At 50.0% G+C, this 265005-nt stretch overlaps 3 protein-coding genes across 9 annotated transcripts; 2 read left to right on the top strand and 1 right to left on the bottom strand.

Moving 5' to 3' along the window:
- The first annotated feature begins 39945 nt into the window (after positions 1–39945).
- Positions 39946–165519, top strand: rufy3 (RUN and FYVE domain containing 3). Of its 7 annotated transcripts, XM_072495247.1 has the most exons (19): positions 54968–55727; positions 62248–62301; positions 84526–84699; positions 88518–88635; positions 89247–89348; positions 90566–90689; positions 94616–94680; positions 95954–96019; positions 97180–97249; positions 123810–123911; positions 126755–126874; positions 137685–137852; positions 143438–143535; positions 148930–149049; positions 154549–154666; positions 158517–158602; positions 160910–160931; positions 161021–161095; positions 163912–165519. In XM_072495247.1, the coding sequence occupies exons 1-19, from the start codon at positions 55550–55552 to the stop codon at positions 164056–164058; spliced, it is 2007 nt and encodes a 668-aa protein (XP_072351348.1). In that variant the 5' UTR covers positions 54968–55549; the 3' UTR covers positions 164059–165519. The 7 variants fall into 7 exon arrangements, with proteins under 7 accessions (XP_072351347.1, XP_072351349.1, XP_072351351.1 ...); XM_072495246.1 differs by lacking the exons at positions 54968–55727; positions 62248–62301 and adding an exon at positions 39946–40774; XM_072495249.1 differs by lacking the exon at positions 62248–62301 and having other exon boundaries at positions 54971–55727.
- An 8782-nt stretch (positions 165520–174301) lies between these two features.
- On the bottom strand, positions 174302–206632 carry LOC140408276 (G-rich sequence factor 1-like). The gene is made up of 10 exons (XM_072495253.1): positions 206365–206632; positions 197020–197170; positions 194667–194822; positions 187886–188029; positions 186446–186584; positions 181650–181813; positions 179751–179863; positions 177598–177733; positions 175594–175677; positions 174302–174612 (listed from the first exon to the last, which is right to left on the bottom strand). The coding sequence occupies exons 1-10, from the start codon at positions 206551–206553 to the stop codon at positions 174596–174598; spliced, it is 1293 nt and encodes a 430-aa protein (XP_072351354.1). The 5' UTR covers positions 206554–206632; the 3' UTR covers positions 174302–174595.
- A 2002-nt stretch (positions 206633–208634) lies between these two features.
- On the top strand, positions 208635–258332 carry LOC140408277 (MOB kinase activator 1B-like). Its single transcript, XM_072495254.1, is given in 7 exon segments — positions 208635–208947; positions 223631–223797; positions 231715–231763; positions 231765–231800; positions 244454–244587; positions 255632–255795; positions 257633–258332. Coding segments are annotated over 7 exon segments (642 nt in total). The 5' UTR covers positions 208635–208933; the 3' UTR covers positions 257711–258332.
- Positions 258333–265005: the final 6673 nt, after the last annotated feature.

A 265005-nucleotide genomic window follows, 5' to 3' on the forward strand; every position in this document is an offset into this window, starting at 1 on the left:
CTCCCGCGCTGTTTTCACTGTCCCGGCTCACTCACCTCCCGCGCTGTTTTCACTGTCCCGGCTCACTCAGCTCCCGCGCTGTTTTCACTGTCCTGGCTCACTCACCTCCCGCGCTGTTTTCACTGTCCCGGCTCACTCAGCTCCCGCACTGTTTTCACTGTCCCGGCTCACTCAGCTCCCGCGCTGTTTTCACTGTCCCGGCTCTCTCTCCTCCCGCGCTGTTTTCACAGTCCCGGCTCACTCACCTCTCGCGCTGTTTTCACTGTCCCGGCTCACTCACCTCCCGCGCTGTTTTCACTGTCCCGGCTCACTCAGCTCCCGCGCTGTTTTCACTGTCCCGGCTCTCTCTCCTCCCGCGCTGTTTTCACTGTCCCGGCTCACTCAGCTCCCGCGCTGTTTTCACTGTCCCGGCTCTCTCTCCTCTCGCGCTGTTTTCACTGTCTCGGCTCACTCATCTCCCGCGCTGTTTTCACTGTCCCAGCTCACTCAGCTCCCGCGCTGTTTTCACTGTCCCGGCTCACTCAGCTCCCGCGCTGTTTTCACTGTCCCGGCTCACTCACCTCCCGCGCTGTTTTCAATGTCCCGGCTCACTCAGCTCCCTCGCTGTTTTCACTGTCCCGGCTCACTCACCTCTCGCGCTGTTTTCAGAGTCTCGGCTCACTCAGCTCCCGCGCTGTTTTCACTGTCCCGGCTCACTCAGCTCCCGCGCTGTTTTCACAGTCCCGGCTCACTCACCTCCCGCGCTGTTTTCACTGTCTCGGCTCACTCAGCTCCCGCGCTGTTTTCACTGTCCCGGCTCTCTCTCCTCCCGCGCTGTTTTCACAGTCCCGGCACACTCAGCTCCCGCGCTGTTTTCACTGTCTCGGCTCACTCAACTCCCGCGCTGTTTTCAATGTCCCGGCTCACTCACCTCTCGCGCTGTTTTCACAGTCCCGGCTCACTCAGCTCCCGCGCTGTTTTCACTGTCTCGGCTCACTCAACTCCCGCGCTGTTTTCAATGTCCCGGCTCACTCACCTCTCGCGCTGTTTTCACAGTCCCGGCACACTCAGCTCCCGCGCAGTTTTCACTGTCCCGGCTCTCTCTCCTCCCGCGCTGTTTTCAGAGTCCCGGCTCACTCAGCTCCCGCGCTGTTTTCAATGTCCCGGCTCACTCAGCTCCCGCGCTGTTTTCACTGTCCCGGCTCCCTCAGCTCCCGCGCTGCTTTCACAGTCCCGGCTCCCTCAGCTCCCGCGCTGTTTTCACTGTCCCGGCTCTCTCTCCTCCCGCGCTGTTTTCAATGTCCCGGCTCCATCAGCTCCCGCGCTGTTTTCAGAGTCCCGGCTCACTCAGCTCCCGCGCTGTTTTCAATGTCCCGGCTCACTCAGCTCCCGCGCTGTTTTCAGAGTCCCGGCTCACTCAGCTCCCGCTCTGTTTTCACTGTCCCGGCTCACTCAGCTCCCGCGCTGTTTTCACTGTCCCGGCTCACTCACCTCCCGCGCTGTTTTCAGAGTCCCGGCTCACTCAGCTCCCGCGCTGTTTTCAAAGTCACGGCTCACTCAGCTCCCGCGCTGTTTTCACTGTCCCGGCTCACTCAGCTCCCGCGCTGTTTTCACTGTCCCGGCTCCCTCAGCTCCCGCGCTGTTTTCATAGTCCCGGCTCACTCAGCTCCCGCGCTGTTTTCACTGTCCCGGCTCACTCAGCTCTCGCGCTGTTTTCAGAGGCCTGGCTCACTCAGCTCCCGCGCTGTTTTCACTGTCCCGGCTCACTCAGCTCCCGCGCTGTTTTCACTGTCCCGGCTCACTCAGCTCCCGCGCTGTTTTCAGAGTCCTGGCTCACTCAGCTCCCGCGCTGTTTTCACAGTCCCGGCTCACTCAGCTCCCGCGCTGTTTTCAGAGTCCTGGCTCACTCAGCTCCCGCGCTGTTTTCACAGTCCCAGCTCACTCAGCTCCCGCGCTGTTTTCAGAGTCCTGGCTCACTCAGCTCCCGCGCTGTTTTCACAGTCCCGGCTCACTCAGCTCCCGCGCTGTTTTCAGAGTCCTGGCTCACTCAGCTCCCGCGCTGTTTTCACAGTCCCGGCTCACTCAGCTCCCGCGCTGTTTTCAGAGTCCTGGCTCACTCAGCTCCCGCGCTGTTTTCACAGTCCCGGCTCACTCAGCTCCCGCGCTGTTTTCAGAGTCCTGGCTCACTCACCTCCCGCGCTGTTTTCAATGTCCCGGCTCACTCAGCTCCCGCGCTGTTTTCAATGTCCCGGCTCACTCAGCTCCCGCGCTGTTTTCAGAGTCCTGGCTAACTCAGCTCCCGCGCTGTTTTCACATCCCGGCTCACTCAGCTCCCGCGCTGTTTTCAGAGTCCCGGCTCACTCAGCTCCCGCGCTGTTTTCACTGTCCCGGCTCACTCAGCTCCCGCGCTGTTTTCAAAGTCCCGGCTCACTCAGCTCCCGCGCTGTTTTCAATGTCCCGGCTCACTCAGCTCTCGCGCTGTTTTCAGAGTCCTGGCTCCCTCAGCTCCCGCTCTGTTTTCACTGTCCCGGCTCACTCAGCTCCCGCGCTGTTTTCAGAGTCCTGGCTCACTCACCTCCCGCGCTGTTTTCACTGTCCCGGCTCACTCACCTCCCGCGCTGTTTTCAATGTCCCGGCTCACTCACCTCTCGCGCTGTTTTCAGAGTCCTGGCTCACTCAGCTCCCGCGCTGTTTTCACTGTCCCGGTTCACTCACCTCCCGCGCTGTTTTCACTGTCCCGGTTCACTCACCTCCCGCGCTGTTTTCAGAGTCCCGGCTCACTCACCTCCCGCGCTGTTTTCACTGTCCCGGTTCACTCACCTCCCGCGCTGTTTTCACTGTCCCGGTTCACTCACCTCCCGCGCTGTTTTCAATGTCCCGGCTCACTCAGCTCTCGCGCTGTTTTCACTGTCCCGGTTCACTCACCTCCCGCGCTGTTTTCAATGTCCCGGCTCACTCAGCTCTCGCGCTGTTTTCACTGTCTCGGCTCACTCAGCTCCCGCGCTGTATTCAAAGTCCCGGCTCACTCACCTCCCGCGCTGTTTTCACTGTCCCACCTCACTCAGCTCCCGCGCTGTTTTCACTGTCCCGGCTGTCTCTCCTCCCGCGCTGTTTTCACAGTCCCGGCACACTCAGCTCCCGCGCTGTTTTCACTTTCTCGGCTCACTCAACTCCCGCGCTGTTTTCAATGTCCCGGCTCACTCAGCTCCCGCGCTGTTTTCACTGTCCCGGCTCACTCAGCTCCCGCGCTGTTTTCAATGTCCCGGCTCACTCAGCTCCCGCGCTGTTTTCACTGTCCCGGCTCCCTCAGCTCCCGCGCTGTTTTCACAGTCCCGGCTCTCTCTCCTCCCGCGCTGTTTTCACAGTCCCGGCTCTCTCTCCTCCCGCGCTGTTTTCAATGTCCCGGCTCACTCAGCTCCCGCACTGTTTTCACTGTCCCGGCTCACTCAGCTCTCGCGCTGTTTTCACTGTCCCGGCTCACTCACCTCCCGCGCTGTTTTCAATGTCCCGGCTCACTCAGCTCCCGCACTGTTTTCACTGTCCCGGCTCACTCAGCTCCCTCGCTGTTTTCACAGTCCCGGCTCACTCAGCTCCCGCGCTGTTTTCACTGTCGCGGCTCACTCACCTCCCTCGCTGTTTTCACTGTCCCGGCTCACTCAGCTCTCGCGCTGTTTTCACTGTCGCGGCTCACTCACCTCCCGCGCTGTATTCAAAGTCCCGGCTCACTCACCTCCCGCGCTGTTTTCACTGTCCCACCTCACTCAGCTCCCGCGCTGTTTTCACTGTCCCGGCTCTCTCTCCTCCCGCGCTGTTTTCACAGTCCCGGCACACTCAGCTCCCGCGCTGTTTTCACTTTCTCGGCTCACTCAACTCCCGCGCTGTTTTCAATGTCCCGGCTCACTCACCTCCCGCGCTGTTTTCACTGTCCCGGCTCACTCAGCTCTCGCGCTGTTTTCAGAGTCGCGGCTCACTCACCTCCCGCGCTGTTTTCACTGTCCCGGCTCACTCAGCTCCCGCGCTGTTTTCACTGTCCCGGCTCACTCACCTCCCGCGCTGTTTTCACTGTCCCGGCTCACTCACCTCCCGCGCTGTTTTCAATGTCCCGGCTCACTCAGATCCCGCGCTGTTTTCACTGTCCCGGCTCACTCAGCTCCCGCGCTGTTTTCACTGTCCCGGCTCACTCAGCTCCCGCGCTGTTTTCATTGTCCCGGCTCACTCAGCTCTCGCGCTGTTTTCAGAGTCCCGGCTCACTCAGCTCCCGCGCTGTTTTCACTGTCCCGGCTCACTCACCTCCCGCGCTGTTTTCACTGTCCCGGCTCACTCAGCTCCCGCGCTGTTTTCACTGTCCCGGCTCACTCACCTCCCGCGCTGTTTTCACTGTCCCGTCTCACTCACCTCCCGCGCTGTTTTCAATGTCCCGGCTCACTCAGCTCCCGCGCTGTTTTCACTGTCCCGGCTCTCTCTCCTCCCGCGCTGTTTTCACTGTCCCGGCTCACTCACCTCCCGCGCTGTTTTCACTGTCCCGGTTCACTCACCTCCCGCGCTGTTTTCAATGTCCCGGCTCACTCAGCTCCCGCACTGTTTTCACTGTCCAGGCTCACTCAGCTCCCGCGCTGTTTTCAGAGTCCCGGCTCACTCAGCTCCCGCGCTGTTTTCACTGTCCCGGCTCACTCACCTCCCGCGCTGTTTTCACTGTCCCGGCTCACTCAGCTCCCGCGCTGTTTTCACTGTCCCGGCTCACTCACCTCCCGCGCTGTTTTCACTGTCCCGGCTCACTCAGCTCCCGCGCTGTTTTCACTGTCCTGGCTCACTCACCTCCCGCGCTGTTTTCACTGTCCCGGCTCACTCAGCTCCCGCACTGTTTTCACTGTCCCGGCTCACTCAGCTCCCGCGCTGTTTTCACTGTCCCGGCTCTCTCTCCTCCCGCGCTGTTTTCACAGTCCCGGCTCACTCACCTCCCGCGCTGTTTTCACTGTCCCGGCTCACTCAGCTCCCGCGCTGTTTTCACTGTCCCGGCTCTCTCTCCTCCCGCGCTGTTTTCACTGTCCCGGCTCACTCAGCTCCCGCGCTGTTTTCACTGTCCCGGCTCTCTCTCCTCTCGCGCTGTTTTCACTGTCTCGGCTCACTCATCTCCCGCGCTGTTTTCACTGTCCCAGCTCACTCAGCTCCCGCGCTGTTTTCACTGTCCCGGCTCACTCAGCTCCCGCGCTGTTTTCACTGTCCCGGCTCACTCACCTCCCGCGCTGTTTTCAATGTCCCGGCTCACTCAGCTCCCTCGCTGTTTTCACTGTCCCGGCTCACTCACCTCTCGCGCTGTTTTCAGAGTCTCGGCTCACTCAGCTCCCGCGCTGTTTTCACTGTCCCGGCTCACTCAGCTCCCGCGCTGTTTTCACAGTCCCGGCTCACTCACCTCCCGCGCTGTTTTCACTGTCTCGGCTCACTCAGCTCCCGCGCTGTTTTCACTGTCCCGGCTCTCTCTCCTCCCGCGCTGTTTTCACAGTCCCGGCACACTCAGCTCCCGCGCTGTTTTCACTGTCTCGGCTCACTCAACTCCCGCGCTGTTTTCAATGTCCCGGCTCACTCACCTCTCGCGCTGTTTTCACAGTCCCGGCTCACTCAGCTCCCGCGCTGTTTTCACTGTCTCGGCTCACTCAACTCCCGCGCTGTTTTCAATGTCCCGGCTCACTCACCTCTCGCGCTGTTTTCACAGTCCCGGCACACTCAGCTCCCGCGCAGTTTTCACTGTCCCGGCTCTCTCTCCTCCCGCGCTGTTTTCAGAGTCCCGGCTCACTCAGCTCCCGCGCTGTTTTCAATGTCCCGGCTCACTCAGCTCCCGCGCTGTTTTCACTGTCCCGGCTCCCTCAGCTCCCGCGCTGCTTTCACAGTCCCGGCTCCCTCAGCTCCCGCGCTGTTTTCACTGTCCCGGCTCTCTCTCCTCCCGCGCTGTTTTCAATGTCCCGGCTCCATCAGCTCCCGCGCTGTTTTCAGAGTCCCGGCTCACTCAGCTCCCGCGCTGTTTTCAATGTCCCGGCTCACTCAGCTCCCGCGCTGTTTTCAGAGTCCCGGCTCACTCAGCTCCCGCTCTGTTTTCACTGTCCCGGCTCACTCAGCTCCCGCGCTGTTTTCACTGTCCCGGCTCACTCACCTCCCGCGCTGTTTTCAGAGTCCCGGCTCACTCAGCTCCCGCGCTGTTTTCAAAGTCACGGCTCACTCAGCTCCCGCGCTGTTTTCACTGTCCCGGCTCACTCAGCTCCCGCGCTGTTTTCACTGTCCCGGCTCACTCAGCTCTCGCGCTGTTTTCAGAGGCCTGGCTCACTCAGCTCCCGCGCTGTTTTCACTGTCCCGGCTCACTCAGCTCCCGCGCTGTTTTCACTGTCCCGGCTCACTCAGCTCCCGCGCTGTTTTCAAAGTCCCGGCTCACTCAGCTCCCGCGCTGTTTTCACTGTCCCGGCTCACTCAGCTCCCGCGATGTTTTCAGAGTCCCGGCTCACTCAGCTCCCGCGCTGTTTTCAATGTCCCGGCTCACTCACCTCCCGCGATGTTTTCAGAGTCCCGGCTCACTCAGCTCCCGCGCTGTTTTCAAAGTCCCGGCTCACTCAGCTCCCGCGCTGTTTTCACTGTCCCGGCTAACTCAGCTCCCGCGCTGTTTTCAATGTCCCGTCTCACTCTCCTCCCGCGCTGTTTTCACAGTCCCGGCTCACTCAGCTCCCGCGCTGTTTACAAAGTCCCGGCTGCCTCAGCTCCCGCGCTGTTTTCACTGTCCCGGCTCACTCACCTCCCGCGCTGTTTTCAAAGTCCCGGCTCACTCAGCTCCCGCGCTGTTTTCACTGTCCCGGCTCACTCACCTCCCGCGCTGTTTTCAAAGTCCCGGCTCACTCAGCTCCCGCGCTCTTTTCACTGTCCCGGCTCACTCACCTCTCGCGCTGTTTTCACTGTCCCGGCTCCCTCAGCTCCCGCGCTGTTTTCATTGTCCCGGCTCACTCAGCTCCCGCGCTGTTTTCAGAGTCCCGGCTCACTCAGCTCCCGCGCTGTTTTCACTGTCCCGGCTCACTGAGCTCCCGCGCTGTTTTCAATGTCCCGGCTCACTCAGCTCCCGCGCTGTTTTCACTGTCCCGGCTCACTCACCTCCCACGCTGTTTTCACTGTCCCGGCTCACTCTCCTCCCGCACTGTTTTCACTGTCCCGACTCACTCAGCTCCCGCGCTGTTTTCAGAATCCCGGCTCACTCAGCTCCCGCGCTGTTTTCAAAGTCCCGGCTCACTCACCTCCCGCGCTGTTTTCACTGTCCCGGCTCACTCAGCTCCCGCGCTGTTTTCACTGTCCTGGCTCACTCAGCTCCCGCGCTGTTTTCAAAGTCCCGGCTCACTCAGCTCCCGCGCTGTTTTCACTGTCCCGGATCACACAGCTCCCGCGCTGTTTTCACTGTCCCGGCTCACTCAGCTCCCGCGCTGTTTTCACTGTCCCGGCTCACACAGCTACCGCACTGTTTTCACTGTCCCGGCTCACTCAGCTCCCGCGCTGTTTTCAAAGTCCCGGCTCACTCAGCTCCCGCGCTGTTTTCACTGTCCCGGCTCACTCAGCTCCCGCACTGTTTTCAGAGACCTGGCTCACTCAGCTCCCGCGCTGTTTTCAAAGTCCCGGCTCTCTCTCCTCCCGCGCTGTTTTCAATATCCCGGCTCTCTCAGCTCCCGCGCTGTTTTCACTGTCCCGGCTCACTCAGCTCCCGCGCTGTTTTCACTGTCCCGGCTCTCTCCTCCCGCGCTGTTTTCACTGTCCCGGCTCACTCAGCTCCCGCGCTGTTTTCAATGTCCCGGCTCACTCAGCTCCCGCGCTGTTTTCAGAGTCCCGGCTCACTCAGCTCCCGCGCTGTTTTCACTGTCCCGGCTCACTCAGCTCCCGCGCTGTTTTCAATATCCCGGCTCACTCAGCTCCCGCGCTGTTTTCAATGTCCCGGCTCACTCAGCTCCCGCGCTGTTTTCAGAGTCCCGGCTCACTCAGCTCCCGCGCTGTTTTCACTGTCCCGGCTCACTCAGCTCCCGCGCTGTTTTCAATGTCCCGGCTCACTCAGCTCCCGCTCTGTTTTCAGAGTCCTGGCTCCCTCAGCTCCCGCGCTGTTTTCACTGTCCCGGCTCACTCAGCTCCCGCGCTGTTGTCACTCTCCCGGCTCACTCAGCTCCCGCGCTGTTTTCACTGTCCCGGCTCACTCACCTCCCGCGCTGTTTTCAGAGTCCCGGCTCACTCACCTCTCGCGCTGTTTTCACTGTCCCGGCTCACTCACCTCTCGCGCTGTTTTCACTGTCCCGGCTCCCTCAGCTCCCGCGCTGTTTTCATTGTCCCGGCTCACTCAGCTCCCCCGCTGTTTTCAGAGTCCCGGCTCACTCAGCTCCCGCGCTGTTTTCACTGTCCCGGCTCACTGAGCTCCCGCGCTGTTTTCAATGTCCCGGCTCACTCAGCTCCCGCTCTGTTTTCAGAGTCCTGGCTCCCTCAGCTCCCGCGCTGTTTTCACTGTCCCGGCTCACTCAGCTCCCGCGCTGTTTTCACTGTCCCGGCTCCCTCAGCTCCCGCACTGTTTTCAATGTCCCGGCTCACTCAGCTCCCGCGCTGTTTTCAGAGTCCCGGCTCACTCAGCTCCCGCGCTGTTTTCAGAGTCCCGGCTCACTCACCTCCCGCGCTGTTTTCAATGTCCCGGCTCACTCAGCTCCCGCGCTGTTTTCACTGTCCCGGCTCACTCAGCTCCCGCTCTGTTTTCAGAGTCCTGGCTCCCTCAGCTCCCGCGCTGTTTTCACTGTCCCGGCTCACTCAGCTCCCGCGCTGTTGTCACTCTCCCGGCTCACTCAGCTCCCGCGCTGTTTTTACTGTCCCGGCTCACTCACCTCCCGCGCTGTTTTCAGAATCCCGGCTCACTCACCTCTCGCGCTGTTTTCACTGTCCCGGCTCACTCACCTCTCGCGCTGTTTTCACTGTCCCGGCTCCCTCAGCTCCCGCGCTGTTTTCATTGTCCCGGCTCACTCAGCTCCCGCGCTGTTTTCAGAGTCCCGGCTCACTCAGCTCCCGCGCTGTTTTCACTGTCCCGGCTCACTGAGCTCCCGCGCTGTTTTCACTGTCCCGGCTCACTCAGCTCCCGCACTGTTTTCAGAGACCTGGCTCACTCAGCTCCCGCGCTGTTTTCAAAGTCCCGGCTCTCTCGCCTCCCGCGCTGTTTTCAATATCCCGGCTCTCTCAGCTCCCGCGCTGTTTTCACTGTCCCGGCTCACTCAGCTCCCGCGCTGTTTTCACTGTCCCGGCTCTCTCTCCTCCCGCGCTGTTTTCACTGTCCCGGCTCACTCAGCTCCCGCGCTGTTTTCAATGTCCCGGCTCACTCAGCTCCCGCGCTGTTTTCAGAGTCCCGGCTCACTCAGCTCCCGCGCTGTTTTCACTGTCCCGGCTCACTCAGCTCCCGCGCTGTTTTCAATATCCCGGCTCACTCAGCTCCCGCGCTGTTTTCAATGTCCCGGCTCACTCAGCTCCCGCGCTGTTTTCAGAGTCCCGGCTCACTCAGCTCCCGCGCTGTTTTCACTGTCCCGGCTCACTCAGCTCCCGCGCTGTTTTCAATGTCCCGGCTCACTCAGCTCCCGCTCTGTTTTCAGAGTCCTGGCTCCCTCAGCTCCCGCGCTGTTTTCACTGTCCCGGCTCACTCAGCTCCCGCGCTGTTGTCACTCTCCCGGCTCACTCAGCTCCCGCGCTGTTTTCACTGTCCCGGCTCACTCACCTCCCGCGCTGTTTTCAGAGTCCCGGCTCACTCACCTCTCGCGCTGTTTTCACTGTCCCGGCTCACTCACCTCTCGCGCTGTTTTCACTGTCCCGGCTCCCTCAGCTCCCGCGCTGTTTTCATTGTCCCGGCTCACTCAGCTCCCCCGCTGTTTTCAGAGTCCCGGCTCACTCAGCTCCCGCGCTGTTTTCACTGTCCCGGCTCACTCAGCTCCCGCGCTGTTTTCAATGTCCCGGCTCACTCAGCTCCCGCTCTGTTTTCAGAGTCCTTGCTCCCTCAGCTCCCGCGCTGTTTTCACTGTCCCGGCTCACTCAGCTCCCGCGCTGTTTTCACTGTCCCGGCTCCCTCAGCTCCCGCACTGTTTTCAATGTCCCGGCTCACTCAGCTCCCGCGCTGTTTTCAGAGTCCCGGCTCACTCAGCTCCCGCGCTGTTTTCAGAGTCCCGGCTCACTCACCTCCCGCGCTGTTTTCAATGTCCCGGCTCACTCAGCTCCCGCGCTGTTTTCACTGTCCCGGCTCACTCAGCTCCCGCTCTGTTTTCAGAGTCCTGGCTCCCTCAGCTCCCGCGCTGTTTTCACTGTCCCGGCTCACTCAGCTCCCGCGCTGTTGTCACTCTCCCGGCTCACTCAGCTCCCGCGCTGTTTTTACTGTCCCGGCTCACTCACCTCCCGCGCTGTTTTCAGAATCCCGGCTCACTCACCTCTCGCGCTGTTTTCACTGTCCCGGCTCACTCACCTCTCGCGCTGTTTTCACTGTCCCGGCTCCCTCAGCTCCCGCGCTGTTTTCATTGTCCCGGCTCACTCAGCTCCCGCGCTGTTTTCAGAGTCCCGGCTCACTCAGCTCCCGCGCTGTTTTCACTGTCCCGGCTCACTGAGCTCCCGCGCTGTTTTCAATGTCCCGGCTCACTCAGCTCCCGCTCTGTTTTCAGAGTCCTGGCTCCCTCAGCTCCCGCGCTGTTTTCACTGTCCCGGCTCACTCAGCTCCCGCGCTGTTTTCACTGTCCCGGCTCCCTCAGCTCCCGCACTGTTTTCACTCTCCCGGCTCACTCAGCTCCCGCGCTGTTTTCAGAGTCCCGGCTCACTCAGCTCCCGCGCTGTTTTCACTGTCCCGGCTCACTCACCTCCCGCGCTGTTTTCAGAGTCCCGGCTCACTCACCTCTCGCGCTGTTTTCACTGTCCCGGCTCACTCACCTCTCGCGCTGTTTTCTCTGTCCCAGCTCCCTCAGCTCCCGCGCTGTTTTCACTGTCCCGGCTCACTCAGCTCCCGCGCTGTTTTCAGTGTCGCGGCTCACTCAGCTCCCGCGCTGTTTTCACTGTCCCGGCTCACTCAGCTCCCGCGCTGTTTTCACTGTCCCGGCTCACTCAGCTCCCGCGCTGTTTTCAGTGTCGCGGCTCACTCAGCTCCCGCGCTGTTTTCAATGTCCCGGCTCACTCAGCTCCCGCGCTGTTTTCAGTGTCGTGGCTCACTCAGCTCCCGCGCTGTTTTGAATGTCCCGGCTCACTCAGCTCCCGCGCTGTTTTCAGTGTCGCGGCTCACTCAGCTCCCGCGCTGTTTTCAATGTCCCGGCTCACTCAGCTCCCGCGCTGTTTTCAATGTCCCGGCTCACTCAGCTCCCGCGCTGCTTTCACTGTCACGGCTCACTCAGCTCCCGCGCTGTTTTCACTGTCCCGGCTCACTCAGCTCCCGCGCTGTTTTCACTGTCACGGCTCCCTCACCTCTCGCGCTGTTTTCAGAGTCCCGGCTCACTCACCTCCCGCGCTGTTTTCACTGTCCCGGCTCACTCAGCTCCCGCGCTGTTTTCAATGTCCCGGCTCACTCAGCTCCCGCGCTGCTTTCACTGTCACGGCTCACTCAGCTCCCGCGCTGTTTTCACTGTCCCGGCTCACTCAGCTCCCGCGCTGTTTTCACTGTCCCGGCTCCCTCACCTCTCGCGCTGTTTTCAGAGTCCCGGCTCACTCACCTCTCGCGCTGTTTTCACTGTCCCGGCTCACTCAGCTCCCGCGCTGTTTTCACAGTCCCGGCTCCCTCACCTCTCGCGCTGTTTTCAGAGTCCCGGCTCACTCACCTCCCGCGCTGTTTTCAGAGTCCCGGCTCACTCACCTCCCGCGCTGTTTTCAGAGTCCCGGCTCACTCACCTCCCGCGCTGTTTTCAAAGTCCCGGCTCACTCAGCTCCCGCGCTGTTTTCACTGTCCCGGCTCACTCAGCTCCCGCGCTGTTTTCACTGTCCCGGCTCACTCACCTCCCGCGCTGTTTTCAGAGTCCCGGCTCACTCAGCTCCTGCGCTGTTTTCACTGTCCCGGCACACTCAGCTCCCGCGCTGTTTTCAATGTCCCGGCTCACTCAGCTCCCGCGCTGTTTTCGGAGTCCCGGCTCTCTCTCCTCCTGCGCTGTTTTCAAAGTCAAGACCGTCAAGTTTGGATAGCCCAAAAACGATGTTGACCGTCCTGCATTGACAGAACACCGAGCTTTCGTTCGTGCAGTTGCTCTGTTTCACTGTCTTGTGAGAGACCATGAGCTACATCCACGTAGACACGACCAGATTATTTGCTGTATTGTTCTTCTTGCACTTTCTTGGTGCAGGAGATGTTTTCTGAGACCAACACGCTTTGGCAATATGGTCCTTCTCACCACAGTTCTTGCGTGTATTCCATTTCCCCCAGCATTCCGTTTTAGTAACTTTTTAAAAAAAATTTAGAGTACCCAATTCATTTTTTCCAATTAAGGGGCAATTTAGCGTGGCCAATCCACCTACCCTGCACATCTTTGGGTTGTGGGGGCGAAACCCATGCAAACACGGGGAGAATGTGCAAACTCCACACGGACATGGGGAGAATGTGCAAACGCTGCACAGACAGTGACCCAGAGCCGAGATCGAACCTGGGGCCTCAGTGCCGTGAGGCATCAGTGCTAACTCCCTGCACCACGGTGCTGCCTATTGCTTTCGAAACTTGAGGAAGCCAGAGTTAAGAGAACAGAGGTTTATTTAACTATATACAATATTCTGCTCAAGGCAGTAACTCGCTCCTAGTACAATCCTTGCTGGGAGAGCTAACCACACCAGGCCCTGCTTCAGGCCGGTTCACTTGTAACGGCCTCCGCCCCCTATCTGGGAAGCTCATACTCCACGTCTGCTATGGGGAGATCAACAATGGTTTCCCCTCAGTCCTCGTGGGGGTTATAACACCTGTTATGTGACAACCTGTGTACAATGGTGACATGGTTGCACCTTTGCAGTCTTGTTCCTTGAAGTATTCTGTGGATCTTCGATCCAGCCCCTATCCGTGAAGCTTCTCATGTTGCAAGCTCCATAGATGTGACAGATCCACAGCCAGCTCTCAAGAGTTAAATCACTTACATTAAGCAGCTTCCTCTGAATAGCTCCTCTGCGTGACAACCCGTGTCTGCGTGGGTTCCCTCCGGGTGCTCCAGTTTCCTCCCATAGTCCAAAGATGCGTAGGTTAGGTGGATTGTCTATGTTAAATTGCCCCTTAGTGCCCAAAGATGCATAGGTTAGGTGGGGTTACGGGGATAAGGTGGAGGTTTGGACCTCGGTAAAATGCTCTTTCAGAGGGTCAGTGCAAACTCGATGGGCCCAATGAAATGAAAATGAAAACCGCTCATTGTCACGAGTAGGCTTCAATGAAGTTACTGTGAAAAGCCCCTAGTCGCCACATTCCGGCGCCTGTTCGGGGAGGCTGGTACGGGAATCGAACCGTGCTGCTGGCCTGCCTTGGTCTGCTTTAAAAGCCAGGGATTTAGCCTAGTGTGCCCTCCCTCTGCACTGTAGGGATTCTCTGAAAGCCTTTCTTCCTCATCCTGTCCCTGGCAACGAGAGTCTGTAAAATCATTTGTCATTCTGTAACCTCTTTTTTTCTCTTCACCATCTTCCTTCTGCTTGCTGACACTTTCCTCTTCTATTTGAGTGAAAACAACACCTTCCTGATTCACCCAGCTGGGTCCTTTGATACCACTTCCACTATTTCTGATTATAATAATTTCCACCTGAGATGTCATTACCTCGGAACTTCCTGTTGTGGTTGTAAAACTGAATTATTTCTTTGCTCTTGAAAAGCAACTTGTATTTATATAGCATCTTTAAGGCAGTAAATGGCCCCAGGGTACTTCACAGGAGTCATTATCGAATTAAATTTGACACCAAGACAAATTAGATGATACTCGGGCAGTTGGGCAAACGCTGGGTCAAAGAGATGGGTTTTACGAACATCTTAAACAACGAGGGAGAGGTAGAAAAGCAAAGAGATTTGGGGAGGGAATTCCAGAGCTCAGCGCAGGTATTTTCAAAGTCGGGGGCGCGACCCGCAGGTGGGTCGCGGGCGGATGTCGGGAGGGTCGCGGAGCCGTCCGTCGCGACGCTCCCGATTGCGCAAATTCGCGGGCAACAGACGCAGCAGCCGGCTTTTAACAATGCCGGCTGCTGCGGCCTTCAAAAACGCTGCGAGTGCGTGTGCACCGATGAGCGGGCACGCTAGCGCAGTGCGGCCGCATTTTATTTATATGCAGTCGGCATTGTTAAAAGCCGGCTGCAAAAAGTTCGGGGAGAATGATGTGATTGGTTGATTTCTGAACTTTGATGCTGTTGAAGTGGAAGTCTCTTACTCCAAGAATGGTCAAGATCTGGGTTTCGCATTTAAGATTGGGAAAGACAGTCTTGCTGACAGAGCCTTATGTCCCCATGTTTTGTGCCACAATTGTGCTGTGGAGCTTAACTTTGGACAGATGGAGACTCCATACTTTCCGACACCGGAAGGCTTCACCTTCATCCAACAGGTTCCATTGGAGGAGCGTGTACGAGGGCCAAAGGGACCCAAAACCATTTCCTCCATTCTGTCAGCAGCAAACAAGGTAAGAGAAAATGGTGGGTCGCGAAGGTCGACCGGCGTGGGCCGCGAAGATCGGCCGGCGTGGGTCGCGAAGGTCAGCCGGCGTGGGTCGGAAAGGTCAGCCGGCATGGGTCACGAAGGTCAGCCGGCGTGGGTCACGAACGTCGGCTGGGTTGGGTCCCGAAGGTTGGCCGGTTCGTAACAATGGGTCCCCGGAAAAAAAGTTTGAAAAACACTGGCTTAGAGTGAAGGCAATTGTGTGCTGATGGCCGGCAGTGACGAAATGATTAAAATCTGGGTAGTCAAGAGGCCAGAATTGGAGGAGCGCAGAGATCTCAGAGGGTTGTAGAACTAAGTGAGGTTACAAAGAACAAGAACAAAGAAAATTACAACACAGGAACAGGCCCTTCGGCCCTCCCAGCCTGCGCCAATCCAGATCCTTTATCTAAACCTGTCTTCTATTTTCCAAGGATCCACTTCCCTCTGTTCCCCGCCCATTCATATATCTGTCTAGATGCATCTTAAATGATGCTATTGTGCCCGCCTCTACCACCTCCGCTGGCAAAGCGTTCCAGGCACCCACCACCCTCTGCGTAAAAAACTTTCCACGCACATCTCCCTTAAACTTTCCCCCTCTCACCTTGAAACCGTGACGCCTTGTAATTGACACCCCCACTCTTGGAAAAAGCTTGTTGCTATCCACCTTGTCCATACCTCTCATAATTTTGTAGACCTCAATCAGGTCCCCCCTCAACCTCCGTCTTTCCAACGAAAACAATCCTAATCTACTCAACCTTTCTTCATAGCTAGCACCCTCCATACCAGGCAACATCCTGGTGAACCTCCTCTGCACCCTCTCTAAAGCATCCACATCCTTCTGGTAATGTGGCGACCAGAACTGCACGCAGTATTCCAAATGTGGCCTAACTAAAGTCCTATACAACTGTAACATGACCTGCCGACTCTTGTACTCAATACCCCGTCCGATGAAGGCAAGCATGCTGTATGCCTTCTTGACCACTCTATCGACCTGCGTTGCCACCTTCAGGGTACAATGGACCTGAACTCCCAGATCTCTCTGTAATCAATTTTCCCCAGGACTCTTCCATTGACCGTATAGTCCGCTCTTGAATTAGATCTTCCAAAATGCATCACCCCGCATTTGCCTGGATTGAACGCCATCTGCCATTTCTCTGCCCAACCCTCCAATCTATCTATATTTTGCTGTATTCTCTGACAGTCCTCCTCGCTATCTGCAACTCCACCAATCTTAGTATCATCTGCAAACTTGCTAATCAGACCATCTATACCTTCATCCAGATCATTTATGTATATCACAAACAACAGTGGTCCGAGCACGGATCCCTGTGGAACACCACTAGTCACCTTTCTCCATTTTGAGGCAATCCCTTCCACCACTACTCTCTGTCTCCTGTTGCCCAGCCAGTTCTTTATCCAAGTAACTAGTACACCCTGAACCCCATACGACTTCACTTTTTCCATCAACCTGTCATGGGAAACTTTGTCAAACGCCTTACTGAAGTCCATGTATATGACATCTACAGCCCTTCCATCATCAATTAACTTTGTCACTTCCTTAAAGAATTCTATTAGGTTTGTAAGACATGACCTTCCCTGCACAAAACCATGCTGCCTATCACTGATAAGTCAATTTTCTTCCAAATGTGAATAGATCCTATCCCTCAGTATATTCTCCAACAGTTTGCCTACCACTGACATCAAGCTCACAGGTCTATAATTCACTGGATTATCCCTGCTACCCTTCTTAAACAAAGGGACAACATTAGCAATTCTCCAGTCCTCCGGGACCTCATCCGGGCTCAAGGATGCTGCAAAGATATCTGTTAAGGCCCCAGCTATTTCGTCCCTCGCTTCCCTCAGTAACCTGGGATAGATCCCATCCAGACCTGGGGACTTGTCCACCTTAATGCCTTTTAGAATACCCAAAACTTCCCCCTTCCTTATGCCGACTGGACCTAGAGTATTCCCATTCAATGTTGGGGAAGTTAAAATCTCCCATCATGACCACCCTATTGCTCCTACATTTTTCTATAATCTGTCTACGTATTTGTACCTCTACTTCACGCTCGCTTTTGGGAGGCCTGTAGTAAAGTCCCAACAATGTTACTGCACCCTTCCTATTTCTGAGCTCTACCCATATTGCCTCAGTGCTCGAATCCTCCATCGTGCCCTCCTTAATCACAGCTGTGATATCATCTCTGACCAGTAATGCAACTCCTCCACCCCTTATACCTCCCTCTCTATCCCTCCTGAAGCATCTATACCCTGGGACATTTAGTTGCCAGTCTTGCCCTTTACTCAACCAAGTCTCAGTAATACCAATAACATCATATTCCCAGGTACTAATCCAAGCCCTAAATTCATCTGCCTTTCCTGCTACACTTCTCGCATTGAAACAAATGCACCTCAGACCACCTGTCCCTTTGCGTTCATCATCTCTTCCCTGTCTACTCTTCCCCTTAGTCATGTTGAGTTTATTATCTAGTACCTTACTGGCTTTAGTTGCTGCCTCTTTACTGACCTCTAACTTCCTAATCTGGTTCCCATCCCCCTGCCACATTAGTTTAAAACCTCCCCAACAGTGTTAGCAAAAGCACCCCCTAGGACATTGGTTCCAGTCCTGCCCAGGTGTAGACCATCCGATTTGTAATGGTCCCACCGCCCCCAGAACCGGTTCCAATGTCCCAAAAATCTGAACCCCTCCCACCATCTCTCAATCCACGTATTCATTCTGACTATTCTTGAATTTCTACCCTGACTGTCTCGTGGCACTGGGAGCAATCCTCAAATTACTACCTTTGAGGTCCTACTTTTTAACTTATCTCCTAACTCCCTAAATTCTGATTGTAGGACCTCATCCCATTTTTTACCTATATCGTTGCTGCCTATATGCACCACGACAACTGGCTGTTCACCCTCCCCCTTCAGTATGTCCTGCAGCCGATCTGAGACATCCCTGACCCGTGCACCCAGGAGGCAACGTACCATTCGGGAGTCTCATTTCCGACCACAGAAACGCCTGTCTACTCCCCTTACGATTGAATCCCCTATGACTATAGCCCTGCCAGTCTTTTTCCCACCCTTCTGTGCAGCAGAGCCACGCACGGTGCCAAGAGCCTGGCTACTACTGCCTTCTCCTGGTGAGTCATCTCCCCCAACAGTATCCAAAATGGTATACCTGTTTTGGAGGGAGATGACCGCAGGGGACACATGCAATGCCTTCCTGCTCTTTCTTTGCCTTTTGGTCACCCATTCCCTGTCTCCCTCACCAATCCTAATCTGCGGTGTGACCAACTCACTGAACGTGCTATCCACGACCTCCTCAGCATTGCGGATGCTCCAAAGTGAGTCCATCCGCAGCTCCAGAGCCGTCATGCGGTCTAACAGGAGCTGCAGCTGGACACACTTCCCGCACATGAAGGAGTCAGGGGCATCAGGCGCGTCCCTGAACTCCCACATTGAGCATGAGGAGCATAACACGGGTCTGGGATCTCCTGCCATTTTTACACTTTACCTTAACTGATTACAAATATAATATCAAATAATGAATAAGTGAAAGGAATAAAGATTTTACTTACCAATCACAATACTTACCAACACACGAAGTGTTAAAGAGGAAAACTTACCTTCCCGACAGACCCCTGGCCACTGCTCCCGCTGAAAGTATAAAGGCCTCTTCTCCGGCAGCTGTGTCCCCGCCGCTCTCCTTGCGCTCTTTTATCCTGTGTCCCCACCGCTCTCACTGAGTCTCCGCCGCTCTCCTTGCACTCTTTCACTGAGTCCCCGCCGCTCTTCTCGTGCTCTTTCACTGCAGGCTGTGACGTCACAGTTCAACTTCTTTCTACTAATACCTGCCCTCGAGTCTCCCTCTTGATCTTTACTCGGCTGGGGTCCTTATAGTAATTGTCTTTTTATTTTGCTTAGAGGAGGAGGTAGGGAGGAAAGTGTTTCGAGTTTAACTGTCACTTGACAACAGCTCCTCCACAAACCACCTTCAAGATACGGTGACCGCAACGCACTGATGCAAATTTTCCCCGCAGCAGCCAATCAGCAGCTCTGCTCTACTGCCCTCTGCTGGATGCTTGCCTTGACTTGAAAACCTAGGGTGTTTTTGTCAGGTACACTGTCTTGATGCAGTGATCGCAATGCACTGTTACATATTTTCCCCCCAACAGCCAATCAGCAGCTCCGCTCTACTGCCCTCTGCTGGATGCTTGCCTTGACTTGAACACCTAGGGTGTTTTGCTCAGAGATACTGAGATAAGGAGGGGAGGGATTAAAATTGAGGATTGGAATTTTAGAACTACAGAGTTGCTGAATTGGCTGACAAACCTGTTTTGTTTTCGATCAGATTAGGGACTTTTCAACATCTGATTTACTCAAATGGTAGAAATTGGTTATAGGTTTTAACAACAAAAGCGAGAACACAGAATTGTTAACCAACAGTTTAGAAGGTTAATTGAGACCCTACCCTTTGTCAGCGATAAGGGACAAGGTTAAAGAAGACACCTGATGATGATATTCACGCCTGAAGCAGATATTACTGTAATATTTGCACTCTCAGAGTAGTGCCGACGGAGTGCTACACTGTCGGAGATGCTGTTTTAGCGAAAGGAATGATAAACCAAAGCCTTGTCTGCTCTGTCAATGTGCCAGTAAAAAATCCAATGGCACTAATTTGAAGAGGATGAGGGGGACTATCCCTGGAGTCCTGGAAAATGTTTATCCTGGATCAAAAGCAGAAAAAACAAATGATCTAGTCATTATCCTATTGCTGCTTGTGAAAGCTTGCTGTATGCAAATTGGTAGCTGTGTTTCCCACATTGCCAATACTTCAGAACACCTTTGATTACCTGCAAAGTTCTATAGGAGATCATGAGGTTGTGTAAGGTGCTAGAGAAATATTTAATGTTAATGCCGATTCGGGGGAACCATAGGTTTGAGCCAGTGAAGTGGGGTGGAAATTTTCAGAGATGGGAGGAGAAAGGAATTAGGACACTAAAAGATTTATTTCTTGGGGGTCGTTTTGCGGGATTGAAGGAACTGGGAGCAAAGTATGGGCTGGAGCAGGGGGGAAATATTTAGATACATGCAGGTTCGAGACTTTGCCAGAAAGGAGATACAGAGCTTCCCAGTAGAGCCAACTTCCACATTGCTGGAGGAGGTGCTGACGACAGGGGGACTGGAGAAGGGGGTAGTATCAGCGGTTTACGGGCTATTTTGGAGGAGGAGAAGGTGCCGCTAGAAGGGATCAAGTGGGAGGAAGAGTTGGGAGAGGGTATGGAGGAGGGGTTCTGGTGTGAGGTGCTCCGGAGGGTGAACGCCTCCACCTCGAGCGCGAGGTTGGTGCTGATACAGCTGAAGGTGGTGTACAGAGCGCACCTTACAAGGCGAGGATGAGCCGGCTCTTTGAGAGGGGTAGAAGATGTGTGTGAATGTTGCGGGGGAGGCCCCGCAAACCACGTTCATATGTTCTGGTCCTGTCCAAAGCTGGAGGATTACTGGAAGGAGGTGTTTAGGGTAATCTCTAAAGTGGTGCACGTGAAACTGGACCCGGGCCCTCGGGAGGCCATATTTGGGGTGTCGGACCAGCCGGGGTTGGAAACAGGCGTGGAGGCAGATGTTGTAGCCTTTGCCTCGTTGATCACCCGAAGGAGGATCCTGTTAGGGTGCAGATCAACCTCTCCACCCTGTGCCCTGGCGTGGCGGGGGGACCTGCTGGAATTCTTGACTCTTGAGAAGGTCAAATTTGAACTGAAGGGAAGGATGGAGGGGTTCTACAATTCATGGGCGTTATTCATTATGCACTTTCGAGAATTGGATCACATCGAACATTAGGGGTGGCGGAGGCTGGGAGGGTTGGGGGGACGAGGACTGTATGCGTTAATGGTTACTATAGGTGATTCCTGATTCCTTTTTGCCATTTGTTTATGTTAACATGCGGGCCAATGTCTGGGGTTTGGTGGGAGGATGGGATTGTTGTTATTGATATGGGGATTGACATTACATTTGTTACTGATTATTGTTTATTGTTGGGTGTAAATTTGGGAGAAAATGTGAAAAAGGAGAATAAAAAATATTTTAAATTTTTTTTTAAATGTACCCCTTGCTTCATGCAAAACAACTTGTGACCTGATGTAACCATAGTGTCTGACAAAGTCTGGTGTCTAGGGCAGCACAGTGGTTAGCACAGTTGCTTCACAGCTCCAGGGTCCCAGGTTCGATTCCCGGCTTGGGTCACTGTCTGTGCGGAGTCTGCACATCCTCCCCGTGTCTGCGTGGGTTTCCTCCGGGTGCTCCGGTTTCCTCCCACAGTCCAAAGATGTGCAGGTTAAGTGGATTGGCCATGCTAAATTGCCCTTTAGTGTCCAAAAAGGTTACGTGAGGTTACTAGGTTACGGGGATAGGGTGGAGGTGTGGGCTCAAGTAAGGTGCTCTTTCCTAGGGCCGGTGCAGACTCGAGGGCCGAATGGCCTCCTTCTGCACTGTAAATTCTGTAAAGTTACCCCATGATCAAACAGAACACCTTTGTTCATTGGATTTGTTCATAGTAGGTGTCACAAACACTTTTGTGTTCTCCTTGACTTGGGGTCATGGAAGAATAATCATTTTATCAGAGCTGGGATGATGTTGTGATCTAGGGATCAGGTTGATTATACAAAAGGTTACTCAAAAGTTTTTTAAAAGCTCAACTGTGGCAAAAAGCAAAATCCACACAGGGTCATTGTGATCGGGAAGGCGCTGCCTGGGAGCAGGTTCAATAGGAACTTTCAAAAGGGAATTGAATAAATTCTTGAAAAGGAGAGATCTGCAGACTATGGGGAAAGAGAGGAGTGGGATTAATTAGAGAGCTCTTTCAAAGGTACAGCACTGATACAATGGATTGAATGTGTTCCATAACACAACCCTCTGTTTGAAGACGTCTCTCCTCATTTGCTCTCTATTGTTCTTTTGCCAATTATTTTAAATCTGTGACCTCTGATTACTGACGGGTTTTGAAATTTGAATTCTCCACTGTGGCGCACAAAGACTCCGTGAGACAAATAGAGTGAAGTCGATGAGGCTTTATTAAGCGTGTCTGTTCCCCAGCAGCCCGATAGTAAACTGGCATGCGGGGGAAGGCTCCGGCTTCTTATACTTCGCCTTCAGGGCGGAGTATGAGGTCAACGGCCAACCAGGACCCGGGATCTGTCAGCCAATGACATTAGGGCTTCCAGTCCCACATGACCCCCAATACATACTACCACATTCACCCCTTGTCAAAAATGAACCCGGCGGGGTGATGCTTCGTATGGTGGTAAGGGTTTACAGTACTGTCCTGGGAGGATAGAACAGTTACATGGTAGTACCGTATTGGACAGTATCGTCCTGTTACAACTATTTACAGAGGATATAGGAAAAACAAAATGTTCATTGGACAGTCCATCTTTGTTTTACATCGACGCCACGAGTCGGTCGGGCGGTCTGGTCGTCCGTGTCGATCGCCTCGGCCCCGGCGGTGGTGCTTGTACCAGCGTTGTCGCCTCCGGGAGCCGCACGGTTTCAGCTGTCGGTGCAAAGGGGAGGGGGACTGATCCTCCTGGGAAGGGGGCGGTCGCGGGGTGCGGCGGTGGCAGGAAGGGGGGCGGTTGGGTTGATGGTGCCGGGGGGGGGTGCGTGGTGCCGGCGGGCGCCAGATCCCGCAGGGAGACCGTGTCCTGTCGGCCGTCGGGGTACTCCACGTAGGCGTACTGGGGGTTTGCGTGGAGGAGGTGAACCCTTTCGACCAACGGGTCCGCCTTATGTGCCCGCACGTGCTTTCGGAGCAGGATGGGTCCTGGGGCCGCCAGCCAGGTCGGCAGCGACGTTCCAGAGGAGGACCTCCTAGGGAAGACAAGGAGACGCTCGTGAGGCGTTTGATTAGTGCTCGTACATAATAACGACCGGATGGAATGGAGAGCGTCCGGGAGGACCTCCTGCCACCGTGAAACTGGGAGATCCCTGGACCGTAGGGCCAGTACGACGGCCTTCCAGACCGTGCCGTTCTCCCTTTCTACTTGCCCGTTCCCCCGGGGGTTGTAGCTGGTCGTCCTGCTTGAAGCTATACCCTTGCTGAGCAGGAACTGGCGCAGCTCGTCACTCATGAAAGAGGACCCCCTGTCGCTGTGGACGTATGCGGGGTAACCGAACAGTGTGAAGATGCTGTTCAGGGCTTTAATGACTGTGGCCGCGGTCATGTCGGAGCAGGGAATGGCAAAAGGGAAGCGGGAGTATTCGTCCACTACATTAAGGAAATACGCGTTGCGGTCGGTGGAGGGGAGGGGCCCTTTGAAATCGAGACTGAGGCGTTCAAAGGGACGGGAAGCCTTAATCAGGTGCGCTCCATCTGGCCTGAAAAAATGCGGTTTGCATTCTGCGCAGATGTGGCAGTCTCTTGTGACTGTACGGACCTCCTCTAAGGAGTATGGGAGATTGCGGGACTTGATGAAGTGGTAAAACCGAGTGACCCCCGGGTGGCAGAGGTCCTCGTGGAGGGCTTGGAGGCGGTCAATTTGTGCGTTGGCACATGTCCCGCGGGATAGGGCATCAGACGGCTCGTTCAGCTTTCCGGGCCGGTACAAGATCTCATAGTTGAAGGTGGAGAGTTCGATCCTCCACCTCAAGATCTTGTCGTTCTTGATCTTGCCCCGCTGTGCATTATCGAACATGAAGGCTACCGACCGTTGGTCAGTGAGGAGAGTGAATCTCCTGCCGGCCAGGTAATGCCTCCAATGTCGCACAGCTTCCACTATGGCTTGGGCTTCCTTTTCCACTGAGGAGTGGCGGATTTCTGAGGCGTGGAGGGTTCGGGAGAAGAAGGCCACGGGTCTGCCTGCTTGGTTTTGGGTAGCCGCGAGAGCTACGTCTGAGGCGTCGCTCTCGACCTGGAAGGGGAGGGACTCGTCGATGGCGCGCATCGTGGCCTTTGCGATGTCCGCTTTGATGCGGCTGAAAGCCTGGCAAGCCTCTGTCGACAGCGGGAAAGTCGTGGTCTGTATTAGGGGGCGGGCCTTGTCTGCGTACTGGGGGACCCACTGGGCGTAGTATGAAAAGAACCCTAGGCAACGTTTCAGGGCTTTTGGGCAGTGCGGGAGGGGAAATTCCATGAGTGCGCGCATACGTTCGGGGTCGGGGCCTATTATCCCATTGCGCACTATGTAGCCCAGAATGGCTAGCCGATCGGTGCTAAAAACGCACTTGTCCTCGTTGTACGTGAGGTTCAAGGCTTTGGCAGTCTGGAGGAATTTTTGGAGGTTGGCTTCGTGGTCCTGCTGATCGTGGCCGCAGATGGTTACATTGTCGAGGTACGGGAACGTGGCCCGCAACCCATGTTGATCAACCATTCGGTCCATTTCCCGTTGGAAGACCGAGACGCCGTTTGTGACGCCAAAAGGGACCCTTAGGAAGTGGTATAATCGCCCGTCTGCCTCGAAGGCTGTGTACTTGCGGTCACTTGGGCGGATGGGGAGCTGATGGTAGGCGGACTTGAGGTCCACGGTGGAGAAGACTTTATACTGGGCAATCCGATTGACCATGTCGGATATGCGGGGGAGAGGGTACGCGTCTAGTTGTGTGTACCTGTTGATGGTCTGGCTATAGTCAATGACCATCCTTTGTTTCTCCCCTGTCTTCACTACTACCACCTGCGCTCTCCAGGGACTATTGCTGGCCTGGATTATGCCCTCCTTTAGTAGCCGCTGGACTTCGGACCGAATGAAGGTCCGGTCCTGGGCGCTGTACCGTCTGCTCCTAGTGGCGACGGGTTTGCAATCCGGGGTGAGGTTCGCAAACAAGTACGGGGGTTGCACCTTGAGGGTAGCGAGGCCGCAGATAGTGAGTGGGGGTATGGGGCCGCCGAATTTAAACGTAAGGCTCTGTAGGTTACATTGAAAATCTAAGCCCAGCAAGGTGGGGGCACAGAGTTGGGGAAGGACGTTAAGTTTGTAGTTTTTGAATTCCCTCCCCTGTACCGTTAGGGTAACTATGCAGAATCCCTGGATCTGTACGGAGTGGGATCCTGCAGCTAGGCAAATCTTTTGTGCGCTGGGGAAGGTAGTTAAGGAACAGCGTCTTACCGTGTCGGGATGTATAAAACTTTCAGTGCTCCCGGAGTCGACTAGGCATGGCGTCTCGTGGCCGTTAATTAGGACCGTTGTCGTCGTCGTCTGGAGAGTCCGGGGCCGAGCCTGATCGAGTGTAACCGAAGCGAGCCGTGGTTGTAGTAGTGGGGTGGGGTCCGTTGTTGCCATCCAAGATGGCGTCGGGGATGGACAAAATGGCCACCCCCATACCTCGCCCGTAGCTGAGGGGTCACAAGATGGCGCGGGGGTGGACAAAATGGCCGCCCCCATGCGTCGTACAGGTCGGGGGCGGTCCAAGATGGCGGGGCCCCTCCTCCCCTCGTGGTGGTCGGGACCCAAAATGGCGGCGTCTGCGGGTCGCACATTGAGTGCTGGGGGGTCTGGGGGGCGCTAGGACCGCGCGGAGTTCCTGCATTGCGAGCGCCCGGGCCGCGGGCGCTAGGACCGCGCGGAGTTCCTTGGCTGCGAGCGCCAGGGCCGCGGGCGCTAGGACCGCGCGGAGCTCCCTCGCCGGGGACAGCGGTGGTCGGGGCCAAGGCCGGCGGGTCAGTACTGCGAGCGCTGGGACCGTGAGGAGGTCCCTTGCCGGGGACGGAGATCGGGGTCCAGGTAAGTTGTATTGCCGGCGGGTCAGGCGTGGGGCGCGGGACGGGGGTGAGGGCCCAGGTCGGCGGCGCTGGCGGGTCAGGCGTGGGGCGCGGGACGGGTGCGAGGGCCCAGGTCGGCGGCGCTGGCGGGTCAGGCGTGGGGCGCGGGACGGGGGCGAGGGCCCAGGTCGGCGGCGCTGGCGGGTCAGGCGTGGGGCGCGGGACGGGGGTGAGGGCCCAGGTCGGCGGCTCCGGCGGGTCAGTCGTGGGGCCGCGAGCGCTGGCACCGCGCGCAGCTCCCTCGCCGGGGACAGCGGTGGTCGGGGTCAAGGTAGGTGGCGCCGGCGGGTCAGGCGTGGGGCGCGGGACGGGGGTGAGGGTGGCGTTCGGGATGCGAAAAAACCCCTCTCTCCGTGGAGAGTGTTGGCCGGCACCCAAATCGGGAGCGCCGGCGGCGGGTCGTACATGGGCTGCGGGGAGGGGGGTTGGGTAGCGTAGGCGGCGTGCAGGGCTCCCAGTTCTCCCGGGGCCGCGGTGGTCGGGACCCAAAATGGCGGCGCCTGGGGGTCGCACATGGCGTGCTGGGGGGGTTGGGAGGCATAGACTGCCTGTAGGGCTCCCTGTTCTCCCGGGACGGCGGCGACCATGCGGGACCGGCACACCACCGCATAGTGGCCCTTTTTCCCGCAGCTTTTGCAGATGGCTGCGCGGGCCGGACAGCGTTGTCGGGGGTGCTTCGCCTGGCCGCAGAAATAACAGCGGGCGCCCCCGGTGCGACTCGGCGTTTGGACTGCGCAAGCCTGTGGGGTGTCCGGGGGGGGGGGTAGGGGGTTTGCCGCGGCGTGTACGTACGGGGCCCAATGGCCTGCCGCGCGGTCGGGGCCGTAGGCGCGGGTATTACGTGCGGCTACGTCCAGCGAGGGTGCCAGGGCCCGTGCCTCTGAGAGTCCTAGTGACTCTTTTTCTAGAAGTCTTTGGCGGATTTGGGAGGATTGTATACCTGCAACAAAAGCATCGCGCATTAACATGTCCGTGTGTTCGTTTGCGTTCACCGACGGGCAGCTGCAGGCTCGTCCCAAAATCAGCAGTGCGGCGTAGAACTCGTCCATCGATTCTCCGGGAGCTTGCCGTCTCGTCGCGAGCTGGTAGCAAGCGTAGATTTGGTTAACTGGGCGAACGTAGAGACTTCTCAGTGCTGTGAAGGCCGTCTGGAAATCGCGGGTGTCTTCAATGAGGGTGAAAATCTCCGTGCTCACCCTCGAGTGCAGGACCTGCAGTTTTTGTTCATCTGAGACTCGGCCTGTGGTCGATGTGATGTAGGCCTCAAAGCAAGTCTGCCAGTGTTTGAAGGCTGCTGCCGCATTCACTGCGTGGGGGCTGATCCTCAGGCATTCTGGAATGATCCTGAGCTCCATAGTCCTTTTTAGGCACGCTTAATAAATTGTGGCGCACAAAGACTCCGTGAGGCAAATAGAGTGAAGTCGATGAGGCTTTATTAAGCGTGTCTGTTCCCCAGCAGCCCGATAGTAAACTGGCCTGCGGGGGAAGGCTCCGGCTTCTTATACTTCGCCTTCAGGGCGGAGTATGAGGTCAACGGCCAACCAGGACCCGGGATCTGTCAGCCAATGACATTAGGGCTTCCAGTCCCACATGACCCCCAATACATACTACCACATCCACCCCACTCTCACTCTGACCTTTCTGTCTTTGGCCTCCTACCATAAGACCATAAGACATAGGAGCAGAATTAGGCCACTCGGCCCATCGAGTCTGCTCCGCCATTCAATCATGGCTGATATTTTCTGATCCCCATTCTCCTGCCTTCTCCCCACAATCCCTGATTCCCTTATTAATCAAGAACCTATCTATCTCTGTCTTAAAGACACTCAGTGATTTGGCCTCCACAACCTTCCGCGGCAAAGAGTCTCACAGATTCACCACCCTCGGGCTGAAGAAATTCCTCCTCATCTTTTTTAGAAGATCGTCCCTTTAGTCTGAGGCTGTGCCCTCGGGTTCTAGTTTCTCCTACCAGTGGAAACGTCCTCTCCACGTCCACTCTATCCAGGCCTCTCAGTATTCTGCTTCAATGTCTGAAACTCCATTGCCCCCTCTTTCGGCGCTCTCCAAAGCCTTTTTTAAAGTAATCTCTGCCTCTGGTAGCAATTTTGTTTACTAAGGCTGCGTTGTTAATACCACAGGCCAGCCTATCTCTCAACATGTCGTTGAGTGCAGACCCACACTCGTATTGTTCATCCGTTCGTTTTAAGCAAGCCACAAATGCCCTGATCATCTCTCCTGAAGCCCTTGTCATCAAATTGAATTTGTAACACACCATTAGTATCAAGGACTTAGAGTGGGAATGATCCAACTTATCAAATGTTTTGGAGTCAGGGGCATCTGGAGAACTCAGGCTCCTACTTAGGTTGTAGAACAGTAGCACAGTGGTTAGCGCTGTGCCTTCACAGTGCTAGGGTCTCAGGTCATTGTCTGTGTGGAGTCTGCACCTTCTCCCTGTGTCCGCATGGTTTTCCTCCGGGAGCCTCCCACAAGTCCCGAAAGACGTGCTGTTAGGTGAATTGGACATTCTGGATTCTCCCTCAGTGTACCTGAACAGGCGCCGGAGTGTGGCGACTAGGGGATTTTCACAGTAACTTCATTGCAGTGTTAATGTAAGCCTACTTGTGACACTAATAAAGATTATTATTATTACAAGTGGGAGTCCCACAGGCTGTTAGAAGGATTACCCACTGCTTTTTCTCCCCTCTCATTTTGTTGGCCTTGAAATAGTAATGGGGGCATTCTACATATGGTGCCTATTGCTCCATTTGGGGGTTGAATGGTTCTTTTTGCCAAAAATGGGTAAAGTCATTCACGGATTGTGAAACAAGTTTGCTTCGATGGAGATGTTTTGCACGTGAGGCCTGCTCTCCTGATTTTCATAACAGCAGGAAGGCAACCATTTCATCCTCGTCGCCAATGTAATATCCTGACAGGTGGATGACCGCCAGATGGATTAACAAATGACATTTATTAGAGTAAGAAAGTATATACAGAGAGTGAGATAGAAGCTACCATGTTCCAAGACTCCAAACTCCAACCCCAGGATTCGTGCGCTTCCGATCCATCGGTCATATGACCCTCCGGGGGCTCTCCCTCTTAAAGGGGCAGGCTCCCACAGTTACATTGACTGAAATGAATAACTCTTACCGTGAAACTGCTACCATCCATACCCTAGGATCAATGAGGTCTGGTTGCTCTATTCTGATACCACTTAAAATCAGCAGCATTGTACTAGCCTTAGATCAAGGTGCACACAGAAACTCCCAATGACACTCCCAAAACTCTAAGACACCGCCTTAGTCCCACAAAGTTATTTTGTCCTCTCTGCCTGCATTGACATGAAAAGATCGAGCTGCTAGATACAATTGAGTAACATTCAGCTGTTATGGTGTTTTGCCAACAGTTAGGAATATAGGAACAGATGTAGGCCATTCAGCTGGCCAAGGCTGCTCTCTCATTCAAGCCCATAAGACGTAGGAGCAGAAGTAGACCATTCGGCCCATCGAATCTGCTCCGCCATTCAGTGAGATCTTGACTGATCTGATGTGATCATTCTCAACTCCACTTTCCCGCCTTATCCCCATAACCTCGATTCCCTCACCAATTAAAAATCTGTCTTTCTCGTCCTTGAACATACTGAACGACCCAGTCTCTCCAGCTCTCTGCGGTAAAGAATTCCCCAGATTCATTACCCTCTGAGAGGTGAAATTCCTCCTCATCTCTGAGTGAAATGGGCGACCCCCTTACTCTGAGATTCTGCCCTCTGGCCCTAAACTCTCTGTCAAGGGGAAACATCCTCTCAGCATCGACCCTGCCAAACCCCCTGAGAATCCGACATGTCCCAATGAGGTTGTCTCTCATTCTTTTGAACTCTAATGAGCACAAATTCAATCTGAACAATCTTGAGAGGTCAAACAGGGTCCTCAGTTTCACATTTCACCTCCAACAGTGTCGCACTCCCTCAGTGTTGCACTGGAGCATCAGCCCGGATTTCTGTGCTTAAATCTCCGGAGCAGGACTGGGGGCCCACAGCCTTCATTCTAACCGATTGGTGAGAGTGCTACCCAAAGGGTGGCACAAACCATAAAAGGTGACGTTCCCTTGGAAACGAAAGCTGCTGCTCCTATTGACGTGGCACCTTCCCAAGCCAAGGGGGTGCTCCGTAACCGCCCTCTGAAATAGCCGGGCAAGCCACAGAGTTTTAACATACCCATTAAAAGACAAAAGATCCATCACACTGCCCTGTCAGTGTTGTGTAATGTTAAGTAATGGGTTAAGAGATATTGCAATTAATTGTCTCATTTATGTTAAGTATCCATTAATTGACACTGATATGTAAAGGGGCTTCAGGTGGCCTCTGTCAGGTGATGGATGGTTAGAGTTTTGTGCAAAGGCTGTTGGAATGAAATAAATGTGTGTTTGTGAAAAAGGAACAGAACTTTAGACTCTTCATATCACAGCAACTAAAACGTCTAACAATTGGTAGCAGAGGATGGTTGCTGTGTAAATGTGAAGGGTTGAAAGATACAACTTTTCCAGATCAAACCAAGGAGTGAGTCAGGGAAAAAAAAGGGATATACGGCTGAACCGAGGATAAAGATGGCTGGATATTCCTATCCTCCCTTTTTTTCTGAAAGGGAATCGTACGACCAATGGAGAAGTGCAGTAGTTATGTGGACTAAGGTAACTGCTTTGGGAAAGAGAAAACAAGGTATGGCATTGGCTCTTTCTCTACCATATGGCAGTAAAATCCGAAACAAAGTGCTTTCTGAGCTGGAATTGGAAGAGTCAGACTCAGAAGAAGGTCTGGAGACTTTATTACATTATATGGATAAGATTTATAAGAAAGATGACTTGTTAAGTGCGTATGAAGCATGGTCGGATTTTGATAAGTTCCGGAAAATGGAGGATATCTCCATGGAAGACTATATAATGGAATTTGGCAGACTATATAAAAGGCTGCAGAAACACAACCTGGAATTTCCACAGTCTGTGTTGGCCTTTAAATTACTTGACTGTGCTAGAGTGAGCAACATGGATAGGCTCCTGGTTTTGACAGGAGTTCAGTTTACTGATAAGGATACCTTATTCGAACAGATGAGAAAAGCTTTACAAAAGTTTCTGGGGAAACATTCGATTCCGATGACTCTGATGACCCAAATAGGTCAACCTGCAATAAGGCAGAATATGGAAGATACACTAGTAACAGGATGGCAAAATCGTATGGCTACGAAAAGGGCTCAAGACTATAGACGGAGACCGAGGCAAGGAAATTATGAAGACAGAAACCCAGTTAGAACCTACAATAGGAAGATGAACCCCAGAAATGCACGGGGCATGATAAATCGATGTTTTCTATATGACTCTCAATACCATTATGCTTTCAACTGTCCAACTCGTTATGATAGTGTTTGAAGCGACACATGACATGGAAGAGTCAGAAGAGGAAAACGATGGTGACCAGAAAGAAGGCATTGTCCTATTGACAAGCAGTTTTACGCCAGTAATGAGGGTGTTGGTTGCAGAATCCTTCAACTGTGCTGTATTGGACAGTGGCTGCACATCTACTGTGTGTGGAATTGACTGGTTAAAATGTTACCTGGACTCTTTGAATGCTGAAAATCGTAACAAGGTTAAGGAATTTGAAAGTTCCACAAGTTTCAGGTTTGGGGATGATAATACTCTGAAGTTGTTGAAAAGAGTGGTGATCCCTTGCAATATTGCCGGAGTGAATTTCATTACCACGGATGTTGTATCAAGTGAGATACCTTTGCTTCTGAGCAGACCGTCGATGAAAGAAGCACACATGAAACTGGATATGGAACAGGATAAGGCAACAGTTTTTGGAAAGACGGTGGACTTACAATTTACACAGTCGGGACACTATTGCATTCCATTACTGACAAATAATATTTCAAGTAGAGGGGTTAAGGATGTGTTAATGGCAGTTGAAAATGGGACTTTAGCTGATAAAAAGCTTGTGGTATTAAAACTGCATAGGCAATTTGCACATCCGTCTCCTCGGAGGCTGAAAAATGTATTAAAGGATGCAGGGGTAAGGGATGACGACTATACTAAACTGATAGAACAGGTTAGTGACCGCTGTGAAGTTTGTAGGAAGTACAGAAGGACACCAGCACGACCGATAGTAACCCTACCTTTGGCCAGGGATTTTAACGACATTGTGGCCATGGACCTCAAGATCTGGGTTAAAGCAAATAATATATTTATTTTGCATTTTGTAGATTTAGCAACCAGATTCAGTCAATCAACGATTATACGAAGTAAAGAAAAGAGAGTAATTCTGGATCAAATCGTGGAAAAATGGATAAGGACAGGAATGGGTCCACCGGCAAAATTCCTTACGGACAATGGGGGAGAATTTGCTAATGATGAGTTTAGGGATATGTGTGAAAACATGAATATCAGAGTTATGAATATGGCTGCAGAAAGCCCATTTAGTAATGGTGTCTGTGAAAGAAATCATGCTGTCATCGATGACATTCTTCAGAAAATTTTGGCAGATCGACCAAATTGCAGGCTAATTTCAGCTTTAGCATGGGCAGTACATGCAAAGAATTAATTGCAGATGGTTGGGGGCTATAGTCCTTATCAATTAGTGTTTGGTAGAAATCCTAAAATTCCGTCCATTTTGGATGACCAGCCTCCAGCTTGGGAAGGGACTACAATTAGCTCTGGTTTTGCTGAACATTTAAATGCATTACATAGCAGGAGAAAAGCTTTTTTGGAAGCAGAAGTCTCTGAAGACAATTCTAATGAATGGACAGGCCCAGGGAAGATCATAGGCATAGATGGCAAAACAATTATTTTGCAACATGCTAATCAAACTATTAGAGTACATTCATCAAGGATAATGGGTACCAATGACAAATTTTCAAATTTAGACAGAGCAGACAGACATGACGAGGAACCAGAGTCATCTGGTACGCATGTGTTACAGAACTATGAGGACCAATTAACTGATATAGACAGGGTTTCTGTGGAGGAACACAACACTTCTGATGAATTAGAACAGGCCATTTTTCCGAATGGGCAACTGCCAAAAGTTGGTACAAAAGTGACATACTTGCCTGAAGGGTCTAGTCAATGGAAGGGTGCAACTGTTATTAGTAGAGCAGGGAAGGCCACTGGAAAGTATAAACATTGGTTGAATGTACAGCATTCAGGGGAAGGAGTCAAGACAATGGATTGGGAAAACAAAGTTCAAAAATGGAGGGCACAGAAACGCAGTGCCAGTTCAGATGGTACATCGGATAGTGAACAGGTCCGCAGGAAAAGGTCGAGAACTATTGAAAGGACATCCCACAGCAGAAGGGAAAGATCAAGCAGTTGCAGTACAGAACGAGATACCAGAGAGGGGACATAGTTTATCAAGATCTCGGAACATGAGTAAGACTACGAATACTAATAGGAGTAGAAGCCCACATGCACGTGAGATTTTGGTGGCTTCAAATTGTTGTAGGGAAAAATCCCTTGTACCAGTGCAGTCAAGAGGCCAAGTCTCAAGGCAAGGTTCAAAGCGTTGTTCTTTATTGTACAATTACTGAAGCCTTCAGGGAGACCCACGCAGCCAGCTCAAACAGTGGCTTGGCCCACGTTGATCTCAACAATTACACATTCGCTCTGGATTTTTATAGGAATCCAAATTCGAGCGGGAACATTTGCTCATACATAATAGTTAAAGGGTAGTTTTGATTTAGATCTCTCAGACAGGTTTAAACTGAGAATATGCATCTTTGTCAATTTGCATCTGTATGGTGTGTGTCCGTGTTGATAAGATTATGTGTGCTCGCTCCGGTGTCCCTCCCTTGTCAATTTGCATCTGTATGGAGTGTGTCCGTGTTGATAAGATTATGTGTGCTCGCTCCGGTGTCCCTCCCTTGTCAATTTGCATCTGTATGGAGTGTGTTCGTGTTGATGAGATTATATGTGCTTGCTCCGAGTGTCCTTCCCTTCTTTAATGTGTTTCCCATTATCCCCCTGACGTGTCTCCTTAGCTAAATCGACCTCCGATGTCTGTGGCTGTGCTATGCGTTTATTTCTGTGTTTGCTAGATGAGGTGTTAATGTCATCGTTGTCCTGCTGTGTGTGTGGGGGACGCTAATCTAATTTATACATTTCTTTTATTCCTCCTATTCTGGTTTTTTTGCCTGTCTTGGCCATTTTATTAATATAGTATTTCATTCTTTCATAAATCTTTGCAATACAGTTGTGCCATATATGCCACTGCCAGGGTCTTGACTTGCAGATATCCCGATCTCCTCGCCAGGGGGCCGTTTTAAGATGCAGCCTCGTGCTGTTGCTGGGCAGAACAAGGCTCTTCCATCAATTTTGAATTAAAAGGTCTCTCAGCTGTGCAGAAGGGGATTTAAACAAATGTCCATCCGGGTGTCCCCTTCTGCATTGTGGGCACATTATAAACGGTGCCAATCGGTCCAATAAAACAGTCCAATGAATGAAGAATGTTTGATGAGATGAGATAAAAATATGATATTGGAAAATGGCCTACTTCAAAATAAATTAGATGAAAAAATTATCAAAGAAGCTAAACAGCAAGAATTGCATAGTTGGAGTGAATTTGGGCTATACACGGAAGTACCGGATAGGGGACAAAGAGCTCTATCCCACAGATGGATTTGCACGGAAAAGGTTCTTCCGGATGGAACTTATAAGGCAAAGGCCGGCTTGTGGCAAGGGCATTTGAAGAAAACTTAGAGATCAGGATTTAAGGGTAGATTCACCTACAGCAGGAAAGGTTATTTTAAAGATCTTCTTGGCTCTATTAGCCACAAAGGCATGGGAATGCAAATCTATAGATATAAAAGCTGCTTTTTTGCAGGGGCATCAGCTCCAGAGAGACATTTTTCTCCGTCCTCCTAAAGAAGCAGCTAACGCAGAAGGGGCACTCTGGAAGTTGAACAAATGTGTATATGGATTAAATGATGCATCTAGACTCTGGTATTTTTCAGTAAGGTCAGTTTTGTTAAAGTTAGGCTGTTGCCAGTTGAAAGCAGATCCTGCAATGTTTTACTGGCACTATAAAGGAAATCTTTCTGGCATTTTTATGATGCATGTCGATGATTTTGAAGCTATTGTGTAATCTCTGGTTTGAGGAAAGAATTCAAGGTTGGAAGTCAGGCTTCCGGTGCATTGAAATATATTGGACTGGAAATTAGATAGACTAAGTTAGGGGCAACTTTATGTCAGCAATCTTATTTGGAAAGCATCAGCCCAATAGCAATTCGTCGTGGCCGAGTTTCACAAAAAGACGCAATGGTTTCAAAGATAGAAAAAGAGCAACTGCGAAGTTTAATTGGGCAACTGAACTGGTTAGGTAGACAGACTAGACCGGACATGAGTTTTGATGTCTTAGAGTTGAGTACAAAAATAAATGATCCCAAAGTGGAAGACATAATAAGAGCAAATAAAGCGTTGGCCAAACTAAAAATGCAGGAGTGTGTTTTGAAATTCCCGGTTTTAGGTGACCTTAGGCACTTAAAACTCATAGTTTATAGTGCTGCATCCTACGCAAATTTATGTGATGGGGTTTCAAGCGCAGGAGGTTTTATAATTTTCCTTTTGGGGAACAATGGTAAATGTTGCCGCTTGTGTGGGAAACAAATAAAATAAGGAGAGTGGTAAAAAGCACTTTGGCTGCTGAGACGTTCAGCCTTGTTGAGGCGGTGGATATGGCCTTTTATATAAGTATGATATTGACAGAAATTTTGGGATTAGGGGATTTGGGTAATATACCTATTGACTGTCACATTGACAATAAATCCCTGTGGGAAAATGTGCACTCTACAAAAAGTGTCAATGAAAAGAGGTTACGGACAGACATCGCAAGTTTGAAGCAGATGTTGGACAGAGGGGAAATAACAAAAATTAAATGGGTCGACAGGAGCTATCCAATGCCCTGGGAGACCCCCACGAGTGCCGTTCCGTCTGGTCCCCTCTTGCAGAGACCTGTGCTGAACGGTACCCGACCGAGATCTCCGAGGTGAAGGAGATTGATGCCACGCCTTGGTAACTCAGGAATCTGCACATTAAAGTAAGACTTGCTCTCTCGCTTCAATATGCAGATTTGCTAAGTGACCCCGCCCACAATGGATGGGATTTACATCATTACGTCTCGCGAGCGGGAACTCCACGCTGCGCTGTGGCGATCTGCTTTTTTGCCACAGCGTGGCCAGAAAATCGCGCCCATCAATTTGAGACAGTGGTGGTGCAAGGAGTCATTGGAATATTCCAATACCTCCCAGTGATGTTTGAAATTCTGGCATTGGGATAGATTCAGTGCAATCGAGGTTTGACTGAACAAGCCGTGTGGATGCTGTGGAGAGAGCAAATCCAAGATGTTGAGTTTTCTCTCGCTCTGTAACCTCCTCCCCTCCCACTGCCCTCACGGATATCTGCAATCCTCAGTCCGGCCTGTTGAACAGTCCCGATTTTAATCACTCCATCATTGGTCTTAAACTCTAGAATTCACTCCTTAAATTGCTCCAACGTTCCCTTCCCTCCTTTTAAGATTCTCCTTAAAGCCTATTTCTTCGTCGAAGCTGTCCAATATCTCCTCATGCGGGCTTGTTGTCAAACATTTTTTGATATTTGGCACCTGTAAAACTCCACGCGATATTTCGCTATGTTAAAGGTGCTAAACTGATGCAGGCTGTTGTTGCAATTCTTTTCTGTTCCCAAGCTGAAAGGATGGATGTACAACCTGGTTACTGAGATGTATTTACGTCACTCTGTAGCTGCTGGAGATGTGCAGGAGTAACACAGTTTATTGTTTCACCATGTCCTCTCATTTCATCGGGGGAGATGGGTCGCTGTAGCATCCTGACAGATGGGCGACCATCAGATGGATTAACGAATGAACGAATTATTAATGTCCAAACTATATGCAGAGAGTGAGATAAAAGGTACCATGTTCCAAGGCCCCAAACCTGGGAACCCACACTCGCCTCCATAGGCAACATGCCCCTCCGTGATTCTCACCTTCTTAAAGGGGCTTGTCACCACACTAATATATACAGTACCCAGCGCACTCAGCCTCACGTTTTCTGACTCATTAAATACACTTTTTTTATTCATTCAGGATTGTAGGCTTCACTCACTAGGCCAGCATTTATTATCCACCCATCCCTAATTGCCCTTGAGAAGGCTAGTAAAGGTGAAGGGGGAGAGCTGAATGGAGGTGATTTAACCTGAGCGTCACCACACCTCAGGCGAGGGGCAAGGTTCAGAAGACGGGGCTGTGGTGATTTGTCTGTGAACAAAATGTACCATCTCAAAGATTGCAGATGATACCAGGTTAGGTGGGAGGGTGAACTGTAACGAGGGTGCAGGGATCCTCCAGCATGATCTGGACAGGTTGGGTGAGTGGTCAAATCAATGGCAGATGCAGTATAATTTGGATAAGTGTGACATTATTCATTTTGGAAGCAAAAACAGGAAGGCAGAATACTACCTGAATGGTTGTAAATTGGGAGAGGGGATTGTGCAGCGGGACCTGGGTGTCCTTGTGCACCAGTCGCTGAAGGTAAGCATGCAGGTGCAGCAGGCGGTAAAGAAGGCTAATGGTATGTTGGCCTTCATTGCGAGAGGTTTTGAGTACAGAAGCAGGGATGTGTTGCTGCAATTGTACAGGGTCTTGGTGAGGCCACACCTGGAGTATTGTGGGCAGTTTTGGTCTCCTTCTCTGAGGAAGGATGTTCTTGCTCTCGAGGGAGAGCAGCAAAGGTTTACCAGACTGATTCCAGGGATGGCGGGACTGATGTATGAGGAGAGATTGACTGGGTTGGGATTGTTCTCGCTGGAGTTCAGAAGAATGAGGGGGGATCTCATAGAGACTTATAAAATTCTAACAGGACTAGACAGGGTAGATGCAGGGAAGATGTTCCCGATGGTGGGTGTGTCCAGAACCAGGGGTCACAGTCTGAGGATTCAAGTAAACCATTTCGGACAGAGATAAGGAGACATTTCTTCACACAAAGAGTGGTGAGCCTGTGGAATTCATTACCACAGGAAGTAGTTGATGCTAAAACTTTGAATATATTCAAGAGGCGGCTGGATATAGCACTTGGGGAGAATGGGATCAAAGGCTATGGGGAGAAAGCAGGATTAGGCTATTGAGTTGGATGATCAGCCATGATCGTGATAAATGGCGGAGCAGGCTCGAAGGGCCAAAAGGCCTCCTCCTGCTCCTATCTTCTATGTATCTGTGTATGCAGTTAGCAATGCGACCTCCAACCAGCTGGTGGCGTTAGACCTTGGCCGATTTATCCTTCAATCAACATCAATAAAGTCAAATTATCTGCATTCTGACATCTGCTATTTGTGGAGTCTTGTTGTGCGCTAATTGTCGGCCGCGTTTCCTGCATTGCAACAGGTGTTACACTTCAAAAAGCACCTCATTGGCTAACAAGCATCTTGGGGGTTCTCAGGGTTGAGAAAGGTGCTCTAGAAATGCAAATCATTTCTTTCTTTCGATTCCTCATTGACTAAGCTTTTGGTTATCGGTCATCCCCTCACGGGACTCGGTGTCAAATTTGTTCAATAATCGCCCCCGTGGAACGACCTTGGAGATTTTACATTGTTAAAAGGTGCTATTGTGACAAAATACGATATTTAGTTTCAAATCATGATGTGGAGATGCCGGCATTGGACAGAGGTGGGCACAGTAAGCAGTCTTACAACACCAGGTTAAAGTCCAACAGGTTTGTTTGGAATTACTAGCTTTCGGAGCGCTGCTCCTTCCTCAGGATTCACCTGATGAAGGAGCTGAGCTCCCAAAGCTAGTGATTCCAAACAAACCTGTTGGACTTTAACCTGGTGTTGTAAGACTTCTTACTGTACTTTCAAATTGGGAAGCAGTGGGAACACGGGTGCATGCACATGTGCAGCTGGTGGCTTCTCTTGTTCTCAGGCCGGGTATCGGCCCTGTGGACAAGAAAAGTAAAACTGCAAGTCAGGTGACCTGAATTGGAGCGCCAATCGAGAGGTGTCTCAGTGAGTGGGACACAGGAAGGGGGGGGGGGGGGGGGGGGCGGGAGGAGGTGGCAAACAAAGGAAAAAATCCCAAACCAGGGGCAGAAACAGGTCCCAGGTGAGGGACAAGGACAGACATCAGAAACATATCCTGTTAAGTAACATTGGGAAAAGATAGCCGAGCAATGGGCAATAAGGAGATAGGCTGTGGGGTGCAGACTTGAAGCTCGAGAGGGAGTCCTGAAGAAGGCAGTCAAAGGTAAGTGACTCCCTGCTGCGGGCCACAGGGGCAAAGGAAGCCCTTGGCAGCAGTTCACGGCCTAAGATCTGGAAGTGTGCTTGGAAAGTGAAGCTTGGACGCACTCGGAGGTCTAGAGGAAGGCAGTCGCAGAAGTCGAGATTGAAACCCTGGAGTTGAATCCTGGATGAAGACATTTGAGTTGAGTGATGTTTGAACAAAATTCTATGGAAAGACTTAATTAATATAAAATAATCTATGGGGAGAAGGCAGGTGAATGAGGATGAGAAGCATGTAGCCATGATCGAGTGGTGGAGCAGATTCAATGGGCTGAATGACCTAATTCTGCTGTCTGATGGTCTAAAAGCAAAATACCGCAGATGTTGGAAATCTGAAATAAAGACAGGAAATGCTGGATAAACTCAAAAGTTAACGCCTCGAGTCCAAGTGACCCTGCTACTCTACTCATTTAGAATATAAAATGTTCGCCCATTTCATATCCTGACCCTATATTTTATCCTGTGGGGTGGCACGGTAGCACAGTGGTTACCACTGTTGCCTCACAGCGCCAGGGACCCGGGTTCCATGCCGGACTTGGGTCACTGTCTGTGCGGAGTCTGCATGTTCTCCCCGTGTGTGCGTGGGTTTCCTCCGGGTGCTCCGGTTTCCTCCCACCGTCCAAAGACGTGCAGGTTAGGTGGATTGGCCACGCTAAATTGCCCTCAGTGTCCAAAAAGGTTAGGTGGGGTTACTGGGATGGGGTGGAGGTGTGGGCTTAAGTAAGGTGCTCTTTCTGAGGGCTGGTGCAGACTCGATGGGCCGAACGGCCTCCTTCTGCACTGTAAATTCTATGATAACCTTTAACCAGCAAGAATGCATTTTATATTATGCCCCATGGTTGGTGCAATGATCCAGTTAAAGCAGTGAATGTGAAACGCGGCTTCCTATTGCTGTGCAATGTCAAGGGCCAAGGAGAGCTGAATGCAGCATATTAACCCATCTATCCTATATATTCACCTCCCCAGGAGGATGCAGAAAATGATGGACTGGGGGTGCTGAGGATAATGGTAGCAGAATAATTCACGATCGGGCAAGAGTGCATGTCCAGAATATCTGCAAGGGTGCTAGAATCTGTATCTGCAGATTGCAATCCAGCTGAAACAGACACGCAGCCGTGTTTACCTTCACGTAGCATGTTTAACATTTAAAAGGTGCGATTAAAGCTTTTACAACACCCAATCCTCTCGCACTGCAGCCTCCCACCCCGGCACTTTTGCTTTATTTACGGACGAAAATAGGCGAGGTGTTGAGAATTATTTTTTAACTGTGCATTCAGCAGTACAATTGCAATAACTCAAGGATGCTTCGGGGAGAAATGCGGAGTGATGGTTAAAAGCGCGACCCTGCAGGTTGCAGCACCAACACCAATGGCAAGTTACAAAAAATATATATAAACATCCCCCTCCCTCCCACAGAGGCCAGGGAAGAGGATTTTCTTATTTTAAAAAAGAGGAAGGAGGTGGGTGCTATGTTAATGCAACTGACGCCATTGGATAACGTACCGGGGTGCAACAAGAGGAGTCAAGTGTGTAAGAGAAAAGAGAAGGGCGCTTTTCAAAACAAAACTGGTGAAGAGTTGAGGAAGACCGGGTGCAATTACGGAGCGGCAGCAGTGCAGAGCCAGGGAGCAAGCTCCAGCTCCCGGGCCAACGTTCCAAATCCCCGGGTCAACGCTCCAAATCCCCGGGACAGCGTTCCAAATCCCCGGGACAGCGTTCCAAATCCCCGGGATTCCCGGGCCAACATTCCAAATCCCCGGGATTCCTGAGCCAGCGTTCCAAATCCCCGGGCCAACGTTCCAGATTCCCGGGACTGTGAGGGCCCGCAGCCGCCGCTGCACTGATCATGGCGGAGGAGTTTGCAGCGGTGGCGGGGTTACCGCAACTTTCGCAGACGCCTGCGGGCCCGGTGCAGCAGCCGCAGCCCGCTGCAATCAACGGAGAAGCGCACCGTGTCGCCGCCGCCCCGGTGCCCACCTCCGAGCAAGACCCGGTCATCTACTTCATCCGGAATAAAGGAAGCGGTGGCGAGGGGGAGGCCGAACAGCTGGAGCTGAACTGCCCGTGCCCGCCGGACTCCCCCGGCAGCAGCAACAGGCCCCGGAGACGTAAGTGTGCAACGTGCATTTGAGTGGGAAGCCGGAGAGAGCGACTTCAGCAAAGTTGCACCGGTTTTGCTGCAGGGTTACAAGTGTCTGGCGGAGAGAGTGAGAGAGCAGAGATTGTAATGCAACCAAGTCTGTCTGGGGATGGGGAGGGATAAAGACCACGTTAGTGATGTTTGCAACCTGCTCCTCAAATCCCCCTCCCTCCCTTTGAAAGGAGAGTTTCTGCAGGGGTCGCTGGACTTGGTGCTTCCAACTGGTCCTCTTGTGCCAGTGCCCCCTCTTGTGCCAGTGCCCCCTCTTGTGCAAATGTCCCCTCATCCCCAGCAGGACTGGGGGTGAAGGAATTGAAATGGGATCGACCAACTGCATGTTCACTTCATTTGCATAGCACCTTTCATGGCCTCTCCACGCCCCACCAAGGCGCCTTTAGACTGTAAGACATAGGAGCAGAAGTAGGCCGTCCAGCGCGTGGCCGGCGACGAGCTTTGCGGACGTGCACTCGCCGTCGGAACGGAGCGAGGGGGCCGGTTTGCACACAGCAAGATCCCGCCAGCCACAACATCAGTTGGGGGGTAACCGTTGGCTGGGACACCAAGGGTGAAACCCCCTGCCCAATCTTTTTCGAAATCGTGGGTCCAGGGGATCTTCTCGATCCACCCAGAGGGCAGATGTTGCCCAGGTTTAATGTCTCCTCCGGAGGAATGGCACCTTCGACAGTGCGGCACTCCCTTGAGTTTTAACTGTAGCATTCAGTTACTGCCCTGGAGTTCTCTGCCTGGAGTTTGTGCTCCAGTTGCACTTTGAAAGCAGGATCTGACTTAGCGGAGAGAGAGTGCTGTCAGCGGGTCTTGGCTGACGATTGCTACTCCTGCATCCTAACACTGGATTTGCCCATTCCATCACCACACAGCAGAATAAACCTTTAGAGTAAATTCGAGAGAAAACCTCATGATCTCGGGTAACCTGAACTTTGGACACAGCTGCTTGAATTTCAATAATGTTGCAATGGTCGAGCTGATACACTCTGTTAGTTTGACCGGCGGATCCAACTTCATATACCCTTTGGTCTCGGGGGCCCCCAAAATCACTTTTTAATTCTGGAGGCCAGCACTCATTGTCCACCCCGCGTTGCCCCTTCAGAAGGTGGTGGTGAGACGTGCTTGAACCGCTGCAGTCCAGCTGGTGTAGGTGCACCCACAGTGCTGTTAGGGAGGGAGCACAGTAAGAAGTTTTACAACATCAGGTTGAAGTCCAACAGGTTTGTTTCGATGAGGAAGGAACAGTGCTCCGAAAGCTAGTGACATCGAAACAAACCTGTTGGACTTTAACCTGGTGTTGTAAAACGTCTTACCGTGCTCACCCCAGTCCAACGCCGGCATCTCCACGTTAGGGAGGGAGTTCCAGGGTTTTGTCCCAGCAACAGAGAAGGAACGGACGATATATTTCCAGGTCAGGGGGCAGCACGGTGGTGCAGTGGTTAGCACTGCTGCCTCACGGTGCCGAGGACTCGGGTTCGAATCCCGGCTCTGGGTCACTGTCCGTGTGGAGTTTGCACATTCTCCCCGTGTCTGCGTGGGTGTCACCCCCACAACCCAAAGATGTGCTGGGTAGGTGGATTGGCCACGCTAAATTGCCCCTTAATTGGAATTTTGTTTTGAATTTCCAAGTCAGGATGGTGGGTGACTTGGAGGGGGACCCTCCAGCTGGTGGTGGTCTTCCCATGTGTGTGCTGCCCTTGTTAATCTCGCCCTTCCAGCACTTCCATTCCTTTTTCCCTCGCATGTTCATCCAGCTTCCAACTACACCCTATGGTGGTGAGTTCCACATTCTCACCACTCTGTGCAGACATTTCCCCTGAGTTCTCTTCTTAATCCGTGTCTATCTTATATTTTCGGCCCTTTTTTAATAATCTTTACTGTCACAAGTAGGCTTACATTAACACTGCAATGAAGTTACTGTGAAAATCCCCTAGTCGCCACATTCCGGCACCTGTTCGGGCACACGGAGGGAGAATTCAGAATGTCCAATTCACCTAACAAGCACGTCTTTCGGGATTTGTGTAAGGAAACCGGAGCACCCGGAGGAAACCCACACAGACACGGGGAGAACGTGCAGACTCCGCACAGACAGTGACCCAGCGGGGAATCGAACCTGGGACCCTGGCGCTGTGAAGCCACAGTGCTAACCACTGTGCTGCTGTGCTGGTTCTGTACTATCGACCCTGTGTTGTTGGGTCAGGCAGATCTTGTGAAAAGAATGACCTACCCCTTCTGCCAGTGCGGTGCTGCCTTGGCACAGCACCCCCCCCGGGCAGTGCGGTGCTCCCTTGGCACTGCCCCCCCCCTCCCCCCAGGCAGTGCGGTGCTCCCTTGGCACTGCCCCCCCACTCCCCCTGGGCACTGCGGTGCTGCCTTGGCACAGCACCCCCCCCGGGCAGTGCGGTGCTCCCTTGGCACTGCCCCCCCCGGGCAGTGCGGTGCTCCCTTGGCACTGCCCCCCCCGAGCAGTGCGGTGCTCCCTTGGCACTGCCCCCCCCCGGGCAGTGCGGTGCTGCCTTGGCACTGCTCCCCTCCCTCCCCCCAGGCAGTGCGGTGCTGCCTTGGCACTGCTCCCCTCCCTCCCCCGGGTCAGTGCGGTGCTGCCTTGACACTGCCCCCACTCCCCCCGGGGCATTGCAGTGCTCCCTTGGCACTGTCCCCTCCCCTCCCTCCGGGCAGTGCGGTGCTCCCTTGGCACTGCCCCCCCCCCCCGGCAGAGCGGTGTTCCCTTGGCACTGCCCCCCCTCCACCCAGGCAGTGCGGTGCTCCCTTGGCACTGCCCCCCTCCCTCCCCCAGGGCAGTGCGGTGCTCCCTTGGCACTGCCCCCCTCCTCGGCAGTGAGGAGCTACCTTGGCACTGCCATCCCTCCTGGGCAGTGTGGCACCCCCTTGGCACTGCCTCCCCCCGCCCCAAGGGCAGTGAGGTGCTCCCTCATCCCCAGCACATTCCTGACATGGTCAATGTGTTTAATATACACGATGTGGAGATGCCGGCGTTGGACTGGGGTGAGCACAGTACGAAGTCTTACAACACCAGGTTAAAGTCCAACAGGTTTGTTTCGATGTCACTAGCTTTCGGAGCGCTGCTCCTTCCTCAGGTGAATGAAGAGGTCTGTTCCAGAAACACATATATAGACAGATTCAAAGATGCCAAACATTTAATATACACAATAAGGGGAATTTTTGTAATTGATAGTTTCAGCAATGGCAACGGGTTAGCAGCATTTTTCTGATTATCGCTGACTGATAATGGTGGGGTGTGCAATTTAATTTAATTTTTCTTTTATAAATATCCTATGTATGAGGGTGGGGAGGACCCTGCTACAGAGGCAGAGGCAGCGGGGGGGGGTTGGCGTTGCCAAACCTGCTTCATTATTATTGGGCGGCGAATGTGGACAAGGTGCGGCGGTGGTGGGAAGGAGAAGGGGTAGAGTGGGTTTGGATGGAGGAGGAATCTTGTAACGGGTCTAGATTGAGGGCTATGGTGACAGCAGCATTGCCAATGGCTCCGAGTAGGTATTCAGGGAGCCCAGTGGTGCAGTCCACGGTGAAGATATGGAATCAGTTGAGGAGGCATTTTAGGGTGGAAGGGATGTCGGTGCTAACGCCGCTGTGCGAGCATCATGGGTTTGAGCCGGGGGGGATGGACAGTGTATACAGGAGGTGGAGGGAAGTGGGGCTGGTCAAGGTGAGGGATTTGTACTTGGAGGAACGTTTCGCCAGTCTGGAGGAGCTAAGGGAGAGGGTAGAGCTGCCGAGGGGTACTGAGTTCAGGTTAGGGACTTTGCACAAAAGGTCTGGAAGGGGTTCCCTAGATTGCCGGGATGCACCCTGCTGGAGCGACTGCTGCTTCCGGATGTGGAAAGGGAGGGAAGAATTGGGGATATATGTAAGTGGCTGGGGGAGCAGGGAGGCGAGCGGGTGGTGAAGATCAAGGAGAGATGGGAAGCGGAGTTGGGAATGGAGATCAATTGGGGAGTATGGAGTGAGGCACTGCGAAGTGTAAACGGGATTTCATCTTGTGCAAGGATGAGCCGGATACAGTTTAAGGTGGTGCACAGGGTGCATATGACCCGGGCGAGAATGAGTGGGTTCTTTCAGGGGGTAGCAGATGAGTGTGAGAGGTGTGGGCGGGGCCAGCGAATCACGCGCACGTGTTTTGGGGTTGTCGAAAATTGGGAAGATTCTGGGCGGGGGTGTTCGCAGTCTTAGCCAGGATAGTGGAGCAGGAGGCGGACCCGGATCCTTTGGTGGCGATATTTGGGGTTTCGGAGAAGCTGGAGCTCATGGGGAGGAGGAAGGCCGATGTCGTGGCCTTCGCCTCTCTGATTGTACGGCGATGAATTTTGCTGGAGTGGCGGTCGGCATCGCCACCGGGGGTAGCAGCGTGGTTGGGTGACCTGTATGACTTCCTGCGGTTAGAGAAGATAAAGTATGAGTTAAGGGGCTCAGCAGGGGAGTTTGAGAAAAGGTGGGGGATGTTTGTGACCGTGTTTGAGGAGCTGTTCGTCGCAGGGGGGTGGGGATGGGCGGGGGGGGGGGGGGGGGGGGGGGTGATGGGGGGTGAAAAAGGAGAAAAATCTGTACAAACTGTATAGTTGATTGTTGGGAAGAATGTTTCCCGGGGTGTTTATTTGCTGTAACCTGCTTTGATACAAGTTTGAATAAAATGCATTTTTAAAAAAAATATATGGGTGAGGTAAGGTTGGACACGAGCAAGTTGAGACGACTGGAATCTGGACATTGGGACACTGGACATTGGGACACTGGATTAGGAGAGAGACTCTGGCTGTGATTTTGGAGCCATTGTGTGGGGTGGGTTTAACGAACATTGGCCTCTTCCTGTGCATGGGTGTGAGTGCCAGGTGTCCTGTGATGATGCTTTGAGCGAATAGGGCCTTTTCCTGTGACACCAGAAGTTTCTGACCGTTGTTTCTGCAAAATCAACGGTATGTCGGGGATTGGTGTTCCAGAAAGCAAATCTGCCAAGTGCCTGTATCCTGTTTTTACATTCACGATGCTGTTGAAATATTTTATAATGTATAGTTATTGATTAATGATAGTTCTGGAAAGGTGGTTTAAAACTGGACTTTCTGCCTAAATACAAACCACACGAGTGGCTTTATCTCCCTTGGGACACACCAAGATACCCTAAATACGTCACAGTCAATGTGTAACCTGTGAGTAATTACTGTTGTGTAAGGAAATGCGACGGCCAATCTGAACACAGCAAGATCCCATGGACAGGAGGTGAAATAAATGAGCAGTTGATCTTGTGTTTTTTTTTTTGGGGGGGGTGGGGTTGGTTAAGGGCGCAGGAGGTCTTGTGGTACAGTTGGTACTGTCCCTACCTCTGGCCCAGAGGCTCTGGGTTCAGGTCCAGCTTCAGGACCCTTGGCTGTGGAAGGTACGGTCGTAATGTGGACAAGCAGGTTGGTTATCAATCTAAATCCTCCCCATGCGCCTGATGGCAGGATGCAAGAGGTGGGAGTTTCCTCGTCAGAGTAGCACGGTGGTTAGCACTGCTACTTCACAGTCCTGGGTTTGATTCCCGACTTGGGTCACTGTCTGTGCGGAGTCTGCACGTTCTCCCCGTGTCTGCGTGGGTTTCCTCCGGGTGCTCCGGTTTCCTCCCACAAGTCCCGAAACGCGTGCTTGTTAGGTGAATTGGACATTCTGAATTCTCCCTCTGTGTTACCGAACAGGCGCCGGAATGTGGCGACTAGGAGCTTTTCACAGTAACTTCATTGCAGTGTTAATGTAAGCCTACTTGTGACAATAAAGATTATTATTAAAAACAAGGTAAAATGTTCCAGCGACCGAGTCAAGTTTGGCAGATGGGAGATTTGAGTGTGCATTTTCTTGTGATCTCTTACAACCTCAGAGCTTTGTAAACAGGGAAATACATTTCGAGCATAACTATTGCTGTAATGTAGGAAACGTGACAGCCAATCTGTTCAGAGCAAGATGCCATTCAGTAGCAGTGTGGGCACGACACGGTAATCTGTTTGCTGAGGGATAAATATCTGAACAACATGTATGGCTTTCATGTTTATATTGTGAGTCCAATGTTTTGCTATTTTATAATTACAGGAATCGTTATATAATGTTATACACAATATATTCCAATAGTCGCTGGGTTGTACAGAACATTTGTAAAAAGAGAGACGTGCTGTTGAAGCTTTTCATCTTCCAGTCATCAGTCAAGATACAACAATACCAAATTTGAGAGGGAGCAACAAATTATCCTGCGCCTTGGCTTGCCAACCAATCCGCATCCTGCTGTATGAATTGCTGTTCCCTTTGAAATTTAGTATTCGTGCACCTGTGCTGATGAGTTGAAGATGTAAAACTTCGACAACATGTCTTTTTTTTTTCAGCAATACCGTGCAGTGCATTCTATTTAATTGCCTGCGAAATATCCAATACCTGTTTCGGTGATTGTCTCTCTGTCCTTTTGTTCCATGAACCTCCTGCACCTTTCTCATTTTTTATCTACTCTCTTCACGTGCACCCATGTCTCTCCCTTGCACTGTGGGTGCGCTGCCCTGTCTCCTCTATTCTCTCTCTCTCACATGAAGCTGTGTGCTAATCCCTAACATCCAGTTTCTCGCATGTCTCACGATCACCCTGAAGCTGTGTAATCTGCTCCGAAGACGGGTTTCACAGCTGAGACTGGAGAATGAAATGTAACCGAGTTCCAGGACTGCTCTGGAGTATCGCGCATTGCTGTTTGAGAGTGTGTATCCAGCAGTGCAGCTCGGAAAGAGGAGACGGCATCTCATGAGGTGACGAGACCACAGTTTAAAGGAGCGTTGACCATCACTGAAGAATTGTCACAAGTAGGCTTACATTAACACTGCAATGAAGTTACTGTGAAAAGCCCCTAGTCGCCACATTCCGGCGCCTGTTCGGGTACACCGAGGGAGAATTCAGAATGTCCAATTCACCTAACAAGCACGTCTTTCGGGACTTGTGGGGGGAAACCGGAGCACCCGGAGGAAACCCACGCAGACACGGGGAGAACGTGCAGACTCCGCACAGACAGTGACCCAAGCCGGGAATCGAACCTGGGACCCTGAAGCTGTGAAGGAACTGTGCTAACCACTGTGCTACCGTGCCGCCCAATGGGCCACTCGGGAAGGAAGAATGAAATTTAAACCCCAAGCTGTTTGGGACAAGTAGGAATGGAGAGGGCTGGTGTAATTTATGGCTGCTGACCGGGGGCTTCACAAATACATGATCAAACATGGGCGAAATGGGGAGCGAGGATGAATTTTTAAAAAAAAATACAGGGGTCACCATTGACCAGGAACTGAACTGGACAAGAAATCTCAATATTGCCGATTACAAGAGCGGGTCAGAGGCTGGGAATCCTGAGGCGGGTAACTCTCGCCCTGACTCCACAAAGGCTGTCCACCATCTGCTAGGCACAATTCAGGAGTCTGATGGAATACCCTCCACGTGCAATGTAGCAAACATGATGGCCATTTTTGGCACAGCAGGATCCCAAGCAGTGTGACAATGACAAGGTAATCGGTTCCGGCGACCTTTTATTGGGGGATGAATATTATCTGGACACACTTGTGTGATGTTGTGCTATTTTATAATTACAGAAATCACAGGCAGTTAAGTGGAGTATACAGTTTGTCAAAAGTTTTTCACCTTGCACTCATCTGGACAGGTACAAGAATACCAAATTTCTAAGGCAGCAACAAGTTATACTGCGTGGGAAAGGGGTGCTGATTGGCGTCTCTGATCAAGGTGCAGCCATGGAGAATGGACCCTTTTGTTCACAAAGGTGTGGCAAAAGCTTGGGGAACAGTAGTTCCCTGGTGCATTCTCCGTGACTGCACCTTGACCAACCAGTTGGCTCACCAACCACTTGGCATTTACAGGGTGTGGGTGTCGCTCGGGCTCAGCATTTATTGCCCTCGCGAAGGTGGTGAGCTGCCTTCTTGAGCTGCAGTCCAATGTGATGTAGGTACACCCACAGTGCTGTTAGGGAGGGAGTTCCAAGATTTTGACCCAGTGACAGTGGAGAAACGTCTGATATCAACTCCAGATCATGTGCAGTTTGGAGGGGAACTTGCAGGTGGTGGTGTTCCCGTGTAACTGCTGTCCTTGACCTTCTGGGTGGTAGATGTCGTGGATTTGGAAAGTGATGACAAAGGAGTCTTCATAACCGCATTGTTGGTGGAGGGAATGAATGTTGAAGCTGGTAGTTGTGGTCCTGGATGGTGTCGAGCTTCTTGAATGTTGTTGGAACTGCACTCCTCCAGGAAAATATTCCATCACACTTCTGATTTGTGCCTTGCATATATATGGTGGACAGGCTTTGGGGAGTCAGTGGGTTATGTGCAGTAGGATTCTTAACCTCTTATCCTCCCTGGTAGCCACAGTATTTCTATGGCTAGTCCAGTTCAGTTTCTGGTCAATGGTAAGCCCCAGGATGTTGGTAGCGGGGGATTCAGCAATGGTAATGCCATCGAATGTCATGGGGAAATGGATTCTCTCTTGTTATGGCCATTGCTTGGCACTTGTACGACGTGTATGTTACCACTTTTCAGCCCAAGCTTTAATGTTGTCTAGTTCTAGTTGCATTTGGACATGGACTGCTGCAGGGACATGTACTGCTTCAGTATCTGAGGAGTTGCAAATGGTGCTGAACATTGTGAACACCTCCACTTCTGACCTGACGATGGAAGGAAGGCTATTGCTGAAGATGGTTGGGCCTAGGACACTACCCTGAGGAACTCCTGCAGTAATGTCCTGGACTGAAATGATTAACCTCCCACAAGTATGACTTCAAACCGATTCCTATTGTCTCCAATTTTGCTGGGACTCCTTGATGCCACACTCGGCCAAATGCTGCCTTGATGTCACAGGGCAGTCACTCTCACCTCACCTCTGGCATTCCGATCTTTTAAAAATGTCTGAACCAAGGCTTAAGTGAGGTCAGGAGCTGAGTGACCCTGGTGGAATGCAAACTGAATATCAACAAGCAGGTTATTGCTGACGACTTGATAGCACTGTCGACGACCCCTTCCATCACTTTGCTGATCCAAGCAAACTGATGGGCAGTAATTGGCTGGGTTGGATTTGTCCTGCTTTTCATGGCCAGGACACACCTGGGCAATTTTCCACACTGCTGGGTAGATGCCAGTGTTGTAGCCCTGATGGAACAGCTTGGCTAGGGGTGTGGCATGTTCTGGAGCACAAGTCCTCTTCGTGTGGCTTCAGCACTAAATATTGAACATCATCCAGGACAAATGTGCCCATTTGATTGGCACCCTATCACCACCTTAAACATTCACTCCTCCACCACTGACACAAAGTGGCAGCCGTGTGTACCATCTATAATATGCAGTGCAGAAACTCATCAATGCTCCTTCAACAGCACCTTCAAAACCCGCAATCTCTGCCATCTAGAAGGACAAGGGCAGCAGGTACCTGGGAACCCCACCGCCTGGAGGTTCCCCTCCAAGTCACTCACCACCCTGACTTGGAAATATAATAATAATAATATCGCCATTCCTTCACCGTCACTACACCTGGGCTAAATCGCTGGCTTGGAAAGCAGACCAAGGCCAGCAGCGCGAGTTCAATTCCCGTAACAGCCTCCCCGAACAGGCGCCGGAATGTGGCGACTAGGGGCTTTTCACAGTAACTTGGTTGAAGCCTACTTGTGAAAATAAGCCATTTTCATTTCATTTCATTTCACTGGGTCAAAATCCTGGAATTCCCTCCCTAACAGCACTGTGGGTGTACCTACACCACACGGACTGCAGCGGTTCAAGAAGGCAGCTCAGCACCAGCAGCTGGAGGGCAATTAGGGATGGGCAATGTTGGCCTTTTTAGGAATGACTTCAAACTTTGTCCACTTCTTTTTGTAAATGAACATTCCAACATTTATGACTAAACAATAAGGACACCGTTCGTGGATGTAGGAGACTTGAAAAACAGGAAAATCTGGAGTCATTAACCTCGAGAAATCTTTAAGAAGGAAACAATTTGTATTTACACAGCCTCTTTCACAACTACAGGAAATCCCAGAGCATGTTTTTTTGGCTAGTTTTGAAGTGTAGTGACTGTTGTAATGTAGGAAACACAGCAGCCAATTTGCGCACAGCAAGATCCCACACCCAGCAATAAGGTAATCGCCTGATCTGTTTCAGTTATGATTTGAGGGATAAATATTGGCTCGGGGAAACCGATGGCACAGCCCTGCTCTGTGAAATGCTGCACAGTCTTTTGGGGTGGCATGGTAGCACAGTGGTTAGCACTGTTGCTTCACAGCACCGGGTTCGATTCCCACCTGGCTCTCTGCGGAGTCTGCACGTTCTCCCCGTGTCTGCGTGGGTTTCCTCCGGGGGCTCCGGTTTCTGCCCACAAGTCCTGAAAGACGTGCTTGTTAGGTGAATTGGACATTCTGAATTCTCCCTCTGTGTACCCGAACAGGTGCTGGAATGTGGCGACTAGGGGATTTTCACCGTAACTTCATTGCAGTGTTAATGTAAGCCTACTTGTGACAATAATAAAGATTTTTTTAAAAACTAGAAATGGACAATAAATACTGGACTAGCCAGCAACGCCCACTTCCCAGTAAAATGAATTTTAAAAAACTTCCCTACTGGAATGTGATCAACCTCTTTTTAAAAAAAAAAATGCACAGCTCCTTTTTGAATAATTTTGCATGAATTGTAGCAAGGCCGCAAAACCTGGAGGGAATGTTGGGTGTGTCGTCCTTTTAAAGGAAGGATACAACAGACCCACACAAGACACTTTTATAATATGATCTGGGAAAAGCCCCTGGTCGCCACATTCCGGGTCCTGTTCGGGTACACCGAGGGCGAATTCAGAATGTCCAATTCACCTAACAAGCACGTCTTTCGGGACTTGTGGGAGGAAACCGGAGCACCCGGAGGAAACCCACGCAGACACGGGGAGAACGTGCAGACTCCGCACAGACAGTGACCCAAGCCGGGAATCGAACCTGGGACCCCGGCGCTGTGAAGCAACAGTGCTAACCACTGTGCTACTGTGCCGCCCATAATGTTTAATCGCACAGATAAATCAGTATCTTGGAATTAACTGCAGCATGTGACACTTTTTTGACAGATTGGTAGCTCTCGAGTGACTGGAGCAGTTGATGCTACCAAATTAATAATTTAAAATTTGACAGCCAAATTTTTGTTCAAGAAGGGTTTTGAGGGTTGCGGAATGACGGTGGGTTTATGGAGTTCAAATACTGCCCAGCAATGATCCTGTTGAATGACTGGTCACGGCTGAATTGTCACCTCCCGTTCTTCTCACGGCTAAAGCGTATAAATTATGTTGGAAAATCTTGTAGCTGAGAAAGAGGCCGTTAAACCCATTGTGCCCGTACTAGCTCTTTGAAAGAGTAATCCATTAGTCACACCGTATTCTTTTCTAATGGCCCTGCAAATTTGTTTTTACCTTTTTAAAAATATTTATCTCATTTCCTTTTGATAAAGTTACTATTACTTACCTCAGAGGGAAGTAAGAGACTGCTGTGTGCTCTGTTTCACAGAGACATGGCTCACCCCCGCCTCACCGGACTGTGCCGTACAACCTCTGAAGACTTCTCAATTCACCGGGCGGACTGCACGGCGTCATCAGGCAAAGCGAAAGGTGGAGGGTTTTGCCTCCTCATCAACTCCTGGTGCTTGGATGTGGTGACTCTGGCGACCTACTGCTCCCCGGACCTGGAATACCTGACCGTGAAGTGCCGCCCATACTACCTTCCACGGGAGTTCACTTCTGCCATCATCACGGCGATATACATTCCACCGCAGGCGCATTTGAAGAAGGCGCTTTATGAGTTGTACGCCACTATAAATAACAGTGAAACCGAATACCGAGAGGCCTTGTTCATGTTCATCGTAGCCCGGGAATTCAACAAGGCCAATCTCGAGTGTGCTGCCAAATTCCACCAACACATCTCCTGTCCCAACAAGGGTCCTTACATCCTTGACCACTGCTACAAAACATCAAGGGGGCCAAACAATCCATCCCCTGACCGTACTTCAGGAAATCGGACCATAAAACGGTACTCCTTCTCCCGGCACACAAGCAGAAAGTTAAGCGGGAGGGTCCGGTTAAGAAGGTCGCGCAGTGCTGGTCCGAGGCAATGGAAGAGCTCCTACCTGACTGCTTGGAGTCTGTGACTGGGCCATATTCAAGAACTCAGCGGCCAACCTAAACAAGTATGTCACCGCAGTCACAGACGGTGGTTGCGTGCCAAAGCAGATAGTACGTACGTTCCCTAACCAGAAACCATGGTTTAACCGGGAGAGCCATTCCCTACTGAAGTTCGGTCTGCGGCGTTCAAGACGGGTGACCCTGGCCTATACGGGAAATCCAGGTACGTCCTCCGCAAAGTCATCAGAGATGCCAAGAAACAAATACCAGACTCCGCTAGAGTCACAGACTAACGACAGATTCTCGTTGGTTGTGGCAAGGCTTAAACAATATAACGTTCGAGTAGAATCTCTGGCAGCAAAGCACCCCACCCCGATGAACTCAATCCATTCAAATTCGTTTTGAGTACGAGTCCAAAACAGATGTCACCTGCCCCAACAGCCTTGGACACACCCATACCTACAGTCAACCTCAGAAGTTCGATCAGCCGTTATATTGTTGAACTGCCAAGATGCCCAGATGGCACTGCCAAGCCAGCGGATGCCCGAGTGCCAGGGTGGCACTACCGGGGATGAGGGGGGCCATGCCCATGAAATGGAGGTGGAGAAGGGGGGTTGAAGGGTGGTGGAGTGCAGGGCAGGTAAGTAGGGGCCTTTGGGAGGTTGGATAGCTGGGGATCCTAGAAGGTGCTGTAAGAGCTCTGGTGGGTGCGCGTGGGGTGCTGGGTGAGGGTGAAGGGGACCCCCGGGGATCTGATCTGAAGCGGGGTGTCCCCTCACTTGAGCGTTGTGGGGTGACATTGCCCATGGGTGGAGCGGCCCACACGCTCACTTCGAGATCGGGGTACCCTTTTCAAAATGGCGGCCCAATCTCTCGAGTTCGGCTCCCCAGTGCTGAAAAACATTCCAAGTGTGGGCCTAAACCGGTGGGAAACTCCCCCAGGGCTCCGAAAACAGTGACTAAATGTCATTGAATAGCGGTGGGGAACTCGCTGAAAAACCCACCACCAATTAACTTGGAAATCTTTTGGGAGAATCGCGCCCAATGTCTTTGTGACCAGGGGCGAAATTCTCCGGAAACGGCGCGATGTCCGCCGACTGGCGCCCAAAACGGCGCAAATCAGTCGGGCATCGCGCTGCCCCAAAGGTGCGGAATGCTCCGCATCTTTGGGGGCCGAGCCCCAACCTTAAGGGGCTAGGCCCGCACCGGACGAATCTCTGCCCCGCCAGCTGGTGCGGAAATGACATCTCCGGGCGGCGCATGCGCGGGAGCGTCAGCGGCCGCTGACGGCATTCCCGCTCATGCGCAGTGAAGGGAGTCTCTTCTGCCTCCGCCATGGTGGAGACCGTGGCGAAGACGGAAGGGAAAGAGTGCCCCCACGGCACAGGCCCGCCCGCGGATCGGTGGGCCCCGATCGCAGGCCAGGCCACCGTGGGGGCACCCCCCGGGGCCAGATCGCCCCGCGCCCCCCCCCCAGGACCCCGGAGCCCGCCCGCGCCGCCTTGTCCCGCCGATAAGGTAGGTGGTTTAATCTACGCCGGCGGGACAGGCATTTTAGCAGCGGGACTTCGGCCCATCCGGGACGGAGAATCGCGGGGGGGGGGCCCGCCAACTGGCGCAGCGCGATTCCCGCCTCCGCCGAATATCCGGTGGTGGAGAATTCGGCAACCGGCGGGGGCCGGCATTCACCCCAGCCCCCGGTGATTCTCCGACACGGCAGGGGGTCGGAGAATCTCGCCCCAGGTTCCTGATTTTTTTTTTTTTAATATGAACATTTTTGTGTGGTATAATTTCTGTTCTAAATTATCCATTGCATGGCATGTTTTTTTTTTTTGCGGGGACTGCATCAGCCAGGGAGTGTTTGCGTTCGACTGGAGGTGTCTGATGACTGTGTGCGTTGCGTTTTGCCTGATTGGGAATGGGTGAGTGAGTGTGTGAGGGTTAATTGGGACTGAGCTGAGGGGATGGTACCAGGAGGCAGTGAACACCAATTGTACTGTCGCTTGCAGCATCCCGGAGCTGTGTCAGGAATTATTTATGCAGACAGGATCAGCGTCATGTGATGCTGAATTTTCACTACAGGGTTGCACTTAGCCAGCCATTTTGGTCTACACTCGGACTACGCAGAGAACCGATCTCCTCTTTAGTTTTTTTATTATCGAGAATGATGGTGGCTGACTCCAGAATTGGCTGAGAAATCCCGCTTGCGCAGCAGCTGAGCATCGATCGCCTCCTCCTCGTGTGGAACCTTTCAGCCACCAGAAAGAGGGAGAGGACGAGGGAGACACCTTTTCAGCGGAGACCTGGAGCTGGGTGACATTGTGGATTTGCAGAGCAAACCGGGGTTTGATTTAGGCTTGTGCTGCTGTCCCGGAGGGCGAGAGAGTGTCGGAGGGTTCGCCGGATTACTGCAACCTACCCTTGCTGTTGAGGCTGGCTGGCTGACCACTGCAGTCTAGGCACAAAACATCCTTCTCTCTCTCTCTGCGTCGTGATTCCGTCCTGAAAACACCAGCCCTCTTGCTGCAGGATTTTTTTTCTCTCTCTCTCTCTTGCTACCAGCTGAGTCATCATGTCTGACCTGACTCCCCAGAGTGATGCTCCAACCCCCACCACAGACAAGATCACCCAGGCAGCCAGGGAAACCATCTACCTGTGTAACTTTCGGGTCTCCGTTGATGGAGAGTGGCTGTGTTTGCGGGAACTGAACGACATCTCTCTCACACCTGACCCAGAACCCACCCATGAAGGTAATGGTGATGCAGACGCCCCACATTTCTCTTCCCTATTTCTCCTCCCCCACCCTCTCCACCTCCAGTGCTTAGTAACCATGACAGCAGCTTTGAATAGTGAATATTGCCATAATTGCAAATCTCTTTTTGATTCTAAAACCCTGATCTCACTGTTTTCACCGTTTAAATGTTGACAGTGCATGGACAATACCTTCAAATTCTGCTGTGTCACACTGCTGAAGTTTTAATGTCAATTGTACATCAAAATCATTTTTTATTTTTGTTGCCCACACTGAAAGCCTGTTTGGATATTGTTTTATGTGCTGGACAGGACTCAGTATCGTTTTTAAATTTAATAATCGGCGTCGTTTTTCTAAATACTCTATCTCCCCCCCCCCCCCCAAGCCATCGTGATCTTTCGCAGCTAGTCTTCCTGGGTATATAGATGCCGGGAGCTGATGCAACCCTCCTTTCAAATCTATAAAAAGGAGTGGTGGGGGGGGGGGGGGGATTGTGATTTTAACACCAAGCCTGTTTGATATTAAGAAGAACATAAGCTTGTGCACAGCCGCTCGAACTTCCTATTCAAAGCAAACCAGGGCAAGGCCATCTTGGAGACAATGTGCTGATGCGAGGTGACGGTGGTGCGATCTGTTGCTGCCTTCCCCGTCATTCCCACCCCCACCCAACCACCCCCGATGCTTGACCCTTGAACTGTGCACCGGTCATCTTGGGAGTGCCGGACAGTACCAAGACAGACATATATTTTCGCTGCTGCCTGAATTTGTCGAGGGCCAGTGCAGAACGATGCACCGGCTCTTGGCTTGAGTTACGTTTTCGATCGTCTTGTTTAGTCTGGATATCTCCTCGTCGCCAACATTAACTCTTTCACTGCCGTGCCCTGGCGGAGACGCAGGGTTTCCACAGATTGAAGGTGTGAGATTTAGGATGGGACTGTATTGTACGAGGGAGGTTTTGGGTTTAGAAACACTGGCACGATATGTTTTTCGAGGTGAAATTTATTATTTTGTTTACAAAGATGTGCTTCCGAATAAGAAAGCCTTGCTATCTTGAAGAGGCAGATGGGTGGGTGGGTGAGCAGTTAAGCTTATTAAGATTCTGTAATAAGCCTCATTTCAGCAGTAGTATGTTTAAGGTTTGGGGGCAGCATGGAAGCACAAGTGGATAGCACTGTGGCTTCACAGCGCCGGGTTCCAGGTTCGATTCCCCGCTGGGTCACTGTCTGTGCGGAGTCTGCACGTTCTCCCCGTGTGTGCGTGGGTTTCCTCCCGGGTGCTCCGGTTTCCTCCCACAGTCCAAAGACGTGCAGGTTAGGTGGATTGGCCATAGTGTCCAAAAAGGTTAGGAGGGGTTATTGTGTTTTGGAGATAGGGTGGAAGTGAGGGCTTAGGTGGGTCGGTGCAGACTCGATGGGCCGAATGGCCTCCTTCTGCACTGTATGTTCGACATTCTATGTTAAGATGATTTGCAACAGACCAGTTGTGAGGAGATGCAACAACAAGTAAATGGAGCAGTTTTAATGGGGGACAAGAATTGAGAACCTGGAGATTTATGTACAGAAATCCTTAAAAGCTGAACTGTAAATTAGCTTTTATTAAATACAGAAGACAGGATTCTGGACTTCACATAAAGAGTGGCATAGATTGCAAAAGCACGGAACTATAAATCACTGGTTGGGGAGTACAGAGTCCTGTTCTGGGCACCAGACCTTCGGAAGGACATCAAGGCCTTGGAGAGGATATGGTGGGGACTCACGAGAATGATATCAGGGATGAGGGACTTCAGCTCTGGAGAAACTGGGATTTGCTCTCCTACTGAACAGAGAAGGTTTCGGGTCAACATAATAGTTCAAAATTATCAATGGTTTGCGCAAGTGTAGACAAAGAGAAACTGTTTCCACTGGTAATAGTCAGTAATCGGAGTCCATGGAGTGATGGAAGTTGCTAAAAGAACATTTTGCAGGCCTCTCTGCATGGGGGGGGGGGGGGGGGGGGGGGGGAGGGGAGGGGAGAGAGCAGGGAGAATGGGACTAATTGGATAGCTAGCTCTTCCAAAAGGACTAGCAGAGGCTCGATGGGCAGAATGGTCTTGTCCTTGCTGTGCGATCCTGTGAAATCAGCTTGCCAAGCACATCATGCTGGATTACCTTTCACAGTAGCTTCGATTGGCTTCGGTGGAGGTAGCAGCTTTGATTTTAGCTTCTGCTGCCAGGCCTTTTGTGTTTCAATTCCTCCTCCCCCGGATAATTGTTTTCAAACGGTAACACGATCGTTCCTTTAACCAATTCGGTGCCTTTTTCAGGCGCACACTGTAAAGGTGTTTTCATTATTTCCCCGCTTGATGTAAAATCAAACCGGAAGGCTAAAAGAAAGTATGTGCCCCTGTTGGGAGTCTGAAGCCTGATGGGCTTTTCTTCAATCACCGCCCTTCCCCACCCTCAACACTGCCTCACCATAATGTTGTCGCAGAGAGGGTTTATGATCATTTAACACTGAATTAATTCAGTTGATGATTTCACATCAATTTTTGACCTCCGTTGCACACTGTCTAATCTATCTGCCGGCACACAGCACATCGAGGTTATTCTTCAGCACATTTGGTGTTCCGTTTTGTGTCATCGGAACTGGAAAAGCCATTCCGCCATAAATTAGAAAACGCTAATCTGTATCTTTCGTCCAGTTAACCATCTGAAGTGGCACAATGCCGATCACTGCTGCCTCGCAGCGCCAGGGACCCGGGATCGATTCCGGCCTCGGGTGCATGTGCGGAGTCTGCACGTCCCGTCCCCCCCCCATGTCTGCGTGGGTTTCCTCCGGGTGCTCCTTCGCAGGGTCGGTGCAAACTCGATGGGTCGAACGACCTCCTTCTGCACTTTTAGGGATTCTGCGATTCTCTCTTGGTTCTGTTGCCCCTTCATTCCCATAGCTAACAAAAACCTGGCAATTTCAGTTTTTAAATTTTCATTCACGAGCGAATATCTCACGGGCCACTTGAGAGCCATTTGAATAATCCTTCAGCACTAATACAAACAGTAAAGAGTGTTTCAGCTCGGGCAAAGGGCTAGCTGGAAAATAACCACTGCAGTAGTGGCTTAAAGAACAAAGAACGTACAGCACAGGAACGGGCCCTTCGGCCCTCCAAGCCTGCGCCGACCATGCTGCCCGTCTAAACTAAAACCTTCTACACCTCCGGGGTCCGTATCCCTCTATTCCCGGTAGCATTGTGGGTAGCACAATTGCTTCATAGCTCCAGGGTCCCAGGTTCGATTCCCGGCTTGGGTCACTGTCTGTGCGGAGTCTGCACATCCTCCCCGTGTGTGCGTGGGTTTCCTCCGGGTGCCCCGGTTTCCTCCCACAGTCCAAAGGTGTGCAGGTTAGGTGGATTGGCCATGATAAATTGCCCTTAGTGTCCAAAATTGCCCTTAGTGTTGGGTGGGGTTACTGGGTTATGGGGATAGGGTGGAGGTGTTGACCTTGGGTAGGGTGCTCTTTCCAAGAGCCGGTGCAGACTCGATGGGCTGAATGGCCTCCTTCTGCACTGTAAATTCTATGATAATCTATTCATGTATTTGTCAAGATGCCCCTTAAATGTCACTATCGTCCCGGCTTCCACCACCTCCTCCGGCCCCCACTGCCCTCTGTGTAAAAAAAACTTGCCTCGTACATCTACTCTAAACCTTGCCCCTCGCACCTTAAACCTATGCCCCCTAGTAATTGACCCCTCTACCCTGGGGAAAAGCGTCTGACTATCCACTCTGTCTATGCCCCTCATAATTTTGTAGACCTCTATCAGGTCGCCCCTCAACCTCCGTCGTTCCAGTGAGAACAAACCGAGTTTATTCAACCGCTCCTCATAGCTAGCGCCCTCCATACCAGGCAACATTCTGGTAAATCTCTTCTGCACCCTCTCTAAAGCCTCCACATCCTTCTGATAGTGTGGCGACCAGAATTGAACACTATACTCCAAGTGTGGCCTAACTAAGGTTCTATACAGCTGCAACATGACTTGCCAATTCTTATACTCAATGCCCCGGCCAATGAAGGCAAGCATGCCGTATGCCTTCTTGACTACCTTCCCCACCTGTGTTGCCCCTTTCAGTGACCTGTGGACCTGTACACCTAGCTATTTACATCTAGCTATCGCAGTCATAAATATCTGCATTTGAAATGAAAAGAACTTTCACATTCGGGGATTTCCAGTTTTTAAAAAGCTTCTTGACAAATGAGGCCACCATTGTTAGCTTCAAAGTCCCAGTTAAGAGAGCGGGGGGGGAATACAAATTAGGATTCCTACTTCTCATATCTATCCGCTGATTTTCCAACAAGAACTTGCATTTCTATAGCACCTTAAGACATGGCTCGGGGCTCTTCACAGGAATGTTGACCAACGCAATTTGATACAGTCACATGGGCTACGAAGATAGGTGATCAAAAGTTCGGTCGAAGAGGTAGGTTTTTTGAAAGAATGTCTTGAGTGAGGAGAGATTTCGGGAGGGAATTCCAGAGCGAGATCCCTGGCAGCTGCAGGCCTGGCTGCCAAGACTGGGACAAGGAAATTAGGGATGTGCACGAGATGCATGGACTGTGGATGCTCTCTGTCTAAATTCAGACACGCTGAGTGACCGTTTATCAAGTTAGTCATTACTGGAAGAGTCAGCGTCTTGGAGGGTGGAGGTGGGGAGTATTGGTGGAGGGCTGGAGTCTTTTGCAGCGGAGGAGACCCCATCCCCTCCGCACATCAGCTGAAAAATAGCTGGCAAGCTCCCAGTCGTTCGGCTGTTGACTCCCTGAGATTCTGGTTTCCTTCCCCCCCCCCCAGATGGAGAATGAATGGCTTTCTGACAACTCTCCAGTCCCAGCAGCGCCCCTGTGGATGGTGGCCACTATTGGGACTGCAGTCAGTACTTGACAAAAAGCAGCCTGGGAGGAGGTTGGACTGCAAGACAAGAATGGGTGGTTCTGATCGACCCTGGCACGGGGGTTGGGGGAGCAGGGGAACGTTTTGGGGGTGATGATTACCGTTGGCCCGCGGGTCCCCACCATCCAATTTAACGCCCCTGGGGGAGCTGTAAAAAATGTTGTTTCAATTCCTGCCCCAGATAATTTTTCTCTACTGTGTGCACCTTATAACACCTCATGGTTCAAGATTCCCTTAAGGTTAACGTGCAGGTTCAGTCGGCAGTTAAGAAGGTAAATGCAATGTTAGCATTCATGTCGAGAGGGCTAGAATACAAGAGCAGGGATGTACTTGTGAGGCTGTATAAGGCTCTGGTCAGACCCCATTTGGAGCATTGTGAGCAGTTTTGGGCCCCGTATCTAAGAAAGGATGTGCTGGCCTTGGAAAGGATCCAGAGGAGGTTCACAAGAATGATCCCTGGAATGAAGAGCTTGTCGTATGAGGAACGGTTGAGGACTCTGGGTCTGTACTCGTTGGAGTTTAGAAGAATGAGGGGGGATCTTATTGAAACTTCCAGGATACTGCGTGGCCTTGATAGAGTGGACGTGGAGAGGATGTTTCCACTTATAGGAAAAACTAGAACCAGAGGGCACAATCTCAGACTGAAGGGACGATCCTTTAAAACAGAGATGGGGGGGGGGGGATTTCTTCAGCCAGAGGGTGGTGAATCTGTGGAACTCTTTGCCGCAGAAGGCTGTGGAGGCCAAATCACTGAGTGTCTTTGAGACAGAGATCTTGATTAATAAGGGGATCAGGGGTTATGGGGAGAAGGCAGGAGAATGGGGAAGAGAAAATATCAGCCATGATTGAATGGCGGAGCAGACTCGATGGGCCGAGTGGGCTAATTCTGCTCCTGTGTCTTATGGTGAGCCTGGATTAAGACAAGTGAATACCTCTCTTAGGACTGAGATTGTTTGGATGGGTTGGGGGCGGGGGAGGTGGCTGTTTGTGTTCAGCCAACCCGTTGATGTTCCTTCACCCCTTCCCAAAGGAACCAGAGTTGACATCAAGAAGCAATCTTACATTGAAACTGTAAAGAGTGTAGAGTGCAAGTGAATAAACTGCTTAAAAAGCCCAACACCAGGTAATGAGTGACTTTAAATGTCATTGTTGTACCTTGCGGGAGTTTCCAATGACGCACACAAACAAATCCATCATTGGAGAATGATGTTTTCCAATTCCACCATTGCCTGGAGTATTTTGGATGTGTTGGGGATCGGTGTATGTACAGTCACGTGTATCTCCTGTACGTACAGTTTCATCCCTTTCCTCCCGAGTTCCCGGGCGGTGTGCTGAGTTAGTGAGTGGGAGCTCTCCGCTGCTGAAATGTGATGCACAACTCGCACAAATGGGCCACTTGGCCCATCAGATCTCTGTGCGCTCCACGTGAACAATCGCGACAGAAACATTACAAGTCTCATTGTGTAATCTTTGCAGTTTCCGTCTTTATTTCCCCCCAATTTTTAAAAAACAGTAGGTTTTTTTTTTTTGGTGGTGCTTTTATTTGCATGACATTCTGTCCTTTTTTTTTTCTTTTTACTTTTTGCTGCTCTTTGCAAAGACTCTTGGGAGGATTTAACAGTTTGGGTGGATCAGATGCTTGAGGAAGTTGAAGGTGGGTAACAGGATTGTTTATCAGCTCTCGTACATCGCGTGCTAGGGGCTTGAACCACCGCCGCGTTCTCCCAACTCGTGTTAACATCAATGACGTACAGCCATTTGCCGAGATCGCAAATACATGGTCGATGGGTAAACCTGCCCCCCCCCTCCTCCTCCTGTCTCCACAACCTACTCCCAAGGTCGTTGTGTCTCACTAATTCTGGCCTCTTGAGCACCCTTGATTTCCGTCATTGGCATCCGTACCTTCGGATTCCTGGCCCCAAGCTCTGAAATTCCCTTCCTGGACGATCATGATTTGTATTTTAACTGGACCTACCTGCCTTGGATCTAGCACCCTTTGGTCCTTTGCACACCAATAATCTATCCATCTTGTGAAATGTGTTAATCCCAGGCCATTTTTTGGGGGGTGAGGCGTTCCAGATTTTCACTTCTGTGAAGAAGGGTTTCCTGACCTCACTTCCAAGATCACAGAATTGTTAACAGCTCATAAGGTCGACTCGGCCCATCGTGCCTGCTGCTGCTCCCAATGAGCAGCTTGCCTAGTTCCATTCCCCCAGCCTTCTCCCCGCAAACCTACGCATCCTTCCTGTCTATTTCTCGTCAATCTTTTCTGCGCCCTCTCTCGAGCAGTCACCTCCTTCCTAAAGTGAGGTGTACAGAACTGGACACAATACTTCAGCTGAGGCCACACTAGCCTAGCGACTTGTACACATTCAACTTAACCTCCTTGCTGTTGTACTCTGCCCCTGCCCAAGGATACTGTCTGCTTGAGAAAGCGCACGCTCGCCGTGTCCTTCCACCATCAGTGACTTTGTACATTTATGCCCAGGTCCCACTACTCTAATTTGGTTCTGCCCCAATGTTCTTGAGTCACCCCCACCAGAGGACACAGTTCCTCTCTATCTACCCTTTCAGCCTCATTAATTGAAAAAAAAAAAATCTATTGTCACCAGTAGGCTTACATTAACACTGCAATGAAGTTACTGTGAAAATCCCCTCGTCGCCACACTCCGGAATCTGTTCGGGTACACAGAGGGAGAATTCAGAATGTCCAATTCGCCTAACAAGTACGTCTTTCGGGACTTGTGGGGGAAACCGGAGCGCCCGCAGGAAACCCACGCAGACACTGGGAGAACTGGGCAGCACAGTGGTTAGCACAGTTGCTTCACAGCTCCAGGGTCCCAGGTTCGATTCCCGGCTTGGGTCACTGTCTGTGCGGAGTCTGCACGTTCTCCCCGTGTCTGCGTGGGTTTCCTCCGGGTGCTCCGGTTTCCTCCTGAGTCCCGAAAGACGTGCTTGTTGGGTGAATTGGCCATGATAAATTGCCCCTAGTATCCAAAAAGGTTAGGTGGGTTTACTGGGTACGGGGACAGGATCGAGGCATGTCCAGTGCAGACCTGATGGGCCGAAAGGCTTCCTTCTGCACTGTAAATTCTATGAACGTGCAGACTCCCCACAGTGGTAACCACCAGCACTGTAGCTTTGGCCTCCAGAACTGAAACCATCTCGACGTTTACCCCATCTCGACGTCTACCCCATCAGGTCACCTCTTAATCTTGTCTTTTTAAAGTACAGCACCATAGCCTGTCCAATCATTCCTGATAGATACACCATACTGTCGTCCATGTAAACCTCTTTGTTGTATTTTCTCCAATGCTACTATATCATTCTTACTAATATCGAGACCAGGACTGTGCTCAGGATAAGACATTGCACAGACTGCGATGTGTCAGAATCGGTTCTGAGTGCGTAGAAGTCACAGGTGTTGAAATTACTTTGCGTCTAAATCGAGCAGCAGGATCAGTGTGGTTTGTGTCTACTTCATATTTCACTCTGTACAAAATATGTTTCCATATCTAAAATGTGAAGCCTCTTTCATTGAAATCAGCTTGTGGTGTTACACTTGGCAGATTTTAAACCTTTTTCCACTTCTTGTTTTGGTTTTCACTACTGTTGAATTTAGCAGTTTTTTTGGGGTTAGTTTGAGTTCTGAGGGGAAAACCAGAGAGATTCAACCAAATCTAAACATAGACCATCACCTGCTGTACAAACGACCAACTTGTTCTTAATGTCCCTTGCCTTGTTGGTCGCACACTGCTTGGGCTCTTAAAGTCCGAGAAATAGTCCTGCATTTAATTTTAGCGTGGCCAATCCACCTACCCTGCACATCTTTGGGTTGTGGAGGCGAAACCCACGCAGACACGGGGAGAATGTGCAAACTCCACACGGACAGTGACCTGGGGCCGGAATGGAACCCGGGTCCTCGGCGCCGTGAGGCGGCAGTGCTAACCACTGCGCCACCGTGCTGCCCCTTAGTCTTGCATTTAATGGGAAAGCTTGTACTGAAACCAATTATGGGCCACAACCTTCCTGGCTCCCCAGATTTGGGTGGTATGCCAGTGATGTGCTGGGGAGTCCCTCTCTGAAGGTCCCATGGAAGGGTTTACCTGATAATTAATCCAGAAGTGCTAACTTCGTCTGGACAGTTGTGCTGGGCTGACTTAAATCGTTAACTTCGGATGGTTCTGCCGGTTTTATTTACCCTGCTAGTTCCTCGGAAAGAATTAGAGGGGGGGAAAAACTTCTGACTTCAAAAGTACTATTTTAAACAATCCGACCGAGCCCCGCAAAGTACAAATCACCCCCCCTCCCCCAACTGCACTGAATTTCCCCTCCACCCTTCTCCCCACCCGATGTCCAAAGCCCCACATCCCGTTCACATACCTCAGAAACTTACCGTCTCCCTTTCAGTGGGACCATTAAACTCAGCTGCTTTATGGCAGCTAGTGCCGTAAAAAGGGGGCGTGTACTTCGCTCTGCTCCTTTTGCTCTTTGCTGCTGGAGCCAGTGCGCTGCTTCGCTCACCCGGCCTGAGGTAGGAAGGCCGAGCCAGGCGGGCGCCCCCCCCCCCCCCCGTGTAGCGAGGGTAAGTTGCCAGGGAGTGGCAATCCGCACGGACTGCCACTCCGCAGAAGTTACCAGCCTATGTCTGCCGACACGTAGCACAGAACAAACTAAAATGAAAATCAATCTTTGACAAAAGAAGGCCGGTTTTGTGGAGAACTGGATAGCCCCGAATAAATCCAACAGAGACTTTGGGACAAACGTGTTTTACCCAGAGGTTGATAAGAATGTGAAACTTGGTACCTCAGAAGGAGGCTTCACTCCGCATCGAGGATGACTGACCAGGCGTCTCTCCCGCTCTTACCGCTGGCCGTTGGTGCGTTTGGAAGGATTTCCCTTCTGAATAGAGAAGTGGATTAGACCATAAGACCATAAGACATAGGAGCAGAATTAGGCCACTTGGCCCATCGAGTCTGCTCCGCCATTCAATCATGGCTGATATTTTCTCATCCCCATTCTCCTGCCTTCTCCGCAGAACATAAGAACTAGGAGCAGGAGTAGGCCATCTGCCCCCTCGAGCCTGCTCCACCATTCACTGAGATCATGGCTGATCTTTTGTGGACTCAGCTCCACTTTCCGGCCCGAACACCATAACCCTTAATCCCTTTATTCTTCAAAAAACTATCTATCTTTATCTTAAAAACATTTAATGAAGGAGCCTCTACTGCTTCACTGGGCAAGGAATTCCATAGATTCACAAGGGGCAGCACGGTAGCATTGTGGATAGCACAATTGCTTCACAGCTCCAGGGTCCCAGGTTCGATTCCGGCTTGGGGTCACTGTCTGTGCGGAGTCTGCACGTCCTCCCCGTGTGTGCGTGGGTTTCCTCCGGGTGCTCCGGTTTCCTCCCACAGTCCAAGGATGTGCAGGTTAGGTGGATTGGCCATGATAAATTGCCCTTAGTGTCCAAAATTGCCCTTAGTGTTGGGTGGGGTTACTGGGTTATGGGGAAGGGTGGAGGTGTCGACCGTGGGTGGGGTGCTCTTTCCAAGAGCCGGTGCAGACTCGCTGGGCCGAATGGCCTCCTTCTGCACTGTAAATTCGATGAAAACTATGAAAACAACACTTTGGGTGAAGAAGTTCCTCCTAAGCTCAGTCCTAAATCTACTTCCCCTTATTTTGAGGCTATGCCCCCTAGTTCTGCTTTCACCCGCCAGTGGAAACAACCTGCTCGCATCTATCCTATCTATTCCCTTCATAATCTTGAATGTTTCTATAAGATCCCCCCTCATCCTTCTAAATTCCAACGAGTACAGTCCCAGTCTACTCAACCTCTCCTCGTAATCCAACCCCTTCAGCTCTGGGATTAACCTAGTGAATCTCCTCTGCACACCCTCCAGTGCCAGTACGTCCTTTCCCAAGTAAGGAGACCAAAACTGAACACACTACTCCAGGTGTGGCCTCACTAACACCTTATACAATTGCAGCAGAACCTCCCTAGTCTTAAACTCCATCCCTCTAGCAATGAAGGACAAAATTCCATTTGCCGCCTTACTCACCTGTTGCACCTGTAAACCAACTTTTTGCGACTCATGCACTAGCACAGCCAGGTCTCTCTGCACAGCAGCATGTTTTAATATTTTATCATTTAAATAATAATCCCTTTTGCTGTTATTCCTATCAAAATGGAAAACCTCACATTTGTCAACATTGTATTCCATCTGCCAGACCTTAGCCCATTCACTTAGCCTATCCAAATCCCTCTGCAGACTTCCAGTATCCTCTGCACTTTTTGCTTTACCGCTTATCTTAGTGTCATCTGCAAACTTGGACACATTGCCCTTGGTCCCCAACTCCAAATCATCTACGTAAATTGTGAACAGTTGTGGGCTCAACACTGATCCCTGAGGGACACCACTAGCTACTGATTGCCAACCAGAGAAACACCCATTAATCCCCACTCTTTGCTTTCTATTAATTAACCAATCCTCTGTCCATGCTACTACTTTCCCCTTAATGCCATGCATCTTTATCTTATGCAACAACCTTTTGTGTGGCAACTTGTCAAAGGCTTTCTGGAAATCCAGATATACCACATCCATTGGCTCCCCGTTATCTACTGCACTGTTAATGTCCTCTCAAAATTCCACTAAATTAGTTAGGCACGACCTGCCCTTTATGAACCCATGCTGCGTCTGCCCAATGGGACAATTTCCATCCAGATGCCTCGCTATTTCTTCCTTGATGATAGATTCCAGCATCTTCCCTACTACCGAAGTTAAGCTCACTGGCCTATAATTACCCGCTTTCTGCCTACCTCCTTTTTTAAACCGTGGTGTCACGTTTGCTCATTTCCAATCCGCCGGGACCACCCCAGAGTCTAGTGAATTTTGGTAAATTATCACTAGTGCATTTTCAATTTCCCTAGCCATCTCTTTTAGCACTCTGGGATGCATTCCATCAGGTCCAGGAGACTTGTCTACCTTTAGCCCCATTAGCTTGCCCATCACTTCCTCCTTGGTGATAACAATCCTCTCAAGGTCCTCACCTGTCATAGCCTCATTTCCATCAGTCACTGGCATGTTATTTGTGTCTTCCACAGTGAAGACCGACCCAAAAAACCCGTTCAGTTCCTCAGCCATTTCCTCATCTCCCATCATTAAATCTCCCTTCTCATCCTCTAAAGGACCAATATTTACCTTAGCCACTCTTTTTTGTTTTATGTATTTGTAGAAACTTTTACTATCTGTTTTTATATTCTGAGCAAGTTTACTCTCATAATCTATCTTACTCTTCTTTATAGCTGTTTTAGTAGCTTTCTGTTGCCCCCTAAGTCTCCCAGTCCTCTAGTCTCCCCTGATCTTTGCTACTTTGTATGCTTTTTCCTTCAATTTGATACTCTCCCTTATTTCCTTAGATATCCACGGTCGATTTTCCCTCTTTTTACCGTCCTTCCTTTTTCTTGGTATAAACCTTTGCTGAGCACTGTGAAAAATCACTTGGAAGGTTCTCCACTGTTCCTCAACTGTTTCACTATAAAGTCTTTGCTCCCAGTCTACCTTAGCTAGTTCTTCTCTCATCCTTTGTAATCTCCTTTGTTTAAGCACAAAACACTAGTGCTTGATTTTACCTTCTCACCCACCATCCGTATTTTAAATTCCACCATATTGTGATCGCTCCTTCCGAGAGGATCCCTAACTATGAGATCCTGAATCAATCCTGTCTCATTACACAGGACCAGATCTAGGACCGATTGTTCCCTCATAGGTTCCATTACATACTGTTCTAGGAAACGTGGATACATTCTATAAACTCCTCCTCAAGGCTGCCTTGACCGACCTGATTAAACCAATCAACATGTAGATTAAAATCCCCCATGATAACTGCTGTACCATTTCTACATGCATCTGTTATTTCTTTGTTTATAGCCTGCCCCACCATAATGTTACTATTTGGTGGCCTATAGATTATTCCTATCAGTGACTTTTTCGCTTACTATTCCTGATTTCCAAATCATAGTCATTCACGATGATTTGCGCCATCAACCCATTGACCTTATTCCGAATACTACGAGCATTCAGGTAAAGTACATATATGTTGGCTTTTTTGCCTCTGTTCTGAATCTTAACACCTCGATCCGTAACCTCTCCTAAGTTATATTTCCTCTTAACCTTTCTCCTAATTTTCCTTGTCGTTGAACCCATATCTTCATGTAACAACCTGCCGCGTCGCTTACCATGAATGTTTTCACTTCCCGTTTTATTTCTTTTAGTATTCCTGGTCCTATTCACTGAGCTCCCCTTAGTCACTGTACCTTGTACTGTCGCCCTTTTTGATTTTTGACTATGGCTTCTCTGCCTTACACTTTTTCCCCCTTACTGCCTTTTATTTCTGTCCCTGTTTTACTACCTTCCAACTTCCTGCATCGGTTCCCATCCCCCTGCCACATTAGTTTAAACTCTCCCCAACAGCTCTAGCAAACACCCCCCCCAGGACATCAGTTCCAGTCCTGCCCAGGTGCAGACCATCCGGTTTGTACTGGTCCCATCTCCCCCAGAACCGGTTCCAATGTCCCAGGAATTTGAATCCCTCCCTCTTGCACCATCTCTCGAGCCACGCATTCATCCTCTCTATCCTGACATTCCTACTCTGACTAGCTCGTGGCACTGGTAGCAATCCTGAGATTACTACCTTTGAGGTCCTACTTTTTAGTTTAACTCCTAGCTCCCTAAATTCAGCTTGTAGGACCTCGTCCCGTTTTTTACCTATATCATTGGTGCCTATGTGCACCACGACAGCTGGCTGTTCACCCCCCCCCCCCCCCCCCCCAGAATCTCCTGCAGCCGCTCCGAGACATCCTTGACCCTTGCACCAAGGAGGCAACATACCATCCTGGAGTCTCGATTTCGTCCGCAGAACCGCCTGTCTATTCCCCTTACAATTGAGTCCCCTATCACTATAGCCCTGCCATTCTTCTTCCTGCCCAGCTGCGTGGCAGAGCCAGCCACGGTGCCATGAACCTGGCTGCTGCCGCCTTCCCCTGGTGAGCCATCTCCCTCAACAGTATCCAAAGCGGTATATCTGTTTTGCACGGAGATGACCGCAGAGGACACCTGCACTGCCTTCCTACTCTTGCTCTGTCTTTTGGTCACCCATTTTCTATCTCCCTCAGTACCTTTCACCTGCGGTGTGACCAACTCGCTAAACGTGCTATCCACGACGTCCTCAGCATCGCGGATGCTCCAAAGTGAGTCTATCCGCAGCTCCAGAGCCGTCAAGCGGTCTAACAGGAGCTGCAACTGGACACACCTCTTGCACGTGAAGGAGCCAGGGACAGTGGACGTGTCCCTGAGCTCCCACATCGCACACGAGGAGCTTGACACGGGTCTGAGATCTCCTGCCATGTCTTAAACCTTCGGTTAACCTCAACAACTACAATTTCAACAAAAAAACCAACAAAGAAAAAATAAATAAATATACCAATGAAAAGAAACAGAAAAACAGAAACACTACTTACCAGTCACTTACCAGGGATAAAAAGCACTTCCTCCCCACCCAGCTTCGAATTCCCACCTCGATTCAAATTCCCAAACTCACTCTTAGCTGTGTCTCACTCCTGGCTCTGTCTTCTCTGGCTCACTGGGAGAATAGGGATAACCCCTGTTCCTCTTATTATTCAAGAACCTATCTATCTCTGTCTTAAAGACACTCTGTGAATTGGCCTCCACAGCCTTCTGCAGCAAAGAGTCCCGCAGATTCACCACCGTCTTGATGTTGCGCTCAGACCAGGAAAGCATCACAAGGTGTTACATATGTGCAAGTTGTTGGTGCTGCAAATCTGTGCATTTTGATAAATTAAGAAGTATTCCTGAAAAAAGCTTTTCATCTTGCACTCAACAAACCAGGCAGCAGGATTATCCACAATATAGGGGACAACAATTTGTACTGCATGAGGCAAGAGCAAGATTGAAAGCCTTATTCACATGTCTCTCTCTCAGCCATGCTGAAGTTCTGTACTAACAAATGACTATTAATTAGAGTTTCGAAAGGAATACTTGTGATCCTGGTAACAGCCCCTTACAAACACTGGATGTTAGCAGACTTGCAACTTACCAGAGAACCAGACTTCCAATAGCTTGGGATTGAAAAGCTTGGGATTGAAAAACTACAGAGTTGGGTGCATAAAAATGATTCAATTAATCTGAGGATTTACAACCCATTATTTGGAGATGAGATTTAAAAGCGTAGGTGAGTTGTGGCTGCCTAAAAAAGGAGGGACTATTTAATTCCACTGGCATTAGGGTCCGAGTTCAAAGATGGGCAAAAGGACGTGAGGCGAGGACTGTTTCTTACGCAGTGTGTCTTTATGATCCGAAATGAGCTGCCTGAAAGGGCGGCGGAGACTGATTCAATAGGGTAAATACTCGAAAAGGAAAAATCTTTCTGATCCGGACAAAGGGGAATGGGACCAACCGGATAACTCTTTCAGAAGAGCCAGCACAATGGGCCTCCTCTGCTGGACGTTTCTATGGCAACAGAAATGGAGAGAAGAATGTGACTGCATGTGGGTCACAATGGACAGTGGACCTGGGAAATAGTAATACTTCCTCCGCTGTAGCTATTGGTAAACCCTTAACCAGAAATACTTAGAGCTTGCCTTCGCAGTCAGTGGTCCTAAAATGTTTAGTTGCACGTTGCTGGCCTTGATATTCTTTTAGTGCGGCCCCTCCCGCTGACTGGCTGAGGTGGGGAGAATTGTGTCCAGGTGTGCTGCGTTTGAGGATTGGTGGCAACTTCGGCCTTTCGAGTCTGCACCGACCCACTTAAGCCCTCACTGCCACCCTATCCCCGTAACCCAACAACCCCTCCTCACCTTTTTGGACACTAAGGGCAATGTATCATGGCCAATCCACCTAACCCACGTCTTTGGACTGTGGGAGGAAACCCACGCGGACACGGGGAGAACGTGCAGACTCCGCACAGACAGTGACCCAAGCCGGGAATCGAACCTGGGACCCTGGAGCTGTGAAGCCACAGTGCTAACCACTGTGCTACCGTGCTTAAATGGGATTTGCAGTTCTTGAGCAATTGGTAGATGAGAAAATTGATTGGGCTTTCAAAAACACCAGTGTTGTTCTGATCCGGTTTGGATTGCTGGGAACAGAGGGAGGCCATTTATCTGCTCGGGCCTGTTCCATCATTCACAGGGACATGCTCTTTAGGAGGAGTAGGTCACAAGCCTCGCCAGCCTGCCCCCAGAGTCGAAAGGACCATGGCGCATCTGATTGTAGTTCCATATTCCTGCCAACCCTGACAACCTTTCACCCCCTTGCTTATCACAAATCTGTGTACTTCTGCCATAATTTTTTATCAAATGCGTCGCTTCCACAGCCTTTTGAAGACGAGCATTTCAAAGAAGAATCTTTTTCCTCACCTCTTGTAAACGGATGATCCTTTATTTTTGAACGGTGATTCCTAATTCTAGATTGTATCACACGAGGACACATCCTCTCCACATCCACCCTGTCAATACCCCTCAGGATCTTGTATGTTTCAATCAAGTCATCTCTGATGTGTTGGGTACTCTGACACACAGCCGAACCAACACGGTTGCGAATGGTACAACGCAGTTTTATTTAATTGAACTATAAACATAGTAAACTCTGGTATTCAGCACATGGTGAACCTCTGAGTGGCTGCAATGAGGTCTGTGCCCTGAGCCCTCTCCTGCTCGAGTCCCCAGGAAGTGTCGTGTTCCCTGCTTTGTACTGTGTATGCTCTTGTCTGTGATTGGCTGTCGTGTTGTGTGTGTTGATTGGTCCGTTGATCTGTCCATCATTATGTGTGTGTGTATGTGCTGTGATGTTCACCTGAATATCATGACAACCTCTTATACTTCTAAACAGTAACTTGACCATTCCTTTAACTACGCCAATGCCTTTCATGTGTATAATGTAACGGTGTTTCATTAACTTTCTGCTAAAATCAAACTGGAAGGCCCAGTCTGGTTCAGGTGTAGAGCGTCCCAATGGTATAGCCTCCATTTTCCCCAGTACTGATAGCAGTGCCCCATAAACCAGGGCTCCCCTCTCCCACGCCAGTCTGAGACATGTAATTCATCTCTCTAATTTTATGTACCCTACGCCAATTTGCACGTGACTCCGGTAAAAATCCAGCGATTTAACCTTTTGGAGGTTCCGCTTTTCACTTTAGTGCCTAGCTCAAACTCTAAATGCAGAACCTCTTTCCTGATTCTACCTGTGTCGTTGGTACCTACATGGACCCACTACAACGGGATCCTCCCCCTCGCACTGCAAGTTCCCATCAAGCCCGGAGCACGTGTTCCGAACCCTGACACTGGGTCGGCAACACTGGCTTTTTCCTGCTGATAACAATGTCAATCCACCTCACTATACTGCCCCCTACCACCACTACACTCCTCTGTGCTCCCCCCCCCCCCCCCCCACTTGGATGGCTTCCTGTACCAGGGTGCCATGGTCAGTCAGCTAGTTCGTCCACCCTGCAGCCCCCCTCTCATCCAGGCAAGCGGAGGGAGCATAAAATCCGTGGACAATTGCAGAGGCTGACACTCCTGTCCTCTGGGTCCCCTTTCCTGCCTCACTCGCAGTCACACCTTCCTGTCCCTGACGGTCCAAATTAGAAGACCCCATCCTAGGAGGTCTGACTGCCTCCTGGTACAAAACATCTGGGTAACTTTCCTCCCCCACCCCCCCACGATGTCTGTGTCCGCAGCTCAGCCTCCCTGATGTGTCTCAGTGTCTGCAGCTCACCCTCCCTGATGTCTGTGTCCGCAGCTCACCCTCCCTGATGTCTGTGTCCGCAGCTCAGCCTCCCTGATGTCTGTGTCCGCAGCTCAGCCTCCCTGATGTCTGTGTCCGCAGCTCAGCCTCCCTGATGTCTGCGTCCGCAGCTCAGCCTCCCTGATGTCTGCGTCCGCAGCTCAGCCTCCCTGATGTCTGTGTCCGCAGCTCAGCCTCCCTGATGTCTGTGTCCGCAGCTCAGCCTCCCTGATGTGTCTCAGTGTCTGCAGCTCACCCTCCCTGATGTCTGTGTCCGCAGCTCAGTCTCCCTAATGTGTCTCAGCGTCCGCAGCTCAGCCTCCCTGATGTGTCGCAGGGTCCGCAGCTCAGCCTCCCTGATGTCTGTGTCCGCAGCTCAGCCTCCCTGATGTCTGTGTCCGCAGCTCAGCCTCCCTGATGTGTCTCAGTGTCCACAGCTCAGCCTCCCTGATGTGTCGCAGTGTCCACAGCTCAGCCTCCCTGATGTGTCGCAGGGTCCGCAGCTCAGCCTCCCTGATGTCTGTGTCCGCAGCTCAGCCTCCCTGATGTCTGTGTCCGCAGCTCAGCCTCCCTGATGTGTCTCAGTGTCCACAGCTCAGCCTCCCTGATGTGTCGCAGTGTCTGCAGCTCAGCCTCCCTGATGTGTCGCAGTGTCTGCAGCTCAGCCTCCCTGATGTGTCGCAGTGTCTGCAGCTCAGCCTCCCTGATGTGTCGCAGTGTCTGCAGCTCAGCCTCCCTGATGTGTCGCAGTGTCCGCAGCTCAGTCTCCCTGAGCACCTTCCGGGCGGCCCGGCACCGGAGTGATTCACGCCCCTCCTCGGCGCCGGTACGGCCCACCCCGCCGGATAGCGGAGTCTCCCGGCCGGGGAGAAGGTGCAGACTCTGCACAGACAGTGACCCCAGTCCGGGAATCGAACCTGTGTCCCTGGAGCTGCAAAGCAACAGTGCTAACCACTGTGCTACCGTGTTGCCCCTACATTACCTACATCTACAAAATCTACATTATTGTTAAATGATTAATTCTCTGGACGCTGGCGAGGGCAGCATTTGTTGTTGTCCATCCCTAATAATCTTCGAGACCGTGATGGCGAGCTTTCGCCGTGAACCGCCGCAGTACATGTGGCGTAAGTACATCCAGCGTGCTGTCAGGGTGGGAGTTCCAGGATTTTAACCCAGAGACTGAAGGAATGGCCGTTTCCAAGTCCGGGTGGGAGAGGGAGCTCCCAGGTGATGGTGCTGCCATGTGCCTACTGCCCTTGACGTAGGTGGTGGGTGTTGCGGGTTTGGAAGAGGCTGTCAAAGGAGCCATGGCAAATTGTGGCATTGCATCTTGTAGATAGTATACGCTGCTGGCATGGTGCACTGGTGGGGGGGGGGGAGGGGGGGGGAGAGAAAGTGAATGTTTAAGATGGCAAACTGGCTGTCTTCTAATGGGATAGTGACTATCCTGTGTGGTTTGAGGCCAAGATCAGCTTCACTATCCACAGAGCCATTGTAATCAAATGGACACGTAGCTGGGAACTGACGTAAATTATGCCCACAAAAATAATACATTTGTGAGACTGAAATGGGAATTTGGTGTACATCTGCGTTGGCCACTAAGTTGGAGTAAAAGAAAGAGTGCCCACGTTGCCGAGCGCCCACGTTGCGCCTCAAGCCTGGGAATGTCCCAAAATGCTTCCCAGTTAATGACGCTGACATGTAACAACTGTTGTAAAGTCGGAAACGTGGCAGCAAATTTTCATTCGGCAAATCCGCCACAAAGAGCAATGTGAGATTGACCGGGGCGTCTTTTAGTGTAACAAGCCAAACACTGCGGATGCTGGAATCTGAAACTGGGCCAGAAGTTTGGGAAAACTCAGCAAGCCTGACATCACCTGTCGGGAGAGAAAACAAGGTGTTAACGTTTCCAATCAGTTTGAATCTTCAGGACTAAAGCGAGTGAAACAGTGTTGGATATTAAACTGTAGCTGGGAGAGATTAGAACAAGGTGTAAATGTTTTTAGTGATGTTGATTGCATCTGGAAAGCCTGTAGCTCTGAGCATGGATTAACACGTTTGAGACATTTTATGTTTTAAGCTGAAACAACAACAACTTGTATTTTGCACAGCGTCTTCGCATTGGTGAAACATCCCAAGGTGCTTCACAAGCACATGGTCAGACGAACTTTGGCAGCAAGTCATTCGAAGTGTAAGGTGACCAAAACCTTGGTCAGGGGTAGGTTTTCTGGAGAGGCTTCAAGGAGGAGAGAGGAGCAGAGATGTTGAAGGAGGGAATTTCAGAGGTTGGAGCACAGGCAGCTGAAGGCATGCCTGCCAATGGTGGCATGATGGAGATTGGAAATATGCAAGACACCTGTATTGGGTGAGTGCAGAGGGTTGTAGAGCTGGAGGGGATTACAGCGATGGGGAAGAGCGAGGCTGTGGAAGGTGCTTGACCTGAAGCCGGGGAGGTCGGCGAACACCGTAAATTTTGCTTCTGTTCCATGTGAAGTGCAAAGATTGTTGAGGGCAAATTAATCCTAATTGAAGCCTATTTGTTTTTGCTGGACATTGGTAACTACGGTGACTGGCTCTAAACATCTCTTAAACCCAATTCCAATGAAGAGTTTTAGTAGGAACTTATCCGGGGGTGAGCAGTGTCCTGATTGTGGACAGCACGGTAGCATTGTGGATAGCACAATTGCCTCACAGCTCCAGGGTCCCAGGTTCGATTCCCGGCTTGGGTCACTGTCTGTGCGGAGTCTGCACGTTCTCCCCGTGTGTGCGTGGGTTTCCTCCGGGCGCTCCGGTTTCCTCCCACAGTCCAAAGATTTGCAGGTTAGGTGGATTGGCCATGCTAAATTGCCCCTTGGTGTCCAAAATTGCCCTGAGTGTTGGGTGGGGTTACTGGGTATTGGGTATAGGGTGGAGGTTTGGGTTTGGGTAGGGTGCTCTTTCCAAGAGCCGGTGCAGAATCGATGGGCCGAATGGCCTCCTTCAGCACTGTAAATTCTATGATATGATCTATGATCCAAATGTGAGACGGCTCCTGGGCCTTGTATTACAGGCATGAGGTGCAAAAGCCAAGAAGTTATGGTGAACCTTCATCCAACATTAGTTGGAATATTGGGTCCAATTCAGGGTCCCACACTTCAGAAAGGTTGTGAAGATTTTAGTGAGGGTGCAAAAAATCCTACAAGAATGGTTCCAGAAAAGAGGAACATCAGCCGATGTGGTGGGACAGGGAAGTTGGGACAGGGGTTGTTCTCCTACGAGAAGAGAGTGTTAAGAGGTGACTTGATGGAACTGTTCAAAATCATGAAAGATTTGACATCATGAAAGACACATTATAATAGTTTCTCTTTATTTACTGTTTCTGATAGTTGAAGGGTCAGAAACTAGAGGCCAAGATGCAAGATGATTGGCAAAGAACCTCCAGAAACAAGAGGTTAGGATTTGGAAAGCATGGCCTGAGAATGGAGAGGACTTAGATTTAAAAAATAAAAAAGAATTTAGTGTACCCAATTATTTTTTTCCAATTTATGGGGCAATTTAGCGTGGCCAATCCCCCTAACCTGCACATCTTTGGGTTGTGGTGGTGAGACCCACGCAGACACGGGGGGGGGAATGTGCTAACTCCACCCGGGGCCGGGAACGAACCAGGGTCCTCAATGCCAAGAGGCAGCAGTGCTAACCACTGCGCCACCGTGCTGCCGGTAGAGGATGCAGATTCGATAGTTACTGTCAAGAGGGAATTGGATACATACTTGGAACTAAGAACAAAGAAATGTACAGCACAGGAACAGGCCCTTCGGCCCTCCAAGCCCGTGCCGACCATGCAGCCCGACTAAACTACAGTCTTTTACACTTCCTGGGTCCGTATCCCTCTATTCCTATCCTATTTATATATTTGTCAAGATGCCCCTTAAATGTGACTATCGTCCCTGCTTCCACCACCTCCTCCGGTAGCGAGTTCCAGGCACCCACTACCCTCTGTGTAAAAAAAACTTGCCTCGTACATCTACTCTAAACCTTGCCCCTCTCACCTTAAACCTATGCCCCCTAGTAATTGACCCCTCTACCCTGGGGAAAAGCCTCTGACTATCCACTCTGTCTATAACATAGAACATAGAAAATACAGCACAGAACAGGCCCTTCGGCCCACGATGTTGTGCCGAACCTTTGTCCTAGATTAATCATAGATTATCATTGAATTTACAGTGCAGAAGGAGGCCATTCGGCCCCTTGAGTCTGCACCAGCTCTTGGAAAGAGCACCCTACCCAAACTCAACACCTCCACCCACCACCAAGGGCAATTTGGACATTAAGGGCAATTTATCATTGGCCAATTCACCTAACCCGCACATCTTTGGACTGTGGGAGGAAACCGGAGCACCCGGAGGAAACCCACGCAGACACGGGGAGGACGTGCAGACTCCGCACAGACAATGACCCAAGCTGGAATCGAACCTGGGACCATGGATCTGTGAAGCAATTGTGCTATCCACAATGCTACCGTGCTGCCCTTAAGAACAAATAAATCTACACTATATCATTTTCCCGTAATCCATGTACCTATCCAACAGCTGCTTGAAGGTCCCTAATGTTTCCGACTCAACTACTTCCACAGGCAGTGCATTCCATGCCCCCACTACTCTCTGGGTAAAGAACCTACCTCTGATATCCCTCCTATATCTTCCACCTTTCACCTTAAATTTATGTCCCCTTGTAATGGTGTGTTCCACCTGGAGAAAAAGTCTCTGACTGTCTACTCTATCTATTCCCCTGATCATCTTATAAACCTCTATCAAGTCGCCCCTCATCCTTCTCCGCTCTAATGAGAAAAGGCCTAGCACCCTCAACCTTTCCTCGTAAGACCTACTCTCCATTCCAGGCAACATCCTGGTAAATCTTCTTTGCACCTTTTCCAGAGCTTCCACATCCTTCCTAAAATGAGGCGACCAGAACTGTACACAGTACTCCAAATGTGGCCTTACCAAGGTTTTGTAAAGCTGCATCATTACCTCATGGCTCTTAAATTCAATCCCTCTGTTAATGAACGCGAGCACACCATAGGCCTTCTTCACAGCTCTATCCACTTGAGTGGCAACTTTCAAAGATGTATGAACATAGACCCCAAGGTCTCTCTGCTCCTCCACAATGCCAAGAACTCTACCGTTAACCCTGTATTCCGCATTCATATTTGTCCTTCCAAAATGGACAACCTCACACTTTTCAGGGTTAAACTCCATCTGCCACTTCTCAGCCCAGCTCTGCATCCTATCTATGTCACTTTGCAGCCGACAACAGCCCTCCTTACTATCCACAACTCCACCAATCTTCGTATCGTCTGCAAATTTACTGACCCACCCGTCAACTCCCTCATCCAAGTCATTAATGAAAATCACAAACAGCAGAGGACCCAGAACTGATCCCTGCGGTACACCACTGGTAACTGGGATCCAGGCTGAATATTTGCCATCCACCACCACTCTCTGACTTCTATCGGTTAGCCAGTTCGTTATCCAACTGGCCAAATTTCCCACTATCCCATGCCTCCTTACTTTGTGCAGAAGCCTACCATGGGGAACTTTATCAAATGCCTTACTAAAATCCATGTACACTACATCCACTGCTTTACCTTCATCCACATGCTTGGTCACCTCCTCAAAGAATTCAATAAGATTTGTAAGGCAAGACCTACCCCTCACAAATCCGTGCTGACTATCCCTAATCAAGCAGTGTCTTTCCAGATGCTCAGAAATCCTATCCTTCAGTACCCTTTCCATTACTTTGCCTACCACCGAAGTAAGACTAACTGGCCTGTAATTCCCAGGGTTATCCCTAGTTCCTTTTTTGAACAGGGGCACGACATTCGCCACTCTCCAATCCCCTGGTACCACCCCTGTTGACAGTGAGGACGAAAAGATAATTGCCAACGGCTCTGCAATTTCATCTCTTGCTTCCCATAGAATCCTTGGATATATCCCGTCAGGCCCGGGGGACTTGTCTATCCTCAAGTTTTTCAAAATGCCCAACACATCTTCCTTCCTAACAAGTATTTCCTCGAGCTTACCAATCTGTTTCACACTGTCCTCTCCAACAATATCGCCCCTCTCATTTGTAAATACAGAAGAAAAGTACTCATTCAAGACCTCTCCTATCTCTTCAGACTCAATACACAATCTCCCGCTACCGTCCTTGATCGGACCTACCCTCGCTCTAGTCATTCTCATATTTCTCACATATGTGTAAAAGGCCTTGGGGTTTTCCTTGATCCTACCCGCCAAAGATTGTTCATGCCCTCTCTTAGCTCTCCTAATCCCTTTCTTCAGTTCCCTCCTGGCTATCTTGTATCCCTCCAATGCCCTGTCTGAACCTTGTTTCCTCAGCCTTACATAAGTCACCTTTTTCCTCTTAACAAGACATTCAACCTCTCTTGTCAACCATGGTTCCCTCACTCGACCATCTCTTCCCTGCCTGACAGGGACATACATATCAAGGACACGTAGCATCTGTTCCTTGAACAAGTTCCACATTTCACTTGTGTCCTTCCCTGCCAGCCTATGTTCCCAACTTATGCACTTCAATTCTTGTCTGACAACATCGTATTTACCCTTCCCCCAATTGTAAACCTTGCCCTGTTGCCTATCCCTCTCCATTACTAAAGTGAAAGTCACAGAATTGTGGTCACTATCTCCAAAATGCTCCCCCACTAACAAATCTATCACTTGCCCTGGTTCATTACCCAGTACTAAATCCAATATTGCCCCTCCTCTGGTTGGACAATCTACATACTGTGTTAGAAAAGCTTCCTGGACACACTGCACAAACACCACCCCATCCAAACTATTTGATCTAAAGAGTTTCCACTCAATATTTGGGAAGTTAAAGTCGCCCATGACTACTACCCTATGACTTCTGCACCTTTCCAAAATCTGTTTCCCAATCTGTTCCTCCACATCTCTGCTACTATTGGGGGGCCTATAGAAAACTCCTAACAAGGTGACTGCTCCTTTCCTATTTCTGACTTCAACCCATACTACCTCAATAGGGTGATACTCCTCAAACTGCCTTTCTGCAGCTGTTATACTATCTCTAATTAATAATGCCACCCCCCCACCTCTTTTACCACCCTCCCTAATCTTATTGAAACATCTATAACCAGGGACCTCCAACAACCATTTCTGCCCCTCTTCTATCCAAGTTTCCGTGATGGCCACCACATCGTAGTCCCAAGTACCGATCCATGCCTTAAGTTCACCCACCTTATTCCTGATGCTTCTTGCGTTGAAGTATACACACTTCAACCCATCTCCGTGCCTGCAAATACTCTCCTTTGTCAGTGTTCCCTTCCCCACTGCCTCATTACAAGCTTTGGCGTCCTGAATATCTATGCCCCTCATAATATTGTAGACCTCTATCAGGTCGCCCCTCAACCTCCGTCGTTCCAGTGAGAACAAACCGAGTTTATTCAACCGCTCCTCATAGCTAATGCCCTCCATACCAGGCAACATTCTGGTAAATCTCTTCTGCACCCTCTCTAAAGCCTCCACATCCTTCTGATGGCGACCAGAATTGAACACTATACTCCAAGTGTGGCCTAACTAAGGTTCTATACAGCTGCAACATGACTTGCCAATTCTTATACTCAATGCCCCGGCCAATGAAGGCAAGCATGCTGTATGCCTTCTTGACTACCTTCTCCACGTGTGTTGCCCCTTTCAGTGACCTGTGGACCTGTACACCCAGATCTCTCTGACTTTCAAATACTCTTGAGGGCTCTACCATACACTGTATATTCCCTACCTGCATTAGACCTTCCAAAATGCATTACCTCACATTTGTCCGGATTAAACTCCATCTGCCATCTCTCCGCCCAAGTCTCCAAACAATCTAAATCCTGCTGTATCCTCTGACAGTCCTCATCGCTATCCGCAATTCCACCAACCTTTGTGTCGTCTGCAAACTTACTAATCAGACCAGTTACATTTTCCTCCAAATCATTTATATATACTACAAACAGCAACGGTCCCAGCACTGATCCCTGCGGAACACCACTGGTCACAGACCTCCAATTAAAAAAGCATCCTTCCATTGCTACTCTCTGCCTTCTATGACCTAGCCAGTTCTGTATCCACCTTGCCAGCTCACCCCTGATCCCGTGTGACTTCACCTTTTGTACTAGTCTACCATGAGGGACTTTGTCAAAGGCCTTACTGAAGTCCATATAGACAACATCCACTGCCCTACCTGCATCAATCATCTTTGTGACCTCCTCGAAAAACTCTATCAAGTTACTGAGACACGACCTCCCCTTCACAAAACCATGCTGCCTCTCACTAATACGTCCATTTGCTTCCAAATGGGAGTAGATCCTGTCTCGAAGAATTCTCTCCAGTAATTTCCCTACCACTAAAGTAAGGCTCACCGGCCTGTAGTTCCCTGGATTATCCTTGCTACCCTTCTTAAACAGAGGAACAACATTGGCTATCCTCAAGTCCTCCGGGACATCACCTGAAGACTGAGGATCCAAAGATTTCTGTCAAGACCTCAGCAATTTCCTCTCCAGCCTCCTTCAGTATTCTGGGGTAGATCCCATCAGGCCCTGGGGACTTATCTACCTTAATATTTTTTAAGACGCCCAACACCTCGTCTTTTTGGATCTCAATGTGACCCAGGCTATCTACACACCCTTCTCCAGACTCAACATCTACCAATTCCTTCTCTTTGGTGAATACTGATGCAAAGTATTCATTTAGTATCTCACACATTTCCTCTGGCTCCACACATAGATTCCCTTGCCTATCCTCCAGTGGGCCAACCCTTTCCCTGGCTACCCTCTTGCTTTTTATATACGTGTAAAAAGCCTTGGGATTTTCCTTAACCCTATTTGCCAATGACTTTTCGTGACCCCTTCTAGCCCTCCTGACTCCTTGCTTAAGTTCCTTCCTACTTTCCTTATATTCCACACAGGCTTCGTCTGTTCCCAGCCTTTTAGCCCTGACAAATGCCTCCTTTTTCTTTTTGACGAGGCCTACAATATCTCTCGTTATCCAAGGTTCCCGAAAATTGCCGTATTTATCCTTCTTCCTCACAGGAACATGCCGGTCCTGAATTCCTTTCAACTGACACTTGAAAGCCTCCCACATGTCAGATGTTGATTTTCCCTCAAACATCCGCCCCCAATCTAGGTTCTTCAGTTCCTGCCTAATATTGTTATAATTAGCCTTCCCCCAATTTAACACATTTATCCTAGGACCACTCTTATCCTTGTCCACCAGCACTTTAAAACTTACTGAATTGCGGTCACTGTTCCCGAAATGCTCCCCTACTGAAACTTCTACCACCTGGCCGGGCTCATTCCCCAATACCAGGTCCAGTACCGCTCCTTCCCTAGTTGGACTGTCTACATATTGTTTTAAGAAGCCCTCCTGGATGCTACTTACAAACTGCCCCGTCTAAGCCCCTGGCACTAAGTGAGTTCCAGTCAATATTGGGGAAGTTGAAGTCTCCCATCACCACAACCCTGTTGTTTTTACTCTTTTCCAAAATCTGTCCACCTATCTGCTCCTCTATCTCCCGCTGGCTGTTGGGAGGCCTGTAGTAAACCCCCAACAATGTGACTCCACCCTTCTTATTCCTGATCTCTACCCATATAGCCTCACTGCCCTCTGAGGTGTCCTCCCGTAATACAGCTGTGATATCCTCCCTAACCAGTAGCGCAACTCCGCCACCCCTTTTACATCCCCCTCTATCCCGCCTGAAACATCTAAATCCTGGAACGTTTAGCTGCCAATCCTGCCCTTCCCTCAACCAGGTCTCTGTAATGGCAACGACATCATAGTTCCAAGTACTAATCCAAGCTCTAAGTTAATCTGCCTTACCCGTAATACTTCTTGCATTAAAACATATGCACTTCAGGCCACCAGACCCGCTGTGTTCAGCAACTTCTCCCTGTCTGCTCTGCCTCAGAGCCACACTGTCCCTATTCCCTAGTTCTCCCTCAATGCTCTCACCTTCTGACCTATTGCTCCCGTGCCCACCTCCCTGCCATACTAGTTTAAACCCTCCCGTGTTGAAAATGAATGCAGTAGGGATGGAAATAAGGTGGGGACTCTGGAGCAAAGCACTGAACTGGGCTAACTCCACCTCCACCTCCACGTGCGCAAGGCTAAGCCTCATGCAGCTGAGAGTGGCGCACAGAGCACACCGAACAAGGACCCGAATGAGCAGCGTCTTCCCGGAGGTGGAGGGCAGGGCAAATCTGAACGGTACCAGGGAGGCCCGGCCAACCACATGTTCCGGGCATGCCCAGTACTTGTCGGGTGCTGGATAACCTTCTTCGAGGCAATGCCCAAGGTGAGAGCAGAGCCATGGGTCAATAGAGCAGAGGGGGTGGGGGGGCTGATGCCAATGGAAAGTTCTTAGCATATTGTACCCGAACCACACACCCGTGTCTATTGTACAGTGTCCAAAATGCAAAACTGCAATAAAAACATTTTCCAAAAAGGAAAAGGATGCAGGAATATGGAGGAGTGGGACTAACTGGATTGCTCCTGGAACAAGCTTTACTATTCCACAATTCTAAGGTACTTCCAGATGTGTTAATATCCTGTCTCTGAGTACGATGTAATGGATAAGCCCCTGGACTTCAGCATCAAAACCCAGTGTGTTGAATTAATATTTCACAAATGAATCTTGTTTTTCTGAATTTGTTTTCAACACTTGTCTTCATAGAATCCCGAGAGTAGAATCTCTACAGGGCAGAAGGTGACCATTCGGCCCATCGAGTTTGCACCAAAAGAGCACCCCACCTACGCCCCACTCTGCTGCCCTATCCCCGTAACCCATCATGGCCAGTCCACCTAACATTCACATCTTTGGACTGTGGGAGGAAACCGGAGCATCCGGAGGAAACCCACGCAGACACGGGGAGAACGTGCAAACCCGACAAGGCCGTTATTGAACCCGGGCCCCCGACGCTGAGAGGCAGCAGTGCTAACCACTGTGCCACCGTGCCAACCATCGAACCTGTGTGTATTGCTTTGTGTTCAAGATGTAAATATTTAATTCCTGTTTATCTTTTCCAGACCCCAAGGACCCCATTGCGATAGAGCGACTGAACTTAATGAATATGGCAAAACTTAGCATAAAGGGTCTAATTGAATCTGCCTTAAACCTGGGAAGATCTCTGGACTCTGACTATGCTCCCCTCCAACAATTCTTTGTGGTAATGGAACACTGCCTCAAGCACGGCCTTAAAGGTGAGTTCCATCGAGGCTGACATCCCCCACGTCGTGATGGGTAGTTTTGCAGGGGTCAACTTAAAATGTTAAAAGAAAATACTTCATTGATCTCCTTGAAGGGTATGTAGAAATGGTTTGATGGCAGGACAATGTCACGGGAGAAGATTATTGCTGTTTAGAGTCATTAGAGCACAGAAAGCGGCCATTCAGCCCACCAGCTCTCTGCCAGCTCCTCGTAGATAAGGCGCATCTGTCCCATTCCGCCACTTTATCCCCTTCGACCTGCAAGTTTATTTTCCTCAAGTGCCTACCCAGTTTTCTTTTGAAATAATTGACTGACCCCGTCTCCGCTTCCGCCTCGTAGGCAGTGAGTTCCAGGTCATCGCTTGTTGTGTTTTCTTTTAATCGTTTCCTCACCGTCCAGATCCAGTTCCTTCTCTCCCCATTGAACTGCAGGATGCTCCTCTCTGGCCCTTTTCTGGGGATGGAGGAAGAAAGATTGGGGATCGGGGGAGAAGGGGAATTATTGGGCTGGGTGGAATGAGTGAGCATATCTTGGGGCGTGGGGTGGCACAGTGGTTCGATCCCGGCCCCGAGTCACTGTGCAGACATTCTCCCCGTGTCTGCGTGGGTCTCTCTCTCTCTCTCTCTCTCCCCCCCCCCCCCCCACACACACACACACACACACACACACACACACAACCCAATGATGTGCAGGGTAGGTGGATTAGCCACGCTAAATTAACCCTTTATTGGAAAAATTTACAAAAAAACACCTTTGGGTGAGAGAGACGCCAAACGAGTCTGTTTCACAAGGAGGTGTATACGTTATTCTGCAGCACATAGCTTAATAATGAAAGAATCTTTTTGATAGTCCTCTGCTAGTCATGTAATTAATGCCTATGGGGTAATTGGAAACCTTTACTGCTGCACAATCCTGGTGGTGGAGGGATGATCGTTTGAATCCTCCAGTAAGTAACGTCAGGTGGGTGTAAAATAGGCCAGTAGTTGGCTTATTGCCCAGAGACCATAAGATGTCGGAGCAGAAGTAGTGCATTCGGCCCATCGAGTCTGCTCCACCATTCAATGAGATCCTGACTGATCTGAAATGATAATCCTCAACTCCACTTTCCCGCCTTATCCCCGATTCGCTCACTGATTAAAAATCTGTCTGTCTTCACCTTGAACATACTGAACGACCCAGCCTCTCCAGCTCTCTGCGGTAAAGAATTCCACAGATTCACTACCCACTGAGGGATGAAATTCCTCCTCATCTCGGTCTCCAATGGGCGACCACTCACTCTGAGATTCCGCCCTCTGGTCCTAGACTCTCCCACAGGGGGAAACAACCTCTCAGCATCGACCCTGTCAAGCCCCCTGAGAATCCGATATGCCTCAATGAGGTCACCCCTCATTCCGCTAAACTCCAATAAGTACAGGCCTGACCTACTCTTACTCTCCTTATAAGAAAATCCCTCCATTTCCAGCATCGTGAACCTTCTCTGGACTGCCTCCAATGCCAGTATATCTTCTCTTAGATAAAGGAACCAGAACTGTTCACAGTATTCCAGGTGATCCAACTAGTGCCTTGTGTAGATTTAGCAGCACTTCCCTATTTTATAAATACTCCATTCTATATATGGGTGGGGGGTAAGCGGAACAGGTTACTCATTTCGATGATCAGCCACAATAGTATTGAATGGTGAAGCAGGCTCGAAGGGTATCTGCTGAATCTGCCTGCTAGCTTTTTGTGATTTATGCATGAGGACCCTCGATCCCCTCGTGCTGCAGCTTTCTGCAACCTTTCTCCATTTCAATAATATTCAGCTCCATTATTCTTCCTACCAAAGTGAATAACTTCACATTTTCCTAAATTATATTCCATCTGCCAAGTTCTTACCCACTCACCTAACCTGTCTCTATCCCTCTGTAGACGCTTTGTCATCCTCACCATTTGCCTTCCCTCCTATTTTTGTGTCACCCCCAAACTTGGCAATTAGTGCTTTCACTTTCCTCGTCCGAGTCATGAATATATATTTGTAAATAATTGTGGCCCCAGCACGGATCCCTGTTGCTCTCCACCGGTTACAGGTTGCCATCCTGAAAATGGGCCTCTTATCCCAACTCGCTTGTCTTCTATTGGTTAGCCAATCCTGTATCAATGAAGTGAAAGTTTAAAGCTACACCTATCATCCCAATAAAACGACTTGTATCCATAACCTTTAATGTAATAAAATGTCCTAAGGTGCTTCACAGGAGGATTATCAAACATTGACACTGAGGCATGTCAGTAGATATTCGGACAAATTACCAAATGTTTAGTCTGAAGTGGTCGGTTTTTTTTTATTCAGGAGTGTCTGAAGGAGGGAGCGAGGTGGAAAGGTTTAGGGGAGCGAATTCCCGAGTTTAGGGCCCAGGTGACTGAAGACCGGGCCACCAATGGTCGAGCGATTAAAATCGGAGGTGTATAAAGGGCCAGAATTGCGCGGAGTCCATAGAGCATCGTAGGACTGAAGAAGGTTCTGGAAAAAGGGAGGTGTGAGGCCGTGGAGGGATTTGGAAGGGTGCGAATGTTTAAAATCTACGTATCAGCCCCTTTTGTTGATTGTTAGTTTCCTGGCCTTCAATTTTTCTTGAAACATTAAACCCGAACCAAACTTAATACAATCATAAAAGTAAAAGCCAGGCTTGCATTCATGAATGAAACTGAATCCTTAAACCTCAATATTCACTCTCCACTATCATAAATTGAAAAGAAATCGAAACTAAAAACAGAAAATGTTTGAAATGAGAAAGAAACATGTTATAGAATCATAGAATCCCTACAGTGCGGAAAGAAGCCATTCGGGCCATCGAGGAGCGAAGGTTAAGGGGAGATTTAATAGTGAAGGTTAAGGGGAGATTTAATAGTGCTGTTCAAATAGAATAAATGAAGATAAACCCCTTACTACTGGGAGGATGTCAGTGACGAGAGGATACAGATTGAAGATATTTGGTGAAAGAACCAGAGAGGACATTAGAGCTCCTTTTACGCAGGGGTTTGTGACCAGGAATGCGCTGACTGGAAGGGCAGTGCAAGCAGATTGAATTGTAACTTGAAAAGGGAATTGGATGCATACTTTATAAAAATAAACTTAAGAGTACCCAATTTTTTTTTTCCCCCAATTAACGGGCAATTTAGCGCAGCCAGTCTACCCATCCTGCACACCTTTTGGGTTGTGGGGGTGAAACTCACGGGGAGAATGTGCAAACTCCACCCGGAGCCGGGATTCGAACCTGGGTCCTCAGCGCCGTAGGCTGCAGTGCTACCCACTGGACCGCCGTGCTGCCCTGGGAATTGTATGTATACTTGCAGGGTTAAATTAGGAGGAGTGGGATTAACTGGACAGCTCTTTCAAAGAGCTGGCACGAACGCAATGGGCTGATCTTCCTCCTCCTGTGCTGCATGTGTCTATGCTTGGGGTTCAGTAACTAAGGAGTGTCCAGAGAAGCTCTTGTCAGAGTTACAATGAGCTAGATGATGATGTTGCGGCCCTTGTGATAATTGCTGTCAAATCCAGGGAATACTCCTGAAGTCCCACTGCAGTAACCCTGGATAGAGGCAAGTTCAAACCATTCCTGGGCGTTCGGATTAGCAACTCACTTGGATTGTCCTGCAGCCTCATTTTCTGTCTCACTCTGGCCAGTCCTTTGACTCTGTTTTGGTGAATATTTTGAGGGCTCTCTTTTTTTTTTTGACTTGAGGCTCCTCAAAACAATTTGGCACAGTTACACTTGACCGAACTCTGAAAATGTGCTAATTTTCACTCCAGTGTCTCTTGTTCTATTTCAAACAGTCAAGAAAACATTTCTCGGGCAGAACAAGTCATTCTGGGGTGCGTTGGAGTTGGTGGAGAAGCTATGTCCGGAAGCCGGCGAAATTACCGTCAGTGTCAAGGACCTCCCGGGTCTTAAGTGAGTGTATTTTGGAGTTTTGAAGAATATTGTGGTGATCTCTTTGAAGCATGTAAATGACGGGATAGATGCTGAGAAATTGTTTCCCCTAGCTGGGGGAACATGGGTCACAGTCTGAGAATAAGAAAATTTGGACATGAGATTGAACGATATTATAGTGGAGATCAGGTTGAAGATCAGCAATGATCTTACTCAATGGTGGACCAGGCTAGAGGGGCTGAATGGCAGGCTCCTCCTCCTATTTCTTACGACCTTTTAAAGTAAGATATTGCCCCAGTCGAATTGCTTGATGTATTTGCTCCTACAGCATTGTTCTACGTGTATTCCTTTGTGGGAGGTGGGCATCGTTGGCTAGGCCGGCATTTATTGCCCTCCCTAATTGCCCTTGAACTGAGTGTCTTGCTCAGGGCAGGGAGGAAAGAACCACATTGCTGTGGGACTGGAGTCACCTGCAGGCCAGACCGGGCAAGGGCGGCAGATTTCCTTCCCGAAAGGACACGAGTGAACCCGACGGGTGTTTGCACCAACCGATGCTGGTTGGCCAGAACGCCGCCATCTTCATTTCTGTAGCACCTTTAAACATAGTAACGGCAGTCCTTGAATGTTTGTAGGACCCCGATTGGCAGAGGGAGGGCATGGCTGCGCCTGGCTCTGATGCAGAAAAAGCTGTCGGATTACATGAAAGCTTTGATTAATCGGAAGGATCTTCTCAGGTTAGTTAGTGTTTTAATATATTTCTTGCTCGTGTTAAGGGGCTTATGATGATTCCAGGCACATTGAGCAAGTGGATCCTCATTAATGTTTCAAAATCTCAGAAACTCGCCCTCCGCCACTTTTGCATTAAGTCGCAGCTGTCTGTAAGCTCGGGATTTAATAGGCTGGATTGGGTCGAGATCCCAACTTCTGCCTCAGTTCCAGGTCAGGGAGCTGGGAATGCCCCCAGAGGGTGTGGGGTGCAATATTCCTGGAGACGGCCTCTGGGGCCCTGTCCGATTAGGGGCGAATAATTTGATTTCAGCACAGCCGTGACGCAGGGCTTCTGGTCTCCTTTGCGTTGTGGGCAGGGCTACGGGGCCATCGGCAGGTGTGGCACCATGGAAACGCCTTTGGTAGGGAGCGCCGCCCTTGCCTGCCTTTGCAGCAGGTAGAGCATTACTGGCAACATCCATCTGCTTGATGGATGTTCTGCTTGGGGAGAACATTGTGCTTTACTGCGGGGAAAGGGAATAAACTGCCTCACATGTTTCACATCTTGCTCCTCCTGTTGTGAAGCTGCCTCGGCTGCATCGTCAAGGATTATTCCATTAGGAAAATGTCAATCCAAGAGCAGTATGGTGGCACAGTGGTTAGCACCGCTGCCTCACGGCCCCGAGGACCCGGGCTCACTGACCATCTGGAGTTTGCATTCTCCTTTTTGTTTCTTTCTTTTAAAAAATAAATAAATTTAGAGTACCCAATTCAATTTTCCCAATTAAGGGGCAATTTAGCGTGGCCAATCCACCTAGCCTGCACATCTTTGGGTTGTGGGAGCGAAACCCACACAAACACGGGGAAAATGTGCAAACTCCACATGGACAGTGACCCGGGGCCGGGATCGAACCTGGGACCTCGGCGCCGTGAGGCAGCAGGGCTAACCACTGCGCCACCGTGCTGCCCCCATTCTTCCCGTGTCGGCGTGGGTCTCACCCCCACAACCCAGAAGATGTGCAGGGTAGGTGGATTGGCCACGCTACATTGTCCCTTAATTGGAAAAACCGAAAACTCGACGGGTTGTGAATCTTTGAGAATTCACAGCACCCGCCCCCCCGGACATGGGATTGGCTGGGAAAGTGGAGTTGATGTAGAAGTCCATTGAACCTCTGCTGGCTCAAGGGGCCGGCTGGGCTTATTTGTCATGTTTTTGCGGTGATCTTTCATTCTTCTTCACCAGTGAATTCTATGAGCCGAACGCTTTGATGATGGAAGAGGAAGGAGCAGTGATTGCTGGACTCCTCGTTGGGCTCAATGTGATTGACGTCAATCTTTGTATGAAGGGTGAAGATCTAGATACCCAGGTAGGTCTTTGGGAGCAGGAGAGCATTCAGCCACTAAGTCTGTTCCCCAATTCAGTGAGATCATCGCTGACTTGTATCCTGACTCCCTCCACCCTCCTTGGCTACATATATCTTTTATAGATCTTGGCTTTTTTTATTCAGTTATGGGATGTGGGTGTCGCTGGCTATGTCAGCATTTATTGTCCATCCCTAATTGCCCTTGGGACGGTGGTGGTGAGCTGCCTTCTTGAGCCGCTGCAGTCCCTGAGGTGTAGGTACACCCACAGTGCTGTTAGCTCCAGGATGTTTCCCCAGCGATAGTGAAGTAACGGTGATATATTTCCAACTCTGGGTGGTGAGTGACTTGGAGGGGAACCTCCAGGTGGTGGGTCAGGTATCTGCTGCTCTTGTCCTTGTACATGGTAGTGGTCTTACGTCAGGAGTGTAATGGAATACTCTCCACTTACCTGGGTGAGAGCAGCTTCAACAACACTCAAGGAGCTCTGTACCCTAAAGGACAAAGCAGACTGCTTGATTGGCAGCCCATCACCACCGACGCACAGTGGCAGCCGCAAGGTGCACTGCAGTGACTCACCAAGGCTCTTTAGACACTCCTTCCAAACCCACGACCACTCCCATCTAGAAGGACAAGAGCAGCAGATACCTGGGAACCCCACCACCTGGAGGTTCCCCTCCAAGTCACTCACCACCCTGACTTGGAAATATATCGGCCGATCCTTCACTGTCGCTGGGTCAAAATCCTGGAACTCCCTCCCTAACAGTACTGTGGGTGTACCTACACCACAGGGACTGCAGTGGTTTAAGAAGGCGGCTCACCACCACCTTCCTGAGGTCAATTATGGATGGACAATTTTATAAAAAGCAAGTGTTTTGCCATTGGCACATCTTACTGAAATGAAACGGAGCAGATTAACTTTTGTGAATTCCAAATGTCTTTTGAAATTTGCATGCTTGTTGACTGCTTTCTCTCCTGGCCTTGCGAGTGATGTCCACATCGAGTGAATGAATAGAAAAATCAAGCTGCTGAAATGTGGTTTGCATGCTATTTGGAAATGGTTGAAGTATGGGATTAAATAAGTAGGTTGTGGGACGCGCTCCCACAGGGAGCGGTAAGAATGTGGGACGGTAGCATTGTGTATAGCACGGTTAGGGCACAGTTAGGGCAGCACGGTAGCACAGTGGATAGCACAATTGCTTAACAGCTCCAGGGTCCCAGGTTCGATTCCGGCTTGGGTCACTGTCTGTGCGGAGTCTGCACATCCTCCCCGTGTGTGCGTGGGTTTCCTCCGGGTGCTCCGGTTTCCTCCCACAATCCAAAGATGTGCAGGTTAGGTGGATTGGCCATGATAAATTGCCCTTTGTGTCCAAAATTGCCCTTAGTGTTGGGTGGGGTTACAGGGTTATGGGGATAGGGCGGAGGTGTTGACCTTGGGTAGGGTGTTCTTTCCAAGAGCCGGTGCAGACTCAATGGGCCGAATGGCCTCCTTCTGCACTGTAAATTCTATCTATCTATCTACGTGCAGGATAATGAGCCCCGTAATTATAACATACTGGAACTGCCTAACAGAGCAAATAGTACCGCTGAACTGGAAGATATTTACTGTAACCACGAATTCACAGTAACCGCGTATAATAACGTCGAACAATTTGTATATTTTCACTGCAAATGTAGATCAAAATATACAATAACCTCCATAAATATCTGTATCTTTAGATGTACAATAGTTAAATAAAATGTGAATGTAAATCTATCCACGTGAAATATTACGTGGAATTCAGAGACCATTCAGCCCAGCTGGTTTGTGGTGGTGTTAATGTTCCACATACGCCTCCTCCCATCTGTACATCTTTGCCTATCCCTCTGTTCTTTGCTCCCTCCATTTGCTTATCCAGCTTATCTTTAAATGTATTGACGCTATTCTTAGTCGCCTCGACCCCCCCCCCCCCCCCCCCCCCCAATGGGAGCGAGTCTCACATTCTTCCCGCTCCCCGTGGGAGCGAGTCCCATATTCTCCCCACCCCCCCGTGGGAGCGAGTCCCACATTCTCCCTGCTCCCCGTGGGAGCGAGTCCCACGTTCTCACCGCTCCCCGTGGGAGGGAGTCCCACGTTCTCACCGCTCCCCGTGGGAGGGAGTCCCACGTTCTCACCGCCCCTCCGTGGGAGCGAGTCCCACATTCTCCCCACTCCCCGTGGGAGGGAGTCCCACATTCTCACCGCCCCCCCGTGGGAGCGAGTCCCACATTCACCCCACTCCCCGTGGGAGCGAGTCCCACATTCTCCCCACTCCCCGTGGGAGCGAGTTCCACATTCTCCCCCACTCCCTGTGGGAGCGAGTCCCACATTCTCACCGCTCCCCTGTGGGAGCGAGTCCCACATTCTCCCCACTCCCCGTGGGAGCGAGTCCCACATTCTCACCACCCCCTGTGGGAGCGAGTCCCACATTCTCCCCCACTCCCTGTGGGAGCGAGTCCCACATTCTCCCCACTCCCTGTGGGAGCGTGTCCCACATTCTCCCCACTCCCTGTGGGAGCGTGTCCCACATTCTCCCCACTCCCCGTGGGAACGAGTCCCACATTCTCCCCCACTCCCCGTGGGAGCGAGTCCCACATTCTCCCCGCTCCCGTGGGAGCGAGCCCCACATTCTCACCGCTCCCCGTGGGAGTGAGTCCCACATTCTCACCACTCCCTGTGGGAGTGAGTCCCACATTCTCACCACTCCCTGTGGGAGCGAGTCCCACATTCTCCCCACTCCCCTGTGGGAGCGAGTCCCACATTCTCCCCGCTCCCGTGGGAGCGAGTCCCACATTCTCAACGCTCCCCGTGGGAGCGAGTCCCACATTCTCCCCACTCCCTGTGGGAGCGAGTCCCACATTCTCCCCACTCCCTGTGGGAGCGAGTCCCACATTCTCCCCGATCCCGTGGGAGCGAGTCCCACATTCTCACCGCTCTCTGGGTAAAGCGGTTTCTCCTGAATTCCCCGCTGGATTTATTCGTGACTCTGAAATCCACTGGGTTAAAATCTTTCCCGTAGATATCGGGTCATCAACCCGAAACGTTAACTCTGTTTCTCTCCACGGATGCCGCCTGATCTGCTGAGGTTTTTTAGTTGTTTTTTTAAAATCTTATTTTCTATTTATTGTCCCTAGGTTTAGACCCCCCCTCCCCCCCCCCCTGCTCCAACAAGTAGACACAGTAAGATGTCTCTCAACACCAGGTTAAAGTCCAACAGGTTTATTTGAAATCACGTTCTTTCAAATAAATAAGATTTCAAACAAACCTGTTGGACTTTAACCTGGTGTTGTGAGACTTCTTACTGTGCCCACCCCAGTCCAACGCTGCCACCTCCACATCATGCCCACAAGTGGAAACATTTTCTCTACATTTACCCTGTCGAAGCCTTTCATAACTGGAAAGTTGATTGGTTTGCCAGAATCCTGCACCTTAATTATTGATGATGCTTTCAGCTACCAAGTTGAAGTTTGTTTTTTCATTCATCCCATCCCATCATTTATTTCCCATCCTTAGTTGAACTGAGTGTCTTGCTAGTCAGCCACATTGCTGTGGGCCTGGAGTCACATGTTGGCCAGGCCGGGTAAGGGCGGCGGATTCCCTGAAGGTCATGAGTGAACCAGATGGGTTTTTACAACAATCGATGATGGTTTCATGGTCATTGCTGAGACTTGCTTTTTTTTATATTCCAGAATAAATTAATTGATTTAGTGTCGGGATTTGAACCCGTGTCCCCACGGCATTAGCCTGTCCTCTGGATCAGGGGTTCAATGACACTAACACAACACCATCACCTTCCCAAGCGGCGCTGTTGCCAATTACATTTGACACGCGAGCTCATGTAGCCCCTGTCTTATTTTGTACGGTGTTGTGAAGTGATGCAATGCCACCTAACACGAGCCCCTTGTCTCTCAGGTCGGTGTGATCGATTTCTCTCTGTACTTGAAGGATGGAGGCCACAGTAGTAAAAGCACTGAGGGGTGAGTGATCCTCTGTGACCTTGTCCTGACTCTCCTTGGCAACAAAATCCAGCTACATTTCACAATCCTGGAACTTTCACAGCCAATTAATAATGTTTTGAATAGTAGTAGACTTGTTTTGTGGACAAATGCGCAGCAACATTCCGGAATAATGACTGGAAAACCTTTTTTTAATAGTATTTCTTGCTGTGGAATAAATAAATATTCACCAAACATCTTGAAAATTCATGCATTTTTGTCTAAAAGCTTGAATTGGTTCCTAAATAAGCTGTGAAAATAATTCTTGAATTGAGAGATTCATTTAGTAACCTGGAAGCTTGTAAGTTATAATGTCTATCACAGCCTTGCAATGTCCAGGGGCACTTTACAGCCAGTGAGGTTTTTGAAGAGCAGTTGCCCTTGTAGTATAGCGCAGCAAGCTCCCACAGACAGGAATATGGCAATGCAGATAATCTGTTTATGGTGGTGTTGATTGAGGGATTTAGATTTATTGTCCTGTGTACCAAGGTACAGTGAAAAGTATTGTTCTGCGTACAGTCCAGGCAGATCGTTCCATACATGAAAAACATATACACAATATAAATACATAGACACCAGGTGATGCATACGGAGTGTAGTACTACTCAGTAGAGAAGATTTGTGAAGAGGTCAGTTTAGTCCATTAGAGGGGCATTCAGGAGTCTGGTAACAGCGGGGAAGAAGCTGTTTTTGAATCTTAGTGCGTGTTCCCAAACTTTTGTATCTCCTGCCCGATGGAGAAATTGGAAGCGAGAATAACCCTGTTGGGAGGGATCTTTGATGATGCTGTCCGCTTTCCCAAGGCAGCGGGAGGTGTAGACCGAGTCAATGGATGGGAGGCGGTTTTGCGTGATGGACTGGGCGGTGTTCACAGATGAACAGTGGCCAGGCCACTGGGAATAACTTTCTTTGCTGCTCTTCAAAATAGTGCCATTAGCATTTTTACATCCTTCTCAGATGACAAATAGTCCTAGGGTTATTGACTCATCTCAGAGACTGTGCCTCTGACGATGCAGTATTCCTTCAGTGCTGCACTGGAGATTCCCCCTGGATATGGTCTTTTTGTGTAAAACAGCAACTTAAATTCACATCGTTCAGACTGCGAGGCGAGAGCCACTGAGCGCTTTAGCGAAACGGCAATATCGAGGAGGTGATTACATTAATTACTAGGCTTTCTCGTCACACGTACGTTAATATTTGCTTAACGGCTGCTTTCTCAACCAATTTTAAAACCGGAATTATCTCCTTTTCCTAGGGATGGGCAAATTACCGCTATTTTGGACCAAAAAAACTATGTGGAAGAACTGAATCGACACCTAAGGTACGAAGTGGACTGCTTACTGATGATGTGCAAGACTCGCTCTACTTCGGAGTAAAGTTCTGAGCTTCCTGAAATTGTCATTCGCTGAACAGCCCTTCCCTCACCCAACACTCCACCCGGCCTGAAAGCCACACACAGTGATTCACAAGAGTTGTTACTTGGTTTCCATGTTATAAAACTGATTGAGCCTGCCCAAAATAAAACAGATCTACAAGGATGATGTATAACCGAGAGATCCAAACCAACAGGAAAGGGCTGGGCAGACGACCGGCAGCTCCTCTCTAGAAGAGGGTAGGCTGAGCAAGGGGTGATCTGACTGGGGTCTTAAAAATGATGCAAGTGGGGCAGCACGGTGGCGCAGTGGGTTAGCCCTGCAACCTCACGGCGCCGAGGTCCCAGGTTCGATCCCGGCTCTGGGTCACTGTCAGAGTGGAGTTTGCACATTCTCCCCGTGTTTGCGTGGGTTTCGCCCCCACAACCCAAAGATGTGCAGGGTAGGTGGATTGGCCACGCTAAATTGCCCCTTGGAAAAAAAATGAATTGGGTAATCTAAATTTTTTTTAAAAAATGATGCATGTTTAGACGTAGAGGCGATGTTTCCACTTGGCGGGATCATAGATTATGATAGATTATCATAGAATTTACAGTGCAGAAGGAGGCCATTCGGCCCATTGAGTCTGCACCGGCTCTTGGAAAGAGCACCCGACCCAAGGTCAACACCTCCACCCTATCCCCATAACCCAGTAACCCCACCCAACACTAAGGGCAATTTTGGACACTAAGGACAATTTATCACGGCCAATCCACCTAACCTGCACATCTTTGGACTGGGATAGATTAGAATTAGAGACCACACATAGTCCCTAATAAATCCAATGGGGAATGCCGAAGAAACGTCTTTACCCAAAGAGTGGTGGGAATGTGGGCCTCGCTCCCACAGGAAGTGGTTGAGGTGAATGGTGTAGAGACATTTTAGGGGAGGTTGGATACACACACACGAGGGAGAAAGGAATAGAAGGAGATGCTGATAGGGGAGTGGGGAGGAGGTTCACGTGGAGCAGAAACACCAGCGCATAGCAGATGGGCCGAATGGCCTGTTTCTGTGCTGTAAATTTTCATTTGCAACACATTTGCTCACTTTGTACATTTTTAACTTCCAGTGCAACTGTGAATAATCTACAAGCAAAAGTGGATGCATTGGAAAAATCAAACACTAAACTTACCGAAGAGGTCAGTGAAAGTTGGCGGAACCCTCAGCCTTGTTCTTCAGCCTATGGTCTGCCCTACAAAGATTTGCAGACTGAGTACTTGAGAGAGAGCTAGACTAAATATGCCGTGAGAATCAAGGGACTGGTGGAAATAAGGAACTGCAAGATGTTAATATAAGTATTTTTAACAATGTACTTGAGAAATTAACGGGACTGAAAGTCGATAAATCCCCTGGACCTGATGACCTGCGTCAGAGTGTTCTAAAACCAGGGAACCAGACTCCGAAGAAAGGGTAGGCCATTGAGACTGAGATGAGGAGGGATTTCTTCCTTCAGAGGGTGGGGAATTGTTGTAATTCCCTGCCCCAGAGGACTGTGGAGGCTCAGTCATTTGTGTCTGTTGAAGATCGATCGATTTCTACCTGCTCAAGGGATAGGGGGATAGTGCAGGAAAATGGTGTTGAAGTAGACGATCGACGATCATCCCATCGAATCGTAGAGTGGGCTTGAAGGGCGGGATCGTCACCTTCTACTTCTTACGACCTTGAGACTTTATTTTTATCAGAGGAGCTGGATTTGTGAAATTCCTGGTGGCGATTGAAATGATGAAATGAAAATCGCTTATTGTCACAAGTCGGCTTCAAATGAAGTTACTGTGAAAAGCCCCTAGTCGCCACATTCCGGCGCCTGATCGGGGAGGCTGGTACGGGAATTGAACCGTGCTGCTGGCCTGCCTTGGTCTGCTTTCAAAGCCAGCTCTTTAGCCCAGTGTGCTAAACCAGCCCCTACTTTGATCAATGAATTAGCAGATACTGTAGTGTATGTTGTTCCATTGATATGGATCTGAAGGTGAACTGCAGGACGAGATTGGATCTGGGGTTTCATTTTATATTTTTTTCAGATTGGGCAGAAACTGTAACATTTGACATTCCTACTGCTTGCCTTCTGGAAGCAAGTGTTAACCGTTACTTATAATTTTTAGCCATTGGGTTTTTCGGTGTGTTTTCACCAGCAATTTGACTTGATTCATTGAAGGGATAAAGTCAGAATGTTCAGCCTGCTCCATGTTTTGGATTTTGTGCCGTTGAGACTCGCCAGTGATTCCAGAATGACTTCGCCCCCTCGCTGATCTAACCAACCCTAGTTTGACCGACTTTGGATTCCGTATCCGTCCTTTGGGAATTGTGTATTCCCAGTCACGTAACAACAACAGCTTGTATTTGGGTAGTGCCTTCGGTGTAGTAAAGTGTCCCGAAGCACAGAGCATTATTAGGGCAAAGCTTTAGTCAGGGTGGTGGGGGGGGGGGGCGGGGGGCGGTTTTAAGGAATGTCTTCGAGGAGGAGAGAGAGAGAGGTTTGAGGAAGGAATATCAGCGTTTAGGCCCTTTTCCAGTTGAAGGCAGAGCTGCCACTGGTGGAGCGATGCTCAAGTGGCCAGAACTGGAGCAAGATCGAGGCCTCGGAGGATTGAAGGTGTGGAGGAAGTTACGGAGACGGGGAGGAGAAAAACCATAGAATGGTTTGAGATCCAGGACGGGAACTTTGAGAATACATTTCCTATCTTCTCGCTGGGTGTCCGGTGGGATTGGGTTGATGAGTGTAACAGTCCCGGCCACGTGGGTTAGTTCACCCACTATGGTCTGCCCTTTGGAAAGGTCCCAGCTCGGGTATCACACACTCGGGATTCCAGTGCCACCTGCTGAGGAGCTTCTCCCTTACTTTCCTCATGGCTCCTATCCTTGGGCTGTCGGGTCCCCACAACAACCCTCCCTTACGATGGAGGGGGGTGGGGGGCTGGGGGAGAAGAGTTGGAAGGTGGAGGGGGTAATGCGTTTCTAACTCCCTGCGCACACGCCCTCCAGTACACATGGACCCAGTGTCCGTGTTATGAAGTCGGCAAATTTGGGACCAAATGCTTCAACTTGGTTTTTGATAATGAGTGAACAGTTGGGAGAACTTGACTGTTGCGTTTTTTTTCCTGTTTTTGCGACAATGGGCGGGATTCTCCCGTTCTCCAGCCCCGTGTTTCGCGGTGACAATGGGCGGGATTCTCCAGTCCCGTGTTTCGCGGTGACAATGGGCGGGATTCTCCAGTCCCGTGTCTCGCGGTGACAATGGGCGGGATTCTCCAGCCCGTGTTTCGCGGTGACAATGGGCGGGATTCTCCAGTCCCGTGTTTCGCGGTGACAGTGGGCGGGATTCTCCAGTCCCGTGTTTCGCGGTGACATTGGGCGGGATTCTCCAGCCCCGTGTTTCGCGGTGACAGTGAGTGGGATTCTCCAGCCCCGTGTTTCGTGGTGACAATGGGCGGGATTCTCCAGTCCCATGTTTCGCGGTGACAATGGGCGGGATTCTCCAGTCCCGTGTTTCGCGGTGACAGTGGGCGGGATTCTCCAGCCCGTGTTTCGCGGTGACAATGGGCGGGATTCTCCAGCCCGTGTTTCGCGGTGACAATGGGCGGGATTCTCCAGCCCGTGTTTCGCGGTGACGATGGGCGGGGTTCTCCAGTCCCGTGTTTCGCGGTGACATTGGGCGGGATTCTCCAGTCCCGTGTTTCGCGGTGACAATGGGCGGGATTCTCCAGTCCCGTGTTTCGCGGTGATAATGGGCGTGATTCTCCAGTCCCGTGTTTCGCGGTGACAATGGGCGGGATTCTCCAGTCCCGTGTTTCGCGGTGACAATGGGCGGGATTCTCCAGTCCGTGTTTCGCGGTGACAATGGGCGTGATTCTCCAGCCCGTGTTTCGCGGTGACAATGGGCGGGATTCTCCAGCCCCGTGTTTCGCGGTGATAATGGGCGTGATTCTCCAGTCCCGTGTTTCGCGGTGACAATGGGCGGGATTCTCCAGTCCCGTGTTTCGCGGTGACAATGGGCGGGATTCTCCAGTCCCGTGTTTCGCGGTGACAATGGGCGGGATTCTCCAGTCCCGTGTTTCGCGGTGACAATGGGCGGGATTCTCCAGTCCCGTGTTTCGCGGTGACAATGGGCGTGATTCTCCAGCCCGTGTTTCGCGGTGACAATGGGCGGGATTCTCCAGCCCCGTGTTTCGCGGTGACATTGGGCGGGATTCTCCAGTCCCGTGTTTCGCGGTGACAATGGGCGGGATTCTCCAGTCCCGTGTTTCGCGGTGACAATGGGCGGGATTCTCCAGTCCCGTGTTTCGCGGTGACAATGGGCGTGATTCTCCAGCCCGTGTTTCGCGGTGACAGTGGGCGGGATTCTCCAGTCCCGTGTTTCGCGGTGACAATGGGCGGGATTCTCCAGCCCGTGTTTCGCGGTGACAATGGGCGGGATTCTCCAGCCCGTGTTTCGCGGTGACAATGGGCGGGATTCTCCAGTCCCGTGTCTCGCGGTGACAATGGGCGGGATTCTCCAGCCCGTGTTTCGCGGTGACATTGGGCGGGATTCTCAAGTCCCGTGTTTCGCGGTGACATTGGGCGTGATTCTCCAGTCCCGTGTTTCGCGGTGACAATGGGAGTGATTCTCCAGTCCCGTGTTTCGCGGTGACAGTGGGCGGGATGCTCCAGTCCCGTGTTTCGCGGTGACAATGGGAGTGATTCTCCAGTCCCGTGTTTCGCGGTGACAATGGGAGTGATTCTCCAGTCCCGTGTTTCGCGGTGACATTGGGCGTGATTCTCCAGTCCCGTGTTTCGCGGTGACAATGGGAGTGATTCTCCAGTCCCGTGTTTCGCGGTGACAGTGGGCGGGATGCTCCAGTCCCGTGTTTCGCGGTGACAATGGGCGGGATTCTCCAGTCCCGTGTTTCGCGGTGACAATGGGCGGGATTCTCCAGTCCCGTGTCTCGCGGTGACAATGGGCGGGATTCTCCAGCCCGTGTTTCGCGGTGACAATGGGCGGGATTCTCCAGCCCGTGTTTCGCGGTGACAATGGGCGGGATTCTCCAGCCCGTGTTTCGCGGTGACATTGGGCGGGATTCTCAAGTCCCGTGTTTCGCGGTGACATTGGGCGTGATTCTCCAGTCCCGTGTTTCGCGGTGACAATGGGAGTGATTCTCCAGTCCCGTGTTTCGCGGTGACAGTGGGCGGGATGCTCCAGTCCCGTGTTTCGCGGTGACAATGGGCGGGATTCTCCAGTCCCGTGTTTCGCGGTGACAATGGGAGTGATTCTCCAGTCCCGTGTTTCGCGGTGACAATGGGCGGGATTCTCCAGTCCCGTGTTTCGCGGTGACAATGGGAGTGATTCTCCAGTCCCGTGTTTCGCGGTGACAATGGGCGGGATTCTCCAGCCCGTGTTTCGCGGTGACAATGGGCGGGATTCTCCAGTCCCGTGTTTCGCGGTGACAATGGGCGGGATTCTCCAGCCCGTGTTTCGCGGTGACAATGGGCGGGATTCTCCAGCCCGTGTTTCGCGGTGACAATGGGCGGGATTCTCCAGTCCCGTGTTTCGCGGTGACAATGGGCGGGAATCTCCAGTCCCGTGTTTCGCGGTGACATCGGGCGGGATTCTCCAGTCCCGTGTTTCGCGGTGACAATGGGCGGGATTCTCCAGTCCCGTGTCTCGCGGTGACAATGGGCGGGATTCTCCAGCCCGTGTTTCGCGGTGACAATGGGCGGGATTCTCCAGTCCCGTGTCTCGCGGTGACAATGGGCGGGAATCTCCAGCCCGTGTTTCGCGGTGACAATGGGCGGGATTCTCCAGCCCGTGTTTCGCGGTGACAATGGGCGGGATTCTCCAGCCCGTGTTTCGCGGTGACATTGGGCGGGATTCTCAAGTCCCGTGTTTCGCGGTGACATTGGGCGTGATTCTCCAGTCCCGTGTTTCGCGGTGACAATGGGAGTGATTCTCCAGTCCCGTGTTTCGCGGTGACAGTGGGCGGGATGCTCCAGTCCCGTGTTTCGCGGTGACAATGGGAGTGATTCTCCAGTCCCGTGTTTCGCGGTGACAATGGGAGTGATTCTCCAGTCCCGTGTTTCGCGGTGACATTGGGCGTGATTCTCCAGTCCCGTGTTTCGCGGTGACAATGGGAGTGATTCTCCAGTCCCGTGTTTCGCGGTGACAGTGGGCGGGATGCTCCAGTCCCGTGTTTCGCGGTGACAATGGGCGGGATTCTCCAGTCCCGTGTTTCGCGGTGACAATGGGCGGGATTCTCCAGTCCCGTGTCTCGCGGTGACAATGGGCGGGATTCTCCAGCCCGTGTTTCGCGGTGACAATGGGAGTGATTCTCCAGTCCCGTGTTTCGCGGTGACAGTGGGCGGGATGCTCCAGTCCCGTGTTTCGCGGTGACATTGGGCGGGATTCTCAAGTCCCGTGTTTCGCGGTGACATTGGGCGTGATTCTCCAGTCCCGTGTTTCGCGGTGACAATGGGAGTGATTCTCCAGTCCCGTGTTTCGCGGTGACAGTGGGCGGGATGCTCCAGTCCCGTGTTTCGCGGTGACAATGGGAGTGATTCTCCAGTCCCGTGTTTCGCGGTGACAATGGGAGTGATTCTCCAGTCCCGTGTTTCGCGGTGACATTGGGCGTGATTCTCCAGTCCCGTGTTTCGCGGTGACAATGGGAGTGATTCTCCAGTCCCGTGTTTCGCGGTGACAGTGGGCGGGATGCTCCAGTCCCGTGTTTCGCGGTGACAATGGGCGGGATTCTCCAGTCCCGTGTTTCGCGGTGACAATGGGCGGGATTCTCCAGTCCCGTGTCTCGCGGTGACAATGGGCGGGATTCTCCAGCCCGTGTTTCGCGGTGACAATGGGCGGGATTCTCCAGCCCGTGTTTCGCGGTGACAATGGGCGGGATTCTCCAGCCCGTGTTTCGCGGTGACATTGGGCGGGATTCTCAAGTCCCGTGTTTCGCGGTGACATTGGGCGTGATTCTCCAGTCCCGTGTTTCGCGGTGACAATGGGAGTGATTCTCCAGTCCCGTGTTTCGCGGTGACAGTGGGCGGGATGCTCCAGTCCCGTGTTTCGCGGTGACAATGGGCGGGATTCTCCAGTCCCGTGTTTCGCGGTGACAATGGGAGTGATTCTCCAGTCCCGTGTTTCGCGGTGACAATGGGCGGGATTCTCCAGTCCCGTGTTTCGCGGTGACAATGGGAGTGATTCTCCAGTCCCGTGTTTCGCGGTGACAATGGGCGGGATTCTCCAGCCCGTGTTTCGCGGTGACATTGGGCGGGATTCTCCAGCCCGTGTTTCGCGGTGACAATGGGCGGGATTCTCCAGTCCCGTGTTTCGCGGTGACAGTGGGCGTGATTCTCCAGTCCCGTGTTTCGCAGTGACAATGGGCGGGATTCTCCAGTCCCGTGTTTCGCGGTGACAATGGGCGGGATTCTCCAGTCCCGTGTTTCGCGGTGACATTGGGCGGGATTCTCCAGTCCCGTGTTTCGTGGTGACAGTGGGCGGGATTCTCCAGTCCCGTGTTTCGCGGTGACAATGGGCGGGATTCTCCAGTCCCGTGTTTCGCGGTGACAATGGGCGGGATTCTCCAGTCCCGTGTTTCGCGGTGACAATGGGCGGGATTCTCCAGACCGTGTTTCGCGGTGACAATGGGCGGGATTCTCCAGCCCGTGTTTCGCGGTGACAATGGGCGGGATTCTCCAGTCCCGTGTTTCGCGGTGACAATGGGCGGGATTCTCCAGACCCGTGTTTCGCGGTGACAATGGGCGGGATTCTCCAGTCCCGTGTTTCGCGGTGATATTGGGCGGGATTCTCCAGTCCCGTGTTTCGTGGTGACAGTGGGCGGGATTCTCCAGTCCCGTGTTTCGCGGTGACAATGGGCGGGATTCTCCAGTCCCGTGTTTCGCGGTGACATTGGGCGGGATTCTCCAGTCCCGTGTTTCGTGGTGACAGTGGGCGGGATTCTCCAGTCCCGTGTTTCGCGGTGACAATGGGCGGGATTCTCCAGCCCGTGTTTCGCGGTGACAATGGGCGGGATTCTCCAGCCCGTGTTTCGCGGTGACAGTGGGCGGGATTCTCCAGTCCCGTGTTTCGCGGTGACAATGGGCGGGATTCTCCAGTCCCGTGTTTCGCGGTGACAATGGGCGGGATTCTCCAGCCCGTGTTTCGCGGTGACAATGGGAGTGATTCTCCAGTCCCGTGTTTCGCGGTGACAATGGGCGGGATTCTCCAGTCCCGTGTTTCGCGGTGACAATGGGAGTGATTCTCCAGTCCCGTGTTTCGCGGTGACAATGGGCGGGATTCTCCAGTCCCGTGTTTCGCGGTGACAATGGGCGGGATTCTCCAGTCCCGTGTTTCGCGGTGACAATGGGCGGTATTCTCCAGCCCGTGTTTCGCGGTGACAATGGGCGGGATTCTCCAGTCCCGTGTTTCGCGGTGACATTGGGCGGGATTCTCCAGTCCCGTGTTTCGCGGTGACAATGGGCGGGATTCTCCAGTCCCGTGTTTCGCGGTGACAATGGGAGTGATTCTCCAGCCCGTGTTTCGCGGTGACAATGGGCGGGATTCTCCAGCCCCGTGTTTCGCGGTGACAATGGGAGTGATTCTCCAGCCCGTGTTTCGCGGTGACAATGGGCGGGATTCTCCAGCCCGTGTTTCGCGGTGACATTGGGCGGGATTCTCCAGTCCCGTGTTTCGCGGTGACAATGGGCGGGATTCTCCAGCCCGTGTTTCGCGGTGACAATGGGCGGGATTCTCCAGCCCGTGTTTCGCGGTGACATTGGGCGGGATTCTCCAGTCCCGTGTTTCGCGGTGACAATGGGCGGGATTCTCCAGTCCCGTGTTTCGCGGTGACAATGGGCGGGATTCTCCAGCCCGTGTTTCGCGGTGACAATGGGCGGGATTCTCCAGTCCCGTGTTTCGCGGTGACATTGGGCGGGATTCTCCAGTCCCGTGTTTCGCGGTGACAATGGGCGGGATTCTCCAGCCCGTGTTTCGCGGTGACAATGGGAGTGATTCTCCAGCCCGTGTTTCGCGGTGACAATGGGCGGGATTCTCCAGTCCCGTGTTTCGCGGTGACAATGGGAGTGATTCTCCAGCCCGTGTTTCGCGGTGACATTGGGCGGGATTCTCCAGTCCCGTGTTTCGCGGTGACAATGGGCGGGATTCTCCAGCCCGTGCTTCGCGGTGACAATGGGCGGGATTCTCCAGTCCCGTGTTTCGCGGTGACAATGGGCGGGATTCTCCAGTCCCGTGTTTCGCGGTGACAATGGGCGGGATTCTCCAGTCCCGTGTCTCGCGGTGACAATGGGCGGGATTCTCCAGCCCGTGTTTCGCGGTGACAATGGGCGGGATTCTCCAGCCCGTGTTTCGCGGTGACAATGGGCGGGATTCTCCAGCCCGTGTTTCGCGGTGACATTGGGCGGGATTCTCAAGTCCCGTGTTTCGCGGTGACATTGGGCGTGATTCTCCAGTCCCGTGTTTCGCGGTGACAATGGGAGTGATTCTCCAGTCCCGTGTTTCGCGGTGACAGTGGGCGGGATGCTCCAGTCCCGTGTTTCGCGGTGACAATGGGCGGGATTCTCCAGTCCCGTGTTTCGCGGTGACAATGGGAGTGATTCTCCAGTCCCGTGTTTCGCGGTGACAATGGGCGGGATTCTCCAGTCCCGTGTTTCGCGGTGACAATGGGAGTGATTCTCCAGTCCCGTGTTTCGCGGTGACAATGGGCGGGATTCTCCAGCCCGTGTTTCGCGGTGGCATTGGGCGGGATTCTCCAGCCCGTGTTTCGCGGTGACAATGGGCGGGATTCTCCAGTCCCGTGTTTCGCGGTGACAGTGGGCGTGATTCTCCAGTCCCGTGTTTCGCAGTGACAATGGGCGGGATTCTCCAGTCCCGTGTTTCGCGGTGACAATGGGCGGGATTCTCCAGTCCCGTGTTTCGCGGTGACATTGGGCGGGATTCTCCAGTCCCGTGTTTCGTGGTGACAGTGGGCGGGATTCTCCAGTCCCGTGTTTCGCGGTGACAATGGGCGGGATTCTCCAGTCCCGTGTTTCGCGGTGACAATGGGCGGGATTCTCCAGTCCCGTGTTTCGCGGTGACAATGGGCGGGATTCTCCAGACCGTGTTTCGCGGTGACAATGGGCGGGATTCTCCAGCCCGTGTTTCGCGGTGACAATGGGCGGGATTCTCCAGTCCCGTGTTTCGCGGTGACAATGGGCGGGATTCTCCAGACCCGTGTTTCGCGGTGACAATGGGCGGGATTCTCCAGTCCCGTGTTTCGCGGTGACATTGGGCGGGATTCTCCAGTCCCGTGTTTCGTGGTGACAGTGGGCGGGATTCTCCAGTCCCGTGTTTCGCGGTGACAATGGGCGGGATTCTCCAGTCCCGTGTTTCGCGGTGACATTGGGCGGGATTCTCCAGTCCCGTGTTTCGTGGTGACAGTGGGCGGGATTCTCCAGTCCCGTGTTTCGCGGTGACAATGGGCGGGATTCTCCAGCCCGTGTTTCGCGGTGACAATGGGCGGGATTCTCCAGCCCGTGTTTCGCGGTGACAGTGGGCGGGATTCTCCAGTCCCGTGTTTCGCGGTGACAATGGGCGGGATTCTCCAGTCCCGTGTTTCGCGGTGACAATGGGCGGGATTCTCCAGCCCGTGTTTCGCGGTGACAATGGGAGTGATTCTCCAGTCCCGTGTTTCGCGGTGACAATGGGCGGGATTCTCCATTCCCGTGTTTCGCGGTGACAATGGGAGTGATTCTCCAGTCCCGTGTTTCGCGGTGACAATGGGCGGGATTCTCCAGTCCCGTGTTTCGCGGTGACAATGGGCGGGATTCTCCAGTCCCGTGTTTCGCGGTGACAATGGGCGGTATTCTCCAGCCCGTGTTTCGCGGTGACAATGGGCGGGATTCTCCAGTCCCGTGTTTCGCGGTGACATTGGGCGGGATTCTCCAGTCCCGTGTTTCGCGGTGACAATGGGCGGGATTCTCCAGTCCCGTGTTTCGCGGTGACAATGGGAGTGATTCTCCAGCCCGTGTTTCGCGGTGACAATGGGCGGGATTCTCCAGCCCCGTGTTTCGCGGTGACAATGGGAGTGATTCTCCAGCCCGTGTTTCGCGGTGACAATGGGCGGGATTCTCCAGCCCGTGTTTCGCGGTGACATTGGGCGGGATTCTCCAGTCCCGTGTTTCGCGGTGACAATGGGCGGGATTCTCCAGCCCGTGTTTCGCGGTGACAATGGGCGGGATTCTCCAGCCCGTGTTTCGCGGTGACATTGGGCGGGATTCTCCAGTCCCGTGTTTCGCGGTGACAATGGGCGGGATTCTCCAGTCCCGTGTTTCGCGGTGACAATGGGCGGGATTCTCCAGCCCGTGTTTCGCGGTGACAATGGGCGGGATTCTCCAGTCCCGTGTTTCGCGGTGACATTGGGCGGGATTCTCCAGTCCCGTGTTTCGCGGTGACAATGGGCGGGATTCTCCAGCCCGTGTTTCGCGGTGACAATGGGAGTGATTCTCCAGCCCGTGTTTCGCGGTGACAATGGGCGGGATTCTCCAGTCCCGTGTTTCGCGGTGACAATGGGAGTGATTCTCCAGCCCGTGTTTCGCGGTGACATTGGGCGGGATTCTCCAGTCCCGTGTTTCGCGGTGACAATGGGAGTGATTCTCCAGCCCGTGTTTCGCGGTGACATTGGGCGGGATTCTCCAGTCCCGTGTTTCGCGGTGACAATGGGCGGGATTCTCCAGCCCGTGTTTCGCGGTGACATTGGGCGGGATTCTCCAGTCCCGTGTTTCGCGGTGACAATGGGAGTGATTCTCCAGCCCGTGTTTCGCGGTGACAATGGGCGGGATTCTCCAGTCCCGTGTTTCGCGGTGACAATGGGCGGGATTCTCCAGCCCGTGTTTCGCGGTGACAATGGGAGTGATTCTCCAGTCCCGTGTTTCGCGGTGACAATGGGAGTGATTCTCCAGTCCCGTGTTTCGCGGTGACATTGGGAGTGATTCTCCAGTCCCGTGTTTCGCGGTGACAATGGGAGTGATTCTCCAGTCCCGTGTTTCGCAGTGACAATGGGCGGGATTCTCCAGCTCCGTGTTTCGCGGTGACAATGGGCGGGATTCTCCAGTCCCGTGTTTCACGGTGACAGTGGGCGGGATTCTCCAGTCCCGTGTTTCGCGGTGACAATGGGCGGGATTCTCCAGACCGTGTTTCGCGGTGACAATGGGCGGGATTCTCCAGCCCGTGTTTCGCGGTGACAATGGGCGGGATTCTCCAGTCCCGTGTTTCGCGGTGACAATGGGCGGGATTCTCCAGTCCCGTGTTTCGCGGTGACATTGGGCGGGATTCTCCAGTCCCGTGTTTCGTGGTGACAGTGGGCGGGATTCTCCAGTCCCGTGTTTCGCGGTGACAATGGGCGGGATTCTCCAGTCCCGTGTTTCGTGGTGACAGTGGGCGGGATTCTCCAGTCCCGTGTTTCGCGGTGACAATGGGCGGGATTCTCCAGTCCCGTGTTTCGCGGTGACAATGGGCGGGATTCTCCAGTCCCGTGTTTCGCGGTGACAGTGGGCGGGATTCTCCAGTCCCGTGTTTCGCGGTGACAGTGGGCGGGATTCTCCAGTCCCGTGTTTCGCGGTGACAATGGGCGGGATTCTCCAGACCGTGTTTCGCGGTGACAATGGGCGGGATTCTCCAGCCCGTGTTTCGCGGTGACAATGGGCGGGATTCTCCAGTCCCGTGTTTCGCGGTGACAATGGGCGGGATTCTCCAGTCCCGTGTTTCGCGGTGACATTGGGCGGGATTCTCCAGTCCCGTGTTTCGCGGTGACAATGGGCGGGATTCTCCAGCCCGTGTTTCGCGGTGACATTGGGCGGGATTCTCCAGTCCCGTGTTTCGCGGTGACAATGGGAGTGATTCTCCAGCCCGTGTTTCGCGGTGACAATGGGCGGGATTCTCCAGTCCCGTGTTTCGCGGTGACAATGGGCGGGATTCTCCAGCCCGTGTTTCGCGGTGACAATGGGAGTGATTCTCCAGTCCCGTGTTTCGCGGTGACAATGGGAGTGATTCTCCAGTCCCGTGTTTCGCGGTGACATTGGGAGTGATTCTCCAGTCCCGTGTTTCGCGGTGACAATGGGAGTGATTCTCCAGTCCCGTGTTTCGCAGTGACAATGGGCGGGATTCTCCAGCTCCGTGTTTCGCGGTGACAATGGGCGGGATTCTCCAGTCCCGTGTTTCGCGGTGACAGTGGGCGGGATTCTCCAGTCCCGTGTTTCGCGGTGACAATGGGCGGGATTCTCCAGACCGTGTTTCGCGGTGACAATGGGCGGGATTCTCCAGCCCGTGTTTCGCGGTGACAATGGGCGGGATTCTCCAGTCCCGTGTTTCGCGGTGACAATGGGCGGGATTCTCCAGTCCCGTGTTTCGCGGTGACATTGGGCGGGATTCTCCAGTCCCGTGTTTCGTGGTGACAGTGGGCGGGATTCTCCAGTCCCGTGTTTCGCGGTGACAATGGGCGGGATTCTCCAGTCCCGTGTTTCGTGGTGACAGTGGGCGGGATTCTCCAGTCCCGTGTTTCGCGGTGACAATGGGCGGGATTCTCCAGTCCCGTGTTTCGCGGTGACAATGGGCGGGATTCTCCAGTCCCGTGTTTCGCGGTGACAGTGGGCGGGATTCTCCAGTCCCGTGTTTCGCGGTGACAGTGGGCGGGATTCTCCAGTCCCGTGTTTCGCGGTGACAATGGGCGGGATTCTCCAGACCGTGTTTCGCGGTGACAATGGGCGGGATTCTCCAGCCCGTGCTTCGCGGTGACAATGGGCGGGATTCTCCAGTCCCGTGTTTCGCGGTGACAATGGGCGGGATTCTCCAGTCCCGTGTTTCGCGGTGACATTGGGCGGGATTCTCCAGTCCCGTGTTTCGTGGTGACAGTGGGCGGGATTCTCCAGTCCCGTGTTTCGCGGTGACAATGGGCGGAATTCTCCAGTCCCGTGTTTCGTGGTGACAGTGGGCGGGATTCTCCAGTCCCGTGTTTCGCGGTGACAATGGGCGGGATTCTCCAGTCCCGTGTTTCGCGGTGACATTGGGCGGGATTCTCCAGTCCCGTGTTTCGCGGTGACATTGGGCGGTATTCTCCAGTCCCGTGTTTCGCGGTGACAATGGGCGGGATTCTCCAGTCCCGTGTTTCGCGGTGACAATGGGCGGGATTCTCCAGTCCCGTGTTTCGCGGTGACAATGGGAGTGATTCTCCAGCCCGTGTTTCGCGGTGACAATGGGCGGGATTCTCCAGTCCCGTGTTTCGCGGTGACAATGGGCGGGATTCTCCAGTCCCGTGTTTCGCGGTGACATTGGGCGGGATTCTCCAGTCCCGTGTTTCGCGGTGACAATGGGCGGGATTCTCCAGCCCGTGTTTCGCGGTGACAGTGGGCGGGATTCTCCAGTCCCGTGTTTCGTGGTGACAATGGGAGTGATTCTCCAGTCCCGTGTTTCGCGGTGACAATGGGCGGGATTCTCCAGTCCCGTGTTTCGTGGTGACAGTGGGCGGGATTCTCCAGTCCCGTGTTTCGCGGCGACAATGGGTGTGATTCTCCAGTCCCGTGTTTCGCGGTGACATTGGGCGGGATTCTCCAGTCCCGTGTTTCGCGGTGACAATGGGCGGGATTATCCAGTCCACTGTTTCGCGGTGACAATGGGCGGGATTCTCCAGTCCCGTGTTTCGCGGTGACAATGGGAGTGATTCTCCAGCCCGTGTTTCGCGGTGACAATGGGCGGGATTCTCCAGTCCCGTGTTTCGCGGTGACAATGGGCGGGATTCTCCAGTCCCGTGTTTCGCGGTGACATTGGGCGGGATTCTCCAGTCCCGTGTTTCGCGGTGACAATGGGCGGGATTCTCCAGCCCGTGTTTCGCGGTGACAATGGGCGGGATTCTCCAGTCCCGTGTTTCGCGGTGACATTGGGCGGGATTCTCCAGTCCCGTGTTTCGCGGTGACAATGGGCGGGATTCTCCAGCCCGTGTTTCGCGGTGACAATGGGAGTGATTCTCCAGCCCGTGTTTCGCGGTGACAATGGGTGTGATTCTCCAGTCCCGTGTTTCGCGGTGACAGTGGGCGGGATTCTCCAGTCCCGTGTTTCGCGGTGACAATGGGCGGGATTCTCCAGCCCGTGTTTCGCGGTGACAATGGGCGGGATTCTCCAGTCCCGTGTTTCGCGGTGACATTGGGCGGGATTCTCCAGTCCCGTGTTTCGCGGTGACAATGGGCGCGATTCTCCAGCCCGTGTTTCGCGGTGACAATGGGAGTGATTCTCCAGCCCGTGTTTCGCGGTGACAATGGGCGGGATTCTCCAGCCCGTGTTTCGCGGTGACAATGGGAGTGATTCTCCAGTCCCGTGTTTCGCGGTGACAATGGGCGGGATTCTCCAGCTCCGTGTTTCACGTTGACAATGGGCGGGATTCTCCAGTCCCGTGTTTCGCGGTGACAGTGGGCGGGATTCTCCAGTCCCGTGTTTCGCGGTGACAATGGGCGGGATTCTCCAGACCCGTGTTTCGCGGTGACAATGGGCGGGATTCTCCAGTCCCGTGTTTCGCGGTGACATTGGGCGGGATTCTCCAGTCCCGTGTTTCGTGGTGACAGTGGGCGGGATTCTCCAGTCCCGTGTTTCGCGGTGACAATGGGCGGGATTCTCCAGTCCCGTGTTTCGCGGTGACATTGGGCGTGATTCTCCAGTCCCGTGTTTCGTGGTGACAGTGGGCGGGATTCTCCAGTCCCGTGTTTCGCGGTGACAATGGGCGGGATTCTCCAGTCCCGTGTTTCGCGGAGACAATGGGCGGGATTCTCCAGTCCCGTGTTTCGCGGTGACAATGGGCGGGATTCTCCAGACCGTGTTTCGCGGTGACAATGGGCGGGATTCTCCAGCCCGTGTTTCGCGGTGACAATGGGCGGGATTCTCCAGTCCCGTGTTTCGCGGTGACAATGGGCGGGATTCTCCAGACCCGTGTTTCGCGGTGACAATGGGCGGGATTCTCCAGTCCCGTGTTTCGCGGTGACATTGGGCGGGATTCTCCAGTCCCGTGTTTCGTGGTGACAGTGGGCGGGATTCTCCAGTCCCGTGTTTCGCGGTGACAATGGGCGGGATTCTCCAGTCCCGTGTTTCGCGGTGACATTGGGCGGGATTCTCCAGTCCCGTGTTTCGTGGTGACAGTGGGCGGGATTCTCCAGTCCCGTGTTTCGCGGTGACAATGGGCGGGATTCTCCAGCCCGTGTTTCGCGGTGACAATGGGCGGGATTCTCCAGCCCGTGTTTCGCGGTGACAATGGGCGGGATTCTCCAGTCCCGTGTTTCGCGGTGACAATGGGCGGTATTCTCCAGCCCGTGTTTCGCGGTGACAATGGGCGGGATTCTCCAGTCCCGTGTTTCGCGGTGACATTGGGCGGGATTCTCCAGTCCCGTGTTTCGCGGTGACAATGGGCGGGATTCTCCAGTCCCGTGTTTCGCGGTGACAATGGGCGGGATTCTCCAGCCCCGTGTTTCGCGGTGACATTGGGCGGGATTCTCCAGTCCCGTGTTTCGCGGTGACAATGGGCGTGATTCTCCAGCCCGTGTTTCGCGGTGACAATGGGCGGGATTCTCCAGCCCCGTGTTTCGCGGTGACAATGGGAGTGATTCTCCAGCCCGTGTTTCGCGGTGACAATGGGCGGGATTCTCCAGCCCGTGTTTCGCGGTGACATTGGGCGGGATTCTCCAGTCCCGTGTTTCGCGGTGACAATGGGCGGGATTCTCCAGCCCGTGTTTCGCGGTGACAATGGGCGGGATTCTCCAGCCCGTGTTTCGCGGTGACATTGGGCGGGATTCTCCAGTCCCGTGTTTCGCGGTGACAATGGGCGGGATTCTCCAGTCCCGTGTTTCGCGGTGACAATGGGCGGGATTCTCCAGCCCGTGTTTCGCGGTGACAATGGGCGGGATTCTCCAGTCCCGTGTTTCGCGGTGACATTGGGCGGGATTCTCCAGTCCCGTGTTTCGCGGTGACAATGGGCGGGATTCTCCAGCCCGTGTTTCGCGGTGACAATGGGAGTGATTCTCCAGCCCGTGTTTCGCGGTGACAATGGGCGGGATTCTCCAGTCCCGTGTTTCGCGGTGACAATGGGAGTGATTCTCCAGCCCGTGTTTCGCGGTGACATTGGGCGGGATTCTCCAGTCCCGTGTTTCGCGGTGACAATGGGAGTGATTCTCCAGCCCGTGTTTCGCGGTGACATTGGGCGGGATTCTCCAGTCCCGTGTTTCGCGGTGACAATGGGCGGGATTCTCCAGCCCGTGTTTCGCGGTGACATTGGACGGGATTCTCCAGTCCCGTGTTTCGCGGTGACAATGGGAGTGATTCTCCAGCCCGTGTTTCGCGGTGACAATGGGCGGGATTCTCCAGTCCCGTGTTTCGCGGTGACAATGGGCGGGATTCTCCAGCCCGTGTTTCGCGGTGACAATGGGAGTGATTCTCCAGTCCCGTGTTTCGCGGTGACAATGGGAGTGATTCTCCAGTCCCGTGTTTCGCGGTGACATTGGGAGTGATTCTCCAGTCCCGTGTTTCGCGGTGACAATGGGAGTGATTCTCCAGTCCCGTGTTTCGCAGTGACAATGGGCGGGATTCTCCAGCTCCGTGTTTCGCGGTACAATGGGCGGGATTCTCCAGTCCCGTGTTTCGCGGTGACAGTGGGCGGGATTCTCCAGTCCCGTGTTTCGCGGTGACAATGGGCGGGATTCTCCAGACCGTGTTTCGCGGTGACAATGGGCGGGATTCTCCAGCCCGTGTTTCGCGGTGACAATGGGCGGGATTCTCCAGTCCCGTGATTCGCGGTGACAATGGGCGGGATTCTCCAGTCCCGTGTTTCGCGGTGACATTGGGCGGGATTCTCCAGTCCCGTGTTTCGTGGTGACAGTGGGCGGGATTCTCCAGTCCCGTGTTTCGCGGTGACAATGGGCCGGATTCTCCAGTCCCGTGTTTCGCGGTGACATTGGGCGGGATTCTCCAGTCCCGTGTTTCGTGGTGACAGTGGGCGGGATTCTCCAGTCCCGTGTTTCGCGGTGACAATGGGCGGGATTCTCCAGCCCGTGTTTCGCGGTGACAATGGGCGGGATTCTCCAGCCCGTGTTTCGCGGTGACAATGGGCGGTATTCTCCAGCCCGTGTTTCGCGGTGACAATGGGCGGGATTCTCCAGTCCCGTGTTTCGCGGTGACATTGGGCGGGATTCTCCAGTCCCGTGTTTCGCGGTGACAATGGGCGGGATTCTCCAGTCCCGTGTTTCGCGGTGACAGTGGGCGGGATTCTCCAGCCCGTGTTTCGTGATGACAATGGGAGTGATTCTCCAGCCCGTGTTTCGCGGTGACAATGGGCGGGATTCTCCAGCCCGTGTTTCGCGGTGACATTGGGCGGGATTCTCCAGTCCCGTGTTTCGCGGTGACAATGGGCGGGATTCTCCAGTCCCGTGTTTCGCGGTGACAATGGGAGTGATTCCCCAGTCCCGTGTTTCGCGGTGATAATGGGCGTGATTCTCCAGTCCCGTGTTTCGCGGTGACAATGGGCGGGATTCTCCAGCCCGTGTTTCGCGGTGACAATGGGAGTGATTCCCCAGTCCCGTGTTTCGCGGTGATAATGGGCGTGATTCTCCAGTCCCGTGTTTCGCGGTGACAATGGGCGGGATTCTCCAGTCCCGTGTTTCGCGGTGACAATGGGCGGGATTCTCCAGTCCCGTGTTTCGCGGTGACATTGGGCGGGATTCTCCAGTCCCGTGTTTCGCGGTGACAATGGGCGGGATTCTCCAGTCCCGTGTTTCGCGGTGACATTGGGCGGGATTCTCCAGTCCCGTGTTTCGCGGTGACAATGGGCAGGATTCTCCAGCCCGTGTTTCGCGGTGACAATGGGCGGGATTCTCCAGTCCCGTGTTTCGCGGTGACAATGGGCGGGATTCTCCAGCCCGTGTTTCGCGGTGACAATGGGCGGGATTCTCCAGTCCCGTGTTTCGCGGTGACATTGGGCGGGATTCTCCAGTCCCGTGTTTCGCGGTGACAATGGGCGGGATTCTCCAGTCCCGTGTTTCGCGGTGACAATGGGAGTGATTCTCCAGCCCGTGTTTCGCGGTGACAATGGGCGGGATTCTCCAGCCCGTGTTTCGCGGTGACAATGGGCGTGATTCTCCAGTCCCGTGTTTCGCGGTGACAATGGGCGGGATTCTCCAGTCCCGTGTTTCGCGGTGACAATGGGCGGGATTCTCCAGTCCCGTGTTTCGCGGTGACAGTGGGCGGGATTCTCCAGCCCGTGTTTCGTGATGACAATGGGAGTGATTCTCCAGCCCGTGTTTCGCGGTGACAATGGGCGGGATTCTCCAGCCCGTGTTTCGCGGTGACATTGGGCGGGATTCTCCAGTCCCGTGTTTCGCGGTGACAATGGGCGGGATTCTCCAGTCCCGTGTTTCGCGGTGACAATGGGAGTGATTCCCCAGTCCCGTGTTTCGCGGTGACAGTGGGCGTGATTCTCCAGCCCGTGTTTCGCGGTGACAATGGGCAGGATTCTCCAGCCCCGTGTTTCGCGGTGACAATGGGCGGGATTCTCCAGTCCCGTGTTTCGCGGTGACATTGGGCGGGATTCTCCAGTCCCGTGTTTCGCGGTGACATTGGGCGGGATTCTCCAGTCCCGTGTTTCGCGGTGACAATGGGCGGGATTCTCCAGTCCCGTGTTTCGCGGTGACATTGGGCGGGATTCTCCAGTCCCGTGTTTCGCGGTGACAATGGGCAGGATTCTCCAGCCCGTGTTTCGCGGTGACAATGGGCGGGATTCTCCAGTCCCGTGTTTCGCGGTGACAATGGGCGGGATTCTCCAGCCCGTGTTTCGCGGTGACAATGGGCGGGATTCTCCAGTCCCGTGTTTCGCGGTGACATTGGGCGGGATTCTCCAGTCCCGTGTTTCGCGGTGACAATGGGCGGGATTCTCCAGTCCCGTGTTTCGCGGTGACAATGGGAGTGATTCTCCAGCCCGTGTTTCGCGGTGACAATGGGCGGGATTCTCCAGTCCCGTGTTTCGCGGTGACAATGGGCGGGATTCTCCAGCCCGTGTTTCGCGGTGACATTGGGCGGGATTCTCCAGTCCCGTGTTTCGCGGTGACAATGGGCGGGATTCTCCAGTCCCGTGTTTCGCGGTGACAATGGGAGTGATTCTCCAGCCCGTGTTTCGCGGTGACAATGGGAGTGATTCTCCAGTCCCGTGTTTCGCGGTGACAATGGGCGGGATTCTCCAGCCCGTGTTTCGCGGTGACATTGGGCGGGATTCTCAAGTCCCGTGTTTCGCGGTGACAATGGGCGGGATTCTCCAGCCCGTGTTTCGCGGTGACAATGGGCGGGATTCTCCAGTCCCGTGTTTCGCGGTGACAATGGGCGGGATTCTCCAGCCCGTGTTTCGCGGTGACATTGGGCGGGATTCTCCAGTCCCGTGTTTCGCGGTGACAATGGGAGTGATTCTCCAGTCCCGTGTTTCGCGGTGACAATGGGCAGGATTCTCCAGCCCGTGTTTCGCGGTGACAATGGGCGGGATTCTCCAGTCCCGTGTTTCGCGGTGACAATGGGCGGGATTCTCCAGCCCGTGTTTCGCGGTGACATTGGGCGGGATTCTCCAGTCCCGTGTTTCGCGGTGACATTGGGCGGGATTCTCCAGTCCCGTGTTTCGCGGTGACAATGGGCGGGATTCTCCAGTCCCGTGTTTCGCGGTGACAGTGGGCGGGATTCTCCAGCCCGTGTTTCGTGATGACAATGGGAGTGATTCTCCAGCCCGTGTTTCGCGGTGACAATGGGCGGGATTCTCCAGCCCGTGTTTCGCGGTGACATTGGCCGGGATTCTCCAGTCCCGTGTTTCGCGGTGACAATGGGCGGGATTCTCCAGTCCCGTGTTTCGCGGTGACAATGGGAGTGATTCCCCAGTCCCGTGTTTCGCGGTGATAATGGGCGTGATTCTCCAGTCCCGTGTTTCGCGGTGACAATGGGCGGGATTCTCCAGCCCGTGTTTCGCGGTGACAATGGGCGGGATTCTCCAGTCCCGTGTTTCGCGGTGACATTGGGCGGGATTCTCCAGTCCCGTGTTTCGCGGTGACAATGGGCGGGATTCTCCAGTCCCGTGTTTCACGGTGACATTGGGCGGGATTCTCCAGTCCCGTGTTTCGCGGTGACAATGGGCGGGATTCTCCAGTCCCGTGTTTCGCGGTGACAGTGGGCGGGATTCTCCAGCCCGTGTTTCGTGATGACAATGGGAGTGATTCTCCAGCCCGTGTTTCGCGGTGACAATGGGCGGGATTGTCCAGCCCGTGTTTCGCGGTGACATTGGGCGGGATTCTCCAGTCCCGTGTTTCGCGGTGACAATGGGCGGGATTCTCCAGTCCCGTGTTTCGCGGTGACAATGGGAGTGATTCCCCAGTCCCGTGTTTCGCGGTGACAGTGGGCGTGATTCTCCAGCCCGTGTTTCGCGGTGACAATGGGCAGGATTCTCCAGCCCCGTGTTTCGCGGTGACAATGGGCGGGATTCTCCAGTCCCGTGTTTCGCGGTGACAATGGGCGGGATTCTCCAGCCCGTGTTTCGCGGTGACAATGGGCGGGATTCTCCAGTCCCGTGTTTCGCGGTGACATTGGGCGGGATTCTCCAGTCCCGTGTTTCGCGGTGACAATGGGCGGGATTCTCCAGTCCCGTGTTTCGCGGTGACATTGGGCGGGATTCTCCAGTCCCGTGTTTCGCGGTGACAATGGGCAGGATTCTCCAGCCCGTGTTTCGCGGTGACAATGGGCGGGATTCTCCAGTCCCGTGTTTCGCGGTGACAATGGGCGGGATTCTCCAGCCCGTGTTTCGCGGTGACAATGGGCGGGATTCTCCAGTCCCGTGTTTCGCGGTGACATTGGGCGGGATTCTCCAGTCCCGTGTTTCGCGGTGACAATGGGCGGGATTCTCCAGTCCCGTGTTTCGCGGTGACAATGGGAGTGATTCTCCAGCCCGTGTTTCGCGGTGACAATGGGCGGGATTCTCCAGTCCCGTGTTTCGCGGTGACAATGGGCGGGATTCTCCAGCCCGTGTTTCGCGGTGACATTGGGCGGGATTCTCCAGTCCCGTGTTTCGCGGTGACAATGGGCGGGATTCTCCAGTCCCGTGTTTCGCGGTGACAATGGGAGTGATTCTCCAGCCCGTGTTTCGCGGTGACAATGGGAGTGATTCTCCAGTCCCGTGTTTCGCGGTGACAATGGGCGGGATTCTCCAGCCCGTGTTTCGCGGTGACATTGGGCGGGATTCTCCAGTCCCGTGTTTCGCGGTGACAATGGGCGGGATTCTCCAGCCCGTGTTTCGCGGTGACAATGGGCGGGATTCTCCAGTCCCGTGTTTCGCGGTGACAATGGGCGGGATACTCCAGCCCGTGTTTCGCGGTGACATTGGGCGGGATTCTCCAGTCCCGTGTTTCGCGGTGACAATGGGAGTGATTCTCCAGTCCCGTGTTTCGCGGTGACAATGGGCAGGATTCTCCAGCCCGTGTTTCGCGGTGACAATGGGCGGGATTCTCCAGTCCCGTGTTTCGCGGTGACAATGGGCGGGATTCTCCAGCCCGTGTTTCGCGGTGACAATGGGCGGGATTCTCCAGTCCCGTGTTTCGCGGTGACATTGGGCGGGATTCTCCAGTCCCGTGTTTCGCGGTGACAATGGGCGGGATTCTCCAGTCCCGTGTTTCGCGGTGACAGTGGGCGGGATTCTCCAGCCCGTGTTTCGTGATGACAATGGGAGTGATTCTCCAGCCCGTGTTTCGCGGTGACAATGGGCGGGATTCTCCAGCCCGTGTTTCGCGGTGACATTGGGCGGGATTCTCCAGTCCCGTGTTTCGCGGTGACAATGGGCGGGATTCTCCAGTCCCGTGTTTCGCGGTGACAATGGGAGTGATTCCCCAGTCCCGTGTTTCGCGGTGATAATGGGCGTGATTCTCCAGTCCCGTGTTTCGCGGTGACAATGGGCGGGATTCTCCAGCCCGTGTTTCGCGGTGACAATGGGCGGGATTCTCCAGTCCCGTGTTTCGCGGTGACATTGGGCGGGATTCTCCAGTCCCGTGTTTCGCGGTGACAATGGGCGGGATTCTCCAGTCCCGTGTTTCACGGTGACATTGGGCGGGATTCTCCAGTCCCGTGTTTCGCGGTGACAATGGGCAGGATTCTCCAGCCCGTGTTTCGCTGACAATGGGCGGGATTCTCCAGTCCCGTGTTTCGCGGTGACAATGGGCGGGATTCTCCAGCCCGTGTTTCGCGGTGACAATGGGCGGGATTCTCCAGTCCCGTGTTTCGCGGTGACAATGGGCGGGATTCTCCAGTCCCGTGTTTCGCGGTGACAATGGGCGGGATTCTCCAGTCCCGTGTTTCGCGGTGACAATGGGAGTGATTCTCCAGCCCGTGTTTCGCGGTGACAATGGGCGGGATTCTCCAGTCCCGTGTTTCGCGGTGACAGTGGGCGGGATTCTCCAGCCCGTGTTTCGTGATGACAATGGGAGTGATTCTCCAGCCCGTGTTTCGCGGTGACAATGGGCGGGATTCTCCAGCCCGTGTTTCGCGGTGACATTGGGCGGGATTCTCCAGTCCCGTGTTTCGCGGTGACAATGGGCGGGATTCTCCAGTCCCGTGTTTCGCGGTGACAGTGGGAGTGATTCCCCAGTCCCGTGTTTCGCGGTGACAGTGGGCGTGATTCTCCAGCCCGTGTTTCGCGGTGACAATGGGCAGGATTCTCCAGCCCGTGTTTCGCGGTGACAATGGGCGGGATTCTCCAGTCCCGTGTTTCGCGGTGACATTGGGCGGGATTCTCCAGTCCCGTGTTTCGCGGTGACAATGGGCGGGATTCTCCAGTCCCGTGTTTCGCGGTGACATTGGGCGGGATTCTCCAGTCCCGTGTTTCGCGGTGACAATGGGCAGGATTCTCCAGCCCGTGTTTCGCGGTGACAATGGGCGGGATTCTCCAGTCCCGTGTTTCGCGGTGACAATGGGCGGGATTCTCCAGCCCGTGTTTCGCGGTGACAATGGGCGGGATTCTCCAGTCCCGTGTTTCGCGGTGACATTGGGCGGGATTCTCCAGTCCCGTGTTTCGCGGTGACAATGGGCGGGATTCTCCAGTCCCGTGTTTCGCGGTGACAATGGGAGTGATTCTCCAGTCCCGTGTTTCGCGGTGACAATGGGCGGGATTCTCCAGCCCGTGTTTCGCGGTGACATTGGGCGGGATTCTCCAGTCCCGTGTTTCGCGGTGACAATGGGCAGGATTCTCCAGCCCGTGTTTCGCGGTGACAATGGGCGGGATTCTCCAGTCCCGTGTTTCGCGGTGACAATGGGCGGGATTCTCCAGCCCGTGTTTCGCGGTGACAATGGGCGGGATTCTCCAGTCCCGTGTTTCGCGGTGACATTGGGCGGGATTCTCCAGTCCCGTGTTTCGCGGTGACAATGGGCGGGATTCTCCAGCCCGTGTTTCGCGGTGACAATGGGAGGGATTCTCCAGTCCCGTGTTTCGCGGTGACAATGGGCGGGATTCTCCAGTCCCGTGTTTCGCGGTGACATTGGGCGGGATTCTCCAGTCCCGTGTTTCGCGGTGACAGTGGGCGGGATTCTCCAGCCCGTGTTTCGTGATGACAATGGGAGTGATTCTCCAGCCCGTGTTTCGCGGTGACAATGGGCGGGATTCTCCAGCCCGTGTTTCGCGGTGACATTGGGCGGGATTCTCCAGTCCCGTGTTTCGCGGTGACAATGGGCGGGATTCTCCAGTCCCGTGTTTCGCGGTGACAATGGGAGTGATTCCCCAGTCCCGTGTTTCGCGGTGACATTGGGCGGGATTCTCCAGCCCGTGTTTCGCGGTGACAATGGGCGGGATTCTCCAGCCCGTGTTTCGCGGTGACAATGGGCGGGATTCTCCAGTCCCGTGTTTCGCGGTGACATTGGGCGGGATTCTCCAGTCCCGTGTTTCGCGGTGACATTCGGCGGGATTCTCCAGTCCCGTGTTTCGCGGTGACAATGGGCGGGATTCTCCAGTCCCGTGTTTCGCGGTGACATTGGGCGGGATTCTCCAGTCCCGTGTTTCGCGGTGACAATGGGCAGGATTCTCCAGCCCGTGTTTCGCGGTGACAATGGGCGGGATTCTCCAGTCCCGTGTTTCGCGGTGACAATGGGCGGGATTCTCCAGCCCGTGTTTCGCGGTGACAATGGGCGGGATTCTCCAGTCCCGTGTTTCGCGGTGACAATGGGCGGGATTCTCCAGTCCCGTGTTTCGCGGTGACAATGGGCGGGATTCTCCAGTCCCGTGTTTCGCGGTGACAATGGGAGTGATTCTCCAGCCCGTGTTTCGCGGTGACAATGGGCGGGATTCTCCAGTCCCGTGTTTCGCGGTGACAATGGGCGGGATTCTCCAGTCCCGTGTTTCGCGGTGACAGTGGGCGGGATTCTCCAGCCCGTGTTTCGTGATGACAATGGGAGTGATTCTCCAGCCCGTGTTTCGCGGTGACAATGGGCGGGATTCTCCAGCCCGTGTTTCGCGGTGACAATGGGCGGGATTCTCCAGTCCCGTGTTTCGCGGTGACAATGGGAGTGATTCCCCAGTCCCGTGTTTCGCGGTGACAGTGGGCGTGATTCTCCAGCCCGTGTTTCGCGGTGACAATGGGCAGGATTCTCCAGTCCCGTGTTTCGCGGTGACAATGGGCGGGATTCTCCAGCCCGTGTTTCGCGGTGACAATGGGCGGGATTCTCCAGTCCCGTGTTTCGCGGTGACATTGGGCGGGATTCTCCAGTCCCGTGTTTCGCGGTGACAATGGGCGGGATTCTCCAGTCCCGTGTTTCGCGGTGACATTGGGCGGGATTCTCCAGTCCCGTGTTTCGCGGTGACAATGGGCAGGATTCTCCAGCCCGTGTTTCGCGGTGACAATGGGCGGGATTCTCCAGTCCCGTGTTTCGCGGTGACAATGGGCGGGATTCTCCAGCCCGTGTTTCGCGGTGACAATGGGCGGGATTCTCCAGTCCCGTGTTTCGCGGTGACATTGGGCGGGATTCTCCAGTCCCGTGTTTCGCGGTGACAATGGGCGGGATTCTCCAGTCCCGTGTTTCGCGGTGACAATGGGAGTGATTCTCCAGCCCGTGTTTCGCGGTGACAATGGGCGGGTTTCTCCAGTCCCGTGTTTCGCGGTGACAATGGGAGTGATTCTCCAGTCCCGTGTTTCGCGGTGACAATGGGCGGGGTTCTCCAGTCCCCAAGCCCCGAGTTTCGTGGTGAAAATGGGCGGGATTCTCCAGTCCCCCAGTCCTGTGTTTCACGGTGACATTGGGCGGTATTCTCCAGTCCCGTGTTTCGCGGTGACAATGGGCGGGATTCTCCAGTCCCGTGTTTCGCGGTGACAATGGGCGGGATTCTCCAGCCCGTGTTTCGCGGTGACAATGGGCGGGATTCTCCAGTCCCGTGTTTCGCGGTGACATTGGGCGGGATTCTCCAGTCCCGTGTTTCGCGGTGACAATGGGCAGGATTCTCCAGCCCGTGTTTCGCGGTGACAATGGGCGGGATTCTCCAGCCCGTGTTTCGCAGTGACATTGGGCGGGATTCTCCAGTCCCGTGTTTCGCGGTGACAATGGGCGGGATTCTCCAGTCCCGTGTTTCGCGGTGACAATGGGAGTGATTCTCCAGCCCGTGTTTCGCGGTGACAATGGGCGGGATTCTCCAGTCCCGTGTTTCGCGGTGACAATGGGCGGGATTCTCCAGTCCCGTGTTTCGCGGTGACAATGGGAGTGATTCTCCAGCCCGTGTTTCGCGGTGACAATGGGCGGGATTCTCCAGTCCCGTGTTTCGCGGTGACAATGGGCGGGATTCTCCAGCCCCGTGTTTCGCGGTGACATTGGGCGGGATTCTCCAGTCCGTGTTTCGCGGTGACAATGGGCGGGATTCTCCAGTCCCGTGTTTCGCGGTGACAATGGGAGTGATTCTCCAGTCCCGTGTTTCGCGGTGACAATGGGAGTGATTCTCCAGTCCCGTGTTTCGCGGTGACAATGGGCGGGATTCTCCAGCCCCGTGTTTCGCGGTGACAATGGGCGGGATTCTCCAGTCCGTGTTTCGCGGTGACAATGGGCGTGATTCTCCAGACCCGTGTTTCGCGGTGACATTGGGCGGGATTCTCCAGTCCCGTGTTTCGCGGTGACAATGGGCGGGATTCTCCAGTCCCGTGTTTCGTGGTGACAATGGGCGGGATTCCCCAGTCCCGTGTTTCGTGGTGACATTGGGCGGGATTCTCCAGTCCCGTGTTTCGCGGTGACAATGGGCGGGATTCTCCAGTCCCGTGTTTCGCGGTGAGAATGGGCGGGATTCCCCAGTCCCGTGTTTCGCGGTGACAATGGGCGGGATTCTCCAGTCCCGTGTTTTGTGGTGACAATGGGCGGGATTCCCCAGTCCCGTGTTTCGTGGTGACATTGGGCGGGATTCTCCAGTCCCGTGTTTCGCGGTGACAATGGGCGGGATTCTCCAGTCCCGTGTTTCGCGGTGACAATGGGCGGGATTCCCCAGTCCCGTGTTTCGTGGTGACACGCCGTTCGCTGACGGTGGGATTCTCTCGCCGCCGCTTGTCACTGGGAAACCCACAGGGGGGTTGCGCTGCTGGCGGGAACAAAATCCCAACAGCCGGAGAATTCCGGCCAATATTTCCCTTTTTTATGGAAGGTGGAAGTTTTGATTATTACCTCTCCTTCTCCCTCGATTGCAGCTTGCGGTAGCAAACAACAGGATCATCACCTTACAGGAGGAGACCGAGCGAATAAAACAGGAAAATGCGTATTACTCTGACTCCACACGGAAGAAGATGGAAGTAGGTATAATGGGAGGGAATCGCTGTCTTGGCTGAAAATCAAAGTCCTGCTTAGAAGATCCACCTTTTGGAAAAACAAAATTAATTTCAACAACAACTTGCATTTATATAACATCCTTATTACAATAAGACACTTCACAGATATGTGAAACAGGCAGAATTTGACACAGAGTGACGTTGGGGAGCAGAGAGAGGGGGAAAGGCAGAGTGATGCTGGGAGGATATTCCATAGCTGAAGGTCTAGGCACCCGGAAACATTGCCGTTGGAGATAACTGCAGCGATGGCAGAGTTTGTAACGATAGAATCAGCAAATGGTTACAGCTGAAAAGCAGGCCATTCTGCCTCTCCTGCCCATAGTGGCTTACTGGAAGAGTCCCCTCATCCCCGGTTTTCCTCTAGCTCTGCGAATGTTTTCTCTTTAGCTACTTATATATAATAATATAATAATCGCTTATTGTCACAAGTAGGCTTCAATGAAGTTACTGTGAAAAGCCCCTAGCCGCTGTGGTGATATACATCACTAAGTACACAAAGGGTTAATGTCCATACACTACACCTAGCTAGACACTAGAGGGAGCACCAGAGACATCATGACACACAGACAGTCAACCAATAGGCCAGTAAGATAGGACAGGACCAATGGGCATTCACGATACACACAGAGGTGACACTACCACAGGAGGGCATTACACCAACCCATATAAAAGGACACATCACACATGCTCAGTCTCTTTCCAGTGGAGACACTCAGTCTCTTTCCAGTGGAGACACTCAGTGAGTACAGACACAGGGTTGATTGAACATCACACCCACCACGTGGATTGCAGCAGACTGGTTCGTCAGTCTGAGTAGCTACAGAAGGATTAATAGTAGCGTCAAATCCAAGTAGGAGAATTGTTAATAGTTTAATAAACGTGTTAAAGCTATCTCCCAGTCTGAACCTTCCTTTGTCAGAGTGCACATCAAGGAAGCAGCTTATGCTACGACAAGAGCGTAACAAAACAGTCGCCACATTCCGGCGCCTGTTCGGGGAGGCCGGGACGGGAATTCCACCCGTGCTGCTGGCATTGCTCTGCATTACAAGCCAGCGGTTTAGCCCACTGTGCTAAGCTGGCCCCTGCATTTAACACCCTTTTAAAAAGGCCATTGAATCTGTGCTCCCTTCTCATACTCGGCCGTGCGTTCCGCATCCTAACCACTTGCTGCAATTTCGAAAAGAGATTTTTTTCCCCGGGCCGCCTCAGTTGCCTTAAATCCGTTTCCTCGGGAATATTCTCCATCGGGAACAGTTGTCTTTTCTATCCAGACCCTCCATCATATTGAATGCCCCAATCAGATCTCCCCTTGACCTTGTAAATCTCCTCTGTCTCTAGTTCTGCCTCGGGTGGGAGCGGGGCCGGTCAGCAGCTCGCATTGCTGGTTCCTCCTTTGGGTCAACGTTCAAGCACAGAGGAAGGGGAAAGGAACATTCAGACCGGGTTGCCTCAACCACTGTTGCTTATTTTGCACACCTGTAGCAGGTGATTCGAGAAGCAGCAATGGACACAGCAGCTTCATTGGGACGAAGGTGTACCGACTGAATAAATCACAGTGACCAGTTGCTGAGATATGTTAATACACCTCGATTACTTTCAGTTCAGAATAGACTGGGTGGGCCTGTCTCTACGGCTGTTACAGGGTCTGTCATGGAAACTATTTTCACAGCACTCCGATTTCAACCCTAGAGGAGTCAGGAAGGTCCAAAGTCAATGATTGACTGGCTGATTCCTTTAACCAATGTATCTGGGGTGACACGGTGGGACAGTTGTTAGCACTGTTGCTTCACAGCTCCAGGGTCCCAGGTTCGATTCCAGCTTGGGTCACTGTCTGTGTGGAGTCTGCACATCCTCCCCGTGTCTGCGTGGGTTTCCTCCGAGGCTCCAGTTTCCTCCCACAGTCCAAAGACGTGCAGGTTAGGTGGATTGGCCGAGATAAATTGCCCTCAGTGTCCAAAAGGTTGGGTGGGGTTACCGGGATAGAATAGAGGCATGGGCTTAAGCAGGGTGCTCTTTTCAAGGGCCGGTGCAGACTGGATGGGCCGAATGGCCTCCTTCTGCACTGTGAATTCTATCTAAATCAGAGAATCATTACAGTGCAGGAGGAGGCCGTTCGGCCCATCGAGTCCACACTGACCCCCTGAAAGAGCACCGTACCTTCCCCACTTAACCTCTTTTGGACACTTAAGGGACAATTCAAATTGGCTGTTGGTCCCATTATTCACGGAGGTCCCTGTCGCACTGCTGTCAGCACCAGCCCCCCCCCCCCCCCCCCCACCCCCCCCAAAACCCAACAAGCTATCGAGCAAAACATATTGGAGGTAAACATGGAGAACTCGAATGTACATTGGGACTCTTCACCCCACCGCGATCCAGACCATTATTCCTGATGGGTTGCAGTTCATAATTAATCTTTTTTAAAAATAAATTTAAAGTATCCAATTCATTTTTTCTAATTAAGGAGCAATTTAGCGCGGCCAATCCACCTACCCTGCACATCTTTGGGTTGTGGGGGTGAAACCCACGCAGACACGGGGAGAATGTGCAAACTCCACACGGACAGTGACCCGGATCGAACCTGGGACCTCGGTGCCGTGAGGCCGCAGTGCTAACCACTGCGCCACCGTGCTGCCCTATAATTAATCTATTTTTTAATGTGTTGATCAGTATGAATCCTGGTCCTGGCAAAACGCTGAATAAAACTAATGTTGAAAGCAGATCAACTCTGTGTCCGACGATGGACGTTTTAGGGTCTGCCGGTAATTATCGAACGTGGTGACACACTGACAAAACGTTGCTTTTTGCAGGTGGGAGGAAAGCTGGCCGGGAATGCCGAGGGGCAGGCACACAGACAATCCCGACAGGGGACGGATGATGCACACATCGAGACCAGGAAACAACTCAAGGAGGAGACTCAGCTAAGGCTGGTGGGTCGCTGCAGTGCGGCAGAATCAAACAAACGTACAAATTCGGAGCTGGGACAGGCCATTCAGCCCCTCGAGCCACTCCGCCATTTGATAATGCGGAGCTGACTGTGGCCCCTGCTCCACATTCCGCTTATCCCCCTGAGCCTCTGACTCCCCAGTCGGCAAGAATTTACCTCACTCGACCCAAAGTACACAATGACCCAGCAGTCTCCACTGCTCTCTGGGGAAAAGAATTGCACAGACCCTCTGAGAGAGAGGATTCCTCCTCCGTGCGAGACCCCTTATTTTTAATCTGTGTTCCATTGTTCCAATGTCTTCCACAAGGGAAAACATCCTTTCAGTGATCATAGCGCGGTTACAGCACAGGAGGAGGCCCTGCAGATCAGTGTGTCTACGCCAACACCCTCCAAGAGTGACTCCGCCGGTCCCTCTTCCCTGTAACTATGCAATTTGTTTGCTGTTCGGATAATTATCTAATTCTCGCACTGCTGCCCCGCGGCGCCGAGGACCCAGGTTCGATCCCGGCTCTGGGTCACTGTCCGTGTGGAGTTTGCACATTCTCCCCGTGTCTGCGTGGGTTTCGCCCCCACAACCCAAAGATGTGCAGGGTAGGTGGATTGGCCACGCTAAACTGCCCCTTAATTGGGAAGAAATGAATTGGGTACACTAAATTTTTTTTTTTAAATTATCTAATTCTCTTCTGGATACCTCGTTTGAATCTGCGTCCACCACACTCCAATCCTAACCTGGGATGTGCGCGGTGGTAAATAAGAGATGTTTTTAGGTTAAAGTATTTAGTCTTGAGTTTAGAAGTTTGAGAGGTTATCTTAATGAAACATTAGATTCTAAGGCGGCTTGATGGGGTAGATACTGAGAGGATGGTTCCTCTTGTGAGGGTATCTAGCAATGGGACACCAAGTTGAAAATAGGAGGAAACTTTCGTTTGAGGGTCGTTAGTGTTTGGGAGTTTTCCCTCCTTCCCCACCTCCAGACAGCAGTGGAGGCTGGATCATGGAAGGTTCAAGCCTGAGATTTGTGATCAACGAGGGAGTCGAGGGTTATGGGGAGACAGACAGGGAAGTGGAGTTAGGGCCACGACCAGATTAGCCATGATCTTACTGACTGGTGGAGCAGACTCGATGTCCTGAATGGCGTACTGCATAGGAGGAATTGTCCATAGAATCCCTACAGCGCAGAAGGAGGCCATTCGGCCAATCGAATCTGCACCGACCCTCTGAAAGAGCACCCTACCTAGGCTCACTCCCCCGCCCTATCACTGTAACCCCACCTAAACCACACATAGAACATATAAGAACATAAGAACTAGGAGCAGGAGTCGGCCATCTGGCCCCTCGAGCCTGCTCCGCCATTCAATGAGATCATGGCTAATCTTTTGTGGACTCAGCTCCACTCTCCGGCCCGAACACCATAACCCTTAATCCCTTTATTCTTCAAAAAACTATCTATCTTTATCTTAAAAACATTTAATGAAGGAGCCTCTACTGCTTCACTGGGCAAGGAATTCCATAGATTCACAACCCTTTGGGTGAAGAAGTTCCTCCTAAACTCAGTCCTAAATCTACTTCCTCTTATTTTGAAGCTATGCCCCCTAGTTCTGCTTTCACCCGCCAGTGGAAACAACCTGCCCGCATCTATCCTATCGATTCCCTTCATAATTTTATATGTTTCTATAAGATCCCCCCTCATCCTTCTAAATTCCAACGAGTACAGTCCCAGTCTACTCAACCTCTCCTCGTAATCCAACCCCTTCAGCTCTGGGATTAACCTAGTGAATCTCCTCTGCACACCCTCCAGTGCCAGTACGTCCTTTCTCAAGTAAGGAGACCAAAACTGAACACAATACTCCAGGTGTGGCCTCACTAACACCTTATACAATTGCAGCATAACCTCCCTAGTCTTAAACTCCATCCCTCTAGCAACGAAGGACAAAATTCCATTTGCCTTCTTAATCACCTGTTGCACCTGAAAACCAACTTTTTGCGACTCATGCACTAGCACACCCAGGTCTCTCTGCACAGCAGCATGTTTTAATATTTTATCATTTAAATAATAATCCCTTTTGCCGTTATTCTTACCAAAATGGATAACCTCACATTTGTCAACATTGTATTCCATCTGCCAGACCCTAGCCCATTCACTTAGCCTGTCCAAATCCCTCTGCAGACTTCCAGTATCCTCTGCACTTTTTGCTTTACCACTTATCTTAGTGTCGTCTGCACACTTGGACACATTGCCCTTGGTCACCAACTCCAAATCATCTATGTAAATTGTGAACAGTTGTGGGCCCAACACTGATCCCTGAGGGACACCACTAGCTACTGATTGCCAACCAGAGAAACACCCATTAATCCCCACTCTTTGCTTTCTATTAATTAACCAATCCTCTATCCATGCTCCTACTTTCCCCTTAATGCCATGCATCTTTATCTTATGCAACAACCTTTTGTGTGGCACCTTGTCAAAGGCTTTCTGGAAATCCAGATATACCACATCCATTGGCTTCCCGTTATCTACCGCACTGTTAATGTCCTCAAAAAATTCCACTAAATTAGTTAGGCACGACCTGCCCTTTATGAACCCATGCTGCGTCTGTCCAATGGGACAATTTCCATCCAGATGCCTCGCTATTTCTTCCATGATGATAGATTCCAGCATCTTCCCTACTACCGAAGTTAAGCTCACTGGCCTATAATTACCCACTTTCTGCCTACCTCCTTTTTTAAACAGTGGTGTCACGTTTGCTAATTTCCAATCCGCCGGGTCCACCCCAGAGTCTAGTGAATTTTGGTAAATTATCACTAGTGCATTTGCAATTTCCCTAGCCATCTCTTTTAGCACTCTGGGATGCATTCCATCAGGGCCAGGAGACTTGTCCACCTTTAGCCCCATTAGCTTGCCCATCACTACCTCCTTGGTGATATCAATCCTCTCAAGGTCCTCACCTGTCATAGCCTCATTTCCATCAGTCACTGGCATGTTATTTGTGTCTTCCACTGTGAAGACCGACCCAAAAAGCCTGTTCAGTTCCTCAGCCATTTCCTCATCTCCCATTATTAAATCTCCCTTCTCATCCTCTAAAGGACCAATATTTACCTTAGCCACTCTTTTTTGTTGTATGTATTTGTAGAAACTTTTACTATCTGTTTTTATATTCTGAGCAAGTTTACTCTCATAATCTATCTTACTCTTCTTTATAGCTTTTTTAGTAGCTTTCTGTTGCCCCCTAAAGATTTCCCAGTCCTCTAGTCTCCCACCGATCTTTGCTACTTTGTATGTTTTTTCCTTCAATTTGATACTCTCCCTTATTTCCTTAGATATCCACGGTCGATTGTCCCTTTTTTTACCGTCCTTCCTTTTCGTTGGTATAAACCTTTGCTGAGCACTGTGAAAAATCACTTGGAAGGTTCTCCACTGTTCCTCAACTGTTTCACCATAAAGTCTTTGCTCCCAGTCTACCTTAGCTAGTTCTTCTCTCATCCCATTGTAATCTCCTTTGTTTAAGCACAAAACACTAGTGCTTGATTTTACCTTCTCACCCTCCATCTGTATTTTAAATTCCACCATATTGTGATCGCTCCTTCCGAGAGGATCCCTAACTATGAGATCCTGAATCAATCCTGTCTCATTACACAGGACCAGATCTAGGACCGATTGTTCCCTCATAGGTTCCATTACATACTGTTCTAGGAAACGTGGATACATTCTATAAACTCCTCCTCAAGGCTGCCTTGACCGACCTGGTTAAACCAATCAACATGTAGATTAAAATCCCCCATGATAACTGCTGTACCATTTCTACATGCATCTGTTATTTCTTTGTTTATAGCCTGCCCCACCATAATGTTACTATTTGGTGGCCTATAGATTACTCCTATCAGTGACTTTTTCGCCTTACTATTCCTGATTTCCACCCAAATGGATTCACCTTATCCTCCATAGCACCGATGTCATCCCTTACTGTTGCCCGGATGTCATCCTTAAATAACAGAGCTACACCACCTCCCTTACCATCCACTCTGTCCTTCCGAAAAGTTTGATACCCTCGGATATTTAACTCCCAGTCGTGACCATCCTTTAACCATGTTTCAGTAATGGCCACTAAATCATAGTCATTCACGATGATTTGCGCCATCAACTCATTTACCTTATTCCGAATACTACGAGCATTCAGGTAAAGTACACTTATGTTGGCTTTTTTACCTCTGTTCTTAATCTTAACACCTCGATCAGTAACCTCTCCTAAGTTATATTTCCTCTTAACCTTTCTCCTAATTTTCCTTGTCGTTGAACCCATATCTTCATGTAACAACCTGCCGCGTCGCTTACCATTAATGTTTTCACTTCCCGTTTTATTTCTTTTAGTATTCCTGGTCCTATTCACTGAGCTCCCCTCAGTCACTGTACCTTGTACTGTCGCCCTTTTTGATTTTTGACTATGGCTTCTCTGCCTTACACTTTCCCCCTTACTGCCTTTTATTTCTGTCCCTGTTTTACTACCTTCCAACTTCCTGCATCGGTTCCCATCCCCCTGCCACATTAGTTTAAACACTCCCCAACAGCTCTAGCAAACACCCCCCCTAGGACATCGGTTCCAGTCCTGCCCAGTTGCAGACCGTCCGGTTTGTACTGGTCCCACCTCCCCCAGAATTGGTTCCAATGTCCCAGGAATTTGAATCCCTCCCTCTTGCACCATCTCTCGAGCCACGTATTCATCCTCTCTATCCTGACATTCCTACTCTGACTATCACGTGGCACTGGTAGCAATCCTGAGATTACTACCTTTGAGGTCCTACTTTTTTAGTTTAACTCCTAGCTCCCTAAATTCAGCTTGTAGGACCTCATCCCGTTTTTTACCTATATCGTTGGTGCCTACGTGCACCACGACAGCTGGCTGTTCACCCCCCCCCCCCCCCCGAATGTCCTGCAGCCGCTCCGAGACATCCTTGACCCTTGCACCAGGGAGGCAACATACCATCCTGGAGTCTCGATTTCGTCCGCAGAACCGCCTGTCTATTCCCCTTACAATTGAGTCCCCTGTCACTACAGCCCTGCCATTCTTCTTCCTGCCCAGCTGCGCAGCAGAGCCAGCCACGGTGCCATGAACCTGGCTGCTGCTGCCTTCCCCTGGTGAGCCATCTCCCTCAACAGTATCCAAAGCGGTATATCTGTTTTGCAGGGAGATGACCGCAGAGGACACCTGCACTGCCTTCCTACTCTTGCTCTGTCTTTTGGTCACCCATTTACTATCTCCCTCAGTACCTTTCACCTGCGGTGTGACCAACTCGCTAAACGTGCTATCCACGACGTCCTCAGCATCGCGGATGCTCCAAAGTGAGTCCATCCGCAGCTCCAGAGCCGTCAAGCGGTCTACCAGGAGCTGCAACTGGACACACTTCATGCACGTGAAGGAGCCAGGGACAGTGGACGTGTCCCTGAACTCCCACATCGCACACGAGGAGCATGACACGGGTCTGAGATCTCCTGCCATGTCTTAAACCTTCGGTTAACTTGAACAATTTCAATTTCCCCAGAAAAAATTTAACTAAATAAATAAACAATGAAGAAAAAAAAAAATATATATATATATATATATACCAATGAAAAGAAACAGAAAAACATAGAAAAGTACAGCACAGGAACAAGCCCTTCAGCCCTCCAAGCCTCTGCCGATCATGATGCCCTTACTCTGTCCGTATCCCTCTATTTCCTCTCTATTCATGTACCCATCCAAATACCTCTTAAATGCTAATGCTCTTCGGGAGGGTTTAAACTAGTTCAGCAGGGGTCTGGGAACCTGAATTGTAGCTCCAGTATACAGGAGGTTGAGAGTAGTGAGGTCATGAGTAGGGTTTCAAAGTTGCAGGAGAGTACCGGCAGGCAGGAAGGTGGTTTAAAGTGTGTCTTCTTCAACGCCAGGAGCATCCAGAATAAGGTGGGTGAACTTGCGACATGGGTTGGTACCTGGGACTTCGATGTTGTGGCCATTTCGGAGACATGGATAGGGCAGGGACAGGAATGGTTGTTACATGTGCCGGGGTTTAGATATTTCAGTAAGCTCAGAGAAGGTGGTATAAGAGGGGGAGGGGTGGCATTGTTATTCAAGGACAGCATTACGGTGGCAGAAAGGACGTTCGATGAGGACTCGTCTACTGAGGTGGTATGGGCTGAGGTCAGAAACAGGAAAGGAGAGGTCACCCTGCTGGGAGTTTCTATAGGCCTCCGAAAAGTTCCAGAGATGTAGAGGAAAGGATTGCAAAGATGATTCTGGATAGGAGCGAAAGCAACAGGGTAGTTGTTATGGGGGACTTTAACTTTCCAAATATTGACTGGAAACGCTATAGTTCGAGTACATTAGATGGGTCCTTTTTTGTCCAATGTGTGCAGGAGGGTTTCCTGACACATTTTGTAGATAGGCCAATGAGAGGCGAGGCCATATTGGATTTGGTACTGGGAAATGAACCTGGACAGGTGTTAGATTTGGAGGTAGGTGAGCACTTTGGTGATAGTGACCACGATTCGATTACATTTACTTTAGCGATGGAAAAGGATAGATATATACCGCAGGGCAAGAGTTATAGCTGGGGGAAAGGCAATTATGATGTGATAAGGCAAGACTTAGGATGGGGAGGGAAACTGCAGGGGATGGGCACAATTGAAATGTGGAGCTGCTTCAAGGAACAGCTACTGCGTGTCCTTGATAGGTATGCCCCTGTCAGGCAGGGAGGAAGTGGTCGAGCGAGGGAACCATTGAATTACTTGTTAAGAGGAAGAAGGAGGCTTATGTAAAGATGAGACGTGAAGGTTCAGTTAAGGCGCTCGAGAGTTACAAGTTAGCTAGGAAGGACCTAAAGAGAGAGCTAAGAAGAGCCAGGAGGGGACATGAGAAGTCTTTGGCAGGTAGGATCAAGGATAACCCTAAAGCTTTCTATAGATATGTCAGGAATAAAAGAATGACTAGGGTAAGAGTGGGGCCAGTCAAGGACAGTAGTGGGAAGTTGTGCGTGGAGTCCGAGGAGATAGGAGAGGTGCTAAATGAATATTTTTCGTCATTATTCACACAGGAAAAAGACAATGTTGTCGAGGAGAATACTGAGATACAGACTACTAGACTAGAAGGACTTGAGGTTCTTAAGGAGGAGGTGTTAGCAATTCTGGAAAGTGTGAAAATAGATAAGTCCCCTGGGCCGGATGGGATTTATCCTAGAATTCCATGGGAAGCTAGGGAGGAGATTGCTGAGCCTTTGGCTTTGATCTTTATGTCATCATTGTCTGCAGGAATAGTGCCAGAAGACTGGAGGATAGCAAATGTTGTCCCCTTGATCAAGAAGGGGAGTAGACAACCCCGGTAACTATAGACCAGTGAGCCTTACTTCTGTTGTGGGCAAAGTCTTGGAAAGGTTGATAAGAGGTAGGATGTACAATCATCTGGAAAAGAATAATTTAATTAGAGATAGTCAACACGGTTTTGTGAAGGGTAGGTCGTGCCTCACAATCCTTATTGAGTTCTTTGAGAAGGTGACCAAAACAGGTGAATGAGGGTGTAAAGCAGTTGATGTGATGTATATGGATTTCAGTAAAGCGTTTGTTAAGGTTCCCCACGGTAGGCTATTGCAGAAAATACGGAGGCATGGGATTCAGGGTGATTTAGCAGTTTGGATCAGAAATTGGCCAGCTGGAAGAAGGCAAAGGGTGGTGGTTGATGGGAAATGTTCAGCCTGGAGCCCAGTTACTGGTGGTGTACCACAAGGATCTGTTTTGGGGCCACTGCTGTTTGTCATTTTTATAAATGACCTGGACGAGGGCGTAGAAGAATGGGTGAGTAAATTTGCTGATGACAATAAAGTCGGTGGAGTTGTGGACAGTGCGGAAGGATGTAACACGTTACAGAGGGACATAGATAAGCTGCAGCGCTGGGCTGAGAGGTGGCAAATGGAGTTTAATCCAGAAAAATGTGAGGTAATTCATTTTGGAAGGAATAACAGGAAGACAGAGTACTGGGCTAATGGTAAGATTCTTGGTAGTGTGGATGAGCAGAGAGATCTCGGTGTCCATGTACATAGATCCCTGAAAGTTGCCACCCAGGTTGAGAGGGTTGTTAAGAAGGCATACAGTGTGTTAGCTTTTATTGGTAGAGGGATTGAGTTTCGGAGCCATGAGGTCATGTTGCAACTGTACAAAATTCTGGTGCGGCCGCATTTGGAGTATTGCGTGCAGTTCTGGTCGCCGCATTATAGGAAGGATGTGGAAGCATGGAAAGGGTGCTGAGGAGATTTACCAGGATGTTGCCTGGTCTCGAGGGAAGATCTTACGAGGAAAGGCTGAGGGATTTGAGGTTATTTTCTTTAGAAAGAAGAAGGTTAAGAGGTGACTTAATTGAGGCATACAAGATGATCAGAGGATTAGATAGGGTGGACAGTGAGAGCCCATTTCCTCGGATGGTGATGTCTAGCACGAGGGGACATAGCTTTAAATTGAGGGGAGATAGATATAGGACAGATGTCAGAGGTAGGTTCTTTACTCAGAGAGTAGTAAGGGCGTGGAATGCCCTGCCTGCAACAGTAGTGGACTCGCCAACACTAAGGGCATTCAAATGGTCATTGGATAGACATATGGACGATAAGGGAATAGTGTAGATGGGCTTTAGAGTGGTTTCACAGGTCGGCGCAACATCGAGGGCCGAAGGGCCTGTACTGCGCTGTAATGTTCTATGTTCTAAATGTTGCTAATGTGCCTGCTTCCACCACATCCTCTGGCAGCGGGTTCTAGGCACCCACCACTCTGTGTGTGAAAAACGTACCCAGCGCATCTCCCTTAAACTTTCCCCCTCTCACCTTGAACGTGTGTCCACTTGTAATTGACACTTCCACCCTTGGAAAAAGCCTTTGGCTATCATCCCTATCTATGCCTCTCAAAATTTTGTAGACCTCTATCCGGTCTCCCCTCAGAGTCCGTCTTTCCAGTGAAAACAATCCTAGTTTATTCAACCTCTCCTCATAGCCAACACCCTCGAGACCAGGCAACATCCTGGTGAACCTTCTTTGCGCTCCCTCCAAAGCTTCCACGTCCTTCTGATAAGACAGCTTTCTCATTGCAACAGCAGAGGGTATATAATCTTTGGCCCGGGGCAGAAACCCACGCAGCCACAGGGAGAACGTGCAAACACCACCCAAGGTCGGGATCGAACCCGGGTCCCTGGCGCTGTGAGGCAGCAGTGTTAACCACTGTGCTACGGGCCGCCCCTCCTATTTGTTATGTGGTCTGTTGTCACAGATGTTATTTGTCATCTGCTTATGTTGAATTCAGATGGGTTTGTCAGTGGGGTTTCATAAACTCCACTTTACCCTATGTGAGGTTGTTATTTTTTATTTAAATCCCTTCTTCGCGGGGGGCGGGTCACTGACGTATTGTTGATTTCCAACTGCCCTGAGAATCCGTTTCATAAATTGCGTGGTTTGCGCGGCCATTTCAAGGGCAGACTAGAATCCGATAGACACCAGACCGGGTAAGCACCCGCTTTCCTTCCTAAAAGGGATATCGGTGTTTTCTTTCAACCAACAAATCCAACAGCTTCGTCATCACCTTTAGAGCTTTTTCTTTGAAAAGTGAATTGAAGTCCTGAAACTGGCCGGTGTGGGATTTGAACTCCTACGAGCCCAGTAACATACCCTTGCATTTAGTTGTGACTGTGTGTTAGTGGGGGAGCAGAGTCCACCATCACAGTATTTTTGAACGGGGCAACCCAGATATTGCACCCTAGTCTCCTATTGATGAAGTTTGGAGGGATAATTTAGCAGCTATTGGTATACGAGGTAGTGAGCTTCTCCTTAACAGTCCAGTTAAATCCACTACACTGAGTCACAAAAACATTTGGAGGAACTCTTACCATAGTCACACTCATTGGGGGGGAAAAAGTGTCTGTTTGGGTTGTAGCCACAGGATCTTGGGTACAAAATAATTTTGTAATTTGTTTTCTGTGGGTTAGAAATTTGACTGCAAATGATGGAGGGGGAGAGAATTTTGTGAATGGTCTGTGATTCACAACACTTGGAGTAATTGCAAAAATGTAATTTTTGTGAAATGGTCAAGGTAATAATGACTTTGTCTTTAGTGAAATGCGTCGGCAACACTTTGATTTTGAAAGATTTGATTGAGTGGTTTCCACTGCCGGGCGCTTGGGAAACGAGATTTCAGATAATTGGCAAAAGATCTGGAGGGGGAAATGAGAGTTGTTTTTCTCGCCAAGCAGGTCACACTGGAAGGCGCTGCCTGAAAGGGCAGTGGAAGCAGATTCAGTAACAACTTTAACAAGGAGATTGGATAAATAGTTGGAACCGGCAGAAGTTTGGAGGGTTATGTTCCGACATTCAATCATGGCCGATATGTTCCTCATTCTCCAACCTTCTCCCCATAACCCCGATCCCCATATTAATGAAGAAATCTGATTATTAATCAAACATACCAGATTAGTGCTGTTACCTACAGGGGCTACAGAAATGGAAGGTGGAATTAGGCAGAATAGTTTGTTCTTGGAACATAAGAACTAGGAGCAGGAGTCGGCAATTTAGCCTCGCGAGCCTGCTCCAGGGCGATCATGGCTCATCTCTTCATGGCCGCCCCCGCAGTCTAGGGTAGCGAATTCCACCGATTCACAATCCCTATGGCGTCTCCTCCTGTGTTGTCCCAGTGTAACTGAAACGCCGGCTGAAGAACCAGTATTGGATTCCCAACGGGGAATATTCACTTTGGGGAAGTATTGAAGCTTTGTGTTATGTTCTGTGTGTGGCTTTAGGACGTTGAAAAGGAGCTGGAGGTTCAGATCGGGATGAAACAGGAGATGGAACTGGCCATGCAAATGCTGGAAAAAGATATTTGTGACAAGCAAGATGTGCTGGTGACATTTAGACAGCAGCTGGACGATGTCCAATCTCTCAACCACGAACTCTCCCAAAAGGTTCAGGTAAGAGAAGGGGGGGAGACAATATTGCAACAACTCCCATTTAGTGCCTTCAATGTCGTCAAGCGTCCCAGCTGCTGCCTTGTCAAGCAGCAAACCGAAAGGAGGTATTGGTACTGGCGGCTTGGTCAAAGAGGTCGGTTTGAAGGGTTTTAAAGGAGAGGGAGAGGGACAGAGGTTATAGGGAGGGAATTCCACAGCTTCGGGCCCAGGCCACTGAAGTTGAGACCACCAAAGGTGGAGTGATTAAAATTTAAGATGTGTAGGAGACCAGAATTGCAGGAGCGCAGAGATCTTGGGAGGAGTGTAGGGGCTGGAGGAGGTTACAGACATAGGGAGGGGTGTAGGGGCTGGAGGAGGTTTCAGAGATAGGGAGGGTGTAGGGGCTGGAGGAGGTTTCAGAGATAGGGAGGAGTGTAGGGGCTGGAGGAGGTTACAGAAATAGGGAGGGTTTTAGGGGCTGGAGGAGGTTACAGACATAGGGAGGGGTGTAGGGGCTGGAGGAGGTTACAGACATAGGGAGGGGTGTAGGGGCTGGAGGAGGTTACAGACTTAGGGAGGGGTGTAGGGGCTGGAGGAGGTTACAGACTTAGGGAGGGGTGTAGGGGCTGGAGGAGGTTTCAGAGATAGGGAGGAGTGTAGGGTTGGAGGAGGTTACAGACATAGGGTGGGGTGTGGGCTGGAGGAGGATACAGAGTTGGGAGGAGTGTAGGGGCTGGAGGAGATTACAGACATAGGGAGGGGTGTAGGGGCTGGAGGAGGTTTCAGAGATAGGGAGGAGTGTAGGGTTGGAGGAGGTTACAGACATAGGGTGGAGTGTAGGGCTGGAGGAGGATACAGAGATTGGGAGGAGTGTAGGGGCTGGAGGAGGTTACAGACATAGGGTGGGGTGTAGGGCTGGAGGAGGATACATAGTTGGGAGGAGTGTAGGGGCTGGAGGAGATTACAGAGATAGGGAGGGTTTTAGGGGCTGGAGGAGGTTACAGAGATAAGGAGGGTTGTAGGGGCTGGAGGAGGTTACAGTGATGGGGAGGATTGTAGTGGCTGAAGGGAGGTACAGAGATAGGGAGGGTTGTAGGGGTTGGAGGAGGTTACAGTGATGGGGAGAATTGTAGGGGCTGGAGGGAGGTACAGAGATAGGGAGGGTTGCAGTGGCTGAAGGGAGGTACAGAGATAGGGAGGGTTGCAGGAGGTTACAGAGGAAGAGAGGGGTTTGAAAGCCAGGATGAAAATGTCATAATTTGAAAAGTGGCCGGATCGGGAGAGACTAAGGTGAACCAGCGCAAGGGGTGATGGTAAACATTACTTGGCTTGTGTCCGAGGTAAACGTGGAATGAAAGGAAACCAGTTTATTTGCTCGACGCTTAAAATAACGAGTGAAGTAGGCAGCACTTGTCTGAATGTTCTTGCAAACAACTCTCACCAGCCACTGCATTCTTGATGGAAGAATTGACCACCTAGTGACAGTTTGATTGAGCAGAGGTCAGCATCGTCTCTTTGCAGGACACGAGGGCTCCAAATTGGAAGAACTGACACGAAAGGAGGCCCTTCAGCCCCTTGACCCTATCCTGCCCTTTCGGCTCAATCGCTGCTGATCTGAATCTCAATTCTGTAACCTTTAAAAATCCATCAGTCTGTTTTGAAAGTTTCTGTTGACCTGTGGGGTAGTCACCTCTACAGGTGTAAACCCGAGATACCTGACTTGCAACAGGCAGGGGTGCTGAGGGAGGACAACAATTATCTTTGCTATTTCTCACCCACAAATCAGAAACCCTTCACAGACAGTCTCAATTCAAAAGTCTCAATTCAATGGTCCAAATGTTTTGGTGCCAAAAGATGGGCATTAATGTTTTTGAGCCGGGACTAAACAAGGGTTTTTTCTGACTGTCCTCATTCGCCCTCGTTCTACCTTCAGCCTTAGCAAGCGGACTGTTCTCAGTGACTTAATCCAGAGACCTTTTACTGTTACTGTAAGGTCTGTAGACTATGGCCACGAGAGCTTTTGCTCAACAGAGGCTAGACTGGAGCACTGTGTGCAGTTCTGATCACCACATCATAGGAAGGATGTGATTGTACTGGAGGGGGTGCGGAGGAGACTCACCAGGATGTTGCCTGGGATGGAACATTTAACATTCAGTTATGAAGAGCGGTTGGATAGGCTTGGATAGTTTTCGTTGGAGCAGAGAAGATTGAGGGGCGACCTGAATGAGGTGCACAAGATTATGATGGCATGGATAGGGAACAGCTGTTCCCCTTAGTTGAAGGTTCAGTCACCAGGACACACAGGTTCAAGGTGAGGGGCAGGAGGCTTAGGGGGGGGATTTGAGGAAAAAAGTTTTTACCCAGAAGGTGGTGAGGGTCTGGAACGCACTGCCTGGGAGGGGATAGAGGTGGGTTGCCTCACATCCTTTAAAAAGGATCTGGATCAGCATTTGGCACGTCTTAACGTTCAAAGCTATGGGCCCAGTGCTGGTAAATGGGATTAGGTGGGTAGGCCACGTGTTTTTCAAGTGTTGGTGTAGACTCGATGGGCCGGAGAGTCTCTTCTGCTGCGCGTGACCCTGTGAAAGTGACAGAGGCTCGGCATCATAGAACATAGAAAATACAGCACAGAACAGGCCCTTCGGCCCACGATGGTGTGCCGCACCTTTGTCCTAGATTAATCATAGATTATCATAGAATTTACAGTGCAGAAGGAGGCCATTCGGCCCATTGAGTCTGCACCGGCTCTTGGAAAGAGCACCCCACCCAAGGTCAACACCTCCACCCAATACTAAGGGCAATTTATCATGGCCAATCCACCTAACCTGCACATCTTTGGACTGTGGGAGGAAACCGGAGCACCCGGAGGAAACCCACGCAGACACGGGGAGGATGTGCAGACTCCGCATGCTTCAAACTGAGCGGAGATGGACATTGTGAGCAGTGAAAACCATGAACTAAATTGAACGAACTATATGTAAATCGCTGTTACAACTGGTGGGAACCTATAGTCTGTTTTGTTTTTAAAAGGAGCAAATCATCTAACATCAATCCGTACAGCATAGTTACATTACATAGATACGGTTGTAAAATCAATCACCATCTCTTACAGCAGCGGGATTGACTGGGGAAATCTCCCTCTCATTTCTGTTCTGGCCAGGAACATAGAAACTTAGAAAATAGGAGCAGGAGGCGGCCATTCGGCCCTTCGAGCCTGCTCCCCCATTCATTCTGATCATGGCCGATCATCACGTTCAATACCCTGATCCCGCCTCCCCCCATATCCCTTGATCCCTTTAGCCCCAAGAGCTGTTCCTCGAATTTCGAATTCCTTCTTGAAATTACACAATGTTTTGGCCTCAACTACTTTCTGTGGGAGTGAATTCCACAGATTCCCCGCTCTCTGGGTGAAGAAATTTCTCCTCACCTCAGTCCTAAAAGGTTTACCCCTTATCCTCAAACTATGACCCCTAGTTCTGGACTCCCCCACCATCGGGAACATTCTTTCTGAATCTACCCTGTCTAATCCTGTTAGAATTTTGTAAGTTTCTATGAGATCCCCTCTCACTCTCCTAAACTCCAATGAATATAATCCTAACCGACTTAGTCTCTCCTCATCTGACAGTCCCACCATCCCAGGAATCAGTCTGGTAAACCTTCGCTGCTCTCCCTCCACAGCAAGAACATCCTTCCTCAGATAAGGTCACCAAAACTGCCCACAATACTCCAGGTGTGACCTCACCAATGCCCGATACAATTGCAGTAAAACATCTCTGTTCCGATACTCAAATCCTCTCGCTATGAAGGCCAACATACCATTTGCCTTCTTTACTGCCTGATGTACCTGCGCGCTTACTTTCAGTGACTGATGCATAAGGACACTTAGATCTTGCTGAGTATTCACCTCTCTCAAATTACACCCATTCAAATAATCTGCCTTCCTATTTTTGCTATCGAAGTGGATAAACTCACATTTATCCACGTTATACTGCATCTGCCATGTATGTGCCCACTCACTCAGCCGGTCCAAATCCCACTGAAGCATCTCTGCATCCTCCTCACAGCTCACCCTCCCACCCAACTTTGTATCATCTGTAAAATTTGGAGACTATGGCATTATTTCCCCCCCCCCCCCCATGCCGGGTGGGAGAATTGCCGGGGCGCCGTGCGAATCACGCCATGCCGCCCCGACCCCCGCACGTGACTCTCCCACCCCCAGGAAACCAGCAACGCGCGATACGCACCGGGCTGCTCGGAGAACCGGCGAGTGGCAATTCTCCGGCCACTACGACACGAAAGGTTCCCGCCGGCGCCGTCCACCCCTGATCGCTGCCGGCGGGAACACTGAGGGGGTGGGGGCGGCCTGTTTGGGGGGGTGGGGGGGGGGCTCCTTCACCGGGATGGCCTCCGATGGGGTCTGGCCCGCGATCGGGGCCCACCGATCGGCGGGCCAGCCTCCTTCCGCGCGCGGCCCCAGAACACCGGCTCCATGTTGGTGAGGGGCTGGCGTGCGTAAGACATTCTCCACGCATGCGCGGGTTGGCGCGGCGCCCATTTGGCATCGTGTAAGGACGCTGGAGCGGCATGAACCGCTCCAGCGCCGTGCTGGCCCCCTGTGGGGGGCCAGAATAGGTCGTGGCCGGGCCCTGTCGACGGCACGAACACTTGGCCTCAATATCAGAGAATCGCCCCTAATCCATTTAGTTCCCTCGCACAAATCATTAATCTATAATGTGAACAGTTGGGGGCCTAGCACAGATCCCTGTGGTATCCCACTAGTCACTGCCTGCCAATTGGAAAAGGACCCATTTATTGCAACTCTCGCTTCCTCTCTGCTACGCAGCTACCTATCCATCTCTTTTTTTAAAATAAATTTAAAGTACCCAATTATTTTTTTCCAATTGAGGGGCAATTTAGCGCGGCCAATCCACCTACCCTGCACATCTTTGGGTTGTGGGGGTTAAACCCACGCAGACACGGGGAGAATGTGCAAACTCCACACGCTTGCAAACTCCACACGCGCACTGACCCCGGGGCCGGGATCGAACCCGGGTCCTCAGCCCCGGAGGCAGCAGTGCTAACCACTACGCCACCTTGCTGCCTAGCTTTCTATCCGTCTCCAGACACTACCCGCAATCCCATCCACTTTAACTTTACATGGTAATCTGCTATGTGAAACCTTGTCGAAAGCCTTCTGAGAGTCTAAATAAACCACACCCACCGGTTCTCCCTGGTCAACTCTGTTAGTTACATCTTCAAAGAATTCCAGTAGATTTGTTCAGCATAATTTCACTTTGTAAATCCACGCTGACTTTGTCTGATTATACATTAGACTCACTGGTCTATAGTTCCATGTTTTATCTCTACCTCCCTTTTTGAATATGTATTTCAACCTTTATTGATTTTAAGGAAAGGGAACTTTGAATCAGCTGTCGATTTTACTGCAGCTAAACAGACTCGGGGTGAGGGTGGAGAGGGTAGGTTGATTGCGGTGGAGGGGTGGGTGGGGGGGTTGGGGTGTCGTGAGGGGAGGGGGGGGCGTGATGATGTGTGTGGTGCTTTCCTGGTGCTTCTTTGCCAATTGGGATCTCTCTTAAATGTCACAGGGCTCCGATAATGTGATTAGACAGAAGAATGAAATTATTGCTCGTTTGGAGGAGAAGGCAAGCCAGATGAACTGCACCATTAAACAACTGGAGCAAAGGTAAATGATCACAATGTGCAGGTTGCTCAGTAAGTGGTTTCCAGCCCATAGTTTGGACGGCAGGTGCTCTGAATGCACGGCTTCGCATTGCAATTAACTTGCCTGCGTCTAAACATGAGCGTTTTGATGTGCCAAACAGGAGTTGGGTGATTTTCCACTCGGGAATGCTGGCTTCAACACAAGGAGCTCAAATAATTCCAGGTGGAATAATTAGCAGGGCTGCAAATCATCTGTTAATGTGAATAAACAAACCCATGCACCGAGTGCATCACCGAATGTTTTTAGTACTCGCCTCTATTTCTCTCTCTGCCTCATCCACTTCCCCGACAGCCACGAGTAAAGAGTGAGAAAGATATCACCGCACCAGGTGGAGATGTGGTACAGATTCATTTGGCCTCCTTTGTTTTATTTGATCATTGCCCCCCCCCCCCCCATCCCTCCATTGTGCATGTACAGGGACCAGACCCGTCCTGGGTGCCTTGCTGACTCTCCAAAACCCCACTTTACCCCCCTCGCGTTCTCTGTGGCCGCACGCCACTATGTTATTGGCACTGCCGTAATCCAATAAATCAGTTCATGGATCTTCCTATCGCAGTACGTGAATGACGTAAGCAGCTTACTCCCGCGCCTGGGTGATAAGGGAATGAAGTTCAGTATGTGCGACTGATGAATTGGAATATGACAGTGGGCCAGGAAAGATGTCACAAAGTTCAATGTCACACGTAATTATAAGGAAGCAAAATAAATGGTCTTCCCTTCAGCAACAGTACTTTGTCCAAATGTATTTCCCTATTTCTAAATGCCTTCACAGATGGACAATTTTCCGATTCCAGCCTAGATTTCTCAATTGTAACTGGCAGCTCACATGGAATCTCACAACACACAAGGATGTTGTTTGACCCCCCCTCGTGTCTGCGTAGACTCTTTGGAAGAGCTGTATGATTACTCTCACTCTTCCCCCTCCCTCCTCACTTTCTGTCTGTCCCGCACGCTCACTTCATTCTGCTGGCCACAAACCAAACCTGAAAGCTGGACGCTGTCTCTACCAATCCGAACCGGTGCCAGAATGAAATTTGATCATGGCAGACTGATGCGCCCTGTGTGGCATCAGTGTAAACGCGTTCTGGTCACGCAGGCCCAGAGGAGACCGTCAGTCAAATGTGCGTGTGTTATGAAATGGTTTTGTTATGAAAGGGTGATTATGAGACAGGCAGAGTTTGTTCTCTGAGATAGCGGCCCCACATTTTTGCCTGTTCGAGGAGACAGTGAGAGAGTTTTATTTTTTTTAGCCCTCCCTCCATCTTCAGTCTTAATGGACATGGCTGCACGCACGCCTGTCCTAGTGAATTTAATCCAAACGCCACCACACGGGCTCCTGTGTACCGGGGCTCCTGACCGGGGCTCCTGTGTACCGGGGCTCCTGTGTACCGGGGCTCCTGTGTACCGGACCTCCTGTGTACCGGGGCTCCTGTGTACCGGGGCTCCTGTGTACCGGGGCTCCTGTGTACCGGGGCTCCTGTGTACCGGGGCTCCTGTGTACCGGGGCTCCTGTGTACCGGGGGCTCCTGTGTACCGGGGCTCCTGTGTACCGGGGCTCCTGTGTACCGGGGCTCCTGTGTACCGGGGGCTCCTGTGTACCGGGGGCTCCTGTGTACTGGGGGCTCCTGTGTACCGGGGGCTCCTGTGTACCGGGGGCTCCTGTGTACCGGGGGCTCCTGTGTACCGGGGGCTCCTGTGTACCGGGGGCTCCTGTGTACCGGGGGCTCCTGTGTACCGGGGGCTCCTGTGTACCGGGGGCTCCTGTGTACCGGGGGCTCCTGTGTACCGGGGGCTCCTGTGTACCGGGGGCTCCTGTGTACCGGGGGCTCCTGTGTACCGGGGGCTCCTGTGTACCGGGGCTCCTGTGTACCGGGGCTCCTGTGTACCGGGGCTCCTGTGTACCGGGGCTCCTGTGTACCGGGGCTCCTGTGTACCGGGGGCTCCTGTGTACCGGGGGCTCCTGTGTACCGGGGCTCCTGTGTACCGGGGTATGTGCGCACCAGCTTTGCTCATGGGCCAGGATTCACTGTTGTATTTAATTGTTGTCCCTGCCAGTAAAATAAAACTCAAGCCCTCTTATCCAGAAGGGTCATTCTTTGTACAGCGTTTCTTTCCATGCAACTATGTTGGCCAGTACGTTGGCAGTGGGGTAAGGCCGAGGGTGGGAATCGCAGCGCAGTCTATTTTGCAGAAAAGTCCATTCACCGAGAAAACAGAGTCTTATTTAAACGGCACTCTATATAGAGTTTATTGAAAAAGTGTCTAAACTACAACAAACCAAAGTCATGACTAAAAATACAGCAACTACTCCCGATAACAGCAGAATGACTTCTCCGGCAAAATGCAGTCCGTGGAGGATGGTAACAACAGTGTGCGTAAAGTCAATCCCAGTCGGCAGTGATTGGATAATTTCCCCATCACATCTCCACCCTGCCCAGTAATAGTGGAGAACAGGGGCGTTGCAATATTGGCGAAGAATATTCAACTCTGCAAATGTAACGGATGTAAAATAGCTTCCCCTCACTGTTCGTGCCGTCCTCTGTTCCTTCCATCACCAACGCTTTATATCTCTATGCTTCCTGGGGGAGGGGGCTGACCAGGGAGGATACCACCTGGGACATGTGGAGCTAATGGGGAAAGTTTGATCTGATGAAATGTCCAAAATACTCTTGTGTTTGTGAGTACCTGGGACTGCCAGCAGACAGGAATTGATTATTTAAAATACGACTGCTTAAGTACAATGGAAAAAGAATTTCAACCTGCAACTTTGCTAATGAAAGTGCTCTTTTACTCTGTTTTCTTTTCTTTCTCCTGTTTCCTTTAACTTCTTTATTTTTTTTATTTTCTTCATCATCCCTCTTTCCCCCCCCCCCCCCCCCCCTTCCCCTTCCTGGTTTTTGCAATATCTATACCTGCCGATGACCCGGTCTCTCAAAAAGTGAAAATGATTTGGTGAAACAAGCTAGGAATCTAAACATTGCAGCTGGGAAGTTGGTGCAGAAACACTAGGCATCGAGGGAGAAGACATTCCACTAACCTGGCAACGGAGGAGAGAGAAAATCTATTTAAAAAAAGTTGTGGTTACAGTTTGCAGTGAAGCATTTTTCCAGTTTAAAGATCGGCCACAGAGAAGTTTATTATTATAGTATTTGAATAATTCATGTTTCACAGGTGGCCCTTTTTATTTTTTGCCACCATTTACGTGCGCCTGGTTTCTTTACTGGTGTGTGAGTGGTACGATTTCCTCGAGAATACTTCTCCGCCTTCAACAGAAAGCTTCCCTTTTTCAAAGTAGTTGTCAATTTGTTTAATATTTTTTGAATCGGGCGGGGGGGGGGGGGGGTCCACTATCGCCAATGTGTGCAGTGCATTTGCCTTATTATCACACACCTTTCACCGTTATCCTTGATAAAGTTTCATCTGAAAGCTTGGCGTCATGTTGGGTATGATCTGGGCAGACATCCCAGCCACAACAGTACAGCTTTGAGTGCAATGATGAACCTTTTTTTTTGTGAGCCTTTGTTGGGGAGGGTTTGGTGAGTGAAGCACAGGAACACCCAGTGGTTTTGGTTTGAGTGGTCTGGATTTCCGAGATACAGACCCACCAAGACTCCGAACATCAACCCCCCCCCCCAAATCCCCCTCTGTGTTTTGCCCCTTGACCCAGCTGATTTTGGCCATCCGCGTTTTGTCAAATGTCACCTATTGGGCATGTTTGAAAATGTTTTGGCAAGCCCTGTGCTTATTGAAAGCACTTAACAACAGGCGCGTCTTTTCACTGAAGTGTGTGGATGTGGGGTCATGGGTTTGAATCTATTGCAGGCGCACTTCTCGGACGAGGATAACAGCATTACCAATTGTGATGGTTTCCGGGTACGGTGTAGATTGATAGTGGGCTTGCTGGATTAGGGATTCGTCCGAAAACACAGATAGTTCAGAAGCGTGTATTTTTTTTAAAATGGGGTGAAGGTGAGGGTGATGGAGGCTATATGGGATCAAGTTAAATGAAATGGGGGCCGCACGGAAGCGCAGTGGGTTAACATTGTTGCCTCACGGCGCCGAGGTCCCAGGTTCGATCCCAGCTCTGGGTCACTGTCCGTGTGGAGTTTGCACATTCTCCCTGTGTCTGCGTGGGTTTCGCCCCCACAACCCAAAAGATGTGCAGGGTGGGTGGATTGGCCACACTAAATTGCCCCTTAATTGGAAAAAATGAATTGGGTACTCTAAATTTATTGTTTTTAAAGTTAAATGAAATGAGTTTTGAGAATGCTGTAAGACAGGTGAGATGGGGTAATGGACACAATAGTTTATATGTGATTAATGCTGGGATAATTCATAGCCAGTAAGTGTTGGTAAAACAAATGCTTCCACCGAGAATGGCTGTGCGAGTTTTATACTTTGAGACACCCACATTAAACAGTTTTCCATTACAGAATTCAGGCAAATTGATTTGTGATACACAACTGTACGATGCTGTACAGTTCACTGCAATAAATTAGGATGTCTTTGTTTGCAAATTAAAGCTGTTTGAAATTGTAACCTTGTAGGTGCCCTCTGCACTTAAAACTGGACAATCCCATTTGCCCAAATCCCGTTTTGGGTCGATTCTGTTGTTGGGGAATAGCTGTGGGAAATTCAGTAGAAACAGAAGGAGGCCATTCAGCCCCTGAGACCTGTTCCACAGTTCAGTGAGACCTTGGCTAAACTGCGGCCTAACTAGTACACTTGTCTGGGGGGGGTGCCAACGTGACCTCGTGAACTTCAGATGGGCTGATGCCAAAACGTAACCCGATTTTTAACCTGCCCACTAGTGGACTCCGAACCAAGTAGCATTTGTGGAAATAATTGTGACGTATTTGGGACTAAACGGTTGGCTTTCAGAGACAAACCAATTGTCAACTAATTAGATCATGCGGGAGTTTATCGTGCAACCAATATCTGCTTTTGCACTTTGCTGTCAAAATTATTTTTTATTTAAAAATATTTCGATTGAATGCGTTAACGATGTGTTGGCTGGTGCGCCGGACTTCATTCTGGTGCAAAGATGTGTTTTTGCTGGGGGTAAAGAAATGTCAAAAAAAAAGAATTGTTTTGTTAATTAACCATCATTATTGTGAACTGTGTAGTAATAGATCAAAATAAACACTTGGAAAGAAAACCATCTCTTTGCCTGAATCCCCCTTTCCTTTTGCAAGACTGCCACTTTTTTTATTTTTTTTGTTGTTTCTAACCATCATTGAGTTTTCTTTTGTTTTGTTTGAACTTGATCTTTTCCCAACCCCCCTCCGCCTCGACCCGCTCTCTCCGCCGTGGCTTTTTTGTTTTACCACCGACCTCCTCTGACTCAAATCCCAGATTGCGACAGACACAGAGCAGCTGCCAGTCAGCCGAGGAAGCCAACTATCTCTTCAAGCAGGAGTTTGGCGAGAAGATTCTCAGGTTGCAGAATGAGGTGGACCTGCTCACCAAGCAACGGTAGGTGACCACCTGTCTGCACTGTCGATTGGGCGGAGGGGGAACGAACAGGGAGAATAGTTCAGTGCAAATTGGTGACCTTGCGTGTGGACAATCTCGCTCGCTTGCTCCGGGTATTATTAAGGGCCATCTGTTGACCAGTTTGGCCCCACCATTCATGGCTGATCTTCTAACTCCGTGCCACCTTCCTGCGCTGTCCCCATATTTATTCGTTGCTGCAGTGCTCAAAAACCTTTCAATCTCTTGGATGTACGCAATGATTGAGCATTAACAGTCCGCTGGGGTAGAGCGTTCCAACGATTCACAACACTTAAGAGTGAAGACAGTTCTCCCCATCTCCGTTCTAAATGGTCCCCTCTGTTGTACATTGCAAGGTCTGAGCATTTTGTTATAGTGCCCCCCGCTGTTGGGCGGGTGTACAATACACAACAGGAAGGTGGCAGCCAGGATTTTTTACAATTAATTTGCGAAATTTGAGGATGGAAGAATGCGGTGACATAGTTTTAGATCTCGTAAAGCTGATTTTGTGCAAGTTTGAGCAGTTTGAAAGATTGCTGCGTGTGTACATTGTGTTTGGGTACAAAGTGAGCCAGAGTGAATTGCTCCAGTTGAGAAAGAGGCATTAATGATCAATCATGGTGTCACAATGTTCCACAAAGACTTGTACAGTGGTATGTTCACTTAGTTTCTTGTTAAATTTTCCCAATTAAGGGGCAATTTAGCGTGGCCAATCCACCTACCCTGCCCATCTTTGGGTTATGGGGGTGGGACCCACTCAGGAATGGGCGTATGTGCAAACTGCACACGGACAGTGATCCGGGGCCGGGATTCGAACCCGGGTCCTCGGTGCCGTGAGGCAACAGTGTCAACCACTGCGCCACCGTGCTGCCCGGATGTTCGTTTAGTTAACTGACCACCAAGCCCTTGCGATCATATTTGGTTCAAACCAGGGAATACCATATTGGGCGGTAGCAAGTCTTCAAAGATGGGTGTTGATTGTGTTGGTCCATCCATATGAGACCAAATTATAAGTTAGCAGATCATTCCTGTGAAGGATTATTCATTTCTAGCCATGGAATTAGTTCACACACACACATGACATGCCAGTGTCTGCCAGAGAAATGAATGAAGAAACACGCAAAGAAGTGCTGCTCAGTAACGTGCTCCATTATATCATGATTGGCTGGACAATCATAGCCTAAAGAGTGTGAGGATGAGAAATTGCAGGAGTATTTAACACGTAGAAAAGGACAAAGTGTAGATCAAAACCGTCTCATGTGGGGTTTAAGAGTAATTATTCTGCCAAGGATTTCGAGACCAATTCATGAAGGAGCTTCTTGAAAATGAAATGAAAATCGCTTATTGTCACAAGTAGGCTTCAAATGAGGTTACTGTGAAAAGCCCCTAGTCGCCACATTCCGGCGCCTGTTCGGGAGGCTGGTACGGGCTTCTTCAAGAGCACACTGGCACTATCTATGAAAGCTGTAGCAAAGAGTTACTTTTGGTATCCAAAGGCACTTAGCGATATTGAAGAGTTGGTGAAAAGCTGTGGTGTCTCAATGAGAAATGATCGCAGCAAGGGTCCTTTCATTCCATGGGAAAACTCCAGAATACTGAGAATGAGAGCATGTGAATTTATTTGACGTGGAAGAGTATCTTGTTTTTCTGGATAGTTACAGCAAGTGGATAAATGTTGAGTTTATGCCTGTAGCATAAGAGTCACAATTGAGATTGAGAAGCTGGTTTGCAATGTATGGGTTGCCAGAGGTGTTGGTGTGGGATAATAGTCCAGAGTTTGGTCAGAAAAGATTTGAAATATTTCTGAGTAAGAATGGAGTCAAAACACAGTCTGGTATCAGCATATCACCTGGTATGGAATGGTGCTCCAGAAAGTGCACAGATTGTGAAGCAGTATCGGTTAGCCAGTAACTCTCATGTTTCTCTTTGACACAAGCTGGACAATTTTCCATTCTCTTACAGAGTAAACCCACAGTCTACAACAGATTTCTCACCTTACAAGTTTAGTTTTTAAACAAACTCTTTAAGACGAGGTTTACTTTCCCTTGCTTTTCAATTAATTTATTTGCTATGGAGGTGGAGGTGGAGGTGGTGGAAGCAGGGACGATCGTGACATTTAAGGGGCATCTTGACAAATACATGAATAGGATGGGAATAGAGGGATACGGACCCAGGAAGTGTAGAAGATTGTAGTTTAGTCGGGCAGCATGGTCGGCACGGGCTTGGAGGGCCGAAGGGCCTGTTCCTGTGCTGTACATTTCTTTGTTCTTTGTTGTTCTATCCATGTCAGGCTTCAGTAAAATGCAAGATACGATACACCAGGCATGAAATGTAAGCGAGTTTATCATGGTGAAAAAACACACAAGGTGATGTGAGGAGCAGAATGTGATCAGAGTTGTAAAAAGACCAGGTGCGTTCATATATCTGGTGGAGATTGGGGACTCGGTGTCAGTGGCACGTTGATAATTCCTTGAAAGAGGAAACCTGACATGAGAAACCTGCTGTAGTCCAAATTTCTCTGAAACTGGAGGTTTGTCGGCAATCCAGAATACAGCAGATATCATAAAGTGAGTCAGGCTGTGATTAAGGCAAATCGATCCATGTCATAGTCCCGGCCATTAAGTGATGTTGGTAGACAAAGACACAGTTCATGTCTGACGCAGCGAGAGAAGTTGAGGGAAATAGAAAGATACCCAGCAAGAAAGAAACGAGATAGAGGAAGAAAGGAATTGTGAAATTGTATTTTTGTTAAAACTATAAAACTGTTGGAATGTTTTTATAACTCTGATAACTAACTAGATTTCTCTTTGAAATAGCCAACACGGGTCTGATGGGCTGAATGGCTTCATGTGCTTTACTACTCTGCGAAGTAGATGGGGGGGGAAAACCACAACGATACGTCGGGCCTATCTAAGATAGGGCGACAGTGGTTAGCACTGCTGCCTCACAGTGACAGGGACCCGGGTTCAATTCCGGCCTTGGGTAACAACTGTCTGTGTGGAGCTTGCACGTTCTCCCTGTGTCTGCGTGGGTTTCCTCCGGGTGCTCCGGTTTCCTCCCACAGTCCAAAGATGTGCAGGTTAGGTGGTATTATGATGATAGGGCAGGGGAATAAGCATAGTTAGGGTGCTTTTTGAAAGTTGCTGCAGACTCTATGGGCCAAATGGCCTCCTTCTGCACGGTAGGGATTCTACGTCAATGAGTTGAGATGAAATGGGGGGGGGGGGAAATATACACCAGCACAGAACACGTGGGATGAATGGACCATTTGTATAAAACGCAGTGTTGACTGCCAATTTTAGTCAGCATTTCTTCATTTGGTCGAGTCCCCCTCTTAATTTGATAAATGTGGTGGACAAGCACTCCAGTGCGAGGCAAAAATAGACGGTGTTGGCAAAGCAGACTGCAATAATAATGTCTGGAGAAATTCAGAGTTCAACAATTTGGGTGGTGGAAAGGAGATACAAAACCGGATGCGGGTTTAATGCATTCAATCCCGAGTCCAAATGTTTGCTAATAGTTAATTAATTATTGCATTGCTGTATTAAATAATTGGATAATTAATTATAGGGGTGGTATTCATTTTTAACCAATTTAAGACAGGAGAGAATATTTAGCAAATTGAGGCTTTGGCTCGATATCCCTTTATGTAGCAACCTGGCAGCGGATTCTTCTGTGGCATTCTCCCTGATGGTCTAGCCAGCTTCCCATTGATGTATCTCTTAACTGTTCACTTCAACTGCTCCTTGTGGTGGTTCTTGCCACTCTCTGGGTAAAGACCTCTGCCAGGTCCGTCTCCCCCCCCCCGAGAAACACTCGCCAATTTGGTCGGTCTTTCCTGATAGTCAGGACCTCTCAGTTCCGCTATTCTTCTTTCCTTGTCCAGCCATTCCTGGTGTTTTACCACCGAGGTCAGTTTTGAAGAACAGAGCTTTAAAGCTTTTGGCCCTGATATTTAATTCCAGACTATGATATGAACAAAAATGGGGGCTGGGTGTAAAAACACGGCTCTCCAATTTCATGTTGATGGGAACGTTTTTGGACAGCGCTTGAGCCTCACCAAGCAGGTGAGAGCATGGTTCCGATCAAAAGGTCGACCTGTTGCAATCATTCAGGTGTCAATGCTTTTTAAAAGTAAATTCATTTTTGTGTTGCGTCGTTTCCATGCAGTAAACGGTGGGTGCAGAAGGAGGCCATTCTGCCCATCGACACTGCACCGGCCCTTGGAAAGAGCACCCTACTTAAGCTCACGCCTCCACTCTATTCAAGTTACCCCACCTAACCTTTTTGGAGACTAAGGGCAATTTATCACGGCCAATCCACCTAACCTGCACATCTTTGGACTGTGGGAGGAAACCGGAGCACCCGGAGGAAACCCACGCACACACGGGGAGAACGTGCAGACTCCACACAGACAGTGGCCCAGCGGGGAATCGAAACTGGGACACTGGCGCTGTGAAGCAACAGTGCTAACCACTGTGCTGCATGGACCTTTCTCACTCTGAGCTACCTACTTACCCCCTAGGACCATGACCGTGTCTGCCGTCTTTTCCTCTCCCAATCCCAATCTGCTCATTCGACTGCTGGGGGTCCTTGTCACTAGCACCTCCGTGGTTCCCCACCAGTGTCAATCCCACTAAGTGGGGAACATAGAAGGAGGCCATTCAGCCCCTCAAGCCTGTTTCGCCATTCAATTAGATCGTGGCTGATCTGTATCTTGACTGGGGTGGGGTGGGGTGGGGGGGGGGGGAGGGGAGAGAAAGTGAGAATTCCAGATCTCCACTCCCCTTTCCATGAGTAAGTGCTTCCTGACACCCCGGAACCAACGGCTTGGCTCTAATCCTAAGGGATAAAAGCTGAAAATATTGGAAGCACTCAGCGGGTCTGACAGCATCTGTGGAGAGAGAAACTGGGTTAACGTTTCAGCTTGATGTCCTTTCATCAGAACTTCCGTCTAATTTTAAGATCCAGTCCTCTAATTCTGGACCAACACTCACCAGAGGAAAGAAATAGATCATCTTTGTATCCAAGCTGTCAAGTTTTTTGAACCATTTTAAAACATAATTAGATCTCCTCCCAATCTTGAGGGATTAAGAGGCATGTTTGTGCGAACCATTTTCAGAGACTGACCCTTTTACTGCTGATATCTTTATGGTAAAGCTGCATTGCCCCCCCGACCAGGCCATCGTGTCCTTCCTGAGGTATGGTGCCTGGAATGGTACAGTTACTCCAGCTGGGATCGGACTAAAGTTCCGTACAATGGAAGTGTCACTTCCTCACTTTTTGGGAGGAAGGCCGACATTCCATCAGCCCCGTTGGTTTTCATGGCTTACCGCGCGTCCAAGTAGAAGCCCTGTTGCTTTTGAGATTCTCTCGCTCTGCCGTGTTCCCTGCCAAATTATCACTCCACGAGTTTATTGTCCCGAATCCTGTAATCAAAGTGGTTTCTCCATCGTTCTGATCACATTCCTCTGTCTCCAGTTCCCAATTGGAAATGGGCTTAAAGGATAAGAAACTGAGTTTGCACAGTGATCCTCATCGCATTAACGGCTCGGAACAAGTGAAGGCTGATCAACAACAAATGGCCGATATGAAGAAGGTAAATGATCAACAAAGACATTGAATGGGCTCAAATATTGACAAAAACGGAACAAACCTTAAATTCATTAGACTCTGTGGTGATCACTGATAACCTATTTAAGCATAGCGTGAAATGAGAGCTGCCCCAAGCTGGGTATTGTCTATAAATGTAAATCTGTGGACCGAGGTTCGGGAGATTGGAGGTTGTTATTTCTGGAGGAAAGACCCCTAGTTGGTTCAGTATTTCCTGATAGAAAGAATTGAACACCTAAACAATGAAAAGTACAGCACAGGAACAGGCCCTTCGGCCCTCCAAGCCTATGCTGCCCGTCTAAACTAAATTCTTCTACACTTCCTGGGTCCGTACCCCTCTATTCCCATCCTATTCATGTATTTGTCAAGATGCCCCTTAAATGTCACTATCGTCCCTGCTTCCACCACCTCCTCCGGCAGCAAGTTCCAGGCACCCACTACCCTCTGCATAAAAAACTTGCCTCGTACATCTCCTCTAAACCTTGCCCCTCGCACCTTAAACCTATGGCCCCTAGTAATTGACCCCTCTACCCTGGGGAAAAGCCTCTGACTATCCACTCTGTCTATGCCCCTCATAATTTTGTAGACCTCTATCAGGTCGTCCCTCAACCTCCGTCGTTCCAGTGAGAACGAACCGAGTTTATTCAACCTCTCCTCATAGCTAATGCCCTCCATACCAGGCAACATCCTGGTAAATCTCTTCTGCACCCTCTCTAAAGCCTCCACATCCTCCTGGTAGTGTGGCGACCGGAATTGTGCACCATGGGCTGGATTCTCCAATTTTGGGGCTATGTCCGGAGAATCCGTGTCGTTTTACGTGGGAAAGATCGGAACCGCCCCAGCACCGATCCTGCGACCAGTGAGGGACTAGCAGCCGCGCCATGTAAAACGCCCGGCCTCCACAAAATCAACGGCTGCCGGATCCGTGGCCGTGCATGCACATGTCGACAACCTGCAGCGGTCGCGCCGTACAACATGGTGCCGGCTGTGCCCTGACCTGGCCGATAATGCCCTCCTGGACACCCCCCAGGCCACCCCCTTCCCCCCCCACCAGTCGTCCCAGCCCTCGCTGAAGCCCCCCCCTGGCCAACAACACGCCCCCCCCCCCCCCCCCCGACGGTAGTGGTGCTGGACACAGTCCGCAGCCGCCACACTGGCCACCCGGCCGCTGAGACCATCCGTCAACCGTGCGGTTGGGAACTCGGCCTATTGGGGGAGGAGCATCAGGGGCGGAGCCTTCAGGTGACGTCCTGATCCGTCCCAACGGCGCGTGGCGCGCTGCGATGACGCCATTTTGGTGGGGGAGGAGCATACGCAACCTGCATAAAACAGGCGCCGCCCCCAATCCAGCATAAAAAGTGATTGTCCGCCCAATCAGCGATTATGAAATCGGTGTCTGGATACGGAGAATCGCGCCCTATATTTCAAGTGTGGCCTAACTAACATTCTATACAGCTAAGTGCTGTACAACTAAGGTTGTGAATTGGCTATATGCCTTCCCTTATGTGTAAACTAATTCTGTTGGTCTGACCCAGAATGCAGAATTGTAAGTGACCTGATAGGTGAGGCAGATTAAACTTTGAAAGCGACAATGCACTTGTGATTTCTGGGAATGAATATTTGACACTGGTAAGGCCAGTGTTTATTTATTGCCCATTCCTGGTTAACCTGAGATGGTGCTAATGTGCCCTCTCCATGAAAAGCTGCCGTATAGTGTGACCCTCGGATCGGGAATTCCAGGGTTTCTGACCAGCGACTGAATGGGAACTCACCTGGCCAACCTCCCCATCTTCCACCCTCTAACCTCGAGCTCATCCAAATCTCTGCCTCGTGCTGTCCGAATTCGGATTAGTTGCTCATCCCACCCCCCCACCCCCGAGCTCACTGATCTACTCCTACTCCTGGCACCTGGTCCGGCAATGTCTTGATTTCCTGGCCTTGTTCGTCCCCATCTCGGTAACCGGCTCCAGCCCCCCAACCATCCGAGATCGCTGCACTTCTCCAATTCTCTCTTCGTGCACTTTCCCGATTTTTAATCATTCCACCATTGGCGGTCTGGGCCCTAAGCTCCGGAATTTACTCCAAAACATCTCTACCTCTCCCCATCTTAATATCTTCCTTAAACCCCAGGTTGTTGATCAGTTTTCAGCCACTGACTCTAACATCCCCTGTGCAGCCGAGTACCAAATGTTGTCTGACTCACCCTTTTGTTGAATGGCCTGTGTTGATTGGCTATACAAAAGGTCTTGTCGCAGTTGTGAGGACAGGTGGTAACTTTGGTGATATTACAGGATTTCTGCTATCCCTAAACATCCTGGTGGTGGTGATTGTGATTGGCTGAGCTGTAGTCAGTGCTGACCCTGGCGGCAGTGTTGGGAAGATTTGGATATTGAATCCAGGGCCGTTGGCCCAAGTAGCTACCATTCTCCTGGATGGTGTTGCGTTACTGGAGTGTAGCAGCTGCACCCACCCAGGCACGTGAGTGTTTCCCCACTCCAAAAAGAGTTGTTTAAATGACGCCTAGGCCATCTATACTGCGACCAGTTTGAACAAAGAACAATACAGCGCAGGAAAAGGCCCTTCGGCCCTCCAAGCCTGTAGCGGTCATGATACCACCCTTGGCCAAAACCCTCAGCACTTCCTAGTGCTCAAGGCAGCACGGTGGGGCAGTGGTTAGCCCTGCAGCCTCACGGCGCCGAGGTCCCAGGTTCGATCCCGGCTCTGGGTCACTGTCCGTGTGGAGTTTGCACATTCTCCCCGTGTTTGCGTGGGTTTCGTCCCCGTGCTTGCGTGGGTTTCGTCCCCACAACCCAAAGATGTGCAGGGGAGGTGGATTGGCCGCGCTAAATTGCCCCTTCATTGAGAAAAATGAATTGGGTACACTAAATTATTTTTTTTAAGAATTCCTAGTACTGTATGTATCTGCTTCCACAACCTCCCTTGGCAGCATATTCCACTCTTTGTGTATAAAAACCTGCCTCGCACATGCCAACTTTGCCCCACTTACCTTAAACCTATGCCCCCTAGTGACTGACCCCTCCACCCTGGGAAAGAATGCCTGCCCATCTACTCTATCCATGCCCCTCATAATCTTGTAGACCTCTATCAGGTCACCCCTCAACCTCCGTCTTTCTAATGAAAACAGTCCGAGTCTATACAGCCTCTCCACATGGCTAACACCCACCAGACCAGGCAACATCCTGGTAAACCCCCTCTGCACCCTCTCCAAAGCCTCCACATCCTTCTGGTAGTGTGGCGACCAGAATTAGTGTGCGCAATATTCCAAGTGTGCCCTTACCAAGGTTCTATACAACTGCAGCCTGACTTGCCAGTTTTTATACTCGATGCCCCGTCCAATGGAGCCAAGCATTCCGTCTGCTTTCTTGACTACCTTGTCTACTTGTGTTGCCACCTTCAAAGATCTGTGGACCTGCACGCCCAGATCTCTCTGACTTTCTATATACCCGAGAGTTTTGCCATTTACGGTATATTTCCCCTTTTATGTTAGACCTATTGAAATGCATAAACTCCATTTGCCATTTCTCATTTGGTGATCGTTTATTGCTGAAGAGCATTAGTGAGTTCAGAAGTGCAATAAAACTCTTAAAAACGTATTCTCTGCCTTGGCCTCGCTCCTCTGGTTAATGGACAAGCCAGTACCCTGGGCAGTCACACCACCGTTGTTCTCTTACACATCTGGTGTGATTGGTAACATCGTTGCAGTATTAATGCTGGGGTGACCTTGCTGCATTTTGCTGACGGTTTTGTTTATTCCCCAGTCTGCTGGTTCTGTTTATCGTGTACTAATTATCTGTGGTTGGTTGGAAATTTTTCAGGAATTGGAACAGCTTCGCGAAGAAAACCTAAGACTCCGGCAAGCCGGAGAGGAGAGCCCTTCAAATGGCATCCACCAATCAAGCAGGTAATTTGATGGTCTGTCTGTGGTGTTATAAAGTATGGAGGGTTTATTTTCTGTCACAACGTGGTTTGTTGATTTAAACAGTTGCACACGGTCAGGTTATGTAAATGGGTTATTTGTTGGAAGATCCTGGAATAATTATGGAACAACATGAAAGATGAAAAGTCAATCCCCCACTGAGCAACTCCTTCTGTATCTGACTCAGTAACTCCAACCGGAACACAATGGCAATCAGATTAAAGTGACAATGCTCAGCGATGTGAACAGATGGTCACAACTAAATAGAAAGGATTTTTCTTCTTTGTAGTTTTTAGTTTTACATAAAAGTGTCCAGGGGCAAGATTCTCCGGTATCGGCGCGATGTCCTCCGACTGGCGCCCAAAACGGCACAAATCAGACGGGCATCGCACCGCCCCAAAGGTGCGGAATGCTCCGCATCTTGGGGGGGCCGAGCCCCAACCTTGAGGGGCTAGGCCCGCGCCAGACGAATATCCGCCCCGCCAGCTGGCGGAAAAGGTCTTTGGTGCCCCGCCAGCTGGCGCGGAAATGACATCTCCGGGCGGCGCATGCGCGGGAGCGTCAGCGGCCGCTCACGGCATTCCCGCGCATGCGCAGTGGAGGGAGTCTCTTCCGCCTCCGCCATGGTGGAGACCGTGGGTAAGGCAGAAGGGAAAAAGTGCCCCCACGGCACAGGCCTGCCCGCGGATCGGTGGGCCCCGATCGCGTGCCAGGCCACCGTGAGGGCACCCCCCCGGGGCCAGATCGCACTGCCCACGACCCCGGAGCCCGCCCGCGCCGCCTTGTCCCGCCGGTAAGGTAGGTGGTTCAATCTACGCCAGCGGTACAGGCATTTTAGCGGCGGGACTTCGGCCCATCCGGGTCGGAGAATCGCCAGGGGGGGGGGGTGGGGGGCCGTCAACCGGTGCGGCGCGATTCCCGCCCCCGCCGAATATCCGGTGCCGGAGAATTTGGCAACTGGCGGGGGCAGGATTCATGCCATCCCCCGGCGATTCTCCGACCCGACGGGGGGTCGGAGAATCTCGCCCCTGATAACTGTCTTTTTTTCATGCTGCTGAAGATGAGGGAGGTTGAACATAGGAATTAGGAGCAGAAGTCGGCAATTCAGCCCTTCGAGCCCGCTCCGCCATTCAATCAGATCCTGGCTGATCGCTTCCTGGTCTCAAGTACACCTCCCCACCTGCTCCCCATATCCCTTTAACCCGTTGTTTTTTATCAGAAATATTATCCATCTCCTTCCTGAAACTGTTGAATGACTCAGATTCCACTGCACTATGGGGCGAGTTCCACAAATTCACCACCCTCTGCGAGAAGTAGTTCCTCCTCGTCTCAGTTTGAAATCTACCGTCTCTCAACTTATATCTGTGACCTCTCGCTCCAGATTGCCCCACAGGGCAGCATAGTGGCACAGTGGTTCGCACTGCTGCTTCACGGCACGAGGACCCAGGTTCACTCCCAGCCTCGGGTCACTGTCCGTGTGGATTTTGCACATTCTCCAAGTGTCTGTGTGGGTCTCACCTCTCTTTTTCCCCCCCCCCCCCCCCCGGTAAAATTGCCGCTTAATTGGAACAAAGAAAGAATTTATTTTAAAATAGGTTGCCCCACAAGGAGTAACATTTGGTCTACGTTTACTTTATCAATCCCATTTAGTATTTTATGGACCTCGATCAGATCCCCTCTCATCCTTCTAAACTCCAGCGAGTATAAGCCCAAACTGTTTAATCTCTCCTCATCCGTCAACCCTTTCATCCCCGGAATCAATCTGAAGTGCCTCCAGTAAAGTATTGAGGGTTTATTTTATGTCACAGCGTGGTTCCGCAAATAAGGAGACCAAAATTGGACACAATACTCCGGATGTGGTCTCCGCAATGATGTGGGTGGATTTTCCAATCCTATTGTTGGTGCTCAGTGGCAGCATTGAACGTTCCTTGACCATGTATACCGGGGGTGGGGAGCTCTCCCGCTGAACCCTGATCCCTAGCAGCTGACGGAAACACACCCGCCCCCAGAAGTAAATGTAATTGTTTTCTCCTTCTCTGTCTCCACTGATCTCCAGCCCCATCCATCCACCTCTCATTCCCTGCCTCTCCTTCTCCGCCTCTTCTCTCTCGGCCCACCCCTCCCCCTTGCCCATCTTGTATCTCTCTCTCTCTGCCCACCTGTCGGCATGTCTCTTCCAACTCATCATTGGGCTGGTGTACGCTTGCGGATTGTAAACCTTGTTGATATAACGAGCCCGATGATCGTGCAAATTGCAGCTGGACTCATTCCTGTTCTTTAATATATTTTCAGGTCAAGTGCAGAAGCAGAAAAGGTTAGTCATCATTTTTGTATCTTAGATCCTCAGTTATGCAGTTTTTCAAAGAGGCTGGTTTTGTAACTGCCCAACATTGTGTCTCACAGGAAAGGTCAACATTGGAAAGGCAGAATGTAATTTGTAAACTCTGTGAAGAGGAAGTCTCAGTAACCAGGTTGAAGGTACATTAATCATCACTGTGCCTAGAACTCTGCTGCCTACACTTGGCCCTGTGCTCACTCACCTATATTGGCTCCTGCTTTGGTGACACCTCGATTAAAAATTCTCATCCTAGTTTTCAAAATTCTCTGTAACTTCCTTGAGCCCCGACAACCCTCCCTATCTCTGTAATCACCTCCAACTCCAACACCCGTCCCTATCTCTGTAATCACCTCCATCCCCTACAGCCCCCCGACCTGTCACCTCCTACAGCCCCCCGATCTCTGTCACCTACAGCCCTCCCGATCTCTGTCACCTCCTATAGCCCTCCCGATCTCTCTAACCTCCTACAGCCGTCCCGATCTCTCTAACCTCCTACAGCCGTCCCGATCACTGTCACCTCCTACAGCCCTCCCGATCTCTGTCACCTCCATCCCCTACAGCCTACCCGATCTCTGTCACCTTCTACAGCCCTCCCGAACTCTCTAACCTCCTACAGCCCTCCCAATCTCTCTAACCTCCGACAGCCCTCCCGATCTCTCTAACCTCCGACAGCCCTCCCGATCTCTGTCACCTCCTACAGTCCCCTGATCTCTGTCACCTCCTACAACCCTCCCGGTCTCTGTCATCTCCTACAACCCTCCCGATCTCTCAAACCTCCTACAGCCCTTCTGACCTCTTTCACCTCCTACAGCCCTCCCGATCTCTCTAACCTCCTACAGCCCTCCTGACCTCTCTCACCTCCTACAGCCCTCCCGATGTCTAGACTCTGCTCCAGTACACAACCCTCCTGCGATCTCTGCTCCTCCAATTCTGCTTTCAGGAGCATCTCTTGGTTTTAATCATTCCACCTGTGCCTTCAGCTGCTTTGGCCCCAAGCTCGGGAATTCCCTCCCTGCCTTTCTCTGCTGTGTCCTTTAAGTTGCTCCTTGGTCTGTCGTGACCTCTCCTAATAAGTCCTTGCGTGGCTCTGTCATCTGTTTTATTATCTTAAAGCACTAAAATATGTTGTTAGTATAAGGAACCAAAATGGGGAAATTGCACTTTGCAGTTCTAATTATACACCCGTCTGGAACGTAGTCGTCAGTATCGAACATCCAGGCTGAATTTAAAGTGAGGGCAATGGACACTGCTGACGGGATGAGAACAAATTTAAATAAATCAGAAGAACCAGGAGCCCCAGCAAATGCCAAACCCACACAACGATTGTTTGTATGTGAGGCTTGAAAGTTTCAACCGTCATTCATGCACCGTAAGCAGTCTTACACCAGGTTAAAGTCCAACAGGTTTGTTTGGAATCACTAGCTTTCGGAGCACTGCTCCTTCCTCTGCCAAACACTCTGCCGTCCCTGCCCAAAATGACACTTGGGTCATTTTGTGGGTGGATCGCCCCTTGTTTCCTGGTGTATCTGAAACGGATTCCGTACTGAGCACCCTCACCCATAACCAGCACAGTGGCAGGGGTCTGAATCAGTGGGCGGGCATGGTTGTGTGGGCAGTCAAGTCGCATTTATACAGCCCCCCTTAACTTGTGAAGCACTAGTAAACTGAACTGACACTCACAAGGAGAGATATTAGCACAGGTGACTTAAAAGCTTGGTCACAGAGATGGGTTTCAAGGAGCACCTTCGAGGAGAGAGGGAGAAAGGTTTAGGGAAGCTTAAGATCAGGCGGCTGTGGCACGATCCCCAGGGTGGAGCGAAGGAAATGGGGATGGATTAGGGAGAATGCAGAGATACCGAGGGTTGTGGGGCAGATTAGAGATAGCGAGGGGGGTGGTAACACCATGGCGGGATTTAAAAGCCAGGATGAGGAAGATTCAAGGCTTTGTTAAACCAAAACCCAGAGTAGGTCAGTGAGCACGGGGATGGATTGAACGGGACTTGATGCAAGTTAGAATCCAGGTAGCAGATATAAAAGACCGAGGAGACTCTGGCGTAATGTGTTAGCTGACTGACGTCCAAAATTCCAGCATATCAGGCATGTAAACGGGACTCAGATTTCACTTGTCACTTTGAGTGACAAATCCAGAGCGAAGTCCAGATCAGAGAGAATTTCACATTTGCTGTTTTCAACAGAAAGCAAGTGGTTTGTTGATGGGGAAACACTTGCAGATCAGGATCAGGCCCATCAAGTGTGCACTGGTTTCTTGCATGATCCAATTAGCTTTACCACGTCTCTGTTCGCTCCCCCATACCCTTTTCGCTACACTTGCCTTTATTAAAAAAATTCACAGACTCTATTGCTTCTACAGTTTGTTTGCAGTGAATTACAGGTTAATCTTTATTATTATTGTCACAAGTAGGCTTACATTAACACTGCAATGACGTTACTGTGAAAAGCCCCTAGTCGCCACTCTCCGGCACCTGTTCGGGTACACAGAGGGAGAATTCAGAATGTCCAATTCACCCAACAAGCACGTCTTTCAGGACTTGTGGGAGGAAACCGGAGCACCCGGAGGAAACCCACGCAGACACGGGGAGAACGTGCAGACACGTGCAGTGACACAAGCGGGAATCGAACCCGGGACCATGGCACTGTGAAGCACCACTGCTACCCACCGTGCTACCGTACCGCCCATACGCCCTGTAAACATGTTTTTTCTAACCTCCCTTTCTCTGTGTGGCTTCCTACGTTTGTGTTTTTTGAGTATCTGACCCGTGGAAATAGCTTCACTAGTTACCGCTTACTATGACAGCCCTGTCAGATCGGTGTTTACCCTGTGGAGCCCGAGTGTCACGTTTCTTCATAGCCAGTGCCACCTGATCCCAGACCAGCTAGTCGACCTGCGCTGCATCTTTTTCTCCGGGTCTAAACAATGGCTTTAATTTTCTTACAGAGACGCTGCCACAATTGCCAAGCGATCTTCTGCAGTCAGTGTGCCATCAATGAATTGCCGCTACCCTCCTCCATCCAGCCGGTGTGTGTGTGTAATCCTTGTCACAGGGTGCTGTTACAGCAGTACTCAACAACACCACCGCCCTGAGGCACCGCGGACCTGCCTGAGCAGCTGAGAACCATGGATCGAGTGCGTGGAGAACCAGGGGCACCCGTCGATTTGTCTTTTCATGCGATGCTAATACAACATTCCACATTTCCACCCCCCCCCACTCCCCTGCAAGAAGAACATATTTTGACGCTGTTCTGAGTGGCTGCACACTCATTCGTGCTCTTTTTGTAAACTTCCTTTTAGTGAGACAATCTGCAGGCGCAGAACAGTGATCACGTGCTGAAAATAGCAATGCTGGCAACAACAAAAGGAAGGCGTCTGAAATCCGTCCATTATTCATTCAAAGGACGAGAGGGGCGGTGGTGGGGCACTGGATTGTTTCACCAGCGTCGTCGAATACAAATGCCCCCTCCTTTTTAAAAAGGGAACAATTAATTTGTTTTAAAAAGGAAACAAATAACTTACAAGTTATTACCGATGACCATCAAACATCTGTTACGGTGCCCCCCCCACCACTAGAAACAGGAGGGCTCATGCTCGCTTTCTGGGGCCATCTTGGGTGCGGAAGGGAGGCAGGCGAAGCCAGAACGAGCACTCTGTGGCCCACGCCCAACCTGCCGATATTCCCCTTGGCTCAGGCCCGGAAGACTCACTTGGAGATCTTCCGACTTGCTCACTTACCCCTCTCTCTATTACCCCTCCCTCTCTGCACCAGGGGGCTGGTGTGTTGGGCAGGTTGCGGTCATCCTCTTGGGCTGGATAGTGCTTCTGAAGAGTTGTTATGCAATAGATAATCTTGCTCTTTGATCAAGTGATTTTGAATAGCGTTCTACAATCCTAATTTATAATTTTGCACATCAGGGAGATTGATTGTTTGTATATCCATGCCCTCGAGCTTAGAACTGGGATCGCCTGATCTTAAATTAAGCTGAATCTTAATTTTTTTTGCCATGCGCAGGGTTTTTTTTTTGTGGTGAATAAGATATGGGCTGGAAGATGAGGTTTTTCAGTAAGATCATTGCACAGGAGTTTTACCACTGATTTATAGGCAAGCTCATTTCAAAGATTGTATCTGACACCATGTTTACCACAGATGTACAACGCAAGGTACAACGTATTTTTGTGGCAAATGTCTGTTTTCAAGGGTGTTCACACATTACGAATTGAATGTACACAGGCCTGTTTATTACGAGCTTAATGACGGTGTTTGATTTAGTAATCAGTTGCATTTCTACTCATTGTTTTGAAGTAGCTACTGTATCCCACAATGAGAATGACAGTGTCGTGCACGACTCTTTAAAACTGTTTGCTGAACTCCTTCATTACATTATCATCTCTCAAAGACACTTTAACTGTATCGGGGGTCAGGAGTATTGTTCTGTGTGAAAGACCCCAGAGAACTTTGTTCATTTAGTGTCTGGATTCAACTGGATTTCCTGATGTTTCATGGCTGTGTCTGCAATGGTATTTGAATAAATGTTTAATTGTGCACATTAATTTTTCCCCAACCTAAAATCGACAAGAATATACAAATGCTTCTCTGACACCTTTTTCGTTCATGGCTGGCATATGTTACACTCTCAATTACGGGCAGCACGGTAGCCTTGTGGACAGCACAATTGCTTTACAGCTCCAGGGGCCCAGGTTCAATTCCGGCTTGGGTCACTGTCTGTGCGGAGTCTGCACATCCTCCCAGTGTGTGCGTGGGTTTCCTCCGGGTGCTCCGGTTTCCTTACACAGTCCAAAGATGTGCAGGTTAGGTGGATTGGCCATGATAAATTGCCCTTTGTGTCCAAAATTGCCCTTCGTGTTGGGTGGGGTTACTGGGTTATGGGGATAGGGTGGAGGTGTGGACCTTGGGTAGGGTGCTCTTTCCAAGAGCCGGTGCAGACTCGATGGGCCGAATGGCCTCCTTCTGTATGGTAAATTCTATGAAGTTATGAATGGCCGCCTTCTGTTCCTATGGTAATTTTCATAGAATTTACAGTGCAGAAGGAAGCCATTCGGCCCATCGAGTCTGCACCGGCTCTTGGATAGGGCACCCTCCACCCTATCCCCATCTAACCTAAGGGCAATTTAGCATGGCCAATCCACCTGCACATCTTTGGGCTGTGGGAGGAAACCGGAGCACCCGGAGGAAACCCACACACACACGGGGAGGATGTGCAGACTCCGCACAGACAGTGACCCAAGCCGGGAATCGAACCTGGGACCCTAGTGCTGGGAAGCCATAGTGCTAACCTAATTCAGCCCATCATGGCTGATCTGTGGCGTAACTCTATCTACCTGCCTTTGGCCCAAATACCTTTGTTTAAGAAAAATGTATCGATCTCGGATTTTAAATCTAAGGCAGTGGTGGTGGGAACTGCCCTGGGTACACCTAGCAGTGTTTGCGAGGCGGTCTGCTTGCATGGACAGATGGCACCTGAACAGCACTCCAATGTAACACCTATCTAGCAAAGAACAGTCTGCCACGCTACCCAGTGTATCATTACTGTGCTATCGACAGTCTGCAGGAAGTGCTACTGGAACTCACCAAATGCATTTAGAGACCGTCTCCTCTGAATGCTGTGAAATATTGTTTCCGATTATCTTACAGCGCAATGTTTTAAACTTGCAAACCAGATGTAGCTCAGCCTCATACTTTAAGGGTCGAATTCTTTAGGTTCTGTCAAGTCTGCTGTAAGTCGAGTGGGCAATCTTGAGGGGAGGGGGGAAGCAGTGCTGGCCTTTGTACAATATTACATGAGGCGCAAACCAGCTCAAAGAGGCTAAATATGGCAGTGACTAAAAAGCTTCCATTCTGTTAAAGAAGCTCCGAGTATACCGTTGATAGTGGGTGGGCAAAATAAGCACCAGAGAAATTTCTAGAACATTCATCACAGGTTGCCCTCGTTACGGAAACGATGAGAGCAAATTAAACAGCAGAAGCTTTCAAACGAATGTAAAGCTGGGCTCTTTAGAGCATGCCCCCTATAGTCGAGGAAATGAAATGAAACGAAAATTGCTTATTGTCACAAGTAGGCTTCAAATGAAGTTACTGTGAAAAGGCCCTAGTCGCCACATTCCGGCACCTGTTCGGGGAGGCTGGTACAGGAATTGAACTGTGCTGCTGGCCTGCCTTGGCCTGCTTTAAAAGCCAGCGATTTAGCCCTGTGCTAAATCAGTCCCGAGCTGGAAGATACAAAGTCACTACCAAGCTAAAAAGTGATGGGAGGCGTTTCCTTAACAATGTTTTTTACATTTAGAACTTCCTAGGATAACATGAAAGAGAAATTCTTCACCCGGAGGTTGATAAGAACACAGAACTCCCTGCCTCAGGGAGTGGTTGAGGGGAAAGCTGATAAACAGGACGGAGAATGGGATACGAGACTCTCGTGGGTCATAGCCGTTCTGATCGATTGTGTTCATCTACTCGCGGAGTGTACTTCATTGAGTTACAAATTAATTTCGGTGTCTGCACGGTCCCCCGAGCTTCTATGTTGCACAGCTCTGGTTTCTTACTAAAACTCTCGATTAAAATCAGAAACGCTGGAGATGCTGCAACAAGGATGATATCAGAACCGAGAGTTTACGGCGATCAGGAAAAGCTGAACCGGCTGAGGCACTTCGCTCTGGGAGAGAAAACTGACGGGGTGACCGTCTAAGAATATGAAAGATAACTAAAATATGCGACAGGGAATTCAGGAGAAAGTCTTCACCCATGGAGTTATTGGAGTAAATATCATAAATAAATATGATGGATAAACATGAGGGAGAAAGGAATGGAATATTTTGATACTGTGCTGCGAGGACATTTATGTGGATCGTAGCAGATGCTGTAAATATAATTTGAAAGGTCCAGGATGACCAGAGTAAATAAAACTAGTAAGATCATTAATACTAGAGAGGGACTTCCGGTGGTTGCATGTAGGTGGGAGTCACATGCTGGGTGGTTCATGCTCGAGGCTCTGGTTTTTGGAGTTTAATGTTCAGTTCCAGGGATAGTTTTTGAACAAGCTGGTGTAGGAAGGTGGGAGAGGAAAGCCGCGGGGAAGAAGGGGAGCGAGCGAAACTTTGCCGTCGAGTGAACGGGCCAGCCCGGCTGCAGGAAAGATGGTGGAGGCTGGGTGGGGCCGCACCCATCACAGTGGAGACTCTGGCCGAGGTGATAGCCGGAGAGTTTGAGAGGCAGTTCACCAAGCACATGGAGGTGATGCAAACGGTGAGGATGGAGTGGGTGGAGGCGATTGCCCCGGTGAAGGCGTCGGCTAAGGTACGGGTGCAAGGAGAGAAGTTGAAAGGGGCGGAGGAGGCTCTGTCACAGCACGGTGGCCAACTCACCTCGATGGGTGGGGAGCTGCGGAGGGCGGTGGAGACCAACAAAGGACTGAGAGCCAATGTGGAGGACCTGGAGAACAGATCGAGGAGGCAGAATGTACGAATTGTGGGTCTGCCCAAGAAGGCGGAGGGCCCCCCCGAGGCTGACAGTATTTGCGAAGATATTGGGGGAGGGCACATCAGCAACATTTAAGAGGCATCTGGATGGATACATGAATAGGGAGGAAATAAGGGATACGGACCGATAAGGGCAGAAGTTTTTTTTTTGTTAGGGCATCATGATCTGCACAGGCTTGAAGGGCCTGTTCCTGAGCTGTACTTTTCTTTGTTCTAACCCTTCCAATACGAGCTGGACAGGGCTTATCGGTCCCTCAGGCCCAAGCCGAAAGCAAATGAGCCACTGAGAGCAGGAATAATTTACTTTAGCAAGTTTCACGTCAAGGAGAAGGTCCTGAGTTGGGCGAAGCAAAGGTGTGAGGTGAAGTGGGAAGGCGTTGGTATTCCAATATATTGGGACTTGACAGTGGAGCTGACGGGTGAAGGCGGCGCTCGACAGTAACGGTGTGAGGTTTGGCGTGGTCTACCCGGCCAAGCTGAGGCTGACCAGCAACTTGAGAGACTTCTACTTTGCGACGGTGGTGGAGAGGGAGGCGTTCGTGAAGGCCGAAGGACTGGGACTGCGATTGGACTGAGGGGAGGGGGCCGGCACGGTAGCACAAGTCGATAGCACTGTGGCTTCACAGCGCCAGGGTCCCAGGTTCGATTCCCCGCTGGGTAACTGTGCGGAGTCTGCACGTTTCCCTGTGTCTGCGTGGGTTTCCTCCGGGTGCTCCGGTTTCCTCCCACAGTCCAAAGATGTGCGGGTTGGGTGGATTGGCCGTGATAAATTGCCCTTCGTGTCCAAAAAGGTTAGGAGGGGTTATTGGGTTACAGGGATAGGTGGAAGTGAGGGCTTAATGTGGGTCGGTGCAGACTTGATGGGCCGAATGGCCTCCTGCACTGTATGTTCTATGTTTAGTTCTCGTTTCGAGTTTTTTGTTTTGTATTGGGGGGGGGGAAAGAGAGAGAATAGCTGGATTTTTGGTTTGGTTGAACGGTAGTTTATCTTTGTTATAGCCTACAGTTGGTTACAATTTATATTGGGCTTTAGGTTATGGCTTTTTTTAAGGGCGCAGTTTTTGCAGTGGCTTTGGTAGTTTGTCTTGTTTCAAGGGGCTAGGTCATGGGGGAGGGGATTGGGTGGGCAGGGGCCTCCACACCAGTAAGCAAAGGCTGGCGAGGGAACGGGAGTGTGGTGGGGCAGGGAGTGTGGTCGTTGGAACCTGGCCGAATAGGTTTCAATGGACCAGGGAGGTGTGAAAGGTGGGGGAGGGATTGATACTGGAGGACGTATTTTCAAGAGGAAGCGTAAGGGGGGGGCAGAGAAAAGAGTGCAACGGTAACATAGGGAGGGTCAGGCCTGAAAGGCAGGGCCCGGGCCTACGATGACGGATGGGGGGGGGGGGGGGGGGTGAGAGCCCCCGGTCTAATAGTGACGTGGAATGTGAGGGGGGGCTGGCTGAAGAGGTCGAAGGTTTTTACACATTTAAAGAGCTTAAAGTGGGGCGGGGGGGGGGGGTGAAGGCGTGGGCTGGGCTCATGGGAGGAGTGGACCAACGGAGGTTCCGGCACCCGAAGGAATGGAACCATTCGCTTTTCTCCCTGGTACACAAGGTGTGCCCGAGGATGGACTTTTTCATGGTGGGCAAGGCGCTATTGGCTGGGGTTAGGGGGTCGGAGTATTTCGCAAGAATTATTTTGGACCATGCTCTGCATTGGTTTTGGGGAAAGGGGTGGCACAGAGACCGGAGTGGAGAATGAACGTGGGATTGTTAGCAGACTGGAGTTTTATGATAAGATTGGGAAGGTGATTTAGAAATATGTGGGGCTGGGTGTCACAGTGGTTAGCACTGCTGCCTCACGCCGCTGAGGACCCGGGTTCGATCCCGGCCTTGGGTCACTGTCTGTGTGGAGTTTGCACGTTCTCCCCATGTCTGCGTGGGTTTCACCTCCACAACCGAAAGATGTGCAGGGTAGGTGAATTGGCCTCGCTAAATCGCCCCTTAATTGGAATAATAATAATTGGGTACTTTAAATTTATATTTTAAAAAAAGAAATAGGTGGGGTTTAATTGTACAGGGGTGGTTTCGCAGTCGGAGGCTCTGAAGGCAGTAGTGAGGGGGAGGTGATCGCTTTCAAGGTGGAGTGGACAAGGAGGAGAGGAACAAATGCCAAAAATTGATGAGATTCTGGGAGTGGATGGGAGGTCCGCGGGTGATCCGGTCCTCTTAGCCAAGAGGAAGGAGCTGCAGGCGAGGTTTGACCAGTTGTCCACAGGGAAAGTGGGGTACCAGTTGAGAAGAGTGAGGTGGGAGGTCTTTGAGCACGGGGAAAAGTCACGGCGTATGCTGGCTGGCCAGCTCCAGAGGGAGGCGATGGCGAGGGAGATAGTTCAGGTACGACACAGGGTGGGGAAGTTGGTGGCAGCCCCCGAGCAGATCAATAAAGTATTCAAAGAATTTTATAAGGAGGTATATAGGTCGGAGCCACCGGGGGAGGAGCAGATGCAGGAGTTCCTGGACGGGTTGGAGTACACAAGATTGGCGGAATGCGACAGGACAGGCTTGGGTGGGCTGGTAGGGGAGCAGGTGAAGGAGGAGGCGAATGGGAGGATGCAGACAGGGAAAGCGGTGGGAGCTGACGGGTTCCCAGTTGAATTCTATAATAAATTTAAGGACAAGTTGGCACTTCTGATGGGAATGTTCGAGGATGCGATAGGCAGGGGGTCTCTTGCCACAGACGATGGGGCAGGCCTTGATTTCGCTGCTGCTAAAGGATAAGTGTGGGTCGTATAGGCCCATATCCCCACTGAATGTAGATGCCAAGACACTGGCAAAGGTTCTGGCGTCAAGGCTGGAGGCTTGTCCTCTGAAGGTGACTGGGGACGATCAGACGGGGTTTGTGCTGGAAAGGCCGCTGCCATCGAACGTGAGGAGGTTGCTGAATGTGATCCTGTCTCCGGCGGGGGGAATGGAGACGGAGGTGGCACGACGCAGAGAAAGCATTTGATTAGGGAAAGTGGGGTTACTTGGTGGTGGTATTGGAGAGATTTGGAATTGGGCCGAGGTTTGTGGTGTGGGTGCAGCTGTTGTACAGAGCCGATGGCGAGTGTTCACACGAATAGCATGAACCTGGGGTACCTTTGCACTGCACTCGGGTACAAGGCAGGAGTGTCTGATGTACACCATTGTTTACATTGGTTATGGAGCCCTTGGCCATCGCGCCAAGGACCTCGGGGATGTGGAAGGGGATAGTGAGGGGGGTTGGAGCATAGGGTGTCCTTATACGCCGATGATCTGCTGTTGCATATGTCGGAACTGAGCATGCCGGTGGGGAGTATAATGGAGCTACTCCGAAAATTGGAACATTCTCGGGGTATAAACTGAATTTAGGCAAGAACGCGTTATTTCATGGTCTCCCAGTCGGGAGTAGGGGCGGGGGTGGGCTTCCATTTCTTGGCGGCAACCCACTTTAGGTACTTGGGGGAGCAGGTGGCCCGGGTTTGGGGAGGGCTCCAAAAATATAATTTTACTAGTTTGGTGGGAAGGCTGAAGGCGGATTGGTCAAGGTGGGACAACCTCCCTCTGTCGCAGGTGGGCCAGGTGCAGGCAGTTAGAATGAATGTGTTGCCGCGATTCTTGTTTTTATTCCAGTGCCTGCTGGTCTTTTCTGTCAAAGTCCTTTTTCAGGGGGGTGGACAAATTGATCGTATCGTTTATCTGAGGGGGGGGTCTAGGATTAGGAGTGTGGTCCTGCAGAGAAGGTGACGGCGGGATGGGGGGCTAGGCCTCCCAAACCTACTGTTCTACTATTGGATGGCGAATGCGGAGCTGGAGCGGTGCTATCAGCAGGCGGACTGCAGGGGGGGGCGGGGGGGGTTTGGCGATATATGGGAGGATCCTGGAGGAGGGCAGGGTGTCGATGGAGGGGATTAAGGTAAAGTGGGAGGAGCTGGGGGCATGATGGAAGAGGGGTTGTGGTACAAGGTGCTGCGGAGGGTGAATGCCTCGACCTCGTGTGCGAGGCTGGGGCCGATACAGCTGAAAGTTGTACATAGGGTGCATCTCACAAAGTCAAAGATGAGCTGGCTGTTCGAGGTGATGGAGGATGTCTGTGAGCGATGTGCGAGGAGCCCCGCAAACCATGTTCATTTGTTTTGGTCCTGTTTTGGAGGACGGTGTTCAGTACAATCTTGGGGGTCTTGCACGAATGTGGAGCCGGTTCCCCTGGAAGCCATATTCAGGGTGTTGGACAAGCCAGAGTTGCAGGCGGGAGCGGATATTTTAGCCTTCACCTCGCTGAGCGCCAGTCGATGGGTCTTTTTTGGTTGGAGGTTAGTTTCTCCACCCTGTGCCACAGCGTGGCGGGGAGATGTGCTGGAGGTTTGGACGTTTGAGCTGGGGGGGGGGGGGGGGGAGGGGGGGGGGAAGTGTCCTGTGAAGGTTTTGTTCATTATGCACTTTTGGGAGTTATACACCATTGACGGTTGAGCGGGGGGTTGGGGTGGATTGCTTTTTTCTATATTTTGGGGTTTTTTGTTTCTCTTTCGTATGGTGAATAAAAATATTGAAATAAAAAATTAATACCAGAGGGGCTTTATGGCACAACTAGAATTTTACATGGCCAAAATACAGCTTTACACCAAAATAGAGGAACTGGGAGGAGATCATCACACAGTCATTTGTGGCTCAGTGGGTAGAACTTTCAATTGTCTGAAGTTTGAGGGTTCAAGTCTCACTCTAGGGCCTTGAACACAAGGGTCAAGCTGACAGTCCCAGTGTAGTACTGAGCAAGTGTTGCACATTCAGAGGTGCTCTCTTTCACATGAGATGTTAAACCACTTGATTGGATACAAAAGATCCAACGACACTATTTCGGAAAGCAGGGGAGCTCTTCCCCAGTGTTTGGATCAATATTCATCCCTCAATCAACATCACTCAAAAGAACAATGCTCATTCTCCACATTGCCATCCATATGGGAGCTTGCTGTGTGTAAACTGGCCTTCTCCAAAAGCACACCACTGTAAAAGCACTTTGGGATGTCCCGAGGTTGTGCAAGGTGCTATTTAAATGCTAGTCTTTTCCAAGAAGGCTGATCTAGGGCTCGGATTTTGGTTTCTGGCAAGCATGTAGCACGACACAACGCAGTCAGCCACTGGAGTCAAATATGATGGTGCCCTTTCGGGCGGCACAGTGGGTTAGCCCTGCTGCCTCACACCGCCGAGGACCCGGATTCGATCCCGGCTCCGGGTCACTGTCCGTGTGGAGTTTGCACATTCTCCTCACGTCTGTGGGTTCCATCCCTACAGCCCAAAGATGTGCAGGGTAGGTGGATTGGCCACTCTAAATTCACCCTTAATTGGGGGAAAAAATAATTAGGTGCTGCAAATTTATGTTTTAGAAAATCATGTCACCCTCTCCCAGGCTGAAGACAAATGCCTGCTGAGGAAACCATTTCAGAACCAGAGGACCATCTTGGAACATACCGTGTTTTCTTTTAAATGCAAACGTAATGAACATTTTATTGAGTTTACAAACTTAATTTCCTTTTTTCGGTCAGTTAATTGATTTTGAAAGGCTAAACAATCTCTGTTGGGGATTTTTTTTCCGTCAGGGCACTCAGGCCTCGCAGTTACTCATGAAAAAAAAACAAGGATCACATCAAATTGATTTTCCCTTTTCTAACCAAATGAGGACATTATGGCTGTAGTAAGCACTCGAGTCTGTCCAACTAACATTTCAATACATTAAAAAGTGTTAGTTCACAATAATATGGATATAGAAGTTAACAATTTCATCCTAAATATTTTACATTGCTGCCAATCACATACAGTCATGCACTCGAGATGTTAAGCCTGTAACTTGTTAAAATACCTGCATTTATTTTTTTTATCTGGTAATGTAACATTAAAACGTGTTACAAGACACATAATTCCGAATACAGGCTACATTAGGGCAGCAACAAAAGGACCTCAATTCCTGCTTCGTTACCGGTAATGATATCAACGCAATTCATCTGTCAGAGGGTCCACCACAACTGCTGTGTCGGGTTTTGATGCCACTTTCTCTCATTAGTTTTCCTAGTGTTTGGCTAATCCGCTTCATCGGGAAGTTTAATTTCCACGGCAAGTGATGTTCTGAAAGCATCGACTATCTAACTTGCTTCAGAATCTGGAAGGAGAAGATTTGCTCAGTCAATTAGCTAATTCACGCACGTTTTGGTTCACAATGAGCGGGCTGATGGGTGCTTCTAATCCAACTTAACAACTGCAAAACGACATGACGATTGAAACGGCAATGCTGCACTAAACCGAAACAATAGGTTCAATCGCCTCTTCGATCTCGGGAGGGTCCTGGCTTTGTGTACATGAAAATAAATATAGACATAGTCAAATGTTGCCTTAACATAGAACGTACAGTGCAGAAGGAGGCCATTCGGCCCATCGAGTCTGCACCAACCTACTTAAGCCCTCACTTCCACCCTATCCCCGTAACCCAATAACCCCTCCTAACCTTTTGGACATGGAGGGCAATTTATCATGGCCAATCTACCTAACCTGCACGTCTTTGCACTGTGGGAGGAAACCGGAGCACCCGGAAGAAACCCCATGAAGACACGGGGAGAACGTGCAGACTCCGCACAGACAGTGACCCAGCGGGGAATCGAACCTGGGACCCTGGCTCTGTGAAGCCACAGTGCTAACCACTTGTGCTACCGTGCTGCCCACAAATATGTGAAACAGGAAAACTATATTTTCCAGTATTGCTTGCGTATTTTCAATCTGTTACGCAGGTTACATTATGGAACTGCCCATTGAGCCCAGTTATAAGACAGTGTTTATGCCGCACACCAATATTTTCTCGAATTTCGCTTTGCTATGCACTGCCCATTCCCTTGCACTGTGTAATCCCTTTAAGATTGCCGAGCGGCAATCTTGAAGGAACTGCTACTTGTACGCAGGCAGTGTGTCTCCTGCAGGGCACATTCTCGATTGCTGTACGGCTCTGCACCCTCGAAGCAACATTTCCCCCCACCAATCTCCAAGTAACTGACATCAAAACATATTTTCACAAATCAAAATCAAATCCTACACACGACATCGAAGCATTAATCTGAACTTCAGGGATATTAACTCAGCAATGAAACTTTACCCTTCAGTTCATTTCCCTGGTCATTTTGTCCGGTGCTAATCCCAGCACACGATGAATTCAGGTAAAGTTCTATGTAGCGATGTTCTGTAGCAAAACAAAAATCAGAAGTTAGCAGCCGTGGTATTGAGCATAATGGCTGAAGGTTTCACATCTAATCGGTGTCCGACATGCCCAGATTATGCAAACTCAAATTTAACTGCAACGGATGATTAAAAGGACAGAGTTCCGACTCCCCCAAAACACATCACACTTCCACCCATGAAGAGGCCAAATCGGAGGAAAAAATCTTTCCAGTTTCCACCACACAAAATTTATAAAATAAGAAGCATTTTTTAATATAGATTTAGAGTACCCAATTCATTTTTTCCAATTAAGGGGCAATTCAGCGTGGCCAATCTACAGAGCCTGCACATCTTTGGATTGTGGGGGCGAAACCCACGCAAACACGGGGAGAATGTGCAAACTCCACACGGACAGTGACCCAGAGCCGGGATCAAACCTGGGACCTCGGTGCCGTGAGGCGGCAGTGCTAACCACTGCGCCGCTGTGCTGCCCTTAAAATAAGAAACAGAGAATAATGAGCGGGTTTACTCTTCCTATTTCCTAACCCTTCAGGGGACACAATCAGAGCCAGACCATTTGGGCGAGAAGTTAGATACTAACTCGGTGACAGGTTCCGTATTAGCAGTTTGACAGCTACCTGCAATAACTAAAGCCTTACCCTTTTACTTGATTTTCCTGGTCATTACGTTGGGCATTAATCCCAAAACCAAAAGTTGACAGGAGTGGAACTCTCTCCCACAAAAAAGCGGTAAGCACCAACTCAATTAATCATATTGAATCCGAGATCGCTAGGTTTTTGCTAGCCAACGGTATAGAGGGATATAGGGTCAGGTTGGGTAGATGAAGTTAGGATGCAGTTTTCTATGATCACACCAAATGGAATTGAATGGCCTACTCCTGTTTGCGTGTTCACAATTCGGCCTTTTAATACCAAGCCAGCTACAAAGGACCAAAGGAACTTTTCCACATTGCGTTATCTGTGGCTGGAGATTCAAGCAAATAGTTGAGCTGCCATAGTGCATGCAGCAACGTTCATACACTACAAAACTAAAAGAACCTGACTTTTGTTACAAGAATCTAAACTTTCTTTTTACAAACTTTGTAAATATCTTTTTCATGAAAAAGAAACCCGTTTTTACAAGTAGTTTTGGAGTGCGAAAGGGGTGTTAAAATTCTATTGTAAAAAGAAACTCAAAGGATAAGAGTGGAATCTGTATTGGGAATAACGGTCTTTAGTCAGGCGCTCTCTTGGAAATTTTGACGCGCTGATTATTGAGGTGCACCTTCCAGTGCCTCTCACTGCTCACCATTGTGAGGAAACCGGGTCAATTCTAAGTCGAGGCCAGAACTCGAGGCCACAGGAGAAGGTGGTCACCAATAAATTCTCACAAGGTAGATCAGGAGAATTTGATGCCACTGACAAGAGGATCAGTAACCAGGAGGATTGCATTGGATTGGATTTGTTTATTGTCACATGTACTGAGGAACAGTGAAAAGTATTTTTCTGCGAGCAGCTCAAACAGATTAAGTACATGAAAAGAAAAGAAAATACATAATAGAGCAACACAATAGGACAGATTTCTGGTAATTCGGTAAAAGCAGCAGGTGGGAGATGAGAATGTTTTCAGCAGCGAGTTGTGATGTGAAATGCGCTGCATGAAAGGATGGTGGAAGCTAATTCAACAGTAACTTTCCAAAGGAAATTGGATAATTCTTGTATTGCAAAACTGCAGGACTATCGGGGAAAGGTCTAATTGGATAGTTCTTTCAAACAGAAGGCACAGGAATGGACAATTCTATATTGTGCTGTACAATTCTACATTGTGGATTTTACTGAACATCAGCACCACGAGATCTGCTACGAATGAGCACACATTGAATAAGATGGTTTACCCCTGTAGCAATGCAATATAGGTGTGCGAGAATGAGTAATGTGCTTACGCATGTGTGATTTATCTTTCGTCATGGCAACAACAGCATCATCATGTGTAGCAAAATGTACGTCTGCCTCTCCAGTCGCTTTTCCATCAGGACCGTATTCTACAATAATCCGCACTGGCCTCAATGGCTGGAAGAACTAAAAGAGAAACACTCTTTCACAGAAACATTTCCCAAGAGGCTTTTTAAAATAACACTCCAACACACACAAAAAACATGCCTTTCAGTTTATACCACATTAAGAAAAAAATGAAAGGAGCATTTTAACAGCCTCTCTGGCTGCAGTTCCTTGATCCTGCAGGAGAGACATCAGCCTCAGTGTTTCCAATCTCACCCACAGGCATTTATTTCACTGCATTAACTGTTACTGAAACTCTCGCCTTTCTTACCTCTAGCCAACACATACCTGGTTGGTCTGCCACTTCTACCCGTCCTAAGCTTAAGGTCATCCTGTGTCTTAACTCGCACCAAGTCCGTTCGCCTATCACTCCTGTGCTCACCGATTCACATTGGCTCCAGAGTCTTTACTTTAAAATTCACATCCTCGTTTTCCAATCACCTCCATGGTCTCGTCCTGCCCAACGCTATCACCTCCTCCAGCCCCACAACCTTCCAAGATATTTTCACTCCTCTAATTCTGACATCCTGGGCAGGATTCTCTCAGCCCAGGCCGGAGAATCCCCATGACCAGCACGAATCGCGCCAACGCCAACACGCGATTCTCTGCAGAGCGGAGAATTGGCATTGGCGCGCCGCAGCAGCCCCACCACAGATTCTCGGCCCAGGATGAACAAGCGGCCGTCGCAGAAAACCCGAGTCCCACTGGCACCATTCTAACCTGCTCTCAGCCGGCGGGACCTCGGCGTGGAAGGGTCCGGATGCGGCATTGGGGGGGGGGGCGGTGATCAACCCCAGGGGCGGCCTCCGTTGTGACCTGGCCCGCGATCGGGGCCAACCGATCGGTGGGCCAGCCGCTCGGGCTGGGGGGCTCCTTTCTTCCATGCCAGCCCCTTTAGCCCTTCACCATGTTGCTTCGGGGCCAGCGCAGCGAAGGGAGCCACTGCGCATGTGCGGGCCACGCGGCGCCCAGTTGACGCCAGGATCGACGGCGTTTCCGATGGCATCAACACTTAGCCTCCGGATCAGAGAATCCCGCCCTCTGAGCTCATTCAAAGCAACCATATAAAAATAAAATGAATTTACGTTGGCAGTGACACCTCATTCGGTGAGTTGATTTAATTTCCCCTGTGAATAACTTCCCAATCTTAATAGGTATCAGCTGTCTCTCTCACCTGGTAACTTTCTCACACCAAAGATTTGAGATTTGAGTGCAAAATCCAGGCTGATGCTCCCCCTGCAATATTGAGCAAGCTCTGCACTGTTGCAGATGCTGTTTTTTGGATGGAACATTAAATGGAGGGGTGTCTCTGCTCCGTCAGCAAGACGTAGAAGATCCCGTGGCACCATTCGGAAAGCAGGGGAGTTTTGCCTGGCGATTTTGGCTGATACTTATTGCTCACCCAACATTACCGAAATAATCCAGTCGCTACCTAGAGCAACAAGCTGGGAAACAGCATAGGGCTCACTTTGCTTTTTACTGTCCATTTCTTGCTGTTTTGACTTTGAGATGTATAATTATGCTCGTCCACATCAGAGTGCCAGGTCAACACTGACACTAGTTTGGGCGGGTGGGCATAGGGTTAAGGTTTAAAACTTAGAATGAGTGTGCAACCAAGCAGGGCCAGAAGATGTCCATGTCCACAGCTGGTGAGAAACACTCACAGCAGTGGCAGGAGCCGAGAGGCCACTGGCAGGGGTGGATAGGTGGGGGTCGGACAACAAAAGGTAAAGTGTGAACATGCCAAACTGCCTAAAATAGTCTGCACACTTTGTCTGGTTTCAGTGGCACGTTGTTAATTGCCGCTTGTGCTGATGGCAACCCGTTAGCATAATTCACACAGTATGGGCAGCATTCCCGGACAGGCAGAGATGGTGTGAATGATGGGGCACTGTGCCACTCAGTTTACCAAGTTAAACTGACTTAAATGTGGCCATGGTGCAGATCTACATTTGAACATACATTGCCCGCAGTAAATTGGAAAGATGTAACAGAATGTTCCAATATACAATTTATTTTTAATGAACAAGACACTTACTTTCACAATATCCTGTCCATTAACCCGAAATGGGAGGCCCCTCATATGAACATTATGCACTTCCGATCTTTGAACACAGTGATTAGGTACCAAATCATTGGTAGACACCTGCACTATTAAAAGGAAATCACAAATCGGTATAATAAAAATAATTACCAATTGAGCATGAACATTAGAATGTCTAACATCTTACAAATGTAGCTGGTCACACACTCCAAACAACCGATCAAATAATATACAGCATCCCAGAGTGAGGTGCTGGGGCAATATATAAGCAAATGCAACGTTAGCCTTCATCCCAAAGGGATCGGAGTATAAGAGTAAGGAACTCTTGTGCAATTGTACAGGGCCTCGATATGGCGAAACCTGGGGCGAAATTCTCCAGTATCGGCACGATGTCCGCCGACTGGCGCCCAAAACGGCGCAAATCAGTTGGGCATCGCGCCACCCCAAAGGTGCGGAATGCTCCGCATCTTGGGTGGCTGAGCCCCAACCTTAAGGGGCTAGGCCCGCGCCGGACTTATTTCCGCCCCGCCAGCTGGCAGAAAAGGCCTTTGGTGCCCCGCCAGCTGGCGCGGAAATGACATCTCCGGGCGGCGCATGCGAAGGAGCGTTAGCGGCATTCCCGCGCATGCACAGTGGAGGGAGTCTCTTCCGCCTCCACCGTGGGGGCACCCCCCGAGGCCAGATCGCCCCGCGCCCCCCCCCAGGACCCCAGAGCCCGCCTGCGCCGCCTTGTCCCACCGGTAAGGTAGGTGGTTTAATCTACGCCGGCGGTACAGGCATTTTAGCGGCGGGACTTCGGCCCATCCGGGTCGGAGAATCGCCGGGTGGGGGGGCCCGTCAACCGGCGCGGCGCGATTCCCGCCCCTCGCCGAATATCCGGTGCCGGAGAATTCGGCAACCGGCGGGGGCGGGATTCACGCCAGCCCCCGGCGATTCGCCGACCCAGCGGGGGGTCGGAGAATCTCGCCCCTGGAATACTTTGTTTTCCTTGCCCAAGGTAGGATATACTCACCCGAGAGGGAGTGTGCCAAGGTCCACCCGACTTGATTACTGGGTTGAAGGGATTGTCTGATGGGGAGAGAGTGAATAGACTCGGGCTTTATTCCCTAGAATTTAGGATGAAAGTTGATCTCATTCAAATATATAAAATTGTTTCGGGGCTTGACAGAGAAAACACTGGGAGGATGTTTCTCTGGGTTGAGGAATTGAAAACCAGGGATCACAACTGCAGGATAAGGAATCAGCCACTGGAATGAGATGAGAAGACATTTCTTGAAAGAGTTGCGAAACTTTGGAATTCGCCATCCCGGGGAGCTGTGGATTCTCAGCCGTTGAGTGTATTTCCCCCGAGGCTGCAGACTCCATTTTAAAGGTCACCTTTGAGGCTACAATTAATTATCTATTTCCAGGTTAAATTGTCGTTGACGATATTCAAGACTGATATCCACAAATTTTTCAACTGGACCAGGCCTGAGGGAAAGGTCCTACCCCAGCTCCTATTTCTTACGTTCTTATTTAAGTTATAAAGATGTTATGTCAAGGATGCAATCCAGGGCAGCACGGTGGCACAGTAGTGAGCACTGCTGCCTCACGGCACCGAGGACCTGGGTTCGATCCCGGCCCCAAGTCACTGTCCGCGTGCAGTTTGCACATTCTCCCCGTGTCTGCGTGGGTCTCACCCCCACAACCCAAAAAGATGTGCCGGGTAGGTGGATTGGCCACGCTAAATTGCCCCTTAATTAGAAAAATAAAAGAATTGGATACTCTAAATTCACTTTATTTTTTAAAAAAGGATGCAATCCAATCCCACAACTCAGATGACAAAAGTTGCAAGTTGGTGAGGTTTTCAGGACCCGACTGACCGGCCCCACAGCACATATTCACATCTCTTACCATTCTGGATGCTCTCTTCTATAACCTCGTTGTTACTGTTAGCCACAGTACTGCTTTCATCATCTGTTACAATATCCCGCACTGTAGGACATCGAGGCAGCTTCTTTGAAGGGCTGATATACAAGCGGAGATCATTCCTGGTGCTGCGGAATATTTCAATGTACCTAAACACAAACAGAAAGGCAGTGTGGGAGATCATTCCGAATCAGTGACGCTTACAGAATACTACAAAATGATGCTTTCTTTGTAATGTGGTTCTCTGCCATCATTACTTTCTGTCATGTATTAGATGTGAGATTTAGAACAAAGACGAGGGAAAAAGCTCATCCCGCTGCTCACAGAGCTGAGAAGTTGCAGATTTCAATTTAAGGGTTACACAGAATTAGATATAATTGTGAAATTGGCTTGTCTACGTGACACGAGTAGCCACATTTCAGAGGTAACTGACTCGTTGGTCTTGAAGAAATTTGAATAAGAAAGGCACGATTTTGTTCCAAATACTTTCTTACTTTTGCATTTGGTCAAAACCAAACTGAAGCCCCACTACACAGGGGCTGGTTTAGCACAGGGCTAAATCGACGGCTTTTAAAGCAGGCCAGCAGCACGGTTCAATTCCCGTACCAGCCTCCCCGAACAGGCGCCGGAATGTGGCGACTAGGGGCTTTTCACAGTAACTTCATTTGAAGCCTGCTTGTGACAAAAAGCGATTTTCATTCATTTTCATTTCATTTCAAGGGAGACTGAAGAGCCTCACAGTTCAGCCAACACAGTACGGTTGAAAGTGTTCCTCGTAAGTTGCTGGATGGGATATTTGTTCACTAACCAGCAATTCTCCGTCACTCCCTGTTGTTCTCTTGCCAAGAATTGAGACACAAAATTACAAGATTGATAATTGCCTATAATTCTTCAGACCACAAGTTTCCGACTTTGGTCAGGCAACTGAGTCGAGGTGACAGGCCATTGGAAAAAGATAATTGGCAATGTTTTGATGCAATTTTCTAATGCGACCTCAGATCCTGCTGTGTATTTCCATTCTTTCTCTTTCTATTACAGACTTTCAGCATTGGCAGGATTTCACTTTTATTTTGATGTTTGATTCACCATCACTTCCCTTCCAGGGATTCCCCATATGGAAGACGTTCTGTGGGATTTCCGTTTGTTTCTTTCACCTCACTCTCCAATACCTTCCAGTTTTGGTGAGAGCTCAGCGACCCACAGATTCTGTGTGATTCGGAGCGTTCTTCAGCATTGTTTGGTTTTATTTGAGATCAACTGGTCTTGGGTGGCACGGTAGCACAGTGGTTAGCACAGTTTGCTTCACAGCTCCAGGGTCCCAGGTTCAATTCCCGGCTTGGGTCACTGTCTGTGCGGAGTCTGCACGTTCTCCCCGTGTGTGCGTGGGTTTCCTCCGGGTGCTCCGGTTTCCTCCCACAGTCCAAAGGTGTGCAGGTTAGGTGGATTGGCCTTGCTAAATTGCCCTTAGTGTCCAAAAAGGTTAGGTGGGGGTTACTGGGTTGCGGGGATTGGGTGGAGGTGTGGGGCTTAAGTAGGGTGCTCTTTCCAAGGGCCGGTGCAGACCCGATGGGCCGAATGGCCTCCTACTGCACTGTAAATTCTATGATTCAAAGATGGGCATGTTAGGTGGATTGGCTATGTTAAATTGTCCTTAGTGTACAAAAAAGGTTAGTCGGGGTTACTGGGTTATGAGGTAGGGTGAGAGGCGTGCGCTTAAGTAGGGTGCTCTTTCCAAGGGCCAGTGCAGAATGGCCTCCTTCTGCACTGTAAATTCTATGATTGTGGTGGTAAAAGAGGGGGAGGGGTGGCATTATTAGGCAAGGACAGCATTATGGTAGCAGAAAATACATTTGATGAGGACTCATCTACTGAGGTAGTATGGGTTGAGGTTAGAAACAGGAATGATAGGGGCTTTCTATAGGCCTCCGAAAAGTTCCAGAGATGTCGAGGAAAGGATTGCAAAGGTGATTCTGGGTAGGAGCGAAAGCAACAGGGTAGTTGTTATGGGGGACTTTAACTTTCCAAATATTGACTGGAAAAGCTATAGTTCGAGTACTTTCGATGAGTCAGTTTTTGTCCAATATGTGCAGGAGGGTTTCCTGACACAGTATGTAGATAGGCCAACGAGAGGAGAGGCCATATTGGATTTGGTACTGGGTAATGAACCAGGACATGTGTTAGATTTGGCGGTAGGTGAGCACTTTGGTGATAGTGACCACAATTCGATTAAGTTTACTTTAGTGATGGAAAGGGATAGGTATATACCGCAGGGCAAGAGTTATATCTGGGGGAAAGGCAATTATGATGCGATGAGGCATGACTTAGGATGCATCGGATGGAGAGGAAAACTGCAGGGGATGGGCAAAATGGAAATGTGGAGCTTGTTCAAGGAACAGCTACTGCGTGTCCTTGATAAGTATGTACCTGTCAGGCAGGGAGGAAGTGGTCGAGCAAGGGAACCGTGGTTTACTAAAGCAGTCAAAACACTTGTCAAGAGGAAGAAGGAGGCTTATGTAAAGATGAGACATGAAGGTTCTGGAAGGACCTAAAGAGAGAGCTAAGAAGAGCCAGGAGGGGATATGAAAAGTCTTTGGCAGGTAGGATCAAGGATAACCCTAAAGCTCTCTATAGATATGTCAGGAATAAAAGAATGACTAGGGTAAGAGTTGGGCCAGTCAAGGACAGTAGTGGGAAGTTGTGCGTGGAGTCCGAGGAGATAGGAGAGGTGCTAAATGAATATTTTTCGTCAGTATTCACACAGGAAAAAGACAATGTTGTCGAGGAGAATACTGAGATTCAGGCTACTAGACTAAAAGGGCTTGAGGTTCATAAGGAGGAGATGTTAGCAATTCTGGAAAGTGTGAAAATAGATAGGTCCCCTGGGCCGGATGGGATTTATCCTAGGATTCCCTGGGAAGGTAGGGAGGAGATTGCTGAGCCTTTGGCTTTGATCTTTAAGTCATCTTTGTCTACAGGAATAGTGCCAGAAGACTGGAGGATAGCAAATGTTGTCCCCTTGTTCAAGAAGGGGAGTAGAGACAACCCCGGTAACTATAGACCAGTGAGCCTTACTTCTGTTGTGGGCAAAATCTTGGAAAGGTTTATAAGAGGTAGGATGTATAATCTTCTGGAAAGGAATAATTTGATTAGAGATAGTCAACACGGTTTTGTGAAGGGTAGGTCGTGCCTCACAAACCTTAATAAGGTTCTTTGAGAAGGTGACCAAACAGGTGGATGAGGGTAAAGCAGTTGATGTGGTGTATATGGATTTCAGTAAAGCGTTTGATAAGGTTCCCCGCGGTAGGCTACTGCAGAAAATACGGAGGCATGGGATTCAGGGTGATTTAGCAGTTTGGATCAGAAATTGGCTAGCTGGAAGAAGACAAAGTGTGGTGGTTGATGGGAAATGTTCAGACTGGAGTCCAGTTACTAGTGGTGCACCACAAGAATCTATTTTGGGCCACTGCTCTTTGTCATTTTTATAAATGACCTGGAGGAGGGCGTAGAAGGAGGGGTGAGTAAATTTGCAGATGACACTACAGTCGGTGGAGTTGTGGACAGTGCGGACGGATGTTACAAATTACAGAGGGACATACACAAGCTGCAGAGCTGGGCTGAGAGGTGGCAGATGGAGTTTAATGCAGAAAAGTGTGAGGTGATTCATTTTGGAAGGAATAACAGGAAGACAGAGTACTGGGCTAATGGTGAGATTCTTGGTAGTGTGGATGAGCAGAGAGATTTCGGTGTCCATGTACATAGATCCCTGAAAGTTGCCACCCAGGATGAGAGGGTTGTTAAGAAGGCGTCTGGTGTGTTAGCTTTTATTGGTAGAGGGATTGAGTTTCGGAGCCATGAGGTCATGTTGCAGCTGTACAAAACTCTGGTGCGGCCGCATTTGGTGTATTGCATGCAATTCTGGTCGCCGCATTATAGGATGTGGAAGCATTGGAAAGGGTGCAGAGGAGATTTACCAGAATGTTGCCTGGTATGGAGGGAAGATTTTATGAGGAAAGGCTGAGGGACTTGAGGCTGTTTTCGTTAGAGAGAAGGTTAACAGGTGACTTAATTGAGGCATACAAGATGATCAGAGGATTGGATAGGGTGGACAGCGAGAGCCTTTTTCCTCAGATGGTGATGTCTGGCACGAGGGGACATAGCTTTAAATTGAGGGGAGATAGATATAGGACAGATGTCAGAGGTAGGTTCTTTACTCAAGAGAGTAGTAAGGGCATGGAATGCCCTGCCTGCAACAGTAGTGGACTCGCCAACACAAAGGGCATTCAAATGGTCATTGGATAGACATATGGACGATAAGGGAATAGTGTAGATGGGCTTTAGAGTGGTTTCACATGTTGGCGCAACACCGAGGGCCGAAGAGCCTGTACTGCGCTGTAATGTTCTCTGATTCTATGAAGGGGTAAAGATGTGCAGTTCGCTCCATCAACATTGCTTAGCTAACTCCCAGTGTACACAGGGTATAATGCAGGCACAAATCTTCCTTGGGGTTTTGCCTTTCCTCCGCAGGGAGGCCACATAGCCTTTGCCCCTCACTAATTAATTCAGGAACTAATGGGTGTCAAACCACAAATTAATTATTTCTTTCAATTGGTTTGTTGTTTGTGGTACCTTACTGTTCACAAACTAGCTCCAGTGCTGGTCGACAGCGCTTCAAAAAAGATTAATCTGTTGTTTGTGAAACACTTCATAACCTCCCGAGAACAGGCAATGATGATCCTGTCTAAAATGTAACTTTGTTCTTTCATTTTTAAGCAAACACATACCTGGAGCCCATCATTTGTCGGTCTTTAGTCAGGGCCTGCTCTGCGATTTCCTGAGACACAAACTGGACAAAAGCATCCCCGGTATTCCTGCCACGGTAATCCCTTGTTATTGTTACACCATCTTCTACAATCTCCAGCCCTGCGATGAATGATATTCAGAAAATAAACTATCATTCAATATTACTATTTGACAACAAGACAACAAAGTAGTACAAACGATAAGGTTGCAAACACTCTCCTCTCACTTCTGGAACCTGCTCATTCCAAGAGTTTGAAGATCTCGTTCCTCTGTTACCTGCAAGAAAAGTGAATCTGGACATTCTCAAGCCAGGTCCCAGTGAGAACACAGCCCACAATGTCTACATAAGCCCACCAGATAGCCCTGGCTTCCTGAAACACATACCCACAGAGCTTGTGAAGGTGGCAACTTCTCAAAAGGTGTGACGAGTCCAATTATAATTTCGGGAACCAGAGATGGTGGTCTAACCTGTATCTAATTTCTAATATGCACAACTGAGATTGATTGCTCGCACCACTAGGAGCTATAATTAGAAAAGCATCAATCAGTATGTGAGGAGCACGTTAATTGTGCTGGATGTACAGAACGTTAATCAGGTTTCCTGTACACAGGGCAATAAATGTATAGTTTACAAGATAATAATTACATCTTCAATCTTTTCAGGGGCCCACTATGGGAATACTGTACTTGGTAAGTTCAGGCTCAAACAAATTGTTCAGTTGTTTTATTTGGAGCAGGCGAGAAAACAGAGGTTAACATATACAATTTGCTTATTTTAATGAACTGATCTTTGTATAAGAAAACGGACCAAATCGTTCCACTATTCTTGATGTTTTTTCTTAAAGAGAATAACTCCCCTCATTCTCCTGTCTTGGTTAAAATATTTAAACACACTCTCTCCCTCTTTTAACTCTCATTTCACAGACAGAATTAAAGAGGTTTCTAAAACAATGGGTGCGAGAGGTATGAAAAACTAAAGAATACAATTTCACTTTAAGCAAGGACACATTAAAATAATGAACGTAGGGATAAATGGCAGAACACCCTGCATCACAGCACTTCACATTGACCGAGGTGCAGCAAGCAATCAGAACAATTCTACTTCAAAAATAAAACCAACCAGGTGATTGTTATCACCTGGAACGCAATAGTATAAAAAATGCATCAGTAATGGATTCAATAGTAGTTTTCAAAAGGGGAACTGCAAAAATATTTGCGGAAGAAATAATTCACAGGGTAATGGGGAAAGAATACCAGGACTAATTGGACAGCTCCGTCATAGAGCTGTCAGTGGCACGAGGTGCTGAATGGCCTCGTGTGCTGCATCGCTCGATGATGGGGATGGCCACACAAGGGCAGTGAACATAAAGAATGTAGGCAGGCCAAGAACTGACAAGAACATGTAGAAAATTTCAACGCACCAGCAAAGAAGTGGGCGATGTCCTCTGTGGTGCAGCTAAATGGCAGTCCCCTCAGGCGGACAACACAGCCATCTGTCAGCTCCTTCTCACTAGAGTGCAGACGTTTCAGAAGGGTGTTCACATCATTGTTGCTGAGTTCGAACACTGAGGAAATTGATAGAAAGTTTGATCATTTAACTTTCTCAAGTGGAAGTTACACTTAAACACAAGTGCTTTTCTCTAATCTGTACTCTTTGTGACTCCTCCCAACATTTCTCCCCTTTGTGTGTTTGGTTTTCCCCACTTTACCCTGAAAGTCAATAACGTGCTCCTCGCACCTTGCTCCACGAATGACCACAAGGGTTACAAGAGAGAGATTAATCTGATCAGTGCATCCCCTACAGCCATAGATAAAGAACTCAAGAGCCATGGTGCTTTGCTCTTTTCTAATTACAGTGGGGGCAAGTAGTAAAATATCCCACGGTGCTTCACAGCTAGGTTTTAAGTTATTTTTTTATTTGTTCAGGGGGTGTTGCCAATCTCCAATTGAATGGTTTGTTAGGCATTTAAGGGTCAACATTGCTGTGGATCTGGAGTCACGTGTAGGTCAGACCGGCTATGATTGGCAGATTTCCTTCCCTAAAGGGAGGGACCCTAAAGAAACCAGAAGGGTTTTTACGACAAAGATTTCATGGTCGTCATTAGACTTTTAATTCCAGATTTTTACTGAATTCAAATTTCACCGTCTGCCGTATTGAGTTGCGAACCCGGGGCCCGGGAGATTTACCCTGGGTCTCTGGATAACTAGTCCAGCAACAATACCACTACGCCATTGCCTCCCTGTGTCTTAAATGGTTGGGAGAGGTGGAGAGGTTTCGGGAGGGAATTCCAGAGGTTGCTAGATGCCTGAGGACACGGCTATCAATAGAGGAGCAATTAAAATTTATAAAGAACAGTATGACATTATAGTAACAAAACCTGCAGGTGTTACCAAAACAAAGCCAAGAGTTTAGAAGAAAATTAATGTCCATTATTATTTCCCACATTCGGATGGAATACGAGTGCAGTGCTTCACTCCTGATCACACACATCCAGTGGCATTTTGGACGTTTAAAATTAAAAAAAAAAAAATTTAGAGTACCCAATTCATTTTTCCAATTAAGGGGCAATTTAGCGTGGCCAATCCACCTAGCCTGCACATCTTTGGGTCGCATGCACGGGGAGAATGTGCAAACGCCACACGGACAGTGACGCAGAGCCGGGATCGAACCTGGGACCTCGGCACCGTGAGGCTGCAACGCTAACCACTGCGCCACCGTGCTGCCCTTGGAAGTTTGAAATTGAAATTCCAATTGAAGTACAGCTGTTCCTCAAGGTTTAAGAGAGTTTAATTCCCTTGCGAAAAGGGATAACAGAAAGGAGGGCCAAATAAAAGTGACGTGTTAAAGCAACAGACGTCAGCGCAATTTTCTGAAATATTTACTTTTATTGAAGATAGCATCATGGTGCACGCCATTTGATAGATCATAGAATCATCAAATTTACAGTGCAGAAGGAGGCCAATCGCCCATCGAGTCTGCACCGGCTCTTGGAAAGAGCACCCTACCCAAGGTCCACACCTCCACCCTATCTCCATAACCCAGTGACCCCACCCAACACTAAGGGCAATTTTGGACACTAAGGGCAATTTATTACGGCCAATCCACCTAACCTGCACATCTTTGGACTGTGGGAGGAAACCGGAGCACCTGGAGGAAACCCACGCACACATGGGGGGAACGTGCAGACTCCGCACAGACAGTGACCCAAGCCGGGAATCAAACTTGAGACCCTGGAGCTATGAAGCAATTGTGCTGCCCACAATGCTACCGTGCTGTCCACAATGCTACCTTGCTGCCCACAATGCTACCGTGCTGTCCACAATGCTACCTTGCTGCCCTTGGTTCCTTGGGGCTGGTTCAGCTTATGTGATAAGCTGAACCAGTCCCACACAATGATGTTGACCAAGTATCAAGGACACTGGGAGAAATGTTGATCAGAAGATTTGTGAGTTTCTTGTGATTTGATCACAATCTAAACAGAAGCTTGGGAACTGATGTGCTTAGTAACATCTCAGAGAATAAACTACTTTAAAGTTTATTTCGATTGATGATGCTGCCATGTTGGTGGAAATTGGCCTATTGTTATAAATGAAACTTTACAGAATTTACAGCACAGAAATCGCCCATTTGGCCTAACTGCTTGGCACTGCTGTTTACGCTCCACAGGAGCCTCCTCCCACTCCCCTCTCCATCAGCCTATCCTACTATTCCTTTCTCCCTCAAGTGTTTATCCAGCTTCCCCTTAAACGCATCGCAGCTACTCATTTCAAATACTCCCTGTGGGGGTGATTTCCACATTCTCCCCACTCTGGGTAAAAAAATTTCTCCTAAAGTCCTGACTAGATTTATGACCCCCAGGTTGTGCTCACTCAATCTTTTCCCCATCCACCCTATCAAAGCTCTTCATAACTTTGAAAGATCCTGATCAGGTCGCCCTCATTCTATTATTTTCTGTTCAGTCATTCCAGATATTCATATCCTCTCAGTTTTGGTATCATTCTATTAGTACCCATGCAAGAACATGCGTGTACTGGGACTGGGTAAAGTTATAAAATCACTGATGCGGGGGCGGCATGTGATTAGCACTGGGACTACGGCACTGAGGACCCAGGTTCGAATCCCGGCCCTGGGGCACTGTCCGTGTGGAGTTTGCACATTCTCCCCATGTCTGCGTGGGTTTCACCCCCATAACTCAAAGATGTGCAGGTTAGGTGGATTGGCCACGCTAAATTGCCCCTTCATTGTGAAAAAAAAAAATTGGGTTTAAAAAATGTGAAATTTAAAAAATAAATAAAATCACTGATGCTACGTCAACAGTTTAATGTGGCCAATGATTAACGATGTTTAAACACAGATCAGACATAAAGCTCACTCTATTCAATATACTACCGCGGCAGTGTGGATCTCCTGTACAGTGGCAAAATACTGCAGATGTTGAAAAGCTGGAAGACCAATTGAAATCCTCAGGAAATCAGGCAGATCCATTGGCATCTCTCCGTAGATCTGCCCTATCTGCTGAGATTTCTAGCATTTTCTGGGGTTTAGATTTTAAACATCATGTAGGTTTGGCTCTTTATTGCTAAGTAGACTGCTTTGCATTCCAAAGCAAGCTATCTCTACTCGCATCCAGAAAAATACCAACACAACAAAATCAGGCCATTCAGCCCAGTGGGTTTCTGCTGGCCCTTTTCTCCACGTCGCCTACTATAATGCCAAACAGCTGCTTCTTCGAGCGACGGCTAACACTGGTTTATTTTTAACTTGCACCTCAGAGCAACTTGATCCAAGCTCACAAAATCTGACTGTTACACCAAAGACAAATGCATGTTTTATTTCAATTGCCAGAGTTGCTAAATATTAAATTTTTAGAAACATTATTTACATGTGGTTCCCACTGAGCGTGTCAAAGTACCACAGGACATGGTCTTCCAAGCATGTTTGCAGGGCAGAAGCACAATAACCGGTGACAAAAGTCAGTAATCACAGAACCATTCCAGCTCCCATTTCTTTCGCTCTTCACCGAGCTTTCAGGATGTTGCCTTGCAAACCCAGCCTCTCCCTCCCATTCCCCAGGCAGACGGAACAAGCACCACACAACAGCACCCTTGGGATTGCTGCAGCAAAGGGGAAAAAAGGCTGAGTGCAGTGACAACACATGGGAGACTCTGCTATGTATCTGGCACAACACAATGAGAGCTCATTATGCGAGTAGATTAAGAGGAGGACATACAGCATCAGTCCTGGGGAAAGTGGGAGCTGTACCACTGGTTAGGTCTACTCCTGAACATTGCTGGGCTTGGTGTTCTAGCGAGCCACATAAGTAGGGAAGTACAGAAGAATTTAAACTAAATAGTGGGAGCAAGGGGGATGTTGCGGTTAGCTAGTGTAGATGCAAGGCAAGAGAGAAAGATACTAATATGAGGAATGATAAACAGACCATGATAGGAAGGGACAGAGAGCAAAAATCTAAGAGTAAGCCAGCAAATAAGACCAGAGGTTACAAAAATAATAAATAAATGAACAAAACTAAAAGCTCTGTATCTAAATTCTGTATCGTTGTACTCTATATGGAGGACCCACTATCCGTGGTTAACTAAAAAAGTTAAAGATAGTAACAAACTTAAAAGAAAAAGCATACAATTGCGCAAAGATGGATAGGTCAGAAGATTGGGCAGAATATAAGGAGAAGCAAAGAATGACTAAAAGATTAATAAGGAGGGAAATATTGGAAGTACGATAGAAAACCAACTAGAAATATGAAGACAGATCGTACGAGTTTCTATTGATATTTAGCACAGGGCTAAATCGCTGGTTTTGAAAGCAGACCAAGGCAGGCCAGCAGCACAATTCAATTCCCGTAACAGCCTCCCCGAACAGGCGCCGGAATGTGGCGACTAGGGGCTTTTCACAGTAACTTCATTTGAAGCCTACTTGTGATAATAAGCGATTTTCATTTCATTTCATTTCAGTGAGCGTTAGTTCGATAGAAACTGAGTCTGGGGAATTAATAATGAAAAATAAGAAGATGGCAGCTGAATTGACACGTATCTTGTATTGGTGTTCACTATAGAGGATACAAGTAACATCCCTAAAATAGCTGTACGTCAAGAATTGAAAGGGAGGGAGGAATTCAGGAAAATTACAACACCAGGGAATTGGTACTGAACAAATTGTTGGGAGTTACAGGCCGACTATTCCCTGAATCCTGATGAATTTCATCCTATGGGTCTGAAAATAAGTGGCTAGTGAGATAGTTGATGTGTTAGTCTTAATTTTCCAAAATTCCCTAGATTCAGGGAAGGTTCCATTCGATTGGAAAATAGCAAATGTAAACTCCATTATTCAAAAAGGGAAGGAGAGAGAGAGCAGGAAATTACAGGCTTAAAGTTAAATGTCTGTCAGAGGCAAAATGTTAGAATTTACTATTAAAGTTGTAGCAGGGCACTTCGAAAAATTCACAGGAACCAGGAACCGTCAACATCGTTTTGGAAAGGGAAATCATGCTGAACGAATTTATGGGAATTCTTTGAAGGAGTCACATGTGCTGTGCATAAAGGGGAACCGGTGGATGTACTGTAATTCAATTTCTAGACGGCATTTGATAAGGTACCTGATCAAAGGTTATTGCAGAAAATAAAAGCTCATGGTGTAGGGGGTTATATATTGGCATGGAAAGAAGATTGACTAGCGAACAGCAAACAGAAAATTGGCATAAATGGCTCTTTTTTGGGTTGGCAAGATGTGCCACAGGGATCAGTGCTGGGGGCTCAACTTTCCACGACGAAAGAGAAAATGCTGGAAAATCTCAGCAAGTCTGGCAGCATCTGTAGGGAGAGAAAAGAGCTAACGTTTCGAGTCCAATGACTCTTTGTCAAAGCTTTTCACAAACTTTTCACAATTTATTTAAATAACTTGGATGAAGGGACTGAAATTATGATTGCTTAATTTGCTGACGACACAAAAGATAGGTAGGAAAGTAAGTTGTGAAGAGGACATAAGGAGGCTACAAAGGGACAGAGATAGGTTAAATGAATGGACAAAGATCTGGCAAATTGAGTGTAATGTGGGCAAATATGAAATTCTCCACTTTGACACTAAGAATAAAAGCACATTATCTAAATGGTGAAAGGTTGCACAGCTCTGAAATGCAGAAGGATCTGGGTGTCCTAGTGCATGAATCACAAAAGGCTAGTATACAGATACAACAAGTAATTAAGAAAGTTAATAGAATGTTATCATTTATTGCATGGGGAATTGAATACAAAAGTCATTAGGTTATGCCTCAGTTATACAGGACATTGGTGAGGCCATATCTGGAATATTGCGTACAATATTGGTCCCCTTAGTTAAGGAAAGATGTAAATGTGTTGGAAGCAGAGAATAGCAGGAATGGGCATGCTTTTTAATGAAGGAAGATTGGACAGGCGAGGATTGCATCCGCTGGGGTTTAGAAGAGTAAGAGGCAACTTGATTAAAACATACAAGACCCTGAGCGGTATTGACAGGGTGCACGTGGAGAGGAGGTTTCCTCTTGTTGGAGAATCTAGAATTAGGGGTCACTGTCTGAAAATATGGGGTCGCTCTGATAAGACAGAGATGAGGAGAAATGTTTTCTCTCAGATGGTCATTGTGGAATTCTCTTCCTCAAAAGGCATTTGAAGCAGAATCTTTAAATATATTTAAGGCAGAGCTGGATAGATTCTCGATAAACAAGGGCTGAAAGATATCGGGGGTAGGCGGGAATGTGGAATTGAGGGTACAATCAAATCAATGGAGCAGAATCGTGGAGCTGTGAGGCCTATTCCTGCTGCTAATCTGCATGTTGGTCTGTACATTTAATTGGCAAAAGAACCAGAGAAACAAATGAGGAGAACTTATTTTTGACCAAGCGTGTAATTATCTGAACTACATTGCCTGAAAGGGCGGTGGAAACAGATTCAACATTTCCCTTTCAGAAGGGAAGCGGATCAATACACAAGGAGAAATCTACAGGGCTGTGGGTAAAGAGCAAGAGTGCACTAACTGGTTAGCAGTTTCAAATAAGTGATCAATGGGCCGAATGGACCTCTTCTGTGCTGTCCGATTCTATTGGAGAAGAACAGATTTCATAAACAGACGCGTAAGCCTACTTGTGACATTAATAAAGGTTATTATTAGATGTGCCAGGTAATCCAGGATTCTGAAGTTCATTTTCAATGTACCTTCAATATAACGCTGCCCCAAGTACTTCCTGTGCTTTTCCAGAGCTTTTTTCACGTCATCCGCAGATTTGAGTTCAACAATTGCCTCTCCGCTTGGCTTTCCACCTCTGCTGCATAGGAAGTGCACCCCTTTAACGCCATCCACAACACCGCAATCTAATTCAGAGGAACAAAAGGACACATGGAAGAGGCCCAGCATAAAACAGGACTCCCAGCCAGCAAAACAGGTGTTACTGAACTGTGAACATATGTGTACACATTATTAATGACTCATTGGGAGCAACATGGCTGGCTGTTGGAAAATTATGCTGATCTGGCAAGATGAAGAGGGGGTTGGTAGAGATTCATGTGCAGCATAAACTAGGGAATTTGCTCAGTAACTTGATTGCAGTGTTAATGTAAGTCTACTTGTGACAATAATAAAGATTATTATAATAAACATCAGCACAGAGCAATGGGGCCAAATGATCTGTAGAAGATGTAAATTCTACTAAATTCTGGAATCTCAGAATGCACCATACTACATGGTCTGGCAGGTCCTGCGATGTTCTCAATCTGTCTAACACTCCTCTGGTTTGCCGAGTGTACATTTTTGTCATTATTATTGATTTGGAGCAACAGAAGCATCATAGTCTTCATAGAATTTACAGTGCAGAAGGAGGCCAGTCGGCCCACCAAGTCTGCACCGGCTCTTGGAAAGAGCACCCTACCCAATGTCAACACCTCCACCCTATCCCCATAACCCAGTAACCTCACCCAACACAAAGGGCAATTTTGGACACGAAGGGCAATTTATCATGGCCAATCCACCTAACCTGCACATCTTTGGACTGTGGGAGGAAACCGGAGCACCCGGAGGAAACCCACGCACACACGGGGAGAACGTGCAGACTCCACACAGAGTGACCCAAGCCGGAATCGAACCTGGGACCCGGGAGCTGTGAAGCAATTGTGCTAACCAGAATGCTACCGTGCTGCCCATTCTCTGCCCAAAAAGGTCTAGACAGGAAATTGTCTGTCAGATCAAAAATGAATAATTCACTGAGCGAATTCAGATTTAATATGGCTAGCACATTGATTTTTTTTAAATAAATTTAGAGTACCCAATTCATTTTTTCCAATTAAGGGGCAATTTAGCGTGGCCAATCCACCTACCCTGCACATCTTTAGGTTGTGGGGGCAAAACCCACGCAAACACGGGGAGAATGTGCAAACTCCACACGGACAGTGACCCAGAGCCGGGATCGAACCTGGGAACTTGGCGCCGTGAGGCTGCAGTGCTACCACTGTGCCACGGTGTTGCCCTTGGCTAGTACATTGGGCCAACAGGGGCCTCGGTTTTGAGTGGTCTGAAAAACAGCACCTTTGGCAACGCAACACCCCATCACAACTTCACTGGAGTGTCAACTGTCAATTATTCACAACGTATCTGATCATGGCAGCAGTGGGGGGTGACAGGGGAGACGTCACAGTCGAGACTGAATCTCTTCTCTACCTGGTAACCACTTAGAGACATTTCCAGCATGGGTTGCTGGGTAGTAATCTGGATTATTAGCCAAGGGGAGCAGAGCAAAAGTCAGCTGCACCTCCACCAACTCCGCAGAGATCGACGATTGTACCTGGGACTCGCCGAAAAGCTGAGCTAACTCTGAGAGAGACAGGAATTTCCAGTTTATGACTGTCTGGCATCGGCAGAAAACCACAATGACAAAACCTGCATTTACTTCGCTTCACAACAGTGTCATCAAACACCACCCCACATAGGAGAGGTAGAGGGAGTTAATTTTAAACATTATCTTTAAAGAGATGGGTGACTTTCATTCAGGAATGAATTCCAGAACTTGGGGCCTTGTCAGCTGAAGGGACAACAACCAATTGCTGCCTCAGCCAAGTGGGGAAGGCTCAAAGGTGGAGGAGCGCGTGACCCCCGGGGGTAGGAAATGTTCCCCCTAAGATGTGCAGCCATGAAGCAAATGTCCCCACACGGGGGACACAGATTCTCTCCTCATAATTTTGCAATTACGCCCAATTGCAAAAAAAAAAACCAGCCGCTCGCACAAACCCCAGAAACTGAGGGGGAAAGCTGGTTATACGGCTGGAGAAAATTTCAAAAATAGGGATGAATATTTGTGGATGAGGATAAAAATGTTAAGACTGTTGGACCAGGAACCCATCTAGATCAGTGAGCAGAGAGGTACTTACACACTCCTCAGCAAAACATTACGACACAAAGTGAGTGGCACAACAGGTTTTTTTAAAAACAGCTCTTCATTAACCAGCTGTCATGGTGCCACCAGCCTCGTGGGAGAGAAAGTAAATAGGGAGGCTATCTAGATTTTAGTGAATGCCTTACCTGAGAAAAATCCCAACACATCTTCTGCAGAGCAGGACCATGGCAGACCTCGAGCCCTCACGACAAACACATTGCTCTCCATTTCTACTGGAGTTGGGACATAGTCAGAAAGTGAGGGATAGTCTTCCTCTTGGTAAGGTTGGAATGTGTCCTGCGGGAGATTATTTAAAAAGACACAAACAAGGAATAAAGCACAGTTACTGGTTACAATCAGCACAGCAAACTGGAAACACACAGTTAACGGCTAATATATGTCTCAGGCCATTCGGCAACTAGTTACAAAAACTGCGAGTGGTCCCAAACTCCAGCGAAACTTTGCCCAGCTTTGGTCTGCAGAGTACATTTCTGTGGAATGAAAACTGTGGTTCTCGAGTTCATTTTGTTTTTAAAACCTAGCAAATTAACAAACAAAAGAGCTGAGAATACCATGAGCAGTCTGGTAAAGGATAGCCCCTCTTTTCAGCAAAACACTAAAGGGAAGATGAAAGATAGCACAGTGGTTAGCACTGTTGCTTCACAGCTCCAGGGTCCCAGGTTCGATTCCCGACTTGGGCCGCTGTCTGTGTGGAGTCTGCACGTTCTCCCCGTGTCTGCGTGGGTTTCCTCCGGGTGCTCAGGTTTCCTCCCACAAGTCCCGAAAGATGTGCTGTTAGGTGAATTGGACATTCTGAATTCTCCCTCTGTGTAATGTGACTTGAAAACTTACAATCAAACTGCATAAGAATGAGCTTCATCATGGATTCTGCTTTCGTTTTATTCTTTGACCAATGCGGGCATCATTGGCTGGGCCAGCATTTGTTGGCCATCGTTAATTGCCCTGGAACTGAGTAGCTTGCTGGGTCATTTCAGAGGACATTTAAGCGTCAACCACATTGCTGTGGGTCTGGAGTCACATATAGGCCAGACCGGGTAAGGACGGCAGATTTCTTTCCCTAAAGGACATCAGTGAACCAAATGGGTTTTTACAACGGTCGATGATGGTTTAATGGTCACCGTTACGGAGGTGAATCAGATTTTATTAATTGAATTTAAATTCCATCATCTGCTGTGCTAGGATTTGAACAAGTGTCCCCAGACCATCAGCCTGGGCCTATGGATTACAAATTCAGAGATGTTACCACTACAGCGCCATCGCTCCTGCTTAGCCAGATTGAATGTAAACGTTTTGTCAGTCGGGTCTTTGTGTGGAAGGATCCATTGATGCTGCAGCAGTTAGTTGTTATTGGGAAGCTGGTACTGAAAACAGAGCTGGTGTACAAACATGTACGGGTGGGGCTGAATCTCGGAGGTCGGGATCGAAGGCAAGTGCTGGCAAAGGCAAGAATGTTAGGGTGTACTGGGCACGAGAGGACAGAGTAATGGGTGTGAGTAGTGTGGGCAGATGACACCAAGATTGGTGGCACAGTGGATAGTGAAGAAGGTTATCTAGGATTGCAACGGGATCTTGATCAATTAGGCCAGTGGGCCGACGAATGGCAGATGGAGTTTAATTTAGATAAATGTGAGGTGATGCATTTTGGCAGATCGAATCAGGCCAGGACCTACTCAGTTAATGGTATGGCGTTGGGGAGAGTTATAGAACAAAGAGATCTAGGAGTACAGGTTCATAGCTCCTTGAAGGTGGAGTCGCAGGTGGACAGGGTGGTGAAAAAGGCATTCGGCATGCTTGGTTTCATTGGTCAGAACATTGAATACAGGAGTTGGGACGTCTTGTCGAAGTTGTAAAAGACATTGGTACGGCCACACTTGGAATACTGTGTGCAGTTCTGGTCACCCTATTATAGAAAGGATATTATTCAACTAGAAAGAGTGCAGAAAAGATTTACTAGGATGTTACCGGGACTTGATGGTTCGAGTTATAAGGAGTGGCTGGATAGACTGGGACTTTTTTCCCTGGAGCGTAGGAGGCTTAGGGGTGATCTTATAGAGGTCTATAAAATAATGAGGGGCATAGATAAGGTAGATAGTCAACATCTTTTCCCAAATGTAGGGGAGTCTAAAACTAGAGGGCATAGGTTTAAGGTGAGAGGGGAGAGATTCAGAAGGGCCCAGAGGGGCAATTTCTTCACTCAGAGGGTAGCGAGTGTCTGGAATGTGCTGCCAGAGGTAGTAGTAGAGGTGGGTACAATTGTGTCTTTTAAAAAGCATTTAGATGGTTACATGGGTAAGATGGGTATAGAGGGTTATGGGCCAAGTGCGGGCAACTGGGACTAGCTTAATGGTAAAAACTGGGCGGCATGGACTGGTTGGGCCGAAGGGCCTGTTTCCATGCTGTAAACTTCTATGATTCTATAAATGAGGCATTCTGAACAAGTTGCAGTTTATGGAGGGTGAAAGCAGACGGAGAGAGGATAACGAAACATAGTTTGGAGGTGCTAAAGGTATAAATTAGGACTTTAATATGAGAGAGAGAACAATCAGAGGCAGGGCAAGATTATGGTGCAAAGTTAGTGCCGACTCACTACTCAGGGGCAATTAGGGATGGGCAATAAATGCTGGTCTTGCAAATGACAATCACATCCCACGGGCAAATATAAAGGGCTGACAAAGAGTTAGAAGAACAGAAAATTAAAGTTGTGTGTTATAGAAAGTAGTGCACACTTCCAGACAATATTGCTGAAATGAATGAGGTGGTGAAGGGTGGACTCCAAAAGCAACCCGGATGTGAAGCTGAACCCATAAGACCATTAGACATCGGAGCAGAATTAGCCCATTCGGCCCACCGAGTCTGCTCTGCCAGTCAATCATGACTGATTTTTCTCTTCACCATTCTCCTGCCTTCTCCCCATAACCCCTGATCCCCCCTTTAATCAAGAACCTATCTATCTCTGTCTTAAAGACACTGTGATTTGGCCTCCACAGCCTTCTGCGGCAACAAGTTCCACAGATTCACCACCCTCTGGCTGAAGAAATTCCTCCTCATCTCTGTTTTAAAGAATCGGCCCATCAGTCTGATGATGCTCTTGGTTTCTTAATAATCTTTTATTGTCACAAGTAGGCTTACATTACCACTGCAATGAAGTTATATGAAAACCCCTAGTCGCCACATTCCGGCACCTGCTCGGGTACACAGAGGGAGAATTCAGAATGTCAAAATTAAATCCTCAAATTAATCCCACTGTCCCACTCTCCCCATAGCCCTGTATCAATACCAAACTAATCCCATTGCTCCACTTCCTCCCTTAGTCTTGTATCAACGCCAAAGTAATCCTGCTGCCCTGCTCTCCACATAGTCCTTGTGAGGAATGCAAATTAGTGATAGTGAAACATTGCAGGTTTTTGCAACACAGAGAGTTCCTGCAAGTTGTTCGGACTCATTTGAAATGGTTGATTCCCTCTCACTGGCCGAACCAGAATACTAGTGAAAACATCCTCTCCACGTCCACTCTATCCAGGCCTCTCAGTATTCTCTAAGTTTCAATAAGATCCCCCCCTCATCCTTCTAAATTCCAACGAGTACAGACGCAGAGTCCTCAACCGTTCCTCATAAGGACAAGCTCTTCATTCCAGGGATTGTTATTGCAAACCCCCTTTCCAAGACTAGTTCATTGTTAGCCATAACGTGAAATAACACGCTGACATATTAATACCTCACCCTGCCCCTCGCGCTTGCTGCGTCTGACAACATCTCCATTTCAAAATTCTCACTCTGCTTTCAAATCTCTCCGTGGCCTTGCCGCTCCCTATCTCGGTGACCTCCTCCAACCCCACACTCCTCCACCTCAGGCCTTCATCTGCCCGGGATTGAAACCCCGGAACACCCTAACACCGTCCCTCATAACCACCCTCTCCCGTTCTCTAAGGCCATCCTCACAACCTGCCTCTTTAACTGAGTGTTTGAACATCTGAACTAATATCTCCTTATGTATTCGGTGTTCAATTTTCTTCCATATTTGCCCCAGTGAAGCACTTTGATATTTTACAACATTAAATTCTACACATAAAACATTAAATTCTATATGTAAATACAAGTTGCAGTTACATAAACAATATTTACCCAATAAATAAGGCCATATATTACACATACAATACATTAATGTACAATATACTATGTTTATATCAGTAACAGTGTATATGAGTGTGGGTGTTGAGGGTTGGTGTATATGAGTGCGGATGTTGGGGGTGTATACTAGTGGGGGCGCCGAGAGCGGGGGCGCCGAGAGCGGGGGCGCCGAGAGCGGGGGCGCCGAGAGCGGGGGCGCCGAGAGCGGGGGCGCCGAGAGCGGGGGTGCCGAGAGCGGGGGCGCCGAGAGCGGGGGCGCCGAGAGCGGGGGCGCCGAGAGTGTGGGTGTATGAGCGTGTGTGTATGAGCGTGTGTGTATGAGCGTGTGTGTATGAGCGTGTGTGTATGAGCGTGTGTGTATGAGTGTGTGTATGAGTGTGTGTGTATGAGTGTGTGTGTATGAGTGTGTGCATGAGTGTGTGCATGAGTGTGGGTGTGTATGAGTGTGGGTGTGTATGAGTGTGTGTGTGTATGAGTGTGGGTGTGTGTATGAGTGTGTGTGTGTGTGTATGAGTGTATGAGTGTAGGTGTGTATGAGTGTGTGTGTGTGTATGTGTGTGTGTATGAGTGTAGGTGTGTATGAGTGTGTGTGTGTGTGTATGAGTGTGTGTGTGTATGTGTGTGTGTATGAGTGTGGGTGTGTATGAGTGTGTGTGTGTGTGTATGTGTGTGTGTATGAGTGTAGGTGTGTATGAGTGTGTGTGTGTATGTGTGTGTGTATGAGTGTAGGTGTGTATGAGTGTGTGTGTGTGTGTATGAGTGTGGGTGTGTATGAGTGTGTGTGTGTGTGTATGTGTGTGTGTATGAGTGTAGGTGTGTATGAGTGTGTGTGTGTAGGTGTGTGTACGAGTGTGGGTGTGTACGAGTGTGGGTGTGTACGAGTGTGGGTGTGTACGAGTGTGGGTGTGTACGAGTGTGGGTGTGTACGAGTGTGGGTGTGTACGAGTGTGGGTGTGTACGAGCGTGGGTGTGTACGAGCGTGGGTGTGTACGAGTGTGGGTGTGAACGAGCGTGGGTGTGAACGAGCGTGGGTGTGAACGAGCGTGGGTGTGAACGAGCGTGGGTGTGAACGAGCGTGGGTGTGAACGAGCGTGGGTGTGAACGAGCGTGGGTGTGAACGAGCGTGGGTGTGAACGAGCGTGGGTGTGAACGAGCGTGGGTGTGAACGAGCGTGGGTGTGAACGAGCGTGGGTGTGAACGAGCGTGGGTGTGAACGAGCGTGGGTGTGAACGAGCGTGGGTGTGAACGAGCGTGGGTGTGAACGAGCGTGGGTGTGAACGAGCGTGGGTGTGAACGAGCGTGGGTGTGAACGAGCGTGGGTGTGAACGAGCGTGGGTGTGAACGAGCGTGGGTGTGAACGAGTGTGGGTGTGAACGACTGTGGGTGTGAACGACTGTGGGTGTGAACGAGTGTGGGTGTTGGGAGTTTGTGTATATGAATGCGGGTGTTGGGGCGTGTGTATGAGTGTGGATGTTGGAGGTGCATGAGTGTGGGTGTTGGGGGTGTGTGTATAGGAGTGTGGGTGTGTGTATAGGAGTATGGGTGTTGGGGGTTTGTGTTTATGAATGTGGGTGTTGGGGCGCGTGTATGAGTGTGGATGTTGGGGGTTTTATGAGTGTGGGTGTTGGGGGTGTGTGTATAGGAGTATGGGTGTTGGGGGTTTGTGTATATGAATGTGGGTGTTGGGGCGCGTGTATGAGTGTGGATGTTGGGGATGTATATGAGTGTGGGTGTTGGGGGTGTGTGTATAGGAGTGTGGATGATGAGTGCATATGTACATGAGTGTGGATGTTGAGGGTATGTGTGTATGGATGGTTGGATGGATTTGTTTATTGTCACGTGTACCGAGGTACAGTGAAAAGTATTTTTCTGCGAGCAGCTCAACAGATCATTAAGTACATGGGAAGAAAAGGGAAGAAAAGGGCAACACAAGGTATACAATGTAACTACATAACAGAAGCATACAGGGTGTAGTGTTAATGAGGTCAGTCCATAAGAGGGTCATTTAGGTATCTGGTAATAGTGGGGAAGAAGCTGTTTTTGAGTATATGTATACGAGTGTGGATGGTGAGGGTATGTGTATATGAGTGTGGGTGCTGTGGGTAGATGTATATGTGTATATGATTGTGAGCGATGAGGTTATGTGTATAGGAGTGTGGGTGTTGGGTGTGTATAGGAGAGTGGATGATGAGTGTATATGTATATGAGTGTGGATGTTGAGGGTATGCATGGATGTTGAGGGTATGCGTGTATGTGTATATATGAGTGTGGATGATGAGGGTATGTGTATACGTGTATATGAGTGTGGGTGTTGGGGGTGTGTACATGAGTGTGGGTGTTGGGGAGGTGTACACGAGTGTGGATGATGGGGGTTTGTGTATATGAGTTGGGTCTTGTGGGTGTGTGTATGATGGTGGGTGTTGGGGATGTGTGTATACGAGTGTGGGTGTTGGGGGGGGGCGGTGTATGATTGTGGGTGTAGGGGATGTGTGTATATATGAGTGTCGCTGTTGGGGGGGGGTGTATAGGTGTGTGGGAGTGTATATACGAGTGTGGGTGTTGGAGGATGTGTATGGGTGTGGATGTTGCGGGTGTGTAAATGAGTGTGGGTGTTTACATAGACATAGATTAACATAGAATTTAGTGCAGAAGGAGGCCATTCGGCCCATCGAGACTGCACCGGCTCTTGGAAAGCACCCTACCCAAGGTCAACACCTCCACACGATCCCCATAACCCAGTCACACCACCCAACGCTAAGGGCAATTTTGGACACTAAGGGCAATTTATCATGGCCAATCTACCTAACCTGCACATCTTTGGACTGTTGGAGGTGTGTATACGGGTGTGGGTGTTGGGGTGTGTGTATACACGAGTGTGGGTGTTGGAGGATGTGTACGGGTGTGGATGTTGTGGGTGTGGGTGTTGGGGGTGTGTATACGATTGTGGGTGTTGGGGGTGTTTGTATAAGAGTGTGGGTGTGTGTATATCAGTATATATGTTGGGGGTGTGTATACGATTGTGGGTGTTGGGGGTGTGTACAATAATAATCGCTTATTGTCACAAGTAGGCTTCAGTGAAGTTACTGTGAAAAGCCCCTAGTCGCCACATTCCAGCGCCTGTTCAGGGAGGCTGGTACGGGAATTGAACCTGCGCTGCTGCTTTGTTCTGCATTATAAGCCAGCTGTTTAGCCCACTGTGCTAAACCAGCCCCTACGAGTGTCATATAAGAGTGTGGGTGTTGTGGGTGTGTGTTGGGGATGTGTGTATACGAGTGTGGGTGTTGTGGGGGATGTATGAGTATATGGGTGGGTGCATATGGAGGGTTGTGTGTTTGGGGGAGGGGGGTGTATGGGTCTTGGGAGGGGTGTATGGGTCTTGGGGGGTGTATAGGGGGGGGGTATAGGAGTGTGGGTGTTGTGGAGGGGGGGGGGAAGGTGTATATGACTAGGGGGTGTATACGAGTGTGGGTGTTGTGGGGGATGTGTACAGGCGTGTTTTATGTGTGTATATGGGGGGGGGGTCTATACAGGAGGTGTCTATATGGGGGGTGTGTGTGTATATGAAATGAAATGAAAAATGAAAATCGCTGATTGTCACAAGTAGGCTTCAAATGAAGTTACTGTGAAAAGCCCCTAGTCACCACATTCCGGCACCTGTTCGGGGAGGCTGGTACGGGAATTGAACCGTGCTGCTGGCCTGCCTTGGTCTGCTTTCAAAGCCAGCGATTTAGCCCAGTGAGCTAAACCAGCCCCAATGAGTATGGAGGGTATATGGAGGGTTGTGTGTTGGGGGGGGGGGGGGGGGTGTATATATGGGGGGTGTATGAGTGTGGGTGTTGTGGGGGAGGTGTACAAGCGTGTTTGGTGTGTATATACGGGGGGGGTGTATATGGAGGGTTGTGTGTTGGGGGGGTCTATAAGGGGGGGGTGTATATGGAGGGGGGGTGTATATGGAGGGGGGGTTGTTGGGGGGGTGTATATGAGGGGGGTGTATATGAGGGGGGTGTATATGGAGGGGGGGGTTGTTGGGGGGGTATATACGGGGGGTGTATATGAGTGTGGGAGGTGTACAAGCGTGTTTGGTGTGTATATACGGGGGGGTGTATATGGAGGGTTGTGTGTTGGGGGGGTCTATAAGGGGGGGGTGTATATGGAGGGGGGGTTGTTGGGGGGGGTGTATATGAGGGGGGGTGTATATGGAGGGGGGGTTGTTGGGGGGGGTATATACGGGGGGTGTATATGAGTGTGGGTGTTGTGGGGAGGTGTACAGACGTGTTTGGTGTGTATATACGGGGGGGGTGTATATATGGGGGGTGTATATGGAGGGTTGTGTGTTGGGGGGTCTATAAGGGGGGGTGTATATGGAGGGGGGGGGTGTATATGGAGGGGGGGTGTATATGGAGGGGGGGTGTATATGGAGGGGGGGTGTATATGGAGGGGGGGTTGTTGGGGGGGTATATACGGGGGAGAGTGTATATGAGGGGGGGTGTTTATGGAGGGGGGGTTGTTGGGGGGGTATATATGGGGAGGGTGTATATGAGGGGGGGTGTATATGGAGGGGGGGTTGTTGGGGGGGTATATACGGGGGGGGAGTGTATATGAGGGGGGGTGTTTATGGAGGGGGGGTGTTTATGGAGGGGGGGTGTTTATGGAGGGGGGGTATATATGGGGAGGGTGTATATGAGGGGGGGTTGTTGGGGGGGTATATACGGGGGGAGTGTATATGAGGGGGGGTGTTTATGGAGGGGGGGTGTTTATGGAGGGGGGTTGTTGGGGGGGGTATATATGGGGAGGGTGTATATGAGGGGGGGTGTTTATGGAGAGGGGGTTGTGGGGGGGGGTATATACGGGGGGGAGTGTATATGAGGGGGGGTGTTTATGGAGGGGGGGTGTTTATGGAGAGGGGGTTGTGGGGGGGGGTATATACGGGGGGGAGTGTATATGAGGGGGGGTGTTTATGGAGGGGGGGTGTTTATGGAGAGGGGGTTGTTGGGGGGGTATATACGGGGGGAGTGTATATGAGGGGGGTGTTTATGGAGGGGGGGTGTTTATGGAGAGGGGGTTGTGGGGGGGGTATATACGGGGGGAGTGTATATGAGGGGGGGTGTTTATGGAGGGGGGGTGTTTATGGAGAGGGGGTTGTTGGGGGGGTATATACGGGGGGAGTGTATATGAGGGGGGTGTTTATGGAGGGGGGGTGTTTATGGAGGGGGGGTGTTTATGGAGAGGGGGTTGTGGGGGGGGGGTATATACGGGGGGTGTATATGTTGATGTATTTCTCTGGTATGTTGGGGCCAGGCCCGGTCTGTCCTGGACCACATTCCCCGCCAGCAGCACCTTACCTGATGGGAACAGCGGGCGCGCAGGCCGGTCCTGACCGCACCCGAGGCCGAGGCCCCGCTGCGGGCCTGCGGCTCCTTCACTGACACTGCGGGGAAACAGGGACTCCGGCCTCCGGCCACCAGCAGGCTGTAGGTCCGGGACAGGGCGCGCAGATTCAGGAAGACACCGAGCCTGGAGCTGACGGCCATGGAGCCCGGATCGGAGCCCGGACCGAACCGCTCACCGGTGCCCCACCGCCAGCAGCCGCCGCTCCCCGCACTCCACTGAGGCTGCGCCGACCTCCAGAGACAGCGCCACACGCGGCCCGGGAGGCAGACGAGCCACCTCCACACATAGCGCAACCGCTGCCCGGGAGGGCGGAGAGCCACCTCCACACACAGCGCCACCCGCTGCCAGGGAGGGCGGAGAGCCACCTGCACATACAGCGCCACCCGCGGCCAGGGAGCCGCAGAGTCACCTCCACACACAGCGCCACTTGCGGCCAGGGAGGTCGGACAGCCACCTCCACACAGAGCACTCCCTCAGTACTGACCCTCTGACAGTGCAGCACTCCCTCAGTACTGACCCTCTGACAGTGCGGCACTCCCTCAGTACTGACCCTCTGACAGTGCGGCACTCCCTCAGTACTGACCCTCTGACAGTGCGGCGCTCCCTCAGTATTGACCCGCTGACAGTGCAGCGCTCCCTCAGTGCTGACCCTCTGACAGTGCAGCACTCCCTCAGTACTGACCCTCTGACAGTGCAGCACTCCCTCAGTACTGACCCTCTGACAGTGCGGCTCTCCCTCAGTATTGACCCTCTGACAGTGCGGCACTCCCTCAGTACTGACCCTCTGACAGTGCAGCACTCCCTCAGTACTGACTCTCTGACTGTGCAGCTCTCCCTCAGTATTGACCCTCTGACAGTGCGGCACTCCCTCAGTACTGACCCTCTCACAGTGCGGCACTCCCTCAGTACTGACTCTCTGACAGTGCAGCTCTCCCTCAGTATTGACCCTCTGACAGTGCGGCACTCCCTCAGTACTGACCCTCTGACAGTGCAGCACTCCCTCAGTACTGACCCTCTGACAGTGCAGCTCTCCCTCAGTATTGACCCTCTGACAGTGCAGCACTCCCTCAGTACTGATCCTCTGACAGTGCGGCACTCCCTCAGTACTGATCCTCTGACAGTGCAGCACTCCCTCAGTACTGACCCTCTGACAGTGCAGCGCTCCCTCAGTACTGACCCTCTGACAGTGCGGCACTCCCTCAGTACTGACCATCTGACAGTGCAGCACTCCCTCAGTACTGACCCTCTGACAGTGCGGCACTCCCTCAGTACTGACCCTCTGATAGTGTAGCACACCCTCAGTACTGACCTTCTGACAGTGCAGCACTCCCTCAGTACTGACCCTCTGACAGTGCGGCACTCCCTCAGTACTGATCCTCTGACAGTGCAGCACTCCCTCAGTACTGACCCTCTAACAGTGCGGCACTCCCTCAGTACTGACCATCTGACAGTGCGGCACACCCTCAGTACTGACCATCTGACAGTGCGGCACTCCCTCAGTACTGACCCTCTAACAGTGCGGCATTCCCTCAGTACTGACCCCTGGCATTGTAGTCTGTGCTCTCCCATTTTGCATTGGGAGTGTCCGTGTAGATTTTTTTGGGCCCAACAAACATAAACCCACAACCTACTGACTCAGGGCTCAAGTATTTACAATGAACCTTAGCTGATACACGGTTTGACTGAAAATCCATTTTTTGCAGCTTGTCTGAAAGGTTATTCGAAAGGCAGTGACTTATGTCAAATTCCTTTAAATAAAACCATTAAGAAGCACTATAGTGGTGACACATTCATCTCATTTGCTGCCTCTGCAAATTGCTGGTGTTTTTGTTTGTAATGGTGTCATTGAAGATTGCAAGAGGTTTTGCAAATGTCCCACGATCATAATTAAAGTCTTTATACATGCAAGTTATTTTGCTTTTTAAGCCTTATTTTGTTACTCTGACAGCAGGAACCACACATTTCAAGGTTTCATTAATACATAAATGCAAAAACTAAATCTAAAAACGATTCTGCATGTACTCTGCAATTCAGACAACATCTGTTCGAGTGGAGAATAAAAACAGATTTACAGCTCTGCCCATGTGCCGAGACTTGCTTTGTGCAATTTGTGGTATTGAGATTCACTGTGGTGTGTGTGTGTCTGTGCTGGAGGCTAAGTCTGCAGCAATCTGACAGGAGCTGCTAGGGAGGAGGCTGGAAGGTCAGTTCAGCAGCTGCAATCTCGCGAATGGTGAGGCCTTACAACATCAGAAACAGCAGCAGAAGGAGCAGGAACAGAAACCTGCAATTGTAGCAACTGCAAGAATCTACACCCAGACAGGAACAGGAGGCTCTGCAGCCGGAGCTGGAAGAATCCACACCAGGAGACGAATAATCCTCACCAGGAGAGGAGGAATCTGCTTCAGGAGCAGCAGGAAGAAGACAAAGTGGTCACATTGTACCAACGAGCTCCATCTGATGGAACCCCAGGCCGCATTCCACAGGTTTTCCTGAGGTTCTTGGAGATTGGATGAGGCCATGAGCTTCTTATTGTGAGTATGAGAGCTGCTTGATTATAGGTTTCATCCATCCCCTCACACAATCACGACGCCATCAGATTGCAAATATCAGATTTGTATCTCAGATTGATATGCATCAGATTGGTATGTATCAGATTGGTATGTATCAGATTGGTATGTATCAGATTGGTATGTATCAGATCGGTATGTATCAGATCGGCATGTATCAGATCGGCATGTATCAGATTGGCATGTATCAGATTGGCATGTATCAGATTGGCATGTATCAGATTGGCATGTATCAGATTGGTATGTATCAGATTGGTATGTATCAGATCGGCATGTATCAGATTGGCATGTATCAGGTTTGTATGTATCAGATTGATATGTATCAGATTGGTATGTATTAGATTGGGATGTATCAGATTGGGATGTATCAGATCGGCATGTATCAGGTTTGTATGTATCACATTGGTATGTATCAAATTGATATGTATCAGACTGATATGTATCAAATTGATATGTAGCGGATTGATATGTAGCGGATTGGTATGTATCAGATTGGCATGTATCAGATTGGCATGTATCAGATTGGCATGTATCAGATTGGTATGTATCAGATTGGGATGTATCAGATCGGCATGTATCAGGTTTGTATGTATCACATTGGTATGTATCAAATTGATATGTATCAGACTGATATGTATCAAATTGATATGTATCAGATTGATATGTAGCAAATTGGTATGTATCAGATCGGTATGTATCAGATTGGCATGTATCAGATTGGTATGTATCAGATCGGCATGTATCAGGTTTGTATGTATCAGATTGGCATGTATCAGATTGGCATGTATCAGATTGGCATGTATCAGATTGGTATGTATTAGATTGAGATGTATCAGATTGGGATGTATCAGATCGGCATGTATCAGGTTTGTATGTATCACATTGATATGTATCAGATTGGTATGTATCAAATTGATATGTATCAGACTGATATGTATCAAATTGATATGTATCAGATTGATATGTATCGGATTGATATGTAGCAGATTGGTATGTATCAAATTGATATGTATCAAACTGATATGTATCAGACTGATATGTATCAGATTGGTATGTATCAGATTGATATGTATCAGACTGATATGTATCAGATTGATATGTATCAGATTGGTGTGTATCAGATTGGTTTCTCTGATTGGTGTTTATCAGATTGGCATGCATCAGATTGGTATGTATCAGATTGGCATGCATCAGATTGGTATGTATCAGATTGGTATGTATCAGATTGGTATGAATCAGATTGACACATATACGAAGGGCACCAGCAAGGGGAGGCAGTGGTGTAATGGTATTGTCACTGGACTTGTGATCAAGAGGCCCTGGGTAATTCTCTGCGGACCCGGGTTCGAATCCCACCAAGGCAGATGGTAAAATTTGAATTCAGTAAAAGTCTGGAATTAGACGTCGAATGATGGCCATGAAACTATTGTCAATTGTTGTAAAAGCCCATCTGGTTCACTAAGGTCCTTTAGACTGCCGTCGTACTTGGTCTGGCCTTCATGTGGTGCCAGCAATGTGGTTGACTCTTAAATGCTCTCCGATTATGCCTAGCAAACCACTCAGTTCAAGGGCAATTAGAAATGGGCAACAATTGCTGGCCCATATCCCATGAACGAATAAAAAAAGATTGATGTTACTGATAGGGTCACAGATATATCAGATTGTCAATATTTCAAAACAATATTTGGTCGGAGCTAAGGAACAGTAGTTTATAAGCCAGTGGGAAAGACGTAGAGGCACAAATTTGCAACAAGATTACAGAGTGTTTCAGGGATAATGGAATAGTTATAACGAAGGACTTGAATTACCTGAACATCGTAATAGTGTAAAGGGAAGGGTGGGGAAAGAATTTTGAGGGTGTTCTCAGGAAAACTTTCTACCGTAGTATGCTTCCTGTCCAACACAGAAAGAGACACCACCTGTCCTTGCTCTTGGGAATGAAGTGGCTCAAATGTTAGGGGAGAACATTTTCACTGTCACTACAGTGAAAATTGTATCACAAGCTTTAGGATGATTATGGAAAAGGACAAAGAACAATCCAGAGTAATCGTTAACTGGGGGGGGGGGGGGGGGGGAAGTCAACTTGAAGGAGGTAAGAACAGTTCTGAGCCACAAATAAAATAGAGCCAAGGGTTGGTGGGAAAAATAGTTGCTGAACAATGGGCTACTTTCAAAACCGAGATAGTTCAGCACAGTCCAGCTATATTCCCTGAAAACAGAATGGTTGGGCAATGAAATCCAGAGGGCTCTGGATGACAAAACAGATAGAAATGAAGATAAGAGTGCCTATGACAGGTGTCAGGTAGAAAATACAATTGAAAACCAGGCTGAATATAGAAGGTTCAGAGGGGAGTTAAAAATAAAATAAGAGAAGCAAAGTGAGTGTATGAGAAGTGGACAGCAGCTTATCAGAAAGGGACTCCCAAAGTTATCTATAGGCATTTAAATAGTAGAAGGACGAGGGGGGACAATTATGGACCAAAAAGAGGATGTCCACAGGGGTGTGAAGGGCATTGCAAAGATATTAAATAAATATTTAGCATCTGTCTTTACAAGGAAGATGATACTACCCAGGTCATGGTGAAAGAGGAGGTGATTCAAATACAGCAGGGTTTAAAATGAGTAAGGTGGAGGTATTGAATAGACTGTCTATACTTAAAGTTGTTAAGGCACCGGGATCGGATGAAATGCCTCCAAGGATACTGAGGGAAGCGAGAATGGAAAATTGAAAGGCTCTGGCTAAAATTTCTCAGTCTTCCTCCGACTCAGGGGTGGTCTCGGAGAAATGTGGATGTTACAGCCTTGTTCAGAAAAGGGTGTGAAGATAATCCCAGCAAACACAGGAGCAGCAGTTTAACCTGGGCGGCGGAAACACTTGGGATCTATAATTCAGGACAAAATTAATAGTCACATGGCCAAATACACATCAAGCAATTAAAAGCCAGCATGGATTTCCTAAGGGAAAATTGTGTTTAACAAACATAATGGAGCATTTTGAAGAGATAACAGAGAGGATTGATGAGGGTAATACTGTTGATGTGGTGTACATGGACTTTCAAAGGGCTTTTGATACAGTGCCACACCACAGTCATGGATCAAAGTTGTAACTCATAGAATAAAAGGGACTGTAACGTCATGGATTTGGAATTGGCTGAACGACAGGTTAATGGATGCTTTTCCTGCTGGAAGAGGCTTTGTAGTGGAGTTCCCCAGAGGGGGTGGGGGGGGGGGGGGTCAGTGTTGTGACCTTGCATTTCCTGACATATATTAGTGGGCTAGACCTTGGTGTCCAGGTACGATTGTAAAATGTTTTTTTAAAAAAAAATTTAGAGTATCCAATTCTTTTTTTCCCAATTAAGGGGCAATTCAGCTTGGCCAATCCACCTATCCTGCACATCTTTGGGTTGAGGGGGTGAAACCCACGCAAACACGGGGAGAGTGTGCGGGATCAAATCCGGGCCCTCAGTGCTGCAGGCTGCAGTGCTAACCACTGCGCCACCGTGCCGCCCCAACACTAGACTTTTAATCTGTGGAAAGATAATTATCTGTAAAACAGGGCTTCCTCGAGTTGCTCACTTTTAGATTGAAGTTAGCTATCACTGAACCAAAATGTCCATTCCTCTCCAACTGTTTTCTTTCCAGAATATTCCATAAATTATAGAACAAACAACAATAGAGCACAGGAATAGGCCCTTCAGCCCTCCAAGCCAGTACCGGTCATGTTACCAACCTTGGCCAAAACCATCAGCACTTCCTTGTGCCGTATCCCTCTATACCCATCCCATCCATGTGTTTGTCAAGATGCCTTTTGAACGCTGTTAATGTATCTGCTTCCACAACCTCCCCTGGCAACGCGTTCCAGGCATGGAACGCGTTGCCAGGGGAGATTATTTAGAGTACCCAAATATTTTTTCCAATTAAAGGGCAATTTAGCGTGGCCAATCCACCTACCCTGCTCATCTTTGGGTTGTGGGGGTGAGACCCACGCAGACACAGGGAGAACGTGCAAGCTCCACACAGACAGTGACCCAGGATCGAACCTGGGTCCTCAGCGCTGTAGGCAGCAGTGCTAACCACTGCGCCACCGTGCCGACCCGAGATTGATAGATTTTTGAACACTAAGGGAATTAAAGGATGTTCAGATGATGCAGGAAGGGGGAGTTCAGGTAGAACATAAGAACTAGGAGCAGGAGTAGGCCATCTGGCCCCTCGAGCCTGCTCCACCATTCAATGAGATCATGGCTGATCTTTTGTAGACTCAGCTCCACTTTCCGGCCCGAACACCAGAAGATTAGTAATGATCTCATGGAGTGGCAGACGAGCCGCAAAAGGACAAATGGCCGACTCCTGCCCTATTTCTTATGTTTTTAACTTCTTCTGACACCCACAATGCAGTATTGGGGGAGTATTGACGAGGGAAGTCAAGGACAGCATAAAAGAAAAAGAAAAAGCATACAAGGTGGCGAGGTCTAGTGGGAAGCCAGAGGATTGGGAAGCCTTTAAAAGCAAGCAATGGGCAACTAAAAAAGCAATAAGGGGGGAGAAGATGAAATATGAGTGCAAGTTAGCAAGTAATATAAAGGAAGATAGGAAGAGTTCTGGGATTTTAACCCAGCGACAGTGAAGGAACGGCCGATATATTTCCAGGTCAGGATAGTGTGTGACTTGTGTAATAACCGCACGCGCCTACGGGGTGGTAATGATTGTCTTCCCAATGGTCCTTGAGGAGTACGAGCCCCCCACTAGGGGCGGGGGTGTCTCTATTAACCTCTGTACAAAAGGCCAACCAGTAAGGCACCGACCAGACAGGAACCCGGGAGAGATCTACCGGGTAGTGTAAATATCATGTGTAAATGAAACTAGGTTTCTTTGTTTCATTCGGTGTGGACTCTCCGCGCCGCTATTAAAGCTTGGAGGGGAATCTTCAGGTGACGGTGTTCCCAGATTGTATATTTGGAAGACACTGTCTAAGGAGCCTTCGTGAGTTGCTGATGTACATCTTGCAGATGGTACGCGCGGCTGCCACTGTACTTCGGTGGTGGAGGGGGTGAATGTCGAATACTTTGATTGAATTTCCAATCCTCTGAGTGAAGACATTATTCCTCATCTCAGTCCTTTTTTAAAATAACTTTAGTGTACCCAATTCATTTTCTCCAATTAAGGGGCAATTTAGCGTGGCCAATCCACCTAACCTGCACATCTTTGGGTTGTGGGGGTGAAACCCACGCAGACACGGGGAGAATGTACAAACTCCACACGGACAGTGACCCAGAGCCGGGATCGAACTTGGGACCTCGGCGCCGTGAGGCAGCAGTGGTAACCACTGCGCTACCGTGCCGCCCGCTCATCTCAGTCCTAAATGCCCAACACCTTGTTTTGAAATTGTGAGCCTATGTTCCCTTGACCGCAGAAAAATACTTTCAACTCTACTTCGGTACATGAGACACTAAATCAATCGATCAATCAATCTATAGGACTCAAACTCAGAGCTTCTGGCTCAGAGACACAGATGCTAACCACTGCGCCACAAGACCTCTTCAGGTCCCAGGTTCGATTCCCGGCTTGGGTCACTGTCTGTGCGGAGTCTGCACGTTCTCCCACTGTCTGCGTGGGTTTCCTCCGGGTGCTCCGGTTTCCTCCCACAAGTCCCAAAAGATGTGCTTGTTAGGTGAATTGGACATTCTGAATTCTCCCTCTGTGTACCTGAACAGGTGCCGGAATGTGGCGACTAGGGGCTTTTCACAGTCACTTCATTGCAGTGTTAATGTAAGCCTACTTGTGACAATATAGATTATTATTACTTCAACCCCGGAGAATAAACGGCTGGTCTCCTCAATCTGCCCCACATAGGACAGTCTCCTCATTCCAGCAATCAGTCTGGTGAATCTTGCTCTTACTCACATTCTCTCTGAAGTATTTCATAGATTTCATAGAATTTACAGTGCAGAAGGAGGCCATTCGGCCCATCGAGTCTGCTCTTGGAAAGAGCACCCTACCCAAGGTCCACACCTCCACCCTATCCCCATAACCCACTAACCCCACCCAACACGAAGGACAATTTTGGACACTAAGGGCAATTTATCATGGCCAATCCACCTAACTTGCACATCTTCGGACTGTGGGAGGAAACCGGAGCACCAGGAGGAAACCCACGCACACACGGGGAGAACGTGCAGACTCCGCACAGACAGTGACCCAAGCCGGAATTGAACCTGGGACCCTGGAGCTGTGAAGCAATTGTGCTATCCATAATGCTACTGTGCTGCCCTATGTATATCCTTCCGTAGATAAGAAGACCTCTTAGGTGGTGGATTGGCCATGATAAATTGCCCTTAGTGACCAAAAACGTTAGGAGGGATTATTGCGTTACAGGGATAGGGTGGAAGTGAGGGCTTAAGTGGATCGGTGCAGACTCGATGGGCCGAATGGCCTCCTTCTGCACTCTATGTTCTATGTTGTTCTAGGTATGGTTTCACCAACTGCACTATAACCCTTTACTTCTAGGCTCTGATCATTTTGTAATTATAAACTAAGGTACTATTTGTCTTCCTAGATCTTGCTGTGTTTACTTGTTGAAGTTTTTGTGATTCATGGAGAGGGAAACCCTCTGAATAGCAACGGTTCGCAGCCTCCCACCTTTTCTATGTGTTCTTCCAAATGAGGTAACTTTCCACCTCTCTCATTGTGGTCAAGATTTTCCATCCTGTGGACCTTCAGGTCCTGCCGACGGTGACCCATCCCTTTGTGGGTTAACCAGCAGCGGTGGGAGGGAGGGGGTGGGGGTGGGGGGGTGCGAACAACAGGACTGGAAGATCCTGCCGCTGGGCAATGGCGGGTCACTTCCGCTATTGCAAAACATTCCTCTGGTGTGGCGTTAAACCCGCTCGATATTTCATTTGCTGCCTCCTTGCCCAATCACCTCACTGGGCCTCTATCATTTTGCAGCACTGCTGTGTTTTCCTCACCTCCCCCCAGTAGACCCATTACACTCAGTCCCCTCCTTGACATCACTGGTAAATAGCAGAGAGCCCAGGACTGATCTTTACAGCACCCAACCAGTACCTAGGAGCTGGTTTAGCACAGGGCTAAATAGCTGGCTTTTAAAGCAGACCAAGGCAGGCCAGCAGCACGGTTCAATTCCCGTACCAGCCTCCCCAAACAGGCGCCGGAATGTGGCGACTAGGGGCTTTTCACAGTAACTTCTTTTGAAGCCTATTTATGACAATAAGCGATTTTCATTTCATTTTTTCATTTAATTACTTTCTGTTTTCTGCCCATTAACCAATGCTCAAACCGTACTGATTACCCCACACCTCCTAGCTTCAGATAATAACGTCTTGTTTACTACCCTAGCTAATGCGTTTTGAAAATCCAAATGCACTACATCCACTGGCTCCCCCTTATCTACCCTGCCATTTACAACTTCAGAAAGCTCGAACAGATTTATCAAACACAAATTCCATTTCCTAAATGATGTTGACTCTGCTTGCACAGATTACTATTTTCTACCTGCTACCCTTCCTTAATAACAGATTCCAAAAATTATCCCTACCATTGGTGTCAGTCTAACTGGTCCATATTCCTTCTTCCTTGGATATCTGCATTTTATTCACTATCTTCCAAGCTCTGGGGAGGGTTATAGAACATAGAACATTACCGCGCAGTACAGGCCCTTTGGCCCTCGATGTTGCGCCGACCTGTGAAACCACTCTAAAGCCCATTTACACTATTCGCTTGTCGTCCATATGTCTATCAAATGACCATTTGAATGCCCTTCGTGTTGGCGAGTCCACTACTGTTGCAGGCAGGGCATTCCACGCCCTTACTACTCTCTGAGTAAAGAACCTACCTCTGACATCTGTCCTATATCTATCTCCCCTCAATTTAAAGCTATGTCCCCTCGTGCTAGACATCACCATCCGAGGAAAAAGGTTCTCACTGTCCATCCTATCCAATCCTCTGATCATCTTGTATGCCTCAATTAAGTCACCTCTTCACCTTCTTCTCTCTAACGAAAACAGCCTTAAGTCCCTCAGCCTTTCCTCATAAGATTTTCCCTTCATACCAGGCAACATTCTGGTAAATCTCCTCTGCACCCTTTCCAATGCTTCCGCATCCTTCCTATAATGAGGCGACCAGAATTGCACGCAATACTCCAAATGCGGCCGCACCAGAGTTTTGTACAGCTGCAACATGGCCTCATGGCTCCGAAACTCAATCCCTCTACCAATAAAAGCTAACACACCGTACGCCTTCTTAACAACCCTCTCAACCTGGGTGGCAACTTTCAGGGATCTATGTACATGGACACCGAGATCTCTCTCCTCATCCACACTGCCAAGAATCTTACCATTGGCCCTGTTATTCCTTCCAAAATGAATCACCTCACACTTTTCTGCATTAAACTCCATTTACCACCTCTCAGCCCAGCGCTGCAGCTTATCTATGTCTCTCTGTAACTTGTAACATCCTTCTGCACTGTCCACAACTCCACCGACTTTAGTGTCATCTGCAAATTTACTCACCCATCCTTCAACATCCTCCTCCAGGTCATTTATAAAAATGACAAACAGCAGTGGCCCCAAAACAGATCCTTGTGGTACACCACTAGTAACTGGACTCCAGTCTGAACATTTCCCATCAACCACCACCCTTTGTCTTCTTCCAGCTAGCCAATTTCTGATCCAAACTGCTAAATCACCCTGAATCCCATGCCTCTGTATTTTCTGCAGTAACCTACCATGGGGAACCTTACCAAACGCTTTACTGAAATCCATATACACCACATCAACTGCTTTACCCTCGTCCACCTGTTTGGTCACCTTCTCAAAGAACTCAATAAGGTTTGTGAGGCACAACCTACCCTTCACAAAACCGTGTTGACTATCTCTAATCAAATTATTCCTTTCCAGATGATTATACATCCTATCTCTTATAAACCTTTCCAAGACTTTGCCCACAACAGAAGTAAGGCTCACTGGTCTATAGTTACCGGGGTTGTCTCTACTCCCCTTCTTGAACAAGGGGACAACATTTGCTATCCTCCAGTCTTCTGGCACTATTCCTGTAGACAATGATGACATAAAGATCAAAGCCAAAGGCTCAGTAATCTCCTCCCTAGCTTCCCAGAGAATCCTAGGATAAATCCCATCCGGCCCAGGGGACTTATCTATTTTCACACTTTCCAGAATTGCTAACACCTCCTCCTTATAAACCTCAAGCCCTTCTAGTCTAGTAGCCTGAATCTCAGTATTCTCCTCGACAACATTGTCTTTTTCCTGTGTGAATACTGACGAAAAATATTCATTTAGCACCTCTCCTATCTCCTCAGACTCCACGCACAACTTCCCACTACTGTCCTTGACAGTACCTACTCTTACCCTAGTCATTCTTTTATTCCTGACATATCTATAGAAAGCATAGGGTTATCCTTGATCCTACCTGCCAAAGACTTCTCATGTCCCCTCCTGGTTCTTCTTAGCTCTCTCTTTAGGTCCTTCCTAGCTAACTTGTAACTCTCGAGCGCCCTAACTGAACCTTCATGTCTCATCTTTACATAAGCCTCCTTCTTCCTCTTGACAAGTATTTCGACTGCTTTAGTAAACCACGGTTCCCTTGCTCGACCACTTCCTCCCTGCCTGACAGGCACATACTTATCAAGGACACGCAGTAGCTGTTCCTTGAACAAGCTCCACATTTCCATTGTGCCCATCCCCTGCAGTTTTCCTCTCCACCCGATGCATCCTAAGTCCTGCCTCATCACATCATAATTGCCTTTCCCCCAGATATAACTCTTGCCCTGCGGTATATACAAGGTGCCACACAAAAGGTTGCTGCATAAGATAACCTAAGCAGGCAGCACGGTAGCATTGCGGATAGCACAATTGCTTCACAGCTCCAGGGTCCCAGGTTCGATTCCGGCTTGGGTCACTGTCTGTGCGGAGTCTGCACATCCTCCCCGTGTGTGCGTGGGTTTCCTCCGGGTGCTCCGGTTTCCCCCGCAGTCCAAAGATGTGCAGGTTAGATGGATTGGCTATGATAAATTGTCCTTAGTGTCCAAAATTGCCCTTAGTGTTGGGTTGGGTTGCTGGGTTATGGGGATAGGGTGGAGGTGTTGACCTTTGGTGGGGTGCTCTTTCCAGGAGCCGGTGCAGACTCGATGGGCCGAATGGTCTCCTTCTGCACTGTAAATTCTATGATAACATTCTATGATATACCTATCCCTTTCCATCACTAAAGTAAACGTAATCGAATTGTGGTCACTATCACCAAAGTGCTCACCTACCTCCAAATCTAACACCTGTCCTGGTTCATTACCCAGTACCAAATCCAATAGGGCCTCGCCTCTCGTTGGCCTATCTACATACTGTGTCAGGAAACCCTCCTGCACACATTGGACAAAAACGGACCCATCTGAAGTACTCAAACTATAGCGTTTCCAGTCAATATTTGGAAAGTTAAAGTCCCCCATAACAACTACCCTGTTGTTTTCGCTCCTATCCAGAATCATCTTTGCAATCCTTTCCTCTACATCTCTGGAACTTTTCAGAGGCCTATAGAAACCCCCTAACAGGGTCACCTCTCCTTTCCTGTTTCTAACCTCAGCCCATACTATCTCAGTAGATGAGTCCTCATCAAACGTCCTTTCTGCCACCGTAATACTGTCCTTGACTGACAATGCCACCCCTCCCCCTCTTTTACCACCTTCCCTGAGCTTACTGAAATATCTAAACCCCAGCACCTGCAACAACCATTCCTGTCCCTGCTCTATCCATGTCTCCGAAATGGCCACAACATCGAAGTCCCAGGTTCACCCATCTTATTCCAGATGCTCCTGGCATTGAAGAAGACACACTTTAAACCACCTTCCTGCCTGCCGGTACACTCCTGCAACTTTGAAACCTTACTCATGACCTCACTACTCTCAACCTCCTGTACACTGGAGCTACAATTCAGGTTCCCAAGCCCCTGCTGAACTAGTTTAAACCCTCCCGAAGAGCATTAGCAAATTTCCCCCCCAGGATATTGGTACCCCTCTGGTCCAGGTGTAGACCATCCCGTTTGTAGAGGTCCCACCGACCCCAGAATGAGCCCCAATTATCCAGAAATCTGAAACCCTCCCTCCTGCACCATCCCTGTAGCCACGTGTTCAACTCCTCTTTCTCCCTATTCCTCGTCTCGCTATCACGTGGCACGGGTAACAACCCAGAGATATTAACTCTGTTTGTCTTAGATCTAAGTCCTAGACCCTCATCGAGGGCCGAAGGGCCTGTACTGTGCTGTAATGTTCTACGTTTCCACCCTAGCTCCCTGAATTCCTGCCTTACATCTCTATCCCTTTTCCTACCTATGTCGTTGGTGCCTATGTGGACCACGACTTGGGGCTGCTCCCCCTCCCCCTTAAGGATCCCGAAAACACGATCCGAGACACCACGCACCCTGGCACCTGGGGGGCAACACACCAACCGCGAGTCTTTCTCGTTCCCACAAAATCTCCTATCCATCCCCCTAACTATGGAGTCTCCAATGACTAATGCTCTACTCCTCTCCCCCCTTCCCTTCTGAGCAACAGGGACAGACTCTGTGCCAGAGACCTGTACCCCATGGCTTACCCCTGGTAAGTCTCCCCCTCAACAGTATCCAAAGCGGTATACTTGTTACTAAGGGGAACAACCACAGGGGATCCCTGTACTGACTGCTTCCTCCCAGCCCCTCTCACCGTCACCCATCTTTGGAATCAAATAGTCGTTTGGTAGTCCAGGACTGGAGTATTGCTGAAAAAGGTGACATGTGCTGTCAAAGCTTTTCATCTTGCACTTATCAGGACAGACGCAAGAATAGCAAGAGTAAAGGAAATTTATACTATGTGTGAAGAGAGTCCTGATTAGTTGGCAAGGGGACTCTGATTAATAAAGGCCTTGCCATGGGGAATGAACCAGGCAATGGCTTTGCCCCAAACTTTTGTTTAGTTGACAAGTCAATTCATAGCTTTACAACCCAACAACTGGCAAATCTTATCAAACAGCACATTCCTTTACTTGGAAACAACAGGCAAAGCATTTACCGTTCCCAACCAGCCCATGGTTGCAAACCTCAGAATGTAGTAAATTAGACGTGATTCCCTGATCAGACAACACTTGCTAAACAATTGTACTCGTGCGATGAATTACGCTGAAATCCAATTTCAGATTATCAGTCGGGCTCACAGTGTGGGGCTGGAATTACCAGATTTAGTGAGCCCAACATGACATGGCTAGATTTAATGAATGTGTCAGAAACAGGCCATTCGGCCCAACAAGTCCATGCTTGTTTATATGCTCCTTACGAACCTCCTCTCATCTCTCTTTGTCGCACTCTATCACCATATCCTTCTATTTCTTTCTCCCGCCTGTGTTTATCCAGCTTCCCCTGAAATGTATTGCTACTATTCACCTCAACCACTCCCTGTGGGGGCGAGTTCCACATTCTCGCCACTCTCTGGGAAAGAATGTTCTCCTGAATTCCCCATTGGATTTTTATTGCCTATCTTCCATTTATGGGCCCTAATTTCAGTCTCCACCAAAAGTGTAGACATCCACCCTACATCTAACCTTTCATAAATTTAAAGAACTCCATCAGGTCACCCCCTCAGTCTTCTCTTTTTGAAAGAAAAAAGCTCCAGCCCGGACTTTCCTGACAGTAAGTGGAAGTGAAAGCCTGACTCTGACACACAGCTGTTGCCCTGACGATCTAGCTGACCTCTTACTACAATAAGGGGATGTTAAAATCACCCAGCACTCATCCTATTACTGACATAAAACAGTGGATCATTATCTGAAGAGGAAAGATTTGCAGGGCTATAGGGAAAGTTTAAGGATGAGGTACTAGGTGTATTGTGTCGTTGCTACAATTGTGTGTAGCAACACTAAAATTGTGTTGCTAATTTTAGGATGGTTAGCATAGTGTTCACAAAGACCACAAAATAGCTACTACTGCAAGACACTATTAATTGGATTAACTTACTCCTACATAATACACAGTTTATAATAAACATATAATCTACATTCATCTACTACTAATCTCTACACTATTACATTAACTATGATCTGCTCTCACCCACACTATCTTGCCCTCAGTCTGTTCTCTAGCTTTCTCCTCAACCTCTCACCCCCAAGACTTAGCATCAATGTCTTATATAGTAGTACACCTAGCTCCCTCTAGTGGTTGATTTAGACAATACATCAACCCTTGCAGTTCTTTACATTTATGATAATGTCACACATTGCACTCACGGAGAGCTAGCACAGACATGAGGGCCGAATGGCCTCCTCCTGTGATTGTTAATGACTCTGTGATTCTATCCTATGATTCTACAAAATGAGCAGGCAGGTTAAAGGCCAGCTGCCCCATCCAGCCTCCCTGCACACCGTGATGGCCAGAGTGCCCTGACGAGGAAAGAAAAAAGCCCAAAGCCAAAAAGTGAAGAAAATACCCAGAAACATTCTCTCCGACTTCCTCAGACGACCAACACTTGACCAGAAGATCCAAGCGTTCACAATAAAGACACTGATCTTCTGTATGATGTGATCCCTGCCCCAGTCAGGAACCCGTCCAACTCACTCTTGAAGGAGGATACAGAGAGCCAACACCCAGCACACTGACAGGCCACACACATGGAGAGGCAGCGAAGTAGTGGTATTGTCACTGGACTAGTAATCCAGAGGCCTAGCGGTAATGCTCTGGCTACCTGGGTTTGAATCCCACGAGGGCAGATGGTGGAATTTGAATTCAATAAAAACCTGGAATTAGAAATCTAGTGAATGAAACGATTGTCGTAAAAACCCACCTGGTTCACTAATGTCCGTTAGGGAAGGAAATCTGCCGTCCTTACCTGGTCTGGCCGACATGTGACTCCAGACCCACAGCGATGTGGTGAACTCTTAAATGCTCTCCGGGATGGGCAATAAATGCTGGCACAGCCAGCGAAGCCCACATCTCATGAACGAATAAAGAAACATTCCAGAGGCTCACTCCACCGGGGAATACATCACCATTTTCAAATTTATTTGGTTGAGTCTAATGATTTTGAGATGTTGTTGACCAACTTTTCCCAGTTATTTCCTCTGGGCATCAGGTTCAAGTGCGAATATAACTCAAAGTGAATTAATTTCTAATCAATAATCACTTACATTTAGATAACACCTTTAACATAGTAAAATATCCCAAAGTGTTTCACAGGGGCATTTTCAAATAATATTTGACACCGAGTTGGGTAAATAGATATTAGGGCAGGAGACCTAAAGCTTGGCCAAGTAAAGGAAGAGAGAGGTGGAGAGGTTAAGGGAGGAAATTACCGTGTGTGTGGCCCAGACAACTGAAGGTATGACCGGCAGTGATGAAGCAATTCAGAAAGTCGGGGACCACAATTGGAGAAAAGTAGATATCTTAGGAGGGTTGTGGGACTGAAGGAGATAGGGAGGGGGGACACAGGAATTGAAGAAACGGATGAGAATTTTAAAATCAAGGCATTCGTGGATTAGGAACCAATGCAGGTCAGCGAGCCCAAGGGATGAATGGACTTCTGGTGTCTCGTGCCGTGGGCTTTTAGAAGGTCAAATCCATCCTGAGTTGACATTGTGTTCAATTGTGGCCCCTCGTTGTTTTACAGTGGAAACTGTTCATCTAAGACCTTCAAACCAAGGAAGAACATTCCGGAAGGGTCCCACCAGGAAGAGCTGCTGAAACACGCGGAGGCCACTCTAGGCAGTGGTAATCTGAGGATGGCTGTCATGTTACCTGATGGGGAAGATCTGAATGAGTGGATAGCTGTCAATAGTAAGTGATGGAGAAAATTAGACCATTTAGTAACATTTGGGAGTTGATATTTTTACCTTGTGACTTTGTCCTTTACCACTATCACCGCCACCTTCTCAGGGGCAATTAGGGATGGGCAATATATACTGGCCTTGCCAGTGACGTCCACACCCCGTGAAAGAATTAAAAACCACTTAACCCTTTGATAAACCGCCTCCCTGAGGGCGCAAACACAATTACTTTTATGGATGGAGTCAGAGGTTATTCAGCTGAAAATGGTCAACTAGTTCACTGTTACAACAGAGCAATGTGGATCATAAAGAACAATCTTTGGTGCGCTTTTCTCTTAAAGGACTGAGAGCAAGGTGTATGTGAGGTAGATTGTGTCGCATCTAGGTCACAGCCACATTTTGGTCGTAGCTGTGAGTTGAACTTCAGCCCAGAACAGGGGAGTTCTTCCTGGGGCCTGTGGTCAGTATTTATCCCTCAAACTATCAAACACTGGGCGGGATTCTCCGGCCCCCCGCTCCACATTTCTGCCCCGACCCGCCGGCGGGATTCTCCGGTACGCCGGCCGGTGAATGGGGTTTCCCATTGCGGGGCAGCCCCACGCCGTCGGGGAAACCCCCGGGCTGCCGGCACAATGGAGACTCCCGCCGGCGGAGAATCCCGCCCAACATCTCTAAAAATAGGTTTTGTGAGGGCCACGAAGAATCCAGCACGAGGTGGAGGATAGAAAGAAATGACATTTATTTATAATAACACATATATATACACAACAGCAGCAGCAGCTCCTTGCTGCTCACTCTCCTCTAGCCGGTTCCAAACTGGCCAGCTTTATTTATACAGGGAGTCTGCTAATGATTTCTCCGCCCCCCCTCATTGGGGAAGCTCATACTCCCAAAGGATTGTGGGATTTCCATTAGTCCCCAGCCAGTGGTAAGCAGGCAGGTTATAACAGTAGGTTATCCGGTCATTTATCACATTGCTGTTTTGGAGAGCTTGCTATGCGTAAATTGGCTGTGCCGGATCCTATGTTACAACAGTGACTACACTTCAAAAGTACTTTGTTGGCTGTGAAGTGCTTTGATTTGCCATGAGGATGGGCAAGGTGCTATGTTAGCACCTTGCCCATTCCTAGGGGTGCACATCTCCAAAAATCTGTCCTGGTCCACCCACGTCGACGCTACCACCAAGAAAGCACAACAGCGCCTATACTTCCTCAGGAAACTAAGGAAATTCGGCATGTCCACATTAACCCTTACCAACTTTTACGGATGCACCATAGAAAGCATCCTATCAGGCTGCATCACAGCCTGGTATGGCAACTGCTCAGCCCAGGACCGCAAGAAACTTCAGAGAGTCGTGAACACCGCCCAGTCCATCACACGAACCTGCCTCCCATCCATTGACTCCATCTACACCTCCCGCTGCCTGGGGAAAGCGGGCAGCATAATCAAAGACCCCTCCCACCCGGCTTACTCACTCTTCCAACTTCTTCCATCCGGCAGGAGATACAGAAGTCTGAGAACACGCACGAACAGACTCAAAAACAGCTTCTTCCCCACTGTCACCAGACTCCTAAATGACCCTCTTATGGACTGACCTCATTAACACTACACCCTGTATGCTTCATCCGATGCCAGTGCTTATGTAGTTACATTGTATATGTTATGTTGCCCTATTATGTATTTTCTTTTATTTCCTTTTCTTCCCATGTACTTAATGATCTGTTGAGCTGCTCGCAGAAAAATACTTTTCACTGTACCTCGGTACACGTGACAATAAACAAATCCAATCCAATCCAATCCAATGTTAATGCAAGTGTTTCTTTTTCTTGATTCTTCATTTTCATTCTTTCCAGGGTCCGCATTATCCACCAGCTCTTTGAGAAGTTGACAACATTTATGCTCATGTCCTGTGTTAAGCTCAGAGGAAAGATGAAGTAACGTGCAGTTCCTTTTATGTCCTGAAGGTGCCTCCAAGTGCTTCCCAGCCAATCGACTGCATTTGAAATGTTGACTAATGTGGTAACCAGTGTCATGGTGGTGCTGTGGTTATCACGGCTGCCGGGGGGGGGGGGGGGGGGGGTGTGTGTGTGTGTGTGTGTGTGTCAGTGGTGGTGTGTTATTGTAGCTGGATGAATAATCCAGAAACCCAGGAAAAAGCTTTGGCGAGCTGAGGTTCGAATCCCACCATAGCAAATGTTAAATCTAATGTAAATCTGGAATTAAATATCTCATTGCCAATTGTTGTCCTTACCCGGTCTGGCGTACGAGTGACTCCAGATTCACAGCAATGTGGTTGTGTCATAAATTAGGGGTAGGCCCACACCCCATGAAAGAATAGAAAACAAAATGAATTGGGATATCTCTTTTAAAGGGCTAGTGTACATACGATGAACCAAATGGCCTCCTTCGATGCTGTATCATTCTAACTACTGATAGTGGAAGATGGTGTAAATACTCAGCGGTTAGCACAGCTACCTCACAGCGCCAAGGACCCAGGTTCAATTCCGGCCTCGGGACACTGTCTGTGCGGAGTTTACACGTTCTCCCCGTGTCTGCGTGGGATTCCTCCGGGTGCTCCGGTTTCCTCCCATGGTTAGGTGGATTGGTCACGCTAAATTGGCACTTAGTCTCCAGGGATGTGCAAGTTATGGGGATAGGGCGGGGGAGTGGGCCTAGGTTGGCTGCTCTTTCAGAGGGGCGATGGGCCGAATGGCCTCCTTCTGCTTTAAACAGGCTTCTACTTCTAGGCACTTGCAGCTGGAGCTTGTTAATTAGTTAATTGGATTAAGCCAGTTTTTCAGAGGCTAGATTCACAGTATAAAAGTGATCCCCTACAGTGCAGACTTTGTTTGCACTGAGTGCTGAATTTGGTGCTTTTTGAGTGCAATAGTGAGAGTTTGGTGACCGAGGGAGTATAAGGCTTCATTTTTATCTAAAGTTTAGTCTTTCTTTTATTTAGTTAATTAACTTAAAAGTTGCTGTTTGGTTTAGAAGAAGGTGAATTTTCAATCAGCTTTAAACAGGCTTCTACTTCTAGGCACTTGCAGCTGGAGCTTGTTAATTAGTTAATTGGATTAGGCCAGTTTTTCAGAGGCTAGATTCACAGTATAAAAGTGATCCCCTACAGTGCAGACTTTGTTTGCACTGAGTGCTGAATTTGGTGCTTTTTGAGTGCGATAGTGAGAGTTTGGTGACCGAGGGAGTGCTGAATTTGGTGCATTTTGAGTGCTATAGTAAGAGTTTGGTGACCGAGGGAGTGCTGAATTTGGTGCTTTTTGAGTGCGATAGTGAGCGTTTGGTGACCGAGGGAGTTAGGTGAGGAGGGAGTAAGGTGCTCCTTTCATTTTGTTTCCGACATTTCCGCAAAGAGTGCGAAGAGAGCCAGGAGTTTACAGGAAGTGTAGCTGACTGGGAGCAGAGTCGGAGGGCGGAGATCTAGTTAGTCCACACAGCAGCTATATTCTGTAAGGTAAGAGGGGATGGAGGCTAGGCCAGTTACATGCTCCTCCTGTAGGATGTGGGTGGTGAGGGATACCACCGGTGTCCCCACTGACTATACCTGCGGGAAGTGCACCCAACTTCAGCTCCTCAAAGACCGTGTTAGGGAACTGGAGCTGAAGCTGGATGAACTTCGGATCATCCGGGAGGCAGAGGGGGTGATTGAGAAGAGTTACAGGGAGGTAACCACACCCAAGGTACAGGACAAGAATAGCTGGGTTACAGTCAGGGGGAAAAAAACAAACAGGCAGACAGTGCAGGGATCCCTCGTGGCCGTTCCCCTTCAAAACAAGTATACCGTTTTGGATGCTGTTGGGGGGGATGACCTACCGGGGGAAGGCCCTAGCGGCCAGGTCGCTGGCACTGAGTCTGGCTCTGGGGCTCAGAAGGGAAGGGGGGAGAATAGAAAAGCAATAGTTGTAGGAGATTCAATGGTTAGGGGAATAGATAGGAGATTCTGTGGTCGCGAGCGAGACTCCCGGAAGGTATGTTGCCTCCTGGGTGCCAGGGCCAGGGATGTCTCGGATCGTGTCTTCAGGATCCTTAAGGGGGAGGGGGAGCAGCCAGAAGTCGTGGTGCACATTGGTACCAACGACATGGGTAGGAAAAGGGGTGTGGAGGTAATAAACAAGTTTAGGGAGTTAGGCTGGAAGTTAAAAGCCAGGACAGACAGAGTTGTCATCTCTGGTTTGTTGCCGGTGCCACGTGATAGCGAGGCTAGGAATAGGGAGAGAGTGCAGTTGAACACGTGGCTGCAGAAATGGTGTAGGAGGGAGGGCTTCAGGTATTTGGATAATTGGAGCGCATTCTGGGGAAGGTGGGACCTGTACAAGCAGGACGGGTTGCATCTGAACCAGAGGGGCACCAATATCCTGGGAGGGAGGTTTGCTAGTACTCTTCGGGAGGGTTTAAACTAATTTGGCAGGGGAATGGGAACCGGATTTGTAGTCCAGCAACTAAGGTAGCCGATATTCAGGACGCCAAAGCATGTAATGAGGCAGTGGGGAAGGGAACACTGACAAAGGAGAGTATTTGCAGGAACGGAGATGGGTTGAAGTGTGTATACTTCAACGCAAGAAGCATCAGGAATAAGGTGGGTGAACTTAAGGCATGGATCGGTACTTGGGACTACGATGTGGTGGCCATCACGGAAACTTGGATAGAAGAGGGGCAGAAATGGTTGTTGGAGGTCCCTGGTTATAGATGTTTCAATAAGATTAGGGAGGGTGGTAAAAGAGGTGGGGGGGTGGCATTATTAATTAGAGATAGTATAACAGCTGCAGAAAGGCAGTTCGAGGAGTATCACCCTATTGAGGTAGTATGGGTTGAAGTCAGAAATAGGAAAGGAGCAGTCACCTTGTTAGGAGTTTTCTATAGGCCCCCCAATAGTAGCAGAGATGTGGAGGAACAGATTGGGAAACAGATTTTGGAAAGGTGCAGAAGTCATAGGGTAGTAGTCATGGGCGACTTTAACTTCCCAAATATTGAGTGGAAACTCTTTAGATCAAATAGTTTGGATGGGGTGGTGTTTGTGCAGTGTGTCCAGGAAGCTTTTCTAACACAGTATGTAGATTGTCCGACCAGAGGAGGGGCAATATTGGATTTAGTACTGGGTAATGAACCAGGGCAAGTGATAGATTTGTTAGTGGGGAGCATTTTGGAGATAGTGACCACAATTCTGTGACTTTCACTTTAGTAATGGAGAGGGATAGGTACGTGCAACAGGGCAAGGTTTACAATTGGGGGAAGGGTAAATACGATGTTGTCAGACAAGAATTGAAGTGCATAAGTTGGGAACATAGGCTGGCAGGGAAGGACACAAGTGAAATGTGGAACTTGTTCAAGGAACAGGTGCTACGTGTCCTTGATAGGTATGTCCCTGTCAGGCAGGGAAGAGATGGTCGAGTGAGGGAACCATGGTTGACAAGAGAGGTTGAATGTCTTGTTAAGAGAAAAAAGGTGACTTATGTAAGGCTGAGGAAACAAGGTTCAGACAGGGCATTGGAGGGATACAAGATAGCCAGGAGGGAACTGAAGAAAGGGATTAGGAGAGCTAAGAGAGGGCATGAACAATCTTTGGCGGGTAGGATCAAGGAAAACCCCAAGGCCTTTTACACATATGTGAGAAATATGAGAATGACTAGAGCGAGGGTAGGTCCGATCAAGGACAGTAGCGGGAGATTGTGTATTGAGTCTGAAGAGATAGGAGAGGTCTTGAATGAGTACTTTTCTTCTGTATTTACAAATGAGAGGGGCAATATTGTTGGAGAGGACAGTGTGAAACAGATTGGTAAGCTCGAGGAAATACTTGTTAGGAAGGAAGATGTGTTGGGCATTTTGAAAAACTTGAGGATAGACAAGTCCCCCGGGCCTGACGGGATATATCCAAGGATTCTATGGGAAGCAAGAGATGAAATTGCAGAGCCGTTGGCAATTATCTTTTCGTCCTCACTGTCAACAGGGGTGGTACCAGGGGATTGGAGAGTGGCGAATGTCGTGCCCCTGTTCAAAAAAGGAACTAGGGATAACCCTGGGAATTATAGGCCAGTTAGTCTTACTTCGGTGGTAGGCAAAGTAATGGAAAGGGTACTGAAGGATAGGATTTCTGAGCATCTGGAAAGACACTGCTTGATTAGGGATAGTCAGCACGGATTTGTGAGGGGTAGGTCTTGCCTTACAAATCTTATTGAATTCTTTGAGGAGGTGACCAAGCATGTGGATGAAGGTAAAGCAGTGGATGTAGTGTACATGGATTTTAGTAAGGCATTTGATAAAGTTCCCCATGGTAGGCTTCTGCACAAAGTAAGGAGGCATGGGATAGTGGGAAATTTGGCCAGTTGGATAACGAACTGGCTAACCGATAGAAGTCAGAGAGTGGTGGTGGATGGCAAATATTCAGCCTGGATCCCAGTTACCAGTGGTGTACCGCAGGGATCAGTTCTGGGTCCTCTGCTGTTTGTGATTTTCATTAATGACTTGGATGAGGGAGTTGAAGGGTGGGTCAGTAAATTTGCAGACGATACGAAGATTGGTGGAGTTGTGGATAGTAAGGAGGGCTGTTGTCGGCTGCAAAGAGACATAGATAGGATGCAGAGCTGGGCTGAGAAGTGGCAGATGGAGTTTAACCCTGAAAAGTGTGAGGTTGTCCATTTTGGAAGGACAAATATGAATGCGGAATACAGGGTTAACGGTAGAGTTCTTGGCATTGTGGAGGAGCAGAGAGACCTTGGGGTCTATGTTCATACATCTTTGAAAGTTGCCACTCAAGTGGATAGAGCTGTGAAGAAGGCCTATGGTGTGCTCGCGTTCGTTAACAGAGGGATTGAATTTAAGAGCCGTGAGGTGATGATGCAGCTGTACAAAACTTTGGTAAGGCCACATTTGGAGTACTGTGTACAGTTCTGGTCGCCTCATTTTAGGAAGGCTGTGGAAGCTCTGGAAAAGGTGCAAAGAAGATTTACCAGGATGTTGCCTGGAATGGAGAGTAGGTCTTACGAGGAAAGGTTGAGGGTGCTAGGCCTTTTCTCATTAGAGCGGAGAAGGATGAGGGGCGACTTGATAGAGGTTTATAAGATGATCAGGGGAATAGATAGAGTAGACAGTCAGAGACTTTTTCCCCAGGTGGAACACACCATTACAAGGGGACATAAATTTAAGGTGAAAGGTGGAAGATATAGGAGGGATATCAGAGGTAGGTTCTTTACCCAGAGAGTAGTGGGGGCATGGAATGCACTGCCTGTGGAAGTAGTTGAGTCGGAAACATTAGGGACCTTCAAGCAGCTGTTGGATAGGTACATGGATTACGGGAAAATGATATAGTGTAGATTTATTTGTTCTTAAGGGCAGCACGGTAACATTGTGGATAGCACAATTGCTTCACAGCTCCAGGGTCCCAGGTTCGATTCCGGCTTGGGTCATTGTCTGTGCGGAGTCTGCACGTCCTCCCCGTGTCTGCGTGGGTTTCCTCCGGGTGCTCCGGTTTCCTCCCACAGTCCAAAGATGTGCGGGTTAGGTGAATTGGCCAATGATAAATTGCCCTTAATGTCCAAAATTGCCCTTGGTGTTGGGTGGAGGTGTTGGGTTTGGGTAGGGTGCTCTTTCCGGGGGCTGGTGCGGGCTCGGGGGTCCGGGTGGCCTCCTTCTGCACTGTAAATTTAATGATAATCTATGATTAATCTAGGACAAAGGTTCGGCACAACATCGTGGGCCGAAGGGCCTGTTCTGTGCTGTATTTTCTATGTTCTATGTATGTTCTGCACTGTAGGAATTCTATTCTATGAGGTCAGACACCATCTGTGGAGCTCCAGGCTGATGACCCTTCAACCCGGATCCTGCTCTTGTGTCACTGAATGTAAACGCCTATTAAAGTCACAAATATTCAAAACGGTAAATTTTGGAACTTTGTGTTCTTGTTTCTTTCCAAAAATAGCCGTGGACTTCTTCAATCAGATTAACCTGCTGTACGGAACAATAACAGACTGAGGAGAGCTGCCCTGTAATGTCTGCTGGTCCCAAGTGAGTTCTGCGTGTAAGCCTTTTACTTATTACCTGCTTTCTAGCTTGTTATTTTCATTATTTTTGATGGTTAATTAGCCAGCTTTCTGCACCGACACCCTGGCAGAGGTTAGCAGAGAAAGGAAGCACAATGGCACATAGAAAATACTGAACAAGCCGCCCTGTGTTAGACTGAAACCCATTTCGTGCTGACTCCTCTGATCAGAAATATTTCCAAACTAGCTCGCCATATCACTTTATTCTTAGAGACAGATTCTCCATATCTAAAGCGCACTATCTCCAGCCCGAGTGCCTGAGACGTTTCAGAGTCTCACTTTCACGCTGTTGCGGTCAATGCTACTTTAGAAGCACCTGCTTGTTTTGCAAGTTCTGGTTGAGTTGTGGGTGGGTGGTCGGAAACCCAGTGAACAGGTGGACAATCCCCCGCTAGGTTTCAAAATGCCGCGTGCTGCCACTGGGGTTTTTCGTTTTACTGAATGTATGTCATTGGCGTTTGAGATAAGGGAGGGGGGGGAGGGGGAAATGGGGAAATGAGTGGCACAGCGGTTTTGACGATTTGATTTGATTTATTATTGTCACATGTATTGTATACAGTGAAAAATATTGTTTCTTGCCTGCTGTACAAACAATGCAGACCGTGCATAGGGAAGGAAGGAGAAACTGCAGAATATGGGGCTGGTTAGCACTGGGCTAAATCGCTGGCTTTTAAAGCAGACCAAGGCAGGCCAGCAGCATGGTTCAATTCCCATACCAGCCTCCCCGAACAGGCGCCGGAATGTGGCGACTGGGGGCTTTTTACAGTAACTTAATTTTAATCCTACTTGTGACAATAAGCGATTTTCATTTCATTTTGATTTTCATTTTCATTTCATGTTACAGTTATAGCAAGGTGTAGAGAAAACATCAACTTAATACGAAGTAGGTCCATTGAAAAGTTTGATGGCAGTAGGGAAGAAGCTGTTCTTGAGTCGGTTGGTACGTGACCTCAAACTTTGGTATCTTTTTCCTGACGGAAGAAGGTGGAAGAGAGTATGTCCGGGGTGCGTGGGGTCCTTCATTATGCTGGCTGCCTTTCCGAGCGAGCAGGAATTATAGATAAAGTCAATGGATGGGAGGCTGGTTTAGGTGATGGACTGGGCTACATTCACAACCTTTTGTAGTTTCCTGCGGTCTTGGGCAGAGCAGGCTCCATACCAAGCTGCGATACAACCAGAAAGAATGCTTTCTATGGTGCATCTGTTGAAGTTGGTGAGGGTCGTAGCTGACATGCCAAATTTCCTTAGTCTTCTGAGAAAGTAGAGTCGTTGGTGGGCTTTCTTAACTATAGTGTCGGCATGGGGGGACCAGGACAGGTTGTTGGTGATTTGTACACCTAAAAACTTGAAGCTCTCGACCCTTTGTACTTCGTTCCCATTGATGTAGACAGGGGCATGTACTCCAACACGCTTCCTGAAGTTGATGACAATCTCCTTCATTTTGTTGACATTGAGGGAGAGATTATTGTCGTCGCACCAGTTCACCAGATTCTCTATCTCATTCCTGTATTCCTGTACTCTGATAGCAAATTTTGTCTTGGGGGGTTGGTGTTTGCTAGACCTTGAGCTAATGGAGCACAATGAGCACAGAGGTGTGTTAGTGTGAGTTAGGACTTGGGTGTCATGATATTCAGGTAAACATCATGGTGCAAACACACATACACACTGATGGACTGATCAACGGACCAACCAATACACACGCAACAGCACAGCCAATCACAAGCAAGAGCACACACACTATAAAACAGGGAACACAACACTTCCGATTGGTTCCAGCAGGAGACAGCTCAGGGCACAGATCTCACAGCAAGCGACTCAGACATTCACCATGTGCTGAGTGCTTCTCCAGGATAGTGTTAGGGCTGGGTCCACAGGTTAGAGGGTAATGAACGAACCACAGCAACCAGTTTACAAATGTTAATAATTGTTAGTAATAAAACTGAGTTGTACCTTCCGCAACCGTGTTGGTTCGTCTGTGTAGCAGAGCACCCAACACGACATTGGGGAACAGAAATTTGGATCACGTCTGAAGGTAATAAATTTTCCATCCAATGTCCCTTTGTTTTCCTTGTCTAAATATTGGTCTTCATAAGGAATCGTAGGCTACAATGCCGAGCCAAATCCTGCCCGTTCCTGGGCAATCAATCAGGTTGAAGCAATCAATTCACTCACTCGCGGTGCTGTTTGACTGTCAGTTTAGGCTCCGCCCTCCATCCCCTCTAGACCAGCACCTAAACACCCCCCCTTCTGCCTTGACTTCCCCCTCACCTCACCGCACATATTTGTTCCTGGGCAGCACGATAGCACAGTGGTTAGCACAGTTGTTTCACAGCTCCAGGGTCCCAGGTTCGATTCCCACCCTGGGTCACTGTCTGTGCGGAGTCTGCCCGTTCTCCCCGTGTGTGCGTGGGTTTCCTCCGGGTGCTCCGGTTTCCTCCCACAGTCCAATGATGTGCAGGTTAGGTGGATTGGCCATGATAAATTGTGTCCAAAAAGGTTAGGTGGGGTTACTGGGGTAGGGTGGAGGTGTGGGCGTATGTAGGGTGCTCTTTCCAAGGACCGGTGAAGACTGGATGGGATGAATGGTTTCCGTCTGCACTGTAAATTCTATGATTCTATGCTTCTTGCTACGTGTGACACCTCCAATGCCTTACTTGCTGCATTCCTGAGCTCCCAAATGCTCCCCATTTCCAACAGTTCCCAGTTCCCAAACTGGGGCGGGATTCTCCGACCCCCTGCCGGGTCGGAGAATCGCCGGGGGCTGCCGTGAATCCCGCCCCCGCCGGTTGCCGAATTCTCCGGCACCGGATGGGCCGAAGTCCTGCTGCTAAAATGCCTGTCCCGCCAGCGTAGATTAAACTACCTACCTTACTGGCGGGACAAGGCGGCGCGGGCGGGCTCCGGGGTCCTGAGGGGGGCGCGGGGCGATCTGGCCCCGGGGGGAGCCCCCACGGTGGCCTGGCCCGCGATCGGGGCCCACCGATCCGCGGGCGGGCCTGTGCCGTGGGGGCACTCTTTCCCTTCCGCCTTCGCCACGGTCTCCACCATGGCGGAGGCGGAAGAGACTCCCTCCACTGCGCATGCACGGGAATGCCGTCAGCGGCCGCTAACGCTCCCGCGCATGCGCCGCCCGGAGATGTCATTTCCGCGCCAGCTGGCGGCGCACCAAAGGCCTTTTCCGCCAGCTGGCGGGGCGGAAATTAGTCCAGCGCGGGCCAAGCCCCTTAAGGTTGGGGCTCTGCCCCCCAAGATGCGGAGCATTCCGCACCTTTGGGGCGGCGCGATGCCGGAGAATTTAGCCCCTGTTCTTTTTGCTGCATTTTGATAGGTCCTCTGCCTCACAACCTTCAAAGTGACCTCTGTAGCTCCCAATGTTTCTCATTTTTTGAATGTTTCTTTCTGATCAAGGAAATGTGGAGTAAAATAGTAAAACTTGGCTAATTCAGGAATCCTCGTGATTGTCTCCTTTCAAATTAAATCTTGTTAAAATCTACAATTTTTGTGTCGGCGACTGGAACAAACTTTAGAATCTACTGTCAGTGGAAAACTACAAGAAGATATTTCAGCACTCTCTCGCCAGATTATGCTTCACTGCATTTGGTACAAAATTAACTGCTGAACCTTTACTTCCTGAAAAGATTTGGCTCCTTCAGAGGCGGCAAGTGCCAGCTGGCCGTGGGTTCGAACTCTCACACCAGCTCTTGAGCACGTAGCCCAGGCTGACACTCTGGCTGTAGCACTGAGGGAGCGATGCACTGTCAGAGGGGCTGTGTTTCAAATGAGAAATTAAACTGAGGCCTTGTCTGCCCGAGGGTGAAGGTGAAAGATCCCATGGCTGCTATTTCAAAGTCGAGGAGTGAAGTTAACCTCTGACCAATATTCTTTCCTCCACATAAAACAGATTGTCAGGCCTTTATCACATTGCTGTTTGTGGATCTTGCTGTGAATTAATTGGTTGGTACAATTCCTACCTTACAACAATGACAAGACTCTGAAAGTGTTTACTTCATTGAGCGTAAAATACTTTGAGACTTTGTGAATGGTTTATGATGCAACTTCTTTCCGAAACTCTTTGTCTAGAAAGGAACTTCTTTACGGATGTCCAGTTCATTTTGGAAGGTCATCGTTTTGTTTTTAGTAAATGAAAGCAGAACCTTATCTCTTGTTTGTCAGATGACTGGGAGCGATTGTCAGCACATCTGATACACACGAGATCGTGAGACAATCATGTGAGAATTCAGAATTTCGTAAAATCATCAGATACTGCTGGAAGACTGGGTCGAGTTTCACTACATAATAATAATCTTTATTAGTGTCACAGGTAGGCTTACATTAACACTGCAATGAAGTTACTGTGAAAATCCCCTAGTCGCCACATTCCGGCACCTGTTCGGGTACACAGAGGGAAAATTCAGAACGTCCAATTCACCTAACAGCCCGTCTTTCGAGACTTGTGGGAGGAAACCGGAGCACCCGGAGGAAACTCACTATTGTAGAAAGGATTTTAGTAAACTAGAAAGAGTGCAGAAAAGATTTGCTGGGATGCTGCCGGGACTTGATGGTTTGAGTTATAAGGAGAGGCTGGATAGACTGGGACTTTTTTCCCTGGAACGTAGGAGGCTTAGGGATGATCTTATAGAGGTCTGTAAAATAATGAGGGGCATAGATAGGCAACATCTTTTCCCAAGTAAGAAGTCTTACAACACCAGGTTAAAGTCCAACAGGTTTGTTGAAAGCTAGATGTCACTAGCTTTCGGAGCGCTGCTCCTTCCTCAGGTGAATGAAGAGGTAGGTTCCAGAAACATATATATATAGACAGATTCAAAGATGCCAGACAATGCTTAGAATGTGAGCATTTGCAGGTAATTAAGCCTTTACAGATCCAGAGATAGGGGTAACCCCAGGTTAAAGAGGTGTGAATTGTCTCAAGCCAGGATAGTTGGAACATACCGGTGTCATTTCTGCATATCAGCCAAGGCACACCCTCCCCCCTGGTGGGGCTGTGGGGACCTTATAGCTGCCGGTCACCTGACTCGCCCTGCAGCATCAGGAGCATGGTGATATCTGTGGGGGCGAGTAATTGGGGGGCAGCCTCCTCGGAGATTGCACAGCAAATGTGGATTTGGGGGTCACCAAACACCCAAAACATCGGGAGATGGTGGCAGAGTGGTAATATCGCTAGATTGGTAATCCAGAGATCCGGGGACTCGGTTCAAATCCCACCTCAGCAGCGGGTGGAATTTAAATTCAATGAATAAATGTGGATGTGATGAATGGTTACTGTTACACTGTACCCTTGTCATCATGTAAGGTGATGTCCCCTTTAAGGCCGGGCTTGGAACCCTGGGGAACTCCGCCTCCGGCTCCGCCCATCTGGGAGCCGTATATAAGGGGCCGCCTTGTGGGCAGCGTAGCTGTTAGCACACGTCTCGGCACCAGTCTAGTTCTTAGCTTATTAAATCTAAGCGTCGTTATTGAGGGTACCACAGTGGAATATAAAGCTAGTCTCAGTAATGGTCACCATGACAACTATCCTCAATTGTTGTAAAATCCCACCTTCTTCACTAATGTCCTTTAGAGAAGGAAATCTGCCGCCCTTACCCGGTCTGGTCTACATGTGACTCCAGACCCACAGCAATGTGGTTGACTGTTAATTGCCCTTAGTTCAAGGACAATGTGGGACGTGCAATAAAGTGCTGACCTTGCCAGTGATGTCTGTGGTGTTGGGTGCTCTGGTGCACAGATGAGCCAACACAGTTGTATGTGGTACAACTCTATTTTATTTTAACTCTTATAATACAGTTCGTTCTGGATACTCTGCACATGCTGTCTCCCTGAGTGTGTTTGGTAACAGATCTGTCCTGGTCCTCCTCTGCAGCTAATACTGACCACCGGGGGTCGTGTCTGTGCTTTTATATCTTTCTGTCATTGGTTGTGGTGTTGTGTGTTCTGATTTGTCTGTTGGTGTGTCTATCATGTTGTGTGTGTTTGAATATCATGACATCCCCCCTTTTTACAAAGATATGTGCCTACGTGGTTATAAATATAATTGTGTCGTGAGTGCATCTAAGAGTGTGTGTGTGTGTTGTGTACAGCGTGTGTATATGACGTAACTATTTACATGGGGCGATGTCGGGTGCGTCACACTAACAAGGTTGTACCATAACAAAACTTGGATGCGAGAGAAAAAAAAACTTGAACATTGGTCTGGTCAGACGATATCTGGAACAATAAACAACAACAGGTTATAATACAGAAGTGTTTGACTTTTTGAACGTATGAACAGCGTTATAAGTCCAGTCTAATGGGTGACCGCCTCAAGAATGGGCTGGTCCTCAAGCCGGTTCAGCTGTGGAGATTTGGGGTCACACTGGTTCACCTTGGACTGTTGGAGGTGATGCTGTTGCCGAAGTCTCTACTTTACCATTTGTTGTACTTCGTGCAGTGCTTGGTTTTTTCATTCGTGCAAATATAACATTCAACATCTTTGTTAGTGGTGCCTTGGCTGTGGTTTGGTTCTGGTGGCGATGGAAGGGGCATGATCCGTGGCATCTCCACGAAGTCATCCTTGGGAACCAGTGGAGGATCCGGCGTGTGCGTACGGTTCAGTTGCGAGCGTGGAAGGCGGCGCAAAGCTCGCTGATTGCGCCTACGCACCAATCCATCCGCCCTGCATGCCAGGAACAAGGTGGAGTCTTTTTCTTTTTATGTTTGTGGTGGACGGCATCTTGTAGCCGATGGGTCGTTGCCATTGAAGTAGGACCATCACTAATATCATGCAAGGCGATGACTGTGCCAGATGTGGAAGTTGGCCGAGACCGTGCACGCTGGTTCCGGCCACCTGCTGTGCCGGAAGGGCGACTCCGCAGAGAAACGTCGAAGCATGTCGCCTTGGAGAGAGAATTGTTGCTCGCATCAACGTCTGGCGATGGCGCGAATTGGTGTGTCCATCTTGGACCGCCGGTGCTGGTTGCCACTGCCGACCCAGTGGGACTGCCACGCGATCCATTCCCTGTCGCCGTGGCATCCGCCGTCACCCTGAGCGTGCCATCACCGAGGCCGCGACACCGCCCGTCCGGAGCAAGGTCTGGCGTGCGCAAATCAGAGTCGGCGCTTGGCTGCTCCCCATCTGGAGTCCGGTCTGCCTTCCGTCGATGCCCCCCGTCCGGAGTCCCAACAGGTTCACTGGAGGCAGCCGAGATTCCCTGAAGCTGCACTTCTGGAGTCGGAACATGCAGGAATGCACCAACCAGTGGAGAGGGTCGAGCCATCGAGGGTGGAAGCGGTGCGCTGCCACCGCAGTCGTCAGTGGTCCCACCGTGATCGTCGAGTGCCTCGGTACGCACTAGGCGAGGTCTGTCACCTTGCACCTTTTGCATGGGAAGTGGGATGCTGTCGTCACTCGTCTCACATCCCGTGGATAGATCCTCATTAGCAGCTTGCTGTTCACTAGGGTTGGGTAAATTGTCAGAGTTTTCATCTGGTGGTGCACACCATGTCGGTGGACTGTCATTGTCTTGCCGTTGTCCTTCATTTGGGCTTTTCTTCTTTGGAATTTTAAATCTTCCCCCAGACATTGCAGAACCTTGTTTATTACCCCCAAATTCTCCCATATGTATGGTCTCGAATATAGGATCCAATGTTTCTATCGACATTGTACTATTTTCCAAAGAACATTCCGTTTCACTTTTCTTCTCAGGTACCTCATATGTATCTTTGTCTAATGTACATGCCTTCATGGTCTCTGGGTCTGATTTTGCTGGGACTGGCATGGTCACAGTCTCTCTTTTACTGTTCTCAATTGCCCACATTATACTCCCCATTCATAACTGCTTAATCACTGGGGTTAGTGTGGTACAATGGATAATCGGGTCGACCTTATCTGCATCTTCACCATTAGTGGAAAGCACACTTGGTTCACTTGAAACTGCTGTGGGTTTTAAATTCGTTATCTGGCTACTCGATGTCGGTGTCCTCAGGATTCTTGCTCCAATGTTCTGCTCAATAATCAGTGGAGTGTGTATAGGTTCAATGCAATTAATGTTCCCCTCAAGGTTAGAAGAGTCATTACTGACTAACTGCTGGTCTCCGAAGTTGGGATTTTGCGGCGTTGTGTTGAAGGGAGACATTTGTCCCTGCTGTAGATATGATTCAGGTTGTGTTATTTCCATTACCTGAGGATCAATGTCTTGTCCATTTTTTCGATCCGTACTAAAACACTGGCAATTCTCAGTCTGCTCCTTGCAAGTTAAACATTCAATTAATTTCGTTAGCAAATCCTCAGCATCCTTCTGTGGCCGTGCAGCATTATTAATCTCTGTTCGGCTATAATGATCCTGAAGGTCAGCGCATAAACCTTTTTTCTTCGGGCTTGGACGAGGCGATTCCTTTGGCTTGTCTTCAGTTGGGCTTGAACAGTCTTCAGCGCTGTGCCCTTCATTGTAGCATGAGAGACCGTCATGGTCATGCTGCTGTGTAGTGGAGCATGGTAGGCTGTTATAGCCTTCTTGCTGTTCACGTGAGCATGGCAAACTTGCATCGTCTGCCGCTGGTTGGTCAGGAGAGGTTGCTAGACCCTCATGGTCTTGTTCCTGCAAGGACTGCACATTGGAGTCTTGCGTTGCTTCTATCGTGGAGGCTGTCCACGAGCTCTCTGTGGAGGCTTGTGACACTGGAGTCACTTCTTGTTCGTGCAAGGACTGCGCTCTGGAGTCTTGCGTTGCTTCTATCGTGGAGGCTGTCCACGAGCTCTCTGTGGAGGCTTGTGACACTGGAGTCACTTCTTGTCCGTGCAAGGACTGCGCTCTGGAGTCTTGCATTTCTGCAATTGTGGAGTCTGTCCACGAGCTTGCTGTGGAAGCTTGTGACACTGGAGTCACTTCTGGTTCATGCGAGGACTGCACTCTGGAGTCTTGCATGTCTTCTTTCATAGAGTCGGGAACGTTGAGCGGGACGTGGACCACGCTCTGTGTGGCAGCAGGGCGCTCTCCGTGTGCTTGCACCGCTCCCTGTCTGTTAATGTCAGGCTGCAGCATCATCCGGTACTGATAAGTTGGAACGTCATATCTGCTGGATTGAAGATCCTCAAATCCGAAAAATGAATCCGCATCTGCGTCGGATTCAATGTGGGGGCCGCCAATGTGCAACACGAAAGGTTCGTCCGAGTCATAGTCGTATAGGACCACGGAGCTATCATTGGGCTCGCGAGGTCCGGAAACACTGTAAAGATCGTCATCGAAGTATTCGAGGTCGGAATCATCGGCTTGTGCATAGGTAACTGCTTGTCGGAGGGTTCTTCGGAGGTCAAATTCATCTCCTGGGTCAATTTGCGGCACTGTGCTGTCATTCCAGGTGAGGGAAGGTTGTTTTACAGATTTTTTTTTTTTGATTTGGGACGTTTCCCTTTTAAATTGCATTTGGGACATTTCCCCTTTAAATTGGTGCAGTCTGGGGCCTCTGACATCCTGACACTCGGTATGTAGCACGTAGGAAGCGACTGCGCATGCTCAGATCGCTGTTCCTTTACCGATGGCCGTTTTCTTGACTGCGCATGCGCAGCATCTCGCGCATGCGCAAACGAAACTTCCAGTTCTGCGCACTGCTCGCGCAACTGTGCTAGCGTTATACCTTTAGCAAGATGGCCGCCGACCTCGACCCAGCCTTTTCTCAGGCCCGGGATTTCGGCCTCTGGGAATTCGGGCTCCGGGATCCCAGCCACGAGGTGAGTACTGCAGCTTTTCTTACCTTTACTTGCCGATTGGATTGCGTTTTCTTCACAGTACTTGGAGAATTTGTCCAGGACTGCCTGGTAATCGTACCTTTGCTGCCTCCTGAAGAACCTGAACCTTGTGAATATTTCTCTTGCCCTTGCACCGGCGATGGTGAGGAGAAATTCAATTTTTTCGCTATCATCCAGGTCTTGGAGTTCAGCTGCCACCAGGAACAATTCGAACCATTGCCGGAATCGCCGCCAGTTTTCGCGGAGATCGCCGTAGCACTGGAGCGGCTGCGGAACCGGGAGCTCTATCATTTTGCCTGGGCACTGCTGGTTGTCTCTGTACACTGAGGTATGCCGGCAGGTATCGATCCACTCCTGTACCATGTGGTGTTGGGTGCTCTGGTGCACAGATGAGCCAACACAGTTGTATGTGGTACAACTCTATTTTATTTTAACTCTTATAATACAGTTCGTTCTGGATACTCTGCACGTGCTGTCTCCCTGAGTGTGTCGTGTAGTAGATCTGTCCTGGTCCTCCTCTGCAGCTAATACTGACCACCGGGGGTCGTGTCTGTGCTTTTATATCTTTCTGTCATTGGTTGTGGTGTTGTGTGTTCTGATTTGTCTGTTGGTGTGTCTATCATGATGTGTGTGTTTGAATATCATGACAATGTCCACATTCCATGAAAGAATAAAGGAAAAAAATGGGCAGGAAAATCCATCCCAATGTCTCCTCATGGGCCTCGGTGTCAAATTGTGTTTGGTAATCACTCTTGTGAAGCACCTTGGTTGACTTTGATACTTAAAAGTGCTTTAGAAATGTAAATGGTTGGAGCTGTGTAACTCACAACAGAGTGCAGTGAAATCACTTACTTCAGGGGGCTCCGAGATCAAAAAGTGTATGAAACAGGATTTTTCACAATTCCGGATCCCCCAAATCATCTCATTGGCCAGGGGTGGCCGCGGTGGCACAGGAGTTAACACTCTTGCCTCACAGTGCCAGGGGGCCGGATTCAATTCCAGCCTTGTGCCACTGCCTGTGTGGAGATTGCACATCCTCCCCGTGTCTGCGTGGGTTTCCTCCGGGTGCTCCGGTTTCCTCCCACAGTCCAAAGATGGGCAGGTTAGGTGGGTTGGCCATGATCAATTGCCCCTTATTGTCCAGGGATGGGCAGGTTAGGTGGGGTTACTGGGATAGGACAGGGGAGTGGGACTAGTTTAGGGTGCTCTTTCAGAGGGTCGGTGCCCTCGATGGGCCTCCTTCTGCACTGTAGTGATTCTATGATTTGGAACATCGTTTCCTACCTGGTTGCACTCTGAAACCGTCTTGTGACAATATTATATTCTGCTTCTGCTGATGCCCCTTGTTTGTCTAAACTGAAACCTGGGTGCAGTATCTGTTCAAAACAGATCCGACCCTAAATGGTAAAAGAGGCTTTAAGGCAGGGTGCTGCCTTCAGACATTTTGTGCTGTTACATTTGCAATCAAGCTATTTTATGTCTTTTAGTATCACAGCAGCCTGAGGGCTCCTCACTGTGAGCAGCGGAACTCAGGCATTTCTGCTTCTTATTGCTTTTCTCAATACGCTACTTTGTCCAGTTTGGATATTTTGGGACTGGAGGTTTGGAAAGTGATGTTCTGATCATAGAAACAAAGAAGGCAACAGTGCAGTCGGAGCGTTACCACCCATCGCTCCTGTGGCGTCTCTCTGAAAGAGCTGTCCAATTAGTCTCGCTCCCCTGACACCCCTCCTACCCCTCGTAGCTCCCCGACGGATTAACCCCATCTCAGAACACTGGCTTCTTGTTGACATCCCCAGCTTCAGATGTACGCACTCCAAAGGAGACAGTCACGTAGCGTGCAACACGAGGGCACAGAAATGCTGAGCGCTCTCGATATAGACACAGCATGTACCAGGATCTGTAGTCCCATTTGTAGCAGATTCCTCATTATTGAGCCACATTTACTGATGATTTGAAGCAAATTGAGTCATTTATGGCACAGAAGGAGGCCATTCGCCCGATCGATCTCATGCTGGCCCCCCACAGAGCAATCCAGCCAGTCCCTCTCCCCAGCTCGACCCCCGTTGATATATAGATGCAGAGATAACAAATACACAAATCAGGTCTCCTTAACTTACAGAACGGAAATGGAAGGTTGACTGCATTCTGCATTTTGTATCAAAGTCCATCGATCAAGTTGTCAGGTTGAAGGGGCGACATGTGGCGCAGTGGTTAGGACTGAGGACCCAGGTTCGAATCCCGGCCCTGGGTCACTGTCCGTGTGGAGTTTGCACATTCTCCCCGTGTCTGCGTGGGTTTCACCCCCACAACCCAAAGATGAGCAGGGTAGGTGGATTGGCCACGCTAAATTGCCCCCTATTTGGAAAAAAAAATAATTGGGTCCTCTAAATTAAAAGAAAATGTTGGCAGGTTGAGTTAATTAAATTCTCAATCATTCACATACACTTAATGAGTTTTATAAAGTTTTTATTAATAAATTCAGAGTACCCAATTATTTTTTTTCCCAATGAAGGGGCAATTTAGCGTGGCCAATCCACCTACCCTGCACATCTTTGGGTTGTGGGGGCGAAACCCACGCAGGCACGGGGAGAATGTGCAAACTCCACACAGACAGTGGGCCGGGATCGAGCCCGGGTCCTCAGCGCCGTGAGGCAGCAGTGCTAACCACTGCGCCACCGTGCTGCCCCTAATGAGTTTTAAAAAGTAAGGAATTGTCCAATTGTCTCGTAGATGTAATAGGACAGGAAGAGGCGGTTGTGGAGTCTAAACACTAGCATTGACCATTTGGGCTGAATGATGCGTTGCTATGCAGTTAAATCCATTAATTATCTTGTTTATTAATGGCCCTGCCTGTGTTTTTATTCATCATTTTCCAGATATGAATATCACTGGGCTGATGGAACAAACATTAAGAAACCAATTAAATGTTCAGCACCTAAATACATTGGTTACCTGATGACCTGGGTACAGGACCAGCTGGATGATGAAACACTCTTCCCATCCAAGATAGGTAACACTTTAAGATAGGGAAGGGCAACCTGGACTAGTGAGTGGGCTGTATGAGTGACTCCTTCATCTCAGTGGGTGCAAGATTGAAATCAGGGCTTGGTCACGAACCGTGACCCCATGCATAAGATTAAATACATTTAAAACATGCCAAATATTCATACCAAGTTATAGATAATGTTTAATTATTTATATACTAATAGAACTCTCATCAACTTCAAATGGTAAACACAAAATAAATATATTTAAAAAAAAAAAATTCAGAGTACCCAATTCATTTTCTCCAATTAAGGGGCAATTTAGCGTGGCCAACCCACCCACCCTGCACATCTTTGGGTTGTGGGGGCGAAACCCACGCAGACACGGGGAGAATGTGCAAACTCCACACGGACAGTGACCCAGAGCCGGGATTGAACCTGGGACCTTGGCGTCGTGAGGCCGCAGTGCTACAAAATAAATATTTATGTTTGGACACAGAGGGAGCGCATGGCTCTCACAGTCAGTGTTGTGAGCAATCAGCACACACCTCACTTCACTCATCCTCCCTTTATGTGCAAGTCATTTCAGTCAAGCCGGGTAGGAAAAGAAAACACACGGATAGAAATCAGTGGAATGTGGTAACCCTGTGCGTGGGCAACGGTCAATAAAATGTCTTGTGAGGGCAGCACGGTGGCGCAATGGGTTAGCACTGCTGCCTCACGGCGCCGAGGTCCCAGGTTCGAATCCCGGCCCTGGGTCACTGTCCGTGTGGAGTTTGCACATTCTCCCCGTGCTTGCGTGGACTTCGCCCCCACAACCCAAAGATGTGCAGGGTAGGTGGATTGGCCACGCTAAATTGCCCATTAATTGGAAAAAATGAATTGGGTACTCTAAATTTATAAAACAAATAAAATAAAATGTCTTGTGAGCCGCACTCGGAACCCTGATGGGCCAGAGGTGACCCCCACCCACTCCCCCCCCCACCCCCGGGCCACAGGGTTGCGTACCACTGAGTTGAAAGCTTTGTTTTAGCCGCTGTGCCCTTGGGGATAAAAATAAATCTCCAGCAGTGAATTCTGGAGGATTCAGGGCTGGATTCTTCCGCCCTGCCCGCCACAAGATTGGCATGGGCGGGACGCGGACAGTGGGAAGGTCCATTGCCCCCGGGCAGGATTCTCCGGCCACTGGGCAGACACAGCCGGAGAAAGTTCACAATGTATTTGCCATTTTACTATTGAAGCGAGAGACACGTTGCCAAATATTTTTGTCTTGCGTTCAACAGGACAAACGTCTCAACCAATCCGAATTGACCTGCCAACCAATCAACAATAAGCTTTGACAAAGAGTCTTTGGAATGGATGAAATGAAATGAAATGAAAATCGCTTATTGTCACAAGTAGGCTTCAAATGAAGTTACTGTGAAAAGCCCCTAGTCACCACATTCCGGCGCCTGTTCGGGGAGGCTGGTCCGGGAATTGAACCATGCTGCTGGCCTGTCGTGGTCTGCTTTAAAAGCCAGCTCTTTAGCCCTGTGCTAAACCAGCCCCTGATACGTTGGGATACGTTAGCTCTTTTCTCTCCCTACAGATGCTGCCAGACCTGCTGAGATTTTCCAGCATTTTCTCCTTCGAACCAATCAGCACCCTTTTCTCCTGCAGTTGAAATTGTTGGTACTGTTTGAAATTTTGTATTCCTGTGTTTGTCCTGAAAAGTGAGAGACGAACATGCCTCATGTTGTATCTCTCTTCAGTAACATTCACGTTCTGTTCCGTCAAGTGGCTGGTTGGCATTTTCTGTTTCATGTTGCGTTGTCCTAACTCCATTTATTGGTCCAACATTCCAGTGTGTGTCAGTTCACTGATTCCTTCCTAATTCCAATCATATTTGGCGGGATCTTCCACCCACCCCCACCTTCGTCATGTTACGCGGTGCTGAGAGCGTCCCGGCATTGGTCGACAGCGGGATGTACCCATCCCGCCGCTGTCAACGGATTTTCCCTGTTGTTTGCACCATGTGCGCTGGGGAATCTGCAGTGGGGTGAGGATGGCTGTGGTGGGGTGGGGGGGTCACCGTCGGCGGGACTGGAAAATCCCGCTGGCGGGAAAAGCTGGAATATTTCGGCCATTGTCTCATTTTTCTCCCGTGCCCATTATGTATCTCCCGCAGATAAATAAGGAAAGATGTAGAGAAACCGATCACCTTGTTCAGGTATGTCAGAATGTTTCACGTAGCTTTACTTTCAGTTTCGTAAGAAAATGGAGCCACCCATGAATTTGCAAAAGGTACGATCCTACAGGCAGCCGCTAAGGTGAACTGGCAATCTGCCTCTCCCAGTGCTGTTTGTTCCAGCTTTTTTTTAAACTTTAGAAAAAATTCCAATGAAGGGTCAATTTAGTGTGGCCAATCCACCCACCCTGCACATCTTTGGGTTGTGGGGTTCAGACCCACGCAGACACGGGGAGAATGTGCAAACTCCACACGGACAGTGATCCGGGGCCGGAATCAAAACCGGATCCTCAGCGGCGTGAGGCAGCAGTGCTAATCAGAGCTTGCTGCATTTACATTGGCCTCTGCATTTTCTACTGGGGGGGGGGGGGGGGGGGGGGGGCAAATTGTCCGGCCAATTTCAGCCAGCGGGATCGTCCGCTCCTGACGATGGCAAACTCCCAGCATGGGGCGGGAGTGTCCGAGCCCACGGCGGGACGGAGAATCGCCGGGGCGCGGAAAATTACCGCCACGCCGTTCCGCGCCAGGACGCGATTCTCTGGCGACCGAAGAATCGGCGACAATCGCGCCCGCACAGTCGCCGCGCCACCGCGGCGATTCTCCACGGTCGGCCGGCTGAACTCCCGCTGAGTTCCACCGGCGTGGTTCCAACCTGGTACCACCCGGCGGGAGCTCGGACCTGCGGCCGCGGTTGATGTCCTGGTGGGGGGGGCGGGGTGGTCTGACTCCGGCGGGGGGGTGGTGGTGTCTCCACAGGGCCCACGATCGGGGTGTCTCCCCGTGGGCCCGCTGTAGGTCTCCGCCACGCCGCACGGCGCAGGTGCCGAGATGGCCGTCGCGCACATGCGCGGACCCACGCCAACCGTGCAGGGCTGCCTTTCGGCGCCGAAGCAGCGCACAGCACTCCGGCATCATGCTGACCCCCTGAAGACCACCAAATTGCTGGGCCAGGGGGCCCGTTGACGCTGGCGTACACCACTTCCGGCCCAAGGGTTTCCGGGCAGCGTGGGGTGGATTCAATGGGAAATCTCATTGGCAGTGGTGGGATCAGATGATCGCGCCCCTGGCCAATGGCGGGGCTGCCTCCCGTGCCGAGAAACACTCCCTGGTGGGGAGGACGGGAGGGGGGAGGGCATGGAAACCCCCCCCCCCTTTAGGACAGTCTCAACAGGAAGGGTGTGGAAGCATTGGAAAGGGTGCAGAGGAGATTTACCAGAATGTTGCCTGGAATGGAGGGAAGATCTTATGAGGAAAGGCTGAGGGACTTGAGGCTGTTTTCGTTAGAGAGAAGAAGGTGAAGAGGTGACTTAATTGAGGCATACAAGATGATCAGAGTATTGGATAGGGTGGACAGTGAGAGCCTTTTTCCTCGGATGGTGATGTCTAGCACGAGGGGACATAGCTTTAAATTGAGGGGAGATAGATATAAGACAGATGTCAGAGGTAGATGTTAAGTAATGGGTTAAGAGATATTGCAATTAGTTGTCTCATTTATGTTAAGTATCCATTAATTGACACTGATATGTAAAGGGGCTTCAGGTGGCCTCTGTCAGGTGATGGATGGTTAGAGTTTTGTGCAAAGGCTGTTGGAATGAAATAAATGTGTGTTTGTGAAAAAGGAACAGAACTTTAGACTCTTCATATCACAGCAACTAAAACGTCTAACAATTGGTAACAGAGGATGGTTGCTGTGTAAATGTGAAGGGTTGAAAGATACAACTTTTCCAGATCAAACCAAGGAGTGAGTGAGAAAAGAAAAAAAAAAAAGGGATATATGGCTGAACCGAGGATAAAGATGGCTGGATATGACTATCCTCCCTTATTTTCTGAAAGGGAATCGTACGACCAATGGAGAAGTGCAGTAGTTATGTGGACTAAGGTAACTGCTTTGGGAAAGAGAAAACAAGGTATGGCATTGGCTCTTTCTCTACCATATGGCAGTAAAATCCGAAACAAAGTGCTTTCTGAGCTGGAATTGGAAGAGTTAGACTCAGAAGAAGGTCTGGAGACTTTATTACATTATATGGATAAGATTTATAAGAAAGATGACTTGTTAAGTGCGTATGAAGCATGATCGGATTTTGATAAGTTCCGGAAAATGGAGGATATCTCCATGGAAGACTATATAATGGAATTTGGCAGACTATATAAAAGGCTGCAGAAACACAACCTGGAATTTCCACAGTCTGTGTTGGCCTTTAAATTACTTGACTGTGCTAGAGTGAGCACCATGGATAGGCTCCTGGTTTTAACAGGAGTTCAGTTTACTGATAAGGATACCTTATTCAAACAGTTGACAAAGCTTTACAAACGTTTCTGGGGAAACATTTGATTCCGATGGCTCTGATGACCCAAATAGGTCAGCCTGCAATAAGGCAGAATATGGAAGATACACTACTAACAGGGTGGCGAAAGCGTATGGCTGCGAACAGGGCTCAAGACTATAGAAGGAGACGGAGACAAGGAAATTATGAAGACAGAAACCCAGTTAGAACCTACAATAGGAAGATGAACCCCAGAAATGCACGGGGCATGATAAATCGATGTTTTCGATGTGACTCTCAATACCATTATGCTTTCAACTGTCCAACTCGTTATGATAGAGTGTTTGAAGCGACACATGACACGGAAGAGTCAGAAGAGGAAAGAGATAGTGACCAGAAAGAAAGCATTGTCCTATTGACAAGCAGGTTTACGCCGGTAATGAGGGTGTTGGTTGCAGAATCCTTCAACTGTGCTGTATTGGACAGTGGCTGCACATCTACTGTGTGTGGAATTGACTGGTTAAAATGTTACCTGGACTCTTTGAATGCTGAAAATCGTAACAAGGCTAAGGAATTTGAAAGGTCCACAAGTTTCAGGTTTGGGGATGATAATACTCTGAAGACGCTGAAAAGAGTAGTGATCCCTTGCAATATTGCCGGAGTGAATCATTTCATCAGCACGGATGTTGTATCAAGTGAGATACCTTTGCTTCTGAGCAGACCGTTGATGAAGAAAGCACACATGAAACTGGATATGGAACAGGATAAGGCAACAGTTTTTGGAAAGACGGTGGACTTACAATTTACACAGTCGGGACACTATTGTATTCCATTACTGACAAATAATATTTCAAGTAGAGTGGTTAAGGATGTGTTAATGGCAGTTGAAAATGGGACTTTAGCTGATAAAAAGCTTGTGGTATTAAAACTGCATAGGCAATTTGCACATCCGTCTCCTCGGAGGCTGAAACATTTATTAAAGGATGCAGGGGTAAGGGATGACGACTATACTAAACTGATAGAACAGGTTAGTGACCGCTGTGAAGTTTGTAGGAAGTACAGAAGGACACCAGCACGACCGATTGTAACCCTACCTTTGGCCAGGGATTTTAACGACATTGTGGCCATGGACCTTAAGATCTGGGATAAAGCAAATAATATATTTATTTTGTAGATTTTGCAATGAGATTTAGTCAATCAACGATTGTATGAAGTAAAGAAAAGAGAGTAATTCTGGATCAAATCGTGGAAAAATGGATAAGGACAGGAATGGGTCCACCGGCAAAATTCCTTACGGACAATGGGGGAGAATTTGCTAATGATGAGTTTAGGGATATGTGTGAAAACATGAATATCAGAGTTATGAATACGGCTGCAGAAAGCCCATTTAGTAATGGTGTCTGTGAAAGAAATCATGCTGTCATCGATGACGTGCTTCGGAAAATTTTGGCAGATCGACCAAATTGCAGGCTAAATTCAGCTTTAGCATGGGCAGTACATGCAAAGAATTCATTGCAGATGGTTGGGGGTTATAGTCCCTATCAATTAATGTTTGGTAGAAATCCTAAAATTCCATCCATTTTGGATGACCAGCCTCCAGCTTGGGAGGGGACTACAATTAGCTCTGGTTTTGCTGAACATTTAAATGCATTACATAGCAGTAGAAAAGCTTTTTTGGAAGCAGAAGTCTCTGAAAGAATTCGCAGAGCTTTAAGACATAACGTACGGCCATCAGGTGCCGTTTTTCAGCAAGGAAGCATGGTATACTATAAGAGAGACAATTCTAATGAATGGAAAGGCCCAAGGAAGATCATAGGCATAGATGGCAAAACAATTATTTTGCAACATGGTAATCAAACTGTTAGGGTACATTCATCAAGGATTTTTTTTTTTTAAAGTATATTTATTAAAGTTTTTTAACACAATTTTTCTCCCTTACAAACAATAACCCCCCCCCCCGCCTCGTAACAAAAAAAACGAGAAATCGCGCAGAGCAAGATATATACATGGCAAAATGATATATTTACACAGCTTTGTACACTGGCCCTCACCCGTACGTGCCAGTTTCCCCAACCCCTCATGTTATCTCTTGCTGATCCACCCTCCCAGGCAGTCCCCCCTTTCCCCCCCTCCCCCCCCCCTCCCAGGACGCCCCCCCCCACCCCCCACCCCCCAAGGTTGCTGCTGCTGCTGACCAACCTTCCTCTAACGCTCTGCGAGATAGTCTAGGAACGGTTGCTACCGCCTGTAGAACCCCTTCATTCATCAAGGATAATGGGTACAGATTACAAATTTTCAAATTTAGACAGAGCAGACAGACATGACGAGGAACCAGAGTCATCTGGTACGCATGTGTTACAGAACTATGAGGACCAATTAACTGATATAGACAGGGTTTCTGTGGAGGAACACAACACTTCTGATGAATTAGAACAGGTGATTTTTCTTAAAGGGCAACTGCCAAAAGTTTGTACAAAAGTGACATACTTGCCTGAAGGGTCTAGTCAATGGAAGGATTCAATTGTTATTAGTAGAGCAGGGAAGGCCACTGGAAAGTATAAACATTGGTTGAATGTACAGCATTCAGGGGAAGGAGTCAAGACAATGAATTGGGAAAACAAAGTTCAAAAATGGAGGGCACAAAACGCAGTGCCAGTTCAGATAGTACATCGGATAGTGAACAGGTTCGCAGGAAAAGGTCGCGAACTAGTGAAAGGACATCCCACAACAGAAGGGAAAGATCAAGCAGTAGCAGTACAGAACGAGATGTCGCTGATTTTGCCTTAGTTCAATTGCTCTGTTTTATTACCTTTGCTCTCGAGTTGCCAGGTATCTTTATGATGCCTCCACGAGGTATTTTCAAATTTACAGTAAGAAGTTTTACAACACCAGGTTAAAGTCCAACAGGTTTGTTTCGATGTCACTAGCTTTCGGAGCGCTGCTCCTTCCTCAGGTGAATGAAGAGGTATGCTCCAGAAACATATATATAGACAGATTCAAAGATGCCAGACAATGCTTGCAATGCGAGCATTAGCACGTGATTAAATCTTTACAGATCCAAAGATGGGGTAACCCCAGGTTTAAAGAGGTATGAATTGTGTCAAGCCAGGGCAGTTGGTAGGATTTCTCAGGCCAGATGGTGGGGGATGAATGTAATGCGACATGAATCCCAGGTCCCGGTTGAGGCCGCACTCATGTGTGCAGAACTTGGCTATAAGTTTCTGCTCGGCGATTCTGCGTTGTCGCGCATCCTGAAGGCCGCCTTGGAGAACACTTACCCGGAGATCAGAGGCTGAATGCCCTTGACTGCTGAAGTGTTCCCCGACTGGAAGGGAACATTCCTGCCTGGTGATTTGTTGCGCAATGTCCATTCATTCGTTGTCGCAGCGTCTGCATGGTCTCGCCAATGTACCACGCTTCGGGACATCCTTTCCTGCAGCGTATGAGGTAGACAACATTGGCCGAGTCTCACGAGTATGTACCGCGTACCTGGTGGGTGGTGTTCTCACGTGTAATGGTGGTATCCATGTCGATGATCAAATTTAGACAGAGCAGACACGAGGTTCAAGTCCGAGTAATGATCAATAATCCAATACGCCGATTAGTAAGATTCAAATCAAAGCACATTTATTATACACAGTAATCGCTACTCATGCACAAATTCTACCTCTAAGCTACTTCTACAACTAACAGGCCTATACTTAACTTTGAACTGGCCCACCAGGTCAGGGAAACAAATGGCCTTTCGTTCGGGTTCTGAGCCTGCGGGATTCGAAGTTGGTACAGATTGGTAGCTAGGAGCGCCTATCTCATAGCGAGCGTTGAATTAAGACTTACGATTTCGATCTTCACTGCTCCAGTCACGGTCAATGTTGGTTCGTTGTTGCTGGGTGACCCGGGCAGGAAGAAGAGCATGAAGAGAGCGAAGAGGTGGAGAAGAAGAGAGCGATTTGAACTTGGGGCTCAATTCTTATAGTCCCCAGGGGCTTCCCGCCTTTTGGGGCGGACCCTGTACCTGGTTCCAAGTGATTGGGCTTTGTCCCAATCACTTGGTTCGATTTTCTCCAATGCTGGAGCGGTTCCCTGATCGATGGGCGGTCTTGAGGTGGTCGTTCACCTCCTTTTGTGTAAGCTCCTGCTGGCACCGAAGAGTCTGGTTTTGCTTTGTGTGTCTAAACGTTGCTTATTGTTCCCGGGGATTGCTCATTAGTATGCAGATGGCTGTTGTTTTGTTATGCTGATGGTTGCTGGTTTCAATATTGTCTGGCCTTCCCAGACGTAAATACACAGCCAACCTGCAGCTGCTCGTTTTTGTCTTGTTGGCTGATTTTCCCATCAGCCTTTGCCGTTCGCCATTTTGAATCGGGAGTTGGCCATTTTAAGTGGCTACAGAGATACTAGGTGAGAGAGGGGACGTAGTTTATCAAGACCTCGGAACATGAGTAAGACTACGAATACTAATAGGAGTAGAAGCCCACATGCACGTGAGATTTTGGTGGCTTCAAATAAATTAGATGAAAAAGTTATCAAAGAAGCTAAACAGCAAGAGTTGCATAGTTGGAGTGAATTTGGGGTATACACGGAAGTACCGGATAGGGAACAAAGAGCTCTATCCCACAGATGGATTTGCACAGAAAAGGTTCTTCCGGATGGAACTTATAAGCCAGGCTTGTGGCAAGGGGATTTGAAGAAAATCAGGATTTAAGGGTAGATTCACCTACAGCAGGAAAGGTTATTTTAAAGATCTTCTTGGCTCTATTAGCCACAAAGGCATGGGAATGCAAATCTATAGATATAAAAGCTGCTTTTTTGCAGGGGCATCAGCTCCAGAGAGACATTTTTCTCCGTCCCCCTAAAGAAGCATCTAACACAGAAGGGGTACTCTGGAAGTTGAACAAATGTGTATATGGATTAAATGATGCATCTAGAGTCTGGTATTTTTCGGTAAGGTCAGTTTTGTTAAAGTTAGGCTGTTGCCAGTTGAAAGCAGATCCTGCAATGTTTTACTGGCACTATAAAGGAAATCTTTCTGGCATTTTTATGATGCATGTCGATGATTTTTTGTGGGGTGGGACTAGTGATTTTGAAGCTATTGTAATCTCTGGTTTGAGGTAAGAATTCAGGGTTGGAAGTCAGGCTTCAGGTGCATTTAAATATATTGGACAGACTAAGTTTGGGGCAACTTTACGTCAGCAATCTTATTTGGAAAGCATCAGCCCATTAGCAATTAGTCGTGGCCGAGTTTCACAAAAAGACGCAATGGTTTCAAAGATAGAAAAAGAGCAACTGCAAAGTTTAATTGGGCAACTGAACTGGTTAGGTAGACGGACTAGACCGGATGTGAGTTTTGATGTCTTAGAGTTGAGCACAAAAATGAATGATCCCAAAGTGGAAGACATAATAAGAGCAAATAAAGCGTTGGCCAAACTAAAAATGCAGGAGTGTGTTTTGAAATTCCCGGTTTTAGGTGACCTTAAGCACTTGAAACTCATAGTTTATAGTGCTGCGTCCTACGCAAATTTATGTGATGGGGTTTCAAGCGCAGGAGGTTTTATAATTTTCCTTTTGGGGAACAATGGTAAATGTTGCCCGCTTGTGTGGGAAACAAAGAAAATAAGGAGAGGTAAAAAGCACTTTGGCTGCTGAGACGTTAAGCCTTGTAGAGGCGGTGGATATGGCCTTTTATGTGAGTATGATATTGACAGAAATTTTGGGATTAGGGGATTTGGGTAATATACCTATTGACTGTCACATTGACAATAAATCCCTGTGGGAAAATGTGCACTCTACCAAAAGTGTCAATGAAAAGAGATTACGGATAGACATCGCAAGTTTGAAGCAGATGTTGGACAGAGGGGAAATAACAAAAATTAAATGGGTCGACAGGAGCTATCAACTGTCAGACTGTTTTACGAAAAGAGGGGCGAGTTCACAGAAACTTTTGGATATTGTTAATGAAGGGCGCTTGTTTCTGTGACTGTTTTTTTTCTCTTTCTCGTCCCCCAAAAAAGGGGTGGAAATCATGTGTGTTGTTTTTGAGTTTCTTGAAATTTTGTTTTCACCTAATTATTTTTTTTCTCCAAGGAAGGGGAGACTGTTAAGTAATGGGTTAAGAGACATTGCAATTAGTTGTCTCATTTATGTCAAGTATCCATTAATTGACACTGATTATGTAAAGGGGCTTCAGGTGGCCTCTGTCAGGTGATGTATGGTGAGAGATTTGTGCAAAGGCTGTTGGAATGAAATAAATGTGTGTTTGTGAATAAGGAACAGAGCTTTAGACTCTTCATATCACAGCAACTAAAACGTCTAACAGTAGGTTCTTTACTCAGAGAGTGGTAAGGGCGTGGAATGCCCTGCCTGCAACAGTAGTGGACTCGCCAACACTAAGGGCATTCAAATAGTCATTGGATAGACATATGGACGATAAGGGAATAGTGTAGATGGGCTTTAGAGTGGTTTTACAGGTCGGCGCAACATTGAGGGCCGAAGGGCCTGTACTGCGCTGTAATGTTCTATGTTCTATGCCGTGTAGTGTCTTCACAAACCTCCGCTCTCCCGCTCTCTCTCTCTTGATAGGTGTTCCTTTCCCCAAGAATTTCATGTCGGTGACGAAAACCATCCTGAAACGCCTGTCCCGAGTGTACGCCCACGTTTACCATCAACATTTTGATTCTGTGATCCAGCTCCAGGAAGAGGCTCATCTGAATACTTCCTTCAAACACTTCATCTATTTTATTCAGGTACATCGAATTGTGAAATTCCTTCCATAGATTCGCGGATTCAAACCCAGCGCCTGAGACAGGAACCGTCTCTCTTGTTGTCGCCAAGTGATCAGGGATGCAACATTACCCAGCAATTCTGAAGCAGGACCTTACCTACCCCGCCGGTATCCAATTATCTGACACATTTCAACAATGTCATTACATTAATGGCCAATAATTTGCTGTGCGGATGGTTTTCATGGTGTCTGCCATTAGCTACACTTACTTCCTTGCACTTCAGGGGCTGGTTTAGCACAGTGGGCTAAATAGCTGTAATGCAGAACAAGGCCAGCAGCGCGGGTTCAATTCCTGTACCGGCCTCCCCAAACAGGTGCCGGAATGTGGCAACTAGGAGCTTTTCACAGAAACTTCATTGAAGCCTACTTGTGACAATAAGCGATTATTATTATTAATGTGAAATATGCAGAAATAATAAGTTCTTATTTTTTCACGGTGTATTGTTGAGAGTAGCAGCTGATGCTGTCACGGTGAGGAAAATCGGGAATCTGGGACCTGATAACCAGTCAGAATAAATGGATTGTGAGCTTTCCGAAGTAAGAAATGTGGGGAAGATGTTGGCCGGGATTCTCCGATCCCGCGGCGGGTCGGAGGACCGGTGGGGGGGGGGGCGCAAGAATCGCGTCACGCCCGCCGCTCCGATGCCGGGCCACAGATTCTCCAGCGACCGGAGAATCGGCGGCAATCGCGCTCGCAGGATCGCCGCCGCGCCAGTCGGGGGCCGTTGAAAGCGACCCCCCCCCCGCGGCCATTCTCCGCGCTCAACGGGCCGAGTTCCACCGAGACCCGCCGACGTGGTTTATGTGCGGTCCTACCCGACGGGACCTCTGCATTCTGGCAGCGGGGGCCGTCCTGGTGGGGAGGCGGGGGGGGGGGATCCGACTCCGGGGGGGGGGGGTCCTCCACAGTGGCCAGGCCTGCGATCGGGGCCTACCAATCGGCAGGCCGGCTCATTCCGGGGGGGGGGGTCCTATGTTCCTCCGCGACGGGCCCCTGTCGGGCTCCACCACGTTGCCCGGGGGCCGGCGCGGAGATGGCATTTCACGCACATGCGCGGACCCATGCCGGCCGTGCAGGCCTGGCTTTTGGCACCGGAGCAGCGCACAGCACTCCGGCTCCGTACGAGCCCCCGAGGAAGGGAGAGTGACTGGGCCTGGGGGCCCATTGAGTCCGGCGTCGCTCGCGCCGGTTTTGATGCCAGCATCAACACTTGGCCGGGGTTTTGGAGAATCCCGGCCGTTACCTCTCATGGGAGGACCTAGAACTCGGGGTCATTGTTTAATGGATTTATGTGCAACCCGCTATGTGTTTTTGAGTGGACCTGGGTTGTGTGCTCTTTCAAGGGGTCAGTGCAGACCCATTGGCCGAATGGCCTCCTGCCGCACTATAAGGGGGTGAAAGGTTTTCGGGGGATAGGCAGGAATATGGAATTGAGGTCACAATTAGATCAGCCATGACCGCATTGAATTGCGGAGCAGACCCGAGGAGCCGAGTGGCCCACTCCTGCTCCTAATCCATATGCTCGTACGTCAGGACCGCGGATTAGAGCGTAAATTAGCTTTGCACTAACAGTTCCAGAGAGAGAAATGGAGGGAAAGAAAGATTAGGAGGGGGGAAAAGGGATAGAAAAGAAACTATTGCTTTTAAAAATCTTCAACACCAATTCTAGAAGCAGCCATCGCTCACAGAGTCGTCACTGTGACGTGAGCTATTTCTTCCTGCATTACCTCAGTGAAATGTCATTAAGACAGGTGTACGATTGATAAATGTACAATACAATACCTCTTTCCTTTTTCAGGAGTTTAACCTCATAGATCGAAAGGAACTGGCTCCACTTCAAGAACTGATTGAAAAACTGACTGCAAAGGACAGATAGGAAGAAGCCTCTGAGAGAAAGAGACAGAGCGCGAGAGAGAGAGATGCAGTCCATTTTCCTTCTTTAACTCAAGCCCCCCCAGTGCTGGAGTGGGTTTTGTGAAGTGCATCCTGAGCTGGCGTTGACGAAATCTGAAGTCCTGACTTGAAAGCTTGAAACAAGATGATTATAGACTTTTCAGGTTTTCTTTAAGCAAGTCACCACATGCACAAGACAGCTTTAATTGTGACCTGTAATTATGCTGCACGGCACCCGCCTCCTGTGTCTGTACGATGTAATTCATTGGCACCCATTAGAAGCCACGTTACTTTATCTAAGTGCCTGCATTGAATCACAATCTTCACTTTTCTCCTTTTCAACATTTTGATAATGAATAAAATAATGCTCTGGGCTGCTAGGGAAGGAAGCCATCGATTATAAAAACTGTTCTATTTTATATATGTATCATAAAGTCTTCACTGAAAACTCCTGTTGTTTCTCGAGACATTCACAGCACAGATTTTGCAATTTAATTGAGATGCTAATCAGTTTGTGGTGTTGCAGGTATTAATGCTCAGATTGTTGGCAGAAAGTGAAGATTCCTTGTCAAATTACTAGAGATTAAACATCTCATTGGAGAGCATTGCTGATGGGTGCTACCATTTACACACACTAACCTTTGCTAGGGTAGTATGATGAAGTTGCTCAAGCAAGCAGGTGGGGTTCTCTGGCTCCAGGTACAGTACAAAGCAAGGGTGGGTTGTGTTAAGGCCATGACTGGTCAGACTCCAGCTCGACTATTGTGTCCAATTCTGAGCACCACGCTTTGGGAAGATATGGTGGTGATTTACCCCAGTGGTACCAGGCCAAAGATGTGCAGGTTAGGTGGATTGGCCACGCTAAAACTGCCCCTTCGTGGGCAGAGATGTGCAGGCTAGGTGGGGTTATGGGGATGGGGGGGCAGGGGAGTGGGCCTGGGCAGGGTGCTCTCTCAGACGGTTGGTGCACACTCAATGGGCCGAATGGCCTCCTTAGTGCTGCAGGGAATCAGTTATGTGGAGGACTGGAGAATCTAGGATTGTTCTCCTTCGACCAGAGAAGGTTAAGAGGAGATTTAATGGAGGTGTTGAACATTGTGAGGGATTTTGTCAGAGTGAGTTGGGAGAAAATGTTTCCACTGCAGGAGGGTCAGCAACCCGAGGGATATGGATCTGAAGTGATTGGCAATAAAAGCAGCGGGGAGACGATTTCTTTTACTCAAAGTGTATTATGGTGATGGAGAACGCAGTGGCTGAAGGAAACAGATTCAATTGCACAGGAACCCCACCACCTGGAGGTTCCCCTCCGAGTCACTCACCATCCTGACTTGGAAAGGTATCGGCCGTTCCTTAGTGCCGCTGGGCTGAAGCAGGGCTCGGGGGGGAAAGCAGAAAATGGACAATTCTTTCAAGAAGAACCAGCACCGGCAAAATGGGCCGCATGGCCTCCCGTCCTGGACAACTCCACGAATCTGAGACTGCATCATCGCATGGTTTTTTAAAACAAATAATCACGGAGATCGCCAGGAAGGCAAATGGTAACAAAGGATAAAAGCAAATTACTGCGGATGCTGGAATCTGAAACAAAAACAGAAAACGCTGGACAATCTCAGCAGGTCTGACAGCCTCTGTGGAGGGAGAAGGGAGCGAACGTTTCCAGTCTGGACGACGCTTTATCAAAGCCCCATCATGCCAGTCTGGTGGATTTTAATAGTCCACACACATGTGGACTTTCAAAGTATATGTTTCCAGCTACCTGGAATGTGAACTCTGTTCCATTGTCTTGTTGGAAACTTCAGGCTTGTCCCTTGCCCTGTGTCTCACATTGAGAATTGGAGATGGAACAAAGTGGCTCAGCAGTAGCCCAGGGCTGCCAATCACAGCAGCAGATCGGAGGGAAAATGCTGTCAAATGGTAAAGGTTTTATTATCTCCGTTAACTCTTGTTTTACAAGATTTTCTTTGGCAAGGCTTTCGTAGACTTTCAAGACTGGAAAAGAAAATGACGACATTTAGCCAAGTCAGCGTTTTGCTTTGTTTTTTATTACATTTAGAGTACCCAATTTTTTTTTCCAATTAAGGGGCAATTTAGTGTGGCCAATCCACTTACCCTGCACATCTTTGGGGGCTGCACAGCAGCACAAGTGGATAGCACTGTGGCTTCACAGTGCCAGGGTCCCAGGTTCGATTCCGGCTTGGGTCATTGTCTGTGCGGAGTCTGCACGTTCTCCCCATGTCTGCGTGGGTTTCCTCCGGGTGCTCCGGTTTCCTCCCACAGTCCAAAGATGTGCAGGTTCGGTGGATTGGCCGTGATAAAATTGCCCTGAGTGACCAAAAAGGTTAGGAGGGGTTATTGGGTTACGGGGTAGGGTGGAAGTGAGGGCTTAAGTGGATCGGTGCAGACTCGATGGGCCGAATGGCCTCCTTCTGCACTGTATGTTCTAAACCAGTTGGACCTTAACCTGGTGTTGTAAGACTTCTTACTGTGCCCAACCCAGTCCAACGCCGGCACCTCCACATCTTGTATTCAGGTGGATATTACACTGTTAAAACTGGAACGAGCAAATCACCTGGCAAAGTTTGCTAAAAAGTAAGAGACTTGCTTCTCAGGCGCACCTTTAACAAACTCGGGGCATCCATTTTTGCCTTACAGACCATGGTACTCACTGTTGTAATGTAGCAAATACAGAACAACAAGATCCCACACACAGCTATGTGATAATGACCTGCTAATCCGTTTCTCTGATGTTGATTGTGGCACAAATATTGGCCACAAAGAAGAAGAATGCTGCTCTTCTTCAAACCGAGCATTGCGATGTTTTAAATGAACCTGAGAGTTTAACGTTTCACCTGAAAGACGGCAGCTCAAACGGCGCAGGGCTTCCTTAGTATTGCTCCCCCAAGAGTGCAGCACTCTGATTTGTACTCCCAACAGTGCAGCACTCCCTCAGTACTGACCCTCTGACAGTGCGGCACTCCCTCAGTACTGACCCTCTGACAGTGCAGCACTCCCTCAGTACTGACCCTCTGACAGTGCAGCACTCCCTCAGTACTGACCCTCTGGCAGTGCAGCACTCCCTCAGTACTGACCCTCTGACAGTGCGGCACTCCCTCAGTACTGATCCTCTGACAGTGCAGCACTCCCTCAGAACTGATCCTCTCACAGTGCAGCACTCCCTCAGTACTGACCCTCTGACAGTGCGGCACTCCCTCAGTACTGACCATCTGACAGTGCAGCACTCCCTCAGTACTGACCCTCTGACAGTGTGGCACTCCCTCAGTACTGACCCTCTGATAGTGTAGCATACCCTCAGTACTGACCTTCTGACAGTGCAGCACTCCCTCAGTACTGACCCTCTGACAGTGCAGCACTCCCTCAGTACTGACCCTGTGACAGTGCAGCACTCCCTCAGTACTGACCCTCTGACAGTGCGGCACTCCCTCAGTACTGACCCTCTGACAGTGCAGCACTCCCTCAGTACTGACCCGCTGACAGTGCAGCACTCCCTCAGTACTGACCCTCTGACAGTGCAGCGCACCCTCAGTACTGACCCTCTGACAGTGCAGCACTCCCTCAGTACTGACCATCTGACAGTGCAGCACTCCCTCAGTACTGACCCTCTGACAGTGCAGCGCACCCTCAGTACTGACCCTCTGACAGTGTAGCACTCCCTCAGTACTGACCCTCTGACAGTGCAGCACTCTCTCAGTACTGACCCTGACAGTGCGGCACTCCCTCAGTACTGACCTTCTGACAGTGTAGCACTCCCTCAGTACTGACCCTCTGACAGTGCAGCACTCTCTCAGTACTGACCCTGACAGTGCGGCACTCCCTCAGTACTGACCTTCTGACAGTGCAGCACTCCCTCAGTACTGTCCCTCTGACAGTGCTGCACTCCCTCAGTATTGACCCTCTGACAGTGCAGCACTCCCTCAGTACTGATCCTCTGACATTGCGGCACTCCCTCCGTACTGACCCTCTGACAATGCAGCACTTCCTCAATACTGACCCTCCGACAATGCAGCATTCCCTCAGTACTGACCCTCTGACAATGCAGCACTCCCTCAGTACTGACCCTCCGACAATGCAGCACTCCTTCAATACTGACCCTCCGACAATGCAGCACTCCCTCAGTACGGACCCTCCGACAGTGCAGCACTCCCTCAGTATGGACCCTCCGATAATGCAGCACTCCCTCACAAAGAGAGTTAAATGCTATCAATTTCCAGCTCAGCACTTCAAAATCGCTTAAGCGTGAAGGGGCGTGATTGGAATGCACTTAACTCTCTTTGATGTGGTTGATATTTTTAATCATTGTAGTTGCAGCATTTAGACTTACTCATCCATGAAGAAGCTGAATGACTCAAGGCTCACAGCTGCCGAGCGGAATTTGTCAATCACAGCCCACTACTAGAAATGACTGAATGGCTTGCAGCTAAAGCATCTGAGGGGTTTAAACACAGGTCACGGATGTTCTCTTTCCAGGAATGGACATGTGGTGCTCCCAGGCAACTATTACAACTGCCATTGTGTTCACTGTCACTGTCTGGACTGCTTCGAGACACGGGTCTCTTTTCTAGGAGGGTCTGCAGTTGGAGGGGGGGTGTTTCTCTAGTTAGGGGATCCCTGTGGGATCTCCCTGTCTTGGGGGTTTCTGGGGGGTCCCTCTAGTTAGGGACAGTCTGTGCCTCCCCCCCCCCTAGTTAGGGGGCACCTATAGGAGGTCCCTCTACGTAGGGGGTCCCTATGGTGGTTCCTCTAGTTGGGGGCCTCTGGGGAGGGTCCCTCCTGTTAGCGGGCTCTCCACGGGCCCTTTAGTTAGGGGGTCCGGGGGGGGTCCCTAGTTAGGGGGTCTCTGTGGGGGGCCTCTCTAGTTAGGGGGCCTCTATAGCGGTCCCTTTAGTTAGGGGGCCCCCAGGGCAGCACGGTGGCGCAGTGGCTAGCATTGCTGCCTCATGGGGGTGGAGTTCCTAGGTTCGATCCCGGCTCTGGGTCACTGTCCATGTGGAGTTTGCAATTTCTGGGAGTGCTCTCATGGCCCTGCTAATCACACCCATATGTTCTTGTCGAGTCCAAGGATGGTGAGCTTTTGGGTCTCCTTCTTTAACACCATGTCAGCGATTCTTAACATTGATCTGGTGGCTTGTACATTGGTGGCCATTTAGGGGTCTCAGGCTTGCCAGGGCGAAGGTGGATGTTCTTGCCTTCTGTTGGGATGGAGATCTTCCATCCCACCTAGTGCCTCGGCCTGGACGAGTGACCTGATGGAATTTCTACATTTGGAAGGGGTCAAGTACAGCATTAGGGTGTCGTGGAGGAGTTCTACCAGAGGGAGCCGCCATTCATCTCATACTTTAAAGAATTAGTCACCATCAGCTGATAACAGGCAGAGGGGGAGGGGGGTTATTATTATTGTTTGGGGTGAGTAATATTTGTTGGGCTGGTGGGACTTATAAAATCAGTTAGAGAATTTTTGTTGGGTTTTTAACTACGTCAGAGCCGCTTCCTGGGCTGTTGATGTTGATGTGTTTATTTTCAATGAAAACATTTTAAATGAAAATATTCTCCCCGTGTTTGCGTGGGTTTTGCCCCCTCAACCCAAAGATATGCAGGATAGGTGGATTGGCCGCGCTAAATTGCCCCTTAATTGGAAAAAACGAATTGGTACTCTAACTTTTAGAAAGAAAAAAAAGTTAGGTGGTCCCGAGGGGGTCCATAGTTAGGGGGTCACTGGGGGGGGTCTCTCATTTTAGGGTGTCTATGGGGTGGGGGGAGGTGAGGGGTCTGGTAGGGAAGGGGTGGGCAGGGCGTATGATTTGTTATGTTGTAGGTGTAACATAAGCGGCTTCCTTGTGATGCACTTGACAAAGGAAGGTTCAGACGTGGAGATAACTTCAACACGTTTATTAAACTATTTACACTTCCATTACTCGGGTTCGACACTACTGCTAATCCTACTATAGCTACCCAGACTGACTAACCAGTTGCTGCAATCCACGTGGTGGGAGTAATATTGAATCAACCCTGTGTCTCTACTCACTGACTGTCTCCACTGGAAAGAGGCAGATCATGTGTGTGGTGTCCTTTATATATGGGTTGGTGTAATGCCCTCCTGTGGTCGTGTCACCTCTGTGTGTATCGTGAATGTCTATTGGTCGTGTCCTATCTACGTGATCAATTGGTTGAGTGTGTGTGTGTGATGTCATTGGTGCTCCCTCTAGTGTCTAGCTAGCCTACATGTATTTGCATTGATGCACATCACGACATCCCCCTTTTTTATATGTTACATATTTTCTGCACACTTTGTGAAAATTGAACAAAGAACAGGTAGATAAGGTAAGGGATATACAAGGCATGGGAACAGTGATTAAACAATAAGTCCAAATCATTGGTGTGAGTCCATAATCCATCAATCACCATGGTCAAATGTCTCTCTTGGTTATGAACGCCATCAACGTCCCTGTGCCACAGGAACCAAGAAGTGGTCAAATCACTTCGCTGTCTGATTTGGAGTCCCTTTCTTTTTCGATGTTTGTGATGTTGCTGTCGGATGGCATCTTGTAGCTGATAAGGTGTTGATGTTGAAGAGGTATCATCAACAATATCATTCAAGGTCATGGATGTGCCATATGTTGAAGTTGGATAAGACTGTACATACTGGTTCTGGCCACATGCTGTGCTGGAAGGGTGATCCTGCTGAGAAGCATTGAAGCTTGTCCAATTGGAAACAGAATTGCTGCTCGCATAAATACCTGGTGATGGTGTGAAACTAGAACCTTGCATCTGATAGGAATATGCCGTCTGGCCAGGCTGGCGTGCAGCAAATCCTGGGCTGTAACTAAGGCATCCAGTCTGTAGTGCAGATTGCACTTGCGGTAGTCCTCCTTCGGTCTTGATTCCATTAGTGGGCAATCCGTAGTGCTGGCCTGTTTGAGAATATGCTGCATAGACTGCTGGCTGCTGCATGCCTGAATACTGGGTTTGTCCAGCATGAGCTGTCATTGGCTGCACTGCTGGTGTGGAAAGAATGTGTGGATATAGCTGTGGTGAATATTGGTGTATTCCTCTTGGACTGTAGCCGCTGCTTGTTATTACTGACCCAGTGTAATTGTTAAGTGATCCATCTCCTGTCGTTGTGGCACCTGCTGTCACCCTGAGTGTGCCACCACTGAGGTTGCGGCACTCCCTGCCTGGAGTAAAGTCCGGCTTACGTGAATCAGAGTCAGCGTTTGGTTGCTCCTCATCTGGAGTCTGGTCTGTTTTAACTGAGTCAGTGTT

This window comes from Scyliorhinus torazame, chromosome 3 (genome assembly GCF_047496885.1).
Source record: "Scyliorhinus torazame isolate Kashiwa2021f chromosome 3, sScyTor2.1, whole genome shotgun sequence".
NCBI lineage: Eukaryota > Metazoa > Chordata > Chondrichthyes > Carcharhiniformes > Scyliorhinidae > Scyliorhinus > Scyliorhinus torazame.

Excerpts from the sequence above, each read along its gene's own strand:
- LOC140408276 (XM_072495253.1), bottom strand. The coding sequence starts at position 206,553 with ATGGCCGTCAGCTCCAGGCTCGGTGTCTTCCTGAATCTGCGCGCCCTG. Across the intron at positions 197,171-206,364 it reads GCGCCCGCTGTTCCCATCAG|GACACATTCCAACCTTACCA; the intron begins GTAAGGTGCTGC and ends AATCTCCCGCAG. Across the intron at positions 177,734-179,750 it reads ATGGACAGGATATTGTGAAA|TTCTTCCAGCCATTGAGGCC; the intron begins GTAAGTGTCTTG and ends TTTCTCTTTTAG.
- rufy3 (XM_072495246.1), top strand. The coding sequence starts at position 40,513 with ATGGCGGAGGAGTTTGCAGCGGTGGCGGGGTTACCGCAACTTTCGCAG. Across the intron at positions 84,700-88,517 it reads CCTCAAGCACGGCCTTAAAG|TCAAGAAAACATTTCTCGGG; the intron begins GTGAGTTCCATC and ends TATTTCAAACAG. Across the intron at positions 154,667-158,516 it reads AAATGGCCGATATGAAGAAG|GAATTGGAACAGCTTCGCGA; the intron begins GTAAATGATCAA and ends GAAATTTTTCAG.